This window comes from Podarcis vaucheri (assembly GCF_965113315.1).
Source record: "Podarcis vaucheri genome assembly, chromosome: Z".
In the NCBI taxonomy this organism is placed as follows: Eukaryota; Metazoa; Chordata; class Lepidosauria; order Squamata; family Lacertidae; genus Podarcis; species Podarcis vaucheri.
In genome coordinates, this window is record NC_138758.1 from 35,060,954 (window position 1) to 35,341,148 (window position 280,195).

Here is a 280,195-nt window from a genome sequence, read left to right on the forward strand (position 1 = left end):
TAAATCCAGTCAAAGGCAGCTATGGGGTGTGGTGTTCATCTCACTTCAGGCCAAAGGAGCCGGTGTTTGTCCGCAGACAGCTTTCCGGGTTATGTGGCCAGCATGACTAAACCGCTTCTGACATGACGGGACACCGTGACAAGTGCCAGAGCGCATGGAAATGCCGTTTACCTTCCCACCCAGACGAGGGTTCTTGCAACAGCCGAAAACATCTGCATGAACTCCATCTCTCTCCTTTGCCTTCACAAATAACCTGCTCATTGCAACTCAAAGATGGGTCAAATGTGATGGAATGGGGCAAATGTTTGTGATACAGGGTGGTGGTGCTAGACATGGAAATCCTTTTGAGGGATGGTCTTGACAGCTACAGCCTTTGGAGGCACACTTTGAAACTCCCTGCCTATTGATACCAGGCAGGCCCCCTTCACTGTACTCTTTTCAGCACCTGCTAAAAACATTTTATCTTTTAATTTTTCTTTAATTCTATTGATAAATAAAGAGCACAAAGAAAGTTGATGAATGTTTTAATCCGTTTTTGTTATTTTAACTTTTCAGACGTCTTTAATTTTTGTGTATTTTCCTTACCAATGATTCTACCTTCTTGGTAAACCTTTTAAAGGACTTTTAAACAATCATGCATTGTGTAAATCTTACAAAATAAGTAAACAAACCAACATTGGACAAAGATTTGCTGGCGATAAACAGCTAGTGTCTGCTATACTACAGGTCTATGGCATGGCCACATTTGGGATGTCATGTATAGTTCTGGTTGCCTATCCTCAGGAAAAGTTGTTGTAGAGTTGGAAAAGGGCAACCAAAATGATTGAGGGGTTGAACTACCCCCCTGTAAGGAAAGGCTGCAATGTTTCTGACTTTCACTTTATAGAAAAGGCAAGTAAGAGGCAACACGATAGAATTTTATAAAATGATGCATAGCAGGGAGGAAATGAAAAGTTTTTCTCCCCCTTTCTCAACACTAGAACTCGTGGGTGTCCAAAAGACAGACAAAAAGAAAGTTCGTCTTCATGCAGTGTATAAACTATGGAACTTGCTCCTGCAGGAAGAAGTGGTGATGGCCACCAACTTGGATGGCTTTAAAAGGGGATTAGACAATTTCATGGAGGCGGCTTTCAATGGCTGCCAGCCTCAATGGCTGTGCTCTGCCTCCACAGTCAGAGCCAGCAATGCCTCTAAATACCAGCTGCTGGAAACTGCAGGAGGGGAAAGGGCTCTTGGGCTCAGGTCCTGCTTCTAGGTTTCTTACAGACATCTGGTTGGTCACTGGGAGAATAGGATGCTGGAATAGGGACCCTCCTTACGTTCATACGTTCTTATGTTTCCCCAACAGATTTACCACGCATGTGACGGCCCCGGTTTATCCATCCTGTGCTTCATGCAGTATGACATCTTGGAATATTTCAGTATATTTGGGACAGCTTTATCAATGTGGGTGTCCCTGATGGGTAAGAGCAAGTCGTTATTTGGGATGGTTTCTCATGCTAAGACACTTTGAGGGAGTTAAGGCAAATATTTGACGTAGAGGAAAACAAGCAATGCCTAGTCACAGGTTGTTTTTTAACAACAACAAAAAAGTAGAAGTTTCAGAAATAGAATAATATTTAGAAATTCCTCTGACGAGGGAGAAGTCTTCTATACTTATGCTATTCTGTAACAGAGATGAGCATCCCTATCAACCTCAGTTTCTCTCCATTCGTGATTTTTCTAGACAGTTTGCACATTTCCAAACCAGTTTGCATTTCTTTTTAAAGTCTTCACAAAACCCAGCAGCTTATTAATTACACATACCTCCTAATATACAATTACGGCAAACAATTTCTCTTAATACAGTATAATGCATTTGTGTGTTATTTTTGCTAAGACATGGATTTTGATATGTGCATTATAGGGGGCCATGAGACTTGGCTGGAAAAAAGCATGACAAAATTTGGAGAAGTGCAGCTTTTTGAGGGATGGCTGTGTTTCGGTGCAAAGCTTGTTTTGGGATGTGTGAATTCATAGAATCATAGAATTGTAGAGTTGGTACACCCAAGGGTCATCTAGTCCAACCCCCTGCAATGCAGGAATACCATCTAAACTATCCATGGCAGGTGGCCACCCAACCTCTGCTTATAAACTTCCAAAGAAGGAGAGTCCACCACCTTCCAAGAGAGTCCGTTCCACTGTTCTTACCATCAGAAAGCTCTTCCTGATGTTTAGTTAGGATCTCCTTTCTTGTCAACATCATTCTTAAACTGTGGGCATTAAAAAGTAGGTCCACATTAAAATGCCAACCAAAGCCAAATTTCTCTCCTACTAACTACTCCACAAAGCACCATATACCTTGATAATGCTATGTAAATAAATTACCAGGGCCTAGAGTGAGCTTTTAAATATGAAAAAAGCTTTGTAATTTAGGGTGGCCTCGCTGCTAGAATTCTCAGGGTAAGGGTGAAGAAAACTTGCTGGCACACCTTTCTGTGGTGCCGGCTGCCATTTTTAATCCCCCTACTTCCCCATAATTTCACAGGACTGGATCTATCTGATGGAGGAGGGGATGTCAAGTCAGCAGACAAGCAGAACAGATTAAAAACTGGATGCTATTCCTTAGCCAAAAAAACAAACAAACCTCCATTGAATAATAATAATAATAATGTAATCCAAGGACACATGGACATGTAGTGTCTGGGACGTGAAGAAAACCTCTCCTCCATCTTGCTTTGCAAAGAGCTGAACATGCTCCGCTCCTTGCAGGGACATTTCCTGGGACTGCAAATCTGAAACAGCTACGCTACAGCTGTGTAATCTGGAGAACTCATGGAGCCCGGCGGGAGCCATAATTTTTACGAGCGATTACCGCATTCCCCGTGCAATGACAGTCTCTGATAATTCATAGCCTCATTGATGAAGTGTGAGTTAGCGGGCTGCAGGCAGGTGCATGACACTAGAGAGGAACCTCAGCCCAGTCTGAAAACATCCTGGGACGACTCAGAGAACTGCAGATAGAGGGAACAAGGGGTGATGTTCTCCCCAAAACATATTTGACTCAGCTTTTTCATTAGTATTTCCCTTTGCAACTCAAGGTCCCCAGGTACCAGCCACATTCACACTGTACATTTAAAGCTCTAGGATACCAACAACACACACACACACCCAACAATCCTGGGAACTGTAGTTTATTCAAGGTAGTTCATTAACCCACACCCATCAGAGCAGATTGTCAGCAGCACACAGATATAGTCCAAGGCCCCATCTGCACTGTGCATTTGAAACATGCCACTCTAAACACTCTGAACTACTTTAAACCATGATGGCTTCCTCCAAAGAGGAAGAGAGCTTCTGGGAGCTGTGGTTTGTTTAGGATGCTGAGAGCTATAAAGAACTCTTTTCCCATTCCCCCTCACTTAGCTTCAGCTCCCAGAGTTCCCTGGGGAAGAGGGATTTTTAAATCACCCTGGGAACTTGGGAACTTGGCATCCTGAACAAACTACAGGTCCCAGGATTCTCTGGAGCAAACCATCATTGTATTGGCATTGTAACTCTTTCAACATATGGTGTGAATGTGGCCGCAACCACGTTGAGTTTTCTTTAGTGTGCTGGGTAGAGTTCTGCTTGTGTTGCTTCAAAGATGATATTGTGCAGAGATGGGGAAGGTTCAGAAAAGGTCGACCCAAATTATCAAGGGGGTGGAGTGACCCCCCCCCTATCAGAAAAGGTTACATCTGGGGCTTTTCAGAGAAAATTCAAGTAAGTGGAGATATGATAGAGATATTTAAACCAATGTATGTTGTGGAGGAAGTTGAGCAGAAAGAAGTTTCCCTTCTTTCTCTTAACACTAGAACTACAGAAGCCAAACACTGGAATGTTCAGATCAAATGAAAGTCTGGATTTTGAAGGACTGTGGTTCTTCAACCAACCCTTGTGTACAAATATGCATTATATTGGGGATATTTTTTTTTGGGGGGGGGGAGTATCTATTTGCCCAAACTACACACAAAAATGAATGAGAGAAAATGAACATCAATATACTAATGAATTTCCATGAGGACAAAATGCTGGAGAAATGTGGAAGAACTGCATCCAAGATTGGAAAAATGAGTGGAAATGGACAAAGACATCCATTTCAAGGGAGATTTAAAGCTGCCCTAACAACACAGCATTTCAAATCACACTGTATGTCACCTGTTGCTCAGCCCTGGCAGAGTTTGATGAGCCTAAACGGTCAACGTTTGTGATGTTTGGAGTGCTCACCATCGCAGTCAGAATCTACCATGATCGGTGGGGCTACGGCGTCTACTCAGGACCGATTGGGACAGCAGTTCTCATGATCACTGTAAAATGGGTAAGATTCCCTTTCTTGGTTGCATTAAGCAAGTATTGCCAGCCATAACAAGTCAAAGTTTGTGTGTGTGTGTGTGTGTGTGTGTGTGTGTGTGTGTGTGATGCCCTCCTCCCCCATTCCACCACCTGATTATGGGAAAGGGGGAAATTGGTTTCCCACAGATCCAGCCCAAGACATTTTGCAAGCTAAAGCAAACAAGATAACAGAATAATAGAATTTAGAGTTAGGGACACCAAGGGTCACCTACTCCAACCCCCTTAAATGCAGGAATCACAATTAAAGAATACATACATGACAGGCAGTAATTCAACCTCTGTTTAAATGAAGGACAGTCCACCACCTTAGTAAGCTCCTATGGAAAGATGCTACCCAGTTCACAAGTGTCATCCTGGAGCGAAATGATGGTTATTAAGAAAACAAACCTCTGTCCCCACCCCCAACAGAGAACCTTGGGCTCACACCTTGGTTTTTGATTCCTTCATTTGAGAAATATATATCAAAGGAATTTTGAAAGAAGGGAAAAGCTTTGAAGCATCATGCGGGGCAGTGGGAGACTCCAGACCTCCTTGCAAGCCAGCTTTTCTTTTTGCAAAAGGCCATGGCAAACGAAATCTATCATCTGTTGCCTTCTTTCCTCCCAGCTACAAAAGATGAAGGAGAAGAAGGGTCTCTATCCAGACAAAAGCGTCTATACCCAGCAGATTGGTCCTGGCTTCTGTTTCGGGGCCCTTGCTTTGATGCTGAGGTTCTTCTTTGAGGTAAGACTGCCCCTTGCAAAACATAAAACTTAAGATCTGCCCTGGTGAATCTGAGCAGATGCCCACCTGGGTCCAGCATCCTGGCAAATGGCCAGTTAAATGCCCTCTGAGAAGCCCCCGGGAAATGTGCAAAAGGCAACAGTGAGAGCATTCTTCTGCTTCATAGCAATGGATAGACCTTCCTTCCCCCTTCTGCAATGGTGAATTCAGGTAACTGCATACTTAATGGTCTTATGCCCTCTTGCTCTTTTAGATAGCCATGCACAACTCTGAAATTTGCCACCTGAACAGGTAGTGATGGTCACGACCTTGAAAAGCTTTAAAAGGAGGGTGTTAGACAAATTTGTGGAGGATAAGGATATCCATAGCTACTAGCCATAATCACTATGTTCTCCCTCCACTGTCAAAGGCAAGTTTCTGGGAAGTGCAAGTGGAGAGAGTTGCTGCTACATGTGGGTTCTTCTTGTGGGTTTCTCAATGGGGTATGTAGCTGGCCACTGTGAGAACAGGATGCTGTACTAGATGGGACCCCTTTGACCTGTTCCCTCGGAGGCAGTATGCCTCTGAATGCCAGTTGTTGAGAACTGCAGATAGGGAGAATACTCTTGTGCTCAGTAGGGCTGGGTGATATATCAATATATTGTACAAAACCGCTTTGAAGTCCATATCATGATATTTATTTCATAATTTTTGACTTGGCAATATATCGTGACTCATTGTGTGTGTGTGTGATGCAAAAAAACACAAGGTGGGAGAAACTGTGAAGCCAGCCAATGCTTTTCTTGATTCCTGCAACCCCTGTTGACTTCACCAGCTCAGCTCTCCCCTGCCTCATGCAGGGGCAGCAAATCACAAGAGCAGGTGCCAACAAAAATCACAATGCAGGGAAAACCATGAAGCCAGCCAATGCCTCTACATAGCTCCATCCTTATTTCAGGCATTGTGATATATCAGTATATTGCGATGTTTGCGGGTTATATATTTCAGTGTTGAAAACAAGATGTTGCCCAACCCTACTGTTCATCTCTACGTAGTTCCATCCTTATTCCAGACATCGTGATATACTGTATTGGTATATCGCGGTGTTTAGCTGGTGCTATATTGTGATGTTGAAAACCAGATATCACCCAGCCCTTGTGCTGAGGTCCTGCTTGTTTAGAAAACCTCTTTCTGACACGAGGGAAAAGGAACTCAGTAGCAAGAAGTGTTCCATGGATGAAAAGATGGCAACAAGCCTCGTCTGAAAACAATTTCAGTCCAATGAGTGTGTGGCAAATAAACCAACATTTCCAGCACATGTGTTGGGGGGGGGACAGGGGGGATAGAATTATGAGGCTAATCAGAGCCAGCTTCATGAGTAAGCTGGTTATATGGCCCCCCCTGCCCCCGTCCCCCGCAAATCACCCTGTGTAGAAAGCATGTCACTGGCAGGAGATTAGTCAAAGCCCAAACATACTCCACATCCCAGCAAAAGGGGAGGGCTGAAATCTTAAAATTCCTGGATGAACCCTCCATCACACTCCGACAGGCCTGAAGCAACGATACCATTTTAGGTAAGAGGTCCTGAGATTCTCCGCGTGGAAAAGCCAGCTTCCAAAGTTCTTGGCATCTGACTCATGAGATGTCCAAGGGAGAGTTGGCTTATCTCTCGGAACGTGGGCTTGCAGGAATGGTCTTCAGCCCACAGCTGTGGGAGCAACACCCACCCAGTTTTTATTGTCTTTGTCACTTCCCTCAGTGTATCGACATTTGGCCTCTCTCTCTTTCCATACACACACACACACATGAACATTTTACCAAAAGGCATAGACCTCAGTCTCTGCATGACCAAAGCCCCTGAATCACTGAATCTTAGTTGTAGAGCTGGAATGGATCCAAAGGGTCATCTAGTGCCTGCAATGCATATATAAAATCATTTAAAACCTTCAGTCCACACAAACATCTATCTTCTCCACTTTCTGTTAACCAATATTTCTTTTAAATCAGGGTGTCCTGTAATCAATTCATTTCCTTTTTCCCCTACAAAAAGTCCAAGATAAGCTCCCTTTATTAATTCCGACCACCATTACTCCATAATACTAAATTCTTCCATCCATATCCATTGTGATCTCACATTAGATCAATATTCAGATTATAATGAGAAACAAAAATGGAATATCGCTCATGCCATCCTGTTGGGTTTGTCACAGTTTTCCTAATGAGCAAGAGAGGACAGTTCATTTAATTATTATTACGGTATTATTATTTATTTTACTTCATTTATATTCTACTTTTTCCCCCTCCAAGGAGCTCAAGGTACCACACATGGTTCTCCCCCTGCTTCTCATTTAATCTCCACAACAACCCTGTGAGGTAGGGGAGGCTGAGAGGGAATGACTGACACAAGGTCACCCAGTGAGTTTCATGGCTGAGCGGGGATTCAAACCCTGGTTCATCAGGTCCTAATCCAACACTCCCAACCACTACACCACTGAATAACTAAAAACCATTACACACACACTTGAAGAATCTCATTTGCTTTTTCTTGTTCCAGGAGTGGGATTACACGTACGTCCACAGCTTCTACCACTGTGCCTTGGCCATGTCCTTTGTCCTCCTGCTCCCCAAAGTGAACAAGAAGGCCGGCAACGGAGGTGCTCCGGCCAAACTGGACTGTTCAACCCTCTGCTGCTGTGTCTGAGAATGTGGCATGTGTGTGTGTGTTTGTGTGTGGCTGCTGCTGGAACGTATAGAGCACCTGCACCTGTGCACCCTACCCCCCTAGCCGCAGGGCAGGTCCGATGCATCCCATGTGCAACTTGTGGCCAGCCAAGCTGAATGTGTTTTCTAGCCCTACCAGCCAGGTCTGGCGATCCTTAACGGGAATGGGGGAGAAATTAAGGGTCAGTTTGCTTTGAAGAGATGAATCCAGTTGCCAACTGAAACACAGCCATCCTCCAGAATCTTCACTGCTCTAAATCTTGCACTGCAACTCTCCAGTTGAGTAACGGGTTCAAAGAGGAATATCGTAGGGGGCAAAGTGTCTATAAAAACACATGTGTTTGTGAAGATGGCATGCAAAAATGCATTATTTTAGTGAAATCATTTTGCAAAAAGGTGCACATTAAGTAAAACTGCATGAAAACATGTTGTAGGCCCGTTAAAATTCAGATCAGAATGCTGATGAGCTTTCATGAGGACTTTTTATGGTGGGGGGGGGAGCAAATTGAGAGACCAGAGTCCTTACTATGATTCCATGAAACTAAAAGATTGAAGTATTTCCCCCACTCACTACTAATCCAAAGGGGCAGCCGTTGTCTTTCTGTCTGTACAGTAGGAGCAGGCGGAGGGAGAGTTTGTGTTTTTCTTTACTTCCTCTTCTATTTATGCTTCCTCACCCAAATAAACATCTTTATTTAACCTACAGCTTTTGCAATACATGTTTCTGGACGTGGCATGGTTTTAAACCAGCCTGCAGATCCCACAATCCTGTAGTCATCCGTGATGTCACAATCCAGATGTTTATTCAGCAAAGGGGAGCAGAAAGAGTTCTGCTGACTAAATAAGGCAAAGCCAAGATAAGAGAGCAGTGGAGGAGAGAGTGGATTTCAGAATGAAGCAAGGAGTAACCAGGGGGATAATTATGGGGGGGGGGAAGGATTTAAAAAGAATTGTTAGGAAAAAGGAACTGTCTTCATCGACCCGCCTTTCTCAGAGCTGCCAACACAGACTGGCAGCAGATCTCCAGGGTTTCAGATAGATCCCAGGTTCAATGCCTGACATCTCCAGTTGGGGCTAAGAGAAGACTATTTGCCTGAAACCCTGGAGCGCTGCTGGCAATACCGAGGTCCATTAAATGATGATCTGACTTCTCAGCACAGGGCAGCTTCTGAACTTGCAGGTAAAAAAGGAATGACTGATAAAGTGGAGGGAAGCCCCATCACTCCTCCTTTTAGAAATTAAATGCTAGGTCAGCAGGCAACTGAAATTTAAGAGCCGCTTGCTCCATTCATGCCTTCTGCTCCCAAGCCTTCCTCAGGTGTGCTCCGTGCCTTGCAGGACTGGCCCTAACAGTGCCTGCTTTGTGATGTCCACCTGCTCAACTCTCCACCACCCGAAAACATCCAGCAGGTGTGCTCAGCCAGGCCCTCATTAGCGCCTGCCACATTCACGGGAAATTTAGAGGTGAAGGACCCAGCTCCCGAACGCGGGGCGCGGCTCATAACGTCTGCACCGCCATCCCAACTTAAACAGACTGTTTAGTGTTGCCGAGCGGATGATTTATTTATCCTGTCTGGGAAGGAAGCCAGGGGCTCTCTGTCACGGACAATTAGAGGAGGATGGATGTCCACCAACATTCGCTGAAGGCCAACATTAATCTTTGCTCAGTATCTGCAATGCATTTGCACCACTGCCGTCTATCTCGACACACTCCTGGCTAAGCGCAGAAAACAAAACAAAACAAACCACACACACACACACACACACACTAAAAGTAAGAACATCATCTTGAACAACAAACAGGGGCATGCACTTTCTACACACTGGATGACCCATCAGTGCTAGGTAGGAAGCTGCCTTAAACCAATCAGACCACTGGTCCATCTAGCTCAGCATTGTCTACACTGACTGGCAGCAGCTTCTCCAGGGTTTCAGGCAGGGGGGTCTCTTCCCAGCCCTTCCTGATGGGGATTGGACCTGGGATCTTAGACGTGTATGTCATGTGCTCTGACACTGAGCTGCAGCCTCCCCCCAAAGTATGGTTCTAGTCCTCATAGTTTTGTCATGTGGCCTCCATAAAATTGTGCAGAAGGAAATGTGGCCCTCAGGCTGCAAATAATTTCCCAAGCTACTTGTCTGGGGTGTGGGCAATTCTGTTTTGACATGGACACTCTTTTAGTTGGCTATATTTCCAGTGACGTCATACAGCAGCAGACTGTGACATGAACCAAGATTTGCAGATGTTTCTCTCGCTTGCTTTACATTCAACAGTGCACTAGAATCTGGCTGGAATCCAGCTATTATCAATGACTGTCCTAAGCTTGCCCACTGGTGCTGACTTAAAGCTTGCTCCCTACCAACAGCAGAAGAAACCAGAGCAAATTTCATTTCAGCTGCAACCTCCCTGCTTCCTTGTTTATTTGGAAAGTCCAGTCAACTGTAATCAAGGGTGGGGGGTGGTTACTCAGCGAAGTTACAGCTGAGCAAACAGAATTAGGCTACAAAACAGCAATGCAGTTCTTGCATAGCAAAAAACAGGGGTGTAATATACAGCAATAAAGCCATAGACTCAGGACTATGGATGGGATACAGAAATTCGATTTAGTTTGCATATAAAGAGAAAGCCAGCGTGATGTAGTGGTTAGAGTGCCCTGACTAGGACCTGGGAGACCAGGGTTCAAATCCCCCACTTGGTCATGAAGCTCATTGGGTGACCTTGGGCCAATCACTACCTCTCAGCCTAACCTACCTCACAGGGTTGTTGTGGAGATTAAGGGTGTGTGTGTGTGAAGAACCACGTAGACTCCCTTGAGCTCTTTGGAGGAAAAAGTGGGGTACAATAACGATGTAAAGAAAGAAAAGGCATACCTTTGTGAAATAATATGTGGACTGAAATGGCTGTAGCCACCCTTCAAAAACTGTGCTTCTCCAGATTTTGCAATACAGCTCTTCAGCTGAGTGTGGGTTTTTTTGTTTTGTTTTTTTCAAAAAATGGAATTTATTGGTGAAAGCTGCATGCAAAAATGCATTACATTAAGGGGAAATCGCTTTGCAGAAATGTGTGCATTAGGGGAAACTGCACACCAAAATGTGTGTACAGTGGTACCTCGGGTTACATATGCTTCAGGTTACATACGCTTCAGGTTACAGACTCCGCTAACCCAGAAATATTGCTTCAGGTTAAGAACTTTGCTTCAGGATGAGAACAGAAATTGCGCAGCAGCGGCGCAGCGGCAGCGGGAGGCCCCTTTAGCTAAAGTGGTGCTTCAGGTTAAGAACAGTTTCAGGTTAAGTACAGACCTCTGGAACGAATTAAGTACTTAACCTGAGGTACCACTGTATTAGGAGAAATTAGCAGGTAATGCAAATTTTCATGAGTACTTTTTTAGAAATCAAAAGCAGCAAGCAGGTGTGGGAATGTGGAGAGTGGAACTTAAAAGAGGAAAAATGTGAAAGTGAGACAAACTGAAATTGACAAACTCTCTGAACCCTCTACAACAGTGTTTCCCAACCTTTTTTGGGCAAAGGCACACTTGTTTCATGAAAAAAATCTCGAGGCACACCACCATTACAGCCCCGTGACGTCAGCGCGCAGCGTCACGCCGGGAGGGACATGAATTGCTAGCAAATTACATAATCACCTCCTTGAGGGCTGGCTCATCTTCTCCGAAGGCAGAACCCCATTAATTAACAGCACAGACTCACACCATAGCCAAGACGAGGGGGGAAAACCTCTGTCATGCACAGTCATGCACATGTGGGGGCTAAATGAGGACGAAGACCGGGTAGAGAGCAGGGTTCAAATCACCCCACCTGGCCAGGACAATCCCTGGGTGCTCCCTTGGGCCACTCGCCTGACCCACCTCGCAGGGCTGTTGTTGCGAGGATAACACGGGGAGAACCACGCGCGCCCCCGGGAGCTCCTTGGAGGAGAAAGCGGGCGATGAATGCAATGCACGAAATATATGAGAGGCGACCAGGTTTTGCAGGTGAGGGGCCCCCGCCAGCCTCCGCTTCCAACACCCGGCGCAACGACGCCGAAGTTTCCCCCCGGGCTCGGCTCGGGGAGCAGCGCTGCTCCCCCCCCGGCTCCCCTTCGCCCTCCCGGCTCTCTCTGCCGCCCACTGGGGACCCCCCCTCACCTGCCAAGTCCGGAGCGCCGGTGGAAGTTGCATGCATGCATGCAGGGCGCCGCGTTGCCATTGCATTGCACTGCACTCCATGCAATGCCTGCACGCATGCATTGCCTTGCACGCACGCCAAGGGGTCTCCCCGCGGTCCGATGCGTCCCCTCCGGCGCGGATGCAGCATTGCAAAAATAAACACCCCCCCGATGCAGCCCTACCTGGGGGGCAGCCTCCGCCTCCGCCGCTCCGCCTCCGCGGGGATCCCAGGGCTCCATCCTGCCGCCCGATCTCCGCGGGGGCGCAGGCAGGCTGCGCGGGGTCTGCGCGGAAGAGCCCCTGCCCGCCCGGCCGCCGGGCTCATTCCATGGCCGGGAGAAGAGCGCTTCAAACAAAACGCCCGGCCCGCCAGGCCACGCTGGGAAACGTAGTTCGTGCACCCCGCGCGGGCGCGGAACCCAAGGGCGAGGGGACTACGGATCCCGGCAACCCCCGCGCCGGGGACGGAGGGGGAGAGGCCGGGTGCAGGGATGTAGGGACGGGTGGGCGAGCGAGTGAGTGAGTGGCAGCCGCCAAGCCTTGGCCGAGAGCCAGGAAGGGCCTCCCCGGAGGAGGAGGAGGGAGGCGCAGAGCGGGAGGGAGGGAGGGAACCCCAGGGGTCATCTAGTGACGGCGCCCCAATCAAAAATTTGACTTTAAAAAAAAAATCTTTCACATTTTTTAATTTTTCCCGCGGCACACCAGGCAACATCTCGCGGCACACTAGTGTGCCGCGGAACAGTGGTTGGGAAACACTGCTCTACAAGAATGAGACTTGCTTTCTCTCTCTCACCTCCGGGAGGGATGGCGGGCAGGTCAGCTGTCTTGACAGCAACTCCACCCTGTCACCCAGGGCTCCTCTACAACCACACAGTTTCGAATAAAGGTCTGAATTAAATAGGAACATAAAAAGCAGCCTTATACCAACTCAGACCCATTGGTCCATATTGCTAAGCAAGCTCAGTACCCTGACAGGCAGCAGCCCTCTGAGGCTTCAGGACATCCCCAACCCTACGTGGAAAAACCATTGGGGATTGAGTGTGGGTCCTTCTGCATGTAATGTCTATGTTCTGCTACTGAGTTAGAGCCCTTCTGCTAAAAGTAAGGTTCTAGTCCTCATCATTTTGACTAACACAATTAATTAAATAGGAGCATAGGAAGCTTGCTTACATTGGTCCAAGTGGCTCAGTACTGCCTGCCCCAGTGCTCTTCAGTTTGGGGTCCTTAAATGTTGTTGGACTACAGAAACCATCAGCCCAGCCAGCTATGCCAATAAAGGTAAAGGTAAAGGTACCCCTGCCCGAACGGGCCAGTCTTGACAGACTCTGGGGTTTGTGCGCCCATCTCACATCTATTGGCCGGGGGCCAGCGCTGTCCGAAGACATTTCCGGGTCACGTGGCCAGCGTGACAACGCTGCTCTGGCGAGCCAGAGCCGCACACGGAACGCCGTTTACCTTCCCGCTGGTAAGCGGTACCTATTTATCTACTTGCCCCCGGGGGTGCTTTCGAACTGCTAGGTGGGCAGGCGCTGGGACCGAGCAGCGGGAGCGCACCCCGCCGCGGGGATTCGAACCGCCGACCTTTCGATCGGCAAGCCCTAGGCGCTGAGGCTTTAGCCCACAGCGCCACCCGCGTCCCTAATAAAGGTAAAGGTAAAGGTACCCCTGCCCGAACGGGCCAGCAATAGAACCTGTTAAAAACATTTTTTGCTTAGGCAAGTCTGTCCAGAACGCGGATGTGTTTTTAGTTTACTGCTAGTTTTACTGTTTTGAACTTTTAAATTGTTTATACTAATAATCTTGCCGTTTTATTCTTTTGTAAACCGCTTTGAGGTTTCCTACAATGAAGCGGTCTATTAGTTTAATGAAATAAAGTTCTTGGTGCTGATCCAGGAGTGCAGGCGCGTGAGGAAATCAGTGGCCGCCATGCGCCACCTCGCCAGGCACAGCCCCCATAAGCCTGAGCAGCATCAGTGTGGTGCAGTTGGGCACCGATGCTCGCCAAGCCTTCCTGGACAGCGAACGCCAAGGAATAATTCTCAAACATCTACGGGGAATGCAGACAAAACAGCCTCTTCTCACCTTTCAGCGCTGCCAGGAGTTGAGCCTGTAAGGAGGTTTTGGGCCTCTGCCAGCAGCCCCAGCTGCCTTCATAAAAGGAGCTGTTTTTGTCTAAGGTAGTGTCTGAGACGGGTGACCTTCTCTGAGTCTGCTACTGAAATTTCCTGCCTCTCTGTTATTCTCCTCTTCAGTAAGGTGATATGAAACCCAAAACGTTTATTGCCCCTTTTAAAGTGCCTTTATAGTTCCCAGACTACTCCATATACTACGTTGTTCTCCAGGGCTGGGATATCACTTAGGAGGACCAGAATTTCGGGGCTGCAAAATGCATTGCAGATCTCGGCAGAGTCCAAAAGGAAAGAGAGGGGAAGGGAAGAGAAGAGAATAGGAGGGAGCTTGAAGACTTGAGAAAGATTAAGTGGTGTGGGGGTCACTACAGGGAATCTGGGTCTGCAGAAGGGAGGCGTTTGGATCTATGCAGAGCAAGAATGGGGGCTAGAGTGCCTGCCCTGGACTGGGAGAGACCAGGGTTCAAATCTCCACTTGTCCATGTAGCTCACTGGGTGCGACGTGGGGACAGTCACTGCCTCTCAGCCTAACTGACCTCGCAGGGTTGTTGTGATGATAAAATGGGGAGGGGAGGAACTATTGAGCTCCTTGGAGGGAAAGGTGGGATATAAATGCAATAATAATAATAATCAAGGCTTTTTCAGGGGGAACTCCCAGGAACTCAGTTCCTGCACCTTTCAGGTGGGTTTCGGCACCTCTCAGGTGGGCACCTTTGCCATTCTAAGAGGCACAGATCTGGCATACCTTCTTTCCAGGCAGGCTCAGTAGGGACAGAGAGTAATTCTGTTGCATCGAGGTGTGATTGGAGCAGTCAAATACTCCTGATTCAGGGAAGAAGTGGAATTTCCTAACCTCAGAAGACGCTGCCTACCAGATCTCTGAATGAGGATTTGCATCCTTCCAGTCAGGAATGACTCATACAGAGACACAAGAAGTGGTCCATTCTTATCCCCACACATTAAGTCAACCTTTTTAGATGTAAGAGCATCACTCGCAATTATAATTGGGGGTGGGGGGAGGTAGGAGATCCAGAACCAAACCCACAAGTCCATTTCCCTGCTTCCTCCTTGCCTTAGCTAAATCAGCTACCTACATTAGACCTCCAGTAATTCAGAAATATTAACTAGGTATCTAAATTTAATTCGGACATTAAGGATGGATGCCTTGAGCTATAAGAAATGTTCAGAGAGACATGAGCGAAAAGGGATGGTGAATGAGGAATCTACCTTCCACCTTTCTGACTATGTGTATTAAAATGTGTCTGTGTTTGGGAGGGGGGAGATCTACCCTTTTATGGGCTACAGATGGTATCACATTGCAGCCTCACATCTGGAAGGGATTTGGGGGCAGGTTTACCCAGACTATTACAGACAGGGGTTTTGTTATACAGATTTTTTTGATATTTTTTTTGAAAAACATAATCTGATAACCAGAAAATTATTTTGCAAATCAATAAGAATCTGCTAGAACAGAGTGGCTGAGAAAGGCTGTTGAAAAAGCCACACTGGTCCTCTAGCAAGGGACCTCAGCTGCAGAGATAGTGAAGAGGAAGGGGACTGGACTTTTAAGGCTTGACACCAAATTGAAATAAAACCAAGGTGCAGAGATAGAGTCCAAAGGGAGCTCCGCTCTTGATTGTGGCCCAATGGAACTGAAGTTTTAAAAATCCTTGCAGCCAGGCATAGCTACCATTTCATTAAGGTGGCTTTAGGAATTGGGCAGCAATTGTACTCTGAAAAATGGCATACATCCTAGCTGCTCCCCTAAGAAAGTAACTTGCAAAATTTCAGAAGACAGCAGGGGTGACGACTTGGCAACACACTGTGGATGCCCAACACTGGGGGCTCCCTGCACCCCAACAGTTAGGGTCGGCGGGCGGGGCAGAGGCCAGGCACCCATGGGTACCCACAGCAAAAATGTTGTGGGTTCCTGGGGACCTGGGGCCTCCTGAGATTGGGGCCAGAAGAAGGCTGGTATCCCTTGTCCCCACACCATCATAACTCTTAACCTTGGAACCCAAACAGCTTCAGGATTCTTTGTCTACTCTACACATCTGCACCATACTTTTAAAGCACCGTAGCACTACCTCAAAGAAGAACAGATCCCCCACCCCAAATCCTGGGAGCTGTTCGTGGAGGGTGCTGAGAGTTTTTAGGTGACCCTATTGGAATGAAAATAGTGGACATCACCCATATGTGGCTAATTAATAAAATAATTGATTGGATCCCTAGATTCAAAGTGTGGGACTAAAACACACTCTCCAGTTGCTGTTGGACTACAACTCCCATCATCCCTGACCACTGGTCCTGCAAGTTAGGGATTATGGGAGCTGTAGTTCAACAACTGTTAGAGACCAAAGTCTGAAAAACACAGTTAGACCCTTTTAATATCTGGACAAGATGGAGCCCCTTGGGCCTGATCCAGTAGGCTCTCCTTATGTTCTTAGGACCAGAGACTTGACGGCCCTGATTTATTTATATTTTTATTTATTTCTATTACAGGCAACTTCCAATTTACGTGGGATTACACATTCCAACACATGACATGTTTAAGTGAAATCGTGTATATTTGAAACACCATTGAAAAAGCCTCCATGTTTAGCCCCTTTTGTGATGTTTTGGGGTCACTTCTGGGTTTGGCGTAATGCGCACATGCGTGGTTGTGCACAAATTTGGACATGCCTAAAATGGTCGCTGCCTGCAAACAAACCATTAACAATATTCTAAGCAGTGTACATTATTTTTAAAAACAAACAAACCATCATACAAAGAATAAGAATAATTTAAAAATTTATCATAAAACCTAATGCAACCTTAAAATGTCCTTCTGAAATAAGGAAGTATTTCGTGTCTGCCTAAAGTTCAGCAAGGAAGATGACTGTTTCATCTCAGACCACATCTGCACCACTTTAACACTCAGAAACATCTGGTTGCCACAGTGGGAAGAGGGTACTGAACCAGATGGACCCTTGCCCTAATCCAGTAGGGCTCTTCCTATGATCATAAACCAACAAACACTGATCTGTTGACGGGAACCACCAGCAGCTGCCCCAAGTTTGGGGCAGACTTAAGAAAAGGAACCTATGGCAATCCATCTTTGACATTTTCACTACAGTATTTCTCCTTATGCAATTACATGGGGTGGGGATAGAGCATCAAAGGAAACCGCGGCGACGCAGAACATGAAGGTTTATATTGGCTCCCCCCCCCCCCGCTCCAGGTTCCACTGAGTTGATCTTGGCTGCGATGCACAGACAGACATTTCTGCATTCCTCAGAGATTAAGTACAGAAAATATTCAAGAGGGATCCAGCTGCTTCTTGCGTCTTGTAATCACTGTCCTACTTCCAAACACATGGCGGACATCTGAGGAAAGATGAGCTGCGTCTCGATGCTCCGTGCATGCATAGGCCACACCTAGGCAGCTATAAAACCCACGGGTGGTACAGACCTCATGGAAGCATAGGACAATACAGTCGGAAAGGACCCCTAAGGGTCATGTAGTCAAACCCCATCAGGAATCACAGCTAAAGAATCTCTTCTTGTGGTTGGTTCTTAATTTCCATTATAAATGCAAAACATCACATTAAATAGGAAATTGCCTTGCCTCTGGCTGCATTTGCAGAATTTTCCTCATTGGGATTTTTCCTATTTGGGTACTCTCAAGCCTATATGCATGAATGTGCACCATCTCAGAAAACCATTCCCCAACCTTTTCTAAAACCATGGAGGGTCATCTAGTCCAACCCCCTGAATCACAGCTAAAGAGCCCCTGACATGGCCAACCAACCTCTGTTTCAAAACCTTTAACAAAGTTGAGTTCACCACCTTCTGAGGGAGTCCATTCCACCGTTGATCAGGTCTTACTATCAGAAAGTTCTTCCTGATGTTTAGTCAGAATCTCCTTTCTTGTAACTTGAAGCCATTGATTTGAGTCCTACTCTCCAGAGCAGAAAACAAGAATGTTCCATGTGACAGCCCTTAAGATATTTAGAGATATCTCCTCTCAGTCTTCTCTTTTCCAGGCTAAACATACTCAGCTCTTTCAAGCGTTCCTCATAAGGCTGAGTTTCCAGACCCTTCATCATCTTGGTCGCCCTCCTCTGCACATGTTCCAGCTTGGCAATATCCTTATTTAATTGTGGTGCCCAGAACTGGGAATGGGACTCCAGGTGTGGTCTGACCAAAGCAGAATAGAGCAGTACTGTTACTTCCCTTGATCAGGACACTAGAATAGCATTCACCTTTTTCGCTGCTGCATCACATGATTGACTCTGCAACACATGACTGACTCTTCTATCTGTCCTGAACATCTAATGTTCTATCTGTCCTGAACATCAACTTCGCTGGACATCCACAAGTTCCAGCTTTACAGGCCTACCATGTGTCAGGGGTTATTAGTGTTCTTAACATTTACCTGGCACAACTGATGGGCATTTTGGAAGGGTTTGTGGGGGGAGGGGTTGTACTTTATATCACTTTGATTCATTTATTTATTGTATATATGTTTTGCAATAGGATGTGCAGCATGTTTCTTGATTTTTTTTTGGTTTTCATGAACTGTTTTGAGGTGATCTTGGTTATTGGAATTAGGTAATGGTAAAGGTACCCCTGCCCGTACGGGCCAGGCGTGTCTGACTCTAGGGTTGTGCGCCCATCTCACTGTCCGGAGACACTTCCGGGTCACGTGGCCAGCGTGACAAAGCTGCTCTGGCGAGCCGGCACCAGCACAGCACACGGAAACGCCGTTTACCTTCCCGCTAGAAAGCGGTCCCTGTTTATCTACTTGCACTTAAGAGTGCTTTCGAACTGCTAGGTGGGCAGGAGCTGGGACCAAACGACGGGAGCTCACCCCGCCGCGGGGATTCGAACCGCCGACCATGCGATCGGCAAGCCCTAGGCGCTGAGGTTTTACCCACAGCGCCACCTGCGTCCCCTATTGGAATTACACATAGGTTAAATCAAATCCGTTGCCTGTTGTGGTGCAGTACCCATTCTGTACTTCTGTGGGGATTCCTTCCAATATTTACAGAGTGCTTTTCAACGTGGATGGTCATACAGAGGTTAATGGATGGGCCACAGGCCTGGTCCAGAAGGACTATTCAAATGTTCTTAACAAGGCCAGGACCTTTCCACCAAACTGGAACAGTCCAACCTCCCTCCGTCTAAGTCTCCACTTAAAAAAATGAATGACTGGCTTCTATGGTGTGCTTTTTAAAAAAGTTGCATGCCTGTATATCCATGGACATGAGGTCAAAGCACCAAACCAATTATCTGGCAGGCAGAACGTAGTCTAATGAAGCAGGTCAGCCAAAATGAAGGAATTAACCAGAGCAATGAATCATCGGCTCGTCTGGAGGAGTCAGACCAGGTTAAGTCAAACATTTGGAGCCGACTCAGCCCTGACCCTGCGGCCCAGTGATGTCACCCTGCTGGGCTGCTGTTACAACAACCTTTCCCCAACCCTCATTGCAATGACGTGAGCTTTGCTTTGGATTTTTCTTAACGAACCAAAAAAGCACCAGATGCAAGCCAAGTGGGAGAAGGATAAGCAATTGAGAAATGGTCCTCAAAGGAATCTCCTCCTCACTGCTGTCATGTCGGGTTGCCAGACCTCAAGGTCTTATCTGAATTCTCCAGATGGCAGGTGGAAGGCTTGAATTTCCATGTGGGCAAGAGTACCTTCAATCATTACACACACATACACACACACACACATGTAGATATTAATATTTGTGCTTGCAACTTTCAAACTTCAGCTTAACAGGAACTGGCTGCAAATTATAGCATAGACACTCTGGGGAGGTCTGCCCTCCTACACTACCTTCTCCCAATTAACCTTCGTCTCTAGGGCCCACCTCTGTGACATCACCAGGGGGTTCCCTCCTGTGACATCACCAGAGAGACAGCCCCTCGATCTCAGGTTCGGGCCGTAATATCTCAGGGTCTGGGATGCTCCTGACCTGGAAATCCTACGTAGCCTCGGTACATAAATAAGTGCTAACTATTGTGATGTAAAAATTAGCCCTAAGTGTTTTGATGCAAAAATAAGCCCAAAGTATATTCTCTGTTTGCTTCTTCTTCCTGCCCTCCTTGAACAGAAATCCAAATCACCTGATAAGCAGCATCCCAGAACCCAAATGAAATCCTGCCAAAATGAAACTGAAAGTTGATTCCCCTGGGAGTCCGCAGAAGGAGCCCCCTCCCAGGGATGTGCATGTCCATCCACCAGTCAGCACTCCTCCCTTCCCCTCTCCCAATTCACCTCCTTCTGCAGGGTCCACCCCTATCTCATCACCAGGGCCACCCCTAAGAGTCAAGTTTGGGCCCTGAAATCTCAGGGTCTGGAATGCTCTTGATCTGACAACTCTGCTACTCTGAGCCCAATCCTTAAACATCCCAGCCCCTGAATCTTCTGACCTGGCCACAGCTGTTCAGCCTTGTAGAAACAGAAGCTTAAGTCCTTGCTAATTTCTGAGCTGTTTTCCATGTGTTGGAAGCAAGCTGGCAAGGCCAAGTTGAAACCAAGCAGAACTCCAGGGCTGCCTGAAATTCCCCTTCTGATCAGAAATCCTGGTGGTTGTGTGTGTGCCAGAGTCATAGAATAATAGAATTGTAGAGTTGGAAGGGATCCGCAAAGGTCATTTGTCCCACCCCCTGAAAGCCAGGAATCAAGCTGAAGACTCCCTGACAGATGGCCATCACAATTCTGTTTCAAAACCTCCAATGAAGTTGAGTACACCACAGAGTTCCGAGAGAGTCCATTCCACTGTTGAGTGGCTCTTACTGTCAAAGAGCATTGTTCCTAGTGTTTAGTCCGAAACTCCTTTCTCGTTGTTTGAACCCATTGACTCAGGTCCTTCCCTCCCAGAGCAATGGAAAACAAGCTTGCTCCATCTTCCATGTGACAGCTTTTAAGATATCTTTATCACCTTTCAGCCTTCCCTTCTCCATGCTAAGCATCCCCAACTCCCTCAATGGTTCCTCATATATAAGGCTTGGCTTCCTGAACCATATCAGTCGCCCTCCTCTGCACACATTCCAGCTTGTCAATCTCCGTCTTAAACTGAGCTGCCCAGAACTGGACACTGGACTCCAGCGGGGATCTCACCAAGGCAGAATAGAGAGTTACAATAACTTCCCTTGATGTGAAAACTCAACTGCTGTTGATGCAGCCTAGAACAGCATTAGCTTTTGGGGTAGCTTCTCCATGAGCTTGGAATGTGTTTAAGGAAGAGGTGGTCCACCACAGGGCATGACACTGGCCTGTAAAGCTTCAATCTGGTTTTTCAGGGTTTTCAAAGAGTCCCTGAAATAAGTAAAGAACAGGGCCCTTGTTGCTCATGGGCTCAACCCATTGCACCTGGAAAAGTTGTGACAAATCATAAAAGCACACAGGAATGTCCCATGCAGAATGGAGGTAGAGAATGTAGTAGCACAGGCAAGGGAGAGGCACTGCAGATCACAAGTCTGACATCTGTAGCAGGTGGTCTGCTAAACCAGCTCCCACTTGCTTGGGTCATGGGCAGTAAGCTCCCTTCTCCTCCTCCTCCTCCTCCTCCTCCTCAGCTTCAGCATTACCCTTGAAGAACTCAACAGGGAGGAGGATGGAATCAAAACTAGAATGAGTTGGTTCTGCTCATTAGCACCACCTACTGTCAGCTTCCATGCCTTCTGCCCAAGCAGTCCCAAGACACACCAGCCACTACTGTTGTCTATGTTAGGATATTTCCGTTCCACCTTAAAAGGGAGCAGGCTTTGTAAGTAACAGAGTCTGCGCATGTCCTGTTCACAGGATGTTTATGTTTGCTGTTTCCTTTCGTTTTCAGTTGGTCAGAGCCACTGACACAGAACGGTCATGTTTTCCTTTGTTCTGTTCAACGATAAATAAAGTCTGTAAATTATGCTCTTCTGCGGTGCAACTTTTGGCTGTGTTTCTGCTGATAAACATTGTGCACAAGCCTGGAATGTGGCAATCTATTTCTAAGGCTTTGTGCCGCTAACTGCTGGATCTGCCTGACTACGGGAGATCGATGGACATCCGACAGCCGGCTTGGGGCCATGATGGACAATATCTCCCTGGCAGTTTCCCAACAACAAGGTTTCGGGCCCAGATTCACAGCACCTACAGGAGAGTAAATGCTGCAACAGACTGCGTCTGAGAGGTATGTTGTGGGAAAAGCGAAAGAAAGGGACGCTTTTCTGTTTTACCTCGGCAAGGAGCCTTTGGAACTCCGGCAGATTAATTGGCCTGGGAGCCGAGCCAGAGAGTTCGTGATTAATGGGCTGCCAAGATAAGGAGTCTTTGAAGGCATAATAAGACTCACGGCTAAAGCAAAAGCTGGAAATGGAGTTTTTCCAAGCTTCTGGAGATGCTCAGTGCCCTAAGTTACATGGGCAGAATTATGAAACCTGGGCAAAATGGTGTGAATCTTTGCTGCGTCAGTTTCGGGTGTGGCATACCGTGAGTGAGGCCCCCCCAGTTCCTCTGACAGAGAGATGGAAAGCCGATGATTCGAAGGCGATAGACGTAATAGTCTTATCCGTATCTCTTGAGGAAATTAAGACGCTGGCTGGCAACACCACTGCACGTGGGATGTGGAATGCTTTGATGAAAGCTCATTTGCCAGTCATCTCAGCCCAGAGTTTGACTGCATCGGAGGTTCTAGCTGTTTCCCAGAATGCGAGTGAATGCAGGGATGCTGAGGGCACCGGTTGCAAGCTGCAGGGGGAGCTGACCGTCACGTCATCCCAGGCAGCATTCCAGCCTCCAGGGGGTGCCGAGGAGTCAGCAGCTGAGAGCTCTGTTTCTCGTGAGAACCAAGGTCATCGCCTTTGCAGAGGCCGGAAAGGCAACGGTAAACAGGCGTCTGCAGATGGCCCGAAGCAGAGGGAGGGTGAAGAGCCCGCGCCAGGGAAAAACAAAGCGTTGTTTACTGGCACAGCTTCACCAAAGGCTAAAGGCACGTCTGCTGGCCAGGAGCAGCGGGGGGGGGGGGCAAGCTGCAAAAGCCTACGCCAGTGGAAAACAAGGGTTTGCTTGCTGTAAAGACTGCTCCAACAGCCAAAGGCAGGTTTATTATTGATTCAGGTGCCAGCCGCCATATTTCGAAGGATCGCCACCTCTTTATCTCCTTCAAGCCTCAGGAAGGTGAGATCCACCTGGCTGATGGAAGGACGTTGCAAATCGCAGGAGAAGGGACTGTGAAACTTGCAAGTTTGCACACAACCATCAGCGGTGTACTTTATGTTCCGGAAGCTGCTAGCAACTTGCTGAGCGTCCCACAGCTTACTGGGCGTGGTTTTCAGATTTCCTTCAAGAGGAGCATCTGTGTCATCAGTAAAGGCAAAGAGGACTATTTGCATGCAAAGTTTATGGATGGTTTGTTCCAACTTATGAGGACACTGCTGTTGTATCTAATGCTGATTCTTGTTGTGTTGCACAAACTAACAAAGTTCTTCATGCAGGTTGCATTCACGATGCGCATCGAAGGTTTTGTCACCTCTCTTGGAAGGCACTGGCCAAGATGCCAGAGGTGGTTGAGGGTTTGAACATCAAACCCTGTAAATTTCACATGAAATGTGTATCTTGTGCAGAGAACAAGGTGAAGGTTGCTCCAAAAGGCAAGGAGTCTAGCAGGCAGGCTTCCAAACCCTACCAGCTAGTGCACGCAGACCTGGTTGGGCCACTTGCGCCCTCTTTAGGAGGAGCAAGGTACTTCATGGTTCTAATTGATTCTTTTTCTAGGTACATTCATGTGTTTTTGCTCGAACAGAAATCGCAAGCGTTTCCGAAGTTTAAGGCATTCTGTGCTTGGTTGGAGAATGTGCACGGTAAACATATTTCTTGTTTGTTTACTGATCGGGGCGGGGAGTTTACTTCTCAGCAGTTTGAAGCTTTCCTGACTGAGAAGGGAATCCAGCATGACATGTCAACGCCCAGATCGCCATGGATGAATGGGCTTGCGGAGAGAGCAAATCAGACATTGCTGCAAGGAATCAAAACCTTGTTGCATGATGCCAATCTCCCTGATAAGTATTGGGGGGAGGCTTTGGGGAATTTTGTTTATTCTTTTAATCGCAGATTGTCATCACCCATTGGTTGTACCCCCTATGAGAAGATGTTTGGCAAGAAACCCAACACCAAACACATGAAAATATTTGGTTCTGACATGTGGGTACGCACACAACAAACCAACAAGCTTGGGAAGCGTGGGGCACATGGTTTGTTTATGGGGTACGAAAAAGGTGCATACAGGGTATGGATGACTGACTCTAAGTCCATTAAGTTCACAAGGAGTGTTGAGTACAATCCTAAGTGGGGGGAAAATGTGGGAATTTTCCAGAGTTACCCAGAGGAGGATGAAGGTGATGTCAAGCAAGCAGCAAAAGCTGAGGAAGCTGCTGAGGATGATGATGATGATGATGATGATGATCAGAGTTCGGATTCCAGTTCAGTGGGCGGCGCTGCTGCTGCTGGTGTCAGTGACAGTGATGACACAGCAGACTACCAGAGCGCAAAGGCCTCAGTCAGACCATCTGATGCGTCTGACAATGAACTGGAAGAACCACTGTTCACCATTGGTCAATTTTCTCCTAAGAAGGAGGAGATGAGTCCAGAAGACTTGCGTTTAGTACGTAGGTCTGAAAGGGCGACCAAGGGCAGACCTCCAAAGAGGTATGCTGATGAGTTTGCTAAGACAGCAACTGCTGTTCTTAGTAGCTCAGAGAAGGTATGGGAACCTTCAAGCTTCAAAGAGGTTCAAGAGTTAACCTCTAAAGATGCTGAGCCTTGGCTTAATGCCATGAAGGCTGAAGTTGATTCCTTGAACAGGAACCAAACTTGGGAATTGGTACCGGTAGTCCCAGGAATGAGACTGGTTGGCAGCAAATGGGTCTTCAAGGCCAAGACAGACCAGAATGGCAAGGTAGTCAGACACAAAGCCAGATTGGTTGCCAGATGTTTTTCACAGGTACCAGGACAGGATTACCACGAGACCTACTCACCCACAGTCAAATATGAGAGCATTCGGCTGATGCTCAAGATCGCTGCGGAGGAGAAACTGCATGTTTCCCACCATGACATTAATACAGCTTTTTTGTACGGGATTTTGACTGAGGAGCTGTTCATGCTTCCACCTGATGGGATGGAGATACAGAAGGGAATGGTCTGTAAACTGCGGAAATCCTTATATGGTCTCAAGCAGAGTGCCAGGTGTTGGAACACAAAACTCACTGAGACATTGCTTTCTCTAGGTTTTCACCAGGGCAAAGCTGATCCATGTATGTTTGTCAAGGAGGAGGGGCAAAACAAACTGTATTGTTTATGTTTTGTTGATGATCTTCTGATGTTTTGGAAGAATCAGGCTTTCTACCAAAGCACCCTAGCTCAACTGAAGGAGCACTTTGACATGAAGGATCTTGGTGAGGTATCCAACTATCTTTCTCTGCAGTGGAGAGGGACCAAGCAGGTAATTTTCTGGTACACCAAACACAGAAAATTGCTGATGTATTAACCAGGTTGAATTTGGTTGATGCAAACCCAGCAGACACACCGATGGTGACAGGTTACTAGGTAGACAGTACTGCTGAAGCGTTTTCTGACACAACGCTGTAGAGATGCATTCTAGGCAAACTGAATTTCATTGCCAGATGTTCAAGACCTGACATAGCTGTAAGCTGTAATCTGCTTAGCAGACATGCCAACAATCCTATGGTTCAGGATTGGAAAGCTCTGAAGCGCATAGCCCGCTATTTGAAAGGGACTATGCACTACAGGCTGAGGTTCACCAGTCAGAAGACTGGAGGTCTTGAAATCTTTGCTGATGCAAGTTTTGGAAGTGACACCACGGATGGTACAAGCACTTCTGGAGTATGCTACATGTACAACCACTGCCTGTTTGACTGGTTGTGCAAGAAGCAGACAACAGTGAGCCTAAGTTCCTGTGAAGCAGAACTCAATGCTCTGTCATTTTCACTCATGGATTGTGAATGGTTGATGCAACTGTTTAAGGACATCGGGGTTTCTGTGAAATGTCCTATACAAGTGTATCAAGACAATAGATCGTGTTTAGCTTTGCTGAACTCGGAGAGTTGCAAGCAAAGAACCAAGTACTTGCAGATTAAGCTACATTGTGCAAGGGAGTGTATACAGAAAGGACTCATTCAGGTGTCCTACATGCCAGGAAATGAAATTCCTGCTGATCTGTTGTCTAAGGTTGTTAACAGAGAACAACTTAAGGTTTATGTACAAAGGTTGCAATTGGGTTGAACCACAGGTACTACAGGTTACACGGAAAGGGGGAGGATGTTAGGATATTTCCGTTCCACCTTAAAAGGGAGCAGGCTTTGTAAGTAACAGAGTCTGCGCATGTCCTGTTCACAGGATGTTTATGTTTGCTGTTTCCTTTTGTTTTCAGTTGGTCAGAGACGCTGACTGAGAACGGTCATGTTTTTCTTTGTTCTGTTCAACGATAAATAAAGTCTGTAAATTATGCTCTTCTGTGGTGCAACTTTTGGCTGTGTTTCTGCTGATAAACATTGTGCACAAGCCTGGAATGTGGCAATCTATTTCTAAGGCTTTGTGCCGCTAACTGCTGGATCTGCCTGACTACGGGAGATCAATGGACGTCCGACAGCCGGCTTGGGGCCATGATGGACAATATCTCCCTGGCAGTTTCCCAACAGTCTACCCTAACTAGTGGCAGTTCTCGAGGATTTCAGACAAAGCTGTCTCTCCCGCCCCATCACCCCTATTTTGCATGCAAAGCAGGTGCTCTGTGACTGGAGTGTGGCCCTTAAAACCCCAGTAAGATTCCAGTCCTCGTGGTTCTGAATAAAGGGCTGGAAGACAGGAAGCATAGTGAGATAGGAAACAGCCTTATTCTGAGTAAAACCATTGGATTTGTCTACACAGACTGGCAGCAGCTCACCAGGATTTCAGGCAGCAAGTCTTTACCAGCCCTCCCTGGAGATGCCAGAGATTGGAGTTGGGACCTTCTGGGTGCAAAGCATGTGCTTTACCATTGAGCTAGGGCATTTCCTGTCAAAAAAATAAAGTTAAGATTCTAGTCCTCGTGATGCTAAATAAAAGGATGTGCAAAGCAGATGCTCCACCACTGAGCTATGACCTTTCCCCAGTTGGAGAGTTGAGCTGGGGCCTCAAAGCCAGCCAGAAACCTTCTGCAGCCCTTTCAAAACACGTAGCTGGGCCCTTCAGCCATTTTGTAGTGCTTGGGGTGGGTAGAAAGGGAAACATCTTTTCTTGTCTGAGCAGGAAAGCAGTCTGCCCTGTGTCCTGCAAGCGACCAAAACGAAAACATCAGGGGAACCCCCAAAGCTCTGTTCCACCCCTCCAGCCTTTGTGGGAAGAGACTCCCACCCCACCTTGTCCAGATTCTGACATACTTGCAGCTCATCACAAAACAAGATGTCAACCCCCCACCCTGCTGCTGCTGCTGCTGCTGCCGCCGCCGCCGATTGCTCTTGGCGTTGGTAACCTGTCAAGATGGCCTGCTCCTTCCAAGAACAACAAGGGGGAATGTTAAACAAACTGCTGTCTGACTCTCAAATTTCAGCTGGGACTGAATTCTCTCCCCCCACCCCCACTTTCCCCTGTAGGCCATTGCATCGGGCTTGGGCTGTCTGTATTTATGATAGGTCTGAAAAAGTCTGAGCATTATCACCCCTTGCAATGCATACTGTATATGAATAAGGGTAGCCAACAGAGGGAGAAAAGTCATGGTTGAGAATAGCTTGCAACATCAGGAAGCAAATGTCAAGCTGCCCCAGAAATAATAAAATCCAATGCAGACTTCTAGCTAGAAAAGAACAACCTCTCTACTTGCATACATAGAGGCAAGGTTTTTTGAGCTATTTTGATCTACAGTGTGTGCTGTATAGATTTTCATTGATTTATTTATTACATTTACATCCCTACCTTTCCTGCAAGGAGTTCAAGGAGATTATGTGGGATAGGCTAGGCTGAGAAAGAGGTTGGGTAACTGGCCTAAGGTCAAACCCAAATAACTTTATGGCTGAGTGGGAAATTGGAACTCCGGTCTCCCATGTCTTAGTCTGGCACTCTAACCAATTGATTAATTCAGAATGTTTTTTTATTTAATTCAGTTCTTTATTCATAGTTAAGTGATAGGACATCATCATCACCATCATAATTTTATTATTTATACCCCACCCATCTAGCTGGGTTTCCCCAGTCACACTGGGTGGCTCATAGCATATATCAAAACATACTAAAACATCAGACGTTAAAACTTCCCTAAACAGGGCTGCCTTCAGATGTCTTCTAAAAGTCAGATAGTTGTTTATTTCCTTGACGCCTGGAGGGAGGTTGTTTCATCGCCCTCAGCTCCAGGGGAAACCACAGGGCCGTCCAGGCTCCATGCAATCGGAGAGGGCGCTTCGGAGCCAGACAGTAAAGAGCCCTGGTTAACTCTGCATTTCAGTGAGCCACCAGGGAATCAGCTGAAAGGCCATCAACATGGGATAAAACATCCTCTACTACCCTCCGGAAACCATTTGGATCCATTAAATGGAGGGGGCAGACCATCCAAAACTGTCCCACCTCCCTGCAGCGGGGAAGGGTCACGGAGAAGTCCAGTTGCACCAGGAAGTGATCTGGCCATGGGACTTCTTTTGTTTCAGTTTTATTTAGCGTCAGATCACCAACATCCATAGAGGTGAACACCAGGTCTAAGACTATGAGTTGAGCCAATCTTATTCAGGGACAGCCCCATGGAGGCCATGCTTTCCATGAAGTCCCAAGCGGCCTCTTGTAAGGTCATGTTGGCATGGATGTTAAAATCCCCTAGGACAACTAAACTACCGGTGGGTGTCTCCAGGAAAACATCCGGCACAACCTGAAGCAGCTCAGGCACGGAATTCTTGGTGCAATGGAAAGTCGGTACACCACTAGGAATCCTGTACTGCCCCTATTGCCCAACGTCCAGAACATGCACTTAGAAATCTGGGTCTTCCCAATAGGATGCCTGGTGCAAGCTAATGACTTCCTAAAAATCACTGCAACCCCCCTCCCCACCCACATGACCTGGGTTGCTGTGTGTAAGAGAAACCTGGCGGACAAGCAGCGGCAAGGACAGGCCCATCTGCTTCATCCAACCAAGTCTCTATTACACATGTCGGGTCAAGTCCTCCATCCACGATCAAGTTGTGGATGGCAGTGGTCTTGTGAATCATTGACCTGGCATTGCACAGCAGCACCTTCAGGTCATGTGGGTCTCCCTTACTGATTCCAGTATCCTTCCAGCCAGGTAGGGATAGTCTTCAAACAGTGACTAGTCTTCAAATAGCACTAATGTCAGATATAACCCCAGGTCCAAAAGCCCAAGAAATAAATCCCAGGATCTATCAAGCTCCACTGAGAAGGCACCAGGATGGATCCTGACAAATTCTGTTATGGGTCTGCCCCCATAATTGCTATTTTTGATGCTGGCTCCAAGCATGAGCCCCAGCCAGAGGGCCCATCATCTTGAAACAAAACGTTGGCAATGCTGGTTACGCTGCTGGGCTGCAATTAAAGGCAGAGGAGAGAGCCAGTGGTGAAAAACTTGGCAGCCGGCTCTCCATTCCAGGCGGGCTTAAAGGTCAGGCCAGAGAGCCGCTCTGTATCTCCAAGACACCCCATGGAGTGGTGACGAAGGCAAGAGTATGCCTAGGAAGCTGACCTTAGGGACCCTGGAAAGGAGTGGGGGTTTTTATTATTATTATTCGCCCTGACACATCTTAACTTTCAATCTGACCCGCCGATGAAAGGGAACATAAAACACAATCAGGGCTGGTGGAATTAAGAGCAGAAACAGGCAGAGCGAAGGAGCCAACTTGCTGAAAGGCCTTGAGGAATAAGCCACAGGAAGGCAGAAAAGTGTTAACATTCCTCGGCAAAGGTCTGGCAAGAGGCAAGGCTCTTAGAGGACCTGGGCTGTAATAAACAACAGGCAAGGGGGGAGGATGGGGGGGGACGGGACGGGTGGCTTCTCGACTTGTTCCGTGGCCTGAAAGGGCCCTGGAAGGCTTCCCAGACTTGGCCACAGCATCTCCCAACTTCTGCAACTCTCTCCAGTCTGTCTTTAAAAAAAGAAGAAGAGCCTGTTCGATCAGGCCACTAGCCAGCATCCTGTTCTCAAAGTGTACCATCCAGATGCCCTGAATAGGGGAAGACCACAAGCAGGATCTGAGTGCAAGAGCCCTCTCTCCTCCTGCAGTTTCCAGCAACCAGTATTCAGAAACGGCTTCAGCCAAATATACCTGAAGGAGCGTCTCCACCCCCATCGTTCTGCCCGGACACTGAGGTCCAGCTCCGAGGGCCTTCTGCCAGTTCCCTCACTGTGAGAAGCCAAGTTACAGGGAACCAGGCAGAGGGCCTTCTTGGTAGTGGCACCCACCCTGTGGAACGCCCTCCCATCAGATGTCAAGGAAATAAACAACTATCTGACTTTTAGAAGACATCTGAAGGCAGCCCTGTTTAGGGAGGTTTTTAATGTTTGATGTTTTATTGTGCTTTGAATTGTGTTGGGAGCCACCCAGAGTGGCTGGGGAAACCCAGCCAGATGGGTGGGGTATAAATAATAAATTATTATTATTATTATTATTATTATTATTATTATTATTATTATTAACATTCCTGCCTCTGATCCTTGAGGCAGAGCATGGTCACCATGGCTAGTAGCCTTATCCCCCATGAATTTGTCTGGTCATCTTTTAAGGCCAGCTAGGTTGGTGGTGGTCAGTCATTGCCTCCTGCAGAAGTGAGTTCCACAGTTTAACAATGCACACTACACAAAGGACTTTGTTTGGGAAACTGCTAGGCATGTCCACCTTTGAACACAATCTGAACAAAGACATCTTATGACCCAGACCATGTTGATTCAGACAGAACAAACCTGGTGGTGCATTTAGCCCCTAAAATTTCCCACTGTACCTGTATGCACCGTGATATTCTATCCTGCTAAAATGTTGCATAATACCAGTAGCAGCTGGCATTTCCCAACAGAGTTGACTCTGCATCTCAGGAAACTGCAGGTCATGGGCAGGAAAGAGCCCTATTAAAGCCAAGTATTTCAGTACTTTCTGGGCAAATACGGCATGAAGGGAATCTTCTGTGGTTGGGGGGGGGGATCTGCTCCTCTTTTGTTTCCAGCACAACTTTCACAAGCAGGTATAAATTTTGCTTAGGCTTATACTTTTTTTATTAGAAACCCGAAACGAGACCGCTCTACCGTTTTCATAGTCCATTAAGCCTCCCTACCTGAGCTTTGGGACACCTCATCATTCATTGCCACTCATTTCCAACTTCTGTAAGGACCTGGACAAAGATTTCTTAGTCTGGGAGGTTTATGCTATATCTTTGCTTACTTGTTCTGCCAGTGGTAGCGTTGTCCCCTCTTTTATAGGACAGGGCAACACCACTGGCTTAAATGCCCCTTCCTCCCGCCACTGCCCCCAAAAAGAATATTTTCTGCATTTTTCACCTCTTCTGCTCCAGGCTCCTTCATTGGTCAGGGACATCACAGTACAGTGGTTCCCTTGGGTTACATACGCTTCAGGTTACATAGGCTTCAGGTTACAGGCTCCGCTAACCAGAAATATTACCTCGGGTTAAGAACTTTGCTTCAGGATGAGAACAGAAATCGTGCGCCGGCGGCGTGGCGACAGCAGGAGGCCCCATTAGATAAAATGGGGCTTCAGGTTAAGAACAGTTTCAGGTTAAGAACGGACCTCCGGAACAAATTAAGTACGTAACCCGAGGTACCACTGTATTATGGATTTCGGAGAGACCCCAAGGATCATTTAGTCCACCCCTTACAGGAATCACAGCTGAAGAATTCCTGACAGGTGGCTGCCCAACCTCTCTTGAAAAACCTCCAAGGAAGGAGAGTCTACCACCTTCCGATGGAGTCCGTTCAGCTGTTGAACAGCTCTCACCATCAAAAAGTTCTTCCTAATGTTTAGTCAGAACCTCCTTTCTTGTCATTTAAATCCACTGGTTTGTGTTCTATGCTCCAGAGCAGCAGAAAACAAGCTTGCTCCATTTTCCAGATCACAGCCCTTCAGATGGTTATCATATCTCCTCTGTCTCCTCTTTTCAAGGCTAAACATACCCAACTCCTTCAACCATTCCTCATAAGGCTTGGTTTCCAGACCTTTGATCATCTCTGTTGCATTCCTCTGCACACATTCCAGCTTGTTTATATCCTTCTTAAATGGTGGTGTCCAGAACTAGACACACAGGACTTCTGGTGGGGTCTGAACAAGGCTGAATAGAGATCAATAAGTTCCACTTCAGACACAAAATGAAGAGATACAACAAATATAGGGGAACCTTTTAAAGTTACATTGTACAATCAGAAAGGATTTGGTAAGATCAGGGCAGTTCAGGGCAAAATATGGTGTTGCCAAGTACCAGGGATGGTAAACTTTTAAGGTCCTGTAGAAGAATGTGCTCCCTGCAGCCCTCTTCATGTAGCCCTTAGGACTTTCCCCAACGCCACATACCCTCTTGAGCCAGGCCACTCCTCCTTGATGTCTCCTTGAACTCTGACAATGACTCTCGCTCACCTGGATGAAGAATAGAGAGGGGGTGTTTGTGTGCGTGTGCAGAAACCAACCAACTGGACAACAACAATATTTACATATATTTCTCTGCCCAGTTTCACCTCTGGCTCCACACATTGCTGGCAGGTGGCACCCAGGTATGTTAGCTGGACCTGTGCATTTTAAAGGAGAGCACCTCTTTCTGAAATTCCATACCTGATATTGATTTAAAAAAAAAAAAATCTTTAGAGCATTTGCACCCTGCTCTCCAGCCGAAAAGGCACCTGGAGGAACACACTGAAATTACAAGGAGACAGCCTACACCCACAGGATTACAATCAGAAAGACATCACACACAAGGAAAAAGGGAGAGACGGAAGCAACCCCAGGCACCAATTGTTAAGTAGTAGTTCTGGCATGCTCCGGTTTTCAGACGAGGCCCTACTCTGGGTCCCTTGACCCCAGTTGAGGTCGCTCTATTGTTTTTAGTGAGGTGTGTTTGAAGAAGTAGCTGTTTTCAAAGGCTTCTGGTCAGGGACGCGGACTTAGAAAAAATATTGGGGGGGCCCGGGAAAGCTCATGAATAATAAATAAGCTCATGAATATGCAAATAGAGTGGCTCCGGCCCTAAATAGGGCAAGCCACGCCCCCCCAGCCAGCCGATTGGCTGGCTGGGAGGTGTGGCCAGTCGGGATTCCCCTGTTCTCGCGGGATTTCCGGCAGTGCCTTGGCAGCCGGGGCTCTCCGATTAGGGCGCGCGGCTGGCTGGCTGGCGAAGGAGCAGGTGCGGAGGAGGCGGGGGACGGCGGCGGCGCTCTACTGGAAGGGCGCCCGCCCGACATTATTGGGGGGGCTGAGCCCCCCCAAAAATTTTTTTGAGGGGGCTCGAGCCCCCTCAAGCCCCATGGAGTCGGCGCCTATGCTTCTGGTCCATTTCTGACAGTGTTTTGAGTTTCAATGACTGCTTTTAGACATTATTACTGCATTCGGCCTTTGTTAACATTTTGATTTTGCGATTGCCATTCAGAATGGGGAATGTGACATGTTTTTAAATATTGCCTGAAGTTTCTGATTTGTTAGTAGCCTTGAATATGTGTTTTAAATTATCATACCATCCTCTAGAGGATCAGTAGTGAGCTCTCCCTTTTTTGCTAATGGAAAGCAAGTGGTATTAATCTTAGAATCATAGAATTGCAGAGTTTGAAGGGATCTTGGGGATCATGTAGTCAAACCCCCTGCAGTACAGGAATCTTTTATGCAACGTGGGGCATGAACTCACAACCCTGAGAGGCTTATGCTCTACCAACTGAGCTATCCCAGTTCAGAAACAAAAACACAACAAGCTGTTTTATTCTGAGTTAGACCCTTGGCCCATCTTAGTATTGACAGGGCTGATAATGTCCCCTTCCCAAAACCCTGAAGAACCTCTGCCAGTCAGTGTAGACAGTACTGAGCTGAATGGGCCAAGAATCTGACTCAATATATGACAGCATATTTATTAGGACTATAGCTCAGTGGCATAAATAAATAACACACCTTCCTTGGTTTCTAATTATAGGTTGTGTGAAGACAAGCCTTCCTTTTTTCTGCCCGGAACCTCCTGACAGTCATTGGGTGACCCAAGTTCTAGCATTATTGAAAGGGTGTGTGGGGATTTCCTACATAGCAGAGCAGCCTGGATGATTCTAAATAGGAATCAAGTTTTGCAATCTAATCACTCAAGTCTGCTGTACAGGAAAAAAGTTTTGGGTTTTTTATGAACCAGGATGAAATGCTGTGAATGCATCTATTGCCCTCTGCTGGACAAACATTAGAATTGCCAGATCATATTTATTTTGCCTCTGTGGGATCTGTTGTTATTTGGGGGTGGGAGTTTCTACTCAGCACTTAAAAGCCCTGCATGGCTGAAATGTGTCTTTGAACTCTGACAGTGCCTATGGGTCGGGGACAGAGAGGGATTTGTTTCCCTTTTTTGCAGAACTCTTTTTTAATTAAAGTTTTCCATAACATAGTATGATAATAGAAAACCAATGAAAATGTTAAAAAGCAGATTTAGGCGACACGGGTGGTGCTGTAGTCTAAACCACAGAGCCTAGGGCTTGCCAATTAAAAGGTTGGCGGTTCAAATGCCCACTATGGGGTGAGCTCCCGTTGCTCGGTCCCTGCTCCTGCCAACCTAGCAGTTTGAAAGCATGTCAAATAGGTACCACTCCAGTGGGAAGGTAAACGGTGTTTCCGTGCGCTGCTCTAGTTCGCCAGAAGCGGCTTAGTCATGCTGGCCACATGACCTGGAAGCTGTATGCCGGCTCCCTTGACCAGTAAAGCGAGATGAGCGCCACAACCACAACCTAACGGTCAGGGGTCCCTTTACCTTTTATTGACATGGTCTCATGGGAAAAACTGTGGCAAGTGGATATGAAATTTACAGCCTGTTTTATTTTAAAGGAAAATGTTAGGAAAATGATATTAACGCCAAATAAATTGGCAAATATGTGCAATCCTGTGTCAAATAAATGCTGGAAGTGTAAACATAATGAAGGGACGTTTTTTCATATGATGTGGACATACGAAAAAATACATATAAAAAAATATGAAAAAGCTAAAGGCTTTTGGGAAATGATACATAATGAAATGGAAAATATATTTAAACTAGTTTTTCACTCTTCAGTTACCTCTCTCAGCAGCCTCCCATGCAAAGTAGCAAAAATAAAAAAATAAAATAAAAAAATGCAAAGAGCATGAGGCTTGCTTCCGAGTAACCCACGTGGCGAATTAACACTCGACAATAACAACGAAGAGGAAGAAGGAGGCGGAGAGAGAAAGTCGAACCCACGTGATACTCTCTCCGCCGCTTCCCACTGGCTCTGCGCTCCGCCAATCATTTGCCCTTGCCCTTGCTCCTGCCCGGCACCACGATGGCGCCCGCGGAGCCGGAAATTTAACTTCCCTGCTTTTCCAGGAACCGGAAGTGCCAGCTCTGAGGCAAACTGGGCAGCGGGGAAGAAGCGGGGTCCTGCTCCTCCCGGGCCCCGTTCCTCGTCCTCCGGCGGCGGCGATGAAGCTCCTTCCCCCGCGCCGGGCGGGGAGGCGTTTCGTGCTGGGCGCCACCGTGCTGCTGTGGCAGCTGAGCGCGACCGTCCAGGCGGTGGAGCCCATCAGCCTGGGCTTAGCCATAGCCGGCGCCGCCGCCTCCGCCCTCACAGGAATCATCTCCTACCCGAAGCTCTACTGCTACTTCGCCCACTGCTGCCTCCACAAGCCTGGCGCCCGCAGCGGGACAGGTGAGCTAGTGGGAGGGGGCGGGGGGAGCATTTCGCGTTCGGGTTCTGTGACGTCAGAGTGCGGTAGCCCAGGTGGGGTGAGCTCTGCTCAGAGGTGAGTGGTGTGCATGCTCTGACATCAGAGTAGGAAGGTGGAAACCAGACGCTCCCACTGGTGTCAGGGATGGGGTGGGGAGTGGCAGTGCAGGGTCCGCCTAAGTGTTTCTGTGGATCTAGAGGTGACTGCTGTGATATCACAGGAAATGGATGAAAGGAAAGGGTGTGCAGTTGTCAGGGAAGGAGAACCTTTGGTCCATACAGCTCGGTATTGCTCACACCAACAGGCAGCATCTCTCTCCAGGATTTTGGACAGGGATCTTTCCCAGCCTACCTGGAGATGTCATTGAGGATTGAACCTTGGACCTTCTGCATAAGCATTGCCTGCTTTATTACTAAGCTGTGGGTATCCTTTTCCCTCCTTTTTTATTTGCTCTTTGTTAGGCACTTTGACCACGGAACCCCTGCCCCCACTAACGACTGGATGTGAAGGTTGAAAGAGCCAAGAAATTGTGACTCTGCTCATAAATCAAGAAACTGAGCCTTTCTCGGGGAATTTTAAGATTGAGATTGAATCCTGACAAGACAGAAGTACTGTTTCTGGGGGACAGGAGGCGGGCAGGTGTGGAGGATTCCCCGGTCCTGAATGGGGTAACTGTGCCCCGAAGGACCAGGTGTGCAGCCTGGGAGTCATTTTGGACTCGCAGCTGTCCATGGAGGCACAGGTTAAATCCGTGTCCAGGTGCCAGCTCCATCTGGTACGTAGGCTGAGACCCTATCTGTCCGCGGACTGCTTCGCCAGAGTGGTGCATGCTCTAGTTATCTCCCGCTTGGACTACTGCAATGCGCTCTACGTGGGGCTACCTTTGAAGGTGACCCGGAAACTACAACTAATCCAGAATGCAGCAGCCAGACTGGTGACTGGGAGCAGCCGCCGAGACCATATAACACCGGTCTTGAAAGACCTACATTGGCTCCCAGTACGTTTCCGAGCACAATTCAAAGTGTTGGTGCTGACCTTTAAAGCCCTAAACAGCCTCGGTCCAGTATACCTGAAGGAGCGTCTCCACCTCCATCGTTCTACCCGGACACTGAGGTCCAGCACCGAGGGCCTTCTGGCGGTTCCCTCACTGCGAGAAGCCAAGTTACAGGGAACCAGGCAGACGGCCTTCTCGGTAGTGGCGCCCTCCCTGTGGAACGCCCTCCCACCAGATGTCAAAGAGAACAACAACTACCAGACTTTTAGAAGACATCTGAAGGCAGCCCTGTTTAGGGAAGCTTTTAATGTTTGATGTATCACAGTATTTTAATATTCTTCTGGAAGCCGCCCAGAATTATTATTATTATTATTATTATTATTATTATTATTATTATTATTATTATTATTGGGTTTGGGCTAGATAACCCTTAGGGTCACTTCCAGCACTAAAATTCTATTCTTCTTCTTACTTTGTAGCTCACTGGAGTAGTGCTTTTTCATACAGTTTGGGTTCCCCACAGTAGTCTTTGCCAGGCAAAAAATTATATGCTTGCACAGAAGGACTTCAGATTTCCAAAATGCTCTTTTAATCAGTTACTCCTTTTATTCCCCCAGTGCTTCAAGAGGGTTTGGATGACCGACTCTTTGGGCAGCATCTGGCGAAGAAGGTGATTGTGAAATCGCTTACTGGATTTTTGAATAATCCAAACCCGAAGAAGCCTCTGGCACTCTCCTTACATGGCTGGACTGGGACTGGCAAAAACTTTGCTAGTAGGATAATCGTGGAGAGCCTTTTTGAAGGAGGCCTCAACAGCAAATTTGTACATCAGTTTGTATCCACTCTGCATTTTCCTCATCAGCAGAACATTTCCCAGTACAAGGTAAAAAGACCGATTGCATCTTAAGACTAGATCTAACTATTTCCTTACAGCTGTGGTTCTGGGGAAGGGCTGCAACATGCCCTTAAACCCTGAAATGACTCCTGCTGACCTAGATGGAGAACAGAGAGGGGAGCAGGAACTAGGAACTAGCCTACCCTACAAAAGTACAATGTACATTAATTGCTCGCTCTTGCTTCTGGCCCTTGCCTATCACTAGCATGAGGCCATCAGGAGGTTGTCTGGAAGTGTCTCTTTGTCTGAAAAAAGTTTCCCACTGAGCTGAAGTATTCCTACTTTTGAGTGACAGAAGGGAGGGAAGGTGGGTGGGGACTTCGCCAGAACCACCATTGCCCCGCTCCAAGCCTACACCCCCTGAAGCAACCCCCTGCTATCTTTAGAGCCCTCCCCACAAGCTGAGAAGGCAGGTTTAGCAATACTGTCAATAAATAGAACATGTTCTTTTGAAATAACAAGGACCAGTTGCAGATGTGGATCCGGGGCAATGTGAGCAGCTGCCCAAGATCCGTCTTCATTTTTGACGAGATGGACAAGATGCACGCTGGCCTCATCGACTCCATCAAGCCTTTCCTGGACTACTACGAGGAGCTGGACGGTGTGTCTTACCGGAAAGCTATCTTCATCTTCCTCAGGTTAGGAACAAGCCTAGATGTGAAGCTGCAAAAGTACTTCTAAATTTAGGAGCTGGCACTAAAAGCTCTCGTCTCCATCTTTGGAATATGTCCTGAAGAAAGATTTCATTACCATAGCCTAAGGCTTTAAATTATTGATCATCTGGTGGCAGGGAATTTTCTTCTTCCAGCTTAGCTTCTTGCTCTACTATCATTAATTTACTAATTGCTTTCTAAATGGCCATTTCAAGACAATTTACACAGTAGGTAATCAAAAAGAGTTAAAAGACAGAAAAGCACCTAATACATTTAAAACAAATCAAAAAACTTTAAGCACTGGGCACTCATAGTAAAGATCCATTTATCCAGGTGGGAAAGTTTGTCAGAACAAATATGTCTTCAATTGTTTTCAGAAAGTGCAGATGGTGGGCACCTGCCATATCTGCAAAACTGGGGCAGCCACACAGAAGGCCCTGCTCCAAGTTATTACAGAATGGGTTTCTGAGATCTCTGGAACTTGCAGGAGACACTTCACCACAGGGATCTACAGGGCATGTAAGGGATAAAGTGTTCTCTCAAGTAACCTTGAGTGGTGACCACCAATCTATATAGCTTTAAAAGAGAATTAGACAGCTTTATGGATGACCATTGTCCTGATCCAGCAGGCTGCTGTTAGTTAACATGGTCCTAAACTGTATAGGGATTTACATATCAGTACAGTCATAACTCGTGTTGCGTTTGCTTCATGATGCGTTTTTTCAGGTTGCGTCCTGTGGTGACACAGAAGTACCGAAAAGGGTTACTTTCGGGTTTCGCCACTCGCAAATGCGCAGACGTGCAAAATGACGCCATGCGCAGACACGGGTTGTGTTCTGCTCATGTTGCGAATGGGACTCCAGAACGGATCCCATTCGCAACCAGAGGTACTACTGTACTAGTATCTTGAACGTGGGCTCATAGCAAACTGGCAACCAGTACAAATTTTGCAAGGTTTTAAAAGCTGGCACTTGTTGAAAAATGCCTTCCTTTCTCACTTCAGTAATGCAGGGGCTGAAAAGATCACCGAGGTGGCGCTGGACTTCTGGAGGAGGGGAAAGAGGAGGGAGGACCTGAGCTTACGGGATCTGGACCTGACCTTGTCTGTTTTCAATAACAAAAACAGTGAGTAATCAGGGATATTAAACCTCCAGTCCTTTTTTATTGATTGAAATACTTATAAACCATACTTTTGTGAAAAATAAGGTGGTGATGTGTATATGCTGCTGTACGCTGCCATGTTACCTTGTGTGAATTAGCAGCATACAAATAAGATAAATCAATGCTGCCTAACACAGGGGTGGGAATCTGTAGGCCTGGGGACCAAATGAGGCTCTCAGACCCCGTCTCTCTGGCCCTCAGAAGTCTTCCCAAGCTCACTTCCCCCCACCCAGCTTAACCCTGTGGCCAGCTTGAGCTACTTTTGGCTGCCTGGAATCTTTCCTTGAAAAGTGACTCTTACTTACCTTGATGAAAGACAGGGGGTGCAGTGCTTTTTTCTGAGGGTACTCAAGAGTATGCAGTACCAGCACATTGGGGTGTGCGAACCTGGCTTTTGTTTGGTGAAACTAGCATGTACGAAAGTTAAGAGTCCCATCCATTGTTCCTCCACTGGCTCTGCCTACTTTTACCTCTGGTCTTACCCTCCACTGGCATGTGGCCCCTGGAAGGTTGCCCAAGTGGGAATGTGCGCCCCCCCCCGACTAAAAAAGTCTCCATGGAGCACATGAAGAACGTCCCAGCTCAGCAAGCAGTGCAAATGAAACCTCTAGTGACACAAAATCGTTATTGTTTGGCTTTTTACCAAACCGTTTGTGGTCCAGCACATAGTTAAAACTAAGGAACTTGCAGAAAGCAGTGATGGCCACCAACATAGATGGCTTTAAGAGGGGATTAAACAAATTCACAGAGAAGAGGGCTAGCCTACTTGCTACATATGTTCTGCCTCCACAACTGAAGGCAGAAAATGCCTCTGAATAGCACTTGCTGGAAACCACAGGAGGGGAGAGGGCTCCTCTTGTGCTTGGGTACTGCTTGAGGGTTTTATGTTGGGGCATCTGGTTGGCCACTGTGAGAACAGGATGCTGGACTAAGTGGCCCATGGGCCTGATTATGATTATGTTATGATTTTGGCCATAATTTCCTATACTATGTGTTTAGTTCCTCATCAAGCTTAAATTATTGTATTTAGGGCATGGAGTGTACTGTATTCAGCTTTATTTTATTGTATTTATACCTTAAGCAATTCTGGACAAAATGATAAAATCAAAAAGAAAATTAATATATGAAAGAAAGAAAGAAAAATATTTCCCCACCCCATACCAAACAAGATCTCTACCTTCCTTTGCAGGTGGCTTTTGGCACAGCAGCCTAATCGACAAACACCTCATCGATTATTTTGTACCCTTCCTGCCTCTGGAGTACAAGCATGTGAAAATGTGCATTCGGGTCGAGCTTGAATCCCGCGGCTACGAGGTGGATGAGGACATTGTGACCCAGGTTGCTGACGAGATGACTTACTTCCCAAAAGAAGAGCGGATCTACTCTGATAAGGGATGCAAGACTGTTTGTACAAAGCTGGATTTCTACCTGTAATGCATATATTTATAATTACCTGATTTTCGAAGAAAATGAACCCAATCACAGAACTTTGAGAAACTGAATCTTTTCTTTTTTAAAAAAAGATTTTAAATTATGTAAAGAGAGGATACAACTCAATAGTTTCTCAGAGTGGAAGGAATGACGAACCTGATCCTACAAATTACTCAGTCCTGTGGCCTTGTGTTGTGGTTTGGTCCACTCCAGAGCATCTTTTACTGATGCCTGTCCTGTGAAAACCACCTGAATTTTTCCACATCTGCTTTATGGACCAGTATTCTAGAGAGTGACTATGTCTGTGACTGAGTTCTAATGAGATCTCTGATGTTGGAACCACCTCCCAATCTTCTTAAAAATTATGACTTCTCCCAAGGAATGAAGGAATGTTCTTGAGGCAGCTTAGGAAAAGACGTGTAGTTTTCCATGAGCACCAACTCTTTCTTAAATAGTTTCAGTAGTAGCAGCAGAGAGAGCTATGTAACATGGTATTTTCAAACTGTTTGCAGGGGTGGCTTTCTGTTCTTTGAAAGTGTTTGGGGGGTGGGGCAGTTCATCAACAAATTGGCCAGTATGGGTGGAAAAACCTCAATGAGGGAATACTTGTGGGGGTCAGACTGGCTTCCATCTTGGCCCCCATCTCCATTCAGCAGCAGAGTATTTGCGCCCTTATACATGTGAGGAGTGTAACAAACTTACCCACTGCCCTGTCAGCAGATGTGGCCCTCTAGGCCACTCCCAGAATCCTTTGCAATGTGCAAGGTGTGACACAGAAGATTCCTTGACCCTCAAAACCTTAAAAACCACTGCCTTAAATCTCAGAATGCAGGGGGTTGTGAGAGATTTTTATATTCAGACTAATTTATGTGTAAACAAATAAAACAAATTCAGAAAGGCTTTTTGAAAACAGCACTCTCCATCAAAAGGAGTATGTAGTAATCACTGGTGGCACTAACAAGGAGAGTTTTTTTTACCTGCCTTAATTCCCACTTCTCTTTGCACCACTGAGGCAAAAACAGGCAGGGGTTTCCAGGATGGTTTAAAGTACAGGTGGGACAACTTCCACTCCTGCTGTTTTGTGGGTTGTGACAGCTTTCCAGGGGCTGATTTCAAGTGGTGGGGAAACCATGTTGGATTTTCATCCCAATAAAGCCATCTTGTGCTGGAGAAGAGCAGGTGATAAATCAAAGCTCACGTAGGGCAGAAGGAAAACAGCTTTTCTCGATCTTCCTGAACACAACTTCCAAGTTCTCAGCACTATCCTCTGAAAGCTCTCTCGGTGTATCTTCTTACTTTTCCAGCTTAGCTTCGAGAAAAGCCAGTGAATCTAATGTTAAAAAGGCACTTGTCAAAGGGTGAGAGTGAATCTTACGAAGAGCACAAGTGCTGCTGTTGGATTATGCAGTTTTGTGTCAAGAGGTCCTCATTTCAACACTTGGCAGCATCTAGCTCACACGCAGTCAGCCTGTGGCCTAATTTCACATTGGTGGCAGGTAGGAGTGTGGAAGAGAGAAAAATAAAGAGGTTGCCACACACACTTTTGAGTTTTGCTGTTGGCACACATCCCAAGAGGAGGAATCTGTTTGATATAGCAGAGTTAACAGCTGCCCTTAACTGGGCATTTTTGTGTCAAGTCTGGGCATTTGTGAAGAAATGCTTCTTTATGGCTCACTTTCGCACGTAACTCACCAAACCAGGGACAGTTTTCACCATGGCTTGGCAGGACAAACCCATGGGTAACAGCTGTCAACAGTGATGGCTGCACAGCAACTGCTACAATGTAGAAACAAGATTGTGTAGCAGGGCAGTATCACTGTAACATACTTTGCCAGCCGAGAAGTTCAAATTATTGTTTTAAGCAACCATAAGTACAAAAAACCCACACATATTTTGATGTGTCAACTGAGACATTGGATTAAGCCTACATAAAGTCAGTTGCACTTTGGTCCTCTTGAAATCAAGCTTAGATTAGTTAAGAAAGTCCCCTGTCCCTTCCTTCTACCCAAATCCACTCCCATTTTTTCAAAAGCCTCTGTAGGAGTGAAGAACTAAACAAAGTGTGTTTGCAGGGTGGGGAGATGGTGAAACTTCCTTGCTGTGAACAACGTATGAAAGAGTTTGTCACAACCAACTTCTTCACACTGATTTTAAGTGCAACACATCACTTAGGCATCAGGCAGGCATATTCTGTGGTGGGAGGAGGCCCTGTTGAACACAGGGGGACTTGCTTCTAAGTGCACACAGAGGATTGTGCTCTTATTGGTCTGCCTCAAACCCAGAACCAGCCAAAAGACATGGAGCAAATTGAACTAGGTGCTGTTGGGAGAAGACTGCAGCTTTGTGATTTTTTGATTTAGAACTACCCGATTATGCCCTGCAACTGATTTTTTAAATAAAATTGTAAAATAATTGGTCAAATGTCTCTTTGTCCTGCATCTATTGAGTTAAAACAGGGGCAAGTAACCTTTTTCACAAACCATGGACCACTTTCCGGGGGGGGGGGGCGGTTTGTAAATGCTGCTGTTGGGTGAGCAAGTTAATGTAAATGACACTAACTGTACAGTAGGATACTTTTACAGTCAACACCCCCTTCCCTGCCATGCAAATAAGTGAAAGGCATTGCCAGCATAATTTGACCAGATATGGCTGCATTCTCTCCTCATTGTTGGAGGCAAATTTTGCCTCTGAATGCCAGTTGCTGGGTATTACAGATGGGGGGGGGGCTGCTGTTGGGGTCATCTGATTGGTCACAGGATCCTGGTCTTTTAATGAAGTTGCTCATCGCCCTAGAAACTGGCTTTTTTGACAAATCAGGCTCCCTGGACAATGAACAAAACCACAGGGAGGATTAAGAAGGCAGAAAGACAATAGGAGAGCGCAAAAACCTTTTACTACAGCAGCTTGTGGCAGTTGAAGCTTACTCTTGTATCCAGAGTATCAGAACTGCTGCACTTTTGAACACCTGAGCAAATAAGGAAAGGCAAGAGACCTGTTTTATGGTACTTTTGTCCAAGATTTAATACAGATAGCAGCAACTGACCTACAATCACTCCATAGAAGTTACAAAACTTAGCCCACACTGGCCATTTTTAAAATGAATTAAAAGTTTCAATTTTTTCATAACTACTGATTCTGATCTCCTTTCTCAGCCACATATGAGCTGTTCCTCTGGATTCTTAAAAGGGGAAACACAGAATCAAACCTCACACTCTGAACTCGTGTTGTTACACTGCCAATTTATCCTTTGGTGATTTTTCTGGCTGTTGCATTCCCAAGTGGCGAAGAAGTCACTGTATTTCACCACAGGGCTGTGGGGCAACCCCGTGAAGAATGAGAAGGAACATCATAACCTCATGGTGAGATAAAGCGAGTACACACTCAACCAGCACACTTCTGTCTCTTGGCAAAATGTCTGATGAGATGGTGTCCAGGCTACAGGAGAATAGGGACTATGCAACCAACCTCTTTCATGCCTAGTCCCTTGCAGCGACTTTTTACCGCAGCAGGAGCCTAAGCGATTTGCCCTAATGCTCAGTGGCCTTTTATTGTACCGCTACACCCAGACAGAGCTCAGTTGGCAGCTTCTGCTTAAACAGGATTCTCTCTACAGCCACACACAGGCTTATAGCTGATATCAGTCACACTCAAGAACAGACCCATTGAAATGAAAAGGACCAACTTGAATCATAGTTAATTTCAACGGGTCTACTTTTCCTAAAACTCCATCAAACAGGAAGTTGCAGAGAAGCCTATTCTGTCTGTTCAGATGCATCTGGAGTTACTTGTTTGCTGTGGTGCACATACACATCCCAATTGCATTTCACACATTCATGTTCTCATTCCTTTAAATAAATGCTGCTTAATTAAGCCTTACAATAGCCTTCACCATCCTGCAGCCCTCCAAATGTTTCGGACCACAACTTCCATCACCCCTAGTCAAGCATCTAGAGGGCCCCAGGTTGGCAAATATGTGCTTAACATATTTATTGCTGCAGTGGGGGGGTAGTTAATTGACCAAGTTCTCCCCACCATCCCCAAACCTCTGCAGCTTTAATAATTTTTTTATCACCATTTTGAAGGATAGAGGGATAAAAGATACTTAAAAAAATATGTTCCTTAATTTCCATTAAAAATATATAGAGGTAGGATTGGTGAGAGGCATTATTTGGAGAGAAAGGGTTCTAGTCCTCCTTGATTTAAACCAGGATGCCTGACCCTAGTGTCCTCCAGAAGTTACAGCTGGGGACTACAACTCCCATCATCCATGACTGCTGGCCACACTTGCTGGGGTGTGCTGATTGGAACTGGGAATCCAACATCTTCGGGCAGGAAGGCATGCCAGTTTGGGAAAGACCCAATCAGGCTATGTGTAACAGTGAACCCAAAGTTAAATCCCCTTTCAGACTTATACCAAAGCTGCAAACCTCGTCAAAAACTCTAGGGTAATGTTCCAGCCCATCAACAGGCAAACTATACACACACACAACACTCCCCCGCTCCTTTAGGGACAGTGTTTTGTTCCTGGAAGGATGACTGTCAAGATTTAAGGGGCAAAGACATACAAATTCATGGCCTATTATAGCCAGTTTCCCTAAGCTCAATCTGACACCTAACTGCATTGTTACAGTCGAAGGTGGATAAGCTTTAGAGTCCCATATACAGAGAGGACCCCACCTTTTTTTCCATCCATAGGGAGAGCTGGTCATGCCACTGGTTACCTGCACACTGAATAACTTCAAGCTTCCCTAGGAAAATGCCCTTGCACAATTTGCAATGCTTTAGCCAACAGATGGAGAAAAGCACTCTGCTTCCCAATGACCCCATGAGCTGAAATTCCCAAAAAGACACCCGGGAGCAGGTACGGATGCCACAACAGCATTAGCCATCCTTAATTTCATACTGAGTGTCATAGTCTAGAGCAGTGTTTCTCAAATCTGTGTCCCCGGCTGATGTTGGACTACAACATCCATCATCCCCGTCCACTAGTTCCGCCAGCTGGGGATTATGGGAGTTGGAGTCCAACAACATCTGGGGACCTAAGTTTGAGAAACACTGGACTAGAGGAATGTGGAGAGGAGAGGCAAAGTCACTCTTAGCAAATCCCAGCTGTTGAACGCTAATCCTTTATGGTCCATAGTTGTGGGCTTGTCTTACATCATGGGTGGGCAACCTGTGGATCTCCAGTTGTTACTGAGGCTTGAAGCAGCCACCATGGTGAACAGTCAGGGAGCTACAAACCAGGTGTGAAGAACTTTCAGCCCTCCAGTTGTTGCTGAACTACAACTCCCATCGGTGCCCAACAAGCAGGGCCAGTAGCCAGGGATGATGGGAGTTGTAGTTTAGCAACGTCTGGAGGGCCAAAGGTTCCCTACACCTGATGTACTCCATCAATATCTGGTGGTCCAAAAGTTTGCCATCCTGGTCTTACACTTGTGATTTCTACCTAAAGCCAAGAGTGGTACCTGTTTCCTTGATGGCACATTGCGAGAGGAAATGTCTAAGGTGTGACCATAAAAAGCCAACAGCTCCTAAGAGCCCCACACAATATTTTTTAAAGTGCACACCCAGAGTTTATCTTTCATTTTAAAAAAAAAAAGTTTTAAAAGTGCTTTGGAGAAAGAGAGGATAACAGATTTAAGAAACCCTTCACCATCCTCCTCTTTCTGGTTTAATGGCATTAAAAAAAAAATCAAATATCCACCAAGTCCAACTTGGTCTGTACAGTCTTGCACCCCTTGGTGGAGTAGATCCGTTCGTCCTTTGGGAAGAAAGTCATCTCATCGGCCACCTTCTGTACCACTGACTCGTCGACAGGGTTGCCGCGGGAGACTATCTCTGCCCGGATACACATTTTCACATGCTTGTACTCCAGGGGAAGGAATGGCACGAAGTAATCAATGAGATTCCGGTCGATAAGACTGCTGTGCCAGAGGCCGCCTGGGGAAGGGCAAAATTGAGAAGGTGAGTGGATTTGGGAACTGGGAGATATCGTTGCCTCTGCATATTGTGATAACTTAGCTGTGAGTCCTGCCTTGCAGGGGGGCTGCACTAGAGCAGGGGTAGGCAACCTAAGGCCCAATTGCCTTCTCAATCCGGCCCGTGAATAATCCAGGAATCAGCGTGTTTTTACATGAGTAGAATGTGTCCTTTTATTTAAAATGCATCTCTGGATTACTTGTGGGGCATAGGAATTCATTCATATTTTTTTCCCCAAAATATATTCTGGCCCACCACATGGTCTGAGGGACAGTAGACCGGCCCACGGCTGAAAAAGGTTGCTGACCCCTGGACTAGAGGACCCTCTGAGTCCCTTCCAACTCTATATATTGTTATAAGAATTCTAAGGTCTCAAATATTAATTAAATGTTCATAAATGTACAAGGCAAACACATACATACCGTAAGTATATAAACCATGTGTCTGAAATAGTACAGAAGAGCAATCCTGAAGCCATTTTTACTCTCCCAAATTGACCTCAAATATTTCTCTGCAAGAAGGAAGGAAATGGGAAAGCCTTCCCATTGTCTTTTGCTTGCAAATCCTGTCTTAAGGGCCTATTTGTGTATGAACAGGGTGTGCCTGTGACATGGGACTCAGGAAGTAAACTATTAACCATAACAAAAGAATGGCCAGATTGCCCAGGTAATGCAATCAGTGATTATCAGGTATACTGGCAGACAGGATTACTGCTATAGACTGCCTCCTTTTGTAATGTATGCATGTTGGGGGCGGTGGTCTTGAGCTACAGGGTGGGCAATTTAAAAAAATCTATATAAGGGCTTGCATAGCATTGTTCAGGGTTCTCTCCTCCCTCCTGCGTGTGGTGAGTGGGGACCCTATTGCAACAGTTTAATAAAGATGAGGCTTACTATCCGCTTTGCTTCTCAGTATACTCTTGTTGGCTAATGGTTGACTACTTATTTGTTTTTTAAACTGAGAAGTATATAAATTCTAAAGAATACATCTAGCTCAGGATTGCCTACAATGACCGGCAGTGGCTCTCTAGGCAGGGGCAGCCACTGCGGTGCCCTCCATATGTTGTTGGACTTCAACTCTAATCGTGCCTGACCACTTCCTATGTAGGTTGCAGGGGCTGATGGGAGTTGGAGTCCGACAACAGACTAAAGGGCCACAGATGGGAGACAGAACTTTGAGTTAGGAAGAATTTAAAAATCTCTTGCTTGACCAGGAAGGGGGAGGGCAAAGAACAGCTAACGAAACTCACTGTTCTTGTTGTTGAAGACGCCCACGGATAACACAGGCTCCAGGTCCTTCAGCTGGATCTCCTCCCTGTCTCGCCCATTGTGCCAGAAATCTAAGGTCACTCTGGTGATGAGGTCTCCCCCAGCGTTACTGTCGGAAAAGCCAAAGGGGTGGGTGGGAGACATGTTAGGAATCCATATGCTTCATAACAGAGCAAGCAATACACATCCTGATTTTGTAAGAAACCTATCTTACTTAAACTTTGGAACTCCCTGCCTATTGACATCAGTCAGATGCTTTTGGTGCATGCTAAAAACATTTTTTTAAAAATTCGGGCAATGTAGAATGTAGAATGCTGGTACACATAGCATTCTACCCCCACCCCCACTTGAGGAAAGTATTAAGAAGTGGTGAAGAGGGGAAATGCTAGAAATCATTAGGAAAGGGTTTGAAAATAAAACCACCAGTATCGTAAAGCCACTAAATTAATTGGTGGTGTGACCCTACACGGAGTAGCGCGAACAGTTCTGGTTGCCTCGCTTCAAAAACGATACTGGAAAAGCTTCAGAAAAGGGCAGCCAAAAGCGGATGGAGCGATTCTCCTATATAATGGATGCATTTGGGACGTTCTAGTTTAAGAGAAAAAGTCAGTAAGAGGTAACGTGACCGAGGTTTATAAAATTGTGCATGGCACAGAGAAAGAGGATATAAAACAGCTTTTCTCCCTTTCTCCTGACATTCAATCTTGTGGACATCCCATGAAGCTGAATGTCAGGAGATTCAGGACAGATAAAAAAAAGTCCTTCTTCATGCATAATTAAACCCAGGGAACTCACTCCCACAGGGGGTAGTGATGGCCACCAACTTGGACAGCTTTGAAACAGGATTAGGAGAAGGTAATGCTATTGATGGAGGGACGCGGGTGGCACTGTGGGTTAAACCACAGAGCCTAGGGCTTGCCGATCAGAAGGTCGGAGGTTCAAATCCCCGCGACGGGGTGAGCTCCCATTGCTCGGTCCCTGCTCCTGCCAACCTAGCAGTGCGACAGCACCTCAAAGTGCAAGAAGATAAATAGGTACCGCTCCGGCGGGAAGCTAAACGGCATTTCCGTGCACTGCTTTGGTTCACCAGAAGCGGCTTAGTCCTGCTGGCCACATGACCCGGAAGCTGTACGCCGGCTCCCTCGGCCAGTAAAGTGAGATGAGCGCCGCAACCCAGAGTCGGTCACAACTGGACTTAATGGGTCAGGGGTCCTTTTACCTTTACCTAATGCTATTGCTGGCTATGCTCTGCCTCCACTGTCAGAGGCAGAGTGCCTCTGAATGCCAGCTGCTGGAAACCACAGGAGGGGAGAGGTGCTGTTGTACTCAGTTGCTTCTGAGCTTCCAGTTTAAAAGACTAGATGGGCCTCTGATGACCTGATCCAGTGGGACTTGTCTAATTTCAAATGGAAACCATCAAATGAAGGGCTTGTGGTTGAAGGCAAAGAGATTCCCAACCTGAGAAAAATGAAGATTGCCCTCCTGTAGGAGACACCGTCAATCTGCTCGTAGTAGTCAAGGAAAGGCTTGATGGCATCTATCAGTCCTGGGTGAAGCTTGTCCATCTCATCAAATATGAATACCGACTTGGCGCAAGCGCTGACGTTACCCCGAATCCACTTCTGCAATTGCTCCTGGACCAAAGCAGTAAGGAAGAGAAAAGGCTGATCTTACAGTTCTTCAGCATTAACCCAATTATGGAGGATGATCAGATTTTAACATTAAAAAACCCTGACACCCGACTTGAGTAATTGACCAATAAAACAAAGCAACAGTCAGACAGAGTGATCTTTAAATCTAAGAGAGTGGTGGAATTTATGCCAGCTTAATGTAAACTGGTGTAAATTCCAAACTGCATTCAGGAGGAGGGCTACTGCTGGCCTGAACCTGGCAGAGGGTAAAAGCACCCTTTAGAACAGAGCTTGACCTGCAACACAGGATCACAGAACTGTAGAGTAACAACTTTAAAGTGGTTTGCAAAAAAGATAAAACCATAAAAACATGGAGAAATGCAATACATTATGATACACAATAAGTTAACTAAAATTAAAATCCACATCAACTTTCTAAGCATGTGAGCAGGTTTCAGAAGCAGAAACGCAGAGAAGGGTGGAAACAGAGAGCGAGGGGGAGGAAGCCGAAGGGAGAATGAGTGATGATGACGACCCGAGATCTCCAAGCCTAAGCAGTGAGTCAGAGGACTCCCAAAAGGGAGCCCCAGTGAGCAGAGCAAGGGGGGGATCCGGGGGGACACCCCAGGAGGAAGGGAACAGAGGAGATTCAGAGAGCAGCAGCTGGAAGTCGGGACCCACGCTCAAGACTGAGAGCAGCAGGGAGGAAGGCAGCCAGGCATCGGGTTCCGGAGGCCGTCAGCAGGAGGGAGGGCACGAGTCAGGGGTGGTCACGCCCTCCTCAGAGAGCGAGGCAACGGTCAAGAGGAAAGTAGAGAGTTGGGCGCGCGCGCCAAGTTCAAATGCAGCGGAAGCTGGAGCAGTAAGCAGCCCGGAGAGTGAGCCAGGTCCCAAAGCCCGCCGAAAGGAAGCGGAAGGATCAGGGGGGTCAGCGTCAGAGGAGAGTAGAAGGGAGGAGTCCCAGGGGGGCAGAAGGACCCAGAGACGTAGGGAGAGGCGAAGGAGGTGGAGCAAGGCTAGGGTATTAAGCTGGTGTGCAAGAGGCGGGGACTCAGATGGGTCTTCGCCGACCTAGGGCAGAAGGTGTAGAGCTGCACGCTGCAGTTCGGAAATGAAACCTGTAACTCAATAAAGACTCTTTTAAAGTGGACGCTGTGTGGCGTGGTCCTATGTGAGCTGGGACCTGGTAGCAGCTCTGACAGTAAGACCCATCTCATCAAAGCTTCAGAAACCTGAAACCTCGCAGCGGGAGCAGAAGCCGCTAGGGGAGGAAGAGGGGTGTCTGTAAGCAAGCTCACAAAGGTTAGCAAGATGACGGAAGAACAGAGGATCTCCGCGCTGCAAGAGGCAGTGACCCAGTTGTCCTCAGAGGTATTGGCTTCCAAGAAACGGGAGGAGGAGACTACAGCCGCCTACAGAGACCTACACGCCAGGTTTGAAATGCTTGTTAAGCAAGGGCAACCGGGACCCAGACCGGAGGGCGTGGGATTGGCACGGAGAGCAGGAGGGCTTGTGGCTCACTTCGATGGGACTTTGCAACAGTACCCTAATTTTAGAGCAGACGTAATGTGCGCACTGCAACTGCTGGCAAAAGACTTTAGAGATGAGGAAGAGAAGGTGGGGTTCATATTGTCCCATTTGCATGGGGATGCCAAAGCCTGGCTGCGCAATTTGTGGAGGGATAAAGATCCGGCGCTTCAGAATGCAGATGCCTTTATCAAAGCGATGGATGCGTGTTTTTTGTCTACTATTGATGTGGATCTTGCCAGACGGGAGATTCATGGACTAAAACAAGGGAGGGCGAGCGTCCGGCAGTATCACGCCCGATTTTTTGCGCTGGTCAGTGCTTTAGAATGGGATCGGGATTCGCCCCCTGTCAGAGACCTCTTCTGGGAGGGTCTAAGTTCTGCGGTTAAGGATGAAATTGCAAGGGGGGAGAGGCCCCGAAGCACGCAGGAAGTGGTCCAAAGGGCGCTGACTGTGGGGGTGAGGCTGGAAGAACGTCCATGGTGCAGAGATGAAGGACGGGGAGGGCGCGAAGCAGCGAGAAGTTTCTCTTTCGTTCCGAGGGAAGCAGCGCGTGCGCAATCCACACCTCCGCCAGGAGGGGGAGGGGAACCGATGGAGGTTGGAGGTGCAAGGGCTCAGTCAGCAGCCAGAGCCCTAGCACCGGCAGCAGTGAAAGCGAAGCCTCCTAGAGGGAACAGGAAGTGTTACATCTGCGAGGATCCAGGCCATTTGGCGAAGGAGTGTCCCCGGAGGCTCCACAAGCACACTGCAGCCTCAGCAATGGTGACTGCAGCAACGCAGCAAGGAGAACCACAGCAGGGAAACGACGATGTCTGGCTGGAGACGGAGGCACTGGGGCCCAGCCAGACGCATCTGTGAAGCAGTCCCCAGCGATATTGCAACCCACGGATCCCCTCCCACCCAAACCAGTAGTGCAGCTCACAGCGTCTCTCCAGCTACCCGACGGCGTCACTATCGAAGTGCCGCTTTCTGTGGATTCTGGAAGCAACGCAGACTTTATAGCGCAGAGCTTTGTGGAGCAGCACGCTATACAGCTATTGCCTGCCACTCTGCCCCTGCAAGTCGTCACAGTGGATGGCAGAGAGTTGCTAGGGGGGCAGGTGGTGAAGCAGACGCCACCGATGGTGATGCGCCTTGGCAACCACAGGGAAGTCATCAGTTTTAATGTCACCCAACTGTCGGACACGCCCATTGTGTTGGGCATGAGTTGGCTGGACAGGCACAGTCCGACACTGGCTTGGTACCAGAGACAACTGATCTTCGGCTCCTCTTATTGCGCAGAACACTGCATCCTGCCCCGTCGGGAGGGAGAGGAGGAGGAATCACAACTGCAGTTGGGAACGTTGCAAGCGGTCCCCCACAAATACGCGAGCTTTTTGGAGGTCTTCTGCGAGAAGGAGGCGGACAAGCTACCCCCTCACCGGCCATATGACTGCAAGATTGACCTCCTACCGGGGGCGACGCTGCCGAAGGGGCGGCTATACTCCATGTCTGAAGATGAAATGCAGGAACTCAAACAGTTCATCGAGCATAATCTGGAGCGTGGCTTCATCAGAGAGTCCAAGGCAGTGGGGGGCAGTCCCGTTTTCTTCGTGAAAAAGAAAGACACGCCCCAAAAAAGACTCGTTGTGGACTACCGCCTTTTGAACCAGATGACCAAACCGTCTGATTACCCCATGCCCAGGATTGACGACCTCCTCGCGACGGTGCGCAAGGGACGCGTGTTCACCAAGTTGGACCTGCGAGGGGCGTACAATCTCATCCGCATGCGGGAGGGCGATGAGTGGAAGACGGCCATGTTCACACCGCTGGGCACCTACGAATACAGAGTTATGCCCTTTGGATTACAAAATGGCTCTCACTGTTTTCAAGCTTTTATGCATCACGTGTTGGAGGGACTCCTCTACAAGACATGCGTCTGCTTCCTGGATGACATCCTGATTTTCTCTGACTCGCAGCAAGCTCACGACCGAGACGTGAGGGAGGTGCTCAGCAGGTTGCAACAACATAGACTGTACGCCAAGCTGGAGAAGTGCCAGTTCGACACGACGGAGGTGGATTTCCTGGGATACAAGTTGTCGGACAAGGGGATAGCCATGGACAGCACCAAGGTTCGTGCGGTATTGGATTGGAAGAGCCCGCGCAACCGGAAGGAGGTCCAGCGGTTTGTCGGCTTCGCCAACTTCTATCGCAAGTTTATCAAGGGGTTCGCGATGCAGACGGCAGCAATTACGGACACGCTCAGCTCCAAAAAAAAGAAATTCATCTGGACGGAGCAGGCGGAACAGTCCTTTCAAGCGCTCAAGCATCTCTTCGCATCGGAGAAGCAACTGCTGCATATCGACCCCAGTAAACCGTTGAGGGTAGAGACAGACGCGTCAGACAGAGCCGTGGGAGCTGTCCTGCTGCAGCGAGACCCGCAGGGGGTGTGGCGGCCGGGAGCGTTCTACTCCAGAAAGCTCAGCAAGTCGGAGCAGAACTACACCATCTGGGACAGGGAGTTGCTGGCCATTCATGCAGCTTTCAAGGCGTGGAGGCACTTCCTAATCGGCGCCAAGCACACGGTGCAGGTCTGCACGGACCACAAGAATCTGGAGCACTGGCGCACGGCTCAGTTCCTGAACCAGAGGCAGATACGTTGGGCGGAGTTCTTTGCTGACTTCAATTTCCGAATAGAGTACGTCCCAGGAGACACCAACATCATGGCGGATGCACTGTCCCGAAAACCGCAATACCTAGAAGAGGTGACGCCAGCGGCGGCCATGCACATCTTCGCACCGACGGCGTGGGCGTGTGCCTCAGCTACAGTAGACCTGGACGCGGTGCGACGTGCATTGCGGGACGACTCATTCGCGCAAGACAAGATGGCGGAACTGCTCAGAGGCACGGCTACCACGGACGAGTTCCAGGTGCGGGACGGCTTGCTCCTACGCAAAGGAGCTGTCTATGTACCAGGAGACGACCTTCGCGCCAAGGTACTGCAACAGTTGCACGACGCACCCACGGCCGGTCACTTTGGCACAGAGAAAACGATGGAATTAGTCGCGAGAGACTTCTGGTGGCCCAGGCTGAGAGGGGAGGTCGCGGACTACGTCGCGAGGTGCGACACCTGCCAGAGGGCCAAGCCGGTACACAGACCACCGGCGGGACTGTTAGAACCGCTGCAAACGCCGTTTGAACCGTGGGAGAGGGTGGCCCTGGACTTTGTGACGGATTTACCCAGCTCGAGAGGCAAGACAGCTGTGCTGGTGGTGGTGGACTTGTTCACCAAGATGGCACATTTCATTCCGTGCGCGAAGGTGGCCACGGCGGAACAAACCGCCAAACTGTTCATAGATCACGTGTTCAAAGTGCATGGCCTGCCACGGTCTATCCTGTCCGATCGCGGACGCCAGTTCATCTCGTCTTTCTGGCAGAAGCTGATGGGTTTTCTAAATGTCAAGGTCAATCTGGCATCAGCAAGACACCCGCAGACCAACGGGCAAGCAGAGAGGGTCAATGCCATCATGCAGCAGTACCTGAGATGCTATGCCAATCAACAGCCTGCGACGTGGGTGGATTACCTGCCGCTAGCCGAGTTCGCTTACAACAACACGAAGCACGTGTCCACAGGAGTGACGCCGTTCTTTGCCAACAATGGGAGGCATCCCAGAACCTTCCCGGGACTGGAGAGAGTGGGGGAAGGAGAACCACAGACGGCGGACGCGTTCGCGTCAGAGCTGCAGGCGGTCCACGATCAACTCAGACGGCAGCTGGAGCTAGCTAAGCACGCCTACAAGGTGCAAGCTGACAAGCACAGGCGGGTTGGCGAAGTGATCCAAGTGGGAGACTGGGTCTGGTTGGCAGCCCACGCAGTGCCGACCAGGTCACTTGCCAAGAAGAAGTTGGGGCACAAGCAGATCGGTCCGTACCAAGTCGAAGCGCAGATCAACCCGGTAGCCTTCCGACTGGCGCTGCCGGAGGGTTCCAGAATGCATCCGGTGTTCCACAGGTCGGTGCTCACTCCCTACAAGGCACCTCACAGGTTCCAGGAGCCAGGGACGGCGCCAAGTCCGCTCCGGGAACGGACGGAGACGCGGGGGGTGAAGCACCAGGACCACATCAACGAGGTCACGGAGATTTTGGACTCCAGATGGGGGGAAGGGGGAGTCGAATACCTCTTAGCCAGAGAGGGCACCCGGGCCAGCGCCAATAGCTGGGTACCAGACTACGCTTTGGAGGAACCCCTGCTCAAGGACGAGTTTCATGCCCTCTTCCCACACAAACCCATGCCAGCGAGCTTCTTCGACGACTGGTTGTTCACACCCACACTTTCTTCCAGCACGTTCCATGGATTCGACTCAGAAGGGGAACCCGCACGGAGCACCCGTTCCCCAGAAGGTTCACCGGCAGGTTCGGCATCAGGCAACTCGTATTGGTGGGACGATCGACCAGAGGAGCAATGGCGCAGGAAGTGGCTGGAGATGCCAGGTCGAGCAACCGACGCAGAGACTGACATGGACGTGTTCGGGGAGGACCTCGGGTTCGAGCACGGCGGTACAGAGATGGAAGAGCAACAAGTCAACGTCGACGACCGCGAGGGGGAAGACTCGGAGGTCTTCAGTTGGCGGCCACCCACGGGGAGCGACCTGTATCCAGCATTCCCTCCCATGATGATGGAGCACCCAGCACCCACACCTGACAGCGGGGAGGGGGGAAGGGGGGACTTCGAGGGGGGGATGGATGTCAGGGGTTCAGAAGCAGAAACGCAGAGAAGGGTGGAAACAGAGAGCGAGGGGGAGGAAGCCGAAGGGAGAATGAGTGATGATGACGACCCGAGATCTCCAAGCCTAAGCAGTGAGTCAGAGGACTCCCAAAAGGGAGCCCCAGTGAGCAGAGCAAGGGGGGGATCCGGGGGGACACCCCAGGAGGAAGGGAACAGAGGAGATTCAGAGAGCAGCAGCTGGAAGTCGGGACCCACGCTCAAGACTGAGAGCAGCAGGGAGGAAGGCAGCCAGGCATCGGGTTCCGGAGGCCGTCAGCAGGAGGGAGGGCACGAGTCAGGGGTGGTCACGCCCTCCTCAGAGAGCGAGGCAACGGTCAAGAGGAAAGTAGAGAGTTGGGCGCGCGCGCCAAGTTCAAATGCAGCGGAAGCTGGAGCAGTAAGCAGCCCGGAGAGTGAGCCAGGTCCCAAAGCCCGCCGAAAGGAAGCGGAAGGATCAGGGGGGTCAGCGTCAGAGGAGAGTAGAAGGGAGGAGTCCCAGGGGGGCAGAAGGACCCAGAGACGTAGGGAGAGGCGAAGGAGGTGGAGCAAGGCTAGGGTATTAAGCTGGTGTGCAAGAGGCGGGGACTCAGATGGGTCTTCGCCGACCTAGGGCAGAAGGTGTAGAGCTGCACGCTGCAGTTCGGAAATGAAACCTGTAACTCAATAAAGACTCTTTTAAAGTGGACGCTGTGTGGCGTGGTCCTATGTGAGCTGGGACCTGGTAGCAGCTCTGACAGCTGATCTTACAGTTCTTCAGCATTAACCCAATTATGGAGGATGATCAGATTTTAACATTAAAAAACCCTGACACCCGACTTGAGTAATTGACCAATAAAACAAAGCAACAGTCAGACAGAGTGATCTTTAAATCTAAGAGAGTGGTGGAATTTATGCCAGCTTAATGTAAACTGGTGTAAATTCCAAACTGCATTCAGGAGGAGGGCTACTGCTGGCCTGAACCTGGCAGAGGGTAAAAGCACCCTTTAGAACAGAGCTTGACCTGCAACACAGGATCACAGAACTGTAGAGTAACAACTTTAAAGTGGTTTGCAAAAAAGATAAAACCATAAAAACATGGAGAAATGCAATACATTATGATACACAATAAGTTAACTAAAATTAAAATCCACATCAACTTTCTAAGCATGTGAGCAGGTTTGGCCTAACAGGAATGTTTTTAGGAGGCACTGAAAAGAGTATAGTGAAGGTGCCTGCCTGATATCAAGAGGCAGGGATTTCCAAAGTGCAGGTGCTGCCCCACTAAATGATCAAGTTCTTTAAAATGTGGAATGGGTATTACATGGTACCTGTAGTAGTGCCAATCTGGCTGATCAAAGCAGTCACATGTGGGGTAAGGTGATGATGTAGATAAAGTGTTCCCAAACTGTAACACTTTGAACATGGCCCGGTAGCAAATGAGCAACCAGTGCAGATCTCTGAGCACATGTGTTATAATGCTGACGAGGCCCTCACTCCTGTCAGCAACTGCGCTGCAGCATCCTGCACTAACTGAAGCTTCTGGGTCATGTGTGAGGGAAGTTCCACACAGGGCAAATTGATGTAATTCGGTCTTGAAGCAACCAACCCATGAACTACTGTAGCAAGGCTTTCCTGGTCCAGGGATGGCTGTAGCTGTTGAGCTGTCCACTGAAGTTTGCTGAGCCTCCAGTGACAGAACTGGATGCAGAAGTACCCCCAAACTGAAAACTTTCTTCTTGGGGGGGGGGGAAGCAACCCCATCCAGGGTAGGCAACTAACCAATTTCTCAGACATGGGGGCTTCTTAACCACGGTCGTATAAGGCAGCTCCTTCCATTCCTAAAAAAGGAAGCAGCTCCACAAACTCTCAGCTTTCACTTTCCATTATTCTCCTGTATTAACTCCTTTTACTGGAAGGCAAATGACCACTACTGGTTTTCGAGAGTGATCAAAAGGCCACAGCAATAGGATCCAAAAAATCCAAAGTTTTCTTTTTCTGGGTGCTCCTTCTCCTGCCCTTCTAGAATATTGAAAGCATTTCCAAATGAAGAACAAAGTCTCTACGTGGCGCAAGTCCCAGAGACCTCAGTTTCCCTCTGCAAGCTAGGATTCCCCACAAGCTTACTGTTTAGCAAGCCGTGTACAACCCAGTGTTCCTGAGAACCTCTGCTTCATTTAGAGTAACTTTTAAGTTTCTAGCGCTCATGGATGCAAAAAGAAGCTTTAAAGAATGATCAGGAAAAAGTCAGGAAAAAAGCTTTCTATTATTCAGGGGAATAGGGACCCTGGAAAAGGAAGACAGGTAGCAGACCCTTGTTCCATTTAGCTCAGTATTGTCAACAGGTATAGGCAGCCGCACCAACAGGTTAAAGAACAGTTTTTATCCGTGGGCTGTTGGGCTGCTGAATGGAAAAAAAATAGTGGTGCAATTGACTTCTTACAAGCACACAGAGTGAGAACAAGACTGAGTGTATTGGGGGGGGGGGCTCGTTTAATTTCACTGCACACAGGTGGTATAGTGACAATAAAGGGTTTTTATTTATTTATTTATTTATTTATTTATTTATTTATTTATTTATTTTATTATTATTAACACTGACTTGCAGTCGCTTTCCAGGGTTTCAGGCAAGGACATTCCTAGACCTGGAGATGCCATTGGGAATTGAACCCAGGACCTTCTGCATGCAAAGCAGGTGTTGTCCCAGCGAGCCACAGCCCTCCCACTTAACATAAAGTAAAATTCTAGTCCTTACAGTTAATTAAAGAGCTGAATTCAACATTGCCAATATTGCCCAGTATTGTCAACACTAACTGGTAGTGGTTATCTAGGCTGTCAGGCAAGGGAGATACTGGGGGTTCTGCATGCAAAAAACTTAAGAATATAAGTGGAGTCTGCAGCATGAGGCCAGTGGCCCACCTAGTCCAGCCTCCTATTCCCACCAGCTGCCTATTGGAGGTGCACCAGCAAGGTCTAACCACAACAGCAGCTCCTTGAAATTCCCAGCAGGTGGTATTTGGAGTGGAGGCAGCATGTGCTTCACCACTGAGTTTTACTATTCAGATATCTCAGTACTCTTGGCTATACTGTACTACAGCCTTCACTAACCCAATGATAGCCAAATGCTTTCAACTACAGCTCCCATCAGCTCCAGCTGAGATTGAGAGCTGCCTCACTTTGCCCACTCTGTAAAACGGAAACAAAATAAGCCTAGAATCAGCAACATAAAGCCTTGCAAAAACACTCAACCAATTACACCCTCACCTTATACATTGCAATCTGGTGGTCGTGGGGGAAATGCAGTGTAGAAAGGAAAAGGTGGACGTATTTGCTCTTCAGCCCGGCCTTGTGGATGTTTTCGGCAACAATCTGGCTGACAAAATTTTTGCCCGTCCCTGCCCAACCATGCAGGGAGAGTGCCAGGGGCTTCTTAGGGTTTGGGTTGTTGACGAAGCCGGTCACCGCCTTCAGGATCACGTCCTTCGCCAGGTGCTGTCCGAAAAGCTTATTGTCCAGATTCTGCCGGAGCGCTGCAAAGAGGCAAAGGTGGAGAGTGTTGATTTCAGAGAGGCACTCCTGCAACCCTCAGTGTGGGTCCAGGGATTAGAGTGCTGGGCTTGGGACCTGGGAGACCAGGATTCAAATTCCCACTTGGCCTTTGAAGCTCACTGAGGGACCTTGGGCCAGCCACAGCTTCTCAGTGTGACCTACCTCCCAGGGCTGTTGTGAGGATTGAATTAGAAAGGGAGAACTGTGTATGCCACCTTGAGCTCCTTGGAGAAAAGGGTGGGATATAAATGCAATAAATAAATAAACCTTGGGCATTATCCAGCTACAGTTGGGAATATCCTTCAGAAATCCAGGAATGCAGTGTAGATAATACTGTGCTAGGTGGACTCTAAGGCAACTTCTTTCCTTAAACACACAGCACAACCACATTGAACTCTATGGGGCCAAAACTACTTCACTCTCTCTCTCCCCTCCCCCAACAAAAAACTCCAACTTCCCTATAAGAGGGGGGGTCCCCTCTAGGGGGGCATCCCTGCCTTATTTTTCGTCCTCTTTCCTTGCCTCTCTATGGTGGGGCTAGGGCTGCTACATCCCGCTTTTTGCCCCTCTATGGGGCCAGCCAGCCACCCTCCCTGCCTGCGGGTACCGGTGCTGTTGGGCCGCTCCTCCTCGCCGGGGCAGCACTCCACGAAGGCGCAGTAGAAGCGGGGCGAGGAGAGGTAACCGGTCAGAGCCGAGGCCGCCCCGATGGCGATGCCGGTGCTGATGGGCTCCAGACCCGCAGATCCAGGCGGCCCCAAGGCGGCCACCAGCAGCAGGAGCAGCACCGGCGGCGGCAAAAGCAGGCGGAATCGGAGCCGCTGCATGGTGGTGGACGCCGCGCCGGCAAAAGGGCCAGCAATGCCCCGCGCTGGCGGCTACTTTTGCAAGTCCGACCGCCCACCTTCGCAAGCACGACGCGGTGACTACAACTCCCAGCAGCCCCCGCAAGGACCCCTTCCCTTTCCCGTAAGCCCCGGCGCCATCTTTGTTTGGGGCGGAGTTTCCATCCTAGCAACCGCTAAGCCAGTTTCATTGGCTGTTGTTAAGGGAGTTACTGAACAAGCACATGGATTGCTTTCGTGTGCGTTATATACAATATATAATTTAATAAAGCGCGCAAGCGCGCGCACGTGTAAGGTTGAAAGATATAAGCAGTGTAGTACAGTGGTTAGAGCTGTTAAAGTCGGGGCGGGGGGTGTGACACCCCGGAAGTAGTGCCAAAGTCCCCAGCACAGCCTCGACCTAGAGTGAGGACGATGACCCTGACCCTACGCACAATCACGACCTAACCCCCCAAACCCCAAGACTCTCAACTATTAAATACATGCTCAAATGAAATACTATTATTTTATTTGCAGGGTGGCTTGAGCGCCGTCCTGCTGGGCAGACAATGGAAGGAGGTTCATAAAATAGGGTTACCAGGACAGTCCCCAGATTTGCAAATCTGTCCCCGGATATATTCCGTCCCCGGAATGTCCCCAGATTTGCAAATCTGTCCCCGGATATATTCCGTCCCCGGAATGTCCCCAGATTTGCAAATCTGTCCCCGGGAAACGTGGCAGCGGCAGCCTCAGCCTCAGCAGCCCGGAGCCAACCTGGTAGCGCAGTTGGCTCTGGCTGGCTTCAGGAGCTGCCCGCTGCCGTGGCGCCCGCCATATTTCCTCGTCGCAACACATCATAGGAGGGCTTCCGGTGAGGAAAAATGGCAGGCGCCATGGTAGCAAGCAGCTCTTGAAGCCAGCCAGAGACAACTGCGCTACCAGGCTGGCTCCGGGCTGCTGACTGCCTCTGCCACCGCCACTGCCCAGGGGGAACCGGGGACATCTGGCGGTACAGATCTCCTGCCCCCTTCCCCCTTTGTTTTGACTGAACGGTGGAGGCTTGGGAGTCGTTGCCCAGTTTTTTAAAAAACTACGGGCATTTATGTTTCACAGGGTGCGAAAGAAGGGCTTTGCACCTTTATACAATATGCATGTGTGCTTGGGCCCAGCGTCTTTTGCCTCACCATCCCCACTACTGACTCCCTGTTGCTACTCAGCTTGAAAAAAGTGTCCCCGGATTCACTGAAAAAATTATGGTAACCATATCATAAAATTTATCTATTCTGGTTTCAATTGCCTAGAAGTGTTACAACATCCTACACACATTTGGCCCATGGAACTCATCAGGTGGCCTTGGGGTGGAGTAGCTGCCTCTCAGCCTGACCTACTTCACAGGGTGGTCCTGGGGTGTGCAATGAAGAGGAGGAGGTCCACATACAGCACCTTGAGCTCTCTGGGGGGGGGGGGGAAATGGGGTGTAAATGTAACAAAGGAATAAATAAATAATGTGTTGATAAACACAGAGAGACATTTTAAGTAAATACCGGTATGTGTGATGGTTAAGGCATTATTAACATGCACATGTGTGTGCATCTCTGCATACTCTGTGTGTGAGTGAGAGACAGACAAGAGTGTAATTGCTTTCAAATGCTTTTAATTGTAATAGTTTTAGAAGGTTTTTGCTTTGGGTTTAAATTTCCTATCTGTTCGCCATTGTTGGGCTCCTGGGAGAGGAAGGGATATAAAATCAATCAATAAGTAAATGAAACACATGAGAAATAATGCTTTTTCTGGGGGTACTCAAGGGTACACAGCAGTGGTGCCTTTTTCCTAGATGAAAAGCACTGGTGAAACAAAGAGAGAGAGAGAGAGAGAGAGAGAGAGAGAGAGAGAGAGAGAGAGAGAAATCTAATGTATTCTATTTGAATATATATGCCTGTGTATATTATATGTAGTATGTGTGTGTGTGTGTGTGTGTGTGTGTGTGTGTGTATTAAACATATATATAATTGCTAATTTAAACGTTATTAGCATGCAGATCATATACAGTATAAACAGGATTGTATCCAAACTCTCCCCAAAGCAGCCCCACTGAAATTAATGAAAATATTAATGTAATATTATTAATGATCATGTTTTTAGTGTTTCTTCTTTCATCTCACTGGGCCTGCTACCAAACCAGCTGGATAAAAGGTCCTGTCCCCCCCCCCCCCAAGCACGTTTCACCCTTAAGCAGTGTGCAAATTCTGTCATCCAAAAGCAAATATTGAGAAAGCCCTAAGTAAACTCTACTGAGGAAGCTCTCCAAAACAGCAGGGGCATTTGACAACCTTCCAAAGAAATACTACACGCAGAACATAAAACCTAACCTGAAATAAAACCACCTTTCTTCACTCAGCAGGGAGGAGGAAGATGGGGGCAAAGCAAGAATTAATTGCCTTGGACAGGCTCTGGCTCCATCGACATTTTGAGCTTTCAGCAACCATGGCTAAAGGTGAAAAATGGCATTCCCACCATCAATCTCACATGAAGGAAAGAGTTATCAACTGTTATCAGGTTCTTTTCCCACTCTCATCATTACCAGAAGTCATGGACATCCAATAAAGTTGAATGTTGGAGGATCCAGGTCAGATAAAAGAAAGACGTCTTCATGTTGCACAAACTATGGAAACTCGTTCCCATGAATATCCATTGATAGCCCTCTCCTCCATGGATTTGTCCAATCCTCTTTCAAAGCCATCTGATTGGTGGCCATCACTGTTAAGTTGTGGGTGAACATATCAGACGACACAGCGATTTTTCAAACAGCTCTTGTTTATTCACAGGCCGGGACAGAACTGAACTGAAGGGTTCAGTCAGCCTGCTTATATAGAGCTCCAGTACAATGTAACTGTAACAATTTTCTAAAACTATCCAATCACTGAATGTCACTTTTGATCCCTTATTTGCATAACTATCTACAGTATCCCCCTGCTGGCCCAGGGTGAGAACTTCAGTACATAACAAACACTACCTCCTGAGGATGGGAGTTCCATAGTTTTAACTCCACATCTGTCAGGGACTGGGCAGAGGAGGAATGGTGGAGACCGCCTCCCCAGCCTGAGCCTTCTAGAGGAGAAGAAGATAGTTCAGAATTACAACAGGGGTTTTAGCTCAGAGGCAGAAGAGGGGGAAAGCTGGGAAATAATGAGAGAGGAGGAGGAAGAGGAAGCACCAGGAGGGCAACAGCTGATGGGCACAGTGTCTTTAGAAAGCATTCCAGACCCACCTCCCTCCTAGAACCTGGCAAGCCTTGAAAGTAGGAGAGCAAAGAGCTCAGAAGCAGAGGGCCATCTCCTGTAGGGGAGATGATGACAATGATGAATAAGGAAGTGGGAGAAAAGGGGAGCGGAGAGTCATTCGGGACAACGCCATTATTCCAAGAGGCTATGTTCCAAGCCTCTCTCTGTAAATATTGAATAAAAAGCAGGTGGTAATAACTTTTCCTTGTCTTGTACGTTCCTGGCAACCGGCCGTGGGAGTTGCTTACTGCTACCTGGCAGCACCACATGAAAAAGGACTTCACTTTCTCCACCCATTTGGCCCTCAACTAAACGAGGTTAGGAATATTCTGACATTTGCCACCAGGCCAGGTCTTGTGCAAGAAGAGCACAAAGGCGAAAGTCCATTCTGCCCCACATCGTCTCCCCCCCCCCAAAAAAAAATTCTTATCTTCCGGTCTTGACCCAAATGCCTTTGAGCAAAGAGCAATGCCCTCAGTGCTGTGAAGGGTCTGGGGTGGATAGGGATGGATTGGGGAGGGGGGCTGTGCTGTCTTCCAGCACTCTGGACAGCTCCCCATCTGTCACAATCTTTAGTGCATGTCCTGGGTCAGTACTGCGGAAAAGCTGCTTTGATGCCATCAGGACTGGACTTGGGCGGGGGGCACCCAACAGAATAAACAGGAAGGGTGGGGATGGGCCCAAAGGCAACAAGGGCCAACATACTACAATCTGAAGCATGCATTATAATCTAGGTGGGGGGGGGGCCTGTAAAACTGCTGGGGAATGGTCATAGCTCGGTGGAGAAATATTGTGTTGCATTCAGAAGGTCCCGTGTTCAGTCCCCACCATGGCTACTAGCTGTTGATAGCCTTCTACTCCTACATGGATATGTCCAGTCCTTTTTCACAGCCGTTAATCGAGTTGGTGGCCATCACTGCCTCCTGTGGAAGCAAGTTCCATAGTTGGACTCTGCACTGCGTAAAGAAGTGCTTTCTCTTATCCGTCCTGAATCTCCCAACATTCTGCTTCATTAGATATCCACAAGTTCTACGAGAGACGGAGACAAACTTCTCCCCCCCCCACTTTCTCCATTATATCACCTCTTACCCGTCTTTTCTTTACAGTCCCAAATCCTACAACCTTTCCTCACAGGGGAGTCATTCCATCTCCTTGATCATTTCAGTTGCCCATTTCTGAACTCTTTTCAACTTTGCAATAGCCTTTTTGAGATAAGGCAACCTGAACCATGCACAGTATTGTATCAATGCATTTTTATCAATGGTTTTATGTTTAGTAATTCGCTTAGGGTCTTTGAGTAACAAGTGAGTAATAATTATTATTATTGTATTGACGATGAACTCCAGAGTCAGGTAAAATTACAGTGGTACCTCGGGTTAAGAACTTAATTCCTTCTGGAGGTCCATTCTTAACCTGAAACTGTTCTTAACCTGAAGCACCACTTTAGCTAATGGGGCTTCCCGCTGCCGCCACACGATTTCTGTTCTCATCCTGAAGCAAAGTTCTTAACCCGAGGTACTATTTCTGGGTTAGCAGAGTCTGTAACCTGAAGCGTCCGTAACCTGAAGCGTATGTAACCCGAGGTACCACTGTACCTAACTTTACCACTGTTTCTTCAGTCCTCAGCACACTTTTTTGGGTTTCCTTGGTTCTGAGAAACTAATTTGAGTTGGCTCTGCATTTCATGTTGCAAAGAAAGCTGATAGCTTGGAAATCAGATAGCATCACCCAGGCCAGGGATGCAAATCAGCGATCAGCTTACCTCTGGGCCATGCAAACTGGGATGCAGGTATACGAAGCAGCTGCTACCGCCTGTTTTTCTGTGTGTTGAATGGATGCTGTGCTAAAGAGCCAGGTAAGGGGGAGGGAGAAGATGCTGCAGAAGCAACCCGTGGAAGGGGCACCTTAAATGCTTAAGACTTCTTGGTGGAGGGTGGAATAATCTCAAAGCCAAGCCCCACAATGCCTGAAACCCTAGAGAGCCACTGCCAGTTGGTGTAGAGCATACTGAGCTAGGCAGGCCAAGGGTCTGGCTCAGCATACAGCAGCTTTCCATGTCCCTGTTTAATTCTGCCCATGCACATTTATTAAGAACCATGGCAACTGGGATCTTTCTTCTTTTTTTAGAGGAAAGGCTGCAGCTCGGTACTGGAGCATCAGCTTTGGATGCAGAAGATCTTAGCTTCAGTCCCCAGCATCTCCAGGCAAGGCTGGGAATGTCCCCTGCCTGAAACCCTGGAAAGCTTCTTCTGCCAGTCAGAGTAAACAACACTGAGCTAGGTGGACCAGCAGTCCAACTTGATACAGTGGACGCTCGGGTTGCAAACGTGATCTGTGCAGGATGCAAGTTCACAACCTACAGCGATGCAACCCGCAGCGGTGCATCTGCGCACACACGTGTTGTGATTCAGTGCTTCTGCACATGCACAAAGCGCGATTTAGCACTTCTGTGCATGCACGACCCTGAAACCCAGAAGTAACTTGTTCCGGTACTTCCAGGTTTCAGCAGGTCCGTAACCCCAAAAACGCAACCTGAAGCATCTGTAACCCGAGTTATAACTGTATAAGGCAGCTTCTTACTTCCTCTGTTCTCACAAACACCTCCCTCTCTCTCTCTCTCTCTCTCGGCTTCAGCAGGTATCCAAAGTGAGTGGAGGCAGTGAGTGGAGGCTGCTCACCACTGTGGCCCCAGCTTGACAGGACAGCCCTTTTCTGCCAGCATCGCAGCTAACCTCCTCCTCAGCAGAGCGAGGAATTCTGTCTTGTGGGTTTAATCAGCCTGCCTACTTGGGTTTCAGGAAAAGGGACAGCAACACACCAGGAGAAAGTAACCAGTTTCTGAACTGTGCACCCCAGCTCCAAATTGTTACCTTGCTCTGTGTGCCTGCTTCCCCTCGGGACAGCATCCAGGCTGTGGTGTCAATGCAGATTTGTGCTGCAAGGTGACCTGAGGGTCTTGAGCAAAAGAGGCAGGTGAGAAGGAAGAGGAGGACATCAATAATGACACGGGGGAGGGCTTTGAAGAAGTGCCCCCATGCCTTTGATGCCACATGCCTGGTCTGGAATCATCTCCACACAGTCATGTAGGTTGGTGTGCATTCACACGACCTTTCCGGGCCTGGAAGGAGACCTTGGAGTCATAGAATCATAGAATTGTAGAGTCTGAAGAGACCCCCAAAGGTCCTCTAGTCCAACTTTGTGCAAGGCAAGAATCACAACTAAAGAATCCCTGACAGATGGCCACCCAATCTCTGTTTCAAAACCTCCAGTGAAGGAGAGCCCACCATCTCCTGAGGGAGACTGTTCCATCATCAAATGGCTCTTTCTACCAGAAAGGTCTTCCTGATGTTTGGTCGGAATCTACTTTCTTCTAACTTGAAGCTATTGGTTCAGATCCCACCCTCCAGAGGATGAGAAAACAAGCTTGCTCCATCTTCCATGCAACAGCCCTTTATATATTTGAAGGTGGCTATCCTATCTCCTCTCTGCCTCCTTTTTTCCATGATAAACATCCCAAACGCCATCAACTGTTCCTCATAAGGCTTGGTTTCCAGACCCTTTCACATCTTGGTCACCCTCCTTTGCAACTCATTCCAGCTTGTCAATCTCCTTCATAAACTGAGGTGCCCAGAACTGGACACAGGACTCCAAGCGAAGTCTGACCAAGGCAGAATAGGGTGGTGCTATCACTTCCCTTGCTTAGGACTCTATACTTCTGTTGACGCGGCATAAAATTGCACGAGCTTCTCTTGCCTGGACCCACATAACTGCAAAGGGAGCACTGGGTCCCAACTAGAGTCACCCCCCTGGGGAAGTTGCTCACTCACTTTATAGCCCCCTAGGACCTCGTGATGGGCAGTGCCATCTGCTCCCCCTTGGTAGAAGTCTGGGATGTGACCAGCAAGCTGACGGAGGCCTCTGATTCCTTGGAACTCTCCAGTTTCTCCAAGGCCCAACCTCGCAGTCACCACCCCACCTCTGAGGGGTTGCCCATTTCTTCATTCTCAGATGGCTGCAAAGAAGAAGAAGAGGTCCCAACTGTGACTGCATCTCCTCTGGATTCTGCATCCACTACAACAGTGGCGAAGATCAACATGACAGCCTAGGACACAAGGGAGTAACCAAGAGCCCTGCAGCTTGACTGAATCAAAAGGGCACGTTTGATCTCATCCAGCATCCTCTTCTCACAGTTACCAACCAGATGCCCCAACGGGAAGCCCACAAGCAGGGCACAAGCACAAGAGCCCCCACCCCTCCTGCAGTTTCCAGCAGGTGGTATTCAGAAGCATTGCTGCCCCTGGCACAGTAGCCAGCAATAGGCATCTAGCTTGGTGGCCATCCAGGTTGGTGGCCATTACTGCCTCCTGGGGGATTGAGTGCCTCTACGCTGTGTGGAGGGCTTTTAAAAAACCTGTCCTGAATCTTCCAGCATTCCTCTGTATTGGATCTCCACCCATTCTAGTGTTATCAGAGAACGGGCGGGGAAAACAATTTCTCTATTCACTTTTCCCACGTCATGCATAATTTTATACACTTCTGTCATGTTGCCTTTTACTCGCCTTTGCTCTAAACTAAAAAGTCCCACATTCTGCTTCCTTTCCTCATAGGGAAGTCCCTCCACCCCCTTAATCACTTTGTTTGCCCTTTTCTGAACATTTTCCAGCTCTGCAATATCCTTTCAAAGACGAGGCGAACAGAAGCAGCAAGATTCAAACAGGGACTTATTGACGCGGAACTCGCTCTATTAGCTGCAAAGCTATATCAACTCGGCTGGATGATTTTGGGCCCTGCTCCCACATCCTCATGGAGCTGTGGTGAGGGGATAAACCCAGCCAAGGCTCTCCTGAACCCTGAGGTTCTGAGTACCTGCTCTTTTCCTAACAGGTAGGAGCCGAAGTGGATGCAATTTTAAAAAGGAGGGCTTTCTCCAGCAGGTGGCAGCATTAAGGAATGCAGTTTTAGGAAGGTCCCTCCTGTAGCTTACTGCATTTTTTGCTCTATAGGATGCACCTTTTCCCTCCTAAAAAGCAAGGGGAAATGCGTGTGCGTCCTATGGAGTGAATGCAGGGGGGAGGCAGGCGGGAAAAGCCCCCAAGAGCCGCACACAAGCTTTGTGCGCTCTTGCGGGCTTTTCCCCAGGAGGGAGAAGGGACTGACTGGCTGCATCAGTCCCTTCTCCCACCTCGTAGAAAAGCCAGGAGAAGCCGCGCAGCCCCTTTAAAGAGCTTGTGGCTTCTGCTGGTTTTGCGGGAGGTGGGGGAATCCCCCCACCTCCCAGAAAAGCCAGGAGAAGCCACGCAGCCCCTTTAAAGAGCTCACGGCTTCTGTGGGCTCTCCGGGAGGTGGGGGAAGCTGCAGCGGATTCCCCCCTCCCCGGCTCCCTTTGAAGCAGCAAAGTGGGAGGGGAGCAGCTTACACTCGTGTAAGCAGCTCCTCTCCCACCTTCCTGCTTCAAAGCAACCACGGAGGAGGGAAAGAAGGGGACCATGGATCCTCCGCTGCTCATGGCTGCAGCGGTTTCCCTCCTCCCCGGCTCCCTTTGAAGCAGCAAACTGGGAGGGGAGCAGCTTACATTTCTGTAGACAGCTCCTCTCCCACTTTCCTGCTTCAAAGCAATCACGGAGGAGGGAAGGAAGGGGACCATGGATCCCCTGCTAGCGAAGGCAGCGGACCCCGGCTCCCTTTGAAGCAGCAAAGTGGGAGGGGAGCAGCTTACACTCGTGTAAGCAGCTCCTCTCCCACTTTCCTGCTTCAAAGTGGAGGGAATCCACTGCAGTTGCGAGCAGAGGATCCATGGCTCCGCTTCCTTCCCTCAAAGCAGGGTGCAGGGGTACAGGGGGGAAAGAGGGCAGGAAATAGATGCCGGGCAGGAAGACACAACCACACTTTGACCACTGGAAAGTCCACCTCAGCCTCCCCAGATTTCCACTGAGATGGCCAGGCTAATCTCAATGGCCATAGGTCAGGCTCAGCATTATTAACTGGACTTAGATAAGCCATGGTTCCCCTTACTACCCTCCTCTGAGGCTCAGTTTAAAGCAGCAAAGCGGACAGGAGCTGCCCGCTTTGCTGCTTTAAATAGTTTAGTGCAACATTTGATTCAGAATATTTTTTTGTGTGTTTTCCTCCTCTAAAAACTAGGTGTGCCCTATGGTGTGAAAAATACGGCAATTCTTTTTTTGCAGCGTTGAAATTGATATCCATCATAATGCAGTAATAACAAGGCATTCAAGAGAGGGGTTGGTGTGTATATATACAGAATAGTAAGGCTTTTTGCTGAAAGCAAATTAACGACCCCTCTGTTCATTCACCCTCCAATAGCCTGTCTTCCCTTGATATAAACGCCAAGAGGGTGATTGTTCATTTTGTTAAAGATAAGCTGGAAAAACATGGTCCCAGGACAGGTTTAGCCAGGATTCAAAACAGTCACCAGCAGCTGCTGTGTGTGAAGTGGCAAACACCATCCAGAAGGGGAGGGGCAGAAGTTAGATTGTGATCTACTGAGAGATGAGCAGATAAGGAAGCCACTTTGTACTGAGTCAAACCCCCAGTCTGTTCAGCTGTTGAGCTGTGCATGCAGAAGCCCCAGGTTCAGCTCTTAGAACCTCTCCCAGGTAGGTCTGGAAGAACCCTCCCTGCTTTAACAACCCCCCCCCCACAAAAGCCATTGCCATTCAGTGCAGACAATACTGAGTCAGATGGACCAATATTCTGAATCGGTATCAGGTGGCTTCCTATGTTCCTATTCAATTCAGCCTTTGGTTCAAAAACATGAGGACTAAAATCTTATTTAATTTTCTAAGTACTGTAGCGCAGTGGTGCAGCATAGCCTTTGCATACAAAAGGTTCCAGGTTCAATCTTCACTTAAATGTATTAGGTGTGTGGGGGGGATTAATTTAGTGGAAACATAGCTGTCAACGTTTCCCTTTTTTAAGGGAATTCTCTTATTCCAAATAGGATTCCTTGCAAGAAAAAGGAAAAGTTGACAGCTACGAGTGGAAATCTACCTAATTTGCTCGATCTGTTCAGTGATAGAGCATCTGGACTGGATGCAGAAGGTACCAGGTTCAATGTTCTTCCTGCTTTTAAAGAGCAGAGGTGAAAATGTCCACTTGCTGTTGTTATGACATCTAGATCCGCACTGTCGACACTGACTGGCAGTGACTCTCTGTGGTTTCAGGCAGGGATCATTCCCAGTCCTATCTGGAGATGTTGTCAGGGATTGAACTTGAGACTTTATGTACACCAAGCAGAAAGTCCTTATGGTTCAGATTTAAAGGCTGCTTTAAACAGCAGCACAGGAAGCTGCCTTACACAAAGTTGGACAATTTCCCCATCTAGCTTTATATTACCTACACTGACTGGCAGCAGCTCTCCAGGGTTTCATAGAGGGTTCATTCCCTGCCCCACCTGGAAATGCTTTGGGTGCTGAACCTGGGGCACCTGCGTGAGCTATGCAAATGGGCGATACCCCAAACTAACTATGGTTTGGGGGGCACCCCTGTGAAGAGGCAAATGGGAACTTTGCATGACAAGTATCTCAGTGGTGCCCCTCCCTCTTCTTCTGTTTGGCTGGAGAAGAGGTACACGTGACAGCTTCCCACCCCTATATCAGAGCCTGCTATCAGAACAGCTGGAGGAGTCCTTTGCTGAATGGCTGAGCTGTGTTTATCCTGAAGTAATCAGGGATGTGGTTCTTCTTATAGGAAAGTTGCTGTCGCTCCTACTCTCAATCCATTCTAGTGGTAAGTGTGTTATTGGCTGGGATCCACTTGCTCCCCCACCCCCCACCCCTCAGTCTTGGAATGCAACTTTTGTCAGGGAGCCAAGCATGAGGGATGCTTTCTCTGCTCCAGAATGTCACATCAGGAATTCATTTGCAAAACAAATTAGCATTCCATTCCAAGCCGGAAGCAAGGCAGTGTTTTCCAAAATGCTGCAATCTTGCAAACACCCCCACCCCCTGTTTTATAACTGCCTTTTGTTGACCAGGGGCCACCCCCTATTTTCTGACTCCTCTCTCTTTTAGAGAGAGAAATTGTTCTTTATGGGTGTGTGAATTGTAAAGCTTCAGCGTTTTAGTTTATACCTTGGGGCCTCTGGAAGTTCAGTCTGGGGCTGGCAGTGGAGCTTTCCATTGTTGAGCAACTGCCAAGTTCCCTGGGCTAGTTAGATGTTGCTCTGTTTCCCTCTGGAACCACCTGCTGCTGTTGCTTGCCTCTTCCATCTCTTTGTCTGAGTGAAAGGAAAGGACTAAACATGTGGTCTATCTGTGCTCGGCAAGTAGGATACGTTAAAGGCATGTGTTAAAGGTTTTACAGCTTATATTTCCACACTTTTCTTTGCTGCATGCTTGGCCATGTTAAACCTCTGCCGGGGTTCTCTCACCAAAGAGCACACACCCCAAACTTGGACCTTGCCCTTCCAATGACTTTTTACAATACCTGGCAGGGTTGGTGTGGGCATTAAATGAGGACGACCATGGATGCCACCTTGAGCTCCTTGGAGGAATAAGTGGGGTGTCCATGCATGCAATCAAGGAAACTGGCCAGGTGTGAAAAGCAGAGAGCACTCCTGCCCCTTTAACACCTGGGCAGAAGAGGACTTTTTTTCAGTAGGTGGAAAGCCACACTTGCTGTAAGGTTTTCCTCTGCATATCTGTTAAAGGGGCAGGAGCTCTCTCAGCTGTTGGCTGCCACCCTTCCACCAACATCTAAGCTTGTCTATTTCTTTCCCTCCATCCATATCCCCCCTTTCCTTATGGGTCATTTCCTTTTGGGATTGGCTGACTATATGGCAGAACATGTCAGGATTGTATTGCCTGTTGGGTTCTTGCACCAAGTGAGGTTTGTGGTACTTGGGCCCTATGGGGCTCTCTGAGGCTCTCTTGGTGCCCATCAGGACCAGTAGACTGGAAAGCAGGCTAGTAAGAAGAGCCAGAGACAATGACAGGGAGAGTGTGTTATGTATTGAAGTTCTCACCCTAGCCACCAGGGGTATTGTGTACAGTCATACCTCGGGTTAAATACGCTTCAGGTTGAGCGTTTTCAAGTTGTGTTCTGCAGCGACCCGGATGTAACGGAACGGGTTACTTCCGGGTCTCACTGCTGACACATGTGCAGATGCTCTAAATGACATCACGCGCATGCGCAGAAGCGGCAAATCGTGACCAACGCACATGCAGACGCGGGGTGCGTTCTGCTCAGGATGCAAACAGAGCTCCGGAATGGATCCCGTTCGCATCCAGAGGTCCCACTGTATATAGTTTTAACTCAGGTCCACGTAAATTAATTTAGGCAGGAAACCCTGGGCTTTTCTTGTTACAATGTTGACAGGGGGCTTGCCTATAAAAGCAGGCCAACTGAGCTGTTTGCTGTTCAGTTCAGTTCCAGCTTACAGTGGTACCTCGGGTTAAGTACTTAATGCGTTCTGGAGGTCCGTACTTAACCTGAAACTGTTCTTAACCTGAAGCACCACTTTAGCTAATGGGGCCTCCTGCTGCTGCCGCCATGCGATTTCTGTTCTCATCCTGAAGCAAAGTTCTTAACCTGAAGCACTATTTCTGGGTTAGCGGAGTCTGTAACCTGAAGCATATGTAACCTGAAGCGTATGTAACCCGAGGTACCACTGTACTGTACTTATAAAGAACTACTTGGAGAAAGCTCTGTGTCATCTGCTATGTCCACCCACTACTTAATAAAGTGGCTCCCAGATTGGTTGTAATCAAGGAGGCTGTCTGGTGCTGGCTGACAGAAGTTGATGGGGCAAAATGTTTCCCAGCCCTACCTGGAGATGCCACAGGGGACTGGAACAGGGGCATTCTGCAAGCAAGCCAGGTGCTCTAACGCAGAGCTGTGCACTTCCCCTTAAAAAAATAAAGTAAAATTCTAGTCCCTGTTGTTCTGAATAAAACACTGAATCAACACAGGAAGCTGAGTCAGATGGCTGGGTTCATCTAGCTCAGTATTGTCTACACTGACTGGCAGCAGCTGTCTGGGATTTCAGGCAGGGAATATTCCTGGAACTACCTGGCAAGGCCGGGGACTGAATCATGGACTTTCTGCATGCGAGGCAGATACTCTACCACAGAGCTATAGCCCTTTCCCATAAAATCACATTGTAGCCTGCTCCAGATCTCTGAGTGGTGAGAGACTCTGGGGGTGCCACTGTTATGAGGACTAGAATCTTATTTTCATGGGAAGGGTCATAGCTCAGTGGCAGATAATGTGTTTTACATGCAGAAGAAGCCAGGCTTAGGAGATACAGTACTATTGCCTGACATCCTGGTGAGCTTCTGGCTGTCCCTGTAGGCCAGGTGTCAGCTGTACTGGGCACTGAAATTTGAGACCCCAAGGTCTGCCACTGGTGTGGGGACCCATGCCTGCTGGGGCTGATGGGAGTTGCAGTCCAGAAACGTATTTTGGGCCAGAGGCTCTTCACACCTTATATGCAGATTTATTTAAGGAACTTCTGTGTTGGCTGATTTTCTGGGAATCCTTTGCAAGTTGTTCCATGACAAGCCCTGTCTTGTTAAAGAGCCCCCTAACTGCAGCCACGAAACCCCGATGCATTCCAGAGGATTTTCAGGCAGGACAGGATAAGCTGTGACTCTCCAGGTGTCTTTGGACTCAAACTCCCATCATTCCTGGACTGTTTGCCATGGTGGCTGGGGCTGATGGGAATTGGGTTCCAATGAATATGTGGTGGGCCACCTTAGGAGAGGCGTTCCCCGCCCCCACCCACCCCCCATGAGGCAATGCCTTTTTTAAATCAGGAGCATCTCTTGCATGAAGGGGAGGGGGTCTCCTTCTTAGAAAAGGGACGGGGAGCATGGAGTACCACCCACTTCTTGAGGTCTAAATGTTCCTTAGCTCTGTTTGAAGGCACATCTTGGGAATGCTAACCTGATGTTGCTCTCGCTGTGGGCATGATGTAATTGTGCAATGCCCTCCATTGCCATTGCAATTACAGATTTCAGAGAAAGGTGACTGGCATGTCTGCAACCATGGTCTAGCCAGAATTTCACGAGTCTCGGTGATTAACCTGGAGTTTCTCAAAAAACCACAACGTTCTTAAGAGAATCGCTGTTTGCAAGCAACATGTTCCTCCCCTCCAACATTTATCTGATGAAAATAGGAAAGTCCTATTCCATAAAAAGGGGGGGGGAATTACTATTTATATTCCACGCATCTGACTGGGTTGCCACTCGGGGAGGCTTTCAACATATATAAAAACATAATAAAACATTAAACATTTTTAAAAATAAAAACCTTCCCTATACAGGGATAGCTGGGAGGGTCAGATAACTCCATACCCTCCAACATTTCTCCCATGAAAATAGGGACATCCTAATGAAAAGTGGGACATTCTGGGATCAAATCAGAAACCGGGATGCCTTCTGTAAATCTGGGATTACCCTGGAAAAAGGACACTTGGAAGGTCTGTATGCTATAGAACTGCCATGCCTCTAAATCTTGCCCAACCCCTGACACTTAAAGGAGGTGGTGGTTAATCTTAAAACCTGTGTGGTTTGTTTGCCTTAAGCCTGGCATCTCCAAACTCAGCCCTCCAGATGTTTTGGGACTACAACTCCCATCATCCCTGGCTAACAGGACCAGTGGTCAGGGATGACTGGAATTGTAGTCCCAAAACATCTGGAGGGCCGAGTTTGGGGGTGCCTGCCTTAAGCAGTGATTCTCTGCTCTCTTTTCCTGATTGCCAGTCTATTTCTGGGCCCGATTCAAGGTGTTCACATTTGTGTTTAAAGCCCTCAACAACTTGGGCAGCAAAGATCTGAGAGTTCTCCTCCACCACCACCCTCTTGGGTGTTAAGATCAGCAGAGGGGGTCATCTTGGTAGTTCTACTGTCCTGAGGCATTCAGGATGCTGGCAGCCCCAGAGAGGAACTTATTTGTGGCAGCACCTAAGTTGTGGAACTTCGTCCCCACAGAGGTGCATCTGACATCTTCATTGGACAGTGTCCATCATATGTCAAAGACACCCCTCTTTACCCTAACCTTGGACACCTAAGAACATGAGAAGAGCCCTGCTGGATCAAGCCCATGGCCCATTGAGTCCAGCATCCTGTCCTCATAGTGACCAACCAAATGCCCATTATGGGATGTCCCCAAGCAAGACCTGAGTGCAGCTGTTGTTCCCCATTATCTGGTATACAAAGGTAGACTGTCTTTGAGCATGGAGGTTCTGCTATCACAATAGACTTCCATATGAGCAGCTTTACAAGCTCAGGCCAATGGCCCATCTAGTCCAGCATCCAGTTCTCACAGCAGCCAGTGAGATCCCCCAATGGGAAACCTGCAGGCAGGATCAGAGCACAATAGCCCTAACTCGGCTCCTGTGTTATGAATAGCAACTGCTATTCATAAGCATTCCTGCCTCTGATCGTGGAAGCAGAGCATAGTTATCCTGGCTTATAGCCATTGCATCTGGAATATAGGTTTTCAGGACCCACCCCCTTCCTGTGATTGTAACTTGTTTTAAACTGTTTGTAATACTGAATTTTAAATTCACCTGATGGTGAAGGGTGGGGAGCAGCAGCAGCAACAACAAATAAACAAATAATGGAACTGCATGTTGCAATGCTGACTGGTAGAGGCTCCATCCAAAGAGTAGATCTGGTGATTAATGTTGATCCAACCCCTTTCTTACATGATATAATCTGGCACTAGTTTTCAGACCTCAGAAGGAAAAACGAGCTCCAGATCTCTGTCTCTCTGTCTGTTTCTCTCTCCACCCCACCCCACTCTCTCAGGAAACAGCATCGATTCTTCGCTTCCCATGCAGAAAATGATGGAGAATGAAGCCTTCGTGTCTTTCATATTCTTTGGCACCCTTTTGGTCATAAAGATGTATGCTGTAGCCGTCATAACAGGGCAAGTGAGGCTTCGCAAAAAGGTAGGCAAGTCATTCTTTTTTTAAAAAAAATAATGGCACTTGTGTGATTGTAGAAGGAGTTTGTACCCTCTATGTGGCTTTTGAAAATGGTTCTCTTTAACTTTTTGGTATTTTGCAGCAAGTTGTGATCTCATTTCATGCATTTAATAGATGCCACTGTTTAGCTTTCTCTGTCTTGCATCTGTTTACATTTCCCCGCAAACTGGGCTTTGAACACACTTTGCAAAAAAGAAAAAGGGAAACCAGAAATGTTAAACAGGTTGTGGAATTTTTATGAGAGACTTCCCAATCGGAATTTGATGGGGGGTTTTGAGGTGTTAAAATAAAAAAAACAGCTAACCCATCTTTCAGATTCTTCTATTTGAATATTTAAATCCTTGTTCCAGTAACTTTTAAGGCCTACCAAGGGACCAATGGTGAGCACCTGGAGCTCTTCATAAATAATAGAGACCCGTGTTTTGCTTCCGTGTCCTTGATTCAGTTCAGTAGATTCAAAATTAGACAAGGATCTAGTAGCAGGCATTTTAAGTGACTAATTTGCCAATATATGGTGAAGTTAGCTGTAACTAATTTAGAACCAGGTCTCTTGTTTTTAATCTGATTTTTGTTCCATTGGAGCAGGATTGCCAATAGTGTAGAAGCCACACAATCCGAATGTGTTTTTGTATTCACATGACAACTTTACACAGAGCTAAATCAGCCCCCTTAGAATGATGACCAAGGCAGAATAGTGGTGAGCAGCCTGAAGAAAAACATTGCTGAAAGCTCTTCCAAATCTTAAATGGGTGATCATTCTTCTGATTGCTGTGCAAAGTTAACTCCTTCAACCAGTTCGGTAGACAGAATCTATGGTGTGCATTCTTCCCCACCCCACCCCAAGAAGGAGGATTTCAATTGCCTTTACAGTTGTAGTAATGATAACACTAACAAAGGAAATTTGCAGGGGGGAAATGACTGCCTACACATCATTCCACCTTATTAGTTATTTTGCTATGCTTGCCCAGCAGTTTTATTGACGTTTGGAGGGGCACTCTTGAGTTATATAGCATTGACTGGGGATGAAGCAGTCTGGCCACCCTGAAACTTTTGCAATGTTGAAAGCAGGATTGTGAATAACCACTTATATACTATCCTGTGCACAGATCATAGGATCATAGAACCGTGGGGACTCCCCATGGGTCATCTAGTCCAACACCCAGCAATGCAGGACTCGTAGCCAAAGAAACCCTTGACAGACAGCTATCCAATCTCTGTTTAAAAACATCCAATGGAGGATTGTTCACCACCTTCCCAGGGAGTCTGTTCCATCCTCAAATGGCTCTTGCTATCAGAAAGTTCTACCTAATGTTTAGTTGGAATCGCCTTTCTCATCATTTGGATCCATTGGTTCAGGTCCTGCCCTCTGCAGCATCAGAAAACAAGCTTCAACCATTTTCCATGTGGCAGCCTTTCAGATACAGTGGTACCTCGTGTTATGTACCGTCCCCCTTACGAATGCTGCGGGTTACGCATTCCTCTAACCCAGAAGTAGGTCCCCTTGTGACCTTTTCCCCCGGGATGTGAGCGGAAGTCGCGCTCCGGTGGTGCGGCAGCAGTGGGAGGCGCCATTAGCGAAAGCGCGCCTCGTGTTACAAGCAGTTCCCTATTACAAACGGACCTCCAGAATGGATTAAGTACGTAACACGAGGTACCACTGTACTTGAAGATAGCTATTGGGTCATCTCTCAGTCTTCTCTTCTCCGAGTTAAACATACCCAACTTCCTCAATGTTCCTTGTAAGGCTTAGTTTCCAGACATTTTATCATCTTGGTCGCCCTCCTCTGCCTCATCTCCCAGCTTGTCAATATCATTCTGAAATTGTGTTGCCCAGAACTGGGCGCAAGATTCCAGTGGGAGCAGGGGAGCTAATCAAGGCAGAATAGAGCAGTACTATTACTTTCCTTGATCTGGATACAGTCATACCTCATGTTACGTTTGCTTCATGTTACGTTCTTTCAAGTTATGTCCCGCAGCGACCTGGAAGTACTGGAAAGGGTTACTTCCTGGTTTCGCCGCTCGCGCATGCACAGAAGCGCAAAAGGATGCCACGCGCATGCACAGAAGTGGCAAGTCGCAACCCACGCGTGCGCAGAAGTGCCGCTGCGGTTTGCGTTCTTTTCATATTGCGAATGGGCCTCCAGAATGGATCCCGTTCGCAACCAGAGGTACCACTGTACTAGACTTGATTCAGCCTAGAATTGTTGCTGCTGCCTTGCGCTGCAGTATGTCTCTCTCTATCTCAGTTGCTGGAAACCACAGAAGGGGAGAGTGCCCTTTTGCTCTGGTCCTGCTTGTAGGTTTCCCATAATGCTCATCTTTTTGGCCACTGAGAGAGCAGGTGGCTGGCTAGGTGGGCTACTAGCCTGACTTCTGTCCATACTTCTGATGTTCTTAGCGGGACTTCTGCTTAGCGGAAGTTTGAGTGATGTTAAAAATAATGAGTTTGTTTTCTCTTTTTTAAAAAAAGCTGTAGTTTCTTTACTGTTCCCTAAAGGGAAGGAATGCCTTCTCAAGTACTTCTTGGAAATCTAGCTTTCACTTCTTGTTATTTGGAAAAAGAAAACTTGACTGCTATGTTCTGCAGTTATAGGTGGCTGTCTAGGATGCAATAAAACAAACCAGAACACAGTTGATCTCTTTTTGGACCCACTTCAGATGGTGCCCAAACCTGCTCTGTGTGTTGGGGGAGAGGGTTCATGGCCAACTGCCCACTTCCCAAATTACAAAGCAAATAGGGGGATTTTGTGGAGGTTTCTGTGTGTCAAAGTTGGATCAAGCCATTAACCAGGCATGGTGCCTCCCCAAGGTCCCAAGTTGTTTTGTAGAGCTGGGGGATAAAGCAAATGTTCCATTTTTATGCGATGTCTGAATTTTAGTTTTTAGTTTTCAGTATAACAAAACCAAGCTAACTAGGGAAAGCTAACTGAGCTCAACCAAAATAGGAGTAGCGAAGCAGAAAACTGTTTGATGAACAGCTCTAGATTTTAATCATAATGAACTATTTTCCACCTAATGATTCGGTGGAGGGATTAAAAACTATTCCCTCCCCCATGTGGATTATGCTGGGGGGGGCAAGGTTCACCCCAACACCCCTTTCCCTACACAAGTAAATGGAGAGATCTGTTTTCCAGGGAGAGGAGGCAGAGTTCCCACAAAAATTCCACTGTGGAGCGTGGGCAGAAGCCCACCATACCAACAGTCTTTGGGGTAATGGGGACATATCTGAGGAGCAGGTGACATTCCCCAGTCTTTCCTGACAATCTTTTCCTTATGACAATCTTTTCCTTATGACAATCTTTTCCTTCTGAGTAATACCCCTCCCCACCTTCTCACTATATAGAAGGATCTGGCAACTTCTGTTTCAGTGTATCTGAAGAAGTGTGCATACACACGAAAGCTCATACCAAGAACTAACTTAGTTGGTCTTTAAGGTGCTACTGGAAGGAATTTTTTTATTTTCCTTATCCTGTTATTCCTATTGCACCCGCTCCAAAACAATACAGTATTCATCTGTATTGCTTTTGGGTGGGTGCTGAAGAGAGTGGTGTGTGTTTGCATATACAAGTCTCTGAAAGTTGTGTGAGTTGAACCTAGGCTACTGTAGAAAGTCAGTCTTTGCACCCACTTTTCCCTCTGTCCAGGCCCACCAATGTATGCAGCCCACTGAAGATTGCTCTGGAGGGAATGTGACCTTCAGGCTGCAAAACATCACCCATCAGAGAGAAAAGGAAGTTTAAACTTCAGGGATTGTGGTCAATGCTAGTCCTACTTAGAGTAGACCCATTGAAGATAATGGCCATGACTAATAACTCAGATCTCTTAATTTCAGTGGGTCCATTCTCAGTAGACTCTTTGTTTGATATCTGACCACTCCCTCCAGGTTTCAAGTGCTTTCCTGAAATGTTAAAAGTGATGCAAATTATCCATCAATAATTCACATTATAATTCATTTTTAGAAAAATCCCAAATAGTTGCAAAACAACTCCTTCAGGGATTTGAAGGGGAATCTGGACAATTGTCAACCAGGGTTAGCCAATGGCCTTGGATAGCTCCAGGCTTTCAAAATCATCCTTGTCATCATTCTTTTAAAAGAACTTTGTCTTGGAAAGGAATTGAGATGCTTGTATTCAAAATAGTGAGCTGGCTTCCAATGGACACTTGCTAGCTTCCAAACAGGGTCTGTACATTCTCCGTTTTCAAAACAGATTGTTGCAACATCCAGGATTAGGTGCTGGATCTTTTAAGAAATTGGAAGTGATTCAATGCCAAAACCTCTGCAGTTGTGATGCAAGCAATGCCTGGAACTTTTAATGAAAAGGCAACCAGAAATAATCTAATCCTGACTGTTTCAAATTAAGAAACCCAAAATGGTGACTGTAACTGGAATACCAAAACAGGATTTTACTGCAGTTTAAGCTGTGGACCTATTGGAGGTGGTGGTTGTTTTAATATTCTTTTGGAATGTTTTAAAGAGCATGGCTTATGGAACTCCTTTCACAACCTGGGGTTTATTCATAAGAGACTGCCACCTTGCATTAGGTGTTGCAACAAACTTGAGACAGTTGTGGTAAATCACCAGGCACAGACACAGCCATGCAGCCAGTGACGTTGGGTGGAATGTTCTACTAAATCTCCCAAAATGCTGATAAAAGCCTGTTGGAATGGGAAGAAGCAATCTTCACTTTTTATTATACACTCTCTGTAAAGCTCATAATCTCCTGGAGTGGGGAAAATACTTTAAAACAGCCGTCTTTGAGCACAGTCTGAAGACATCTCACATCTTCTGTCTCTGAGGCTGAGTTACAAAATGAACAGAATTGAGGGCTAAAGCTTTGAGCTGGCTGGGATTGCATATTTAGTTGCTCCCCCCCCCACCAGCCCCACACTTGTAGAAAGCTTGCAAGCCAACCCAGCCTTTCCCCACATGTAGAATGCTAGAAAATAACTCAGAGGCACCATCTCTTGCTGCACTGAATGCATAAACTGTATTTGGCCAGTTTGTAAAACCAGCTGGCGGTGTTTTTCGGAAATATGTTACTTCAACATGCAAGGGGCGGTAGTAGGTTCAGAGTAGGGATGGGGGGTAATTTCAATTCTGTTTGCATTTAAAAGGCAAATCTACCTAATGTGTGCTTTACAAACAGTATGGGAACCAAAACGCATCAGTCCTTTGAAATCTGCACATCTCTGCATTTTTGCAGTTTCCCAGCCAGGTAATCTGCCTGAAAATTCCCACATCTGGGGGAAACGTGCAAAAAAATGCATAGGTTCACAAAAATAATGTGCGGAAATGTATCATATTGGGGGGGGAATATAAATATATGGGGAAATATTCTTTGTAGAAAAGAATAATGAGTTTGACAAAGTTTCATGAAGAAATGTGTGTGTGTGTTGGAGGAATTCATATTAAAATGCCGGGTTATTAAAATGAGGGCTTTTAAAAGTAAATAAATAAATTGCAAGCTGTTGTGGAAATGTGGAGAAGTGAGTTTAAGACAGGGAAAAGGAGAAAACTGGAGAAACCAACTATGGCATATTCACCCATCCCTTGTTGTTCCAATTATAATTATTAATTAAATTTATTGGTCACTTTTTTGCCATGGCGACTCAAAGTATCTTACAATATTTGAAGCAAGAAACACGTTTATACATTCAATCTAGCATAAATTAAAAGAATGAATCAATACTTCCCATATAAAAAAAAATCTGCACACTTGGCAAACTGGGATATGGGGGGGGGAGTTCTGCCCCAGCCTCTCCCTGTTGCATGGAGATTGCCTTTCCATGCAGGGAGCATTCATGCACCAGCTTGCCTTCTCTTCTCTCCCCCATCCCTGCAATCAGAAGTTGTGCGATCTGCAGAGGGCAATGCCAATCAGTGCTTCTGTACTCCCTGAAGGGGTTCTGCTGGGACTAGTTTGCTTCAAGTGTAAGCATTCCACAGTCTCCACCACTTCCTCAAGGAAGCTGGTAATTAATTTGAATGTTTTAGAGCTGAGAGGACACTTATGACCCGAGGCTGCTCCTGGGAGGGGCCAGACCTTGGCACTTTCATGCCTGAAGTGTGAAGTTGCAGGCATCTCTGACAGATGTTCTGGAGCTGAGTTCATTCGCATAAAATCCTGCGAATAGGTTACAAGGCAGATTGCCAAATTGTGGTTTGGCACGCAAGAAACTAGTCCTCATAGCCTTGTAGGTCTTCCTTAGTAAACACAGGAAGCTACCAAATGCTAGGTAAAGACTATGTATTGGCACCCTGAACAAACAGCAGCTTCAGGGATTCTTTGGGAGCTTTAAATGTATGGGTTTGTCGGAGCCTTGTCTACACAATTCATTTAAAGCAGTATCATATGTTAAACAGCCAAAAAAACCTGGGAACTGCAGTTTTTCAAGGGTCTTAAAAGTTGTTAAAGATAAAGGGACCCCTGACCATTAGGTCCAGTCGTGGCCAACTCTGGGGTTGCAGCGCTCATCTCGCTTTATTGGCCAAGGGAGCCAGTGTACAGCTTCCGGGTCATGTGACCAGCACCTTAGAGAAAATTGTCCAGTAGCACCTTAGAGACCAACTCTAGTACAGAAACCAAAACAAGTACAGAAAATGTGGAGGCTTGACATCAATAGGCAGGGAATTCCAAAGTTTAAACACAGGTATGACATGGTACCTGTAACAGGGCTAGTTCCTTAGATCAAAGCGGCTGAGCAGACGGATTTGGGGTAAGGTAATCTTGCAGGTGAACTGGCCCCAAGTTGTTAAGGGCTTTATATACTGATAGTAACACCTTGACCTTGGCACAAGCGTGATATGCGAAAAGTGCCTCACTTCTGTCAGCAATTGTGCTTTTAGCAAAACTGCTTACAATGTGGGGAGGTGCAGGGAGAAAGTTATTATTATGAACCTGCCGTGAACTAATTGATCCTTGTTTTCCTCCAGGCATTTGCCAATCCGGAAGATGCTCTGAGGCACGGAGGGTTGCAATACCACAGGGAAGACCCTGATGTGGAGCGATGCCGCAGGTGAGTCTTAAAAATAAAAACAAAACTCCTCTTTGCACCATTAGGAGGCCATCTTTCCCTTGCACTTCAGCCAATCAATTGCTGGCTCTGCTTTCCATGGCTAACCAGTGGTGTAGATTTTGAAGCTGCTTTGCGTTGTTCCTTCCCTCTTCCCATGTGATTGGCCGCCCCTAGCATCACTGAGGACACAGGCCGCTCCAGAGTTGTGGAGAAGTTTGGGGAAATGGGGAGGGGGGGGCAAAATGGACAGATTCGTGCATCCTGAGTGGGGATGAAGGTGAAAGTCATAGAATCATAGTATAATAAAATTGTAGAATTCTAGCATTGGAAGGGGCCCAAAGGGTCTCTGGTCCAATCTGCTGCAATGCAGGAAGTTCCAGCTAAAGATTTAGTCACATCTAGTGACATTTAAAGTTTAGAATTCTTCCCTAGATGCAGCAGATCACATCTCAATTTCCCTTAAGCACGGAAATTTTATATACAGTATCTGTATCTATATCTACAGAATCTATCTATTTACAAACATACAAAGAATGCCAAAGAAACAATTTGCTGCTTGGCTTGACCAGGGAAAGACGCAAGTGGAACAGAACTAGTGTTCTTTTTCAGTGCGGAAACCAGCAAATTAAATTGGCCGAAGGCAGGAGCAAATCTTTAGTACGTAATGCCCAATTAAAAAACGCTTGCACTTCTCAGAAATTGCATCTCTCATTCCTCCCAGAAAGGCTTCATTAGTTGTTGCCTCAAGGAGGGTATGGTTAATTCCTCTACTAATCTACTTGAGGTTGATCTGCAGGGTTCCCATCCAGTTTGGTAGCAGTTTTTTAAAAAGACAAAAGAAAAACAAAACATTCTTGTTCTTTTAAAAAACAACAACAACTAATTACCATGAAAAGCACAACTGTACAAGCACCAGTGACACAGTCTTAGGGTGAAGGGAGGATAAAACATATAATGGCAAGGCTAAAACTATGCATTGTTTCAACTTACAGAACTTGTGAGTTGGTTCTGCTCAGAGTATTACCTGCTGAAATTTGTGGACTTAAGTTAGTTGTGCCCATTAACTTAAGTGGGTTTACTCTGAGTAAGACAGGCATTGGATACAACTACCTATATTTAGACAGAGGTTATCTGGCGCTTTTGGAGCCAAAGAAAGAGAAAGAAAGAAAGAAAGAAAGAAAGAAAGAAAGAAAGAGAAAGAAAGATGCAAACTGAGATAATATTTTGGACTATTTTTCAAATCGTTTTTGGCCCGATTTATTTATTTTATTTTATTTATTGCCATTTATATCCTACCTTTTTTCTCCGAGGATCTCAAAGTGGCATACGTGGTTCTCTCCCTGCTCATTTAATCCCCACAACAACCCTGTGAGGTAGGTTAGGTTAAGAGAGGCAGTGCACTGTCCAAGATAACACCCAGTGAGCTTCCAGGTCAAGTGGGGATTCGAACCCTGGTCTCCCAGGTCTTAGTCTGACACTGTAACCACTGCACCACGGGGGCGTTGGTTTCTACTCTTTTGCCCTTTGACTCCTGTCTCCAGATTGGTTTTATAGGTTATAATACAATAACAGCAGGTAGTAAACAGACATTCCATTTGGGCTTGACCTCTCAAACTTAAACAGTGAATTATTTTACTTTTATCTCGCCCATCACCCTAAGGTGGTCCCACAGCAGGCTATAATAATTTAAACACAATATTAAAAAGGAGTGTAAAACAATATAAAATCACAGATATAAATACAGTGGTACCTCAGGTTAAGAACTTAATTTGTTCTGGAGGTCCGTTCTTAAGCTGAAACTGTTCTTAACCTGAGGTACCACTTTAGCTAATGGGGCCTCCTGCTGCTGCCGTGCCGCCGGAGCACGATTTCTGTTCTCATCCTGAAGCAAAGTTCTTAACCCGAGGTACTGTTTCTGAGTTATTCGAGTCTGTAACCTGAAGCGTATGTAACCTGAAGCATATGTAACCCGAGGTACCGCTGTGAGGTGGGTCTCAAGTGTCTTAATCCATAGACAGCATCTGGGACTTAAGTTTGGAGAAAAGGCAAGTAAGAGGCAACATGATAGAAGTTTACGGAATTATGTACAGCCTGGAGAAAGTGGAGAGAGAAAATCCCCCCTCCCCTCTCTGGTAACACCACCACTCTGTGGGCATACAGTGAAGCTGAATGTTGGAAGACCCAGGACAGATGAAAATTACAGCACAGAGGTAAATTATGAAACTCCCTTCTGCAGGAGGCAGTGATGACCATCAACTTGGATGTTTTTAAAAGAGGATTGGACAAATGCATGGAGGAAAGGGCTATGGAGGGCTACTAACCAAGAGGGCTATGCTCTAATGCTTCTGAATACCAGTTGCTGGAAACCACGGGGGAAGGGGAGAGGGCTCTTGTGCTCGGATCCTGCTTGCTGCTTTCCAGTTGGCCACTGTGAGAACAGGATGCTGGACTAGATGGGCCAATGGCCTGATGCAGAAGACTCTTCTTATTTTTTTGACACACAGATGAAAGTGGCCTGAAGGACCCTCTTTGCCCACCCCACCCCACACAACAGACTCAAAGCGCTTGACACTTGCAGCCCTCATAGTGTGATGGTTCAGTATCCAGACCTCTGAATCTAAATGCACTGCTGCAGGACTAGTCTGAACAGGAATCTTAAGTGCCGCTGGTGTTCAGCTGGCCCTGAAATCCCCTTGAGAACATGTGACTGGCTTGCTTCAAGCACCTGCGTTCCTTCCAAAGAAAAGTGTGAAGTCCTGTTTTGTTTTGTTTCTTTTGTAAAGGAAAAGAGGTGAAGCAGAGTTGACTGGGTAGGGAGGGCATAGCTAAGAGAGGGAAATGGTGCAAAAGCAGATTTGGGAGAGGGAGGAGCAGCTGGTCATAGATGCAAAGGCTAATAGAGTTGTGGGTTTCCAATCCTACAGCCTTATACGCTTGCAAACTCCCCACCCTAAGAAGCCCAACAGAGAACAAGAAGCCTTGATGGCTCCATATAAATTCTGCCCCCTTAATTAAACTATGACATTTGCAGCCACAAGACAGTGGTGATGCCCATCAACACATTTTTTTTAAGGGTAATGGACCCACTCATGGAGGACACAGCTATTGGTGGCTACTAGCTGTGATGGCCATATGCTACCTGCCTCTGAATGCCAGGTTGCTGGGGAACAAAACTGGGGAGGACTTGCTTGTGGGCTTTCCATTGGGGCATCTGGTTGGCCACCAGGAGAACAGGGTGCTGGAGCTAGGCAAGTCACTGGATCGTGGAGCTGGGAAGCACTGGGTCTCTTCACCCAGTGTTCCAATGCGCTCCTAGCCACACTGAAATTTTTTTGGCCAGGCTAGGCAGCTGTCAATCCAGGCACCAAAAATAAGCAGCAGCTTTGATTCACCTAGGTATATCACCTGTGGGCACTTTTGACAACTGTAGCAGCTGCCTAGCACTGTTAATTGATTTCTCTCTGTGTTGAGGAGGATTAAGTGCACCTTAAATACTCCCTGCTGCCAGGAACAGGCTGTCAAGAGTTGTGTCAGCTGGCTGACATCAATGGAGATCTTTCTGCTATGGAGTGATGGCTTTCCCTTTCATTGTGGGGTGAGCCTCATCTGTCATGGAGAGGGGAAGGAAAAGCTCTGACCAAGTGAGGAGTGGCTGATTTATTTATTTTTAAAAGCTGGTAAAAGTTCCTCCCCAGAGCTATTGAACCTATGGTCATGAAGAGGAGAGGGTGTTTTGTGGCATAGGAAGCGCAGGAAAAGTGTTTCGGGTCTGGTGAGATTTACAACTCTCACTGTTTGCTTTGAGAATGAGAGCTGGCTTTGGAATGTAAGCAAAGGATTTGATGGGGCGTTTCACTTCCATAATTGGCAGGATACGACATGCTCTAGGGCAATCAGACTTCTAAGGAGTGGGCAGGGGTTCATCCTTTCAGGAGGGTAGCATGTAATTGCAAATAACCCCCCTACCCCCCCCAAAAGACCCTTCACCCTCTTTAGGGATGGGGAAAGAAATTAGATTCAGTTTGCATGAAACGGCAGCTCTACCAAATTTTCACCGTCTGAAACACTACAGAATTAAAGAGTTGTAGAATTGGAAAGGACCTCAAGGATCATCTAGTCCAACCCCCTGCAATGCAGAAACCATGCCTAAACCCCTGACAGATAGCCATTCAAACTCTGCTTCAAAACCTCCAATGAAGGAGAGCCCACTACCTTCAGGGAATCTGTTCCATGGCTGAACAAGTGCTCCACGTGAGGCTTCCAGACCCTTGAGCATCTTGGCTGCCCTCCTCTGCACACCTTCTAGCTTGTCAGTCTTCTTAAACACTATAGAATCATAGAACTGAAGAACTGGAAGGGACCCGGAGGGCCATCTAGTCTAACCCCTTGCGATGCAATATTCACAGCTAAAGAATCCCTGACATTGGCCATCTAACCTCTAAGACTCTTCAGTGATATTAATTTGTTACCTGCCATTAAGTTCTTAACCCAAGGTACCACTATACAATTGCAGGATCGTCTGTCCTTTAAATGTACACTTCTCAAGTTTTTGCAATGCAAATTCTCCAGCCAAATAGTGTGAATTTAAACAGTGCACATACAAAGGTAAATTGTGCTAAAATGAGTTGAATCAAGGGAAACTATAAATATGGCAGAAGTATGGTTTATAGACAGCACGTATTGCCCAAAAATTGCATGTAATAATATTATTATTAGGAGAAATTCACACTCCATTGCTGAGGACTTAAAAAGAAGGAAAAGAATGTACAAAATGAGGTGGGAATGTGGAGGGCAGCACTTAGGACTGGGAAAAAGAGAAACCGAGAGAAGGTGGAATTGACTGAGTTCTCCTTCCTTGAAGCGGGGGCGGGGGGGCAGAGCGGCTTTTGGAGAGCCACTGCTTGTCTGGGTAGACTGTACTGAACTAGAGGGACCAATGGTCTGACTCTGTAGAAGGCAGTGTAATATGTTCTTGTTTAATCTAGCTCCCTTTTCAGAACCATGAAAACTGGGCTCATTCTTACTTCATTTTTAAAGGACTCTGTGATGGAGCACTTGCTTTGCACACAGGAACTCCCAGGTTCAAACCCCAGTAGCATCTTCAGGAAGGGCTGGGGGGAAAGACTCCCTGCCGAAACCCTGGAGAGCCCCTGCCAGCCAGTGTAGACAGTACTGAGCTTGATGGGCCAAAGCCGGACTCCATATAAGGCAGCTTCTTATGGTTCCTGGACATTCATAATGTGTCTTGCATTCCTTCCTTGTCAGCCAAGAGGGAAACGACCCAGGGAGAGTTTTTAGCGACTGTTTTCCTTTAATTCCGTTGGTCCATTTCATTATAGATTTTGTCCCCAGGGGGCTGTGTGCTTCCTGAAACTTGCACCCTACAACCCAAGCCAAGACATCAAAAGTTATTTTGCTGTTGTTGACTTTTAAAATAAACGTTCTAGACCCCACCATCTTCCGCCCCCACTGCAGCCCCAGACTTGGCCCTTAATCTGCACCGACCCTTGAAGGCAGGAAATGGTTCCATTGAGGTGTTATGGCTTGTGGCACGACTTGTTTATGCATAATCCCATTAGCAGCCCTGGGTTGTGGCCAAGGTGTGTGCATACATAAATGCAGAAAGGGGAGGGAGAGAAAGAGGGGGGCGACGAGCCAGGAAATGGTGCAACCACGCCATTGCCATGGCAACGATCCCATCCATGTGCGTACATCTTGCCTTAATGAGGACACGGTGATTGGAGCCAGCTGCGAAGGCTTGGGTTCCGTTGCCTGCTTTCCCTGAGATTTTTGCCGCTGCAAATGACCACAAGCTGTGTGCTGTGTGCAGTTCTGTTCACCCTCAGCCCCAACAAGGATATTGCAGGGTTGGAGAGGGTTCAGAAAGGGGCCAACAAAATGATCAAGGGGTTGAGCAACTCGTCTGTGAGGAAATCTTGCAGCATTCGGGGATTTTCAGCTGACATAAAATGCGAGTAAGAGGTGACACGATATAAGTTTATGAAATAATGGCTGGCATGGAGGAAGTGGGCAGAGAGAGGAAAAATTCTCCTCCTCTCATCACACGAGAACTCATAGACATCCAAGGAAACTGAACGTTGGGAGATTCAGGGCAGATAAAAGAAAGTCCCTCATAGTGAACTGTTTTAAAGTCATCCACGTTGCTGGCTGTCAAATGGCTCCTGTGGAATGGAACTGAAAGCAATGCATCTGAATTCCAGTAGCTGGAAGCCACAGGAGGGGAGAGTGCTGTTGTGCTCGGGTTCTTCTTCCTGGTTTCCCACTGGAGCCTCTGGTCAGCTACTGTGAGAACAGGATGCTGGACCTAGATGGGCTATTGGTCTGATCCAGCAGCCATGTCCTTAACGTTCTTAAACACCACTCCATGGTCTCAATGGAGGCAGGAGGTTTGGGTGGGTGGGTTTGAGGGGAAACAGCTGCTGAGGCAGTGCTGAAATGGGGTGCAGCATAATTATTCATGCGACAGATTTTGCTATTCTCCTCACCACCAACACCACCACCAAAAAAAAAAAGTCTGGGGAAATTGACTCTCGTCTGTTTGCAGCACTGAATCAATTTATTTCTTTTTAAATCCGCACTTGCTTCTGGACAGAGCTCATAAGCAGGACCTAAGTGAGACAGCAACTCTCCCCACTTGTGATTCCCAGGAACTGGCATTCAGAGGCATATTGCCTCCAACAGTGGAGGGAGAACGTAAAGACATAAACTGAACCCTACTGGGTGCGTTTCTGAATGTATTTCCCTCAATGCAAACCTCCTGCCCATGGGCTAGTAGTGGCCTACAAGGCCATTTGCCTCAATCCATGTCCATCTGCCAATCAGAAGACATCACATGTAACATCATAAGGTGAGCCCTGCTGGATCAGGCCATTGGTCCATCCAGCCCAGCATCCTTTTCCCACAGTGGCCAACCAGATGCACATTATGAGAAGCCCACAAGCAGAACCTGAGTGCACCAGAAACTCTTCCTACTTGTGATTCCTGGCTAACTGGGTTTCAGATGCATTCTGCCTCTGACAGTGGAGGGAGAACGTAGCCATTGCAGCTAATAGTCCTCAAAGTCTTCTGTGATTTCATGTTTTCATTGTTGGGACTTAGTATGAGCATAGGAAAACAAGAAAAGCTAGCCAGGTGTGCCAAAGTAAAGCCCACAAACAGGACCCAAGTGCAATAGCATCACTCTCCCCACTTGCAATTTCCAGCAACTGGAATTCAGATACATTGCTTCTTGTGGTCAGGCACCCCCAACCTGCGGCCCTCCAGATGTTTTGGCCTACAACTCCCATGATCCCTAGCTAACAGGACCAGTGGTCAGGGATGATGGGAATTGTAGTCCAAAACATCTGGAGGGGCAAAGGTTGAGGGTGCCTGTTCTAGGCGATTGAAGATCATGCCAAGCCCCAGAGCATTTATTATCAGATTCCAAAAGCTTTGTGGACTACCTTACAAGTTGTAAAGATAGTCTACAAAGCTTTTGGAATCTGAAAACGAGTGATTGAAGGAGATTTGAAAGCTGACTCAGTTGAGGCAAGGTCTGAGCTGGTGACCTTCCTCTGGGGTGAAAAGGAAAGCCATTCATGTCTGAAAGTTGCGGTTTGGGAGTGGTGCCAGTAGAGGCTTTATTCCCGAACAGTCACTTGGGTGCGTCTTTCTTATTGTTATATAACCCTATTAAAACCAGCCTCATGTTGTTCAACTGTACCTACCTAAGGTAGATTGTGCTGGAATTTCCCCCTTGTTCATAGAGTTTGTTTAACCTGTACCCACCAAGTAGGCAGACATCTCTGGGTTGTGTCAGGGGAGAAATGGAATCTGCCTCCGCCCATCTAGGTAGGTGTCAAATCTCCCCCCCCCAACATCTGCATGTTTTGTAAAATGTGTGCTGAGTTTTGTGTCTGCTGTTGAAAAAACACAATTGTTATGAAGCCTAGATGGGCAAACATCTCTTCAAGATCTAGGTGGGAAAGGAGAGGGGCCAGTTTAAAAAAGTAAAGGGACCCCTGACCATTAGGTCTAGTAATGGGCGACTCTGGGGTTGCGGCGCTCATCTCGCTTTACTGGCCGAGGGAGCTGGCGTAGAGCTTCCGGGTCATGTGGTCAGCATGACTAAGCCGCTTCTGGCGAACCAGAGCAGCGCACAGAAATGCCGTTTACCTTCCCGCCAGAGCAGTACCTATTTATCTACTTGCACTTTGACGTGCTTTCGAACTGCTAGGTTGGCAGGAGCAGGGACCGAGCAACGGCAGCTCACCCCGTCACGGGGATTCAAACCGCTGACCTTCTGATCGCAAGCCCTAGGCTCTGTGATTTAATCCACAGCGCCACCTGCATCCCGGGGCCAGTTTAGTCTCCAGCAAAAACTGGTGGTGCACAGCACCAATTGGCTGGGAATAGTGATGTTAATAACCACTATTCCCCTTTCCTGACCAAGGCTTGGGAATTTTCCAAACATTTTAAAAAGAAGTTCTCTGGCTTCTTATGTGGCCATAGCTCAGTGACAGAATAACTTCATTGTACCCAAGAGGTCCTGTGTTCAGTCCCCAGCATCTCCAGGTAGGGCTGGGAAAGACTCCTTACCTGGAATCCTTGAGAGCTACTGCCAGTCAATGTACCTAATACTGAGCTAGATGTACCAATGGTCTGATTTAATTTAAGGCAGCCTCCTATGTTGACACAATGAGATGTTTCCTTCCCCTACCCCCAACACTTTTTAAAAAGTGAGTGCAACCTTTTTTAAATGCTTGATAACTTTGCACTTCATTTGTACACATTATATACCTACCTCCACTAAAATAATGATTCTGTACAATTTTCAATGTCTCTCCCCCAAATTGTGCCCATGTTTGTACAAATAGACATGTAATCCAACTGATATCTGCATTCTAGACTTCAATGAAATCCATCAAACAGGTCTGTTTGCTTTGAAAAGAGAGGCAGTGTGGTGTAGTGGTTAAGAGCGGCGGACTCGTAATCTGGTGAACCGGGTTTGCTTCCCTGCTCCTTCACATGCAGTTGCTGGGTGACCTTGGGCTAGTCACACTTCTCTGAAGTCTCTCAGCCCCACTCACCTCACAGAGTGTTTGTTGTGGGGGAGGAAGGGAAGGAGAATGTTAGCCGCTTTGAGACTCCTTCAGGTAGTGATAAATCCTGCTGAATCAGGCCAATAGACCACACCTAAACCAGCCTCTTGTTCCCACATTGGCCAGCCAGGTGCCCCAGTGGGCAGCCCACAAGCAGGATTCAAGCACGAGAACCACTCTGCTCTCCTATGGCTTCCAGCAACTGGAATTCAGAAGCATGACTGCCTCCGACTATGGAGGCAGAGTATAGTAACTGTGGCTAGGAGCCAGTGACAGCCTTCATGAATTTGTCCCATATCCTCTTTTAAAGTCATTCAAGTTGGTGACTATCATGGCCTCCTGCAGGAACAAGTTTCATAGTTCAACTATCCACTGCATGAGTAAGTCCCTTCTTTTATCTGTCCTGGATCTTACAACATTCAGCTTCATGGGATCTCCACAAGTTCTGGTGTTACAAGAACTTTCTCCATGCCATGCCTAATTATATAAACTTAAGGTAAAGGTAAAGGGACCCGTGACCATTAGGTTCAGTTGTGACCGACTCTGGGGTTGCGCACTCATCTCACTTTACTGGCTGAGGGAGCTGGCGTACAGCTTCCGGGTCATGTGGTCTGCATGACTAAGCCGCTTCTGGCAAACCAGAGCAGCGCACAGAAACGCCGTTTCCCTTCCCGCCGGAGCGGTACCTATTTATCTACTTGCACTTTTGACATGCTTTCGAACTGCTAGGTTGGCAGGAGCAGGGACCGAGCAACGGGAGCTCACCCCATCGTGGGGATTCGAACCGCCGACCTTCTGATCGGCAAGTCCTAGGCTCTGTGGTTTAACCCACAGTGCCACCCGTGTCCCATTATATAAACTTATTTCTCCTCTTATGCACCTTTTCTCTAAACTAAAAAGCCCCCAAATGCTGTGATCTTCCCACATAGGGGAATATCTCTATCCTCCACCCTGGATAATTTTGGTTGCCGTTTTCTGAACCTTTCCTAATCTAAAATAGATAAATGATTATCTGGGTTTTACCCCCCTTTTTTTTTCTCCGCAGGGCTCATCTCAACGATATGGAGAACATTTACCCCTTTCTCTTCCTCGGTGCGATCTACTCCCTTCTGGACCCCAACCTGACTGTAGCCCGGATCCACTTCCTGATCTTCTTCATTGGCCGGATTGTCCACACCTTGGCCTACCTGCTGAAACTCAGGGCTCCCACGCGCTCAGTGGCCTACAGCGTGGCCCAACTTCCCTGCATCTCTATGGCCCTACAGATACTCTTTGCAGCCATCAAGTCCTGGTGATTGCTTTGATCTGAGACTTGAAAGGGGTGGGAAACGAGATGGACAAGTGGCTTTGTTTGTAAGAGGTGGATAAAGCTCTTCCTTTTCCTTGCTGTGGTCTGGTGATGTGCATTTCAACCTAAACCACTGCATCTCTTTGCCTGGATGGACTCTCAGTCATGTCATCTTCAGACTGGACATTTTGCTTGGCGATCTCTCCTAGGAGGAGAGGCACCTTTCTGTTGCTGATGGGCATGTGGTGCAGAGGTTCAGGTCCACAAAATGATAAATAAAAACACTTATTGCAGTAAAGAATATCTCGCTAGTCCCAAGCTGTCTATTTCAACTCTGGGGGATTTCACTTAGAACAGAACTTGGTGGACATGACTTCCAGAGGTGAGAGGTGGCCCTCCAGAGCTCTTTATCTGGCCCTCCAGATTGTGTGGAGTACTGTGGGAAGGAGGGAGAACCCTGCCCTGGTTTGCATCTCAGGCTGTGTCTCTAGTTCATTCTTGGCACATTGTTTGGGGAATTAGACACAGCAGAAGCTTGCTGGTAAGGAAGTTGTTCTGTGTTGAAGGGGAGATTAAAGGATAAGGAAACAGCCCCACCAAGGAGATACTGCAAGACTGAGCAGATGGAATGCAATGTGAACTAAATGCTTTCAGATTCAGCTGGGGGTATAGATGAGGATCTGGCACACACAGCCTAACAGTATTCGTAGTAGTAGTAGTAGTAGTAGTAGTAGTAGTAGTAGTAGTAATAATAATAATAATAATAATAATAATAATAATAATGCAAAAAGTGATTGCACTAAGCACAAACCAGTACATTTTTTAGAAAGTGAACAGTGTGAAGTCTTTCCTTTTCTCTGTCCCAAATGCCCTCTGCAAACAGAAAAACCAACCTTCAGAGTGGGGACCTGCAGCAAGAGTAACGCTATATGGGTAGATTTGACCAATCAGTTCTTAAGCCTCATTGCAAGGTCTTGAAAAGAGCTCTGCTGGTTCAGGTGAAAGGAATGGGAATCCTGCAAACAGGACCGGAGCGCAATAGGAACTCTCAATACTTGTGATTTGGAGTAACTGGCATTCAGAGGCATATTGCCCTCAGTGAATCAACCTTTCAGCCAGGGTCTGGTGCTCTTCAAATGTTTTGGGCTACAACTCCCATCAGTCTCAGTCAACACAGCCATGTGATGCTGGGGCAGATGCATGCACAGCTGTGCAAACTAGGCACTGGTGGAAGCAGTAGTCAAAAAAAGTTGGAAGGCAGCAAGTTGTCAGAGGCTGCCCTCTAGTGATACTTTGTGGTTATGTCAGGCAAATGCCTCCTCATTTTTGCTGTTGGCATTCATCTGTATTAGAAATCATAGAATCATAGAATCATAGAATCATAGAGTTGGAAGAGACCACAAGGGCCATCGAGTCCAACCCCCTGCCAAGCAGGAAACCCCCTGCCAAGCAGTAAATCAATGGACTACGCTTCCGGGGTGAAACAAACCACTGCTTTAGCAGCACAGAAGTGACTCCCCTGGGGTTCAAAGCCTGGGCAGTGTGGTCCAAAGGAAAGCAGAGCAAAATGTTGGGCACCAGGAGTTGCCTGAAGGAGGCGTACAAGGTGCCATTCAATAGGGACTCCACTCCAGATTTGTGTAGGGTTTAATCCTTAGCCTTTTCTTCTCCCAAAGATATCCCGCAAGTTAGCGGAGGTTTAGGATCAGCATTTTCCTTCTCCAAGATGGGCTCCTTTCCCAGGTTAACGGCAAGCCCCATCTGCCCCTCACTTGCCTCTACAGCACATGCAGAAACTGCCTTCTTGACCACGGGACGCACAGTTGGTCTGGTGCACTAAATATGCTGGAGCCTGTCTTTGCATGCAGGAGAAGACCCTAAGACACCGAGGGTTTGAGACTCATGGGATTGATGGGTCTCAGTGCCTCCTCATCTTTTAAAATACCTGTCCTGGAGCTCATCTTTCCAAGGAACTATTAACTGGTGTTTTTATTGCTGTTGTTGTTCCAACCTGACCTGGGACCTGCTGGTGAAGGGCAAGCACAGTAGTAGTAGCAGCAGTAGTAATAGAGAGGTAGTATGGTGCAGTGATGGTGTAGAGAGTTGGACTAGGCCATGGGAAACCAGAGTTCAAGTCCCCTCTTAGTCATGATGCTCACTGGGTGACCTTGGGCTAGTCACTGCCTCTCAGTCCAGCCTACCTCTCAGGGTTTTGGGGATTAAACAAGGAGGGGTGGAGAACCATGTACACCTCCTTGAGCTTACTTTGAGGAAAATGTGGAGTATAGATGCAACGAATAAATAAAATTAATAATACCGCAGACAGACCCCTTTCAGACTTTCTTTGCGGGCCTACCAGTTATAATTTCCATTTGATTTTTTTAAAATATTTTGCTCAGCTTGACTTTGAGTGGACTCCCCTGTCCAGGCTAAATGTGGCATGGGATATTGGCTCTGCCCTTCTCCATATAAATGCTCTCCTCCAAGTTAGCGATATGAGACACAACACAGTACGAATACCAAATCACAGAGGTGGTTTGAATGCGGCATGTAGAAACCATCTGATATTTATTTTATAAGCATTGAATTTTAAAAAAACAAAAACAAAAAACAGCCAGATTTCACCAGCCACTATTATGTTCATGCCATCTCTGGCAGCCATTTTGAAACAAAGAGAGTTCCTTGAAACTCGTAGAGTTTGAAATAATTTGGAATCATAACCACCAACATTTTGAGTTGGGGAGAAATTGCAGAACTGGGTTTCTTTCCTCTAGCTCTTCCTGGTCTGTGCTGCTTTGCAAATCTCTTCCATCCCCCTTCCCCCCCCCAATCTGTTTTTTTAAAAAAAAATCCAAATGAAAATTTGACTTTTCATTATTTCTTTTGTGAACATTTTCTTGAGTCTAGAAGCTCATCCTGGAAACAAAAAATCAGCTCATTACCAACCGGAATTTGCAAAGCTCAAACTCCTCAATACCTCTTGCCCTTTACTTAGGCTCCTGTAGGCAGTGCGATTCCCCCTCTCCCTTCACTGGCAGGAGATTCTGTTCAAATTATTTGGAGGAACAACCTGCATTTCCTCCTTATACACAATTCCATAGTCTCCAATTGCTATGAAAAAGCTGGGATCTTCACAAAAACCCTCAAGCCATCACAGCTTCTCTCTGACACGCAGAGTCCCGAATTCCCCCACCAGCAAATGGGCACATGGACGGGGTACGAAATGGTACAAAGAGAGTTGGTTTGATCCATCCCTCGTCGTCTTTTCTGTATCTCCTGTTGAGGGTCACACTGTTTCTCACTCACCACCCGAGCCAGAGGTGATTGGCTGCGAGGCGACAAGGGCAGAGGCTGATTGGAAGGCAGCGTGACATGTACAAGTGGGACTCCATCTGTGATTGGCAGGAATGAGGTGAGGGTCCCTGGCTGCGAAAGATGTGCCAGAGGCCTCTGGGAGAAGGTGGATTGGGAAAATAAGCTAAGTGAGAGAGAGGTGGAGCTGTGTTCACCCTGGAATAGTTTATAATGCAGGTCACTGGCAGCGCACTGCTAGGACCCTTCCGCATTTCAGGGGTGTCTATCACCTCTTACCAACTCCCCTGTTTTGCACATCCTGTAGCCATTCTTACAACCACACGGCATACATACCATGTCAGCCTTCCTGGATTGGGGCAGAATGGCTGTAGGCTGCTGACAGAGGGCTCCAGGGGCTTCATTTTTTGTGATGAGAGTTTTGGGGATGCTTATGCCTCCAGGGGTTGAACGTGAATAGATGACAGTCTTGTGTCTTGGGGCATCCGATCCATTCAGCACTCCCTGCCTCTGAGTCCTGTCCCTCTCTGGGACTCAACATCCCATCAACCAATACCCTGCTCATCCTAAAGACACACACACACCAGTTTTTGAAAGCCAAAGGGCATGACCCTCAAAATGGCGCACAACCTCTGTGGAAACCAGCAGAGTAAGCAGGGTATCTGGCAATCTCTTACAGGACCACTCTGAGTTATTGTGAGTTCCCCTCTTATCACCCAGAGGGTGTTTTTAAAGGAATGGGGTGTGCGCATTTGAGCAAAAAGGAAAAATACAGCCTCTCTGTTATAGCAATGTTGAGTTGTTGTATACCCCCAAAATGTACACTTGTACCATGTGGGGCTGGATGAGTGAATACAGGTACAGCAGGGTTCAGAAACTTTCATCAAGTTCTCAGGAGGTAAAGTTCTTCTCTTTCAAAACTTCAGCTCTGAACTTTTGATCTGCTGAGAAAAGAAAGGGTGAAGTAACTGTAGGGCGATTTGGCTTTACACTTCTCACATCGCCTATGGAGGGTTTGATAGTTTCTCTTGTCCACCCCATCTTCTAAAATCAAACCCTGCCAGAGTGTCCCATTCCTTTGTTCCTCAAAGCCAATGAATTTAATTTGGGGGGAAAGAAAGACATTGTGAACATCTGTCTTCCAAAGAGGACGTGAAAGAGACAAAGGGCAGAGTAAGAGAGACGGACAACGTATGAAGGTGTTGGTGTTGCTGGAGCAAGAATCATCAAGGTCTCGGCTGCCCAGCGGGGCTGGACTTTGAAGCAGGCGGGGGTGGAGATCCTGGCTGCAGGGGATGAGGCAGGCTTGCCTCTTCGGCACGACCCTGTGGTCAGTTCACAGTGGGCACCTGGTTCTGATGAAGGCTGAACTCTTTGGCTTTGAGGCGTAAGCTGGCAATGCTGTTGGCCATGTTGACCCCTTGGGTGGGCGTGGTGGGGCTGCTAGAAGTGTATGAAGGCACTGTGTTGCTGAGCCATGCGAGGTGGGGAGAGAGGGAAACAAAAAGAGTTATAAGTCTTAACAACAACTGTTGCTTGCTCAAGGCCACCCACCCTCTGCCCACGTCGCATCTCTCACCAGCCCTACTTCACATCAGATGTGTGGTGTTCCAGGGTTGGGGCAGGTGGGAAAAATGGGAGCTTTGTAGCCACTGATTCTTCTCACCCTTTGTGCTGTTTGGAACCAAAAATGCTGAAAGGAGGCAAGTTAGCCCCTGAAGATGGGCTCTACGGCAGTGTTTCCCAACCGGTGTTCCGCGGCACACTAGTGTGCCGCGAGACGTTGCCTGGTGTGCCGTGGGAGGGAGGCGGGCGAGTCGGGTGGCGAGAGGCGGGGCGGCGGCAGCGAGGAGAGGCCGCCCAGCGCGGGGCTCTCGCCATCTGCCTGCCTGGCTGCCTGCGTGGCGCTGACGTCACGGGGCTGTAACGTGCCCCACATAGGCACACGCGGGGCGGCGAGCGAGCTCCCTCCCACATCCCATCGCCGGCTCTGCACCAGGCGGTAGAGCTCGGCGAAGTCGCCGCGCTGGAAGGCCAGCAGCGCGCGCGCCTTGGCTGGCTCTCGCCCGCCTGCGCCTCCAGGCACGGCGCCTCGGCGTCGGGCGGCAGCGAGCCCAGGAAGCGGCCCAGCCGGCCGGGGTCGCCCACCTGCAGCAGCGCCTCGCACACGCACGAGACCTGCTCCGCCGAGAAGCGCGGCGAGCGCGGAGGATCGGGCGCGGTGGAGGCCAGCCCCGCACTTGGAGAGGACGCAGCAGCCGTCGCCAAACCCGATACTCCTCCTCCTGCTCCGCCGCCGTCCTCTGGCTCTCGGCCGGGAGGAGCCTGCGGCGACGGGGCGGGCGCCGAAGTTGGCAGAAGTTGGCGCGCCTCCTCGGCAGCGCCTTTGTCCTCCTCCTCCTGCCTCTGCTCTCCTCCGGCGGCGGGGGCGCGCCGCCCTCCCCGGCCGGGGGGCTCGACGGGGCCCGCGGGGAAGGAGGCCATGTTCGCGGCGCGCGGGATCGCGGCCCCCCTCGCCCGCCTCCGACCCGCTCCCCTCCCCCTGCGCGCTGCCCAGGCCGTGCGGGTCTCCTCCCCCTGCGCCGCCGTCCCCTTTCCACATCCTAGGAGCCGCGGTCCGCCTTCCGCCCCTGGGCTGCGGCGCGGCTCCCAGCCCGGGCTGGCCTCCGCCTCCTGGGACGCGCGCCCACCCCCGCGGCCCCCCAAACTTTGGAGCAACTCTCCAGACGCTTCTCCCCCGCCTCGGTCTCCCTCCTTTCCACTTCTCTTCCCCCCTTCCTTCCCTCTTTCTTTCTCTTTCTCTCCCACACCCGCCTTTCCTTCTATTAACTTTCCTTTCCCCTTCCCATGTAGAACAGTCCCTGCAAATAAAAACCTAGCATATTTGGAAGAGGGATGCTAGCCTAACCATTACCTTCTATGCTGTTACTATTTTTTTATTTTTTTATTTTACATAAGTAAAAAGTGACCTTTCCTCATCTGGCATGGTGGTGTGCCTCGAGATTTTTTTTATGAAACAAGTGTGCCTTTGCCCAAAAAAGGTTGGGAAACACTGCTCTACGGTTACTCTGGAGAAGGGGTGTGGGAAGCTCACCAAGGAGTCATTCTGTCTGCTCCAAAGCTAAGCATTTAGTAACATCGACAACACAACAGGCTTCAGTTTCAAGATGAAGGTGTGGAAGTTCTGTTACGTTTTATGGAATTTCATGGAAAACTCCACTTAAGAAGATATTGGAGCACCCCAAACCATTTGAGCATGTGTGCGCACAGAAAATCGCAGACCTAGCTGAAAGGCAACACATGGAGATCTGCAGTGATAATTGAAATGCTCCCCTAATTATCATTATTGTACAATTATAACAGTATTGAGAAGGGGTGTGACTGTGACTTTCTCACACTTCTGAATTTCTCCCTACACTACAGGTTCACACTTTCTTGAATGTTTTTGCTGGGCTGTAATATGTCCTGGAGCTCTGGTCATGGCTATTCGTTATCTAGGGGGAGGACAGAGAGAGGTGTGTGACTGTATTTTTAGCAGTACCAGTAAAAAGATAAACCCCAAACTTGCTTCTTGAGATCAGATTCTTTTTCTGAATATGTTGTGGGAGCCTATGCGTATCATCTCACACACTTTCATCTCAATCCATCTTGCATGACTCTGATTGCATGCATGCCTTCATTTGCAATTTCAGTAACTGACAAAGTTATGCTGCTCTCTGAACTGGATTTCTTTACAAATTCTGTTTCCCTTTGAAGTGGAGTAGCACTGCTCCCTTGCAAAATAAGCATTCTCTAGGCAACTGAAGCAACTTCAGTTTCCCTTCTTTTCTTGTCCCTGGTCTTGTTAGCACTTTTGTTTGAAAATGGATATAATTATTGTTGCTAATCTGCTTCATAGGTCTGTGTAGGAAAAGGGTCTGGGTTCTTTTCTGCACAGAAAGGAAAACTGAAGACTGCTCTGGACTTACCTGTATTGGGATGTTGTTGACCAGGAGAGATAGTCTGGGCTTAGGTTGGTTGGACGGGGGGCCATGGGTTGTTCGATGGCTGCATCTTGGCTGTAGGATTTGAGGAGTGATGCCGATCTGTTGGCAAGCATGGCCCTCTCATTTCGGCGAAATTTGGCCCTCCGGTTCTGAAACCATACCTGGCAGAGAGGAAGAGTGCTAGGATGTTATTTTAATCTGCAATTTAAGGAAGATAATACTGAGTAAGAACACAGGCCCATTCAGCTCAATATTGTCCACACTGACTGGCAGCAGCAGCTCTCCAGGGTTTCAGGCAGGTGACATTCCCAGCCCTACCTGGAGATGCCACTAGGGGCTGAAGCCAGGACCTCCTGCATCTAAAGCAGATGCTCCAACACTGAGCTGCAGCCTTTCCTCTAAAAGAAGATGAAAGATTCCAGTCCTCACGGTTCTGAATAAATATGCATGGGCAGAATTAAACATGGAAAACTGTCTTAAACTGAGTCAGACCCTTGGACTGTCTAGCTCAGTATGCTGGCAGTTACTCTCTTGGGCTTCAGGCATAGTATTTTCTCAACCCTACCTAGAGATGCTATCAGGAATAGAACCTCGGACCTTCTGCATGTACAAGAGATGCTCTACCATGGAACTACAGGGAGCTTGAACACCCACAACTTCATTCCAGTCCCTGCAGGTGTACATCTCTGGAAAGATGGTTGCCTTCAGCTATTCCCTTCTCCCTCTCTGTTAAGTTGTGGGTGAACATATCAGACAACACAGCGATTCTTCAAACAGCTCCTGTTTATTCACTGGCCAGAACAGAATGAACTGAAGGGTTCAGCCAGCCTGCTTATATAGAGCTCCACTAGAACACAACAGTAACCATTTTCTGTAACTATCCAATCACTGAACGTCACTTTCGATCCCTTATTTGCATATGTGGACCTGAGTGAAAACTATCTACAGTATCCCCCTGCTGGCCCAGGATGAGAACTTCAGTACATAACACTCTCACCTGCACTCTGGCCTCGCTAAGGCTGACCCTCCGTGCCAACTCCTCCCGGACAAACGCATCGGGGTAGTGCGTCCTCTCAAAGACCCTCTCCAGAGCCTGGAGCTGGCTGCTGTTGAATGTGGTGCGGTTTCTCCTCTGCTTCTTCTTCCGCTTGGCAGAGCTGCGGGATGCACTCAAGCTCTCACCTGTTGGGGGACAAAAGAGAGGCAATGATGATGCCACGATGAAGCCACAAGAACATAAGAAGAGCCTGGTGGATCAGGCCAACAGCCCATTTCGCCCAACATCCTTTTCTCACTGTGGCTGAACAGTTTCCTATGGAAAACCAGCAAGCGGGATCTGAGCTCAAGAGCCCTCTCCCCTCCTATGGTTTCTGGCACTGGTATTCAGAAGCATTGCTGCCTCTGAATGTGGAGGCGGAGCAAAGCTATCCATACACATCACACCTGGGTGGGCAGGAACTATGCCCTTAATGTACCTGGAGAAGAAAAAGCTGAGAGATGATATGATAGCCATTTGGAGGGCTATCACATGAAAGAAAGAATAGACTTGTTTCCTCCTGCTCCAGAGAGAAGGACTGTGGGAAAGTGCAGTCATGCCTCTCACCTGGAAGGAAATTAACTCCTTTATTCATTCGCCTTTTTCACCATATGAACTCACTGAGTGCCTGAGCTTGCTCTATACAAGCTCAGACCACGTGCTTAGCACTATTTCACTATATTTTGTATCCCAAGATTTCTGCCTGTGTTTAATTGTTGCTTCATGGAAAAAAATGAATGAACCTGACCTTTGGAACCATAGCTGCCAACTTTCAGATTTGAAAATAAGGGCTCAGCAGCCTCGAAAATAAGGGATCAGCAACCTCACCTATCCCGGGGACAGTCTACAGGATATCTAACAATCCGGGATAGCAGTGGGAAGCAGCCGGAAATGGTGCTGGAATAAGGGAATTTCCCACAAAAAGAGGAAAGGTTGACAGCTATGTTTGGAACTTTGTAAGTAAAGCATGTTTAAACTTGCTAAAGTGTGGGTAAGATCTGGTAGGTGACTCAGGTTAGGATATTTAAAAGGTTTAACAACCTAAATCCCCACAATATTTTGCTGCTTGCTTTTGTGACTTTAAAACTCTGTTGTTGGGGGCTTTCTCTATTGCCAGAGTTTGCTTGCCCTGCATTTCTGGATGTAGCATTTGTTTATTAATTACCCCACATCGGTGATTTGTATCTATCTATTCCCCCACCCACCCAAGGACCTGAACCAATGGATTCAAATTACAAGAAATGAGAGTCTGACTAAACATTAGGAAGAACTTTCTGGTGGTAGGAGCTGTTTGACAGCGGAACGGACTCCATCGGAAGGTGGTAGACTCTCCTTCCTTGGAGGTTTCTAAGCAGAGATTGGATGGCCATCTGTCATGGGTGCTTTAGTTGAGATTCCTGCACATTGCAGAGGGGGGTGGACTAGATGAGTCTTTGGTTCCCTTCCAACTCTACTATCACATGATTCTATAAAATGCAGCCTAGGAAGGTGCAGTCCGCCAGAGAATGGTCCCTGGGCGTGTGTTTCAGTTTAAATTCTGTCCTGAAATCCTATACAGCAATTTTGCCTCCCGCTCCGTTATGCAAACATCTGGCTTCCATTTGTTCCCTAATGGCGGGAAAGAAAGTTATTTTGGAATTCACTTTTTTTTATTTAAAAAAATGGAATAATTTTATGACATCCCCTTTGATTTTCAACAGGGTTGCCCCAGATTCTTCTGCTGTGTGTCAAATCTAAGTGGCTGTGATGTGGCAAAGCGTTTTGCTTGCCTGGGTTGCTCTCTAAGAGATAGGTTGGGATTAAGGGCACAAGAGACTCATTCTAAAACAGGGGGTGGGGGGCTCAGCCCTTGGAGATGCATGCAGCCCCTCAGACCTCTCCACCTGGCCCTCAGAACCCTTCCCAGGCCACACCTTTCACTGCTTGGCACCCTCTCTTAGTGATTTTGTCCTGCAGGGATGTGTCTTTGAGCTGGTCACGCTTCTTGTCTGCCTGGATGGAAGATAGCATACCCTCAGACATTCCTCAGATGAAAACAGGGATGTTTCTCACTCTTCCCCCTCCCCAACTGAACCTACTCAACACTCTGCAAGCAGAGCATTTCCACCACCATGTTCCCTGCCTGTACCTCAAGAGCCATGCGTCGGCCATGGTGGCAGATCTCTTCTTCCTCACCCACTTTCCAGCAGCCGCTATGAGCTGCCCAAGAGAGGAGGCTGGCATTTAAGGTGGCCATGGAGAGGCAGTTGGGCGCTCCCTTGCAGCTGCAGCTGTCGCCCAGGGCAAGCACTGGCTCATGCTCACCCCCAAGCTCGGCGGCAGTGGCACTGATGGGAAATAGGGACATTCTGAGACCTTATCTGCCCATGGACTGCCTCGCCAGAGTGGTGCATGCTCTGGTTATCTCCCGCTTGGATTACTGCAACACGCTCTACATGGGGCTACCTTTGAAGGTGATCCAGAAACTACAACTGATCCAGAATGCGGCAGCTAGACTGGTGACTGGGAGCAGCCGCCAAGACCACATAACACCAGTCCTGAGAGCTCTGCATTGGCTCCCAGTACGTTTCCGAGCACAATTCAAGGTGTTGGTGCTGACCTTTAAAGCCCTAAACGGCCTCAGCCCAGTATACCTGAAGGAGCGTCTCCACTTCCATTGTTCTGCCCGGACACTGAGGTCCAGCACTGAGGGCCTTCTGGCGGTTCCCTCACTGTGAGAAGCCAAGCTACAGGGAACCAGGCAGAGGGCCTTCTTGGTAGTGGCGCCCGCCCTGTGGAATGCCCTCCCACCAGATGTCAAAGAACAACTACCAGACTTTTAGAAGACATCTGAAGGCAGCCCTGTTTAGGGAACCTTTTAATGTTTGATATATTACGGTATTTTAATATTTTGTTGGAAGCTGCCCAGAGTGGCTGGGGAAGCCCAGCCAGATGGATGGGGTATAAATAAATTATTATTATTATTATTATTAACTATTATTATTATTATATCAAATCAGAAGCTTTTGTAATTCCAGGGCTGTCCCTGGGCAATCAGGACACTTGGAGAGTATGGGATAAAGGGGGATGCGTGCAAAAACTAATCCACTGTGCAAAGGGGGAAATTTGTATTGGTTGCTCTGTCTGCTTTTGCCTCTGGCTCCTCCCACCACTGGCTTGTGCACCCCCTACCCCCACCCCCCCACCCCGGAGGAAAAATGTGGCCTTTGGACTGAAAAGGGTTTCCCACTCTTTCTCTAAAATAACTTGTTGATAATTCCCCTCCCTTCCAAAGCGAATAGCCAGTTCTAAGCTTGCCCGCCTGCCTTCCTGGGGGTGAGACTTTCCAACTCTACAGTTCTATTATTCCTCTGGCACCTCTGCTTTAACCCTTCCTTCTCCTCTTATTCGGCTTAGCTGAAGGGGTGGAAATAGCCTGGAGTGCATTAGCTGTACATACCGCCAAAGAAAAATAAATGCAGCTCCTTTCTAGTTAGCTCTAACCTCTCTCTCCCCGAGAATCCCTTCCCCACCCCCTCGAAATAACAATTATGGTAAAACCTGACCCAGAGGCTGCAGACATCTCTAAGCAAATAAATAGGCTTTATTAATTAACACGAGTTCTTAGCAAACGGAACCGGTTCAATCTCAGGTGGTCTGAATTAGCAAAAGCAAACAAGGTGCTTAACGTGGATTTAACAAATTCACACTGACTCGGCCAGATTAGGAGGGATGTCCTTTGCCCAGAAATTGTTTGGAAAGGCAGGACCCGTCACCCACCCCTTCTCCCAGGTCAGTTTTTGGAAACGAAGTGCTCTCCTTCACAGCTGAGATGAGAAACCTGTGGCTCTTGAGACATTGCTCAACTCTTAATTCCCATCAGCCCCAGACAGCAGGGACAAGGATAGTGGGATATGTATCTAGGTGAACCTTTCGATTTCATTTTTCTCTCTCTCTCCATTCTAAAGTTCAAGTTCTCCACATTTCCACTTCATGCAATTTTTTCAAAAATTCCTTATTCACCAGCATCTTAGTAATAATAATAATAAAAATTATTTATTTATTTATTTATTTCTATGGTGCCCATCTGACTGGGTTGCCCCAGCTACCCTGAGCAGCTTCCAACAAATTTAAAATATTGAACACAGTCACTCATTAAACGGCCTCAGCCTAGTATACCTGAAGGAGCATCTCCACCCCCATTGTTCTGCCAGGTCGCTGAGGTCCAGCGCTGAGGGTCTTCTGGCAGTTCCCTCATTGTGAGAAGTGAGGTTACAGGGAACCAGGCAGAGGGCCTTCTCGGTAGTGGCGCCCGCCCTGTGGAACGCCCTCCCTGCAGATGTCAAAGAGGTAAACAACTACCTGACATTTAGAAGACATCTGAAGGCAGCCCTGTTCAGGGAAGTTTTTAATGTGTGACATTTTAATGTATTTATAATCTTTGTTGGAAGCCGGCCAGAGTGGCTGGGGAAACCCAGCCAGATGGGCAGGGTACAAATAAATTATTATTATTATTATTATTATTATTATTATTATTATTATTATTATTAATTAACTTCCCCATATAGGCTGCCTTCAGGTGTCTTCTAAAAGCCTAATAGTTTATTTCCATGACATCTGATGGGAGTGTAATATGCATTTTGTGTGTGTGTGTGTGTGTGTGTGTGTGTGCGCGTGTGTTTGTGTGTGTGTGTGTTTGTGTGTGTGTGTGTGAGAGAGAGAGAGAGAGATTGATTCTGCCTAATGGGCACTTCTTCGCAAAGTGTTTTTCCCTGATAGAATGCATTTTTGCAAGCCATTTTCACAAATGAAGCCAGGCTAGTGAAGGGTGTGAGCTGAAGAGGCATCCCAAGGCCCAAACAGAGGTAGCTGGAGGCCCCTCTAGGCCTGAGATTCTACACGCCTGCTCCAGCAATTTCCCATGGAAAAGGTGCCAGGACTGTCTCACGGTATATGGCTTTTTTTCTGCTTACGCTTGTGGAAAGGGGAAAATACGTGTGATGTGCCATAGCTAACCTCAAGCGGCTCTAAGTGCTAAAGCCGGCTTTTGGGGGAAAGAAATTGGAAGTGCATAACAACTTGGACAGAAATCAGATATCTTTGCTCAGTAGAAAGAAAATAAACTCACAAATCCTGGTCTTCTTCAAAGTGTTACATGGTTGTGCATCATTCCCAATCTCTGCTGAGTAGCAGAAAGATTTCAGGGGGTTCCAGTGTTGTGTTTCCATTGGGAAATCAAGGCATGGTGGAGACTAGTGTCTTTAAGAAATATGGTTTGTTGTACACATATTTACACCTGGGTCTACTTTGGGAGAGAGTTCAGAGTATTACGTATCAAGAGGGGCTTGTTCCCCACAGCAGTGCAGCGCTGGAGTCCAAGGCATCCTGCAAAGAATCTCTGTGCCTCTGTCCCAGGCGGCCAAGATGGTTCTGCCCTTCACAGCAACTCACCGAGTTCACCCCGTTCTTCCCCAACCGCTAAATTTCAAAAGGACACATTTTTCCTATAACTTCTCCCTCTCATCTCTACTATTTACTCGAAGTTCAGGTAAAAGAGGGTCAATGACTGGCCACTGTCAGGTAATTACACCTTGGACTCATCTGCATTGGCAAAGAAAAAGCGCTTTATATGCGTTGTTCAGGCATGATAACACTGTGACACCAAATGGTGCTGTGGAGTTCTGTTTTTGCCAACCCAATTTCTCATGCAAAGCTTACAACTGTGGCTTTTAACTGAAACACTTCTTTGATGTGCCTAGATCCAGCCCTTGATAGTCCTTCTCCCCAGGAGATTTCCTGGTTTAGCCTGCATTTTAAATCTAGCGTCTGGCATCTTCTCTTCAATGCTCTAAGTATTATCTAATGTTACCATTTCTTAGTTTCTAACATTCCCTAACTAGCAGTTACAGGTATCCTTTCACCCCAAAACTCTTGTTACCCCAGATCTGCAACAAAAGTTTTGAACCATATGGCTACTTTCCTGTAGGGCAAAGGTGGGCAGTCTTTTCCCCACCTAGCTCCATACCCAATGGTAGGCAAGACCACAGCTGGAAGGGGATGGAGACACGCCCCTTTCCTCTATTTTTCTGCCACTTCCCTTCTCCCTCTTTTTCTGTTTCTGCCACTCCTTTTCTCTCTCACACATCCTTGCTGCCACCTCCCATCTATCTTGCTCACTTTCTTCACCGCCTCCTTTTTTCTCACACTCCCTTTCTGCCTCCCCCTTCTCTCTCACACTCAGGATAGGTTAAATCCTCTTCTCTGGTGCCAGGGCCCTAATCCAACTTCCCTCCCAGTGTTATGGGATCTAATCTCTGGCCTGACTCCTCTTATCTAGCTTGGCCCTTAATGAGCACACTCAGTCTCTAACGAAACATCTGTAAGAAACGTCATAGGTCTTTCATCTTCCTCTCTACCACCAAAATCCTGACCCTGATGTTCATGGAGTGTTTTTATTTCATTTTATTCTTTTAACTGGTGAATTTGGAATGGGAAATATGTTACTACAGGTTCTGGATGCCAGAGTTTGTGGGTGTAAGTCACACACAATCCTTGGGTTCAGTAAAAGTTAGAATTAAATGAGGTTTGGCTAAATTGTGCCCAACTCAATTTATGCTATTAAGCCGGGCTAGTTTGGCAGAGATAGCTGGATGAGGGCCTTGGAAGAACAAATGCTGATAATGGCTGAACTGTTAACCAATTAAAAAGGCCATTAACAGAGACTGGTGGAAATGGTGAGAGCCCCTCTGTGAATTGAGGTGTCCTTAGTTAGCAGAGACAAAAGGCCAGCTTTTCAGGAGGGAGGGGGGGAATTGCAGTGGGTACTGACATAAGTGAACAGGAAGAAGTGTCATCTTTGCAAGCTGTGGGGGGGGGGACCAGAGCAGGAGGGGAAATGTCTGTTTTATGCTGTAGAAAGGATCAGATATGATGTTTGGGGTCTCTTGGAGTCTGAGGCTGCAGCAATGAGAGGAGGAGCACAACCCTCTGGGGATTTGAATGCTCTGAACGCTCTCCATCTAGATGCAGATTGTATGTTGTTGGCATCCATCTGTCTTGAGAGACAATGGAGTGGGCCTGGGGTGTGTGAAGTCAAACTGCTGCATTAGCAGCACTGAAATGACCTCTCTGCAGTGCAAGCATGGACAGTGTATACAGAGGTCCTAGGCTGACCAGACAAGACCCCACTCTCAGCCGCACTGATGTGGTCCAAAGGGAAGCAGAGCAATACATTTGGCACCAACTTGGCTACAGGAGTTTCCAAAGGAGGCGTACAAGGCGCCATCCAACAACCTTAGGGATTCCACTCTGGATTTGAGTAGGGTTTCCTCCTTAGCCCTTTCTCCCATAGATGTTCCACAAGGCAGCAGAGGTTTAGGATCAGTTTTCCTTCTCCTAGAGGGGCTCCCTTCCCAGGTAGACAAGCCCCATCTGCCTCTCACTTCCCTCTACAGGATGTGCTGTATATTTGTGTAAGTAATCCATATATCATAAAGACACTGCAGTCTCTGCTTTGCCTCTTTGTTCCAAAAAGTAACCCAGATCCTGACAAGTGCTCGTGGTACCCCTGGAATCTCATACTGCTCAGAGGTTGCGGTGGTGTGTCACACTGGTGTAAGAAGTAGGACCTGTGTTTTCTAGAGGAAAAGGGCTGAGGGCTAGATGTTCCTGAGCCGAAATGGAGGGAGAAACAGCAGCATTCCTACAGCAGGTCATGTTGGTGCTCCAGCAGCAGGTCCAGCAACAGATGCAGCAAGAAAACCAGCAGTTTTATAAAATAGAGCAGCAGCCGGCAAAGTGGCAGAGAAGCCTCTGTGGAGAGGAAAACATGACTCCAAGCAAGGTGAGTGCTCTGCCAGATGGAAAGATGCTACTAGTGCTGGAGGTGACCCAGGATTTAGGCACAAACTGTTTTGAACTTTGTATGAAAATGCTCAGGGTGGTCCTGGGGTATAGTATTATATTCCAAGTGAAATCACAGTACTACTTCTGGACATGGGGGGGGGGGCAAATTAATTCTCATTCTTTCTAGGTCAGATATCTGGCAAGGCAACGTTGTTTTGCCTGAAACCACACATTCAGGCTGGAGCAGAGACAGACTCTCAGGTTTTCTTTTTCTTCACTTTATAGTTCTAAAGAATAGCTGCTTGTAGGGGTGGGATTCACTTGGTCTGTTTTTCATGGCGGACTGACTTCACCCAACATTCCCGCACTTGTTTGTGGATCTGAACATGCCTCCTAGTCAGATGACACTTCGCTCCTGATTTTGTAGTGTACTTTGAGCATGCAAAAAAGGCTGCATGAAAATATGTATTATTGCATAAAAGAATCACAGGAAGTGCATGGTGTGTTTTTCTGTTTTACTTGCGAGTGCACCAGAAAGCATTGGAAAGTATGTTTTACATATAAAAGGTACACAAAGTGCACATGACAGAATGGCATGCAAAGAAACAGGACAGAACAGGACGGAATGAGATGCAACAAAATAGAACGGGACAGCAAGAAAACAGAATGGGTCAGGACATACTGTCCTACTACAAAATGCAACAGACCTATGACTGTGTGCCACTGAGACCTAAACAGGATGGAATTAACTGCTCAGCCCATCCCTAACTGATTCTGGTGTAGACAATCTTCCTACATGGAAATGAATCTTCTCTCTCCATGGCTGGATCTACACTGATCTGGGGAAAATAAAAGCGTGTTTAAAAACCCCCAGTAATATAGCTCTCAATTTAATTTCCCATTGACGACAGATCACTGCTCTACAGCCCCCTCTGGTGTCACATTTTTATAACACGTTTTAACGTTTTAACTGACCAGTGTAGATTAGTCCCATGTGTCCTCAAAAGTTAAGTCCTTCTGAATTCAACAGGGCCTACTCCTAGGCAAACGAGTTTAAGAGTGCTGCTGTCACTGAGGCTGGTAATGTGGAACCTCAGGCCTGGAGGCCAGATGTGGCCCTCCAACTCCTGTCTATATGGTCCTCGGGACTCGCTCTATCCCTTCCCCAGTCCAGCCCCCTCTCCCCTTTGATGGCATTGCTCCACAAACCTCCTTGAGTGCTTTGGCTAGCTGGAAGGCATCCCTCAATGGGATTATGCCTCTTGCTTGTCAGGATGGGGAGGTGTGTTCATAGTAATGTCTGAATTCTCCATGACTTGAACAGTAGCCTATTTCACAAAGGTAAAAGTAATGTTTGTTGCTCTACCTACAACTTCTTCTTTTTTTGCTTCTGGATGACTCCACCCACTACTGTCCATGCAGCTCCCAGAACGTTTCCCACAAGGGAACATGGCCCCCAGTCTGAATTAAACAATTGCTCAATGCTGATTTAGAAGCCTAATCAAAACAAAAAACTTTTCAATTTGATTTTAGCTGATCGTCTCCAACTTTTGGCCTTTCACGTTTTATTTGCTGCTTGTTGACTTTGGACTGCTGTTGGGGGGGGGTTATGCTTCACCGCCAATGCAATTATTCCTGCATTGCAAGGTTAGACTGGATGGCCCCCGTTGTCCCTTCCAACTCTACAATTCTGTGATTCCATGTTTCTACCCATCCCCGGAATCTAAGCAGTTTCTCTAAATGCTTTCATGAAAGGGATAATGATAATGACCTGTCTCCTGCTAAATAGTCCAGCAAGTTCATGCTACTGTGTTGAAAACCTGCTAAACCCACTAGTGCAGCAGAGGCAACTCTGCAGCCTGAAAAGTGGAGATTTCCTTGAGTCAAGGAAGAGAGAAGTTTTTGTAACTTCTGCTGGTCTCCTTTATGTGGGGGGAAAGACCCTAAATGGCTACTAGTCATATTGGCTATATTCTCCCTCCACTGTCAGAGGCAATATGCAAGTCACTGGGATTGTGAGTGTGGAGAGTTGCTGTTATGCTCAGGTCCTGCTTTTGGGCTTCCCTTAATAGAAAACGGAAACGGCCTCAGCCCAGTATACCTGTAGGAGCGTCTCCACCCCCATCATTCTGCCCGGACACTGAGGTCCAGCTCCGAGGGCCTTCTGGCGGTTCCCTCACTGCGAGAAGTGAGGTTACAGGGAACCAGGCAGAGGGCCTTCTCGGTAGTGGCACCCACCCTGTAGAACGCCCTCCCATCAGATGTCAAAGAGATAAACAACTACCTGACATTCAGAAGACATCTGAAGGCAGCCCTGTTCAGGGAAGTTTTTAATGTGTGACATTTTAGTGTATTTTTTGTCTTTGTTGGAAGCCGCCCAGAGTGGCTGGGGAATCCCAGCGAGATAGGCGGGGTACAAATAATAAATTATATTGTTATTATTAGGCATCTGGTTGACCACTGTAAGAACAGGATGTAGGATGATGAGCAGGTCTCCAGCAGAGCTCTTCTTATGCTCTGCCTATACCACTGAAGGCAGTAGGTCTCTTAACAGACCATTACTGGGAATCACCACTAGGAAGACTGACTTTACCCTAATGTCCTGCTTGAGGACTTCTCTGAAGAAGTGTCTGGTTGGCCCCTATGAAACTGAAGTGCTGGCCTAGGCGAGCTCCTTTTGGCCTGAACCCTCTTCCTCTGGATGTCTATTATGATAGCAGAACCTCCATGCCCAGAAGCAATCTATCCCCCAAATGCCAGTTGCTGGAATTCACAGGTGTTGCTGTTGTACTGAAGTCTTATTTGCAGGCTTCCCAATTGGAGCATCTGGTTGGGCACTGTCAGAACAGGCTGCTGGGCTAGATTGGGTCCCATTCATCCTCATTCAGCAGCTAGGCTCTTCCCATTGTGACAGCAGAACCTCCATGCCTGGAGGTAGTCTACCTCTGTATACCAGACGATGGGGAAGAACAACTGGATATTTACTGCTGCACCTGGGTCTTGCTTAGGACCTTCCCACGTCTGTTATGACCTCTGGTTGGCCATGGTTAGAGTAAGATTATATGGACCACACTTTGGCCTGATCAAACAGCCAGGCTCTTCCTATATCCTTGCATTTCTGCCTTAATCTTGTGCCCATTCTGCCAACCAGGAGACCCCTGGCTTTCCTCTGTCCACACTTCCAGCTTCCCCCTGACTTTGCTGCTCTGTGCTTCGTTGGAGGAAGCTTCCCCCCCGCCCAGCCTGCCTGCAGCCCGCCCTCCACAACCCCGTGGCTTCCCATGTGCGTTCCAGTTTCCCTCGTGTGAGGCCTGGAGCAATTCAGATTCAGTGGCCGGGAAGGACGGCGCCTCTCCACATCTGGTTCAGCGCGAGAGGCTGGCGCCGACCGTAGCCACAGACTTCAGTTGGGGAGAGAGACACAGACTTTAATAGGCTTGTACAATTCGCTTCCTCAGCTATCGCTGTGACTGAAAAGCTGCTTTGTTATATTTCAATTCTACACACACACACACACACACACACACACACACACACACTCCCCTCCGTGTATATATATGTATATATATATTCCAAGAGGGGTTGGAGGGAGGGAAACTGTGATGGCATTTCTTCATGATGGATACAAGTTCATGGTATGAAAGGGGCAACAAGCATTATCATCTTAGCTCTCTCTAAGGAGATGGGAGATTTGTAGGGGAGGGACAGACACAAAAGCCTCTGAATATTCTGCAGAGGGAGAAGATTCCTTGAAACCCATACCCTGCCAGGAGCCAAAGGCTGCTTTAAAGATACCAACTCGCAAAAATAGGGTTTGCTTCATCCACTTTGCCCACACTGATATCTGGACAATCCGTAGGAGGAATTTATTTATTTGTTGCTTTTATACCCCCACCTTTCTCTTCCATGAAGCTCAGAGTGGAGTTTTCCCCTTCCTCACTTAATCCCCACAACAACCCTGTGAAGTAGGCGAGGCTGAGAGGCAGTGACTGGCTTCCAAGATCACCCAGTGTGAGCTTCATGGCCAAGCGAGAATTGGAACCCCGGCCTCCCTGGTCCTGGTCTAACCTTTGTGCCACTATGCCACTATTCTAACCACTATGCCACACTGCCTTTTATATATGGAGTGCTGAATATTGTTTCCCTATGAACAGAGACATCAAAGAAGGCTTCAGTCCGCTTGAATAGACACAGCAGTGTTCTGGCTGTTCCTAGGAAGTGGAGAAGGGAGTAGGAAACAGATTCTGTGCATCCTCAGAGGCATCAGTGATTCCAAGCCATTTTGGCAGGGTTGCCAGGCCAGGAGCATCCTAGGCCCTGAAATTTCAGGGTCCAAACCTGAGACCTAGCGATATCCTACGTGATGGCATGGAGGTGGACCTTGGAGACGGTGGTTAATGGGGGGGAGCAGAGGAACGCAGCCCCCCCCCCAAACATCTATGCTATAATTTGAAGCTCACTCCTGCTGGGATGAAGCTTGCAAGCTGCATGCACAGCCTTAATAATTTATTAATTATTACTATTACTATTACTATTACTAAAAACACTCTTGCCCATCTAGAGGGGGGGCAGGCAAACATGGAGACTTCAGGTGAGGCCTGGAGGTTTGGCAACCACACAGTGGTACGTCGGGTTACAGACGCTTCAGGTTACAGACTCCGCTAACCCAGAAATAGTACCTCAGGTTAAGAACTTTGCTTCAGGATGAGAACAGAAATCGCGCGGTGGCGGCGCAGCAGCAGCAGGAGGAGGCCCCATTAGCTAAAGTGGTGCTTCAGGTTAAGAACAGTTTCAGGTTAAGAACGGACCTTCAGAACGAATTAAGTTCTTAACCCGAGGTACCACTGTATAAGATAGCCATACTCTTCCTTCACAGTCAAGAGGCAATAAATGCTTCTGAATACCAGTTGCTGGAAACCACAAGAAGGGAGAGGTTGCTCTTGTGTTCAAATTCTGCTTGTGTTATTCTTTTTGCGAACCATGTTGTCTTTTGTTTGCTTTTTAAACAGCCAAGCCACATGTAAAATTTAATAAATAATTAAACTGAGATGAAAATCTGCTGCTAAGGATGCCTAAGTTTACTCCCTCACAAAAACTACAACTCCCCTGGTTCATTGAGGAGCTACAGTTAATCTAGTTTGAGATTTTGGGGCAGCACTAACCTCCGTGTGATGCAACGATAGTTGGGCTTCAACCTCAAAGGCCTAGGCTCCCTTACCACGTGACCACCCTGGGCCAGTCTGTGTACCAGCCTAGGGGTGCTGAGAGGGTTAAAAAGTATACATGGGAGTTTCCAGGAAAACAATGGCAGGATTTTATTATTCCCTGTTCTCAGGCCTGCAAGCTTTCCTTTCACCAACTAACTTCCCAACTCCCATTTTGGACTGGGACGATGGGTTTTTTTGAGGGAACTTTTTCCACATGGTTTTAGACCCTCATCTTTATTTTTCCAAATATGAGGTTCGTCAATGAAGCTGTCTGGAATCTTCGAAAAATCTGGGTTTCTGTATTTTTAACTTCACACTCCTTCCTTTCTCCTGCCAATAATATCATGGCAATAAATTGTCCCGCCCAAATGAACAGATGTTCAAACAAAAGAGTCCCACTCTGTTGGAACTCAACTTGGACGTTTCCTCCAGAAACAACCTAATCTTCCTGCCTCCTTTGATTTGCCCCTTTTTAATATTTTTTCTTCATTGTAGGGTGGGGTGAATTGTTCCCTTTGTCCATATTTTGTTTTTTTCAGAAGCCCCTTTTCTTTCAAATAAGTTTATTATGGCTATAGTTCATAGCTAACAATTAGTGATTCTGTCTTCATCCAACCATCTCCAGGTTCTCATCGTGCAAAAAGACAACTCGTTGTTCCCACCCTCCCTTTCTATTTGAACCAAGGGTGGAGAGCCTTTCTCAGCCCCAAGGACCACATTCTTTTCCAAACAACCTTCCAGGGACCTCATAGAATCATGGAATCATTGAGCTGGAAGGGACCATGAGTGTCATCTAGTCCAACCCCCTAAAATACAGGAATCTTTTGCCCAACATGGGGCTCGAACCCACAACCCTGAGATTAAGAGCCTCATGCTCTACATGCCAGTGGTGACTGGTTTCAAGGACGCATTCCAGCCAGGAAAGAAACCACTCAAAGCAGGGCCAGTGAGTGGTGTGGTCTGAGAAGAGGGGACATGGCTATGCATTTGGATGCCTCTTATCATAACCAAATATGGCATGATAGTTCCTTAGGTCAATGAACTGGTTTCTGCCTGTGTTTAGGTACAAGTTGATTGGTCCTATCAAACTGCATTGATTTTGACTACTGATTTTGAAACAGCACAGACCTTTTGGGTTTCTTATAATTCCTGGGCGATGTTAGGTGTGACGCTGTTAGTATAAAATACTGTCTAAAATCTTATAATCACTAGGGAAATAGAGAGGAAGACCTCTCTCTGATTGATACCCAGTAGAGCTACTACCAGTCAAAGTAGGCAGCACTGGTTCAATGAACAAATAGTCTGATCTAGCGCAAGTAAATGTCCTATGTTCCACACTGGACCCTCCATATGAGTATGATTACACTAAGCATGTGGTGAATGTTGACATTTACTGGTTATTTCTGAGATATTGAGGGATCCAGAAAAAGAAATCAGGACTTCAATGAAGGTCAAAACAGCTTCATTTGGATCCCTTCTATGCCAAGGACATAAATGTCCAAAATAAGCTTTGTGGCACACCCATTTTTGACCTTTTTCACTGGTCCTATTACAATATATTATTATTTTAAAAAACAGCCAATGTCAGCATTTCTGACTCTACAACTAAATGGCAATTCTAGACAAATTCTGTGAACATCCAAAAAGTCAGAGATACATACATGAATGCTGACATTCACCTAAACATGACTGCATGAAAGGTGTACATTCCATAAACAAGACATGTACCGAGACTACTACAGTTTCAGTGCATGGTGAAGAACTTTTCATTTCATTTATCCTGGGCAAATAACCTATATGAGTTTTAGGCTCTTGGTGTTCCAGATGATCATCAAGATATATATGTTAATATTGTGTTTTGAAATTGCCAGCTCTATGCTGCCTGCTCCTAGGCAGTGGCAAGGGCAAGAAGAAATGTGGTTTGGTCCACATTCTAATGTAAACCTTCATAATCCCCACTTCACGAAAACAGTATGTGAACTGAAACACAACCATCTTTTGAAAGTCGCACTCCAAATTCTGCAACGCAGCTCCTCACCCAAATAATATGTAGAAAAACGGTTTATGTCAGTCAGGGGAAAGGGTTTGTTAAAATGCACATATTAGTGAAGTTAACATCAAAACATACACTATGTGAGGGAAATTGATTGCATCTATCAGACAAATTTTTATAGGCAAAATGTGTACAGTAGGAGCAATTCACACTAAAATGCTGAACATAGTTAAAGAACGATCCCTCAGCGTTTTAGTGTGAATTTGGAACTTGCTCCCGAAGGAGTCAATGATGGTCACCAACTTGGATGGCTTTAAAAGAGGACTGGAGAAATGCTTAGAGGAGATAAGGCCATCAATGGCTGCTAGCCTTCATGGTCAGAGGCAGTGAATGTTGCTGAATACTTGTTGCTGGATGCCGCAAGAGGTCGGGTGTTGCTCTTGTGCTCAAGTTCTGCTTTGAGAACAGGATGCAAGACTAGATGGGACATTAGCCTGATCCAGCAGGGCCCTTCTTATGTTCTTAATAACGATAACAACTACTCACAAACTGATGTGTGAATGTGAATAACTTAACATAGAACGGGGGGTGGGGGGGAGAGAAACCAAGAGTAACTGAAATGGTCCAACTTGCTGAAAGCAGATTCAAAATAAATGTGGGGCAGGGTTTTGCTTTTTTAGACCTTTGTGCGATCCCCCCCCCCGCCACTGCTCACAATTGCACATGCACACAATCACACAAACATTACTTTCATCTCTTGCACAGCCTATTGATTCTTGCCCATCCTAGGCATGCAACACTTGATTTCTGCTTCCTCTCTCTTCCTTGCAAAAGACCTTGTTTGGTTTGGTTTGACTCTCCTTTGAACGCAAGGGTCTCACTATTAACCCCCCCCCTCTCTCTCTTTCTCTCTCTAAGGCAGGCTCATGGACCTTCTCCTTTTTCTCCTTTGTAATTAACTAGATCCATCTGTGGGGCTTTGCAGCTGCTGCTGCAGGGCTCTTAAATTCCACTGTGGGGATCGGAGGGGCTCAGGGTGGGGGGGAGGAAATGGGTGGTGGTGGGGCAAGGGGGTGGTGTGAATATTTGCAAGCCCCCTTGGAAATCTGAAAGTTGTTTATGTCAACCAGTCTAGCATCTTAACCGCAGGAAATGAACTAAGCACACTTTGACTTCAAAATTCAACTGGGGTGGTTACATCTCATTCAAGAGTCATGAATTGGCTACTACTACAGAATTTTAAAGACAATGCCAGGAGACATAGGAGCACAGTAAGCTGACGTCTACTGAGTCGAAACATTGGTCCATATAGGTTGGAACAGTCTGCACTGACTGGTAGTGGCTCTCTGAATGCAGGGAACATTCCTAGTCCTGCTTGGGGGGGCGGAATCTGGGGCTTCCTACGTGCAAAGCAGGAACGCTACTTCTGAGCACCTTCTCCCATAAAAACAAAGCAAGACTCCAGTCCTCATGGTTCTGAATAAAGGGCTGATGTAAACAGGAGCAGGAACAGACCATTGAATCCACCTAGCTTAGTGTTGTCTGTGCTGACTAGAAACAGGTCTCTGCATGCAAGGCAGCTGCTATGGCCCTTTTAAAAAATATTGCCTTGGGGTGATTGTGCAGTGATAGCGGATCAGCTGTTGCCAGCTCTTGACAATCAATGCTTGTTTTCCCCCAAACCATTACATAGTACAAAAGCCTTGTTTGCATGGTAAAGTTTCCCCAACCCAACTCCTGTCTATCTAAAGGTAAAGGTAAAGGGACCCCTGACCATTAGGTCCAGTCGTGGCCGACTCTGGGGTTGTGACGCTCATCTCACTTTATTGGCCGAGGGAGCCGACGTACAGCTTCCGGGTCATGTGGCCAGCATGACTAAGCCGCTTCTGGCGAACCAGAGCAGTGCACGAAAACGCCATTTACCTTCCCGCCAGGGCAGTACCTATTTATCTACTGGCACTTGACGTGCTTTCGAACTGCTAGGTGGGCAGGAGCAGGGACCAAGCAACGGGAGCTCACCCCGTTGTGGGGATTCGAACCACCAACCTTCTGATCAGCAAGTCCTAGGCTCTGTGGTTTAACCCACAGCACCACCCGCATCCCTCCTGTCTACCTATTGTCTGCCTAAAGACCTGTAGGAGAACTGCCCACTTTGCCTTTTGGGTGCCCCAGACCACATTGCTTTTCAATATATTTATGTCTCCTTGCTGACATCTTCAGCTGGAAGGCTGAGCCATCAAAAGCTTTCCAGGAGTTACGGGTCAATCTGCAATTTAATCAAGTGCTCAATGTTTATCCCTCTTAATACCTTATAACTTATTAAAGTCATAAAAAACCCTCCCCAATTTTATTGGCCAGATGCTAACCTGAGAGAAAGCCAGATATAGTCAGACCCTAATGCAAGGTTAAAGAGAGTGGATGATGTGTAAAAAGCCATGTTAATATTGAATTAATGTTTACAGCTCTCCTTATCTGCTGGAGTCTTTCTTGTTCTTTAGGAATCGGAAACAGATTGGGTCTCTACCTCCTGTGTGCCAGAGGCCGCCAGGGGCTCAGACCTTCCCTCCATTCTCCCCCAATATAATACAATGGCTTCATTGCGTCCAGTTTCCTCTGCTCATCTATGGCAGGTGATGGGTTCAGATCCTGGATTCAAGCTCACTCCCACAGGAAGCCTCAATGGCCACCAAGTTGGATGGCTTTAAAAGAGGATTGGAGAAAGTCATGGAGAAAGAGGCTATTGATAGCTAGTAGCCATGATGGAGGCTATGCTCTGCCTCCATGGTTGGAGTCAGTAATGTCTCTGAATGCCAGTTGCTGGAAACCACTGCTTGCTAGTTTCCAGTTGGGGCATTTGGATGGCCACTGTGAGAATAGGATGCTGGCCTAGGTGGGTCCCCTTCGGCTTGATCCAACAGGCTCTTGTGCTCATCTCTGCTAGAGCAAGCACCTCACTTGGAGCTATCCGTGGTCCTGTGACCCATGACCTGCTTTGCTGTTCTCCCTGAGGGCTCTGGCACCTGCACAGCACTCCAGTTGAGCATATATGCAGGGGGCAAATGGAGGTGAGGAGATTCCTGCACTAGCCTGGAGCAGGTGCAGCTGTTGGGTCTGGATCAGACCCCGTGCCTTCCTGCTATGATGTTAGGACCAGCGCCGGGTCCAATGGACTGGCCCCTGCCTGCCCATTTCAGGGTTTTCAGCTGGATGCCACCAGTGAGTTCATTTGGCAGGTTAAAAGGAGAGTTCCATGCCAGTGGAGCACCACTGGACTCACTGTGCAGGCAAACCTCTGGAAGGGCATCTCTGCCCAGCTCAACCACCTGCTGAGCCCAAAAGCAGTTTGTTTTCCTCTGTTGGGGAAGGACAAACCAGTCAATTTCAGTTCCTCCCTTTGCTATGTTTCTGCAAAGATTACAGTGAAGAGATGTGAAAGTAGAATGGACTACAGACAGATTCTCCACCTGTTCTTACCAAATTCCACCCTGCTGGATAAGAGCCTGCTGGAACAGGCCAATGGCATCCTGTCCTCACAGTGACCAGCCAGGTGCCTATTATGGGAAACCTGCAAGCAGGATTCGAGCACAGGAATGCTCTCCCCTCATGTGGTTTCCAGGAACTGGTATTCGGAAGCATTGGCTTCTTCCAACAGAGCACAGCCATTATGGCCAGTAGCCCTCATTAGCCCTCTCCTCCATCATACATTTGTCTAACCCGCTTTTAAAGCCATCTAGGTTGGTGACCATCACTTCCTCCTGTGGGAGTGAGTTCCACAGTTTAACTACGCCTCAAGAAGAAATCCCTTCTTTTCTCTGTTTTGAATCTTCCAACGTTCAGCTTCACTGAATGTCCATGGGCTCTAACGTTATGAGAGAGAGCATGTGTAGAAACTAGGCCATAATACAAGGGTAAATTTTACTCAGCTGGCCGCTTACTCAGCTGGCCAGCCCCACACACTATTGGCCTGAGGCCCCTGGAAGGTTATTCCAAAAAGAAATGTGGCCCTCAAGCTATCCAAGCTTCTTTGCCCCTGTTTGAAGACATTGAAAGTTTGTCTGTGGCTCGTGGGGCATTGCTGTGGTCCCAGTTAGGCAAAGCATAATGGGATAAGTGTATTGGGTGGTGGTAAGTGGTCAGGAGAACACATTGCTTAACCATCACTGTATAACAGGAGCTGTAAAATAATCTAATAAAGGATTTGTGTTGAGGGGGTGGCGAAGGCAAGTGTGATGTCTAAAAAGACTCTCTCTTTTTTACATGCTCCAGATTTTCCTTCTGGAATTTTTTCTTTTCATAACCGTTAGGCAATGAGGCAAACCCCAGCAGGCTATATTTTTAGTGGTTCCTGGTTTCATTAGCTCCTTAAATATATATATTTATATATAATTAAAAGCAGATATCAAAATCTCTTCAATCCCTTGTGTGTATGCACATGCTTTTCAATAAAATAAAATATGTTCCAAACCGAAAGGAAGTCCTGTTGAGCAGGACTGAGACTTAAGGAAGAGGAAGCCCAAGAGGAAGGGCCACCTCCTGGACTGGTTGTCCGTAAGGAGGAAGGCTGGTGTGGGCTGGATGAGGGCAGACTGAGGTTGGTGAGGCACTGTCCCACTTTTCTTAATGGACCAGCTTCCACTGGTAGAGCAGATTAACAATTAGCACCAGAACAAGTGACAAGCAGAGCCTAAACTTGATTGGTTATATGTAAGAAAACAGGCAGGTGAGGGTTGGCTGAGGGTAATGGGGCAATGCTCCTTTTCCTCTAATAGACCAGTCTCCACTGTTCCTTTTTACCTGTCCCGAACCAATCGCCAGTCAGAAGACCAGCCTCTCCACTGGTTCAAAAATATGTCCAGCAGCAAAATAGACCCCTCATACATCGGTGGACCCTTGTCTACCATTTCTAATCTTCCATAAGAACAGGAGCACTCAAGGTCCAGAGGGCTGCCCCTTTAAATTTCCCAGAGTGCCCCAGAGTGATGCTAGGGTGTGGTATCTGGGTACATTTCAGATGGCAGGTGGCAACTCTGTCTTCTCCTGTAGTTTCCAGTAACTGGTATTCAGAAGCATTGCTGCCTCTAACCATGGAGGTGGAGCCTAGACATTGTGGCTAGCAGCCATTGATAGCCTTATCCTCCATGAATCTGTCTGATTCACTGTTAGAGCCATCCAAGCTGGTGGCCATCACTGCCTCCTGGGGAAGAGAGTTCCATAGCTTCATGATGCGCTTCATGAAGAAGGGACTTTCTTCCTGAAATCCTCCAACATTCAGCTTCCTTGGGTGGCCGCTAGTTTCAGTGTTATGAGAAAGCATGCAAAGCAGATGCTCTGAGTCACTGAGTTATGGTCCTTCCCCTTCATCTGCAGAGCCCCATCTCTCCATCTCCTTATCCTATCCATATACACTCATAATGGGAAGGTTTTATTTTGTGCTGGGAAAACAGACCCACAAATGCAAACCTTTGATGGTTAAAATAAATAAATGCTAAAAGTGGAAAGTTTCAGGGTATGTTTATTTGTAACCATCAAAGTCTCCACTCTTCTCCTACCCATTTTTTAAAAAGTTGGCGTGTTTGCATAAAATGCTAACTATAGCCCATTTGTGTGTGAGAAAGGGCTCATCCAGACATCCTTTTGTGCTGTGTTTTTCAGGCACAGGTCTTGCTTTCCGGACCCAGGCCCCAGCAGCAGCTGGTGTTTAGAAGCATTACTGCCTCCCAACTTTGGAGGCAGAACATAGCCATTGTGGCTAGTGGCCATGGACATCCCTCTCCTCCATGAATTGGTATAATCCTTTTTTTAAAGCCATGCATGTTGGTGGCCATTGGCGCCCTTCTGTAGCAGTGAGTTCCATAGTTTAATGATGTGCTGTATGAAAAAGCGCCTTTCTCTTTTCTGTCCTGAATCTTCCAACATTCAACCCCATTGGACGTGCACACATTCTAGAGTTAACGAGAGAGAGGAGGAAACATTTCTCTATCCACTTTCCCCATGCCATGCTTCATTTTATAAACTTACACCATGTCACCTATTATTTGCCTTTGCTCTTAAGCTAAAAAGCCTCAAACACTACAAACTTTCCTCATAGGCTAGTCCACCCCCTTTGATCATTTTGGTTGCTGTTTTCCAAACATTTCCCCAACACACACACACACACACACACACACACACACACACACACAACTTGTATGAAAAATCACATAATATTTTCATTCCTTTGTCAAACGCTTGGCTTTCACTCAGACAGTTTACAGGGGTCACAGGCGCAATCCAAAGACAACCTTCTGCAAATGTGTTTGATGAGGATGGTGACTTTGAGGACACTCAAAAGGTCTGGTTGGGGATGAGGCATCATACTGTGCAGTGTTACCCTTGAGAAGCATGTAGGGGTCTCCTTGTGCACTGGTGGATAAAAGGAGAGGTTGAATGTGGTTGTGGGGGGATCATGCTCTAATCCACGTCCCAGTCTGGGGTTGGGGACCAAATCAGGTCCCTTTGCTTAAACATGCAAGCTGAATTAAACCCTTGAGAAGGATTTAGGGCCATGGCTAAGTTGGAAAGCACTTGCTTTGCATACAAAAGGACCTGTGTTCAATCCCCAATCCCCCAGGTAGGGCCAAGGAAGTCACCTGCCAGAAACTGTGGAATGTCAGAGTCCACTAGCAGTCAGAGAAGCCAATGCTGAGCTAATTGGGCCAGTGGTCAGACTTGGTCTAAGGCAGCTTCCTATTTAATTCGGCCTTTAATTCAGAACCATGAGGACTGGAATCTTAGCTCAGTGGCAGAGCAGAAGGTCCAAGCTCCAGGCCCCAGCAACATCTCCAGATAGGGCTGAGAGAGAGACCTCCCTGTCTAGAGCCCTGGAGAGTCACAACTGCCAACCAGTGTACACAGGACTCAGAAAGATGGACCCCAGTGGTCTGACTCAGTAGAAGGCAACTTCCTGTGGGTTGCACATCCAATACTAGTCCTACTCAGAGTAGGCCCGTCAAAATTAAGGAACTTGACTAACTTTGGTGCATTCATCTCTTTGGGTCGCATTCAATTAATTCCTGCTCAGAGTAGACCTATTGAAATGAACGGACCTACCATAAGTTTATCAATGGACCTGCTTTTATAAGCGTATCCATTGATTTCGCCCACCACTTATTTTTGTCCCCATTTCCCAATGCTCTGCCAACATTTTCCATGCTTATGATACAAAGTCCATTTGGCCTGTGGGTCCTTGGCTTCCTCAAGCATCTTTCCATTCCCATTAAAGGATGACAAGAAGCCCCCATGGAGCCTTAACAATGAGTGTCATAGCCACCAAAGCAACTTTACAAGGATTGGAGGAAACCCAGCCGATAAAACAATGGAACTGTGTTTTCTCCAGTGGATGGAGGAGAAGGAGGAGGAGGAGGATTCCCTTCCAATGCCTCCATGTCAAAGGCCGGTTTTTGGCTGGTTGTTTACCTTTCCCTCATCCTGACTATGAAAGGGAACAGCCCATAACAAATGCTAAGAGCGGGTCAGGGAAAGGTTGATCCTGACATCTGATGCTAATTTAAATATCTCCGGGGAATAATAAGTTGAGGCAGATGTCAAATGTGGAGGGTGGGGAGATGCTCTGTGTTTGAGAGCTGTGGGGCTCAGGGCCAAGAGCAGGTCTTTATCGGCTGTCTTGGTATGGGTGGGTTGACAAGTGAGCAGGGATCACATCTCTCTTCAGCCTCAGAAGGCAACGGCTTTTCTGAATACTGGCTTAGCTCACCAGGAGACCCCTGTGGCTGGAGGGGGGGGGGGCTCTGCCATTTTAATTTCCCGCAATGTCCCTTGTTGCTTTTGCAATGGCGCCGCCCAAGTGGAAAGTTCTGGTATTTTTATTTTATTTATTTTATGTCATCCCGAAGGATGCCCAGAGCTGCAAACATATATTTAACAATATCATTGGGAACCACAAGACACAATGATGGCCACCACCTTTTATTGCCCTATAAGCTGAGGCAAATTAATGGAGGGCAAGGTTATCAATGGCTATCAACCCCAAGAGCTATGTTCTCCCTCCACTGCTGGGGGCAGTAAATGCTCCTGAATGCCAAATGCTGGGAACTGCAAGTGAGGAGTGAGTTGCAGTTGCGCTCAGGTCCTGTTGCATTCAGCTCCTGCTTGGGGGCTTTCCACTGAGGGCATCTAGACAGCCACCATGAAAACAGAACGCTAATGGTTCACTAAAGACGAAGAAGTTAAATCAGTGATGATACACTGGGCAAGAGATTTTGGTTATAATATACAACTTTCATCATGGGAAACGTTATGGAAAGAGGATTTTAAGTTTACGGCTTGCTGTTCATTGAAAGAAAATGACAATGATGTACCGTTGGTATTTAAGACTGAGTATGATTGCGATTGTGAGCAGGTGGTGCTGTGGGTTAAACCATAGAGCCTAGGACTTGCCGAACAGAAGGTCGGCGGTTCGAATCCCCGCAACAGGGTGAGCTCCCGTTGCTCAGTCCCTGCTCCTGCCAACCTAGCAGTTTGAAAGCACGTCAAGTGCAAGTAGATAAATAGGTACCGCTCTGGTAGGAAGGTAAACGGCGTTTCCATGCGCTGCTCTGATTTGCCAGAAGTGGCTTAGTCATGCTGGCCACATGACTCGGAAGCTGTACGCCAGCTTCCTCGGCCAGTAAAGCGAGATGAGTGCCGCAACCCCAGAGTCGTCTGCGACTGGACTTAACGGTCAGGGGTCCCTTTACCTTTAAGATTGTGAAAATGTATAGCACCAGATCAATTAGTGCTGGAAATATAAAATAAAAAGGGTACTTTTTATCTTATGTGGTGGTCCTGTGGAGTGGTAAAAGCTTTCTGGGAAATGATATATAATGAGTTAAAGAAAATGTTTAAGAAAACTTTTGTTAAAAAAAAACAGAGACTTTTCTGTTAGGTATAATAGGAGGGGAACTACCAAAAGGAAACAAAAGACTCTTTATGTATGCAATGATGGCAGCGAGAATGCTTCTAGCCCAGAGATGGAAAGAAGGAGAACTACCATCCAGAGAAGAGTGGCGGACCAAGCCGATGGAATACACAGAAATGGCAAGACTGGCAGGAAAAATCAGAAACCAGTATTTTTAAAAGACTGGAATAACATTATAATATACTTAAAAGACCACTTGAGACAGTTAAAATCATTGGCAGGGATACAAATGACACTTGTAAAGTGAAATAAACTTTGGTTAATATAATTATATAATAGATGGATAACGGTAAAAGATGCAGGCAAGGAAAGAAAAAGATAAGATCTTTAGAATTGGAACCCATGGAGGGAGGGAAGGAGGTCTGAAGGTTCAAAAGAACCTCTTTTATTTTTATGTTTTGGAATGGTTACTGTCTATAATTTTATGTAAAACAAATAAAGATATATATATATAAAAGAGAGCAGGACACTAAACTAGATGAGCCCCTGGCCTGCTCCAGCTGCTCTGGACACAAACCAGATATCCCAAAGTTTACCTGGAGGAAATCTCCAATTTTTCAATTTGGGGAATGAAGTTGTTGACATCACCCAAGGAGGAAAATTCAGGTTTCTGTTAGGGAAGGCTCTTCTTGCCTTTACGGGAGATCTTGTACATTTATTCTTAGAGTCTGTTGGTTAAGTGTGTGTCAGCCTTGCGCCACCTTTCATGTTAGGAAGGCCATGCCTCTAACTTGTACAAATAAATTTGGGGTGGCTGTGGTTGACAGCTAACCCTCCAGAACTCATGTGCTCAGAAGAAAGCATTTTCAGCTTGTTTTGCTAAGCTGATTTCTCAAGAATCTATTTCCATAGTGGTTTAAAATAAACACAAAGATCTAATTTTCTGCCCATTAAAGCATTGGGGGGTTTCCTCCTATCCCTTGGAAGGCACGCATAGTTGAGGTATGTGCTATTTTTCTAGGCTGGTAGATAGGAAGGTTTCAAATAAAAGATAGACAAGTCAGAAATCTCTTGCTCTCTCTTGCGTCTCTCCAGAACGAGAGGTGCTCTAATGTGGTTGAGAATTGGAAGATTAAGGAAGAACTTCTTGACACAGTACTAGCTTCTGTGGAGAAATTGGATCCTGTTTGCTTTAAAAGAAGGCACCCAGTTTACACAAACTGAAAATTTGCAATCCTCTAAATTTTGCTGTGCAGTTCTCCGGCTAAGTAATATGCTTTTTTAAAAAATGCATATATGGGTGGGGAAAAGCATATAAAAATGCATTGCATTCTGGGGAATTATTTGTTTCTTTGCTTTGAAAACAACCAAACCTCAAAGTTGTTTACCAAAAAATGAAATTAAATAAATTACCAATAAGAAAAAAATAACAACAATAATTTAAAATGTATGGTAAAACAATACAAATTATTAATAAACAATTAATAATAACAATTTAAGTCTTATGGAAAGTTAGAATAACAATAAACTAAGACCACGTTAAAACTCACATCAACTTTCTAAATACTGTACCCAGATAAGCTTTGCTTTGAAAAAACGTTTTTAGCAGGTGCTGAGAAGAATACAGTGAAGGCACTTGCCTGCTGTCAGGTGGCAGGGAGTTCCCAAGTGTAGGTGCTGCCATTCTAAAAGACTGAGTTCTTACTAATGCAGAATGGGCACCGTATGCCACCTGCAGTAGTGCCAGTTCTGCCAATCAAAGTGGGCAAGAGGGCATATCTGAGGTAAGACACCCCCCCCCAAAAAAAATGCATATCGGGGAAAGTGCATATGAGAAGAAATTTCTCAATATCTGTCCAAATGAAACAAGAAGTGGGCATTAGGAACTGAATGGCAATCATCCTCTTGTTGCGCCACACGATGGAGCTGTATCCAATGTGAATCCTTTTCCCAGTAGACCCACTGAAATTAATGGACTCTCCAATCTGATACACCTGTTACAGTAGATAAATTATCTTGATTTTCGTTTCCATATGGTCCTTGGAAAGTTGCACAGAATATAATGTAGCCTTTAGTTCTCCCCCTGATCCCCAGCATCTAGGGTGGAGCACACCACTCTAGGCCTGGGTACAACTTTTAATAATAATGATAATAATGATAACAACAACAACAACAACAACAACAACAACAACCAGCCCCTGACATTCATTGCATCCCTATTAGAATGACTTTTCCTTCTAATAAACTGGGTCCAGTAAATGGTCCAATTCAATGCAAAGGAACTATTTAGAACTAGGCTAGTAGACTAGTCTCTTCACACACGCTTGCAAGTAAGGGCTGGTCAACACTTTCACTTCTATTTTGATTGTATTGTGTCCCAATTAATTCCTCTGTGTCCAAGAGCTTTTTTCATTATTCCATGGCTGTGTGCTTTGTGGAAATCCAATCTTACCCACTGAATTGGACCTTATCAGATGCATTTAAAATCCAAGGAGATTTTGCTTAACCAAGCTTCAATTCAGTTGGTAAGATCAGATTCTTTCAAGGCACAGCCACAGAACAATGAGAATTAATTGGGAGACAATACAAACAAAATACAAGTAAAGTGAAAGTGTGGATGATCCCCAAATTTGACAAAGCACGAAGCCACCAGATGCCCATAATGCTGTCAAGATGCCCCCTTAAAACCAGGCCAGAGTTCTGACCTCCCTCCCTCCTGGTCCCCCCCCTCGCCTGCATCCCACCTCCCCAGAGACGCTTGAGTAACAGCACTGGTTGAAAAAGGGCTCTCATGAAAAGCTGAGAGTCCCCCCTCCAGTGGCTAAAATTACCTTTCTGTTTTATCTTCTCAAGCAGTAAGGTCTGTTGCTAACAGATGGTTTGTGTTAAGTGTTATTTGTTAGTCTAATGAAAGGAGGTGAATAAGCTTTCAAGACCTCAACCCTTCTCCCCCTCCCACCCGCCTATAAGGTTTTTTTTATATATACATGAGGGTTATTGCATTGTTCTGGGACTGAACAAGATCCTGGCCAGCAATGAATGGCGTTTCTGCTTTTGATTTCCTCCCCTCCACCCAGCGATCCCTGCACTATAATTTTTCAATCAAGTGAATTGCAGCAGCAAGTGAACCTCTGTTTAATGTGCTGCACATCATTGGAGACAGAGGTAAAGGGGGAGAGACTTGAGTTCAAGCAAATGAAACAGGACAATCATCATACATGCTGGATCAGGTCAATGGCCCATCTAGTCCAGCTTTGGATAAGTACAATGTCTGAGCAGAGCCTTTACCTCCATACTGATTTATGTGAGCACACAGGAAGGGATCGAATTTGCCAATTAGCTCAAGCAATCCAAGAAAATTACCATTGTTTGGGGAACCAAATGTTTCATCATCTCCCCAAAATGTCAAACTGCATTCTGCCAAAAGGGAAATCATTGCAACAACTCACTGAAGTACATGCCTCCAATAACCCTGCTCCGCTTTGATTTGCTCTTCAAGTTTTGATGTGAGTGTTTGACCACAATTTTTTGTTAAGTATGTTAGCATAGAATTCATACGGTTTTCAGAGTTTCCATGGGTCTGAAGAAGACAAGAATAATGCCAATCACTGAATCCAGTAGAAGCTAAAGATGTGGTTGTGGTAGTTTGGTTAGAGAAAAGTTTGCACACAAAACAGTAGACTTTTCCTTTTGAGGGAGAATACACTAGCCATTCTCAAACTTAGTTTCTCCATTTATTTTGGTGGAATAGAGCAGAACCAGGCTTGGGTTTTGTATACAGTGGTACCTCGGGTTACATATGAGTCAGGTTACATAAAATTCAGGTTACAGACTCTGCTAACGCAGAAATATTACCTCGGGTTAAGAACTTTGCTTCAGGATGAGAACAGAAATCGTGCAGTGGTGGCACAGCGGCAGCAACAGGAGACCCTATTAGCTAAAGTGGTGCTTCAGGTTAAGAACAGTTTCAGGTTAAGAACAGACCTCCAGAACGAATTAAGTTCTTAACCAGAGGTACCACTGTATTCGCTTCGAAGTGGTAAAAGATCCATCCATACAAATCCTGACATTCCAATAGACCTTTCTCAATCCAGAATGATATTTCCTTGTTATTCATTATGGTCCATAAACATCTGTCATTATTGTCTCTGAAATCACTAGTAGCATGAACAGTTGGTAATTTTGTGTCTGTGATCATTTTCTTTGTTTTCCCATTCTTTAAGACAGTAATGAACTTGAACTGCTTTTTTAGGGGTGCAACTATCTCATGGCATATTCCTTCAGTGTCTTGTGTTAGTTCTTTGACTGTAGGTCCTGTCACTTCATTGTCACTTTCTCCAGACATTTCTGTTTTGTTTTTTAAAATAATATTCATTACTTTTTCAACAATTTAAACACTACACAAAAAGAAAAGAACAACACAAAAAGAACAATACAATACACCAACACTACACAACACTCACACATTAAACTGACAAAACAAAACAAAAACAATTTTAAAACACGTCAAACAATTTCAATATCTTATCTTTCATTCACTTATTTCAACGACCTCCTCACACCTCCCTTTTTGTATTCCACTTCTATTAATTGTTTCAGCAATTCCTTTCCATCTTCCTCTGTTTTCTATCCTATAATTATCTTAACACATTCTAACCATATTTTTTCCTTTAATATTCTATTAATCTATTTATACTTAATTCCTTATAACATTTCTACTAAAGCCATATAACTTCATTCCAACATTCTTCTAGCATTCATTAATTTTACAGTATTTCTATAAATAGTCTTTAAACTTTTTCCAGTCTTCTTCCACCGACTCTTCTCCCTGGTCTCGGATTTCTGCCAGTCATTTCCGTCCATTCCATATAGTCCATCAACTTCATCTGCCATTCTTCCCAGGTGGGTAAATCTTGTGTCTTCCAATACTTCACGATGAGTATTCTTGCTGCTATTGTTGCATACGTAAAAAAAGTTCTATCCTTCTTTAACACCAATTGGCCGACCATGCCCAGGAGAAAGGCCTCTGGTTTCTTCAAAAGGGTATATTTAAATACCTTTTTCATTTCATTATAAATCATCTCCCAGAGTGTCTTAATCCTTGGGCATGTCCACCAAAGGTGAACTCTAATCCTCAGATTCGTCTGTTTTTCTTTAAGTTCAATCATAGCAAGCGTCAACTTATGTTCATCAAATTGCCTCTGTAGGGCTGGGACTCTCTTTCTCTCCAGTTGTGTTACTTTACATTCAGCAGCAACGGCTTTTTCCCTGGCTTCCTCCGCAGTTTGCCGTATCAAAGTAGATTCCTGTATCAATTTCTGGGTGGTTTCTGTATTGGTATTATTTATACTTTCTGTATTTAAGTTGATTTTAGTAGTTGAAACATCCACTTTTGCATTTATCGCGTCCATTTTCTTGTTAAGCTGTACCAGTGAATCATTTATCTTATATAATGCAGCCACTAAGGCCTCTTCTGTCGACATTCCTCTTGGTTTTGAGTGTGCTGGTACAAAGGCAGCAGAAGAAGAAGCAGGAGGGCCTGATGATGAACCTCTCCTGGGTTGTTGCCAAGTCCTCCCAGACCTTAATGTTTTGTCAGCAGTTGACTTGTCTGTTTTTCCCCTTCCATTTGCCATAGCACTTAAAAGATTCAAGGTCAGTCCCAGAGTCTCACGGTTTTTTATCTTGCAGCTGGAAATTCCCCTAGCCCAGCTCTTGTAAAGCAACCGGTTTCAAAGGCTTCCACTAGGGGGAAACAGTTTCTATTTGTAATAGTAAATAGTATCCTCTTTTAAACACAATTCAAACAATCCAAAGTTAGTTTCAATTTTCAGTTATTTTTACTCCTTTTTAAAGCAGCCGGAGACAGTAGAAACAATGTATTTCTCTCATTTAGCTAGCTGTCAATGAACGTTCTAAATGCTGTCAATGAACATTCCAAAAGACGTCAGTCCTGCTGGCAGCCCGTTTCCAGGGTCAGAGCGGTGGTATTTTAGCTCTCTTCGCTCTCTCCCACAGGCATACTCAGTCCGCAACTTCCCCCCCTCTTCTCCTGCCTCCAAGGGGGGGTTTAATGTTCTTTGCCAATGGAAATTTAGTCTTTTACAAAAGGCTTTCCAGGACTCCAGCTTGCAACTTCATTGCCTCAGTCTATTTACAAAAGGGGAAGGCGAACTTCCTGTATTGAACCTCCCCGTTACGATACCAAATTAAACATTTAGAAATCCAATTCTTCCGCTTCAGCTCTACTCACGGGTAATTACTTTAAAGTCAAATTGTCCTCAGGAAAAGGTCAGCGCTCTCCGGCAACAGCTATGCGGCTTCGCTCCGTGGAAGAAGCAGACGATTCGAAGCACCGCGCCGCTCACCCCACATCGCTCCGGACCCCCGAAACCGGGTTTCCCCGCGAGTAGGGGAGGCACAAAAGGTGCCCGCCAAATCCCACGCTCACAGGCTTCTCCCGCCTGTGATTTTAATGGGTCTCCGCCTTCGCCGTGGTGGCCACACCCAGATTCCCACGGAGCAAATTCCTCCCGATCAGAGGAATTCCGCCATTACCGGAGGCACCTCCCCGGAAGTCCTTCTCCAGACATTTCTGTACCTGAACAGTTTTCCTTGAAGTTCTTGGGAGGCTGCATTTTGCAAATAAACTTCCATCTGTTCAGACTACTCTGTGAAGTCTACTTGATTTTCTTCTTTTTGTAAACACAAATATTCTGTATCTGAGGGGTTATGTACAGCTGTAGTTTGTTCACAGTGCTGAGAGCTTTTGGGAGATCCCTGCATTCCCCTCAAAGCGCTATAATTCCCAGAGTGGTTTAACAATCAATCCCTCTTTGCAGGGAGCTCTGGGAATTGTAGCTCAGGGAGGGTGAAATAGAGGGTCTCTCAGCTCAGTTTTCAGTACTCTGAAAACCAGTTTCTAGGATTCATCGGGGGAAGTCATGACCCCTTGAAGTGACATACAGTGGTACCTTGGGTTACATATGCTTCAGGTTACATACGCTTCAGGTTACAGACTCCGCTAACCCAGAAATATTACCTCAGGTTAAGAACTTTGCTTCAGGATAAGAACAGAAATTGTGTGGCAGAGGCGCGGCAGCAGCGGGAGGCCCCATTAGCTAAAGTGGTGCTTCAGGTTAAGAACAGTTTCAGGTTAAGAAGGGACATCCAGAACGAATTAAGTACTTAACCCGAGGTACCACTGTAATATAGGGTGGCCCTGTGGGTTAAACCACAGAGCCTAGGACTTGCCGATCAGAAGGTCGGCGGTTCGAATCCCCGCGACGGAGTGAGCTCCTGTTGCTCGGTCCCTGCTCCTGCCCACCTAGCAGTTCGAAAGCACATCAAAGTGCAAATAGATAAATAGGTACCACTCCGGCGGGAAGGTAAATGGCGTTTCCATGTGCTGCTCTGGTTCGCCAGAAGTGGCTTAGTCCTGCTGGCCACATGACCCGGAAGCTGTACGCCGGCTCCCTTAGCCCATAAAGTGAGATGAGCGCCGCAACCCCAGAGTTGGTCACGACCGGACCTAATGGACAGGGGTCCCTTTATCTTTACCTTTACCACTGTAATATTGCTTCAAATACATAGTGTAGGTGGCGCCTTGGAGAGCATCTCTTTGCCACAGACAAGCCAGCTGTCCTTCATGCTGCTCCCTAATGAGCCTGAGCTTGTGTCAGTGGCTTCTGCCAACATGTACCATATTTTTTGCCCTATAGGACGCACTTTTCCCCCTCCAAAAATGAAGGGGAAATGTGTGTGCGTCCTATGGGGCGAATGCAGGCTTTCGCTGAAGCCTGGAGAGCGAGAGGGGTCGGTGCACACTGACCCCTCTCGCTCTCCAGGCTTCGCGGACCTCTCCGCAAGTGGCGGGAGCCCGACGCTGAGCTCCCGCTGCTTGCGGAGAGTTGCCTGCATGCTGAAGCCTGTGCGTGCTCAGCTCAGAGCGTCCAGGCTTCGCGCACCTCTCCGCAAGCAGCGGGAGCCGGCGCTGGGCTCCCACAGCTTGCAGAGAGCTGCCTGTTTGGGGGCTGGGGTCGGGGGAAGCTTTGTCTTCCCCCGCCCCAGCCCCGCGCCTGGGGGGAAAATAATTTTCCCCCCTTTATTTCCCCCCAAAAAAACTAGGTGCGTCTTATGGGACGGTGCATCCTATAGGGCGAAAAATACAGTAGACACAACCGCAGTGTTGACAAGTATCAAATAATGTCAACAGGGGCTTGGGCCCTGGATTTATAGGATCATAGGGTTAGTAGGGAACCCAAGGGTCATCTAGTCCCTGCAATTCAAGCTGGTGGCTCACTGGGTGGGGGCCGAAGGTGGGTGAAGGAGCAATAGAATCTTAGAATTGTCACACTGGACGGGACCCTAGGCATCATCTAGTCCACCCCCTGCAAGGCAGGAATCTCAGATAACCATCCAACCTCTGCTTCAAAACCTCCAAGGAAGGAGAGGCCACATCTTCCCAAGGGGTCTGTTCCACTATTCAACAGCTCTTCCACTCATAAAGTTCTTCCTAGTGTTTAGTTGGAATCTCCTTCCTTTTACTTTGATCCATTGGTTTGGGTCCTAGCCTCTGGAGCAGGAGAAAACAAGCTTGCTCCATTTTCCATGTGACAATAATAAAGGCCAAGCTTTTTTTTCCTGGGGGTACGCATACGCCTAAACATTTTGTGAATTTTTGTACTTTTGTCCATTTACTGTATTTATTTTCCCCGATTTGAACTATAAAATGGTGATTTTCTTGAGTCAAAATGAGAGTGCCCCTAAACATTTTTTTAGAGGGGAAAAAAGCAATGAATAAAAGTATCTTCCAAATATAGTTGTACCTTGGATCCCAAACGCTTTGGAACTTGGGTGTTTAGTCTCCCGTACACTACAAACCCAGAAGTGATTGTTATGGTTTGCAAATGTTCTTTTGGAACTCAAAAGTCCAGTGGGGCTTCCGCAGTTTCTGGTTGGCTGCAGGAGTTTCCTGCAGCCAATCAGAAGCTGTGATTTGGTTTTCAAACGTTTTGGAAGTCAAACAGACTTCCGGAATGGATTCCATTTTATTTCCAAGGTACGACTATAAGGCAAGCTCCTATATATATATATATATATATATATATATATATATATATATATATCCAAACCCTTAATACTTCCTCATCTTCCCAAGTTGATCAATCATCACACCATTTGCTTCTTGTCTCCAGCAGAATTGCATCTGCAGGAAGCAGAGGAAGGCCATAAAATGAAATGAAACTGGGATGTCCATGCCTGTTTTGTTTTAGGATCACCATAAAAAGATAACTTTCCTAGTAAAAAGTTCCTTTTGGACTCCCCTTGCCTATCATCACGCTGTCTCCTGGAAATAGGAAGCTTTCCAGATGTGGGAAGCCGGGGGTGATGGGTGAGGTGGACGTTAAGGGCTGGCCAGGCAGGAGTGAGAAGGAGATGGGATTTGGTGGTTGGGAATGGAGTATTGGAAGCAGTAAGTTTAAATGGCATTTCTCCCTAGGATGGACTCCAATTAAAGAAACCGAAGTCAATTCATTTTATGCATTTTAAGGACACGGGAATTTTCCCTGTAGAAAGTCAGACTAATGAAGAGGCCACTGGAGATTGAACCAGAGCCCCTCTGCATGTAAAGCAGGCACCCTACCACTAAACTACATCCCTTCTCCTTAAAACACAGTAAGATTCTAGTCCTCAAGATTCTGGGAAAAGGATGAAATAAACATGAGCACAGGAAGCTGCCTTATACAGAGTCAAACTATTAGCCCACCCAGTTCAATATTGTCCACACTGACTGACAGCAGCTCCCCAGTGCTTCAGCTGTACCTAGAGATGCTATTTGGGATTGAACTTGGGACCTTCTATATGCAAAGCAGGTGCTCTCCGGCTGAGTTATGACCCTTCCCCAAACAGGAACACAGGAATCTGTCCCATACCATTTCAGAACATTGAACCATCAAGCTCAGTATTATCTACACTGACTGGCAGCAGCTCTGCAGGGATTCAGGTGTGCAGGTCTTTTCCAAGACCTACTTGGAGATGTTGGGTATTGGGACCTTCTGCATGTAGTGCCCTACCACTGAGTGATGATCCTCTCCCTTAACAATTATTGGGGGTTTTGTTAGTTGACTTCAATCACAATCACACTGTGATGCAAAGAGAAAGAGAGAGAATGTTTGTGTTTTTGGTGACTCATAAGAACCCTCATTTTAGAAGACTGATGCCATGCTTTGCAAGGGAGAAGTGGGGAAGAAGAGATTTCTCTTTTATTATGATCTTTCCTTTCGCTGCTCTCATAGACGCACATACTGAATTATACAGATAAAACGCATCTTTTGCAAAGCATTTTTGCCCGATATAATGCATTTATTGTGTTATTTCGCCCGCCCCCCGATACGGGCATTTGTGTGGACATTTTGGTATAGCAAATGAGTTTCCATACACAACTTGGCTGATGTGCCACATTCCAAAATTTGGAGAAACATGAATTTTGGAAGATGTCTGCCTTTCGGTTCAAGGAATGTTCCAGAAAGCGTGACTTAGGTAAGTTCACCTCATTCCCTTCCTCCACCAGCAGGGGTGAGAAAACCTGAGCAGGCCATAACTCTCATCATCCCAAGCTACTGGGGCTGCCAAAGCCGGAATTTTCTGGAGGGCTGCAGCTTCCCTGAGTCTGCTTAGTTTAGCTTTATATTGATCTGTTATCACACTTATCTCCCATCTTTCTTCCAACAAGCTCAAGGCAGTGATTCTCCCCCTCCTCATTTTTATTCTGCCATCTGCTTTCCTATGGATTATCAAGCTATGAATCCCCCCCCCGACTTTCTGCCCTCCCCCCTTTATTCTTTGCAGCTTTGAAGCTCCTAGCATGTCTGGTGACTACTAAACTGACTAAAAATTCACAACAATTTTTTATTGTCACAACAACCCTGCAAGGTAGGTTTATGTGACAAGGTGATGCCCAGCGCCCAGGTCACCCTGTCAGCTTCATAGCCAAGGGGGCGGGGATCTGCACCTGGGCATCCCAGGCTCTAGTCCAACTCTCTAGTCTCTATGCCACACTATGCAGGTGAGCCTCACAAGGCTGCTTGTGGGCTGCTGCGGAATATCAAGTGTGAATTGCTTTAAATGTGCTAAAGCGCAGCTTATAATCTATAGCCAACTCATCATCAAACTCCTGGTTATGACCTATAAAGCCCTACAGGACTTCTTCATAGGAGTGATAGCCACCAGCCTAGATGGTTTTAAAAGACAAATTCATATTGAGTTGGAAGCGTGGATAAAATTATGGAATGAGGGTTTGAGATTTACTGGATGTATGGCTTTGAAGAAGAATGTATTAAAAATGATGTATAGATGGCATTTAACGCCAACAAAATTGACCAAAATGTATAGAAAGAGAGATAGAAGGTGTTTGAAATGCAAAGAAGCAGGTGGTGATTATTTTCATATGTGGTGGACCTGTGACAAGGTTAAAAAATTCTGGGAATCAACCTATAATGAACTTTAAAAGATATTTAAGTACACCTTACCCAAATGACCAGAAGCTTTTTTGCTAGGTCTAATGGGAAGGGAGATTAAAATAAAAGATCAGAATTTGTTTATGTATGCCACTGCTGCCGCAAGAACCCTATTGGCTCCAAAATGGAAAACACAAGATTTACAAACCATCCAGGAGTGGCAGGTGAAGATGACAGATTTCGCAGAACTTGCCAAATTGACAGAGAGGATCCGGGACCAAGAGGACCAGAGATACAAGAGCAATTGGAGTAAATTCATTGACTATCTAAAAGAGAACTGTAAAAACTTAAAAGACACTAGCAGGACTGGAATAATACCTTCAATGTAAAATAGTAGAGATATAAGAATAATATACGCGATAAGAATGTGATAAATATACCAGCTGCAGGGAGGGAGGGAAGTCAAGACTCGGCAGAGTCAAAAGGAATATATTGTGATAATAAGGATTGTTGGGGAAAGAATATTTAAAGAAAATAATAAAAATTTACTTGAAAAAAATAAAATAAAAGACAAATTCATGGAGGACAGGGCAATTGACGGTTACTACCCACAATTGGCCAAGTTGTGCCTCCACACTCAGAGACTTTTGAATATTGATTGCTGGAAGCCACAGGAGGGGAGAGGGCTCTTGAAGGTTTCCCATAACTGGGCATCTGGTAGGCCATGGTGAGAACAGGATGCTAGATGGCGGAGCAGAGGCATCAACTTGCAAGGGAGTTTGGAGGGGCGGCCAATGTCACACGTGATGTTGCAGTGTTGTGCGTGCAACGTCAGGATATCAGGAGGAGCTAGGGGTGGAGCCAAATGTGGCGGCAGCATGGCTTCAATAGCCACTGGTTCCTCCTCTTCCTGCCACTGCTGCCACCACCAGCCGAGGGTGCTGTGGCATGCATGGCTCCACACTTGACTGGGGGCTGCTTCCCACCTCCTTCCCCTCTGTGGCAGGAGTAGGAGAAGCCACACCATGCTTCCTCCACCGCCCCACGGCCCGATCTTTTTAGACATTGCAGGCAGCTAGTTCCCTCCCCAAAAATATTTGAAGGGGGGCAAAAGGGCTCAGCCACTAGGATTTGGCACCCCTGGGGGGCATTGGCCTAATCCAGCAGGGCATCCCAATCAAGCAGTGAAGCACCACCCCCACCCCCCAGCTTAAGCAACAAGCCTCCTTGATTTCATGTTTAAGAAATTCAAGATAACGTTTAATTTGCTGTCAGATCTGAGTGCAGAATCAATGTAACATTATACGGCTGCTCTAACAACATTTCCAAGTTAAGGTTAAATTAAAACTGGGGAGGTAAATGAAGCCCTGCTCCCCCCCCCCCAGGCTCTAATTGGTCACAGATGCCCCTCAGATACTGGTGTGGTGGATTTATATATACGCACAGATATCCATGCTTTGCCTTGGAAAGAAATAATGTTCTTTCTGCTCCTTTATCGCTGCTGATCAGTCTCTTTCCATCCTCCCTCCAATCCACCTTGATTTATTTCCACATTTTTGTGATCAGTCTCTCTCTGCCTCTCTCTCAGCTAGCTGCTTGGGCGCTCAGGGTGGCACAGGCACCCTATGCACATACCACACATGGGGGCAAGGCACACTGCCGGAATCCTACCACCCAAGCCACCGTGTTCCGCTCACACGCTCTGCAGGCCCATGTTGCTTTTTCGAGCAGCTGTAGCCTGCAGGGAGTCTGCCTACTGCCCCCCCCAGCTGGAGCCCCCCACCCTGCTTTTTGGGCTGTGCAGCAGGAGCCCCAGCCACCACGTCATGCCCAGGAGAGACACTGTGGCTCAGGCGCACTGCAGGCTCACAGGGCCAGCACATGCCTGTTGCATCCTTCTCAGCTGCCCTCTGGTGGCAGGGGGTAGGGTTGCAGCAGCTCAGCACCCTGCAAGAACAGCCCTGGGGCTGCACTGCTTTGGGGAGTGGCGCACCATGCTCTGGGGTGCCTGGACTTGGGCGTTACCTTGGGCACTGGTGTGCCGCCCCCAAGGTAAGTGCCGCCCAGAGCACCCTGCCTTCCCCACCCACACCCGAGCTACGCAACTGCACTGGCTCTCCCCCGCCCACACACACACACACACACACACACACACACACACACCTGCACCATCCTTTTTCAGGACAGGCATTTGGGGGAAGCAGGGGAACTGAGGGCCACTAATCACTGGCTTCTAACAGCTGCCCAGATCAACCCTTCAGCTGGGCATTCAATCCTCACAAAAGCAGAGACTGATTTCTAGCTGCTGAAATCAATCCCTCCTTTACTTTTACTTTTAATCATCTCAAAGAAGAATTACATGTTTTACCATCAGGGAGAAAAATTATTTCCTGTTTTTACCTCAAATAAATATCTTATTTTAACAGCCCCCTTCACTCGTTAAGAGATGGAAACTTGGGAGGGGTAAAAGGCCTGGAAGTCAGTCTTTTTCACTCCTCAAATAGCAAACACCGTAAAGGAAAAAGGAAAATGATGGATGGAATATGTTGTGACTTGGCAGGAGGGGACCCATTTCTTATTCTCTTGCCTGCCCAGTTACTCCCCCCACTGCCAATGTTACATCAGAGGTCAAGGAAATAAAGAACTACACAACTTTTAGAAGACAGCTGAAGGCAGGAACTTTTTTAGTGTTTGACGTTTTACTATGTTTTTATACGCACTGTAAGCCACGCAGAGGAGCGGGGTATAAATGCTCTGCCACTGAGCTACAGCCAGTCCTCAAGCATAACCTTAGGAACACAGGCAGTCAGACAATTGGTGCATCTAGCTCAGTATTGTCTACACTGGCTGGCAGTGGCTCTCCAGATTTCAGTAGGGGGTCTCTCCCTGCCCCACCTGAACATAACGGGGACTGAACCTGGGACCTTCTGCATGCGGAACTGGTATTCTGCCACTGAGCGAAAACCATACACAGCCCTAGGCATTGTTAATGACACAACTACCACTTGCTTTTTTCTGGGAGTATTCAGCAGCATCAGCAGTGTCATTTATTATTTGTACCCTGCCGATCTGACTGGGTTGCCCCAGACACTCTGGGTGGCTTTCAGCATATATAAAAACAAAGTAAAACCTTAAAACTTAAAAAGCTTCCCTATACAGGGCTGCCTTCAAATGTTTCCTAAATGTTATATAATTACTCATCTCCTTGAGATCTGATGGGGGGGGGGGATTCCACAGGCACAGCTGTCAACTTTTCCCTTTTTTTAAGGGAAATTCCCTTATTCCAAATAGGATTCCTCGCAAGAAAAGGGAAAGGTTGACAGCTAGGTCCACAGGGCAGGCGCCACTACCAAGAAGGCCCTCCGCCTGGTTCCCTGTAACCTCACTTCTTGCAGGGAGGGAACCGCCAGAAGGCCCTTGGAGCTGGACCTCAGTATCCGGGCAGAATGATGGGGTGGAGACGCTGGTTCAGGTATACTGGGCCGAGGTCAGCACCAACACTTCGAATTGTGCTCGGAAACTTACTGGGAGGAGTAGGGAAACACCATCAGACATCATAACTGTGCAATGGTGATTTCAGCTGAAAACAGGTTTTAGAGGATGCGGGTGGCGCTGTGGGTTAAACCACAGAGCCTAGGTCTTGCCAATCAGAAGGTCGGCGGTTTGAATCCCCGCAATGGGGTGAGCTCCCGTTGTTCAGTCCCTGCTCCTGCCCATGGTCAGGGGTCCCTTTACCTTTACCTTTAATTCCTTCCAGTTTCCACCTAGTGGCATTTAGTGACCTGGTTTACCAGATCATAGGAAGCTACCTTCTGACTATATAGACCATTGGTCCATCTAGCCCAGTATAGTCTGCACTGACTGGCTCACTTGGGTTACAGATAGAGAATCTTTCCCAGCCCTATCAGGAGACACCAGAGAATAAGTCTGGAGCCTTCTGTGTTCAGACATGTGCTCTGCCACTCTGCTATGACCATTCCTCTAAAAATAAAGTAAGATTTTAGGCCCCACAGTTCCAAAGAGGAACATAGTAAGTTGCCTTATACCAAACTGGATAAATCATCGAGCAGAGGCTCAAGAAAGACTGGACATAGTCTAACTTCTGAAAAGCTGTGTCAAAGCAAACCCAGGATGAAAGCTGAAGACACAAGTTAAGGACATAAGAAAAGCCTGGCTGCTGGATCAGGCCAGAGGGGGCTATCTAGTCCAGCATCCTGTTCTCACAGTGGCCACCCAGATGCCACAAGCAGAAACCCCCAAGCAATACCCTCTCCACTCCTGCGGTTTCCATCAAGTAGGATTCAGAAGCATTATTGCTTATGCACTGTGAATAGCCTCATCTTCCACGACACTCTGCCTAGTGGTGGGCTGCCCCTGATTACAGCCTCCAACCGTGGAGGCAGAGCATGGCAATTGTGACTAGTACAGTGGTACCTCAGGTTAAGTACTTAATTCGTTCCAGAGGTCTGTACTTAACCTGAAACTGTTCTTAACCTGAAGCACCACTTTAGCTAATGGAGCCTCCCGCTGCTACTGCGCCGCCAGAGCACAATTTCTGTTCTCATCCTGAAGCAAAGTTCTTAACCTGAAGCACTATTTCTAGGTTAGCGGAGTCTGAAACCTGAAGCATATGTAACCCGAGGTACCACTGTAGTTTGTTTCCTGGAAAAGCCCTGAAAACAGCTTGCTTCTAAAAACAGGGGTGCTGTAAGCATATCTGAAATATTTTAGAGTCACACCTTCTCAGAGGGTACTCTGTGCCTAGTGGGCAATGAATTAATTTACTCAATTACTGTTTGGAGGAGGAGGAGGAGAGGAAGAGGAAGAAGAAGAAGGATTCAGGAGGAGGAAGAGGAGGAAGAAGAAGAAGCTTGGTGGTGTTTCCTTTTCTTTTTTTCGAAATGTGTGCAAGTTGCAGCTATTCTCTAATAATTACAACCAGGCCCACTGGGAAATTAAGCCTTCTGTTAGGTGTTCTAATGTTTAATAGGATGTTTTCATCTCACAGCGGATCTGGTTGCAATTATTGCAGAATAGCTGCAACTGAAATTGTGTTTTTAGCAGCATGTGCAATCTGGAGAAGGTGGCTCAGGGCGGAGCGAAAGGGATGTGCTGTGCTGGCATGTTGTGTTTAGATACTAAGGGGGAAATAATAAATGGATAAAGCCCAAGCTGGTTGCAATGCAAACTGAGGAGCAAAGGAGGTCATAAGCATCATTCAACACTTTGTAAAGCTCTAGCATTTTCTAAATACTGTCCTGTATGTTGAAAGATGAAACCGTTCCTGCTTTCAGGCTAAAATTCTAACAGGCACAACACAAAAGGAAATACAAACAGGGAGGAAAAAGGAAAACAAATGTTAGAGCAGTACCTCTTTCATTGTATTGGTGAAATCCTTAATTTTGGCAGGTGTTCATGTACTTTTAAACTACATCCCTGTAGTATGGAGATCAATGGCAAGATAACAGGGTTGATTATTTAATTTCTATACAGCTTAATATATTAAATCTATATCTAAGGAGTGCGCAGAAAACTGAAGCAACAACAAACAATTTAAACAAAGTATTACAAAATTACGCACTAACATATGAAAATGTTACATTAATACAAAGTTACCAATGGAAGATGGCTGTCACCAATGGAAGCAAAGGCTCAGAAAAAACTCAATATGGAGGCCAAATGGCCGAACTATTGGGAAATTCTGGAGCAAGAGGGAGATAGACTAAAACTGCAGAGTTTTGAAAAATTAAAAAATAGAGTGCGAGATTGGCTCCATTATTATCAAATAATGGAGGCATATAACTTGGACAAAAAAATAGGCTTTCAGGTGGAAAAATCAAAATTGGAAACAGAATTGTTAGATTCTAAAGTTAAGAATCTGTCAAGAATGTATAACTTGCTGTTGAAATGGAATACTCAAGATGAAACGGTGAAATCCGCTATGATTAAATGGGCACAAGATGTTGGACATAATATTGTGATGGCTGACTGGGAACAGTTATGGACCACTGGTATGAAGTTTACGGCATGTAATGCCTTAAAAGAGAATTTAATGAAAATGATTTACAGGTGGTACATAACACCAGTCAAGCTTGCAAAAATTTACCATTTGCCCGATAATAAATGTTGGAAATGTAATGAAACTGAAGGTACATTCTTTGACCTTTGGTGGACATGCCCAAAGATTAAGGCATTCTGGGATTTCATGTATGCTACAACAAAGGCATTTCATGTATGCTACAACAGCAGCAAGAATATTTATCGCAAAGCACTGGAAGACACAAGATTTACCCACCAGGGAAGAATGGCAGATGAAGCTGATGGACTACATGGAACTGGTGGAAATGACTGGCAGAATCCAAGACCAGGGAGAAAAGTCGGTAGAAGAATATAGGAAAAAATTTATATTTACAAAAGTATATTTACAAAAATATAGCAAAATTAATGAATGTTAGAAGGATGCTGGAATGAAGTTACATGGTTTTAGCAGAAATGTTATAAAGAATTAAGTAAAAATGGATTGTTAATGGGCCAAATTGTAAAATTTAAGGTCAGATTGTGTTAAGGTAAATTATAGAACAAAAATCGAGAAAGATGGAAAGGATTTGCTGAAATAGCTAAATTGAATTAGAATACAAAAAGGGAGGTGTGAGGAGGTTGATGAAACAAGTAAATGAAAGACAAAGATATGGAAATACTGGATGTGTTTTTAAATGTTTTTGTTTTTAAATGTTTTTTATTGTTGTGCTGTATTGTTTTTTATTCTGCTTTTTATTTTTTTGATGTAACTTTTTATTGTCTCTTTTTTCTCTTTTTTTGTAATTGTCAAACTTTTAATAAATATCATTTTAAAAAAACCAAAAACCAAAAACAAAGTTACTAATACAGTGGTACCTCAGGTTAAGAATGTAATTCGTTCTGGAGATCTGTTCTTAACCTGAAACTGTTCTTAACCTGAAGCACCACTTTAGCTAATGGGGCCTCCTGCTGCCGCTGCGCCACCACTGCACGATTTCTGTTCTCATCCTGAAGCAAAGTTCTTAACCCGAGGTAATATTTCTGGGTTAGCGGAGTCTGTAACCTGAAGCATCTGTAACCAGAGGTACCACTGTATATATATAAATCAATATCAATTCATTTTTCTTCTGATACACCTTCCCTCTCAGGCTCCAGGTTCTCACCCAGAGTCCAAACAAACTCTCAGATCACCTACAAACATCTCACAATGAGAAGAGTTCCTGGAAACAGTGGACATCACCCTAGACCAGGCACCCCCAAACTCAGCCCTCCAGATGTTTTCGGACTACAATTCCCATCACCCCTGACCACTGGTCCTGTTAGCTAGGGATGATAGGAGTTGTAGTCCCAAAACATCTGGTGGGCCAAGTTTGGGGATGCCTGCCCTAGGCTCTCACTCTAGATTTGCTTTTGGGGGCAGCCCTGGGTAGACGGTGCTTCCTCAGGCTGCCCACAGCTGTGTCCCATTCAGCTGCATTCTCCACAGCCAATTCCAGGTACAGCAGGTTTGCTGAGTTTTCCAGGGGGTCCAGGGGATTGGGGAAGGGCCCCTCCCTCTACTCACAGCTCTTTCTTCATCCTCTGTCCTTACCTCCTCCTCCAGCTGGTGGTTCATGGCAGGCAGTGGCTGTAGAAGTTCAGGCTCAATGACCTGGGTGTGTACTGAGAGACAGCCAATATGGTCTTTGTGAGCTCTGGAGACTTACATTTCGAGAGTGGAAGGATAAACACCCACCATGTGTTACATAATGGCCTGAGGACCTCATGGCCCTGGCCACCATCCCCACCAGAGCCTGAAATATCACACCTGGATACTCTAACATTTTGCAACTGAAAGCAGGGATTATCATTTACCAGGTCTCAAATGTTGAGGTGAAACAATATGGAGGTTTAATGCAACCCACAAGCCCCAGTCAATGGGAGCCCCTTCAGTTTTAGTCAAATCATGTCCCCCTGCCCAGAGCCAAGGAGGAAGTCAAAGGATGAAACCAAAGGATGTGCCCAGAGCCGGATTTAGGTTTGATGAGACTCTAAGCTACTGAAGGTAATGGGGCCCTTTATATGTCCAGCTGTTTTTTGTGCTGAATATATGCTATGTGATAATTTAGGAACCTAATAGGTATCTAAAGCCATTTGCACATAACAAAATATGTATTTTGTCAAAGTAATTGTTGCAGTTGTCTTATATTTTGGAAATGTACATCCAGTTTTTTTTCTTTAAATTTTTTTGGGGCCCCCAAGAGAGTGGGGCGCTAAGCTACAGCATGTTTAGCTTTTACGTAAATCTGGCACTGGATGTGCCTCCCTTTGACCTCCTTGTTAGCCAAGCACCAGAATTTTGTTTGGACCGCTTCTTGTTTGCAACACAGATCAAAACACCTTAAATAAAAGATAAGTAAAAAAAACAAAAACACACCATGGAAATTTTCACAATCTAGAAAACACAATTAATGGCTAAACAGAGCATTCTCTCGGGAATAAAAATAGTACACATAAAAACCAGCTCCAGAAATATGAAGGAAACCCCACATTTAACCCCCACCCACATACAAATAACCTGTTGGTAAAGTTGCTACCTCTTAGAACATCAAAAGAGCCCTGCTGGGTCCATCTAGTCGATGGTCCATCTAGTCACAGGATCACATAATTGTAGAGTTGGAGGGGACACCAAGTGTCATCTAGTCCACCCCCTTGCAATGCAGGAATCTTTTGCCCAATGGGAGGCTTGAACCCACAACCCTGAGACTAACAGTATTATGCTCTGTCAAGTGAGCTAAATCCAGCATCCTATTCTCACAGCAGCCAATCAGATGCATTAATAGGAAATCCCCAAGCAACCTTAATCCTAATCCTAAAGCTAACCCCTTCACTTTTCAACACCAGTATTTTGGTGCTCCCATCCCAAACACAATGACAGAGCCTAATTTAGTGGTATATAAAATTCTTAAAGAGATAAATAAATGACTTAACTAATCAAAGCGATTCAACACCTAAAATTACTCTAACGTCCATCATTCTTAGGTCAGTGACTGGCCCAACACGATCCAGTAAGCATCATGGCTGAGTGGAGAGATCTTAAGCCTGGTCTCTCAGATCCAAGTGCACATGTAATCACCACAACAACCCTGTGAGGTAGGTTAGGCTGTGATTAATTAAGGTCACCCAGGGAGCTCACGGCCAAGAGGGGATTCAAATGAATACATGCCAATGTAGACACCAGTGGATGCATTTTTGGGCACATTGCTTGGCTGAGGAACTGCACTGCAAAACTGGGAGAAGTACAAATTTCAAAAGATGGTGGTGTTTTGGTTTGCATATATGTGGGTTACAAGTAGATTTGCCATTAAACACAAACTGAATCCAGTTTCTCCCCCATTCCAACTTCCTTGCAAACCTACTTCAGTAGCATTCCAGATCCTTTGGATCTTCTTTGAAGACCCTTCCTAGAACTCAGTAGGGAAATGAATCAGGAATAATCATCAGTAATTTAAACATCTCAAGGGGAAACTCCAGCCAAACAAACCAAGAAGGAGCAGAGAGCCGCTTGTGTCGATTTGCAAATGCTATTCTCCACCCGCCCCCCTCTTCTGAAGACAGAGTTGAGACTTTAATTTCCTGCTGAGGCCTGCCTCGTGGAAAGAACGGAGCATAGAAGAAGATCCTATTGCAGGAGACTTGGATATCCTCCTCTAGAGACATCTTCCAAGGTGCCTTGATCAAACTGGGAGGGAAGTGGAAAGAACCTTTCCATTCCCTGCTCCGCGAACATAAAGACCCTGTAAAAGTCCACTTTTCTGGGTGTTTACAAGGTCTCTGTTCCCTCTCTTTTCCAGAAGGGCTCCTTTTCAATTTCTTTACGAGTTCCAGCTTCCTTCGCTCCCAACAGAGATGAAAAGTGGTCATTGATTTCATGAGCAAAAAACCCGCGAGTTGAATGAGTGCTCCCTTCCCTCACCACCACTATCACCACCATAAGCAAACTCCAGGAATGAGCATCAGCTCTGTCCTTTATCTTCTGGCGAGAGAAGCATTTGTGCAACTGATCCAGTGGGCATTTCTTAATGCAAGTATAAGGATGGCTTGAAAAAGCACAATTCATAATTACATACAGACATTCCCTCCTCCTCCTCTCTCTCTCTCACCACACACGCACACACAAAAATCCAAGCTGTGTGTTATGGTATTGAAACCACTTCTGTGCCTCCATACCACATCCTTTGAAGTTGGCTACTCCTGGTCTGGAATGTTATTGTGGTTTTTCCAGCAAAGTGACAATGGAAAATAGCATTTTATAAATAATAATGTTTTGTTTGCTTTTGGTTTGTTTGTTTTTTAAAAAAATAAAACTTCAACAACTCATTCTGGGATTACAAATCCAAAGCGTTCTTCCTATAAGAATTAAGCACCAGGGTTTTATTTTCCTGGGCCAATTTTCACTGAAATTGCAAGATCTATTAAAAGATTGTGGGGAGGGGGAGTCTCCACCTTCTGATTTCTAATGGAGCCATGTCTGAAACCCAAGTGTCTGAAATCCGCTTAGATTTAAATCGAGGCAGACACCGTACGTGGTTCTGCAAAAATGCTGGGGGGGGTCCCCTCTGCTTTGTGTGTGTGGGGGGAATGTCCAGTGTGATGGTGCAGAGGAAAGCAGGTTTGACAAATGGAAAGATGCAGTAATTCGGAGCAAATTGACACGGACACCTCCTGTTTATGCATACAGAAACACAAAAATGATTATCAGATTGCCATTCAATTAAATCAGTGGTTCCCAAACTTTTTTTTCCCAACCATCCCCCACAACACACATTCCATACACTCTTTTGAGCTGCCATTTCCCATCTATGAGCTGTTGCTAAAAAAAAAATGATTCAAAAACCAACAAAGTAAGCATATTAATTTTGTACTGATTCATCCAGAGGACTTTTTCTCATCAATTAATGGAAACATCAATGAAGTGAAATGATTCATCAGCTGTTTGCTGAGGTCTTGTCTCCACACCCACACACCCACCCACCCACACAGAGGTTCTTGACTGCACTGCAATCTTGCTGAGTAAACATGGATGCAAAATCTAGACCAGTGGTTTTCAAAGTGTGTGTTGCTGCCCCCCTGTGGGGATTACCTGGGGCCACTAGGAGGCAAGAGGGTGACAGGGGGAATTGAAGGTGGGTCCCTCCAAGTATTGAATATGTACTGTGTTTATGATTAACCAGGCTGGAGCCTTGAGCAAAACACTTTCTTCACTTCATGTTTAAAGCTTTACTGCTCTTAACCGCTTTCAAAGTGATTTCCTTTGGTCATGTGTGTATTTGTGATACTGAGTTGCCACAAGATAGCTGACTATTGGTAACAGATATTGATTTTCCTATTGATTGCAGAACATCTGTGATAGGTGAAGGTTTGTGCATGTTTGGTAAGGAGTTTTATGATATATATTTTCCTTCCCCCTTAAGTTTTCATTAGTAAGAATGTGCAAAAATATTTTTGCATGCAACATCTGGTATCACTGAATCAAGTTCATCGATTTTGTTGAATTAGTTAAACTAATAGTTTCAACCGGATTTTGAGGGGGGTGATTGTTCCTGTTTTGCATTTTCTTGTGTGTTTGTCTTCCTTATTGGCTTGTGCAAACTGCTATTCTGAATAATGATCTTTAAAGGGCAGGGAGCTCAGGGAGGGGTGTATGGAACCAAGGGAACAGTGGCCTGAAAAGGTTTGGGAACCACTGGACTAGACATTCAGCTCCCTAGGCTACAGTGAGGACATTGTAGATAACTTGCTGTCCCCTGAAATTCATTTGCACATACCCCACACAAAAATAAGAGGACAATCTAGCTAAAGTTAGTCATAATACAGGCAGTAATCCTATATATGCACTTATCTGGGAGCATGTCCCATCGAATTTAATGGGGCCTGTTTCTCAGTGGATATATACAGTGGTACCTCGGGTTAAGTACCGGGTTAAGTATTTTTCGCTCTATAAGATGCACCAGACCACAAGACGCACCTAGTTTTTGGAGGAGGAAAACAAGAAAAAAAAATATTCTGAATCTCAGAAGCCAGAACAGCAAGAGGGATCGCTGCGCAGTGAAAGCAGCAATCCCTCTTGCTGTTCTGGCTTCTGGGATAGCTGTGCAGCCTGCATTCGCTCCATAAGACGCACACACATTTCCCCTTACTTTTTAGGAGGGGCAAAGTGAGTCTTATAGAGCAAAAAATACGGTACTTAATTCATTCTGGAGGTCCGTACTTAACCTGAAACTGTTCTTAACCTGAAGCACCACTTTAGCTAATGGGGCCTCCTGCTGCCACTGGAGCACGATTTCTGTTCTCATCCTGAAGCAAAGTTCTTAACCCAAGGTACTATTTCTGGGTTAGCGGAGTCTGTAACCTGAAGTGTATGTAACCTGAAACATATGTAACCCGAGGTACCACTGTATTAGGATTAGTTTGTAACACTGCATTAATTTTAATTAAATTTTAACCCATCTGACAGGATTTGCCCCAGTCACTCTGGGCGGCTTCCAGCATATACAGAAACATAATAAAACATTTAAACATTCAACATATGTATCAGATTGTAGATCCCAGTTTATACCGTGGGTCTACCTTCTGAGTAACCATGCATGGAATTGCATCACAAATCCTTCTTCAAGCAACAGAATAGAGTTTTGCCATAGGAAGCATTATCCTATTGATTTCTGTCAGCTGCCTCCAACCATGTCCTACTTAGAGGAGACCTACTGAAGCCATAGTTAGTCTCATGCGTACTTGCTTCAACAGGTTTACCCTGAATATGACTAATGCAACCCCGGGGTTCATTGTGACAAATGTGTAGGATTATGACCAATATATTCCAGATATTGTGTTGCCATCTAATAAAATGAATTGGAAGCTTATGGGAAATCTGAGAGTGTTGGTTTATTCCCATTTTTCATTTTCCTCAGCCTTCAGCTCGGTTTTTCACATTGCCCACATCAGTTTATGATTTAAAAAAAAATCCTCATGAGAATTCGTCAACATTTTTGCTTGGCTTTCTCCTGATGCCCACAATTTTGTATGCACTTTTGCCCAATGTTCACAATTTTGCAAACCAATTTCCCACCACAAAATGCATCTTGCATTTTAAAAAAACTAATATATGCATTTTTACACACACTTTACAATTTGTGGGGGGTACACCTTATTTGGTTGGAAATTTGGAGAAGTGTGGATTTTGCAAGGTAGCTTTCTGGCGTACCATTTCAGAAAGGGTTAATTGGTAGGTTTACATTAAAAGTCCTATCCAAATTTGTACTCTGCCACTAATGTCCTTAATACAGTGACCCTCTCTTGATTAGTGTTCCAGAACCATATTGTTGCCATTAGTGGAACTTCCCTTCTGAATAAATGTCCTTAAAATTAGAACACTGATCCGACAATTGCTTTGAGTGGAGATTAATTATTTTATTTTAATATATATATAATGCTACATCTATAACACACACAGAGACATACACGCATTAAAAGGTTTTCTACAGAATGCATTTTTAGTCTTTCAGCGACTGATTCCTAGAATCAATGACTTTCCCTTTCTCCTCCATCCTTCAGTCTAACAACAGAAGGACAAAAGCTGAATTTCATTAGACTCAAGAGGATTCAGAGTCAATTGTGGTAGACCCACAACGTGTGCCACTCTTTAAAGCACTCTTACAAAAAAAGAAAAAGGGGCTTTAATAAGAAGAAGACATTGCCTAATTACCCCACAATCTAATTACTATGAAAACAGTCCAGAAATTTCTCCTCGGTCACATCATACATTTTATTATACCAAAATTGACTCTCTCACTCCGCAGGTTCCATTAGGACCTCTTTCCAGACTTCTGATGCACTTGCTCTTAATCATCACAAATAAATCTGGGGACGCTTCTGAACCAGAGCCAAGCACTTTGATGGAGGCAAAATGCTTAACTGAAAGCAACAGAACTTGATAATAGTGCTTTACGCCGGGTGAGCTGTATTCATGTGTTTCATTTAAAAAAATAAAATTAATGAAATATTATTTTCCAACCAATGCTGCATTTGTTAGAAGAATACAGATCCTTCTGAGAATAAACGCAATTGTAAATTTCTCCCAAAACAAAAGTGCTCCAAGCCACCAATTTTCATTCTACTTCACTTTGAAACTTAGACCGGTGCTGCGGTGGGTTCTGGCAAACTGATTGCAGATACGCATTACTGTCATAGATTCAGGACAAGTGATTTTAAAAGCGAAGATGAAAAAAAGACAACCTTATAATGTACGTCAGCTGGTGCTCATGGCAGTAGGTAGGCATGCAATTTATGGGACATATGCAATCAATATATTTTGGTGCTCCTGAATGTCCTCTTGCATTATAGGAATCCCAGGACCCTCGTTCCCAAATGAAAAGACAGTTGCTGGCCTTGGAAGTCATCATAGAAGGGAGGAAGCCTCTGAACTGTTGCATTAGGAAAGAAAAAACAATGGTCCTCAACCACACAGTTTTAAAATGCAATGGGCAACAGGAGGCACTGGCTGCGTTAAATTTCCAAAGACACAACTAACTTCTTCTGATCAGAATTCAGATCTGCATCTGTTAAGCTCCCCAGGCTAACACCTTTCTTAGAAACCAGTTCTGAGTTAACTGACACACTTTTCACAAATTTCCTTGTGTGGGGCGGTCGGGAAGGTGGGGAGCTGATTCAGGGCACAGTAGAGGTAAGAAATTAAGGAAGACACTAATTTACCCACTTTGGTTATTTTAGTTTGGATTGTGCAACAAACTTATTTTTATTTTTTTAAAAAAAAACCACAACCCAATTATTATCCAACACAGGAATTCTTCCTATTAGCTGGTTGGAAAAAAAACCCTGACCAAACCAAGCAAGAATGCTTGTATAATCAACAGTAAGACAATTCTACTTAGTAATGGAAGATAAGTCCCCATATATCAAATGCTGTCCTGGCCTTTTTTGCTAGTCCACCTTTGCCAGAGCCCTTATCATTATTCTGCTGCATTCTTTGAAATGTGAAAGGCTTATTTCTGCTGGAAAGTACAGCTTCCTAAATTCAGTGCTAACGTACTCCCACGTAATTGACACTGAACTGTGCCATCATTAAAAGAACGGTGCCTTTTCTTCTGTATGAGAAAGGAATCCATATGTGTTTTTCTCCCATTACTAACAGAAGGGAGAGGAGTGTTGAGCTAGTCTTTTCTCCCCTGAAGCAAAACAGGACACAGTGCAAGTATATAATACTACATGAACTCTGCTCTGGCTCTAGAGTAAAATAATTTATTTATTTATTCATTTCACTAAAAATAATATGAAGCAATTAAACAATGAAATTATCAATAAGGAAAATTAACGTTAATCATTTAAGACTTTCGAAAAAGATTATAACTTTTTTGAAAGTCTTAAGTTGTTAATGTTAACTATAGACTGAAAGTGAATTAATACATCAGCTTTCTAAACATCTAGGTAGGCTTGTCTAAACAAAAAATGAGAGATGGGCAGGCACCAAAAAGACTACGCTGAAGCCACCTGCCAAGTATCAAGAGTCAGGGAGTTCCAAAGTAAAGGTGCTGCTACACTAAAATATAAAGTTCTTACAAGGCCAGTTCCACTGATCAAAGCAGTTAAGTGGGCACATAAGGGATAAGCTCCCATGCATGCAGGAAAGAACAATGGTGGCCACCACGACCCCACACCAACAATATATGATTTCTCTAACCATATCCCTGATCCCGCTCACGGTTGCATGTGCCTGCCATTAAGACAATGGCCTGGCTAAACGCCTTCTCACACAGTGCTTTAATGTACATCTGAACATCAAAACTGCCCCCCACCCCAGAAAATGGTTTGCAATTGGAGGTTAATGGGGAGAATAGCCTATATGTTTGGATATAATGTTGTCGTTATCTCTGTCTGCCTGTTCCCTGTATGGAAACAGTCACTTGATGTTACCATCAGCTGATGGAGAGGCCCTAGTGTAACACTTTGCTCAGGTCTTCTCAATTTGCTAGCAAGTTCGAGGTGTCCCTATAAAGCCCTCAGCCACATGGGACCAGTTTACCTGACAAGTGCCCACTCAACTGCTTCAGTCAGTGGAACTGGCACTGTTACAGGTGCCACACAATACCAATTCCGCATATGAATGAAATTGATATTTTGGTGTGGCAGCACACACACTTTGGAACTCCCTGCCTGTTGACATCAAGAAGGTGCCTTCACTGTTCTGTTCTTGGTGCCTACTAAAAAAACATTTTTGTTTTGGGCAAAGCCTACCCACCTAAGCAGATTGTTGGTAATTATGTTCATCAGGTTTTTATTTTAATTATTTGCAAATGTTTTAAATAGTTGTTTTTAACAGTTCTTACTGATAATTTGTGTGGGTTTAAAAAAAACTATTGCTTGAGGGCTGGTTGGTTGCTTGGCTTGAATACTTGCTTGCTTACAATCAAGCAGTATATACATTTTGTGAAATGAAATGAAATTATTCTCATGCAGAGCATCCATTGCAAAAAAAAGGGGGAGCCTGGTAAAAGGAGTTATTGATGCCTAACGGCTCAGGGGTGGCCCAACCAATTAGTGCCCATTTATTTACTGTATTATGATAAATGATAAATAAATATGAAATAAATATTTGAAGCAGTCTTTCTGGATTTCTGTTCCTAATTCTGAGGTCCCCCAGGCACTGCAAATTTCACTTAACATTTGTTCTTTTCCTTTATATTTAAGTCTATAGGCTACAATTTCACCAATCCTCACCAATGACACCATTTAGCAGATCAACATTATTATTCTGGTTTCACAGACTGGGAAGAGGGAAACCAAACTGAGTTGCAATAGGGTGCCCACCTTGTGTAGGAAAAGCTGGGATTTGGGTCTAGATCACTAAATGTGTCATCAAGGGAAAATGTGCCATGCTCTCATGATCATTATGAGTTGCCATGCTTGGAAGGTTGTTTCTGCTTTCATCCCAATGCTATTTGAACTGAAGCTAGGTTAGAAATTAAAAATTTCCAAAAGATGAGATGGAGGGAGGTCAAGTTGGCTTCCTTCTTTGCCTATGAAAAAGGAGTTCCCATCAAGAGAGCATCTGTTGTTCACAACTGGGAGACCTGCTGTCATTTGCAAGTCAATCTCCTAAACTAAAGGCACAGGAGCAACAGAGATGGGCATTTGACTGAAGGACAGACTATAAAACCCACCAAAAATAAATGCAATCAATCAAAGCATCTATGCAACACCCTTCAGCCTATTTTAGGATTTTAGGGCTGTGTGTAACCGTAATAAATTATAATTAATGAGTAATAGGAAGGTGGTCCTTGCAGTGATAGTTGGACATGCGGATCACACCTCTGCCAATGGGGGCCACTAGCTCAGTCTCAGGTGTCTCCTTTGTGAAATGGTTAGAAGAGTGACCAACATAGGAAGCTGCCTTATTCTGGGTGGAGCCTTCATTCCATCTAGCTCAGAATTGTCAACACTGACTGGCAGCAGCTCTCCAGGGCTTCGGCCAGAGAGTCTTTCCCAGCCGAATCTGGAGATGCTGGGAATTGAATCTCAAACCTCTTGCATGCTAAACAGATGCTCTACTTCTGCGTTCTGACCCGTTCCTTAAAAATAAAGATTCCAGTCCTCACAGTTCTGAATTAAAGGCTGGTTTAATGAGAACACAAGAAATTATACCAAGTTAGACCAAGAGTCCTTGCAGCTCAGAACTGTCAACATTGGCCGGCAGCAGCTCTCAAGATCTTTAACCAAGGGGTCTTTCACAGCCCCACCAGGAGATGCCATTGAGAACTGAGCTTGGGACCTTCTGCATGCAAAGCACATTCACTAACACAAAGCTGCAGCCTTCTCATTACTTCACAGGGTGGTCATTTAAATGGATGGGGACACCCACAAGAGTCATTTTGACCCCATAATAGCAGTTGTGACAGTTCCTATTCATTCAAATGGGTATACTTAAACTAGATTATGCACAACAAATTTATACTTCTGTCAGAGCTTTCAGGAGGTCCTTGAGAGCACAATGTATCCCAGGGAAAACCTTTTGAGATCTGAAGCACATAGCTGGGTGCTTAAGTCTTATGTATCCCAAATCTAATGGGATGTTCTCCTGTTCAAACCCCATTGAAATGAAAGGGGGTTGTTCCATGGTCTTTTCATTTTTATGGGGCTCTCCAGGGCCTTGCAGAGCCAGGCAGAGGCCCAGGCCAGGTAGATAATGTGCCCCCCCCTTTTTTTACCCTGGGGATAACTGAAGTCTTATAAATTTCTTTTCTGCGAATTCTTGAATTACACAGGAAAAATCAAGCAACTTCGCCTGATCGTGGTTTATGTTTATCATTGCTAAACCATTTAGGCGTTCTTGAGCCATTGTTGATTGAAAGAAAGACTTAATTCATTTTAATATATTGAAACTTCTCTCACTGTAGCTAGTAATGATAAGAAAATGCGTAATGCAATTAGAAGATTTGGAAAAACATTTCCCAAGTTCAAGTTTAGTATTTGATCAGCAATTTCTTTTGGTGACGGACGCCGGGGAAGCTTTTCTCTCACCTGCCAGCCATGGCCCCAGGGAATCCGCCCACTACCGCCGCCACCTTTGCGCCTCCGCGTTTGCCCCAGTGCATCCCCTGCAATTGTGAATATGCTGACCGAGGCCCCCTTTGGAATCGGAGGCCTGGGCCAAGTAGCCCATATGGTGCCACCCTCCCTCTGTCTGGGCCTGGGGCTTTCCACAGAAAATTTTTTGGGCTGTGCAGATTAATTCCAAGGGACGCCTGTTGCGTTTTCCCCCATATATGACATTGAAAATGGAAAACAAAGAGAGAACTTTTAGCCTCCTGGGTGTTGCACATGCATGAGTATCGCTAAGACCAATGCAGGAAGAAGCAGAACCAGATTGCCGTAAAAATGGCCAGTCTAACCAGTGCGTCCTTGCAACATATGCAGTTTATGGTGTAGTGGGGGAGCACACAAGTGCGTGCAAGCATGCTAAGGTATCCCTGAAATTACCCTGGTAGCAGACAAGTGCTTTGTGCTCATGTCCTGCTTGCAAATTTCTTATTCTGTGAACCACCCTGAGACCCCTGGGTATATAAATTCAATAAGTAATAGTAACAACAACAACAACAACAATGGAAGCATCTGGTTGGCCACTGTCTGAACAAGATGTTACACTGGAGGGGCCCACTTTAGCCTGATCCAACAGGACTCTGCTTGCATGATTACGTTTTACAGGATGTAGAGGGCAATCAATGGATGGCTATGCTCTGTCTCCATGGTCGGAGGCAGTGATACTTCTGAATTCCAGTCGCTGGGAACCGCAGGAGGGGAGAGTTGCTCTTGTTGTAGAATCCTGCTTGTGGGTTTCCCATTACTGGCATCTGTGAGAACAGGATGCTGGATCGGCTAGGCCTCCTTTGGTCTGATCCAGCAGGCTCACAATAATGATGATAATATCTTATTACTAGTCATAAACCACATCTAGCTCTTCCAACTAAGGCCCTTAAAATTCTTAACTTTATTACAAATGGCAACAATAATATTTTAGGCAGCTAAAATCAAGGACAGTTCAGACTCAACCTTCCTATGCCTGGGTATACTTGCAAAGGTGAGCATGTTCTCCAGGAGGAAGCTTCACTTTCTGGGAGGCCTTGGGAACCACCAGCGTTAGAACAAAGTCCTTTAGGACTCAAGTTGTCGGGACTTGGACCCTCACCCGTGAACCATTAGCGGCAGAGTGTTGCGTTCAGGAGCAAAGTTGTGCCTATGTAGTTGGTGATGATTTCAGCCCCAAGGCCCTCATCAATAAATTATGGTCCAGGGAACTCAACTTCCCATTGGTATTCATGGCAAAACAAAGCAGTCTTTTTACCACCACCACCACCACTCCTGTGCTAATCTATCCCATCTGCCTTGTGGGAAGCTTTCTGATTACATTTTATATATGCTTAAGTATTCTCACCCTTAACATTTTTGAAGGGAATGTCATCTGCCTTTTTTTGGCAGGAGCAGAGATGCGTTTGGTTTCTAATACTGCTGAAATGTGTTGAATTTACATCATTTGTTTCTGCATTGTGTTGTATTTGCTCTGTGTTGTATTTGTGTACATCTGTTTATTCTTGCCTTGGGAGTCTTTTTGGCTGAAAAGCAGCATATAAATGTTATGTTTCTTGTAAGCCTCCGTTTGAAGAAAATGTATTCTGAAAGAAGGGAGAAGGAGAAGGAGAAGGAGAAGGAGAAGGAGAAGGAGAAGAAGAAGAAGAAGAAGAAGAAGAAGAAAGAAGAAGGAATCTTCTTGGATGTGTGGCTGTTGTCATGATGTCACATTTCACAGTGCTTATAATAGTCTCCATGGCGTTTGCTCATGCACAGACATATTTCAGAGCATAGATGAACTGCAAAAACTCCTTTCCATGGCTTTAAGATGTCTGTTTGCCAGACAAAACCCCCACCTCTTTCCCCAGTTACCAAGGTCCGGGGGAGGAGGGGAATCTATTGCTAACCACTGGAACTGCTGGTCATTGAAATAGCAGGGATGTAAGATCAGGCCAATGTCCCATCTAGTCCAGCATCATGTTCTCACAGTGGCCAACCAGATGCCCTTGGAAACATCAACTCTCCCCTTCTGCAGTTTCCTGCAACTGGTATTCAGAAGCATTGCTGCCTATGACCCTGGAGCTAACATATAGAACCTAAGCACCTAAAAATAGACCCCCCAAAGGAGCCATCTAGTCCAGCATCCTGTTCTCACAGTGGCCAACCAGATTAATGCAAAGGGACTACATGCTAGGCACTGTACAGGAAAGGATGCTGGTCCTATAAACCCAGACTCAGAGGGTGTGATTATGAAAAGATACAAGAAAGACAGAGATACACACACACACACAGAGAGAGAGAGAGAGAGAGAGAGGAGCACAATCCTGCAGAAAAAATTACAAAGTGCAAGGCCCAATGGAAGGAACAGGGCCCAATTGGATACCAATTTCAATAGCGCCTTTGCTTCCAATAAGGAAGATGTGGAAGGAACCTTTGCACACCTTACTATAGTGGATTTGGGATGGCTGTTACATACAAGTTCAACACAGCACCCACACAATGCTGTTCTCATCAAAACACCACCTGTTATCATTTCACCATTTAATCTGGATTTGCCATTTTTTGTGGAAAACACAACAAATTATAAACAATAAAACTATGGGAAATTTAGATGAAATAAGAAAGTGGGGGAAATATAAAGGATGGTATTTTGTTGAGGATGACTTCGTGTGATCACTGTGAAATGCTTTACAATGGGCATGATCAGGCCCCAAATCTGTCATAAACGGCACCATTTGGACCATGTCTACTCATAAGACAAGTCCTCTTGAATTCAGTGGGGCTGACTCCCAGGTAGGTGGACTTTATGAGGAGCTGCGAGCAAGGCTGCCAGGGTGTGAAAGCTTGTGGATTCCCCCAGGCCTGGCTGGCACTGCATTTCCTATACCCATTTCACAGATGTTGGATGAGTCCGGACAGCCTATCGTCACAGATTCTTTAGGACACCCCCCTCAAAAAGAAAGTCTGAGGACATCTCCTCTTCTTTCCTCTTCCCCCCTTCATCTAAAAAGCGCTCACCTTCCCGAAGGGCGCCTCCTCCTTCGCTCCCGCTGCTGCCCCCAGAGGGGTCCGGCCCGCCCTTGCCGCTCTCCCTCGCCTCTGCGCCGGATTCCTTGGCTGCCCCATTCATGCCGGCGGCAACTTCCTCCAAATCCAGGAGGTGGCTGACGCTGAAGTTTTTCCGAGCCTGTGGGTTGTCCGGAGGGTCCAAAATCCGCACCGGGTTCGGGGCAAATTGCTTATCCATGCCGAAGGCTGCCACAGCGTCCATCGCGAAGGTGGGGGGCTCCAGGGCGCCTGCTGACCCCCCACCCACCCTGGCTCACCAGCACCCACAAACCCAAAAGCGATCCGGCTCTCTCTTGCCTTTCCTTCCCTTACCCCCCTCCCAAAAAAAAAGTTCTGATGATCCCTGCTACACCCCCGATTTGCTCTTCCTGGCTGTGGTTTCCCAGGGAAAAGAGATGGGAAGATCTCGGTCTGCCTCGTGTCGACGTCTAAGAGAGGGGAAACAGGGCTAGGGAGCGCGCCCCCAATTTCCCCTTGCTCAGCCTAGCCCACAAAACTCTCTCTGGCTTCTTCTCGAGCCGCTCAGAGACCAAAGTTGTTGGTTTCTTTTTCTTTCTTTCTTTCGCACGACTCCCCTGTCTCTGAAATTGACAAGAGATTGGCCCTCCTTTGCTGAAACTGACGAAGCCTTCCTCCCCTCCCTTCTCCTGAAACCGACTCAAGAGGAGCTGCCCCCTCCCTCTTCTGAAATCGACAAAAAAGTTTGCTTTTTAACAGACGGACAGACAGACAACCACACACACCCCCTCCTGCTCCTTATTTTTCTGTTTTTCGGTTAGTCATCACCCCTGCCTTTTTTTCCTACAAGTTCGTTTGCGGGGGGAGCGTGTTCGGAAAAAGGACAGCTTTAAAGGGGAAAATAATTTGACTACCTGAAGTCCCCACCTCCACCCCAAATAGAATCATAAAGTTGGAAGGAACCCTGAGGATCATGTAATCCAATGCCCTGCAGTGCAGGAATAGGCAGCTGTCCCTTACAGGGACTGGCATTTTCAACACCATGTTCTAACCAACCAAGCTACCCAGGCTGCTAGATTCTTAACTCCTAATTGGGGGGAGAGCGGTGGGTCAATGGTAAAGGTAAAGGGACCCCTGACCATTAGGTCCAGTTGTGGACGACTCTGGGGTTGCGGCACTCATCTCGCTTCACTGGCCGAGGGAGTCGGCGTACGGCTTCCGGGTCATGTGGCCAGAATGACTAAGCCGCTTCTGGCGAACCAGAGCAGCGCACGGAAACGCCATTTACCTTCCTGCCAGAGCGGTACCTATTTATCTACTTGCACTTTGACATGCTTCCAAACTGCTAGGTTGGCAGGAGCAGGGACCAAGTGACAGGAGCTCACCCCGTCACGGGGATTCGAACCGCCGACCTTCTGATCGGCAAGTCCTAGGCTCAGTGGTTTAACCCACAGCACCACCCATGTCTCTTGGGTCAATGGTAGAGCACCTGATTTGACTGCAGAAGTTTCTGTGTTCAATCCTCAATGGCAACGTCAGGTAGGACTGGGATACATTCCATACCTGAAACCCTGGAGAACTCTTGACAGTTGCTGTAGACAATACTGAGCATGGTGGACCAATGGTCTGTGTCAGCAGAAAGCAGCTTCTTGGGTTCCTATGACTAGATTCAGTTATCAGTGACATGGGGGGGGGCTTTATTTATTTATTGCCCCTCCCATCTAAACTGTCACCATTCACCCCTATGGAGAGAAATTAATTGGTGCTTTTGTGGAGGTCTTCCATCCAAGTGCTTGGCAGCCTGGCTTATCACTTTCAGGGATCATGGCAGGGTTTTCTGTCCGAAGCATGTTTTTCTGCTGAACAAAGAAACCCACTGTATTCTCCCTGCTTCTGTAGGTTCGCATCCCCTCTTATCCTGCTGGGAAGCTTCCCCTTAGAGAACAGGATGCTGGGCCAGATGGGCCATTGGCCTGATCCAGCAGGCTCTTCTTCTGTTCTTCTGAACAGAAGTGAGGTTGCCCATTCCTGGTCAGAACTTCTCTTGCTTGCTACCAAGAGTTCCACATAACAGATCTGCAGAACAGATGAAAGCAAAGAAGCGGTTAAGTCACAAACATAAACATTATAGTGGATCCTTGGAAGCTCCTCTAAGAAGAAGTGTTTTCCATCAGGGCTTGATTGGCTGGTCCAAGCCTTGGATTTCACTTTGTCCCATGACTTTGTTGCTGTTTTTTAAACCCAGTGGGGGTTTTTAAGGAAGCAAGTAACCAAACCTACAGCACAGGATTGCAGTGACGAGAGGGATTTGTTCAGCCTCTGACTTCCAGACTTACTGGCTGGGATTCTTTCCAACTACAGAACCAACATATTATATTTTCATTGGCAGTTTCTGGAACACATGAATTGGATCCAAAATGTTAAATGAAAGGCTCTTGTCCATAACAAAAATGACAACGGATTTGCCGTGTGATGTCAATTTTCCTACAATGCTATATTTTAAAAAAATATTGGAGTTGCACCCTCTTCTCCTTTCTCCTTGGTTACCCTTTGAAAGAACTTGAAGAACCCAGAACTGTTAAAAAAACAAAGATCTACTTTGATCATGTTTGCTTATTTCAGTGACAGGCTTCGCAAATATTCTGTTTTGAGGGGAATCTATGGAACCAGCCGACATCAGAAACTGTAGGGGAAGTTGATCAGTTAGTGATGGCTGGCCTGGCTCCCAATTTGCTTCCTGGGTGAAACACTCCTCTTATCTGGCTACCATGTGTGGATTTGGAAGGGCTGAAACCAAAAGGTTTGCTCTGCATCAAAGCTCTGGATATTCATGGCAACTGTTGCATTTTCAGTGCATGGACTTAGCCCAACTCCCTACTGTTTATGGTGGAATATAAAAAAACACTATGAAAATGCTTTTTTAAAAAGCGTTTTGAAAAAATATTGAATTTGCCATAAGCTCACCATCACCATCTAGTGTCACCTTTGTATAATGGACTTAAAAAGCACTTAAAACGTTATATTTGCAGCTGTATAGCTGAGTCCTATGCCTGTGATGTTCAGTCAGAGAAGTGATAATCTCTTTCCTGATTAACCATGGATTAACCAGATTAACCAACTATTTGAGAGTCAGCATGACATGGTAGTTAGAGCATTGGACCAGGACATGGGAGTCCAGGGTTAAAATCTTCACTCAGCCATGAACCTCACTAGCTGTTCTTAGGCTAGTTACTCACTCCCAGCCTAACCTACCTCGAAGGGTTGTTGTTGTGGGGATTAAATGAGGAGAGGGAGAACCATGCCTGTCACCATTAGCTTCCCGGAGGGGAAAGGTGGGATAATAAATAAAACAGCTTAAGGATAACAGCATGAAATTTTGCCATGTTGAGCATTATTTTCAAGGAAGTAGGCTGAGGCAAGGTAGAAGTCTTCTCTCTAGTCATACACTTGTTTACTTACTTATTTTATTTATTTTAAATATTTGTTTTAAAGAAATAAATAATAATAAATATTATTGCGACTGTACTGTTTAACTGTACTCAGTACTCTGGTAGTTCCCCCACTCTCAGAAGCTTGTGGGGTGGGGTGGGGTGGTCCAGGAGAGGGTCTTCTCTGTGGCGGCCCCTGAACTACAGAACTCCCTTCCAGAACTGGCACCTTCATTACACAACTTCCAGTGAATGCTCTTTATTCCAACTTTTGAAAATGGAGGCGTATGTGTTTAGGGCCCACAGAGTGTTCAAGTCCCTCCCCCCCCACACACACACACATGGCCAAGAAGCTCACTGGATGACCTTGGGGCCCAGTCACTGCCTCTCAGCCTGATCTAACTTACAGGGGTTTTGTGGGAATTAAATGAGGGGGGAGAACTATGGACGCCACCTTGAGCTCCTATGAGAAAAAGGCGGGATTTAAATGCAGTAGATAAATACGGTAATAAATAATATTCCTGTGACTGTAATCTGCTTTTACTGTTTTTAATTCTGAAGTTGAAATCGTTGTAACCTGCTCTGGGAGCTGCTGATGAAGAATAAGTCTCTCTCTCTCTTCCTCTTTGGCAATCACTCGTAGCCGAATAAGATTGTCTTCCATAAATATGGCTTTAACAATGAGTCCATAAGTGACTGTGGTGGGCAATTCTGGATCCACACGTCCTTCCACAGTGGGGACATTGGTTTTCAGACAGGATCACAGTGTGGATTTGCCAAGCGTGCCTTCCTCTTAGCACGTTTCTTCTTTGCGTCCTGAGTTCGAGTGTCTTCAAAGCACATGAAACCTTTGGTAAAGGCTGTTCTCCAACTGGAGTGCTCTCAGGCCAGTGTTTCCCAGTTGTCAGTATTTATATTACATTTTTTTTTAGATTTGCCTTGAGACAGTCTTTAAACCTCTTTTGTTGACCACCAGCATTATGCTTTCCATTTTTACGTTCAGAATAGAGTAGTTACTTTGGAAGACGATCATCAGACATCCGCACAACATGACCAGTCCAACAAAGTTAATGTTGAAGAATCATTGCTTCAACACTGGTGAACTTTGCTTCTTCCAGTACACTGATATTTGTTCACCTGTCTTCCCAAATGATGTGTAAAAATTTTCAGAGACAACGTTGATGGAATCTTTCGAGGAGTTGGAGATGGCTTTTGTAAGTGGTCCATGTTTCACAAGCAAGGTTGGCAGTACAAAATAACCCCTCTGCAGTGCCACAAATCCAACTCAATGGTGTAACGTTGGAAAATGTCGATCACTTCTCCTACCTAGGCAGTTATCTTTCTGCAAGGGCCAACACTGATGCCAAAGAGTAAGTAATTAATAATAGCAATAGTAGTAGTAGTAGTAGTAGTAGTAATAATAATAATAATGTAGAGCTCTGTCCTGATTGTTGACTCCTATAATTAAAAGCTGGAGAAGGAACATTTTTCAGCCTGATAGCCACATTCCCTTCTGGGGGAGGAACCCACGCCTGTGGTGGATGGGGTGAATGGAGCAACAGTAGGGTTCATTCCAGCTATGCAAAACCCAGAATTTCTCTATATACACTTCTTCATCCTGAAGGGAACCACTGAGGGATGGGGCTTGGGGAGGTAGAAGACCCTCAGGAGAATCTGAGGGCCATAGAGAGAGGACCTGAGGGCCGCATATGTATCCCAGGCCTGAGATTCCTCTATCCCTGTACTAAACAGTTCTGAAAGTGTGTGGATTCTGAACATCTACAGCAGCAAAAGCATGCCTGGAGGGTAAGAGATGAGTGAATCTTCCTATTTTGGATTTTTGCGGAGGGTTTTCAATCTTAAATTTGGGTCTCCACAATCTCCGTGTTAGTTTGTGATTGATTTTAAAGAAAAACCCTCATGAAATCCACCTTCATTTTCATGTACATTTATTCTAATATGCACAATTTTGCATGCATCTTTGCATGTTATTTAAATGAAAACGTGCATTTTTATACACACTTTACCTGAGTATATGCATCTCTCTCTCACACACACACACACACCCTTTACTCAACTAGAGAAGAGTGTTGCAAATTTCGGAAAAGTGTGAATTTTTGAAGGCTGGCTGAGTTTCGATCCATGCTTGGGAGTTGTAAACAAAGTAGGTGACAGTCCCAAATTCCTCCCTCATCCCATCCCAACTGGTGGGGTAAAGACTTATGGCCACGGGACAGGGGTACCAAAGACTCCAGGGCTGACCTTTTACCTCCTCCCCGTCTTTTTAATTGGCTGAGTCTAGCCCTAGAGGCCGCCTCTTAACTGGGGTAACATCTTGCTGTGATTACTGCTTTTGAGAGCCTGGGGGCATCGTCAAGCTGCATCAGACAGGGTTAGAGGGGTGGAGAAGGGATCTGGGGGGGGGGTGCCTTTAATGATTCAAGGCTGTCTTCCTGCTCATTTAACTGGGGTTGGGACGACCCTACAGTTATCCTTTATTATAACCCATTCTTGAACCCACTGAAATCTGTTTCTCTTCCAGGAAAGTTGGGGAGGGAGTGTGGGGCTTGCCTCTCAGGGTGTGAAATTATTATACAGAGAGAATAATCAGTGGTGAAACCCCCTAACCCCTTCAGGATCCCCTCAGGATCTCCTCCACTCTGGTGATTGCTGGTATTTCTAAGGTGAAATATGACCTTTTATGATCAAAGAGGATCGGCGTTCCAAAGGATGTGGAGGAAAAGGGGAGTGAGAGAATGAAGGTTGTGGAGGGGGGCAGTTTTCTTTCTCCCCAGTCCTAGCGGTCTGATAAAGTTTCTTTAGACACGCCAAGATTTATAGTGCGTTCAGCAGGGGTCCTTCAAATTACCCTGCAACTCTTTGCACATTTCAGAAAAGGGAATCAGATCAGTAAGTCACTGAGAAATTAACTGGCTTTTCAATAATGTCCCATGTTGCTTTCTCTCTCTCTCATATATATATTCATTCTAGTACTTAAGAGAGACCTAGAGGATTACACAATTTATATAGGATTAAATACATTTATTTTAAAGGAGACATATAATGCCATTTTAAGAGATCCCAGTTGCCAGGCCTGTTGATTTTAGCAGCTGTTTGTTTTCAGTTATGGAAAGTGATATACTCCTTTTTTAAACTAGAATGCTTAGATTTATTCGATCTTCAGGATGATTAATTGATTAAAAGTAGAATATACAGATTATAACACACAGAGAAAGAGAATGAATGTGGGGTTAACGACAAGCCTAAATGTGATATTTCTTAATTTTTCTTGGATCATATTCCACCTTTCCTCAAGGTTGCACATGCAGTTCCCTGCCATTTTATTCTCACAAAATGATCCCGAAAGGTTGGGTAGGCTGAGAGAGTAACTGGCCCGAGGTCACCCGGTAAGGTTCCTGGCAGAGGGAGGAGTTTATTTATTACATTTTATTTATTAAAATAATATCCTGTCCTTCCTTCCAATGGAGCCCAAGGATCTGCACTAGGTCACCATAGTCCTGGCCCAAGACTCTAACCCAGAAGACACCCCCCTTTCCCCTCTCAGAGCTACAATATCCAGAGTGGTTCAACAATCAATCCCTCTTCCCAGGGAACTCTGGGAATCATAGTTCTGAGAGTAGGAAAAGGGGGTCTCCTAACATCTCTCAACACTTCAAACAAACTACAATTCCCATAATTCTTTGGGGGAAGCCATGACTGTTTAAAGTGGCATGATACTGCTTTGAATGTATAGTACAGATGAGCTTTTTTGCTGCTGCATCACACTATTAACTCTTGTTAAGCTTTTGGTCTACCAAGACCCCTTGATCCTTTTCACATATATTACTGGCAAGCCACGTAGCCCCCATCTCATATTTGTTTATCTTGTTCTTCCTGCCTAAGTGCAGAACCGTACATTTATCCCTGTTGGTTATTCATTTTGTTAGTTTGGGCCCAGTTCTCCAATCCACAAATGTCATATTGAATCCGAATTCTGTCTTCTTCAGCATTAAGAACATTCTGAGAGTAAGAGCCGTTCAACAGTGGAACAGACTCCCACAGGAGGTGATGGACTCTCCTTCCTTGGAGGTTTTTAAGCAGAGCTTGGATAGATATCTGTCACAGATGGTCCAGTTGAGAGTCCTGCAGTTGGGGTGGATGATTCTTGGTGTCCCTTCCAACTCTACAATTCCATGATTCTATTATTTTTTTGGGGACGCGGGTGGTGCTATGGGTTAAACCACAGAGCCTAGGACTTGCCGATCAGAAGGCCAGCAGTTCAAATTCCCGCTACGGGGTGAGCTCCCGTTGCTCGGTCCCTGCTCCTGCCAACCTAGCAGTTTGAAAGCACGTCAAAGTGCAATAAATAAATAGGTACCACTCTGGCGGGAAGGTAAACGGCGTTCCTGTGCGCTGCTCTGGTTCGCCAGAAGCGGCTTAGTCATGCTGGCCACGACACGGAAGCTGTACACCGGCTCCCTCGGCCAATAAAGCGAGATGAGCGCCGCAACCCCAGAGTCAGTCATGACTGGACCTAATGGTCAGGGGTCCCTTTACCTTTATTATTTTATTATCTTCTCTGCATTTTCATGAACACTTCAGTTCTGGTTTCCTGGTGGAGCGACTGTCTTTTTCTTCTCTGAAGAAGTGTAACCTTGGTTTCCTTTCTTTGACTTTGCCTCTCCCACTTGGTGTCCGTCCCGTCTCCCCCCACTACTCCATCAGTCTTGAGCCAGTTGAACTTTTGACTTTTTCTGTTTCATTTTCTGGAGGTTCTCCCTTTTCGGGCAATGATCCAGGAGGTCAAACCAATAAATTTGCTTTATTTACACTAGGAGTAAAACGAAGCCATTTATAAGACGGGCGACTCCTTTTCCTTTTCCAACTGTTTTGAGAGCAATGAGGATGTGGAGATCAATGAAGACTGGAGATCACTGCCCTCGTGTGAAACCATAATATCATACACTTCTGGAGAGGAAAAAATAAAATAGATTTTGTTCCTGTCCTGGGCTGACTTCTTTGAAATCCAGGGGTCACATTGTGACCTTGCATGGATTTTACTAAATCCTTGAGGGTTTAAATGGAGAGAAAAGGAAATGAAACAACAGCAGCAGCAACAACAAGATGCATTGAAAGTTAGTTCTACTGAGAGTGAGTTATCTCCATTGCTTTCAATGGGCTGCCTCCAATGTTAGTCCTCCCCAGAACAGATCCAGTGAAATTCATGGGCATGACTCATTTAGGTGTGTTAATTGAATTGGGTCTGCCCTGAGTGCAATTTAATTGAGTACAACCCAACAGGTCAAAGACCCAGAATATTCTGCTAGCATTAATCTATCACTAGTTGACAGAGGCTTTGTTTTGATTTATTAACATCTTTCGCTCTCTCTCTTTTTCCAAGCAGAAGTAGATAATTGTTCCTTCCTTCCACTTTCAAAGAAAGCAAAAGCAGCAAACCTCCTTGAACCCCATTTCGGCTCACAGGGCGCCCCACAGCGCTACAGTAGCCCAAACATCAAAAAAGGAAATGTTACATTTTCTCAGCAGGGCATAGTTTTTGCCTCATGCCTCGTTTTGATCTCCTGCTCTGGCTGAATTACTTTCTCCTGTTGCTTTGGAGCACTGGAACCAGACGAGGTGGGGCAGCCCTTTCAAACAGGGATTCACATCTTAAATCCCGAGGAACACACTGGTTATATGGAGGGCATTGGTCTAGCCCAGGGCTCTTATTCTTCTGCTGGACCAAACCAAGATATCCATTTCGTCATTAAAAACAGCAGAAGAGCCTGGCTGCTGGATCAGCCAAAGCAGGCCCATCTAGCCCAGCCTCCTATCCTCACAGTGGCCAACCAGATGCCTGTTGTGCAAATCCCACAAACAGGATTTGAGCACAACATCCCTCTCCCCTCCAGTGGTTTCCAGCAACTGGTATTCAGAAACATTTACTGCCTTTAACCATGGAGGCAGGACATGGCTATCACGGCTATTAGCCATTGATAAGTGGTGGTTGGGACGTGGGTGGCGCTGTGGGTTAAACCACAGAGCCTAGGACTTGCCGATCAGAAGGTTGGCAGTTCGAATCCCCGCGACGGGTTGAGCTCCCGTTGCTCGGTCCCTGCTCCTGCCAACCTAGCAGTTCGAAAGCACATCAAAGTGCAAGTAGATAAATAGGGAAGGTAAATGGCGTTTCCGTGCACTGCTCTGGTTCGCCAGAAGCAGCTTAGTCATGCTGGCCACATGACCCGGAAGCTGTACGCCGGCTCCCTCGGCCAATAAAGTCAGATGAACGCCGCAACCCCAGAGTCAGCCACGACTGGACCTAACGGTCAGAGGTACCTTTACCTTTACCTTTAGGGATGTGGGGGGGGGGGGAGAGAGAGAGAGAAGTTGGTTGTCTTTGGTTGGCTGTAGTGAAATTTGTTTTTGTGTGTGCGTGTGTGTTTGAATCAGGTTAGCCAGATTGATTCATATGCTGTCAGCGGATTCTTGTTGTTTTCTTGTTTGGCTGTGTATGTGATAAAGGGGAACCACATCAGGGTGAAGGCATCTCCTTCTGTTTCAGTTTATTGGTTAGTTTTTCTAATAAGGCTGTTTCCCATACTATTTGATACCATTGGTCCATGCTTACTCCTGACAGGTCTCTCCAGTGTCTGGCTATGATGTTTCTGGCTGCTGAGAGTAGGTGGGTTATGAGCTCTTTATGATGTGAGTGAGCATTATTATCTTGGAAGATGTTCAGTAGGGCCAGTTCTGCCGTTGACTTCTAATACAGTACTTGCTCAGTTATTTTGCATATTTCTTGTATGACTGATGTCCAGAAGAGTTGGATTTTGGGACATTCCCACCACATGTGGAGATATGTGCCTGTGGAGCATCCTTTATGTTTGTCCGGAGGTTACATGAAAAGTATCATACATCTTGATTTGCTTACGCATTGTATATACAGTATATCTTCCTGTTAACTTTTCTGCTCGTCACCTTTCTTAGCTCTGCTTTTCCAAGTGGATCTGTTGCAGTAGATGTCAACAGGGACGCGGACTTAGAAAAAATATTGGGGGGGCCCGGGAAAGCTCATGAATAATAAATAAGCTCATGAATATGCAAATAGAGTGGCTCCGGCCCTAAATAGGGCAAGCCACGCCCCCCCAGCCAGCCGATTGGCTGGCTGGGAGGTGTGGCCAGTCGGGATTCCCCTGTTCTCGCGGGATTTCCGGCAGTGCCTTGGCAGCCGGGGCTCTCCGATTAGGGCGCGCGGCTGGCTGGCTGGCGAAGGAGCAGGTGCGGAGGAGGCGGGGGACGGCGGCGGCGCTCTACTGGAAGGGCGCCCGCCCGACATTATTGGGGGGGCTGAGCCCCCCCAAAAATTTTTTTGAGGGGGCTCGAGCCCCCTCAAGCCCCATGGAGTCGGCGCCTATGGATGTCAAAAGCACACTAAGTCCCTAGCATGCTCTTGAATCCTGCTTGCAAAACGTGGCATTCTGAAGGCACCAGACACTCCTTCCTTCCTTCCTTCCTTCCTTCCTTCCTTCCTTCCTTCCTTCCTTCTTTTCCAGTCCCCCACTTTTTAAAAAAACCCTAGAAGTCCCCCCATCACCTTGTCTGATTGGGGCTGTTTTTAATTACACCTTTTGGGGGGTTTTATTTAAAGGCAAAACCAACCTGATACAGTATGTGCTTCCTAAGAAAACATGGATTGTAGCCAATGCTACTCTGGTCAGACCCATTGAAATCAATTAGGCCCATAATTTCAAAGGGTCTACTGCAAGTAGGGTTTCATTGGACCCTCTGCAAACCAAAACACAGATGATCCTTCAGAATTTGTGTTTTTCTGAATTTTGCAATGCAGTTCTGCAACCATGTAATATTTATCCCCCTCAAAAAGTATTTTTTTAAAAAGAAACAATTCATATGCTGCTGAACTGCAATCAGCTCTAGGCAAAGTGCACATAAAATGCATGTGATTAGGGTAGAATAACATACAAAAGTACATTATATTAGAGAAAACCACTTGCAAAATTGCATATAAAAATGTGAATAGTGAGAAACATTAGCATTAAAATGCTGATCAATTTCCATGAAGATAATGCACTAATTCATTTGGAGTTCAGGTGGAGACCTGGTCTTAAGATGGAGAAAATGAGAAGCCGAGTGAAGCTGAAATTGTCAGAATTGCCCATTCCTATCTGACACCTTCTTTGGAATGAAAATGGACACATTTGCTCATGCCTTATCATTCCCCAGCACTATATCTGCCAGGGAGGGAGAGAATTGTGGTTGTTTTTGGAAATGGGGCAACTTAAGTGAGAAAACACAGATATTTGCAGGATATGTGGAAGCCGCAAGATTGGTGGGAAGGCAGAGGACAGAAGAATGCTGTTTTCTTCTGAAAATAGGAGCAAGTCTCCATGTGACATACATCAGACTTCATGTGGCAGGATCTCAATATGATTGCCTTTCAAGGTGTTCTAAGACAGTTCTCTTTTGGAGGGTGTGTGTGTGTGTGTGCGTGTGTGTGTTGCTGCAAGAGAGGCTTAGGCTAGCCTCGCCCATCTCAGGATGTTTTCTTCCAGGGAATGAGAGGAGGGCTTCCTGATGGGTGGAGTGCCGTGGAGCCAATGATGAAAGGAAAAATCTGGTCACGGAATCCTATATTTGGAAGGAAGGCTCGCTTGTGATTCTGAATGTCAGACGAATGGCATTTCTGTCCAAAAGAAGGCAGGAGGAAGCAGTGGACACAGACTATAATATTTTTGCATCACAGTACTTGGGGCTTGCTTTTGCATCACAATATTTATATATCCAGGCTAAGGTTGCCAGGCCAGAAGCACCCCAGACCCGGAGATTTCAGGGCCAGGATTTCAGGTTGCCAGGTAAGAAGTAACCTGAGACCCTGGGGATGAGCCTGATGATGTCACCTGAGGCCCTTCCCTGTGTCCCACCTCCCCAAGAGGTTCGGAGGGTGGCAATAAGAGAACAATGCTTTTCTGTGGTGGCTCCCTGACTGTGGAGTGCTCTCCCCAGCGAGGCTCACCTGGCTCCATCATTACATGTCTTTAGATGCCAGGCAAAAACATTCCTCCTTACCCAGGTCTATGGCTGTTAAATAATCTATGGCCTGTGAAAGTGTGGAGGAGAGGACTTTTATTATGATTATTTTACTATCAGGCTGCATGCCAGTACACGTCTTACTATGTTTTTCTTACGTTTTTATCATTGTTGTTTCGTAATGTGTTTCTAACACATGCCCTGGGAACTTTTGATAAAGTTTATAAATTAAATAAATTACTTTTATTTTATTATTAAGGACCATTAGGACTAGAATCTTGCTTTACTGAAAGGGGGAGAGTCATAGCTCAGAGATAGAGCACAGAAGGACTCATTCCAGGTAAAGGTTCCATTCCAGGTAAAGCTGGGAATAGCCCCTGCCTGAAACCCTGGCGAGCCATTCCTGCCAGTCAGTGTAGACAATACTGAGCTAGATGGCTCAATAGTTGGACTGAGTGCAAGGCAGATTCCTATGGTTTCTACCTTGGTTGAGCTCCTCGTCTCTCCGTTAGCCAAACTATGTGCCCTTTGCAAAAATAAATAAATAAATAAATAAATAAATAAAATGGCTCCACTGTCTTCTCTGCACACACATTCCTTGTACCCTCCCCTCCCCACCCGCAATTCTTTTTTTCTCTTTCTTTGCCATGGTTCTGTGGTTCTGCTGTTTTCCTCGCCCCACCACGTCCTCTGTCCCTCCTCGATTCCCCCTTCAACAACGATATGGGGTGTGGGGAGAGAGAGAGTGTGTGTATCAAAGCGGGACATATTGGATCCAGATGTGTGCTCTTGTGTGCGAGCCTTCCAGTGATTTAATTAAATTTCCCCAGACAGCCAGGAGGGGTTTCTTAATGATCAAATTTCCCTGGCTCTCTTCCTAAAATGCCCTCTCTTTTCGTTCGCGCTCTCTCTCTCTGCCTCCCTGATGGATCGCCAAAATGCATTTTACTCAGGCCCAAACACTCTTCAAGTCTGCAATTCCTGCCTGGGGCCAGAGAAAGCTGATAGGATCAGGATAGTAACCTCCTGCCCAGCCCTTTCTGCCCCCCCCCCTTTTCTGCATTTGTAAGGTGAGCTGGGTTATTTTGCATGATAATGCCCTTCTTGGCATGGAAATACTTGGGTCCCCAAAGACAGACATCCATCATTTCATTTCCTTTTTTTTAAAAAAAGGGCATTCCATGAAAATGATGCTTGTTTCTGAAATACAGTGCACATACATATCACACAGAAAAGAACATCAGGAGACCCTGCAGAATCAGGGCAACAGGTGCCCATATAAGTGCAGCATCCTGCTCTCTCGGTGGCCAAAAAGATGTGCATTTTGGGAAACCTGCAAGCAGGAATTGAGCTCATAGGCCCTCTCCCCTTCTGTGGTTCTCAACACTGGCGTTCAGAAGCAGTTTTGGCCTACACTTCACTCAGGCCTATTTCCACACAGAAGCACACAGGTGCACAAATCCTTTGCTCATCAACTGCTCCATGTAGAGGGTGGGGGAGGTGTTGTCACCTCTCCCCTATAATCAAATGATATATCTGATGACTAGGGATGGGGGAAGGGACACGGGTGGTGCCTAGGGCTTGCTGATCAGAAGGTTGGCGGTTTGAATCCCTGTGACGGGGTGAGTTCCCGTTGCTCGGACCCTGCTCCTGCCAACCTAGCAGTTCAAAAGCACCTCAAAGTGCAAGTAGATAAATAGGTACTGCTCTGGTGGGAAGGTAAAGGGCGTTTCCGTGCGCTGCTGTGGTTTGCCAGAAGCAGCTTAGTCATGCTGGCCACATAACCCGGAAGCTGTACGCCGGCTCCCTCGGCCAATAAAGTCAGATGAGTGCCACAACCCCAGAGTCGGCCACGACTGGACCTAACGGTCAGAGGTACCTTTACCTTTAGGGATGTGGGGGGGAGAGAGAAGTTCAATTCTGCTCACATTTGAGCTTCCTGAAGCTACCTCCTTTGAATGCCCAAATTTTTCAAGGCAGTTCATCAGCCAAGTGTATAAAAATGTATATGTTAGGAGAAAGGTATGCCTAAACATGCATATATATATATATATATATATATATATATATATGAAAAACAACACACCAAAAATCCATTACATTAGGGGGGAAATTATTTGCAAAAATACTGTCTACAGTATCAGGCAAAAAAATAGACGCAAGTATGCGCATGTGAGGAGAAATTTGTGCTGAAATGCTGGCAACAACAAAAAGGGCAAGCACTGTGGGAACGTGGAGAGCTGAATTTAAGACTGGAAAACTGAAAAATGGAGAGAAACCTAAATTGACATTTGCACTGATGACCGATGGAAGATTTCCCTCCTAGAAAGTTAATAACGGCTTTGGAAGGGAGCACTTCCCAGCCTGGGAGGAAAGGGTTAACCCATATTGATCCAGAGCAGACCCCAAAGTAGCAGAGTAAAAACTTAACCACAATGCAGGGTTCCCGAAAAATAACTTGGGAGGCAATCAGCCTCATCCAGTAGGCAAATAAGCATAATGGTCACAAACCCATATTCTTCAGGATTGGCACAGTCCATAAGAAATCCAGTTGCAGCATACTTAAACTTAACACTAAGACTAAAACCTTAACACTTAAGCATATTATGTACAAAACACCACATCAGAAGAGAGACAGAAAGTGAAACTCAGGCTCCTTCTGGCCTATTATTATAGTCAGCATGACCCAGACAGAAAAAGATAACAGAACCAGTTTGAACCAGCTGTTCAGCTTCTTTGAAGCTTGCTGGTTAGCTTGAAACTTCCAGCTTGCACCAGCTTTTTTCACACAGAGATGCTTCCAGAACCTTCTTGAAATCATAGAATAGAAAAGATCTCTACAGTTTAAACCAATACTTTCTATAACAACAGATGCCAACCTGACACCTTGCCCTCCCCAAATCCCATTTCTTATGGTATGGTCCTGTTGTAGCACCCTGCTTGTGGTTAACGTTTAGCTGGAATGAAATATTCAACGCAGCAATAGAGAAATTAAAATAATAATTTATTTGTCAGACAAATAAATGAGAGGCACAGTGGTATATGGTTACCAAAGCTCTGCCCCCTCCAGCCCTGATGGCCAGCACTTATATTTTCTCAGCCCAGCCCCCTTGCTCCTCCTTTGGCTGCCTCTGTCCAATCAGCCTGGTTGAAATTCCTATTGGCTGTTTGCTAGAACCAATCATAAAAGATACACCCATTTCCTATTACCTTTTATGGGAGACAAAGAGCTATATTTCCTTCTATCTATAAATGGCAGACAAGTAGCCGTATATCTTACATTTGCCTCGACAAGGCACCTTAATTACCAGATCACCTTTTGCCCCTGTTGCCCCTGCATTCCAAAACAAATGGCTAAAACAAATGGATCATGGTATTAAATTCTATCTAAACAGAGATCTTGGGTTCACATTCTCACACACCATCAATGAAATAAGAATCTAACATAAGAATCTAACATTTCTTACTTTCTAAATCCTTTGCATAATTACATTAAGCCAACAAATCTCATACATAACATAGATAGCTTTTTAGAAGAAAAGGCCTTTGCAAAGTAAAAAAGGAACTCAGTAAAAACAGCTTCAAAAGAAGCCTCTTCAGTTTACACCCTCCTTTCCCAGCCAGCTGCTTTTCCCATTAACTCTTCCCAAAATTTATTGCCCTTTAACTCTCTCAGTATACCTTAAACCTTAGGAAAATATGGCTGGAGTCTGATGGGAGGCACATGGTATTATTTTCTGTTAAACAATAAATCTTACTATTTACCAACTCTTAATTAGTGTCTTTGCAGCTTGATTGTATTCTGTAATATGTAGGGTGAGTGTGACATTTGCTCCCAGCCTGTAATTTCCTTTTACAACTTTGAGAAACTTGTCTCCTGCTACTGCTATAAATCAGGGGGGGGCCTTGTTAAGGAGAGCAGGAAGATAAACAACTGCCAAAGTACTTAGCCAGCTGGTTTCTGCATGGCATGAAACATACAAACATTTGCAAATATATCTTTAAGCTCATTTTAAAATACAGGCCTTGATCAGATGCCTCACTGTAATCACAGTCAAGGTGACAAATGAGCATGTTTCCAACATTAATTTATTCCTTCAGGGATGTCAACAATGACAAAGCTAGAATGAGTCAGCTTTCCCTGTCATCGGCTCTTGCGTCACCACACCCTCCAACATTTCTCCGATGAAAATAGGGATGTCCCATTCCAGAATGATTCTACTATTTATACCCCACACATCTTACTGGGTTGCGCCAGCCACTCTGGGCAGCTTCCAACATATATAAAAACATAACAAAACTTTAAACATTTTTTGGGGGGGAGACTCCCCTATGCAGGATTGCCTTCAGACGGCTCAGAGGTTGGATAACTCCATACCCTCCAACATTTCTCCAGTAAAAATAGGGACATCCTAAGGAAAACTGGGACATTTTGGGATCAAATCAGAAACTGGGAAGGCTTCTCTAAATCAGGGACATCCCTGGAAAATAGGGGCACTTGGAGGGTCTGCACCACCGACTGTTGGGCTTGCTTTCACCCTACCAAGTCCACCAAGACTCATTTCATTATTAATACTAACACAGGGCAGTTGTACCCCAGCGACCACCCTAGGTATTATCATGAAGAAAGCCCATCTAGCCATTGCTTCCCCTAATTTTCTTTCAGCTTAGCTCTCATCCTGCATCTTAGCACCCAAATGGCTCCACCATGACACCAGAGACAGGGGAGGCCCCACAGCTGCCAATTGTCCCAATTTTCCAGGGACAGTTGTGGATTTACAGAAACTATACAGTTTCTGCTATGATCCAGAAATGTCCTGCTTTTCCTTAGGACGTCTCTATTTTCATCTGAGAAATGCTGGAGGGTATGGAGTTATGTAACCCCCCGAGCCATGGAGATAAGTAACTATACAACCTTTAGAAGACATCTGAGGACAGCCCTGTATAGGGAAGTTGTTTAATGTTTAATGTTTTACAGTCATACCTCGGGTTACAGACGATTCAGGTTGCATTTTTTCGGGATACAGACCCGCCGAAACCCAGAAGTACCAGAATGGGTTAAGCGCTAAATCGTGCTTTGTGCATCTGCAGAAGCACCAAATCGCAACCCGCGCATGCGCAGATGTGCCGCTGCAGGTTGCGAACATGCATGCCGCATGGATCACGTTCGCAACCCGAGCGTCCACTGTATTATGCTTTTATGTATGCAGGAAGCTGCCCAGAGTGGCTGAGGCAACCAAGTCAAATGGACAGGGTATAAATAAAACTACTACTACTACTACTACTACTACTACTACTACTACTACTACTGAATACGGGCATGTCCAACAGGTACCGTATTTTTTGCACCATAACACTCACTTTTTTCCTCCTAAAAAGTAAGGGGAAATGTCTGTGTGTGTTATGGAGGGAATGCCTACGGGTGGCATGCCTACGGATTTCCCTCCTCTAAAAACTACGGGCGTGTTATGGTCGGGTGCGTGTTATAGAGCGAAAAATACGGTAGATCATGAACTACCGGTAGATCACTGAACATCTGTGGTAGATCATGGTAGATCTCTCTCCCCCGCCCCCAGAAAAAGCTTTGGCTCCCCCCCAAAAAGAGCTCAACAATTTTGCCTGTCAATAACAATGGGTAGATCACAGCCAGTATTTTTATAATGGGAGTACATCACAGTCTCTTGGGAGTTGGACGTGCCTGGAATAGAACGTCCCTATTTTCATTGGAGAAATGTTGGAGAGTATGAGCTGGCTTACACAAATTCATACTAGAACACTCTCTGGGACGGAGATTAGGCAACTATGGCACGTTCTGATTCTCTCAACACCTCCCTGTCTCTCTGAGTGCCCCCACCACTGACTGCATCCAACAATTGCATTTGCCTTCTTGGCAGGAAGTTCACATGTCTTCCTGGGATCAGCTGCAATTTTCCTGATGATCGGCCCCCCTCCCCCGTTTCCCATACGCCGAGTCCCCAGCCGTTAATAAAAATGCTTTCATTGCTGGCCCTTAAACGCCTGACCTTTCACATTGGACTGTTGAATTTCATTCCATTGCTGTTACTTCAGTTTGTGAGGTCATCCTGTTCGTTGTGGAAAAAAGGGAAGAAGAGGAAAATTCTGATCCCTGATCCTCTCCTGCGCTACTTGTTTGCGAGAATGTTATAAAGCTGTATACCTTTCCTGTCCATTCTGGAACATCTATATTGAGCCAACCCTATCTAGCTGAATCCCTCTCCCTTAAAAACATACAAGAATCCCTACACATCACTTATTTGGTATAACCCCCAATTCTCATCTCTGATAGAAAAGAAGGCATGCAGTGTGAAATCAAGCGCAGAATAATGCAGTGCAAGAATTGGAGCATGCTTACTTGCGTGTCAATCTATTAGAGTCAATGGAACTTTCTCACAATGCCCTATGGGAAGCCCCCAAGCACGACCCAAATGCTACAGCAATACTCTCCCCATTTGTGATTCCCAGCAACTGGCTATGGCCCTTTCTCCCAAATAAATTAAGGTTCCAGTCCTCATTTCTCTAAATAAAGCGATGGCCTAAACAAGAAGCTGCCTTATACTGAGCGAGATCATTTGGTCCCTCTAGTTCAATGTTATCAACACTGACTGGCAGCTGCTCTTCAGGATTTCAAATAAGGAATCTTTCCTGGCTCTACCTGGCACAGGTGTATCCTGGCTTCCTTTCACCCTTGGCAAGGAACCGTCTCACCCCCCCCCCCAAAAAAAACTGATTTACTACAATAGCGGCATTAGAAATTCCTACATTTTACATGACTTAAGTACTTGAAGATGGGACACGGGTGGCTCTGTGGTCTAAACCACTGAGCCTAAGGCTTGCCGATCAGAAGGTCAGTAGTTCAAATCCCCGCGACGGGGTGAGCACCCATTGCTCTGTCCCTGCTCCTGCCAACCTAGCAGTTCGAAAGCACATCAAAGTGCAAGTAGATAAATAGGTACCACTCCAGCAGAAAGGTAAATGGCATTTCCGTGTGCTGCTCTGGTTCACCAGAAGTGGCTTAGTCATGCTGGCCACACGACCCGCAAGCTGTCTGCGGACAAACACCAGCTTCCTCAGCCAGTAAAACAAGATGAGCGCCACAACCCCAGAGTCGTCCGCAACTGGACTTAATGGTCAGGGGTCCCTTTACCTTTAAGGGTATTATTTTACTGTTGTTAGCCGCTCTGAGCCTGGCTTTGGCTGGGGATATAAAGAAATTATTATTATTATTATTATTATTATTATTATTATTATTATTATGTACCTAAAGCATCCAGTGTGAGGGCAAGGTGAGGAGGAAAGACCCCCCAAAATGCACACCTATGTGCTGATGTCTGCTGGAATATTGAGAAGCTGCAACAGCAGCGGCACATTGCCACTCATATAGTCTGATAGGACTATGGTGTTGTGGTGGTGGCCCTGTGCCCCCTGCAGGGTCCGGTTTCACCAACTCCTAAGAACGGCTCTGCTACCTGGGGATGCCATTGGGGATTAAACCCAAAGGAAGAAAGCAAATGCTCTAACCACTAAGCTATTGGTCCTTCTGTTTTCCTCTTGCCTTGGACACGGAAGGAAAGATTTCACGACAGCATTTTCAGAATAATGCTGAATCACTCAGAACTCTTCCATTTCTGCCCTCTTGCCCACTGGGAATTTGCCTGAGTCTAAAGAATAAAACCAACCCGTTTGAGTGCAGAAAGGGAGCAAACGAAATAAGAGGCAATCAAGTTCCCTCCCTTGGCTTCACTGTCCAAAACATAGGAGTGCCTGGAAATTCCAAGTCTGTGATGGAAAGAAAAAGGCGAAGCCAGTGAGACTCCTACTCTATTAGTCAGTGTTGCTGCCAGCTCTCTTCCTGGCAGGGCTCCTGTGCTCTTAACAGCCTAAGTCTGAGCAGTAGAGAATAGGTCCAACAAATTTTCCCCCTGAATGGGCCTGTGGAAAAGCCAGAGGGATGACAGGCCTCTTGTATCTTTCTAACAGCTGTGCAGAAATGGCTTTTAAAAAATATACCTGTGAATGAAATAGGCTCAAATTCTTCTACATGGCCCCATTTATTTTCTGGCTGTTTCGCTCACCCTGCAGTTAAATGCAGTGTCTGAATCCCCATTTGATGCCACAGAGGAGCACCTAAATTATCAGCCCTTTACCAGGAGGGAACCTCTGGTCTGAGGGCCAAATGCAGCCCCTGCCCCTCCAGCAACTAGTCCCACTGTTGTTGGTGTTGTTTTTCTTTCCCACTCCACCCCCAACTTCAACTACCCCACTGTTGGTGAATCAGCTTAAGTGGCCAGGCTGTGAAGGATCAAGCCCTCCTCTTATGGGATCCTAAATCTGTCCACGCATCAAGGGGAAGAAGCTAGGGAGAACATAGAGCATTAGGTCTATCTAGCTCAGTGCTGCCTGCACTGACTGGCAGAAGCTCTCTGGGGTTTCAGGCAAGGGATGTTGGGATGCAGTGATGGGCATCAGCTTGAGCAGCTTTAGAAGAGGATTGAAGAAATTCATAGAGGAGGCTACTAGGCACAGTGGTCATGTTCTGTGTTATGTACTGAAGTTCTCACCCTGGGCCAGCAGGGGGATACTGTAGATAGTTATGCAAATAAGGGATCAAAAGTGATGTTCAGTGATTGGATAGTTTTAGAAAGTTGTTACAGTTACGCTGTACTGGAGCTCTATATAAGCAGGCTGACTGAATCCTTCAGTTCAGTTCTGTTCTGGCCTGTGAATAAACAAGAGCTGTTTGAAGAATCGCTGTGTCATCTGATATGTTCACCGACAACTTAACATTCTGCCTCCATGGTCAGTGGCAATAATGTTTCTGGATACCAGTTGCTGGAACCTACAGGAGGGAAGAGGGCTCTTGTGCTCAGGTCCTGCTCGTGGGCTTCCCTTTGGGGCATCTGGTTGGCCACTGTGAGAACACTGTGAGAACAGGATGATGGACTAGATAGGCCATTGGCCTGATCCAACAGGCTCTTAAACCCTGCCTGGAGACGCCAGGGATTGAACCTAAGACCTTCTGCATGCAAAACATGTGTACTGCCATTGAGATTACTCTTCTCCTAAAAAGTAAGATACTAGCCCTCACAGTTCTGAAGAAGAGACTGAATTAAATAATTGAAATTGAAATACTTTATTGTCACTTGTACAACTTGTATACAGTTAGATTACATGAGCACCTCCCATTCAGTTCTCTTAGTCTTATTTCCCCTCGTTTACTGAGGCGCACACACCAAACTCAAAAGTCAGTTGCCCTGTTGTTATCTTTTCATTCAGCAGCCTAACAGCCCACGGATAGAAGCTGTTCTTTACCCTGTTGGTGCGACTAATCATGAGTTTATATCTTCTGTCTGAGGGCAGGAGATCAAGAAAGTGCCGGCCAGGGTGTGAATCATCCCTGAGAATTTTCCTCCCTCTCCTGAGGCAATATTCTTCCATCTTGTTCAGTACTGTCTACACCGACTGGCAGTGGCTTTCCACTGTTTCATACAGAAGTCTTTCCTAGCCCTACCTGGAGATGCCATTGGTGGTTGAGCCTGGGACCTTCTGACCACAAAGTAGATGCTTTGCCACAGAGCCAAGACCCTTTCGCTAAACAGAAAGCAAGATTATTCATCATTCTGAATAAAGGGCTGAATTAAACAGGAACACTGGAAAGTCCCATATAATGAGCCAGACTATTGGTCCATCTAGTTCAGCATTGTCCACACCGACTGGCAGCAGCTCTCCAGGGTTTCAGGCAGGGGATATTCCTAACCCTACCTGGAGATGCCACTGGGGACTAAACCTACGACCTTCTGCACACAAAGCAGATGCTCTGCCACTGAGCTATGGCCATTCTCTAAATGTGGCTCCCTCACAGTTCACTTTCTTTGCATTCAGCAGAGAGAGAGAGAGCGCAAAGGCCCTGCCATGGTGCCCTCAGCACTTTTCTGACCAGGCCTTAAGTAAACTTCTCTGAAAAGCTATCCGGTTGTCAGGAATGTAGTAGAAAGATAAATATGGGGCTGTGGGGGAGGCTGGGAAATGCAGTTGGGGTGTGATTGATGCCTTCCTGAAGTTCTGTTTGCCTCTCTGAGCAGCCTTAGGGGTATGGGTTCAAATTACTCAGAAGCCCCTCGACCTATTTCCTCCGGCCCCAGAAAACTAACCCCAAGGCAGAAGGCAGCAGCAATGTGGATGTATTATCATGGCTTTATTGCAGACAACAGACCCTTCTAATATTTGATAAGAATTTTATAACTGTTGGCAATTAATAACATAAATAAAAAATACACAATAATGCAACTGAAAAACAGAACTGCAATACTAAACGTATACATAGTTATCTTGCCTCGATAATGGACTGGATGAGAGCCAACAAACTCAATCCCGATAAGACGGAGGCACTCTTAGTGGGCAGTTCCCTAGACGGGAGTGCCTTCCATCAGTTTTGACTGGTGACTCACCTGTGCCTCTAACTGGACAGGGATAGCCTAACATCTGCTGCCTATGCTCTGGTAACCTCTAGGTTAGATTACTGCAACTTTGAAGATGGTTTGGAAACTTCCACTGGTACAGAACTCAGTGGCTGAGTTGCTCACCAGGACAAGACGCTTTGAGCAGCGGCGTAGCGTGAGTTGTCAGCACCCGGGGCAACGCAAGTAATTTGCGCCCCCTAACCCGGGGCAACGCAAGTAATTTGCGCCCCCTAACCCGGGGCAAGGCAAGTAATTTGCGCCCCCCAACCCCTAACCTGCGAGTTGCCGCTGGCGCTGCCGCGCAAACAACGCTGCTTGCCCGGAGGAGGATGGAGGCAGAAGCAGCTGCCGCCTGTGGCTGGGCCGAGGGGATGGCGGCGGCGGCAGGGTGCAGAGGCTGCCCGTGCCCGGCCAGGCGTCGGTGGCGGCGTCGGCGCTGCTGCAGCGGCTGCTCCTCCTGCAAGCAGTGAGCGGAGCGCAGCCACAGCGACGGCGGGGGGCGCGCGCGCTAGGCTGGCGGTGGCGGCGGGGAGCCCGGCGGAGGAAGGAACTTGTCCCTTCCCTCTGGACTCGCGCCCCCCCAGATGTTGCGCCCGGTGCGGCCGGCACCCCTGGCACCCCCCACGCTACGCCACTGGCTTTGAGCATATAACACCAATCCTGGCCCTGCTCAAAGTAGAGCAACCCAAGACAATCAGGTAGCCCTCCCACCACATGTCAAAGAGAAAGACAACCACAGTGGTACCTCTAGATACGAACGGGATCTGTTTCGGAGCCCCGTTCGTATCTAGAAGTAAACATAACTAGCAACGGTGTGTCTGCATACACACGCCGCTTTTCGCTGCTTCTGCGCATGCGCGTGACGTCATTTTGAGTGCCGTTACTTCCGGGTTGCTGAGGAGCGCAACTCGAACACGCTCAACTCGAAGCGTCCTCAATCCGAAGTATGACTGTACCAAACTTTTAGAAGACATCTGAAGGCAGCCCTGTTTAGGGAAGCTTTTAATGCTTAATAGGTTATTGTATTTTAGTATTCTGTTGGAAGCCGCCCAGAGTGGCTGGGGAAATCCAGCCAGATGGGCGGGGTATAAATTAATAATAATAATAATAATAATAATAATAATAATAATAATAATAATAATAATTTACAAGTATTATAAAGTCAGTCACATCGATGATGAAGCAGATTTGATTTCTGCTTTTCCAGAGGGTCAGATCTAAACCAACAGGTTCACTTCCAGGCAGAGAGGGAAAGATTTAGAACACACTCCCTGGAAGCCAGCAGACTCTCCTTCCTTAGAGATTTTTAGACAACCTCCCAGAGGGTACTCTTAGACCTACCCTGGAGATACCCTAGCTGCCAATAACACACACACGATTCTAGTTCTCATGGTTTTGAATAAATGAGAACCAAAGAAACTGTCTTGCACCAAGGCAGTCTGCTGGCCCATCTAGCTCAATGCTGCCTACAGGGGGCAGCAAACTTCTTCAGCAGAGGGCCGGTCCACTCTCCCTCAGACCTTGTGGGGGGCAGGACTATATTTTGGAAAAGAAAAAAAGAGAACGAATTCCTATGCCCCACAAATAACCCAGAGATGCATTTTAAATAAAAGGACACATTCTACTCATGCTGATTCCCGGACCGTCTGCAGGCTGAATTTAGAAGGCGATTGGGCCAGATCCAGCCCCCAGGCCTTAGTTTGCCTACCCATGGCCTACACAGACTGACAGCTGTTCTCCAGAGTTGCAGACAAGGGGTCTGTCTCAGCCTTTAAGGTTGGAAATTGAAACTGGAACCTTCTGCTAGCAAAGCTCTACCCACTAAGCTACATCCCGCCAATAAATAAAGCAAATGTCTAGTCTCCACTAAGGATTGAATTAAATCACTCTATCTAAGCTCAGCATTGTTGACACTGACAGGCAGCAGCTTCCCAGGGTTTCAGACAGGGAATCCTTCCCAGCCCTACACGGAGACTCCTGAGCCATGTCCATGCAGCTGAGGCATAACCCTTTCCCAGACCACAAAAAGCACTCTGCAGGTGCCCCAAGAGACCATTCAACTTTAGTGTTACAGATTTGCAAGGCTGGCACTGAAATAACTTGCGGCAGGAGCTCTGATAAAACCCTATCAAGCAAGACTTAAGCAGCGGCAACTCCAGCCATGGAGCTAAAGCCTGCATGCATCTAATGTTTGTAAAGAGCGGATTAAAAATAATTATTCCAGTTCAACTGAGTCTATACATGTACAGTAGTACCTCGAGCTAAGAACTTAATTCGTTTCGGAGGTCCGTTCTTAACCTGAAACTGCTCTTAACCTGAAGCACCACTTTAGCTAATGGGGCCTCCTGCTGCCACTGCGCCGCCGGAGCACGATTTCTGTTCTCATCCTGAAGCAAAGTTCTTCACCCGAGGTACTATTTCTGGGCTAGAGGAGTCTGTAACCTGAAGCATCTGTAACCTGAGGTACCACTGTATTTGAAGTTGAGAATATATTGAGGCAATGCATGATTATTCGTATTTCTTTCAATTAACCTAAAATAAAGAATAGTGTTCTTAAATACAAATACCGGTATACAGTGGTACCTCGGGTTACATACACTTCAGGTTACATATGCTTCAGGTTACAGATTCCGCTAACCCAGAAATAATACCTCGGGTTAACAACTTTGCTTCAGGATGAGAACAGAAATCGTGCTCCGGCAGCGCGGCAGCAGCGGGAGGCCCCATTAGCTATAGGGTTGCTTCAAGTTAAGAACAGTTTCAGGTTATGAACGGACCTCCGGAACAAATTAAGTACGTAACCAGAGGTACCACTGTATCTTGTTTGCCTAAGTAATCTATTATCTATATAGATCATGTATCTTGTAACAATAAATTTGGATTAATCAGTGCTTGCACTTTTATCATTCCAGCCCACCCAGGCAGGTCGTTTTAGGGAGAATGCTGTGGGCTGGCAAGAGGGTGCCAGCCTTGATCCCCGGTTCACATTCCTGCTCTGAAACCACTGATAGTTTTGCACTGGATCTGGACCCCTGGAGAAGGAAGCAGCAGGGCTTGGTGGGGCGGGCGGGTGGAGGAAGCTCACCTCCTTCCAACAAAAGGCGAATGTTTTCCGTATTGTGGATCTGAACCCCATCACTGCTGGCTAGAGCATGCAGCAGAGCGGTCTTTCCTGGGGAAGGAGGGAAAAAGAGCATAAAAATGTGAGAGGAGCCTGTACGGGGCCTATCAAGCCCAGCCTCCTGTTCTTGAGTGACCAACCAAATGCCCACAAGCAGGAGCCAAGGAGGGAAAGGGGGAAAGGCCAAGCCCAGGAGGATGGAGGCAACTGACCATGTTTATCAACTGCATTGACATCGGCTCCAAGTTCCAAAAGTCGCTTTAGGCAAGGGAGGCGTTCTGGCTCTTCGCTAGCCAGATCTAGGGGGCTGCTTTCATGAACCTAAGGAGGAATGGGATAGAGGAAACATAACTGGCTGCTTTTATTGATGCCTTTACTGCAGCAGTGATGAATTTCTCCTAGTTTGAGGGCTGCTTTCCCTCTTCTGCAGAAAGCAGCTGGCACAGTGAATGTGAATTTCCCCCCTATGTATATGGTCAGCTGGTTTCTACATGCGCTCGGACACCTGTGTCCTTCAACCGGGCAAGCAAGTGACGTGAGCAGAGTTGAAGGATTTGTTTCCATCCAGGCAACACTCAAGGACGAAATCTGGAACCCTGGACCCTGCCTTGACCCCTGCTTTCTTGACCAACTATATCTTATCTTATCTTATCCTATTTTTCATACAAGTTCTTTTCCTTGGAAAGGGGAACGGAAGAAAGTCAACTCACAGCCTTGTGGCAACTTTTGAAAGCTAACTTTTTAAAAGAGCATAAGGTTTTAAACCCTACATGCACATTGCATCCTATGAACAGAGAAGCAAAATTTGGGGTGGGGATTTTGGATCAGGATCTCAGTGGTTCCATATTATTTCTCTATTCCTCCCCACCCCCAGCCTGCAATGTTGTTATCAATCTCCCTCTCCCTTTGTTAGTACACCTGCTCCTTTCACTACACAGGTGGTGGCCATTTTGGGTGGGGGGGGGTTGTGTTCCTGACCCCTGTATGCGTTGGCAGAGCCCCAGCCCTGTTTTCGGGCCTCTTCTGGGTCGGCAGTGACGAGCGTGATCATGTGCCAATCAGACATGCGTAAAATGGTTGCTCCCTGTATGGTTCCTGCCATACACCAAATATGTGCCTCTTTACTCTGCCCAGACACTCAAGATGCAAGAATAAAGTGGGTCCTAAACAGATGCAATCGTACTTGATCTCAAACCAATTTTTTTAATGCTTGCGTTTTAAATAGCTTGCGATCAGGCCACTGAGAAGCCAAATCCATGATAAGAATAATTACCAGCATGGTGTACTGGTCAGCATGCTGCGCTAGGAGCTGGGAGTGACCAGGGGGCCATGAAGCTAACTGGGTGTAACCTTCGGCCAGTCACTGTGTCTCTTAGTCTGATCTACCTCATAGAGTTGAGAGAACCATCTGCACCACGCTGAGTTCCGTGTGTGTGTGTGTGTGTGTGTGTGTGTGTAAGGTTTGACATCAATGTTAATAATGGAAATAAAAATGGCAGCAGCTTACCCTGTCTCTCCGGTTGATGTCTGCACCTTCCTGCACCAACAGCTCTACCATGTCCGGCTTGTTCCGCATCACGGCGATGTGCAAAGATGTATAATAAGTGATTGGGTCTTTTGGAAACACAGAAACACACATTTATTTATTTATCCACCAATTTGGCACAATTTGTTAATTTGTCACACAGAAGCATCCTTACCTTTCTTCCAAGGCCCTCAAGGTGACTCGGTTCCCATGCCCTCGCAACAATCCTACGAGGTAGGCTAGGCTGCAGGCGAGACAGCGACCGGCCCAACTGTCGCTCAAGGGACCTTCACGTGGTTGCATGGCAAATTGGAACTCTGGATTTCTAGTTCCACAGCTCTTATCCACTTTGCCTGACTGCCTCTCCTAGCAGGCTAACTGGCTGTTGGTTTTTAGGAAACACTGAGCCCTTGCACGTTCAGGGATGTTATTTTGATTTTCAAGGAGCTTAAGGTGGGGTACACATTTGCAAGGCTGGGACTGAAATAACTTATGGTGGGAGCTCTGATAAAACCCTATCAAGCAAGACTTAAGCAGCTGCAATTCCAGCCATGGAGCTGAAGCCTGCATGCATTTAATGTTTGTAAAGAGTGGATTAAAAATAATTATTCCAGGTCAACTGATCCTATAGATGTACAGTGGTACCTCAGGTTAAGTACTTAATTTGTACTGGAGGTCTGTTCTTAACCTGAAACTGTTCTTAACCTGAAGCAGCACTTTAGCTAATGGGGCCACCTGCTGCTGCCAGGCCGTCGAAGCACGATTTCTGTTCTCATCCTGAAGCAAAGTTCTTAACCCGAGGTACTACTTCTGGGTTAGCGGAGTCTGTATCCTGAAGCATCTGTAACTCGATGTACCACTGTACTGTACAGTATCTTCTTTTCCGCTGGGGAAGTCTGCCCCCTGGTGGCCGCTTGATCCGGCAGCGGTTTAAAGCAAAACCTCCAGCCTGCAGAGGGCACTTAGATGAAAAGATACACGAAACTGTGGGGAGAGCGAGAGCGAGCGAGCGAGCGAGCAACCAAGAGAGAGAGAGAGAGAGAGAGAGAGAGAGAGAGAGAGAGAGAGAGCTGCAGCTGTTGGCTGCAAACTGTATAAAAGTGCAACTCAAGAGCTCGGCATCCTTCCGCTTCCTGCTAACCCGGAGGCACGCCGTGCAGGTAGGAGACGTGGGACCAATAGGACGGGATGGGAGCTGGGAATTTGCGGAGAGGAAGGTGGTTTAATGGGCTACCTTGATACAGGGGTTTTGTTTTTGCTGGTTTTAGCAAAAAGGCTTTATTTATTAAGTTACTTGAAAATACAGAATTTAAAAATCTTGCTAATCGTTAACTGTAGGGCTCTTAAAAAAATTAAATTGCACACTAGGGTTGTCGGAATTGCAGACTGGGGGTTTCGGACGCGCAAAGGGATTCTTCCGGCATGGTGTGTGACGGGGAGAGAAGGCTGCTCTGGTTATCCATACTGAACGTAGTAATAATTTGGTTCCATTTTACAGAGCACTTCAAGCTAGTTCAGACGCTTGGTTCGAGAAAGCTCCCCTGCCCGTGAAATCGTTCCTAACAGCCTTGTGAGGTGGGCTCGTTCCCATGTTTGTAGCGACTGGTTTTGGAAACAGGGTTTTGGAAGCAGGTGGCAATTTACCGAGATGCTGACTTTTGTTTGATCATTTGTATTTTGCTGCGTATAAACCTTACTTTGTCTGCGTTGATTTTCTTGCCCTTACTTGGGGGGAGGGGGACAGGGGATTCACGTATTTCTATGGGGAAAAGAGAAATGTCATAAATTCATGTAGTGACGATGACAAAGCACTTGAAAATAAATATTAGCTTGGCAGGTTCAAACTTTTTAGCTTTGTTTACTAAGTGCAAGAAAAACAAGCAGGCTAAATTGGATAGCTCATTAGTCCCGGGATGGGGAATCGTTGGTCAGCCCTCGCAGTCGTGGCAATGGCTAGGACTGGTTGGAGTTGTATTGTAGTTCAGCAACATTCAGGAGTAGGGGGCACAGCGTTCCCCACACCTGCTCTTGGTCATTAGAATGTTTGCCCCATTCAAAATTTTACCCCAGGTGGTTAGCATTCATTGCAGTTGTCGTTGGTTTTTTTACTGGAAGTGAAAAACGAAGTAAAATGCATTTTCTTGGGGAACCCCCCCCCCCTTTTGTCAGAAGGGTAGCCTTTCCCTTTAAACCTTTCCCACGGACTTCCTTTTAGTCAGATTCGTGGAGTTAAGTTAACAAGCTTACAGTACAGCTGCAGTGGTAATTTGGGGGCAGTGGTAGTTTGGCAGGGCCAAACATTCAAAGAAAGAAAGACTCTTGAAATGGTGCAGCATTCCCTACTTTAAAAAAAAGATTTCCATGAGTGCTCCTGTACCATTTACAGGGAAGTGATTTCCTTGAGAAAAATGAAAACATCAGAACTTTGAAAACAATTGTGTTATGTGGACATGGACTAGACTAGAGTGAGGCAGTGCCCCTTCACTAGCAGCAGCACCTATCACAGAAGCTGTGATTTTGCAAAGTGGAAGAAAAAGGTTGAACCCCAGTGTGAGCAGTGTGGTGTAGTGGTTAGAGTCTGTAGGACTAGGACTGGGGAGACCCAAGTTCAAATCCCCACTTAGGCATGATGTTCACTGGGTGTTACTGTCCTATACATGCGTAAAGTCCCACTGTGCTCTCTGTACAACCTGTTTTGCTGTGGCCGGTTACAACCTTCCAAATGCCACAAACTGCAAAAAGAACCAAATAAATTCTCTACAAAAAAATAATAGAAAGTGCTGCTTCATTCGGGGTGGGGAATAGCCATTCTGTTTTTGCGCCTGTAACCCAGGTTCCAGGAGCCATGTAGCTTTTCTATCCTACAGTGGACCTGCTGCCAGTCAGTTTTGGCCAGGCATAGGCAACCTTTGGCCCTCCAGATGTTTTGTCCTACAACTCCCATGATCCCTAGCTAACAGGATCAGTGGTCAGGGATGATGGGAATTGTAGTCCAAAACATCTGGAGGGCCAAAGGTTGCCTATATCTGGTTCTGGCCATACTGAGCTAGGTGTAGTTTCTTTGGGCACTGTTTGGATCATTGAGTGGCATGGAGCCCTTGCAACTTGCCTCATGGTAGATTTTTAAAAATGTGGTAGATTAAAAAAAAGTTTCCTTGGGTGTGTGGATCTGAAATGCAGACCCACCCTGCCCCTGGAAAGAAAAGTCACAGGTGGCTTTCTTGATAAGGATAGGGTCTCTTTAACTTTTTGAATGCTGTGAGATCATACCTCTTGCTGTGGATTAATTTCATAGAATCATAGGCGCAGTTAACTGTTGCAGCTTTCTCTGCTCATAGTTGTGAAGAATATTCTTATGTTATGAATGGCCCTACAGCTCTGATTCTATATCAACAGGGCAATGGCAGTTGCAATGGAGAGTTCTTATCTAGGATGGGAGGGGCAAGGAAACTCTAGACCTGTAGAGCTTAATAACTGTGCTACTCCACATAAAGACATGCATTTAAAGGATGGGGGTAACCTTCCACTTGCCACTGTATCACTCCTTCCCAAGGCAGGAACGTCATGTCTTGAGCTACTAGTCTCCTGGGTGGAGTGGCCCCAGTTCCATCCTGTAGCTACTGGTCCTAGCAAGCTAAGAGCAGGAGCCCTGCAAGACATCAAGTTGTTTTGTTGCTATGGCATCTTAAGGATGGACCCTGGCAAAGGCTGTCTCAATCTCTGACAGCCTTGCAAAAAGTTCCCTCTAATGACTAGCCCTGAAAGGCTTACAGCTGGCCCAGGGGGCCATGTTTACCACAAGTCATTGGCGGCTCGTTTGCTACCTGGCAAGGGTGTCGTCCAGTCCTTACCTTAGGTGAGTAGTCAGAGCTGGTAATTACCGTATTTTTCGCCCTATAGGGCACACTGGCCCATAGGACGCACCTCATTTTTTGGGGGGGGGAATGAATAAAAAAATTTATCCCCCCCCAGCCACGGGGCTGGGGCGGGGGAAGCCCGAGCTTCCCCCCGACCCCAGCCCCCAGAACAGGCTGCCGCCCGAAAGCCTTGCGAGCCCGCGGGAACTCCCGCCGGGCGTGCAAGGCTCGCGGACACCTGCGCGAAGCACGGGGCATCCTCCGGAGGGTGCTCCGGGCTGCAGGCTGCCGCCCGCAAGCCTTGCGCGCCTGGGGGAACTCCAGGGGAAAAGGCCTTTTAAATAGTGCTGTGCTGTTTTTACTATATCAATTTCTGTATTTCAATAGATTCATTCTCATATTGTTTAAGTTCTATTATAGTATTAAGCTACTATTTTTAAATAAGTTTTAGCTTTCTGTATTTGATCTGTGTTTTAATTTGTATCGGTCACCTTTAGTCACAATTTGGGGGAAATGCTGGACATTATTATTATAATTAATATTATTTTATTTTATTTATTACTTAATGGCAGCAGCAGAAGCAAGAGAAGGGTTGAAACACTGCTATCCTACTTAAATGGTTAACCTGTACTGTGGGTTTTGGGAAGGATGTGCTAACAAGCCCTGTAGGATACATATGGTTGCGAATGACAGCAATGATTATGAAGAATTTATTTTTTGGTAGGCCGAGGAAGCAGCTTTAGATTGGCTCTCAGACTATTTCCTAAATGAATCACAGAAGGGAGTCGAGCAGAATGCCTTTCCTCCATGGCTTCCGACGGATCATCTTTGAGTACCAGCCATTAGTTGACGAGATCTTGGAATGTATGGATCCTCTGGTGCAGGACATGATGGTCAGGTAACTGGGAAGCTGCTTCCCCGTCCATGTAGACAATACTGAGCTGGGGTCTCATTCAATTCAGCCCATTCTTCAGAATTATGAGGACTAGGATCCTTGAGGATTTTATACAATCAAGCGGTATATAAAAATCATGAAATGCACAAACAGAATCCCACCTTTCAGGGAAAGGGCCATGGTTAAGGGTAGAGCACCTTATGTGCATACAGAAGACCCAGGTTCAGCCCCTAATGACATCTCCAAGTTTGCACTTATAATATCCCCTGCCTGAAACCCTGCAGAGCTGTTGCTGCTGTCAGTCAGTGCACACAGTACTGAGCCAAATGGACCTGGTGGTCTAATGTAAAGGGGGAGCAGGGAAATCACATTAGTTTCTCCTACCCACTCTGGCCCTACCCACCGCTGGCATGTGGCCCCCAGAATGTGGCCCAGAAGGACATGTCTTCTCATTGGCACACAGCTCTTCCCTCTGAGCTGACTACTGATTGGCTCTTAATCATTACCAAACCACCACCGCGGAACTTTGCCCTCCTCCTATGGTCATTGTGGTGTTTTATTTGCCTTGTTTTCTTGTGAAGCCCCAGCGCTGTGGTAGAAGACGACAGGCGGATTGCGGCCCTTAACAATCTGCTGGAGAGGAACGCCAACTCCGTTTACTACCAAGAGGGTGTGAGCTATTCATTGCTGAAGATGGCGGAGTATGGGGTAGTCCAAGCCGCAGAGGCCCTCCTGCGTGGTGGGGCGGACATCACCTTTGAAGGTTGGAGGGGGACCTGGTTCATGCTTCCGGTCTTGCATATATTTTAAAATTACAGAAATCATTGGGATAGCTATTTATAGAGGCTGTATTTTTATATACAATTTTTTCATGATTCCTCCCCTCTCCCCCCCCCCCAAATGTTTCCTTTCTGGTTAGGAGTGACCTGTTTTGGTTCTTTGTTTCTGCTGGGAATTGCAATGCCCCGTTTTATGTGACACCATTTTAATTCAATACAGGCGACCCCCGTTTTTGCATGCGTTTCAAGAACGTGTGGCCATGCACGTGTGTGGGACGTTTTCAGAACCGGAACAGGGCAGAGTGGGGGGAAGGCAGGGTGGTGCTGAGGGGCTTATGCAAGTGATGATCCAGAACACAACCCACACGCAAATAGGACATTGCCTGTATTAAAGGCAAAAAAGGCTATTCCACCAATGTGGTGTAGTGGTTAAGAGTGGTAGACTCGTAATCTGGTGAACCAGGTTCACGTCTCCGCTCCTCCACATACAGCTGCTGGGTTACCTTGGGCTAGTAAAATTTCTTTGAAGTCTCTCAGCCGCATTCACCTCAGAGTGTTTGTTGTGGGGGACAAAGGGAAAGGAGATTGTTAGCCACTTTGAGACTCCTTCAGGGATATCAAATCCAAACTCTTCTTCTTCACCTGGCTTGATAATCCATTTTGAGACCCAGATGAGGAAGCGAAAAGTATATATTTTTCAATTCAGTAGTAGTTGAACCCCTGATGTCCATTAGGCTCTACCTCCCTAAGTTGCTCTTTTCTACTGTCAGGTACTGCTAGGTTCACCTCTCTGCCATTAGGTTCCGCCTTCCTTTTCCCCAAGCTCCACCCCTTGTCTCCTAAGCTCCTCCCCATGAGCTTCAGTGTTCTAAAGCGCTGGCCGCTGCGGGCTCAGGTGCCCATGGGTGTGTGATGTCACACAGAGGTTCCTTCATAGGCTGTCTCCCTAACAACATGACCGCCTCCCAGCAAGGCCAGTTAGACAGTTGGGCCAGGAAGGAGGGCCTTTGACTGCTGGGAGCCATGAGGAGGAAATGGGTAGGGGGATGTTTCCTGGCCTGCTGGCTCCCGCATTACGGGCCTGACGTGAACACCGGTAAGCATCTTTCTCTTCCCCCAGTGGTGACAACAGCCTTGTTGTGTGGGCAGACAGTCCCCATATCCAAAGGACCAATGATCAGGAGTCTTTATTAGGTGATGCAGCAGGGTGATGCAAGGGTTAGGATGTCAGACTACAAGACCTGGGAGACCAGGGTTCAAATCATGCACACAGCAACATGAAGCTCTCTGGATGCGACCCTTGGGGCCAGTGTCATTGTTTCTTAGCCTAAGCGTACCTCGCAGGGTGGTTGTGAAGATGGAACAGGGAAGGGAGAGAACCCCACCTTAAGCTCCTTGAAAATCAAAATAACATCCCTGAACGTGCAAGGGCTCAGTGTTTCCTAAAAACCAACAGCCAGTTAGCCTGCTAGGAGAGGCAGTCAGGCACAGTGGATAAGAGCTGTGGAACTAGAAATCCAGAGTTCCAATTTGCCATGCAACCACGTGAAGGTCCCTTGAGCGACAGTTGGGCCGGTCGCTGTCTCGCCTGCAGCCTAGCCTACCTCGTAGGATTGTTGCGAGGGCATGGGAACCGAGTCACCTTGAGGTCCTTGGAAGAAAGGTAAGGATGCTTCTGTGTGACAAATTAACAAATTGTGCCAAATTGGTGGATAAATAAATAAATGTGTGTTTCTGTGTTTCCAAAAGACCCAATCACTTATTATACATCTTTGCACATCGCCGTGATGCGGAACAAGCCGGACATGGTAGAGCTGTTGGTGCAGGAAGGTGCAGACATCAACCGGAGAGACAGGGTAAGCTGCTGCCATTTTTATTTCCATTATTAACATTGATGTCAAACCTTACACGCACACACACACACACACACACACACACACACGGAACTCAGCGTGGTGCAGATGGTTCTCTCAACTCTATGAGGTAGATCAGACTAAGAGACACAGTGACTGGCCGAAGGTTACACCCAGTTAGCTTCATGGCCCCCTGGTCACTCCCAGCTCCTAGCGCAGCATGCTGACCAGTACACCATGCTGGTAATTATTCTTATCATGGATTTGGCTTCTCAGTGGCCTGATCGCAAGCTATTTAAAATGCAAGCATTAAAAAAATTGGTTTGAGATCAAGTACGATTGCATCTGTTTAGGACCCACTTTATTCTTGCATCTTGAGTGTCTGGGCAGAGTAAAGAGGCACATATTTGGTGTATGGCAGGAACCATACAGGGAGCAACCATTTTACGCATGTCTGATTGGCACATGATCACGCTCGTCACTGCCGACCCAGAAGAGGCCCGAAAACAGGGCTGGGGCTCTGCCAACGCATACAGGGGTCAGGAACACAACCCCCCCCCACCCAAAATGGCCACCACCTGTGTAGTGAAAGGAGCAGGTGTACTAACAAAGGGAGAGGGAGATTGATAACAACATTGCAGGCTGGGGGTGGGGAGGAATAGAGAAATAATATGGAACCACTGAGATCCTGATCCAAAATCCCCACCCCAAATTTTGCTTCTCTGTTCATAGGATGCAATGTGCATGTAGGGTTTAAAACCTTATGCTCTTTTAAAAAGTTAGCTTTCAAAAGTTGCCACAAGGCTGTGAGTTGACTTTCTTCCGTTCCCCTTTCCAAGGAAAAGAACTTGTATGAAAAATAGGATAAGATAAGATATAGTTGGTCAAGAAAGCAGGGGTCAAGGCAGGGTCCAGGGTTCCAGATTTCGTCCTTGAGTGTTGCCTGGATGGAAACAAATCCTTCAACTCTGCTCACGTCACTTGCTTGCCCGGTTGAAGGACACAGGTGTCCGAGCGCATGTAGAAACCAGCTGACCATATACATAGGGGGGAAATTCACATTCACTGTGCCAGCTGCTTTCTGCAGAAGAGGGAAAGCAGCCCTCAAACTAGGAGAAATTCATCACTGCTGCAGTAAAGGCATCAATAAAAGCAGCCAGTTATGTTTCCTCTATCCCATTCCTCCTTAGGTTCATGAAAGCAGCCCCCTAGATCTGGCTAGCGAAGAGCCAGAACGCCTCCCTTGCCTAAAGCGACTTTTGGAACTTGGAGCCGATGTCAATGCAGTTGATAAACATGGTCAGTTGCCTCCATCCTCCTGGGCTTGGCCTTTCCCCCTTTCCCTCCTTGGCTCCTGCTTGTGGGCATTTGGTTGGTCACTCAAGAACAGGAGGCTGGGCTTGATAGGCCCCGTACAGGCTCCTCTCACATTTTTATGCTCTTTTTCCCTCCTTCCCCAGGAAAGACCGCTCTGCTGCATGCTCTAGCCAGCAGTGATGGGGTTCAGATCCACAATACGGAAAACATTCGCCTTTTGTTGGAAGGAGGTGAGCTTCCTCCACCCGCCCGCCCCACCAAGCCCTGCTGCTTCCTTCTCCAGGGGTCCAGATCCAGTGCAAAACTATCAGTGGTTTCAGAGCAGGAATGTGAACCGGGGATCAAGGCTGGCACCCTCTTGCCAGCCCACGGCATTCTCCCTAAAACGACCTGCCTGGGTGGGCTGGAATGATAAAAGTGCAAGCACTGATTAATCCAAATTTATTGTTACAAGATACATGATCTATATAGATAATGGGTTACTTAGGCAAACAAGATATACCGGTATATGTATTGAAGAACATTATTCTTTATTTTAGGTTTATTGAAAGAAATACAAATAATCATGCATTGCCGCAATATATTCTCAACTTCAAATGCAGTGGTACCCCAGGTTATAGATGCTTTAGGTTATAGACTCTGCTAACCCAGAAATAGTACCTTGGGTTAAGAACTTTGCTTCAGGATGAGAAGAGAAATCGTGCAGCAGCAGCGCAGCGGCAGCAGGAGGCCCCATTAGCTAAAGTGGTGCTTCAGGTTAAGAACAGTTTCAGGTTAAGAACCGACCTCCAGAACGAATTAAGTTCATAACCAGAGGTACCACTGTACTTCCAGCACTATTCTAAACATGTTATTAAATGTCTTTGGTATTACTTTAAATAAGGGTTAAGATATATTTGTGATAGAGGGCCTTATATTTATTTTCTCTTTCTCTTCCTTAGTTTGGCTTTTATTGTATTTTGTTGAATACTTTTAGTAAAAATTGATTGGGGAAAATAGGAAAATGGTGGTGGTGATGCCAGGGGTCACTGAAAAAGAAAATTAAACTGTCTGTTTCTGTATTGTTCCCGCCCATCAGGAGCCAATGTGAAGGCCACAACAAAAGATGGTGACAGTGTCTTCTCCTACATCATCTTCCTCCTTGGAGAGACAGTGGGAGGTGACGAAGAGGAGGTCCGGACCATCAAGAGCTTCTGCTTCCAGGTCACTCAGCTGCTGATGACCCATGGGGCCAACCCTAGTGCGTGCCCAACCTATGAGTCCCTCACCCACCTGTGCCTGAAGAACTTCCGGCTCCACTTTCCCTTCCTGCGCTTCCTCCTGGAGTTTGGGGCGTCATACAACTGCACCCTCCATGGGCCCGCCTGTTGGTCGGGCTTCAGTATTATCTTTGAGCAGCTTTGCTCCCACTTGAGCGGGTCAGAGGACGACGCCTTCTCCGTCGACCTCTTTCAGAAGGCCGAGACGGTGCTGGAGCTCATGGCTTCAAGCTCCCAGACCATCAAGCTGCCCATCAACTTTGAGATCAACCTCAGCCACCTCAGTGGGTTCCATAGGAAGAGGATCTCAGACCTCTTCACCAGCCTGAAGCAGCTGGAACACTCCCCTCCTACCTTGAAGCAGATGTGCCGGGTTTCCCTGCGGCAGCATCTCAGACCCTGGCCCATCGATGAAAAAGTCAAGGCCCTCCCGCTTCCCAATTTGTTGAAAAAATATATCCTTATAGACCCGAGCAGCTCTGCAGAGGCGGCCGTCTGACTTCAAGGGTGGACCAAGAAGACTGATCTGCCAAGGGGGTGTTTCCAGCCTGAGGCCTTCAAGCCACACACACCAGTCAATTGTGGACACGGGTGTTGGTCATGCACAGGATGACATTTGCGGGATTGCCACACAGGGTGTTACTGCACCATACCCATTCACACACTGGCCGGGCCTTTTGCCCTGCAATGGACGAATGCATAACACTTAGATGTTTCCAAATCTGCAGCTCAACTGCTGATTGTTCTGAAGGAGGGACAAGTCCATTTTCTGGACCTGAGTCATGACTAAACTGAATTCTGCTCAGTGTCTGCAGAAGGTTGGAGGCCTTCATTTATCTGAACAATATTACCTCGTGACTTTTCTAAACAGCTGTTCTGAGCAACCTGGCTTCTAACAGGGAGCGAAGCGTCCATTCCTCTGGGTCATTAAACATGTGTTCTGCACCAGCAAAATGTTGTGCCTCTGGTGTCTTGCTTGGTTGTTTTCAAGTTGCTTTGGGTTGTCCTGGGTAACAGTGACTTGACAAATTTAATAAAATAAAAGCAACAATAGGCCAAGTAGCAGGAAAAAGGGGTGGCAATAACATCTTCATGACATCCTATGCTATGTTGGGTGCTGCTTTTGCAAATGGGAAGTAGATGTTTTCATACTTGTTGCCTTATTGATATGTATACTGCCCTTCACCCATAGGTCTCGGGGAGGTTCACAACATATTGCAGATTCTGTTTCTGCCATTCAGAACAGAAGGTACCATTCCTCATGAGGCTTTCTTGTGCTAGGCCATGAGCCAAGGGCAGCCTTATCTAGTCCACACAGTGACTCAACCATTTTTGTGTGTTTTCAAAGGCAGTATGATGATGGTTGTTGTTGTAAGCTGATACACAGCAAGGTTAAGTGTGAAGAACTTTTTTGACCCATTGGGCCAGATCCTTGATAAGTGGGAAGGCCACACGCCTGTCATTCATCTGACAGAGCACAAATGAAGCAAGACTGATAGGGGAGGGGTTCACTTTACTAGGGTTTCCAGAGGGGAACAAACTAGCAACGCAGCACCCACCCCATGCCTTCCTGATGTCACCCAGCACTGTCAACTGACTGATGGGTGGTCCTGATTTGAAAAAAAAAAAAACAGCCTTGTTCCTCAGAAAGGGTGATGACCATGTGCTCACCACCAATTGGGGGGAAATATCCATTGTTTATAAGTACAAGATAGACATCATTTCAGGGTGGCCCCTTGGTTCAGCTGTATTTTCCCACCCCCTGGAAAGCATTTAACCAAATGCACAGGCTACATTCACACCATACATTTTTTTAAAACCCAGTGACACTTTAAACCATCACAGCTTCCCCCAAAGAATCCTGGGAACTGTATAGGAGACTGCTGTTCCCCTCAAGGCGCTACAATTCCCAAAGTTCCCTAAGTAGGAGGGATTGTTAAACCACTCTGGGCTGCTCCACTGGCACTCTCCAGAGACCCCTCAACTGGGGTCTTATCAACAGTCATTTCATCTTTTGGCAAGAGGACAGAAGGGCCCCACTCCGTTGGCTGTATTGAGGGACCAGCTTCATTTGGCACCCCTGAGCAGTCATTCCAACTGCTTTGGCAACTCCTCTGGGCTGTGATTTTTCCCTTCCTATCTGGTTCTTATAAGAACACTTACACTTCCAACAGTGCCTGAGTTTTGCTTGCCTTCATCCCCACCCCCTTCCTTTTCCTCCTTGTAGGTCGCACCTGCAAATCTTGTATAGGAAGGGATTTGTGCGCTGCTGACCTGGCACTACGTGCTCTGGGCGCCTTTTCTGATGAAGTAGAGGGGTAAATAAAAACTCTTAACAAAAAGCAGGAGCCTCAATGTTTCTCTATGGTTGTGACCTATAGCGAAGAGTAATTTAGCATTTAGGTGAAAATTGGACCCACAAATGGTGTTATTGTTAGGGAAGGGTGACCTGGGTCCAAACTCCTCTACACTCCCCTTTTGAGCTGTTGTGTTCACCTTAATTTCCATACAGTAGCATATATGCATTTATGCAAATATGTGTTTTGTGCAAATTTAAAAGTGCCTAGCAGCACCCAATAATAATAATAATCAACAACCGGAATCGTAAGTTGGAAGATGTCCCAAGGTGTCATTAGTCCAACCCCGCTGCAATGCAGGAATCTTTCGCCCAACATGGGGCTTGAATCAATGACGCTGAGATTAAGAGTCTCGCACTCTCGCAAAGAGAGCACTAAACGTAAGAACGTAAGAGCTTGCTGGATCAGGCCAATGGCCCATCTACTCCAGCATCCTGTTCTCACAGTAGCCAACCAGAAGCCCATTATGGGAAACCTGAAAGCAGGACCCATTAATAACAATCTATGAATTTGTCCAATCTTCATTTAAAGCAGCGTTTCCCAAACTTTGGGGGTTTAGACTACAATTCACTGTTCTAGCTAGCTAGGGATAATGGGAATTGTAGTCCAAAAACAACTGGAGTTTGGGAAACCCTGGTTGGAAGCCATTCAGGTTGGTGGGGATCGCCACCTCCTGGGGGAGGGAATTCCACACTCCCATTTCTGCCCCTCCCACTGAGTATATAAAACAGTTCAAAACAAGTTGCTGTTACAACCATACAAAGTATATTTTGACAAGTGTTTTTTCCTCTCCACCCATCAAACAATAAAGAACCAACAACATTAGCAGCAGCAGCTTCGAAAAAAAGAACATTTACTTCCCCCCAGCATTCCTAAGCCAGTCTTGACGACGAGAGTCTCAGCCAGACCCCAATTTCTGGACTATCTCTTTTAGGATGTTCAGTTGGGGCCCTCTGTCGCCAGGGAGGCAGCCAGCCTTGCTTGGGAAGGGTGTCTCAAGGCCCCCGCAGGAAGGCAACCTCCCTCTCTATGGGGCTCAGTGATGGAGGGGTTCATCTCATTGCTAGTGTGTAAACGTGGTAGATTTCGTCAGGAAAATTCTCCTGCTTCTCCTGGGCCAGCAGGTTGAGGCCAGCACAACGGATGATCTTGCAGACAACATTCAGGTCCCGGCAGACACTGCTGTCCACGTCGTCCATGATGACCCCTTCCTGGGCCATATTGTCCTTGATGACTATGATGCCATTGGGCTGCAGGCCCAGGCGGCAGCGCTTCAAGAAACTGGAGAGGTGGTCGTCTGTCAGGTGCCCTGTTTTTAAGAGCATAAGAGCATTAAGACTCTGGCTACTAGAAATTCTTAAATAAAAGGTATATCGGTGGGCCAAAGACAATAAAAGAATCTTCTTATACACTACAGCTGCCGCCAGACTATTGATTGCCAAAAATTGGAAATGTGAAGAAGCACCATTAGTGATAGACTGGCAATGTAAATTATTTGAATTTATTAAATTAATAAATTCAAATAATTTTTGAATTTATTACATTAGCAAAAATGATGGTAACAATTAGAATGCAATCAAATCAGAATCTGAAACAAGAATGCAAGTGTGTAGAGGAATACATAGCTAATAGGTACTCCAACAAAAACCTATTGATCTCACAAAGTTAATATAGAACACAAGAATAAATATTTAATAAATAAATTATCAAAAGTACAAACATAGTAACAAATTTTAAAACAAAATTAGGAAGTCACACACGGGTGGAGGGAAGTCTTTGAGTCACGAGGGGGGAAAGTATGAGATAATTAAGTAAAAACTAAATGTGGATTTACAATGTACTATAATAGAAAATGTGAATGTATAAATTATAAGAAATATGAAATTCTATGTAAATATTATGTATATGCATTGGGACATCAATAAATGGTTTATGGAAGAAGAAGAAAAAGACTCTGGCTACTGGATCAGGCCAGTGGCCTGCCTCTACTCCAGCATCCTGTTCTCACGGTGGTCAACCTGATTGATGTCCCCCAAAATGAAAACCCCAAACAGGACCTGAGCACAACTGTATTGTCCAGTTGCAGTTCCCCATTATTTGGTATTCAAAGGTAGACTGTTCTTGTGCATGGGGGTTCTGCTCTCACAAAAGACCTCTCTACATGAAGAGCCCTGCTGGGCCAGGCTAGAAAGGGCCCATTTTATCCTGCACTCACAGTGGCCCACCAGATACCTCAATGGAAAGCCTGCAAGCAGGGCCCATGCACAAGTGCACTCTGTCCTCCTGGGGTTCCAGCAACTGGTATTTAGAGGCTGCTTTTGACTGTGGGGGTACAGCAGAGGTATCATTGGTTGGTAGCCATCAATAGCCTTATGCTCTATTAATCCGTCTAATCATCTTATAAGACCATCTAAGTTGGTGAATATCACTGTGGGAGGGAGTTCCATAGTTCAAACTATGCTCTGTGTGAAGAAGTCCTTTCTTTTCTCTGTCCTGAATCTTCCAACATTCAGTTTCATTGGACAACCTTAACCTAAAAGGCAGTGGCTGGAATCCAATGCTGTGATAATTAAGCGTCTGAACAGTACAAAGGGGACAGATTGAGGCAGCGTGGGTTCAAACCTCTCTGCTCAGCTCTCAACCTTAGGCTGTTTGCCCTCTCTGACAAGCCTACCTCACAAGCCTGTTGTGAGGAAAACAGAAAGGACGTTGAAGCACCTTGAACTACAGTTCCCAGGATTCTTGGGTGGGGGGGCAGAATGCCTTTTAAAGAGGTACTGTAGCATTTTAAATGTGCAGTGCAGATGAGACCTTTTGCCAGTTGTACCCAATGGCAATCCCATTTGGAGTAGACTCGTTGAAGTCAATGACTAAGATTAACTGAGGTTCACGGATTTCATTAAGGTCTACTCTGAGACAGAGAAAGTAAGCTGGATACACAACCCTTCTTGTACAGGTAGCGGAGGGAGACTCTTACCTATCACCCACTGGATCCAGATGACGTCGTAGGCACTGGGCTCGGGGCTGAAGTCCTGCAGGCCACAGCAATAGTAGTTCCTGACACGCCGACCCTCCTCACCCAGGTAGGTCCGGGCCTGGTTAAGGAAGTCCGCTGTGACATCCACCATGTCCACCGTTCCAAAAAGTGGCAGCAGGAGCCGCTTGGTAATCCGGCCAATGCCAGCCCCACAGTCCAAGGCACGGGAGGTCCCTGTCCTGTTAGGCTCATCCTAGACAGAAATTAAGTTAATGAGGGCTAGAACCTTGAATGCCTCTCAACGCTTTCAGAAACAGGGTCTTTCATTGCCCCCCACACACCCTTCTCTGTTATACTGTATCTGGCAAGATGGCATCCATGTTTGCAGATACAGCCTCCATTTCCCCAGGTTTCAGGCAGGGAACAATGACCAGCCCTGGGGATTAAACCTGCGAAGTTCCTCATGAACAGTAGTAAAAAAGCACTGGGTAACTCCCAGTGGTGGCACCATCACCAAGGCCTCACCAGCTTATCGTAATCACAATTTTGCCCAATATGCATTTTGGCAAAGGACTCTTAGCCTAATACAACAGGGACAGGTGCACCTCACTAGAAAGTGCATTCTGCAGATAGGGAGCCACCACCAAAGAGGCCCTGCCCCACAATGATGGGAGTTTGAATCTAACAATATCTGGAGGGCTACAGGTCAGCCATCCCTGCCAGAGATTCTGCAGTCAACTCGTCTTCCTTGGAGGTTTTCAAGCAGAGCTTGGATGGCCATCTGTCAATGACTCTTCTGCTGTGATCCCTGCATTGCAGGGGGTTGGACTAGATGACCCTCCCAACTCCACTATTCAATGGTTCACTGCTTTAAAGGGGGGAAAAATAAGTGTATTTCCCACACTCCCCCTAAACCAGCCTTGGCCAACCTCCAGATGTTTTTGACTACATTTCCCATCAGCCCCTGCATTATTTGGCAGGGCTGGTTCAGGCTGCTGGGAGATGTAGTCCAAAATATCTGGAGGAAAGCAGGTAACCCCAAGCTCTTCCTGCTCAGCTTGGAAGAGAGAACACCTTGCTTACCAGCAAAAAACGGAGCAGGAACTTTTTGGAGCTGTCGATGTCGATGCTGGAGATGTGCCCATAGCCCCCCAGCATCCCATCCACTGTTGCGGGGATGTCCTTCCAGTATTTCTTGGCCTTGGAGTAGAACTCCTTCTCGTTCTCCACAACGTCGCTCGCCATCGGCACCTTTCTTCTCAAGGAGAAACCAAAGCAGGTCAAAAGGTGTTCCCTTTGACAGAGAAGAGGAAGAAAGGTGTGAAATGGATTGGGGAACAGAGACCCTTAAAATTCGTTTCCAGTTTTCTTAGGGAAATTACTTCACAGATGGCATCGCAATGTTTTGCAAATGTCAAAAAAATGTTGTCTTCTATGTCACCTAAATGTTGGAAGGGTTGTGATAAACTTAGTACATATTATCATTTATGGTGGGAACGTCAACTGGTCTTTGGGATTTAATTTTGGCAGAAATGACACATAATACTGAAGAAACTATTGATCGTTGTCCTACTGAATATCTTTTGACAATACCAGTGTAGATGTATCGTCAAAAGAATTGGTCTTATATATTATCTAGGAAGCTCGAATAGTAATTGCAACAGTCCAAAATCTTACACTGGCTGCTTGGAGTCACTCTCTCAGGAATATACCGTATTTTTCGCTCCATAGGGCGCACCGGACCATAGGGCGCACCTAGATTTTAGGGGGGAGGAATAAAGGGGGGAAACTTTATCCGCAGTCCCAAAGAGCAAAGAAGCCAAGACAGCTGTCTTGGCTTCCTCTTTAGCCACACGCAACCTCTCCAGCCGGGAGAAGCTGCGTGTGGCTTTGTTTTTAGCCGCGGGGCTGGGATGTGGGAAGCCCGAGCTTCCCACAACCCCAGCCCCCAAAACAGGTCCAGGAGCGGTGGCAAGATTGCGCACAACCTCGCCGCCGCTCCTGGGGCTTGCGGGGCTGGGACGGGGGATGCTCGAGCAACCTCGCCACCACGCTCAGAAGGCTGGTGGAGAACAGGCAGCTATCCGCAAGCCTTCTGAGCATGGGAGGAGTTCCCTCCGGGCTCCGCAGGCTTGGGGAGAGCTGCCCGAAGCCCGGGATGCCAGCGCCGCGCTCCCCAGACTCTGGGCTGCAGGCAGCTGTCCACAAGCCTGCGGAGCCTGGCGGGAACTCCCGCTGGGCTCCGCAGGCTTGCGGATAGTTCCTGAATGAAGCCTGGAGAGCGAGAGGGGTTGGTGCGCACCGACCCCTCTCGCTCTCCAGGCTTCAGCGAAAGCCTGCATTCGCTCCATAGGACGCACACACTTTCCCCCTTCATTTTTGGAGGGGGGGAAGTGCATCCTATAGAGCAAAAAATACGGTAGCTATAATAGAGATTTTGACAAGAACTAGAACCTCCAGATACTTCACATATGATTTGGCACTCTAAACACAGTAGAGTGGAACCACCATTTTCAGGATGACCCTCATCACAAGCATGGCAAATCTGGAACTACACTTGATAAATCTGGTAACGCTGAAAGTCGTTACCTGAAGTTTATTATTTTGACCCATGTGCAACTGTACTCAGATTCCACGTGCCCATCTCATAGTTTTATATTTTTGACCTGTGGCTATAACTGTTCTCTGCGTTGCATGTAAAATTAAATAATCTTTACAAAAGAAAAATAATAAGGTGCTAGCATAGTGACCCCACCCCCCAACCAACAGGCCCAGAATGCAAAAGGGCATTTAAAGAGATTCCAAGAGAGCAGGTGATGTTCAACCCGCCCGTTAGATATGTACAACCCTGAAGGATGAGATCTCGAGCTAAATATATACATGGTTCTGTAGGGCGTGCCCTACACCAACCCAAACATGGAATCAGGACGATCGGTTGCCAGAAGTGTTCTCAGCTTAGCTCAAGTTGAGGCACTCACCAGGTTGTGAGATGGACAACACACACACACACACACACACCCCAGCTGTAGTACCTGTAATCAGAATCACAGAACTGTAGAGAACCCAAAATTCAACTAGTCTGGCAGGTAGGTTTGTGGCATGTTCATTTACTAGAGCCCTTAGGTCCACTCAATTGTTCCTCACCCTCCCAAAATCTCGGTTTTTTAAACCAAACCCAGGATGTTAATTCTGTGCTAGACGAAGACCATCTTGGCTGCGAGGCCTGGAAGACCAGCTGCCTGCCTTGCAGAGCTTTTCCCACCTGGCCTGGCAGGGTGGGGTGGGGCCCTGAATGACTCCAGCTACAAAAGCTGAGGCTGCTGAACAGACTTTTGGGCTGGGGCAAGGGGCTTTGGTTGGGAAGGTTGTTGCTATTATTGCTATTAATTATTTGTACCTTTATTTTAGATCTTATTATGATTTATGTGGAAATCATTTGATTTGGTTGTGTATTTTTTGCATTTTTATTTACGACAACTTTTGTTGTCATTATGAGGTTTTTTCATGTTGTAAGCTGGCTTGAACATGCCTCAACTAATGGAAAGGAGGCATACAAATAAAATTATTCGTAAAACCATTGTATGTAAAATTATTTGTACATGCTAGCAGGGCAAGAGGACTCTTCAGCCCATCCATTCCGAGCTGGACAATGAAGAGTCGATTCTGGTTAACGCCTGGCATGCGTGAGGGGTGTGCCAAGGAACCTCGTGGGGAAGAGGTGCATAGGGAGCGCTTCTGTACACATACCTAGCCCTATACAGCATATTTGATGTTTATGGTCTGCAAGCCAAAGAAACGGGTTTGTGCTAAATATACTTACGTTCTTAATCTACTTAAGTTCTAACACCAAAGTTCTATTTTACACATGAACTTCAGCTATGTGGGTTTTGTAAAAAAGATTGAATCAGGCAATTTTTGATGCAAACTGGAATAATTTGGATAGGGTAATTCACATCAGAAAATGTCCAGCTGACACCCAGAAAACTTTGCAGCACCTTCGACAATCACCTAATTTACCATAACTATCTTGCTCTTATTTAGTCAACAGTGCAGCAACAACAACAGTCAACTTTGAAACTGCTAATCTTGCCTGATGTTGCATTTGCAATTGACATCTTTTTGCAAATCTTTCACTGTTATGGGTGTGAGCTAAAGGCCTTGCTGAATAAATGTATTTTCAGCTGGCACGCCAAAATCCATCAGGATTGAAGCCAGTAAAATCTGAGGGGGAGGGCTTGCCTCATCTAGTACTTGAACTCTGCATCCATTTGTTGCTACTCATGAACTTCTGGAAATGGAAGCTTTTCTGCGGGAAAAATGTAAGTTAAATGCACACTTTCATTCTACATACTTAGCAGAAATGTTTTAGTAGGCGCAAAAAAATTGAAAGAGTACAATGAAGGCACCTGCTGTTATGTCAAGAGGCAGGGAGTTCCAAAGTGTGTGTTACAAATGTGGAACATGCGTTATGTGGCACGTGTAACGGTGCCAGTTCCACAGAGCAAAGTGGTTGCACATGTACTAACATTAACCACAATTCATGTTAAATATAGTTCCTTAGAATACATGAATTTGAAAGCACTTGTTTGCCAGTTTAGCACCAACTTCCCAAAAGAGAGTTTACAACTGCAAACAACACACTAGCATTTTTGGCCCTCTTCACACACTGCCTTGCATACAGAAAACAGTTAATCTTGCCTTTATTTGACAAATATAATAATTATATAAATATTAATGGCATTACTTATAATTATTAGATGAATTACTATTCGTATTAATAGTAATAATAATAATGAATTGGTTACTTTTGTGCCACAGCAACACAAAGCGACCCTTTTAAGCAAAACAAAAAACCCACGTGAACATTTAAAAACCACCCTCAGCTGCTTGGAGAAAAGGGTGGGATATAAATGTAATTAACGTAATTAATAAATAAATCACTACCCATTTCCTGGTGCTCTATAAACTATATGAACTTTATAAACTATGTCTATATTGGTGCATGGAGCGGGGGAGGGCATTCACCTTAACTTTTGAACCCTAGCACAAAGGCGGTGGAGACTAAAGAAGGGTTATCCAACGGGCTTTTGTGGGTTCCCTTCCTGCACTAGCCGCAGCTCCCTCCAGAACAAACCCTTACTAGGAAAGATTCCCCCCCCCACTTCCCTCCCCCGGCAGCCCATGAGCCACGTGGACTGCAATTCTCTTTTTCCCCCGCCTCCAAAGCAGTCACTTCGGCTCTCTGTGTAAACTCACCCCACCGAGCGCCGGCTTCCCTTGCGCGCGGGCGCTGCGGCAACGTGCAAGGAGGAGGAGGAAGAAGAGAAAGGGGAACCTAATAGTGGGAGGGCACTGGGAGGGGAGGTGTCCAGACAGGCCTCTTCTGCGAAGCTTCCTTCTCCTCCGGGCTAGGAAGCCTCTCTCGCGCTCTCTCTCTGCTATTCAGGCAGCTACAGGTCTCCCCTCCCCGTCGCTGGGCATTGGGCCCCACAATCTCCTCCCTCTTCGGCACGCAATTTCCTTACATAGAGCGCGTGGAGGTGCTCCCGAGGAGGCGGGAGGAGGAAGAAGCCGACCAGAAGGGTGGGCCGGCGGGATGCTGGGGGCGGAGGCGGGGGCGGGGTCCTCTTATATTCCCTCGGCCGGACGCAGGCATCGCTGGGGGGGGGGTCGGCACTGCGGCCCCGCCCTCCCTTCACAAAGGGCTGCACCACAGCTGCGCGCGCGCGGGAGGGCGCGCGGCTTAGGATCCCCCGCCTGGCTGCACGCGCTCCGTTACGCTGTGTATACCCACACGCTGAAACATACACAAGCAATTATTTTTTTTTTAAAAAAATGGTTCATTATGATAGTTGTTGCTATTGCTACTGCCTTTATTTTTATATCCCTCCTTCTTTCCAGACCGGGACTCAAGGCGGCTGGCAAACATCAAAGCAAGGACGGCTAAAACACAGAAAACTAAAAACGTAGAAAAGAATGGCAGCTAAAACGTCATTAAATTATAAAGGAATTAAAATAGTGTTAAAAAAAAAAAAGTATGTATATTTGGGTTCCTACTGAGGGTACTGGGCAAGCCAACATGACGGTGATGAGGGATTGAGGATTGGAGTGATCATTTTGTGATGTGGCAATAGACGAAGCTGTATTGTAACTTTTGAATAAATGTTTTTTTAAGATACGGAGCAGCATACTAGTATTACTAATAATAATAATAATATTTCAGAACCAATTTATTCCAACTTTTAATTTTTTAATTTAAATCATTTTTAATACTGTATTGAATTTTTAGCAAACCACTTTGATGGTTTCTTCTGAAAACTGAGAGATATATACATTTTATGAGATAAATAAAATTGCAACCCAATTTGAGACCTTAGGGTGAAGGGTGGGTAAGAAATCATTTGTGCATGTACCTGGGAGAAAAGTTTTCACCTGGCACCTAAGGATATGTTGTGAAGGTGCCAGATGAGCCTTCCTGGGGAGAACACACCACAAATGGAGAGCCACTGCACAAAAGGCCTCGTTCTGCTGTTGCCACTTTCCAGACCTCTCATGCACACACACAAATAGACAGTACTAACTTAGTTGGTCTTTAAGGTGCTACTGGAAAGAATTTTTTTATTTTGACTATGGCAGACCAACACGGCTACCTATCTACTACAAATAGACAGTGTTATGGAATGGTTAGCGACTTAGCACCTGGGAAACCCATGTTCAAATCCTCACTCATCTGTGGTACACATACATACATTAAAATCAGAATTTTAAAAAAATCTAAAATACAATTCTGGGTTTTTTAAAGTAATATTGATGAGAGTATCAATACAACCCTAAATTACAAACCTGACATGAACAGTATTTTAGGATTTAGATTATGTTTCTTTAAAACACAACATATCCGACAGGTAGGATTAAGAATCTTCTATTTAGCATCATCTTTGATCTAATCTACTATACCATGTTACTCTCCACCCCCTTTTACAGTATTTGTTGTTTTCTATATATTATAAAAAACAAAGAACTCTACTGATGAGATCTGCATTTCATTTGGCTTTGTTCATCTAACTCTTCTTCCATTGCTCCTATTTTTCCTTTAAAACATAAAAACATTTTATCTTGTAATTAGAACTGCCAAATTCCTGACTATTTAAAAATAAAAATAATAGTCTCCATGATTTCCCCACCCTGCATCTTCAATTTTTGAACAAATATGACCGTTGTTGTTCTAGAACATTGAGTTTCTTAACTGCCATTTTTGGAATCACTAAATAATAATCACAATATAAAATATGAGTGGGGGCGAGAAGAAGTATCTCATCCCTGCCGAACACCCAAGACTCAAGAGGGAAGGAGACTTCCCTTTGAAGGCAACCCAGAAGCATCAATTGGTTGAGAATTCGGCTGTGCAAGATCTCCCATCTGGTCCGAGCTCACATATTACACAGATCCATGCTGTATATTTCAAGGCCACAAGTTCCCCAAAAGAATTCTGGGAACTGCAGTTTGCTAAAGGTGCTGGGAATTGTACCGTGTGTGCTGGGGAAACTACAGTTCCCACCCATGATTTTTTAGGGAAGAACTCACAGACTTTAAAATGAGAGCCAGTGTGGTGTAAATGGTTGTTGGGAGTATAACCTAGGAGAGACCAGGATTCAAATCCTTCCACCGCTCCCCTCGGCCATGAAGTTCACTAGGTGGCCTTGGGGGCCAGTCACCATCTCTCAGCCTAGCCTACCTCACAAGGGTGTTGTGGGAATTAAATGAGGACTAGGCCCCTGTGAGAACAGGATGCTGGGCTAGGTAGGCCTTTGGTAGTCACCGTATATTCTCAAGGCTCACACCTCCATCAGTCATAAAAGAGCTGGCATACACAACCATACCCACATGGCAGTATACCCTTTTGTATACCCATATGGAGAGACGCAGGTGGCGCTGTGGGTTAAACCACAGAGCCTAGGACTTGCCGATCAGAAGGTCGGCAGTTCGAATCCCCACGACGGGGTGAGCTCCTGTTGTTCGGTCCCTGCTCCTGCCAACCTAGCAGTTCAAAAGCACGTCAAAGTGCAAGTAGATAAATAGGTACGGCTACAGCGGGAAGGTAAACGGCGTTTTCGTGCACTGCTCTGGTTCGTCAGAAACGGCTTAGTCATGCTGGCCACATGACCCGGAAGCTGTACGCCGGCTCCCTCAGCCAATAAAGTGAGATGAGCGCGCAACCCCAGAGTCGGCCATGACTGGACCTAATGGTCAGGGGTCCCTTTACCTTTTACCTTTTATACCCATATGGCAGTGTACACAATCATATCCGCTGTCGGCACATGAATACAGACTCTTACATGGGCACAGCACCACCTCTTGGCTGAACAGTTCTCGTCAGATGAAGGTATGGATGGGTGGAGAAAGCAAAAGGGGTCACCTTGCTGTGTGAAATTAGAGTCCAGCTGATAGATTACTGTGGAAACAGGATTCTGTTGACAGTGCCAGCTTTTCCCACTGACCAATGAGGACACTGACCAATAGGAAAGAGATTAGCATCAATGGCGGTTAGACTTCTGGAACATTTGCTTTTTACGTACTAAGTTTATTAAGTTTTAATTATTGCACTTGCCCTCCTGTGTATCCTGCTTCAGGACTTCTACTTTGGAACTCCCTGCCTATTGATATCAGGCAGGTACCATGGGCATAAGCAGAGGGGCAGCTCCCCTCCCAGCAAAAATACCAAGTGCATAAATAAAAATACTTAACTAACTGACCAATTGTGTCGCAGATAACTCGGGTCTGCCCCCCCCTCCAGCATAAAGCTTGGCTACACCCATGGCCGTCGTTGTACAGTGGTACCTCAGGTTAAGTACTTAATTCGTTCCGGAGGTCCGTTCTTAACCTGAAACTGTTCTTAACCTGAAGCACCACTTTAGCTAATGGGGCCTCCTGCTGCTGCCACGCCGCCGGAGCCAGATTTCTGTTCTCATCCTGAAGCAAAGTTCTTAACCTGAAGCACTATTTCTGGGTTAACAGAGTGTGTAACCTGAAGCGTATGTAACCTAAGGTACCACTGTACACACACCAAACAATTCCCCAGCACAAGGGTCTGTTCAGCAACCTCAGCTTTTGTAGCTGGAGTCAGTCTGAGCCCCGCATTTGCCAAGTGGGAAAAGGCCAGCAAGGCAGGGAGCAGGTTTTCCAAGGGCACAACCAAAAAGGTCTCTTTTTGTAAACTGTTTTGAGTTTTCCACAATCAAGGGTACATATTTTTTTATGAATAAAATAATACAAGCAAAGATTTGGACAATTGATCCATCTCGCTCAGTAGTGTCTACACTGATTGGCAGCAGCTCTTCAGGGTGTCAGGCACGTTTTCCCCAACCCTACCTGGAAATGCCAGTGGGATTGAACCTGGGAACTTTTGCTTGCAAAATGTGTGCTCTACCATGGAGGTACAATCCCTTCCACTAGAGCAGCCTTTCTCAACCTTTGGGTCCCCAGATGTTGTTGAACTACAACTCCCGTCACCCCTAGCTAGCAAGGCCAGAGCTCAGAGATGATGGTAGTTGTAGTCCAACAACATCTGAAGACCCACAGGTTGAGAACTGCTGCGCTAGAGAGAGAGAGAGCAGGATTCTATTTGTTTAGTAGGATTTTAGTTTTCATTGAGTAAAGGGCACAATTAAAAGAGGGAGGTAGAAAACTGGCCCATGCCAAGTCAAACCATGACAATGGTTCTCCAGGGTTTCAGTAAAGGAGTCTTTCCTCAGGCCTACCAGCACCTCTCCAGGTTTCAGTCCTACCTCAAGATTGTCAGGGACTGAACCTGGGACCTTCTGCATGGAAAGCAGGTGCTCCACCGCTGAGCCACAACCCTTTCCCAGAACAGGGGCACGTGAAGCTGCATTCTACAGAGTTAGACGGTTGGTTCATCAAGTCCTGAGAGTCTTCATAAGAATCTCTAAGGGGTCTTTCTTCTGACCCTTTAGGTTGAGGCGTAAATGCAGCGGCGTAGTGTGAGTTGTCAGCACCCGGGGCAACGCAAGTAATTTGCGCCCCCTAACCCGGGGCAAGGCAAGTAATTTGCGCCCCCCAACCCCTAACCTGCGAGTTGCCGCTGGCGCTGCCGCGCAAACAACGCTGCTTGCCCGGAGGAGGATGGAGGCAGAAGCAGCCGCCGCCTGTGGCTGGGCCGAGGGGATGGCGGCGGCGGCAGGGTGCAGAGGCTGCCCGTGCCCGGCCAGGCGTCGGTGGCGGCGTCGGCGCTGCTGCAGCGGCTGCTCCTCCTGCGAGCAGTGAGCGGAGCGCAGCCACAGCGACGGCGGGGGGCGCGCGCGCTAGGGCGCAAGGCTGGCGGTGGCGGCGGGGAGCCCGGCGGAGGAAGGAACTTGTCCCTTCCCTCTGGACTCGCGCCCCCCAGATGTTGCGCCCGGTGCGGCTGGCACCCCTGGCACCCCCCACGCTACACCACTGCGTAAATGTGTATCCAGCAGTGGAATTTGCTGCCAAGGAGTGTGGTGGAGTCTCCTTTTTTGGAGGTCTTTAAGCAGAGGCTTGACAACCATATGTCAGGAGTGCTCTGATGGTGTTTCCTGCTTGGCAGGGGGTTGGACTCGATGGCCCTTGTGGTCTCTTCCAACTCTATGATTCTATGATTCTATGATTCTATGATATTTTAGAGGGTGCTTCGAGTGATCGCCAAAGAAGAAGAAAGTCAGAATCAGGCAGAGCATAGTAGCCATTAATAACCCTCTCCACCATGAATCTGTTCCAGTCCTCTTTTAAAGCCTTCTACGTTGATGGGCACCACTGCCTCTTGTGGGAGCGGGTTCCGTAATTTAACTATGGGGCCCCGTGTGTAGAAGCGTGTTCTTCTGAAATGTCCTGCAGTACCCACTCTCAAACACATGGAGGGAGTGTTGCATTTTCTTTGCCTCCGCTTGGTACACTCGGGTTTGCCTTGCACTTTTAAGCCAGCCAACTATGCTCTGCACAACTTTCTTCCTTTCTTTGTTAATGGATTGGAAACTTTTTCTCTCCCCCCCCCTCCCACCGCTCCTTCCTAGCCTCTCTGTCTCTCCCTTTTCTTTCTTTTTGTTGTGCAGAGGTCCTCCCTATGCCAGGTAAACTTGGCTACCGCCCCCCCCCCTCTCTCTCTGTGTGTGTGTGTGTGTATGAGAGAGAGAGAGAGAGAGAGAGAGAGAGAGAGAGAGAGAGAAACAAAGGGCAGAGAGGCAAGGAGAAAATTCTGCCACGCAGACTCTTTCACACAGCAGCCCCATTTGCCAGCTCTCCGAGCCTTGGAAACTGAGTCAGAAACGAATTCCAAACAGATGGGGGAGGATGAAGAAGCAGAAAGGTTTAGACGCAGTTCCCAGCCTCAGCCTTGCCCAATTCATTCCTCACCTGCTTTTCAGACACCCCCATTGCATTTTAATCTCCCCCCCTTTTAGATATAATGGGGGGACACCACTAAGGAGCCCACTGTCAGAAATTGAGACACCCCCCCCCATTTATCCAGGATTGCAAGAGAAACCTCTTGAGGTTCTATTCATTTGCAAATTTGCTTGGTAATGCCTTCCTTTGGGTCTTGTGGGCAGATAAGCGTCTTTCACGTTGGCCGGTGGGGTGGGGTGGATTACCTTTGGCTATCCCCAGTTCTAGATCCATTTAGCTGGAGACACTGTGGACTGAAGGGGATAAGGGTCTTCTGCAATGCAGAGCAGGCCAATCCAACCGGCACCAGCTCTGCAAGGTCTTAGAGAGGGATTGATCCAGGCTTTGGGGACTGAGATCCCTTGAAAACAGAGGCCTGAACCTGGTTTTCTGCTTGCAAACTGTGTTGTGGTGGATGGATCCCCTTCCACCCTATTAAGGTTTTGGTCAAGTTCTTTCTCAGCCACTCACTTTGTTTATGTGCTTCTTTATTACATTTATACCCCACATTTCCTCCAGCAAGTCCTCCATAGTTCTCCTCCTCCCTATTTATCCTGTGAAGTAGGTTACGCTAAGAGCAAGTGCCTTACCCAAGGTTGCCCAGTGCGCTTCATGGGTGAATGGGGATTTGACCCCTGTTCTCCTTGGTCCTGGGACACAGGTGGCGCTGTGGGTTAAACCACAGAGCCTAGGACTTGCCAATCAGAAGGTTGGCAGTTCGAATCCCCACAATGGGGTGAGCTCCCGTTGTTCGGTCCCTGCTCCTGCCAACCTAGTAGTTTGAAAGCACATCAAAGTGCAAGTAGATTAATAGGTACTGCTCCGGCAGGAAGGTAAACAGCGTTTCTGTGCACTGCTCTGGTTTGCCAGAAGCGGCTTCGTCGTGCTGGCCACATGACTTGGAAGCTGTATGCCAGCTCCTTCGGTCAATAAAGAGAGATGAGCGCCGCAACCCCAGAGTCGGCCACGACTGGACCTAATGGTCAGGGGTCCCTTTACCTTTTATTCCTGGGTCCTAGTCTGGCACTCTAACCACTATACCACACTCTTGTGCCTCTTGGATCATGCCCAGGAGTCAGGAGCTGAGCCTCTCAAGAACTCCAGAAGGGCCTCAATGGCAGAGGTTGTCATCATCATCACTTCCAGGCATGGCTAGCGTCCAGCTATGATCAACGTCAGCCAGAGTGATGCAATGCAGGCAGAAAGCTCCTTTGAATCCAGGTTGGAACCCCACCTCCCAAACCATCAATTACCCCTTTCATAACCAGTGGTGACTTCTGTCAATTATTGAGACTGGTAGGGCAGAAGGCCAGCAGCAGGTGGTGCCAGAGCCAGCAAGAGGCAGGGGCAGAGCCAATGAAAGGAGTCCCTAAGAGGTGGAGCCAACTCATTCTAGTTGCATTTTTAAATTTTATTTTATTGCATTTCTACCCCAAGGCTTCCACCAAGGAACTCAATGTGGCATATATGGTTCTCTCCCACCTCATCTAAGCCCTACAACAACCCTGTGAGGTAGGTTAGGAAGAGAGGCAGTGATTGGTCCAAGCTAACCTAGTGAGTTTCATGGCTGAGTGGGGATTTGAACCCTGGTCTCCCAGGGTCTTATTCCAACACTCTAACAACTACGCCACACCCATCCTCTTCCCTGCTGAGTTCCCTCCAGGCAAAACAGAGGTGAAGGTCTTCGCTGCACTACACATTACATTCAGTGGATATCCTACCACTTTACGCAGTCACAGCTTCCCCTAGGGAATCTTGGGAACTGTAGTTCTTCAAAGGTGCAAAGAGTTTGTAGGAGACAGCTGTGTTCCCCCTCACAGAGCCACAGCTCTCAGTGTTCCCTGAAAAGAGGGATTGGTTGTTAAACCAGCCTGGGAACTTTAGCTCTGTGAAGGGGTCAGGGGTCTCTTAGCAACTTCCAGCACCTTTAACAAAATACAGTCCATAGGATTCTTTTTGGGAAGGTGGCAGGGGGAGAGCGGTATGATACCGCTTTAAACAATTAGTGCAGATGGGGCCTAAGGCTGTGTCCACACCAAACACATTTAAAGCACATGGATTCTTCCAAAGAATCTTGGGAACAGTAGATTACCCCTAACAAAGCTACAATTCCCACAGTACCATTAAACTACAGTTCCCAGAACTTTTCTGGAGTGTGCATGTGTGTCTGCTTTGCATGTATGGTGGATATGCAGTTTAAGTAGTCAGCAACAAATAATCAGGGAAACGCTGCACTTGAGGCAGCTGAGTTGGAAGTAATCAATATTAAAGTTGGTGGAGCCCTAAATTGTTTATTTAAATAATTTATATACCGCTTATTCTCTAAGTGGTTCATAAAAAGGTAAAGAACCCCTGACAGTTAAGTCAGTTAAGTCCAGAACAATTCTGGGGTTGCGGTGCTCATCTCGCTTTACTGGCCAAGGCAGCTGACATTTGTCTGGAGACAGTTTTTCCGGGTCATGTGGCCAGCATGACCATGCCACTTCTGGTGAAACCAGAGCAGCACACAGAAACGCCATTTCCCTTCCCGCCGGAGCGGTACCTATTTATCTACTTGCACTGGCGTGCTTTCGAACTGATAGGTTGGCAGGAGCAGGGACCGAACAACGGGAGTTCACCCCGTCACGGGGATTTGAACCGCTGACCTTCTGATCAGCAAGCCCAAGAGGCTCAGTGGTTCAGACCACAGCACCACCTGTGTCCCCAAGTGGTTCATAGACAAGGGTAATGTGCACTGACCTCCACCATTAATCCTGACCATACACAAGAAGTGGGTTGGTTGAAAATAGTTTTGAAGTACCCTTTGTCAAATGAGTCTAGGGCTCTCCTTCATTGGAGGTTTTTAAGCAGAGGCTGGATGGCCATCTGTCATGGACTAGATAACTCTCAAGGTCTCTTCCAACTCTACAATTCCGTTCCTTGTGGAACATCCTCCCATCAGATGTCAAGGAGATGACCCTTAGAAGAGATCTGAAGGCAGCCCTGTATTGGGAAATCTTTTAAGGTTTAATGTTTTATTATGTTTTTAAATATGCTGGAAGCTGCCCAGAGTGGTTGGGGCAACCCAGTCAGATGAGCAGGGTATAACTAACTAACTAACTAACTAACTAACTAACTAACTAGTAGCAGTAGTAGTATTACAACTGGAAAATCATCCAATTTGCTTCTATGAAAACCATCCCATCTAAAATGGGCAGGATTTCAGTGTACATCGCACCTTATTAGGATCTTTTGCAATCTCTTTTCAGACTCTTTGCCAGATCATTTGGTGAACTGTAGAGTAGGAAAGGACTGTGAGGATAATTCTAGTCCAATCCCCTGCAATGCAGGAACTGTCCCATATGGGGAGCGAACCTGCAGCCTTGGCGTGGTCAGCACCATGCCCTAACTAACTGAGCTATCCTGACTTAAATAAATAAACAGTAATTTGCAATCAGAGGATCAATGTGATTTTTTTAAAAAACCACACCACCCTAACGAAATCAATATAGCAAAACAAAAACAAATAACTTTCAAAAGCTACAAAGAGCAGATTGAGGTGAGCAAAAATGGCCAAGAAACAACAAAACACCTTGGCTAAGAGGAAAGTCTTCACCGGTTGCCAAATTCTTTGCAACATCTGGGCCAAGAAGGCCTCCTTAGAGAGAGTATCCAAATTCCTGAAAAGCTCCCAATTCTGGATGCCTAGCACGCTTTTCCTAAAGTGGGTTGTAAGAACGCAGCCTTTGTAGGGGCATTTAAGTCCTGGGCAAGCAGGTATGTTGCATCAGCCCATTTTGGGATCTGACAGTAAATGCCAAGGGATATAGGAAGGTGATTTATACCAAGTCAGACTTTTGGTTTATCGAGCTCAGGCTTGTCCGCATTGACTGGCTGTCACTTTCCAGGTTTCCAGGTAGGGGTCTCTCCCAGCAATGCCAGGAGATGTCACTGGGGATTAAACTTGGGACTTTCTGCATGCAACATCTCTTATGAGAAATCTCACCTTAGCTCTATGTGAAAGTACAGAAATTGGGTTTCTGGCCAGAACCCTTTTTTTCAGCTTTAAAGTTTCTGGTCCTCATGAATCTATACCCAAAACTTTCGGGTGGTGGAATAGGCAAGAAGATATGACCGTAAGCATTGTGAACCAACGAGGAGCTTTTACATCCTTCGGGTTGTTTCCAGCTCATCAATGAATCTATGCTAACCATGCTCATTGTTTTCAATGGGTGTACTCTGAGCAAAATTAACGTTTGGCAACAACCTCTGGTGTCTTAATGATTTTCTCATCCTTTCACCCAAATGAGCGCAGGTCATCAAGCAATGAAGTAGTAAAAACAATATTTATTAATAATAAAATAAAATGCATTTAAAACATTTAAGAAAACAATTAAGCACATCAAAAAAAAAAGCCTTAAACCTTCTAGAACAGCCAAACCCCTCACAAGTAACATCAAACAACAAACTATTATTATTATTATTATTATTATTATTATTATTATTATTATTACAACCCATGCATCTTTTCCTGCCTGCAGATTGGTCCATGCTGACAGATCCCAAGTTCTGCAAAACAGAAACAATCTCATCAGCTAGATGGCTTATGCAAAGCGTGCTCATTTGCATAAGCATTAGAGAGAATCCTTAGAGGAGGGAAGGGGCGATGACCAACCACGGAGGTGGGGAATGCACTGGGGAAGCAAGAAATATCATTGCAAGAGGACTATTCTGTTTTTAAGAGAAGCCTTTTACCTTTTCAAGACAAAGGGTAATTTTACAAGAAAGAAGGAAAACGGGCAGCCTCGCCACTTGCTCAAAAGTAAGGCAAGCACCACAGTAACCCCCCCCATCCTAAAATTTCAACAAAACCTGTTTCCCCCTTTGATCGCTTTTGCATGCAAACTCTGATGAAGGGTGGTTAGGGCAACAGAAGGGAGGAGGACATGGATGTTAATTTTTCAGTCCAGTGCTAAACCACCCCATTCAGTGGAATGGATAAAAACAGAGCCTCCAAGTGGCTGAAGCCCCTGGATGTGAAAAAGTGGGCCAAATTAAGAGGTCTTGGAACCAAAGTGAAAATTCAGAGTTGGGGTCAGGCAAGCCTTCCTGGGGGGACCATTCAAGAGTTTGGGGGCTGCCATCAAGGGGGCAAGAAGCAGTGCAGTGTAGTGGTTAGCATGTTGGGCTAGGACCTTGAAGACGAAGGTTTGAATCCCCACCTCCCAACTCGGCCAAGAAGCTCATTGCGTGACCTTGGGGCTAGTTGCCACCTCTCAGCCAAACCTACCTCACAGGGTTGTTGTGAGGATAACAACAGAGATAGGAGAACCATGTGGACCACCTTGAGCACCTTGGAGGAAAAGGTGGGGTACTGATGCAAGAAATAAATAAGAAAGCCATCTCATACTGAGTCAGAGCATTGATCCATTTATCTCAGCATAGTCTGCACGGACTGGCAGCTGCTCTCCAGGGTTTCAGGCATGGAGGCTCTTCCCCAGCCCTACCTAGAGATGCCATTTGGGACTGAAAGAAGGATATTATGCATGTAATGCAGGTGGCGTTAACCACTGGGATGTGGCCCTCCTCCAGGTTTTTGTGATGAGGGGCTTGATCACGTGACCCCACCCAGCATAGATTCTCCACTGCTGAGATGATCTATTGCTGGGAGACGGACCAGAAAGGCTTTATGGTCCGAACCAGCAGATCTTTGTGAACTGGCTGTGTGGACGGGAGGCTATCGAACTAGGGTTGGATGTCAGCTCCAGAAGCTGTGATGTTTGTAGCCCAAGGGTGCAAGGTGAGGGAGGCGAGAGAGAGAGAGAGAGAGAGAGAGAGAGAGAGAGAGAGAGAGAGAGAGAGGACGCTAGAAAACAAGGCAAGCCTCGTTGCTGCTTTCCGGGAGACGGTACATTTCCATTGCTAATGGCTGGACGGGAGCCAAACCACTTTTCTGAGATGCTTCCCTGGGAAAAGGCAGGCGCTGACTGGCTCGGAGGCAGATCTGAGCAGAGGCAGGCGAAGGATGAGCTCGGAGGCAGCTGGGCAGGCGGGTCTCCTCCGCACCAGAGCTCAGCCCTTCCGTAGCCAGGAGACAACAGACCGAAGTGGGTCCTGCAATCAACTCCCCAACCCATTTCCCCTTTATAGCTCAAAGTTTGTTGAGGCTCATTCTTTCAGGGCGTTGAATAGATCCTCCCTCTTTCCTCCATCTGCTTCAGAGCAGACCATATGCTGCGACCGCTCTGGTCTGCCGGGGAGAACCCCTGCTTTCTGACCCCAGCAAATTGCTGCCCCCCCTCCCCACTTTTGCATCAGAGAACATTAGAAGAGCCTGGCTGCAGGATCAGGCCAAAGAGTCTAGTCCAGCATTCTGTTCTCACAGTGGTCAGCCAGGTGCCCATTAGGGGAAGCCACCAAGCAGGACCTGGGTGCAACAGCAATTCTCTCTGCTGGTGATTCCTGGCAACTGGGGTTCAGAGGCAATACTGTACTGCAACAGTGGAGGTGGAATACTCTATAGCTACCATGACTGGCCATTGATAGTCCTATCCTCCACTGAAGAAGGTCCCTTGTTTTTCCAGGGAGGGCTGGGCAAGACCCTGTCTGCAATCCTAGAGACTTGCAGCCAGTCAACACAGATCTAGATGGTTCAATGGTTTGGCTGAGCAAGAAGCAGTTCATTCTTACATTCGCCCTCAGAGGTGCCTGTCTGCTAAGCTTCTACATCAGCCACAGATCTGTGCAGGACAGAAAGGAAAGGAACATTGAAAAAAGACTCATGCAGAGACACAATGAGCACCTTTGCCCTGAGGCTGGGTAAATCACTATGTCACGCCTCTGCTTCAGCAGGGAAGGAATGTTCCCACCACACCAAGGACAGAGCAGTGTGCAAAATATCCCACCCAAAACGGAGAGTGACTGAACAGAGGCAAGCCCAGAGCTGTGACTCGTGGAAGGACATAACCTGGCATCCTCCTCTCTGGAAAGGTGGTTTTTTAATGCATCTCTTCACCTGAAGCAACTGAGTGATCCAAACACCCCTTGGATGCAAAAACACAGGAGGAGGCAGCCTCAGGAGGAGGCAAGGTCAGAGGGATTGATCATGCAGAGACACAACAGGCTGCCTCCTCTGCGGATGCTCACTTGCAGGCTTGCCAGAGACTTTATTTATTCAATCAATTTACTTAACTGAGGCAGCAATCAGCACTCTTTCTGGAAAATGAGCATTGCTGAGCACAGTGGGCATTAATTCAGGGTAAACATTTATGGATTTGCACTGTGAGTTTATTTCATTCTCTTTTATTCTTCTATATTAATTAATACACTGGTAATTACTGTATAAAAGGGCATTCCCCCTCCCTCCATATGGAAATCAACATTATAATTAAGCCGTCTTTATATTGCTGGACTTTTAGACCTTCCAGGATGTTGCTAGAGCGGGGACTTTCTATAAAATGAACTCAGGTACATATCAGGTTTGAAGATCCCAAATCCAGTTGATGGGTCATGGTGGGCTCTTCTGATTTTTGATTTTATTAAAGATTTCTTGGTTTACAAAAGTATGCGCAATGTTTCTTTCTTCAAGTTACATTTTCTATAGGTCAGTTTCATTTGTTGAGACATTCGGGTTGCATTAGGAAGAAAAGGAGGGGGAGGGGGAGGGGTCGTGGGGGTTGGGGTTGGGTGGCAATGTTTTGATTTTACTTAATGTTTGTGTGGGGTTTTGTGTTAGTGTCGCTTGTGTGGGTTCTCTTTACTATTCACTCGTGTTCCTTTGGTGGTGAGAGAGGTTGGGGTTGGCCTAGGGTGTGGTTGCTTGTTTGTGATTGGCTGTGGTAGGTGGGCTCTTCTGATGACAGCAAACATATAATCTGGGCAGTGCCAAGACTTTTAGTCCAGGCCCTATTTACTTTCTATAATGGAGGACGAGAGCTAGTAGCATGCCTCTGTAGGACTCTAAGAACATAAGGGGAAACCCTGTTGGATCAGGTCAGTGACTCATCTAGTCCAGGGTCCTGCCCTCACAGTGGCCAAGCAGATGCCCATTATAGTAAGCACTCAATCAGGACCCTAGCACAAGTGTGCTCTCCTGTGGTTTCCAGCAATTGAGTCCAGTTCTGGACAGCACAATTTAAGAAGGATATCGACAAGCTGGCATGCATGCAGAAGAGGGCAACCAAGATGACTGAGGGCCTGGAAACCAAGCTGGGCATGTTTAGCCTAGAAAAGAGGAGGCAGGGCAGCCATCTTCAAATATCTAAAGGGCTGTCGCATGGAAGATGTGAGCAATATTGTTTCCTACAGAGGCTAGGGCATGAACCAATGGATTCAAGTTACAAGAAAGGAGATTCCAACACCAGGAAGAACTTTCTGACAGTAATAGCTGTCTGGCTGTGCAATGGACTCCCTCAGAAGGTGGTGGACTCTCCTTCATTTGAGTTTTTCCAAGCAGAGGTTGGATGGCCATCTGTCCTGTATGATCTAGCTGAGATTAATGCATTGCAGGGGGTCAGACTGGATGACCCCCGGGTCTCCCTTCTAACTCTACACTTCTGTACTGCTTCTGACTGTGGAGACAGAGCACAGCCAATAACCCTTGGGCACCTTCTCCTCCATGAATTTGCCCAATCCTCTTTCACATCATCCAAGCAGGTGGCCCATCACCGCCTCCTGCAGGAGTGAGTTCCACAGTTTAACTATACGATGCATGAAAAAAAGTCATTTCTTTAATCTGTCCTGAATATTCCAACATTCAGCTTCATCGAATGTTCTCAAATTCTAGTGTTATAGGAGAGAGGGAGGAAAACTTCTTCATATCCTGCATTGTATTATAAACATATATTATGTCCCCTCTTACTAGCCTTTTTGCTAAATTCAGGAGTCTGAAGCATTGCAACCTTTCCTTGTGCAGGAGATGTTCCATTACACCACCACCACCACCACCCTCCTTGGATATTTTGGTTGCCCTTTTCTGAGCAGTTCTGGGCTGTGCACAGAAAGTGACCTGCAAATGATTGTTTCAATTCAAATAACATACATATGTGAAAAGCAACATACATACTTCACTCTGATTGTTTAGAAATACACAATCGCTTTGAGGTCCTCTCCCCTAGCATGGAAGACGAAGAGCAGACTCCATTTGAGGATCTCTCCCTCATTACAGTCGATCAGGTATATGAAGACGAGCAGCAAAGTCAGTCCTCAGGGAATGTGCAGGTGACCTTGGAACGGACAGCTCACGGAAGAACCCCGACCAAACCCAAGAGGAGGCGTGTAGTGGTGATAGGGGATTCCCTACTGAGGGGAACAGAAGCAGTGATCTGTGGGCCTGACAAGATGTCTCGGGAAGTGTGCTGTCTCCCCGGGGCTAAGATTCAAGATGTAACTGAACGACTGCAAGGAATCATAAAACCCACTGACGAATACCCCTTCCTCTTGGTTCATGTGGGAACCAATGACACTGCAAGCAATAGCCTCCAGAAGATCAAAAGAGACTACGAGGCTCTCGGCAGGAAATTGAAGCAACTAAATGCACAAATTGTCATCTCGTCTGTCCTCCCAGTTGAACGACGTGGCCCAGGGAGAGAGGGGAAAATAGTGGAAGTGAACAGCTGGCTTCGCAAATGGTGTAAACAGGAACGGTTTGGATTCTTAGATCACGGACTGCAGTTTCTTGAAGATGGACTTCTGGCAAGTGATGGGCTGCACCTCACAACGGTTGGGAGAAATGTTTTTGCCAAAAATCTCAGAAACCTCATCAGGAGGGCTTTAAACTGACTAATGTGGGGGAGGGAGACAGTGCTCCTGAAGGTAGGAGTCTATCAATTAATGAAGATGATCATCCAAATGTCATAGACCAAATGGAGCAAACAGCACGCGGACCTAGTGGTGGGAGGAAAAAATCCTTAAATAAGAGACACGGGGGAATGATTAATGGACTTCAATGTCTCCACACTAATGCACAAAGCATGGGAAATAAACAAGATGAGCTTGAGCTCTTGGTACAGCAAACTAAATATGACATAATAGGCATCACTGAAACCTGGTGGGATAAGTCCCACGATTGGAATGTAATAATGGGGGGGATACAATCTATTTCAGAGAAACAGACCAGACAAGAAAGGAGGAGGAGTGGCGTTATATGTCAGGGATGTGTATACCTGTGAAGAGATCCAAGATTTAGAACCTCAAAGCCAAAGTGAGAGCATTTGGGTCAAAATTAAGGGAGAGAAGAATAACAGAGACCTCATTGTGGGAGTTTACTATAGATCCCCAAGCCAAACGGAGGACATAGATGATGCCTTCCTGGAACAGATGGCCAAGCATGCAAAAGGAAGGGAGATAGTAGTAATGGGGGACTTCAATTACCCGGATATTTGTTGGACGTCAAACTCAGCCAAGAGCATAAGGTCAAACAGATTCCTCACTGGCCTTGCAGACAACTTCATTGTCCAGAAAGTGGGAGAAGCAACAAGAGGAACAGCCATTTTAGATCTGGTCCTAACCAATGTTGATGACCTGGTTAGTGGGGTAGATGTGGAAGGATCATTAGGCGCGAGTGATCATGCTCTTCTGAAGTTTACTATACAGCGGAAAGGAGCAGCCAAGCATACTAGGACTCAATTTCTTGACTTTAAGAAAGCCGACTTCATAAAACTTAGGGAAGTGCTGGGTGAGATCCCATGGACAGCAATACTAAAAGGAAAGGGAGTTCATGATGGCTGGGAGTTTGTTAAGAGGGAGATAGTAAAAGCACAACGACAGGCAATACCAATGAGACGGAAACGTGGAAGGTGCCTAAAGAAGCCAGGGTAGCTATCTAAAGAACTTTTAACTGAATTAAGATTAAAAAAGGATGTGTACAAAAAATGGAAAAGGGGGGAAACCACCAAAGAGGAATTCAAACAAATAGCCAGCACGTGTAGACACAAAGTCAGAAAAGCTAAAGCACAGAATGAACTCAGGCTTGCTAGAGAGGTTAAAAGCAACAAAAAAGGCTTTTATGGGTATGTTCGTAGCAAAAGGAAGAACAAAGAAACAGTGGGGTCACTCAGAGGAGAAGATGGTGAAATGCAAACAGGGGACACAGAAAGGGCTGAACTCCTCAATGCCTTCTTTGCCTCAGTCTTCTCCGATAAAGAAAACAATGCCCGACCTGAAGAATTTGGAGCAAATGATTCAGCAAAGGAAACACAGCCCAGAATAACTAAGGAGATAGTACAAGAATATTTGGCTAGTTTAGATGTATTCAAGTCTCCAGGGCCAGATGAACTGCATCCAAGAGTATTAAAAGAACTGGCAGATGTGATCTCAGAACCACTGGCAGTCATCTTTGAGAATTACTGGAGAACAGGCGAAGTCCCGGCAGACTGGAGGAGGGCAAATGTTGTCCCTATTTTCAAAAAGGGGGAAAGAGAGGACCCAAATAATTAACGCCCAGTCAGTCTGACATCAATACCAGGGAAGATTCTGGAACAGATCATTAAGCAAACAGTCTGTGAGCACCTAGAAAGGAATGCTGTGATCACCAATAGTCAGCATGGATTTCTGAAAAATAAGTCATGTCAGACTAACCTGATCTCGTTTTTTGACAGAATTACAAGCCTGGTAGATGAAGGGAACGCAGTGGATGTAGCCTACCTTGATTTCAGCAAGGCATTTGACAAGGTGCCCCATGATATTCTTGTAAAGAAGCTGGTAAAATGCGGTCTTGACTATGCTACCACTCAGTGGATTTGTAACTGGCTGACTGCCCGAACCCAAAGGGTGCTCATCAATGGTTCCTCTTCATCCTGGAGAAGAGTGACTAGTGGGGTGCCACAGGGTTCTGTCTTGGGCCCGGTCTTATTCAACATCTTTATCAACGACTTGGATGATGGACTCAAGGGCATCCTGATCAAATTTGCAGATGACACCAAACTGGGAGGGGTGGCTAACACCCCAGAGGACAGGATCACACTTCAAAACGACCTTGACAGATTAGAGAACTGGGCCAAAACAAACAAGATGAATTTTAACAGGGAGAAATGTAAAGTATTGCACTTGGGCAAAAAAAATGAGAGGCACAAATACAAGATGGGTGACACCTGGCTTGAGAGCAGTACATGTGAAAAGGATCTAGGAGTCTTGGTTGACCACAAACTTGACATGAGCCAACAGTGTGACGCGGCAGCTAAAAAAGCCAATGCAATTCTGGGCTGCATCAATAGGAGTATAGCATCTAGATCAAGGGAAGTAATAGTGCCACTGTATTCTGCTCTGGTCAGACCACACCTGGAGTACTGTGTCCAGTTCTGGGCACCACAATTCAAGAAGGACACTGACAAACTGGAACGTGTCCAGAGGAGGGCAACCAAAATGGTCAAAGGCCTGGAAACGATGCCTTATGAGGAACGGCTAAGGGAGCTGGGCATGTTTAGCCTGGAGAAGAGGAGGTTAAGGGGTGATATGATAGCCATGTTCAAATATATAAAAGGATGTCACATAGAGGAGGGAGAAAGGTTGTTTTCTGCTGCTCCAGAGAAGCGGACACGGAGCAATGGATCCAAACTACAAGAAAGAAGATTCCACCTAAACATTCGGAAGAACTTCCTGACAGTAAGAGCTGTTCGACAGTGGAATTTGCTGCCAAGGAGTGTGGTGGAGTCTCCTACTTTGGAGGTCTTTAAGCAGAGGCTTGACAACCATATGTCAGGAGTGCTCTGATGGTGTTTCCTGCTTGGCAGGGGGTTGGACTCGATGGCCCTTGTGGTCTCTTCCAACTCTATGATTCTATGATTCTATGATTCTATGATTCTACTTGGAGAGAACAGTTGCTTAGGGGTGGGGATGGCGGCCTAGTCGCAACCATCAGAGTTGCTGCCTCTCTCAGCCTAACCCACGTCACAAGGTAGTTGTGGGGATTAAATTAGGAGGGGATGGTAGAGCCATACACTCCACCTTGAGCTGCTTGGAGGAAAGGTGGAATAGAATAGAAAGGTGGAATAAGTAATTTCGTTGTCCCCGAAGGGGGCAATGACAATAAAGATATTATTATTAAAGAAATGTAATAAATAAAATAATTCTTTTTGCAAAGCTATTTCCCCCCAGTAAAATTTTATGTTATATTTATTTTATTAATTAAAGTTGTATACCACCCTCCATCCCAAGATCACAGGTACACTATTTTCCCTGGTACACGCATATCTGTGCCCACTGTACAGTGGTACCTCGGGTTACAGATGCTTCAGGTTACAGATGCTTCAGGTTACAGACTCTGCTAACCCAGAAATAGTACCTCAGGTTAAGAACTTTGCTTCAGGATGAGAACAGAAATCGCGCGGCGGCGGCAGCAGCGGGAGGCCCCATTACCTAAAGTGGTACCTCAGGTTAAGAACAGTTTCAGGTTAAGAACCTGAACAATCTCCAGAAAGAATTAAGTTCTTAACCCAAGGTACCACTGTACCTAAAGGTAAAGGGACCCTGACCATTAGGTCCAGTCGTGACCGACTGGGGTTGCGGCGTTCATCTTGCTTTACTGGCCAAGGGAGCTGGAGTACAGCTTCCGGGTCATGTGGCCAGCATGACTAAGCCGCTTCTGGCGAACCAGAGCAGCACACAGAAATACCGTTTCCTTTCCCGCTGGAGCGGTACCTATTGATCTACTTGCACTTTGATGTGCTTTTGAACTGCTAGGTTGGCAGGAGCAGGGACCGAACAACGGGAGCTTACCCTGTCGCAGGGATTCGAACTGCCGACTTACTGATAGGCAAGTCCTAGGCTCTGTGGTTTAACCCACAGCGCCACCCGCATCCCTTAGACTCTGCTACCTAGGTGTGTGCAATTTCTGTATGCTTTAGTTGGCTGGAGAATCACATGGCAAAATTTGGAGAAGTGCGTATTTCAAAGGAGGGCTGCGATTCAATCTGCATATTTTTTCAGAAAGTGCAGATTAGGTAATTCCACCTTTAAACACCAACTGAGTCTAAATTCTTTCCCCTCCCTGGTTCTAAGTCACTGATTAACTACCTGGCCTCGCCTAGCTAGGATCCAGCCTCCCTCTGAATGAGGATTCCCAGCAGCTGCTTTTCCTTGCACAAAAGGGACACACACCCCAATGGACTCTTGTGGTTGGGCCTGCTTGACTTGTTTTCTCCTGGAGGGTTGAGAAGCAAAGGGTGGAGAGGACTACGATGGAAGAGCTGCTCTGCCGGCCAGACTCCAAGGCTGCTGCAAACCCCCTCCTCCTCACAGAGCTCTGCAACTCCCGCCAAGTCCACCCCTCTCTGGATGCTGAAATCGCAGCACACCTGGATGGATTCTGTACAGGTGCCAGAAGAAGAGGGATTTCCTACAGAAAAGGAAGGAAAGAAGGAAGGAATTTCCTAAACACACACACACACACACACACACACACACACACACCTGTTTCCTTATTAAAATCCTCACTTGGCTGTAAAGTTGTAAGCTCCACTGATCTTTGGCCTACCTCACAGGATGGTTGTGGAGATAAAATAGGGAGGAAGATAACTATGTAAACTACCCTGAGCTCTTTTGAAGGGAAGGTGAGATACAAATGTGAAGAAGAAGAAGAAGAAGAAGAAGAAGAAGAAGAAGAAGAAGAAGAAGAAGAAGAAGAAGAAGAAGAAGAACCTTCCTGATTTTTCACAGAGGATCCACAACATACAAATGTTCAAACACAGAACCCTATCTAGTAGAAGTGATTTCCTTCTCTCTCTCTCTCTCTCTCTCTCTCTCTCTCACACACACACACACACACACACACACACACACCCCATAAATACCGTATTTTTTGCTCTATAAGACTCACTTTTTCCCTCCTAAAAAGTAAGGGGAAATGTGTGTGCGTCTTATGGAGCGAATGCAGGCTGCGCAGCTATCCCAGAAGCCAGAACGGCAAGAGGGATCGCTGCTTTCACTGTGCAGCAATCCCTCTTGCTGTTCTGGCTTCTGAGATTCAGAATATTTTTGTTCTTGTTTTCCTCCTCCAAAAACTAGGTGCATCTTATAGAGCGAAAAATAAGGTATAGACAAAGGCTGTAGTATTAGCTGTGCACTTTCTTCACTTCCCAAGCAAAAACACACAGCAGCAGGCTCACAATCCATTCCAGTTCAGGGCCGCAATCCAGTTTGGGATTTCTCTGCCGCTGCCTCAGGTGAACAGGGCTTGAGTGAGGGAAACCACAGTGCACTGGTATGTCACACAGGTAGCCAGACTCCTTCAGGACTGTTGTGTTTCCAGAGGAGAGGAAACCGGGGGAACACAGACTGCATTACGGATTTGGCTGGATTCTTGCTTCTTAGTAATGGTAGTTAGGCAGGGGGACAGGAGACCTAAAACTGGAGAGCCCTTGCAGTTGGACCAGCCATTCCTTTCCTCTGTGCAGCTTGGGGGAATGACAGAGACGAAGGGGAAACAACTCTGGCTGGCTGCAAGGAGAGAAACAGCAGCTTGTCCCTTCCAAGACCAGCTATTCAGTACATGGCCGTCCAGATTTTATGGCAGGCCACAGGCTTATGAAACTGTATTGCAACCCAGATAAACTGCTCTATACTAATGTTGCCTGCAGGGATAGGCTTTGGTAATATGGCATCCTGAGCAAGGACGGCAGTCGGCGTCCCTCCAAAAAATATTTCAGATTTTCACAGGAATTCCATTTGTACAATTTACACCTATATATGCCTGTATAAATATAGGTGGTGGTGGTGGTGTTATAATTATTTTGCACCCCCTCAGCTCTGTGGCCAGTGTGAGGAAACTGCTTACCCTGCCCTAAATCTGGTGCTGCTGGCTGTTGTTTCCCTCCCCCATCTCCCCAGCCTACTCTCTGCTGTGCTGGCTGCCTCCGGCTATTGGCTGTGGCCTTGCAAAGCCTCCCTGCTTCCTCCACTCCTTCCAAAATATCAGGGCAGGAGACTGTTCCTGCCTCCCCAGTCAATGAGTAAAGCTCAGCCAGTGAAAGCTCAGCCACTGTTCTATAAACAGTGCGTCCTCTGCATGGGGGGTGGGTTTAACACCCATAAAAATAAAATCTCACACCTAGGCTATCTAATTTCTGCATGGGGTTGGTGTTTCAGAGCAGAGTGTCCCTGTTCAGGGTTCCAGCCAGCCAACCAGCTATGCCCTCTTCCAGTATACTCCATTCTGCCCTGCAACAGATGTTCTGCATTATTAATTTGGTTTGGGTTGCCAGGGGTGTGGGGCTGGGGCACTGAGGATATTTCCCTGAAGTCGTTTTTTGTACTTTTGCAAACCTCAGAGTTCCATCAGGCATGCTGATGCTCACCCCCCACTCCTGCTCCTTGGTGGCCCTATCTCAGCTACAATGTTCTCAAGTCACCAAATATTTCCCAGGAAAATGGGCTCCTGAATTTCTCCAAAGCTTCACGGGGTTGGAAGGGGAGAGCGTTCCTGAGAAAGGAAAATTCTCTGGAGGTTCATCAGAAAGTTATTTCCTGTTGGATTACAGCCCCAAGTCGCCTTTTCGTGGGTTTTCCTTCCTGCTGAAGCTTAAGAAATTGTGTTGGATAGGAGAATCTGCAGTGAGATTTGAACCTTGGGAGATTAGATAGATGATATCTAGCTAACTAGATTGAGGGTGGGGGGGAGAGAGAAAGAGATTGAATATAAATATTTATTTATTTTATTGTTTTTCTATCCCACTTTTTTCTCCGGGGAGCTTGAGGTGGCACATGTGGTTCTTCTCCTCCTCCTCCTCCGATCCCAACAACAACCCTGGGAGGTAGGTTAGGCTGAGAGGCAGTGCCTGGCCCAAGCCAGTGGCCTTCAAGGCCAGGTGGGAATGTGAACCCTGGTCTCCCAGGTGTTAGTCTGCCACTCTAACCGCTACACAACACAGGCTCTTCTATAATCCAAAGAAAGACAGGCAGGTGATGGATTATAGATAACTGGTCCCAGCTACACACCCAGCCTTAAAAACACCACTGACGACAACAAACTCCAAAACCGCCTATGGTCAGGAGGGCACACGCAACGTCTCAAATGCTTTGCCTGGACTTTCTTTTCACAACACGGCCAGAGGCTGGTGGAAGGGAGGAGGAGGCCACTCAGGAAGGCAGTGCCCAGAAAGGGTTAACCCCGTCCGTCTGTCTCTGGGTTGCTTGTTTACAGCTCTGCCCCTGTCATGTGACAGCTGGTCTGCTCTCCGCGTGCAATCCAGTCCTCCTATAAATATCTAAGCCTCTTTCTTTTCTCTTCTCCCCACCCCCACCCCCCCCGTTTCCCGGCATCGGATCCCAGCTGAGCCCCCGACATAATCCCCCCTGAACTCTCCAGCACCCGGCGCAGAGACAAATTGAACGGCTCGCGTCCAGCGCTGCGCCTCCTCGTTGTGGCGGTCCTCGCCTAGATGGAGGCTGTCAGTTTTATGCATGATGGGTGACGGGGAAAGGAGGTGGGGAGAGGAGAGCGGCGCAGCAGAAAGCATTGGAGGCAGGAGGAGGAGAAGAAGCAACGGCTGATGAGGCCTCCAGGCTAGCAATTAATTCTGAAGGCTCCATTTGCCCTAAAAGCCTAGTACTGCGAGGATTAAGTCCCTCTCCCTCCTCTCTCTCTCTCTCTCCCCCCCCCTTCTCTGGGCTGGTTCCAACATCCTGTGCCTCTGCAGTAAAAGCTTTGTGAGGGATTCTTGCAGAGCATCATGCACGGAGAATGTTTCAAAGACCTGATCCAGCAGAAACCCGCAGGTTGGTCATGCTCAGAATAGACACACAGATACTGACTGGCATGCCTTAACAGAGTCCTGCCTATTTCAACAGGTCAACTCTAAATATATACAGTGGTACCTTGGGTTACAGACGCTTCAGGTTACAGACTCCGCTAGCCCAGAAATATTACCTCAGGTTAAGAACTTTGCTTCGGGATGAGAACAGAAATCTTGCGGTGGGGGCACGGTGGCGGCAGGAGGCCCCATTAGCTAAAATGGTACCTCAGGTTAAGAACAGTTTCAGGTTAAGAAGGGACCTCCAGAATGAATTAAGTTCTTAACCTGAGGTACCACTCTATTTTTAGTTCTCAAGCTATTGTGGGCATGCACAATAATTTTTCCAGGGCTGCTGGAAAAATAAATACTCCAAATATGATAATAAGTGTTCACTTTAATTTGCCTTTGGGGTGTCTGTATATCTTCCTGTTAATCATTTGTTCATTCCACAGTTTCCAATGTGTTTCCACATCACTTTCCTAACTGCAAAAGGGCATGGGCTGTATCTAATGTTAGTCTTATTCAGAGCAGACCTATTGATATTCATGAACATAACCAACGGAGACCTGCTAAATTTGACTCTGAGTGAGGACAGAGGAGTAGAAATTTGATTTAGGCCACATTTAAAGGTGAATTTACCTAAAATATGCTTTCTGAAATGATACAAGAACCAAAAGATGGCCCTCACATTCCTCCAAATTTTGCAATGCCATTCTCCAGCCAGGTAATGTGTAAGAAAGCATATCACACTGGGGTAAAATATGCATAGATTCACATATATTGGAGGAAATCTCATGCAGCAATGCATTATAGTAGGAGGAACTGTGTTGCAAGAATGTAGGTGTTGGGCAAAATGTTACACAAAGTTGTGTCTATTTGGAGAAATTCATACGAAAATTTAGATGAACTTTTATGATGAGTTTTTTTTATCACACACAAATATGGCAAAATGATGTGAAAAATACAGAGAACTGAACTTAAGTTTGGAAAACTCCCGTTCAGAGAGGGTATGAGTCAAAACTAGCTTATCATTTGCAAGTAAAATTTGCATATGTTGCTCCACCCACTTTCCCTTCTGTTCCCGCCCACCACCAGCACATGCTCCCCCAAGTTTGCCTGAACAGAATGTGACCCTCAAGCTGTGAAACATTCCCAGCCCCTGCGTGGTCTTCCTATAGGCCCCCAAAAGGGGTTTTGCCCCCTGGCAAGCACACCCACTTCACTGATGTGTCCATATGTTTGGAATTGTTTGGTGCGGCTGGGAGGGGTGTGCAAAATATTACCCCTATCCCCTATCCACCTGTCTTGTTGCAGGAGCTCCTGGATCCACCACCCCAAATTTCATCCCCCACCCCCACCCACCCACCACGTTCCCTGTGCTGGAATCTCATTTCTGAAAGGAAGCAAACTCCTTGGCTCTCCGCAGAGGACTCGATAAAAATTGTGCTGATGCGGCAGCCTCCGTGAGCCTTTGCTGACAACTTCTCCTGCTTATGGTTGGGTGGGGTGGGGGGGAGAGAAAGAGAAAGTAGTGGCGGCTGTTTTTGCTCTCTCAACCTTCCCACCCTTCACCGCTGCCTGGCTCCTTCCCTCCTGGCTATCCATAATCTCGACAGCTTGCTGTTACCCTGTTCTATTGAACCAGGGATTCAAGCACCAGGTTTTGTTTTTTGTATTGCCAAAGACAGAAAGGGAGCCAGCAAGGGTTGTAGTGGTGCTGGGGAGGTAGCAGGTAGTGCATTGTACCAGGATGGAGCCAACAGTGAGATATACAGCAGGTTGACAGAGGTGGGAAACGAGCAGGAGGAACAGTGAGATTTATCGCTATACAGGGGGTGGGTGGGGGACTCAGTTCCCCTCACCAGAGCTGAGTTTCTTGGGCGAAACGCATGAGAAATATCTGCCCAAAGAACATGAATATACAAGAGTGGCACTCAAGCATCCCTGCCTGTCAAGGACAACCTGGAGTTGAACTTCACATTAAAGCACACACACACACACAAAAACGTTCCTCATTGCCTCTGCAGCGCCCCTGATGTCTTAAGAACATAAGACAAGCCCTGCTTGGGAATTCTAAGAAACCCAAGAAATCAGTAGTTAAAATCAGTTCGGTTTTGAAAGGTTCTGTCCACCGTCTTGCATCAAAATGACATCCAATTATACTGGAACATAGATGAAAACTTGCTCCCTTCATCACACAAACTATCCTGCAAGATTCGGTTAAAATGAGGGCAGCTTTGAAAGGTTCAGTCTGCCATCTTGATTCAAAATGGTGTCCAGTTGTATCCAAACAGCGACAAAAACCTGCTCCCTTGGTCACAAACCATGACATAGCCCTGTGTTTAAAGGAGTGACAATGCATTAGAGCTGGGGGAAAGTTCATTGTCCACTAATGGATAACTAACCCATTTTAGGGCAGGAGATAAGAAGCTGCCTCAGATACAGAGTTAGATTAGTCCGTCTGGTTCCACATTGTCTACAGTGACTATCACCAGCGCCCATTCCCAGCCCTACCTGAAACTGAACCCAGGCTCTAGCACTGAGCTGGGACTCTTCCCCTAGAAGTAGATTCTAGATAGCTTAGTTGGTTAAAGCATGGTGCTGATAACACCAGGGTTGCATGTTAGATCCCCATATGGGACAGCTGCGTATTCCTGCATTGCAGCGGGTTGGACTAGATTATCGTCAGGGTCCCTTCCCACTCTACAATTCTGTACTTCTATGTTTAACCCTCATGGTTCTAAATAAAGGGTTGATTTAAATAGGGACACAAGAAGCTGTCTTACACCGTTCAAACCATGAGTCCATCTTGCTCAGCATAATCTATATTAGGGGTCAGCAAACTTTATCAGCAGGAGGGTGGTTCATTGTCCCTCAAACCTTGTGGGGGGGCCAGACTATTTTTTGGGGGGGATAAAAAAATTCCTATGCCCCACAAATAACCCAGAGATGCATTTTAAATAGAAGCACACATTTTACCTATGTAAAAACACCAGGCAGGCCCCACAAACAAGCCAGAGATGCATTTTAAATAAAAGGACACATTCTACTCATGTAAAAACATGCTGATTCCTGGACTGTCTGCGGGATGGATTTAGAAGGCGATTGGGCCAGATCCGGCCCCCGAGCCTTAGTTTGCCTACCCATAATCTATACTGACTGGCAACAGCTCTCCAGGGTTTCAAGCTGGATTTCTTTTCCCAGTGATACCTGGAGATGCTCCCAGAGATTGAACCTAGAATCTTCTGCATATGCAAAAAGGATGCTCTTAACCACTGAGCTATGGCCCTTCCCACAGAGTAGGACTGTGAAGGGCCAGATAAAAAGGACCAAAGGGTTGCATTCATTTCCCCACCCTTGTCCAAAAGGCAAGAGATCAGTTTTCCAGGGAATGACCCCAGAAAGCAAGAATTGCCACCCCCTTCCTTTCTTGTGTAGTCATGGATAATATGGAGATTCTAATCCACATTATTGATTGGTGCTACAGAAACAGTCAGCATTCCCCAAGTCATTAAATCACTTTCCCTATATTTGAAACTGCTTAGTTCTGAGGCCTGGTTTCAGACTTGCTTTCTCCCTGCTCCACCTGCTCCCCATCTTCCATCTCCTTCCTCTCCCTTGTTTTCAATTCCCTCTAAAATCCCCAGGCAATCTCCCCCCTTCCTTGCTCTCCCTCTACCAGCCTGGCATGTTTCCTGCTGTGACCTTCAGCTGTTTCCTTCTGGAGAAGGTTGTGGGTTTCTTAAAGGAGCCACTAGAGTCAATGCCCGCCCACCCTCCAAGCACAAACAGGCAGAGCTTTATTGCTCTATTGCTCATTACCTCCCATTTTTGGAAAAGGATTATATGTCTGAAGAGGCACTTTGGGGGCAAGAACAGAGCACCCATCATTTCAGCCCAACAGGGGAGAGGTTCAAGATGATGCCAGCCAGGAAGAGTGATGGTTTGATCTGAGCTCCAAGCATTAGTTGCCAGGGATTATATTGATTATCCACTCATTTCAGTCTTCAAGCTGCTCCCCAGAGGCTATTATTTACCACGAGACACATGTAAGGTGGATCGGTCAATTTCAGCCTGGTCAGTTTCTCATTTTTCCAATGTTCTGTTCAGTTCCCCTTATTTCTGAAGTTGTTTTTGTTGGCATCCATCTGTCTCAAGAGACAATGGAGTGCACCTCCTGGGGTGAAGTCAAACCACTGTGTTAGCAGCACCTGTGACCTCCCCGGGGCACAAGCACAAGCCTAGGCAGTGTGTATAGATGTCCTGGGCTGCCCAGGTGACAAGACCCCCCCCCCTTGGCTGTGCTGATGTGGTCCAGAGGAAAGCAGAGCAATATATTTGGACCCAACTTGGCTGTAAGAGTTGCCCAAAGGAGGCATACAAAGCACCATCCAACAGCTTTAGGGATTCCACTCCAGATTTGTGTAGCTTTTTCTTGTTCTGAAGATATCCTACAAAGCAGCTGAGGTTTAGGATCAGAGTTTTCCTTCTCCTTTTTTTAAAAATCATTGTGAAAATTCAACAAGATTTTTCATCAAGATATTGCTGCAGATTTTCCACAAGCACACACATTTTTGAAAGCAGTTTTGACCAATGCACATATTGTTTGCAATTTCCCCTAATGTGATGCTTTTTTCGGTTTGTTACTCCCCCTAATATATACACCTTTGTACACATTGCTGGGTTGGGGAAATTGCATTGCAAAATTCAGAGACGTGCAAATCCCAAAAGATTTCTGTTCGAGAAGTGCAAAGCAGGTAGTTTCTCTTCAAAATGCAGACATAATGGAATTTCTCCCTCATCCCTAGTGACTCTGATGTCTGTCATCTGAATGTTTGAGCCTCACTATTATGTTGTGTAATGTAATGTTGTGGTTTATTTATATACCACTTTGGGGCTGAGAGCAATGAGCAGCGTATTATAATAAAAATAAATTGAAACAATATAAAATAGCAGAATCATAGAACACCCACCAGGAATGAACAGAGCTGTCAATTTCAGTTTCTCTCATTTTCTCCATGCTTAGGTCCACTTCTCTCCATTTCTGCATCTGCATGTTTGTTTGTTTTTTAAAAGGTCATCACATAACATCACGTAACATGTTAATTTCTCCTGCTATGCACATTTATTTTATTTTATTTTTGCAACTAGCAGGGAGTGACTGGTAGAAACCAAAACATATTGTGTTTTTAAATGGATAGTGCAGTTTATGAGGTTGGAACCATCACACCAAAAAAATGGGTGCACACCAAAGTCAATCCCACCTCAGTCCAGGGTTGCCATACAACAAGCCTCATGCAAAGTTTGGCAACAATATCCTGAGAGGCCGCCAAACTGATGCCTAAATAGAGGCAAAGCCACTCCAAAGTCATATTTTGGCTTGCCATCTGGATTCAAAATGGTGCTCAGCACAATGGCAACTACATCCGCAACCCCCACCTCAGGAACCCTGGTGCAGTTTGTTAATGCTATCATGAGTGGCAGCCAAAACTATGCCACAAAGTGTTCAAAGTCATGCCAAAATGATATTTTGGTTTTCCACTTTCATTCAACATGGTGACTGGAATCTAGTCCTTCTTGGCAACTGTAGCCCCCGGTTAAGGAACCCTCATGCCAAGTTTGGCAAAGATATATCTAGAAAGGAGAAAAGATAGACAGACAAACAAACAAACCACTTCCCAAAATATATAGTAGAGTTCGCCTATTGAACAAATTTTTGCAAAGCAGTTTTCCCAAACCTAACACAATTTCTGTTAATTTTCATTAATGTGTGCATTTTTATGCACACTTTACTCTTAATGTATGTGGTTTTTGTACACGTGACTTCAATGGGGGGGGACTGCATGCAAAATTCTACATCCCCCCGCAATGAATTTTCATAGAATCATAGTTAGAATGTACTCCCAAGGGTCATCTAGTCCAACCCCCTGCAATGCAAGAATCTCAACTATAGCATCCAAGGCAGATGGTCACCTAACATCTGTTTAAAAACCTTCAAGGAAGGAGAGTCCATCACCTCCTGAGGGAATCTGTTCAACTGCTGAACAGCTCTTTCTGCCAGAAAGCTCTTCCTGATGTCCAGTCGAAATTGGCTTTTTATTTTATTTCATTTCATAAAATTTATACACCATTTGATTGGGGTTTTTTTTAAAAAAAACAAAAACACAAAACCTCAAGGCGGCTTACAAAAAAGATGAAACAAGGAAATTATCCAAGAAATAATTAGCAACAATAATGTAAGACTATCAAAAAGTTAAAATACCAATAAACCAAAAACTTGCATCAACTTTCTAAATATAAAAAAGGTAAAATATAAAATATTTAGAAAATATATTTCTAAATATAGTAGGCTTGTCTCAACAAAAATGTTTTTAGCAGTCACTGGAAAGAGTACAGTGATGTCAAGAGGCAGGGAGTTCCAAAGTTTGGGTGCTGCCCTGCTAAAAAAATATCAGTTTCTCACAAATGCAGAATGGGTGTAATGTGGCATCTCTAGTGGTGCCGGTTCTGCCAATCAAAGCAGCCAAGTGGGTGTATTTGGGATTAGGCAATCTTGTGGGTAGACTGGTCCCAAATCATTAAGGGCTCTATATACTCATAGGACGATGGTGTGGAATGATGTCTGGAAGGATGCAGAAGGACTTTCCTTTTGTCCAACCTGATGTTGCTGTCTGCATGGTTCTCAGTTGTGCATCTGGGGCTTGGAGGACAAGATTCATAGAATCATGGAGTCCAAGAATTGTAGAGTTGGAAGGGACCTCAAGGGCCATCTAGTCCAAACCCCTGCAATGCAGGAATCTTTTGCCCAACGTGGTTCTGGTCCTACCCTCCGAAGCAAGAGAAAACAAGCTTGCTCCATTTTCCATGTGACAGCCCTGGAGATATTCGAAGGTGCCTATCATATCTCCTCTCAGTCTCTTTTCCAGGCTAAACATACCCAGCTCCCTCAACCGTTCCTTCTCCCCTCCCCTCCCTCCATGCTCCATCAGCAGAGAGCTGGGGAGGCAGGTGGGATCTGGGGTGGGGGTTTCTTGGGAGATGGAGTGAGCAACTCAGGGACTCTGCAGCTGTGGGCGAGAGGAGGGAACTCAGCCTCGTCACCCAGACAAAGGATCAATAACTAATTTCACTGCAGCAGCCAAGCAGGTTTTTTCCCGATAATTGTAAGCTGGCAAGTTGGGAATGAAGCTCTCGCTGCCGCTCGCCGCTAACCTGCGCCCGATCAATCCCCACCACCGCTGGGGCAGCGAGGAAAACTATTTTTTTCTCTTTTTCTCTTTCCCCACCTCTTGTTTCCCCTCCACTTCCTCCTTCTGTTCACTTTTGGAGAAAGGACCAGGGGCTCAGAGGACCTCCCAGCAGCCCAGAGTGCAGGAGGAAGAAAAGGCCAGCCTGATGGTTGCCTGGGTGGCTTTCCTGCAAACCAGCCTTCTCCAACCCATTACCCTCCAGATGTGGACTACAACTCCCATCAGGCCTTGGGCCCTCACACAGATAGGTTTGCTGGCTGAAACCCTGGAGAGACTTTGCCAGCCAGCGCAGCCAATTCTCAGCTAAGTGAACCACAGTTCCTTATAGCAAATGGAAGCTTCCTGTGCTCTTGTCCATCAGTCAACAGAAGCCTCAGAGCCAACATCTTCTCATCCTGTTATATTTGCTCAGTGTGGCTCGGGGCTATAAACTCGAGGTTTTGAATGCCTACCTCCTTCCCAGAAGCTGAGGAGCAGCTGTGATCACAGGCACAGACCCGCCTCCCACCCAGCCTGCCTGTGGGGACTTTGGGGGGTTGTTTGCATTTCAGGGCCGAATGAAAGGAAGGGGCTTCTCAGAGAATCCACTTCCCCACCAACCCTGCCAGCTACAAAAGAGCCCTTTCCCTCCAAACAAAAGGACTGTGGACAGCTCCACTTGGTGCTAGCTGCACAGATTATGCTTTGGGATCCTTCCCCTCTGAGCCCTGACAGCCTCGCTCCCCTGCCTGCCTCTCAACCCTTTATCCTGCACCTGTTTCCCTTTTAAAGATATGGAAAAGGGAGAAAGGGCTGGAAATGCCAAATCTCTCCCTCCCCCAACCTTCTGGGTGAGGCCTCCTGCCAGTAGCTAAGGTTGCCTGCCCCCCACCAAAGCTGAAGTTAGGTCTCAAGGTTTTCCTGGCCCCTTCCAGGTGGTGGGCTTCAATCTCCAGGTGGGCAAGAGTGCCTTTAAAAAATGCATACATAATAAGAAAACAGTGTGCAGCTTGCAAGCTTCAGCACAACAGGAGCTGACTGCAAATTATTGTATAGACTGGGAGTCAGAGGTGGATTTAGGGGAGCACAACTGATTCAGTCACACTGGCTATGGAGCCTTGGGGGCGCTGCAACTGTGATGTAGAATGAACGGTGAGAGGTGGGGCGGGGGCACGTCGAATTTTGGCATTGCACAGAGCAGCGCCAAAATTTGAGACCCCGCTGGTGGGGTATGCCCTCCTCCCCTTCCTGTTCCCCTCTGTTAATTAACCCCCATCCCTGCAAATTATTGCATAAGCTCTCCAGGGCCTGCCTCCTGTGACATCACCACCCACTGTGACATCACTGCAGGGTGCCCCTAGGTCTCAGGTTTGGACCCTGAAATATCAGGGTAAGGGCCGCTCCTGAACTGGCAATCCTGAAAATAGCAAATGGAGCCAATGGCAAAAAAGTGGGGCAAGGGGGACAGCGCAAGAGATATGATTCTTAACTTAGTAGCACAGGTTACCTTCCAGCCAGGCAAAGGTGCTCAAGGAGGGTGTGGCCAGTGGGAGGAGGCATGGCATTGAGAGGATGCCCTGGAGAGAGTTCCCAGCACCAGACAGAAAGGAGTAGAGAGCCGGATTTAGCCCCAGGGCCTGGAAGTCCCTACCCCTGCTCTAACCATTACACTATATCATCTTGTGTGTTTTGCTCTGTTTAAGTTCCTTTTTATGATATGGTAATCTTTATTGTCTCATACAGAACAACGAAATTGAAGAAATCTACATCAGACATTTAAAAACCAACAAGCCTGCTATCCCAGCTAACCAGCCTGGTTAGCCCCCTGAAAACTCTGATACCCCATAATTAAACACAATACACTTTGTCAGGTGACTTTCTAAATAACTTTATCCATCTAAACCTAACATAATTTCACACATCCAGACTCTGTCAATAGGGAAATGACTTTTTTATTTATTTAAGGAAATAGCTTTTAAGGATGTTGTGTCGCTTTTATTATCCCTATTTTTATACATGCTTTTTATTTTGTTTTAATTCTGTTAGAGTGTAATTACTTTTTAACAACCGTCTATTATATGTTTTTAGCATTCTATATTTTATTTGCCTTGATCTAATTTGTGTAAGCCACCCCGAGTACTACTTGGGCAAAAAGCAGAAAACAACAGCAACAACAACCATCCTTAAGATGTTATACTGGAGGATCTCAAAAGTCCACCTATAGTTTGCAAAGGGCTGCAATCTGCCATCATCAGAATCCCTTTTTTTTCTTAATTAGTGACAATGTTCTGTTCTTATGTTATCATTTTTTGTTACCTGTATTTTTCAACTTCCAAATAAAATTAAAGGGAAGGGGCTTTTAAGAAGCCATCCCTAAAATCTCTCCCAAAAGGCACAACAGAAGATTTGTGATTGCTCAGGAATGACTTCTAGGTAAAAAAAATGAGATTCTTCATAGCAGAATACAGACAGCTGAGGTTTGTGCCTGCGCGTGCGCACACACACGCACCGCAGTCACAATATAGGTTCACATGATATGTGGCAAGAGTGGGGCTTAAAAACAGATGATGATTCTGAGACTGTAATGAGGTTTGGAGGGGTGAATAGTGAGGGAGTCATTCTTGTCCTACCCCTACCAGAGAAAAGGGGTTAGAGAGAGAGAGACAGGAGCAGAGGGGAGCTATACCATTTTTCAGAGGGGCGATCTCAAGAAGGGAAATCTGGGCACTGAGGCTCAGCCCTCTCCCCTTCCAATCACCCTCTTGCTTGGCCACCTCTCACCTCCAAAAGGATATTTTAGAGCTGGAAAACGTTCAGAAAAGGGCAACAAAAAATATCAATAGGATGAAACCATGGGGCGGGGGGGGGGTTAGTTAGAAAAAAGGCAGGTAAGAGGCAACATTATATTACCATTAAGTTCATAAAGTTTTAAAATGATTCATGATATGGGGAGAGTGCTGTTTCCTAACGCCAGCACTGGTAGATGTCCAATGAAGTTGAATGTTGGAAGATTCAGGATAGATGAAAGTATTTCTTTACACAGTGCATAAACTATGGAACACACTCCCCCAGAAGGCAGTAATGTCTACCAGCTTGGATGGCTTTAAGAGAGGATTAGACAATTTCATGGAGGGCTATCGCTGGCCACTAGGCACAATGGCTGTGCTCTGCCTCCACAGTGCTTCTGAATACCAGCTGCTGGAAACCACAGAAGGGGGAGAAGGCTCTTGTGTTCTGGTCCTGCTTGTGGGCTTCTTCCCTTTGGAGCAGCTGGTTGGGGCAGCACCATGAGGGCAGGATGCTAGACTAGATAGGCCATTGCCCTGATCCACCAGGCTTTTCATGTTTTTTTCAAGCATCAGTTGGGGGTTGCAATCAGCACCATCTGATGGGCAGGCCTGGAAGGTCCCCCAGCTGACCACAAGAAGCCTCATTTCACTCACACAACTGCCTGCCTTTCTCTCAGATTGCCAACAAAAGGCTCTCTTTTTCCCCCTTTTTCTTTTTTGGAAGAATAGATTACCAGGAGGGGAGGCAGCTGTAGGGGGAAGAAACCTAGAGGAGGTTGGGGGAGAGGGTATTTGCTTTAGCCCGGGGGAGGGGGTTGGGGGGGAGGAAGCTGAATTTCAAAAGCTTTTCACCCTTTGTTAACCTCCTTCTCCACCCCACACAGGCATTTCACAAACACAGGCCAGCCTTGCGTGGGGGGTCCCCGCCCAGAATGGAATCCGAAAAATGGAGCTCGTGTTACATTCACACATATACGCACCGCTTTTTCCCAAGGCGATTTGACATGGCTCCAACTGCACCTCCATATTTTTCACTGCGGAGTTGTGTAGATGGGAGACTTGCTTTAAAGCCTCACCCCACCCCCCGAAAAGAGTGTGGGGCAAATCTGTCAGTTTCATTGTTTCCGGGCTCTCCACATCAGCGTATGATTCAATCATTCATTTATTCAAATAAAGTCCTCATGAAATTTCACCCACTTTTTAGTGTAAATTCCTCCCAAGACACACAAGATTTTATGCAGTTTTGCCAAATATACATGTACCCCTATGAAGAAAGGTTTCAGTATCTGAGACTTAACAGGGAACTTGGTAGAAGTTTATAAAATTATGCATGGCATAGAATAAAGTAGATAGGGAGACTTTTTTTCTCCCCTTCTCCTAAGCAGAGAATCAAAGAATCATAGAATTGTAGAGTTGGAAGGGACCCCGACTGTCATCTAGTCCAACCCCTTGCAATGCAGGAATCTCAACTAGATCATATATGGTGGCCAGCCAACTTCTGCTTAAAAAACTCCCATGAAGAAGAGTCCATCACCTTCCAAGGAAATCCATTCCACTGCTAAACAGCTCTTACCATCAGTTAAGTTCTTACTGCTACTTAGCTGGAATCTCCTTTCTAGTAACTGGAAACCATTTGATTGTGTCCTACCTTCTAGAGCAAGAGAAAACAAGCTCGCTCCTTCATGTGATAGCCCTTTAGCTATTTGATGGTGGCTATTATATCTACTCCCATTCTCCTGTTTTCCAGGCTAAACATACCCAACTCCCTCAACCATTTCTCACAAGGTATGCTCAGGATTCAGGTCCTGCCCTCTGGAGCAAGATAAAACAAGCTCACTTCCTCTTCCATGTGCCCTTCATTTATTTGAAGAGAGCTGTCATATCACATCTTGGTCTTCTCTTCTCCAGGCTGAACATAACCCAACTTCCTCAACTGTTCCTTATCAGGCTTGGTTTCCAGACCCCTGGCCATCTTGGTCACCCTCCTCTGCACACATTCCAGCTTGTCAATATCCTTCTTAAATTGTGAAGCCCAGAACTGGATACAGGAATCCAGGTGTGGTCTGACCAAGGCAGAATAGAATGGGACCACCCTTCTGTTAACACAGCCTAGAATAGCATTCACTTTTTTGTATGCTGCATCACACTGTTGATTCGTGTTAAGCTTGTGGTCCACTAAGACCCCTAGATCATTTTCATATGTACTACTGGCAAGCTAGGTGTTCCAGATGGCTATTCCTGCCTGTGGGATGATCTGATAGCCAAATATCTGAAGGGTGTCACATGGAAGATGGAGCAAGCTTGTTTTCTCCTGCTCTGGACCAGAACCAATGGATTCAACATACAGTGGTACCTCGGGTTAAGAACTTAATTCATTCTGGAGGTCCATTCTTAACCTGAAACTGTTCTTAACCTGAGGTACCACTTTAGCTAATGGGGCCTCCTGCTGCAAATGCACCTCCACCGCGCAATTTCTGTTCTCATCCTGAAGCAAAGTTCTTAACCCGTGGTACTATTTCTGGGTTAGTGGAGTCTGTAACCTGAAGCGTCTGTAACCTGAAGCATCTGTAACCCGAGTACCACTGTATAAGGAACTGTGACAAAACATTCCCTAAAACCCTAAATAAACTCCTGTGTATTATGTAGAAAAAACATAGGGGAAGTCTTCTGGGTGTTGCCAGTGGCCCATTTTGCCCAGCATCCTGTTCTAACAGTGGACACACAGGTGCTAATTTGAGAAACCTGCAAGCAGCACCTCAGTAAAAGAAACCTCTCCCCTCCTGTGGCTTCCAGCAGCTGGTATTCGGAAACATTGCTGCCTCCATTTGTGGAGGCAGAGCACAACCAGCATGGCTAGTAGCCTTCAATAGCCCTCTTCTCCTCCATGAATTTGTCCAATATTATTTTAAAGCCATCCAAGTTGATGGCCACCTCTGCCTCCTGTGGTAGCCAGTTCCATGCTCCGAGTCATGAGCATAGCCGGGGGTGGGCAGCTGCCCCCCAAATCAGGTAGATAAATAAAAATTTAACTAACTGATCAATCGTGTCACAGATACCTCAGTTCTGCCCCTTCCCCCAACATAAATCCTTGCTATGCCTATGCCCCAAATCTTCCAGTATTCAGCTTCATTGAATGTCCACTAGTTCTAGTGTCATGAGGGAGGAAAAACTTTTCTCTAACCACTTTCTCCATGCTGGGCATAGCTTTCCATTAATGTATATTTAGGTCCAGGCAATACATAGGATCTGGAACCCTACCCTTCACCTCCCATGGAAACTGAGATTTTGAGAACCAGGAAACAGAGAGGTGGGGTATCTGCCTGTAGACCAAAGTCCTATGGGAATAAGATGTTCTACAGCTAAGTATGCTTTGCAATATCGAAGGAAGTTCTCTTGTCCAGACACCTGGCAATTTGACACCAGTCTTCAGTCTGGTCTTCAGTTGATAAGCAAAATGTTTTTTTCTTGGAAGGGCATGCCTCAGTGAGCAGTTTTCATTACACTAATGGATAGGAGGGTCCCTCCTTTCAAATCCATTGCCAAGACTGAAGGCTTCATTCCAGAGTCCCTTGTCTTTGTGCCGGTAGAAAGCCCACAGCCTATGCACCTCTTGTTCAGGTGCTTAATTATCGTAGTGACTTAAAGAAACTCCATCTGAAAGCTTTCTTCTGCTTGGAAGAAGATGGGAGACAAATTTAGTTTCGTGCATGTTTTAGGAACACGGAAAGATGCCTATACGGAGTCAAGATCATCCCTCTGTCTCACTCAGTATTGCCCACACTGACTTTGCCCACACAACTTTGCAGCGTTTCAGGCTAGGAGCCCTACCTGGAGATGCCAGAGGCTGAACCTGAGATCTTTTGCAGGCAAATAAGTGGGTGGCGCTGTGGGTTAAACCACAGAGCCTAGGACTTGCTGATCAGAAGGTCGGCGGTTCGAATCCCCACAATAGGGTGAGCTCCCGTTGCTCGGTCCCTGCTCCTGCCAACCTAGCAGTTTGAAAGCACGTCAAAGTGCAAGTAGATAAATAGGTACCACTCCGGCAGGAAGGTAAACGGCGTTTCCGTGCGCTGCTCTGGATCGCCAGAAGCGGCTTAGTCATGCTGGCCACATGACCCGGAAGCTGTACGCCGGCTCCCTCGGCCAATAAAGTGAGATGAGTGCCGCAACCCCAGAGTCGGTCACGACTGGACCTAATGGTCAGGGGTCCCTTTACCTTTAAAGTGTACTACATCTGAGTAGTGCAGTAAAAAAGAGAGTAAAATCCTAGTCCTCATAGTGCTGACCAAAGGGCACAGTTGAACAGGGAGGGAGGGAGTTACCTTATACTGAGTCAGACCATTGGTCCATCGTGCACCCCTTCTCCCCCTCCCTCTTTCTGCCACCCCTTCTGCCTCTCTCTGTGCCACCCCTTCTCTCTTCCCCTTTTTTCTTTCTCTTTCTGTGACCCTTCTCCCCCTTTCTCGACTTCTCTTTTTGCCACCCCTCCCTACTACCCCCGCTTCTCCCTCTCTTCCAACTACTTGCTTTCCCTTCCAGTTCCCAGCCCGCCAGCCCGAAGTCAGGCCAAGGACTGCGTGAAGTGAGGCTGAGGGGCACAGGCTGCCCACCCCGCCGCCCACCTCTGCTTTCTGGAGCAAAGCAGCAAGAAGAACCAGGCTAAGTCATCGAGCAACCTCTCTCTCTTTCTCTCCTCCACCCCCCACCACTGCAGCCGCATGACGTCAGCTTTTTCTTTTCTTTTCCTTTTTTTTTTTGCTGTCAGCCAGTTCTGATTAACAAGCTGCCTTCCAGCTCCAAAGCGGGAAGGAAAGAAGAAAGGGAGAAAGGGGGAGGGGGAGGAGAGAGAGTTGGGGGGGGATACAGAGGAGGAGGAGGAGGAGAAAAAGGCATCTCTCTCTCTACTGCCTCCCCCCTACCCGCTTTCCCAGTTTTCTGATGCAGGCAAGACTTGCAGAAAGGTTACATTTGCACAATGTGCCTCTGGAAAGGCAGAGCCTGGATGGAGCGGGGGGGGGGGGCTGGGGGGTTGGAATTGAGTAAGTGAGAGCTGCCTGCTAGAGAAGCAGAGGAAGAAGCAGATGGAGCTTCTTTTTGCAATGCAGAAAACTTGGGGCGGGGAGGGGGGAGCCAAGTGAGATGAAATTTCTTCCCACCCAAAAGCTCTCCCTCATCCTAGATTAGTTCCCAGAGAGGGAACCCTTCCTTCCAAACTATGAGGATTAGAACCTTACTTGGTTTTTAAGGAAAGGGCCTTGGCTCAGTGGCAGAGCACCTGCTCAGCATGCAGAAGGTTCCATGCACCAAGTTTAATCCCCGGCAGCATCTTCAGGTAGGGCTGAAACCCTGGAGAGCTGTGGCCAGACAGTGTTCACAGTATTGTGGTGGATGGACCAGTGGTCTGGCTCAGTATAGCGAAGGCCCATATCTCAGTGGCATAGCTTCTGCTTGGCATATAGAAGGTCCCTGGTTCAATCCTCAGCAGGATTGAAAAGAACAAGGAATGATAAAGCTTTTCCAAACCAAAGGTTTCATTCCCTTATGGCAGTGGTGTCCAAACTTTTTTCAAAGAGGGCCAGATTTGATGAAGTGAAGGGCCGTGAGGGCTGACCAAAGGGCCAACCATAGTGGACCTTTTTTAAGGATTGAAGTGGTTGAGCTTTTTATAGGATTGAAGTTGTTGAGGGGGTTTTTTGTTTGTTTTTTACCTCAGGAAATAAACTGCCACTGGGTCTGGATAACACCGACCAGCGGGCCAGATTGGGCCCCCAAAATTGACTTTGGACATGCCTGTCTTATGGGGAACCTTCCGAGAATCACCTGCAAAGGGTAGTCAACCTGCCAGGAGTGCGTGGGGCCAGAGACAAAAAATGGAACAGAAGTCAAAGTGCCTCAGGTTCAGTCAAGGATCCCTTATGGATCACCAAGCAAAAAGGGTGAAAAGATTTGTACATCTCACCAAAGTGGGGAAACTGGTGACTAGGTGACCTGCCTGTCTGCTCAACCTGCTGGTCTTCCAGGAGCTAAGTTTTGATTGTTGACTTCAAGGCTGCGTGGAGGATAAGGTTATCAGTGGCTGCAGCCTATCTCCACTGCTGGAGGCAATAAATACTTCTGAATACCAGTTTCTGGAAACCACGGGAGGAGAGAGTACTCTTGTGCTCTGGTCCTGCTTGTAGGCTTCCTGCTAGGCATCTGACTGGCCACTGAGACAACAAACAGGATGGTGGACTAGATGGGACTCCATTGGCCTGATCCAGCAGCAGGGCTTGTCTGATGTTCTACCTCCCCTGTTGAAGGCAGTAAGGCTTCTGAATACCAGATACTAGAAATCACATGTAGGGAGACTTGTTGTTGTGCTCAGGTCCTGCTTACAGGCATCATATTGGGGCATCTGGTTAGGGACAGGATGCGGGACTAGATGGGCCTCCTTTAGCCTGAACCAGTTCCAGGTCTCATCTTACCTAACTTAAGGATGCTCTCCTTCTTACCTTTAAACCAGAGAGTCTTTCAAATGGATGGCTCCATCAAACTGTCCTCTGCAATTTAGGGCACATGGCTACTTTTCTACAGTTTTTTTCAAACAGATTTTGTAGGTTTGAGGGATCAATTGGATGATGCCCTGAGTCCCTTCCAATTCCTGTACCCAGTGAGGATTAGAATCCAGTAGAGAGTTTGCCAAACTAGTGAGAGAAGTTTCTTTGTAAGACAATGACCTTAGCTGGCCACTTAAGTGTCCTCATTAGCACTCCAAAGGAGGAGCTTGTTGGTTGCAAAAGCCCCAACTAAGTGATGGTGCCCCTCTGGCTAAGGCATGGGTCTTTCCTTCACCATCCACTCCTTGTTGTTAGGTAAGCGAAGAAGAGCCAGAGTGGGCTGTGAGAGCTGAGCTGAAAGCTGGCTGGAGGCTGGATACACAGAGACCTGCTTGCTCTGTGCTGGATCCAAAGCTGTGACTAATGGAAAAGCACTAACGTGAGCCCCTCCATCCTATGCTCAGGTTGTACATATGTGTAAATGAAACCATATATCCCAAGGGCAACCGCAGTCTCAGCTAACCCTCACTGCAAGGAAACATAACCTGGGTAAGTGCCTGGAACCCCTGGGGTCTCTCACTGCTCGGAGATTGGGGTGGCATGTAATACCTCTAAGATAGTAAATCACATGGACTTCAGTCACTGAGACTTACCTCTGAGTAAACATGCATAGAATGAGGGGTTTGAGGACTGGTTGCCCACTCGGGTCCAGCCAAGACCTGTGGTTCTACCCCTTGATAATTGCAAAGTTGCCTCCTGCCTTAGAAGTTGCTTGCCTCAAGACCAAAAAATGTTTACAGATGTTTCTATTTGAAAAAGGAAGCCAGAGGGGCCATTCAGGCATCTCAGAAAGGGCAACCTGTGTGTATGTGGGTCTGCTAATGTGTTGCATCTGTGGGGGGACAAATTTGTATATAGTTTGCACTTTCTGAAACAGTAAGCTAACTGAAATGCAGCCATCCTTCTGAATTCACACCTCTCCAAATTTTGCAATTGAATTCTCTAGCAAAGTCAGGCATACTGACATGCTGAAATGCTTGGGGAACCACTTTGCAAAGTGTATATATTTTAGGTAAAATTGGTTTTTTTAGTATATTAGGAGAAAGGAGCACTAATTTCCAAGATAACACAAAGGGGGAGGGTGGAACTGATGTGGAAAACATGGGCAGCTGAGCTTAAGACTGGGGAAATAAAAAAGGCATATTTGTCCATCCCTATGTTACCCATGATTTTTCTTGCAAGGAATAGCCTTGTTCCTCCATGAGTTTGTCTAATCCTCTTTACAAGCCATCTGAGTTGATGGCCATCACTACCTCCTGTGGGAGGGAGTTCCAAAGTTTAACTATGGTATGTGCTGTGTAAATAAGTACAGTGGTACCTCGGGTTAAGTACTTAATTCGTTCCGGAGGTCCGTTCTTAACCTGAAAATGTTCTTAACCTGAAGCACCACTTTAGCTAATGGGGCCTCCTGCTGCTGCCACGCCGCTGCTGCACGATTTCTGTTCTCATCCTGAAGCAAAGTTCTTAACCCGAGATACTGTTCCTGGGTTAGCGGAGTCTGTAACCTGAAGCGTATGTAACCTGAGGTACCACTGTACTATTATTTAGACTTCTTAGTCGCTTGCTGGAAAATTCAGGACAGATAAAAGAAAATACAGTGGTACCTCGGGTTACATACGCTTCAGGTTACATACGCTTCAGGTTACATACGCTTCAGGTTACAGACTCCGCTAACCCAGAAACACTACCTTGGGTTAAGAACTTTGCTTCAGGATGAGAACAGAAATCGTGCTCCCGCGGTGCGGCAGCAGCAGGAGGCCCCATTAGCTAAAGTGGTGCTTCAGGTTAAGAGCAGTTTCAGGTTAAGTACAGACCTCCGGAACGAATAAAGTACTTAACCCAAGGTACCACTGTAATAATAATCTGGAGGGTCTCTTTATGACACATTTCCCCTTTCCCAATACTGTATTGGATTGTGAAAAAGGACTCCTGTTAACTGGATTTTATAAATTTCCCCTCCTGCTCTCTTTTGATAATCCCCCCCCTCATTTTTTCTTAACATTATAATGGGGGGGGGGACATCATGTAGAAATGTCAAAATATGCTAAACTTATTTCAAGGGGGTTGCCAGTAGTGGGCCCAGGCCCCAAATGTTTTTCCAAGCGCTTTCTCTGTGAGTAATGAATTAGGGGGAAATTGAATTACAAGAATTTAATGGGTAGGTTACTAATTTGGGGGTGAATAAATTTATTTCAGATTACTTTAGCTAGAGATTATTTGGGTGGGGAAATGAATGGGGGGGAAGTGAAGGAGAATTGAACTGGCCTGGAGCAGGATCTCTCAGAAAATTAATTGATGGCTTAATGTATTGAAGAGGAAATGATTTGGGGCAATCAACAAGGGCTGTCAGTGGGTGTGACCTTGGGCCAGTTACTCTCAGCCTAACCTACCTCACAGGGTTGTTGTGGGGGGGATTAAATGCAGAGGGGGAGAACCATGTATGCCGCCTTGAGTTCCTTGGAGAAAACGCTGGTATTGAAATGCAATAAATAAACAAACATGAAATAAATATAAATTAGCATATACAAATTGGTTTTGACAGGCCTGTGCCCTGGATCCTTTCGCTATCCAATTATATTTATAACCATGATATCCAGCAATGGGCTGCCTGGTTCACAAGCTGCATAGATAACTGTTCATTTAGAGGACTTTACTCACCACCCCTAAAGAACCATAGGAACTGAACAGTGGTACCTCGGGTTACAGACGCTTCGGGTTACAGACTCCGCTAACCCAGAAACAGTACCTGGGGTTAAGAACTTTGCTTCAGGATGAGAACAGAAATCGTGCTCCGGCGGTGCGACGGCAGCAGGAGGCCCCATTAGCTAAAGTGGTGCTTCAGGTTAAGAACAGTTTCAGGTTAAGAATGGACGTCCGGAACGAATTAAGTTCTTAACCCGAGGTACCACTGTAGTTTGTTAAGGGTGCTGGAAATTGTAACTCTGTGAAGGGTCCTTGGATTCTTTTTTTTCAGGGGGGTGAGGTCAGGATGTGCTTTAAATGTACAGTGTCTGTACACATCTGGCTGTGTGACCCTTTGTTTCGAGAGGTAGGTATAAGGTGCAAGCTGGCTGTCTCCCCCCACCCCCGCACCCAAGATCTTCCCACACTCTCTTCCTACCTCTCCTGTGGACCACAAATATTGGTACAATCCAAATGCCCATGGAATGTCTGCTTGTGGTCAAGACCAGGCAGTCAGTCACATGCAGCTTAGCTCACTCCACTGCCTGTTTTAAAAATACAACGCATACTTTCCTAATGTGATTGCTCTCCATGGTAAGCAGCCTCTGCTGTTTCCACAGCAGATCTGGAAAACTGAGGTGGGGGCGGGGTGGGGAGATACACATGATGACATCATGCCAAATATTTTTTTAAAAAAAAAACTAGGTAAGGACAGATGTGCACATTAAAGCCGCACACTGCCATTTTAAAAGTAGCTTCAGTCCAAGAAGAGGGGCATTTGGAGCAAAGATGTAGGGAGGTTTTATGTAGCTACTTCCTTTTCTGCAGAGACTCTGCTTCAATCCATCAGTGCAGTCTGGTGGGGAAATAGCTCCGAGTTATCAACTGGAGGGAGAGAATGAGCAAATAAGGAAAGGGTTACATGGGTTCTCTGCCCGCTATTCCCACCCTTTGGTTTCTCTGCTCTTGAAGCTGAACGTAATATGAGCCTGGCTGCTGCATCAGGCCAAAGTGGGGCCCATGAAATCCAGCATCGTGCCCTCTCAGTGGCTGCATAAATGTCGCACAATTAGGACCTGGGTGCAGCAGCACTCTTCCTCACTTGTGCTTCCCAGACACTGGCATTCAGAGGTGTTCATACTGCTTCTGACAGTGGAGATAGAACAAAAGACGAGCCCTGAAGCTGCATTAAGCAAAAGGAGGCCCACTTAGACCAGCATCCTGTTCTCACAGTGGCCAACCAGGTGCTCCAAAGGGAACCTTGCAAACAAGACCCAAGCACAACGGCAACTGTCCCCTCCTGCAGTTTCCCACAACTGGTATTCAAAAGCATTACTGCCTTTGACCTTGAAGGCAGAGTATAGCCTCCACCACAGCGTGTGACGAATATGGGGTACAACAGAAAGTGATGCCTTCTTCAAACCCTGATAAACCACAGTGGGAGCCAGGAATGCATCTGAATGCCAATTACTGGAAACTGCAGGAGGGTAGAGGGCTCTCGTGCTTGGGTCCTGCTTACAGGTTTTCAACAGGCATCCGGTTGATGACTGTGAGACTTAATTTTATTTATTTTTATGTAAAAGCATTTATAAACTCCTTAATATTTTAAAAATCTCTTAAGTGGTTATACAAGCTGCTACAATTCTGCAAATGTGTAAAAAAGAAGTTTCAGCACAGTACAGTGGTACCTCGGGTTACATATGCTTCAGGTTACATACACTTCAGGTTACAGACTCCGCTAACACAGAAATATACCTCAGGTTAAGAACAGGGGCGCGGACTTATAAAAAATATTGGGGGGGGGCGGGAAAGCTCATGAATAATAAATAAGCTCATGAATATGCAGATAAAGTGGCGCCCCTCCTCATGAGCGAATAGGGGAGAGCGTGCTGCACCTATTAATCAGCTCCGAAGTAAATTGGGTGGAGCTTTTGCTCGGGAGGGAGGGCAGGAGGCATGCAGCCCGACCCTGTGCATTTTGGGCTGGGGGAGGGGCGGCGGTGGCGCTCTGCTGGAGGGGCGCCCGAGATTATTGGGGGGGCGGAGCCCCCCAAACGGTTTTTTGAGGGGGCTCGGGCCCCCTCAGGCCCCATGGAGTCGGCGCCTATGGTTAAGAACTTTGCTTCAGGATGAGAACAGAAATCATGCAGCGGCGGCGCAGCAGCAGTGGGAGGCCCCATTAGCTAACGTGGTACTTCATGTTAAGAACAGTTTCAGGTTAAGAACGGACCTCCAGAACGAATTAAGTTCTTAACCCAAGGTACCAGTGTACACAGTGCAGAATTCTGCTTCTTGAGAAACTCATTTCTGAATTAAAAATCAAGTGAGTTTCTCGCCGTTATGATGAGTTCCTCTTCTGCTCGGGTCCTCCTTGCAGGTTTCCCACTGGGGCATCTGGGTGGACACTGTGAAATCTGGATGCTGGAGTGGATCCAGCAGCCTCTTCTTATGTTCTTAGCTACCATTGCATTCAGCCTGCCCATGAAGCAACCACCCCCTTATAAATTCTTACTCTCCACCAACCTGCCACCATTTCCCAACCTATCTTTCTCAACACAATTATTCAGCCAAGTGTGTATTCCACTTACTCAAGGACCCTGCCACAAAGCTGACACATGTTCCTTAAACAAGAGACTGACAAACAGACCCTCTAAATCATGCCTATTGTCTTTAGATCTTCCTTGCAATCAGACAAGGGGTTAGTAGGTGCAATAATCCTTCCAAAGGCTTTTGAGAAGCAGAAGGAGGCAGAGTTGCGTAAACACACCACTGCCTTCAGAAATTTCACTAGCCTTAGTGAAGAGGGAGGGGAACTTCCCTTGAATTGTCTCAGAAGTTTCAGCTGAGGAAGACCCTCCAAGTTTATTTATTTGTAATTGGATTGCATTCTTTCCAATCCCTCCCTTCTTGCAAGGAGCTCACAAGGTGCACTCCATCAATACGAACGACAAACCGGTAAGGCAGAGTAGGCAGCAATCAGGAACAGCACAGAAATAAATAAGAAAATGCCTTCAATGGACTCAGAAGACTATAGGAAGGGCACCAGCATCCTGTTCTCACATTGGCCAGTCAGATTCTCCAATGGGAAGCCCACAAGCAGGACCTCAGCTCAACATCAACACTCTCCCCACTTGTGAATCCCAGCAACTGACATTCAGAGGCACCCTGCCTCTGATAGCAGAGGTTGAACACAGCCATCATGGATAGTAACCACTGATTCTAGCATACCCTCCAAGTGTCCTGATTTTCCAGGGACAGTCCCAGAATTACGAAGAAGAAGAAGGAGAGGAGGAGTTTGAATTTGATATCCCGCTTTATTACTACCCGAAGGAGTCTCAAAGCGGCTAACATTCTCCTTTCCCTTCCTCCCCCACAACAAACACTCTGTGAGGTGAATGAGGCTGAGAGACTTCAGAGAAGTGTGACTGGCCCAAGGTCACCCAGCAGCTGCATGTGAAGGAGCAGTGAAGCGAACCCGGTTCACCAGATTAGGAGTCCACCTCTCTTAACCACTACACCACACTGGCTCCGTCCTGGCTTCTAATTTGATCCTGAAATGTCCCTATTTTCCCTGGCAGTTCCACTGCTGCTGAGCTCAGGGAGGAGGATGGGCCAGCACTTGTCCCAAGTGGCGGCAGCAGCTGCCGCGAGGGAGCATCCTGTTGCCTCTCCATGGCTGCTGCTGCCAGCCTCCTCCCTTGGACAGCTCATAGCAGCTGCTGGAGAGTGGGTGAGAAGGTGGAGAGGCTGCTGCCACAAAGGCTCAGCCATATGTGACATGCTGGCTCTGAGGTGCAGTCAGCAATGTCTAGGCAACACGATGACCATGTACATATGAAATAGATAATCTTTATAGTATTCCTTCAAACCATAACAAGTACAAAATGCAATATTTAGTCTCAAAGTTTCTGAAAATCTTTAAATGAAGCGAGGTACCAGACTTTGTACGATGAAAGGCAAGCTGTAAAGCTTTGTGTATTCAGCAAATACGATGTCCAACACTGAACAGTGATTCCGGATATTGACTACTGTTTTGTAGAATTCTTCGTCAGCGTGGTGGGAGGATATAGAATTGCTTCATAAACTGAAAATAAAATTTTACAGACGATGACCTGCTCTGAGGTGCAGGCAGAGAGCGGGGCTGCCCCGGGTGGAAAGAAAGCAGGAGCGGAGTCTAAAGAAATCCTGGATTTATTTATTTTTTCAAAATGCTTTGCGTGTCCACATCTAATCTTGCCCCTTTCTAGAATTTATTTATCGGTGTGTGGTTTTCTTTTTGTAAATCTACCAAAGAATAGAATAAAATAAAACTGGGATTAAGGGATTTCCTCAGGGCGGTGGAGGGCGTGTGTGCTGTGTCCTGCTGGCACTTGACCTTCCTCTGGTAGGAAATGCTCTGTGAGGGGATGGGGTGGGGGCAAAAATGGGTGTTTGAGGAGGGTCAGTTTGAGGAAGAGTGAGAAATGTCCCTATTTTCTCCTGTTGAATTTTGGAGGGTATCCTCTAGTAGCCTTTTCCTCCATTAAAACTTCTGTAATCCCTCAATGCTAGGCATGCTGGCTGCTGGGTTTTCTGGGGAGCTGTGGTCCAAAAGCTTCTCCTAGCACCCCAGGTGCCCCATTCCATAGATAAAAGAAAGTAGGGTTGCCATATGTCCTCTTTTTCCAGGTCAAGTCCTCTTTTCCATGGGTAGAGTTGTCACAACGACCCATAATTAAAAGTAGAAGTCGTCAAACGTGTCCTATTTTTTGGTCTTCAGAATATGGCAACCCAAAAAGAAAGTCCTTCATGCAGTGCCTAGTTCAACTATGCAACTCCCTCCCATAGGAGGCAGTGGTGGCCACCATCATAGATGGCTTTAAAAGAGGATTGGACAAATTCATGGACAAGGAGGAGGAGGCTATCGTTGGCTGCTAGTTATGATGGCTATGTTCTGTCTCCATAGTTGGAGGCAGCAGTGCTTCTGAATACCAAGTGCTGGAAACCACAGAAGGGAAAAAGGATCTTACTCTCAGGTCCTGCTTTTTAGTTTCCCACTGGGGCATCTGATTGGGCGCAGGGATGACAGGAAGCTGGGTTAGATGGGCCTCCTTTGGCTTCAGGGCACTTCTTCTGTTCTACCTTCACTATCAGGAGCAATAGGAATACCTCAAATACCAATGGCTTCTCTCTATTTTAGTGTCACAACAACCCTGTGAGGTAGGTTAGGTTGAGAGACTGTGAGTGGCCCAAGGTGACCCAGTGAGCTCTATATGTGGCTGAGTGAGGGATTTAAAACTTTGGCCTTGCAGTTTCTGGTCCCACATTCTAACCCAGGGGTCAGCAAACATTTTCAGCAGGGGGCAGGTCCACTGTCCCTCAGACCTTGTGGGGGGCCGGACTATATTTTGGAAATAAAAATAAAAATGAATTCCTATGCCGCACAAATAACCCAGAGATGCCTTTTAAATAAAAGGACACATTCTACTCATGTAAAAACACACTGATTCCCGGACCTTCTGTGGGCCGGATTTAGAAGGCCGTCCGGCTGCATCCGGCCCCCCGGGCCTTAGTTTGCCTACCCATGTTCTAATCTAACCACCACATCACACCAAGTCTTCAGCTCATTCTCCCTTTGATCCTCTTAACAACCCTGCAAAGTAAATTAGGCTGAGAGATGGTGACTGCCCCCCCCCCCGAGGTCTCCTGGTGAGCTCCATTTGTATCTGAGCAGGGGGGACTAGAACCCCAGTCTCCCAGGTCTCCATTGAAAACTCTAACCACTACACCATGCTGTCTTTCAGGCAATGTTTATGTTTTTTGTCATTTTACTGGCTTTGGGGTGTGCATGGTTTTTGGTTTTCTAAAAATAATAATAATGATATGATGTTTGGTATTTTTAAAAACTGTATTCCACGTAGAGATTTATTATTATTAATTTTTTAAAAATAATGAAGCAGTATATAAATGCTTTCAAATAAATAAATCCCACCACCACCCAGTCCCAGTCTGGAAGCCCCAAGCAGAATCGCAAGGACCCCGGGACCCAGAGCCGGCCTTCCACTTCAAGGAAGCTCTGCAGGTGGGAACAGATGGTGTGACAGGAAGCCTCCTCTGTGGACCCCCACCCCCATATAAGCCTTGGCAAATGACTTCCATCCAAACGGCCAAGCTTTTACACATAAGTGCCATCTGCATCAAGTGACAGGCTGTCAATTTAGGGTGGGTTGGGGGGGGTGGAGAGGGTCTCCATTGAAGGATTCTCCACCTGCCCAAAAACAAACAAAACAAAACCTGGAGACCAAATCAATGTTGGTTTGTTAGTTGGTTGATTTTTTCATTTTCTAAATCAATTCTTGCCAAAGCTTGGCCTCCACTGGGTGTCATGTACCGAGAATCCTGGAAACTGTAGCTTGTTGAAAGTGCTCTAAATTATAGAAGAAGAAGAGTTTGGATTTGATATCCCGCTTTATCACTACCCGAAGGAGTCTCAAAGCGGCTAACATTCTCCTTTCCCTTCCTCCCCCACAACAAACACTCTGTGAGGTGAGTGGGGCTGAGAGACTTCAAAGAAGTGTGACTGGCCCAAGGTCACCCAGCATGTGGAGTAGCGGGGATGCAAACCCGGTTCACCAGATTACAAATCTACCGCTCTTAACCACTACACCACACTGGTTCTCACCATTATAGCTCTAGGAGGGGTAACTTACCATTCTAGCTATCTAGCTATCATCTGTCTGTGTGCCTGTCTGTCTGTCTACCTACTTGCTTATCTGCCAATGCTCAACAATTGTGCATAAAACCATACAGCAAAAAACATATTTAAAAGGTTTTTAACAGACCTTGATAAACCATTGGGGAAGGATGTCTTCTTAGGCCTATCAGAATAGAAAAGGTTTCAGCATGTGTTTGAAAGTTGGCACAGGAGGTGCCTGCTGGCTCTCTATTGGCAGAGAGTTCCACGGGACTGTGCCAATGATGCTAAAGGTCCGGTTTCTTCTTGTTACCAAATGAGCCTCAGTGGCCCAGGGTGAAGTGTAGGTGGGTTCAAGAATAACCCAAAGCCTAGGTTTAGCTCAAAATGATCAATGATGCTCCCACAGATTATTTGGGAGGGGGTGAGGGGAAATCCATGTGCTTAAAATGTGGCTTGTATGAAGTCCATCATCCTCCACTGGGAAGGATTTGAAATGGGAAACAGTACAAAAATTAAAATTATCATCGCAATCATAATTTGTAATCTGGGGTGCAGGGGGTCTTAGGGGAGGGATAGTATCTCTGCTGAGAGATACCTCATGCTCCCTCTGGGGTAGTTTATTGACGTTTGGTCTCCACCTTCAACTCAGCTCTCAGTTGTGGCTCGTAGAAGCTGTCAATGTGTGACAGTGGCCACACCCCGGGAAACCACTTTGTCTGGCCAGCTAAACAAGGGTAGCCAATGGGTCTTAAACCCTTGATGTGTTAGGGACCTCCAGCAGATTAAGCTGACGAAACCAGCAGTGGGTCTAACAGTCAGGAAGATGGTTTCTGCATGTCCTGGTGAGGGGCAGATGGGGCTTACCAACCTGGGAAGCAAGCTCATCTCAGAGAAGGTAAACTCTGATCCTAAACTTCCACTGCCTTGCAGGCTATCTTTAGGAGAAGAAAAGGCTAAGGAGGAAACCTTGCACAAATCCAGAGTGGATTCCCTAAAGTGGTTGGGTGGTGTCCTATATGCCTCCTTCTGGCAATGATGCCAGATGTATTGCTTTCCTTTCCTTTGGACCAAATCAGTGAGGCCGAGAGGGGGGTCTTGTTCTCTGGGCAGCCCAGGACCTCCATACACACTGCCCAGGCTTGCACCCCAGAGAGTCGCTTCAGTACTGCTAATGTGGCAAAAACAACACCAGAGGCAGCAGTTTAAAGCTACCAGTCTCTGCAGCCACAGCAGGTGCTGTGATTCTCCATCAGCTTGACTTCACCCCAGAAGCACACTCCACTGTCTCTCAAGGCATACGGATACCAACAACAATATGTAATCTGCCAGATATGCAGCAGGCGTGTGTTGAATTTGAAATTAGAAGAAGAATAATAATAATAATAATAATAATAATAATAATAATAATAGGAAAATTGCTGGATGTGCAGCAAACATGTCCTGTTTTCTGTGCATTCCAGAGGATCAAAGAACCTCATTGAAGATTTGTGGCCCTCTAGCGTTTTTCGGGACTGGGGAAGGGTACGATATCTTCACAAAAGAAAGAGGGGTGTCCCTTGTGGGGACACCAAGGAAAGAGGGATGTGAGAAACTGTGAGGGGTGAAAGGGCCACAGAGAAGTGCATGGGTGCTCAAGGAGGGGTATGGCCCCCCGTCCACAAGAGCATCTGTGGAAGTCAGAGAGAGAGAGAGAGGCCTCTTTGATTTCTGTGTGTGCCTCATACCAGACACTGTCTAGACTCTGCAATTATTGTCAGCTCTGAACACCCAGGCACTGCCATTTCAGCTGAGAAAGAGCTCAACAAAGAGGGGTTTTTTGTGGGGGTGAGAAAGAAAGAAGGGAAGGAGGGAAGAGACCTACCAAGAGAGGGAGAGGGAGAAAAGTCTCCCTGCAGGCAAGAGATCCCACTCTTCTTGGCTTCCTCATCCACAAGCCCCCTTAGGTGAACAATGGAGTAAACCAACCCTCTCTGGGGCAGGAGGGGTGGGTGGTGAGTGAGAAATCTAGTCAGGGTAGCGTGTCATAGAGTACAGTTTCTGGAAGCTGTAGAAAAAGAAAGGAAGGAAGGAAGGAAGGAAGGAAGGAAGGAAGGAAGGAAGGAAGGAAGGAAAAAGGGTTCCCCTGCCATGGACTAAATAGGAATATAATCACATTTAAAAATATAAAAAATGGATTATATTGCCATCATTAATAGGTGAGCGTTATTGCTGATGTTTATTTCTCCTCATGTGAAACACACTGAAGTAATTGAATGGTAAAAGCGTCAATCAAAAAAAGGATTAAACATACATGTGCATATATTTATATTTATAACTATACCTATAAACAAACCCAAATCTGATCGAGATACTGGGAAAAGAATTTCTGTTTATTTATTTGTACAGTACCATAGAATGTAAGAAAACCTCTTCTGAATCAGGCCACCAACGGCCCCTCCGGCCCAACATCCTGTTCCACAGTGGTCAACCAGATGCTTAATGGGAAACCGCAAGCAGGATTCGAGCACGTGAGCAGCACTCTCTTCCTGTGGCTTCCTGCAACTGATATTGAGAAGCATTCTGCCTCCTACAAGGGAGAGAAAACCTAAGAGGAACCCTGCTGGATCAGGCTGATAGAATCCATCTAGCCCAGCATCCTGTTCTCACCAGATGCCCCAGTGGCAAGACTGCAAGCAGGACCTGAGTGCAACAGCAACACACTCTGCAGTTGTGACTCCTCCCACCAACGTGCATTTGAGAGACATCATCCTGCCTTCAACAGTGCACAACTTGGGACCTGATCTAGGGTGTGGGCCATGAGTACTCTTCACTCTGACAGTCAGATTTGGGTGTCCCATGAGTGAGAACCAAGGCAAGGTCTTTCAAATTTTTGAATTTCAAACCCGACATTTGGCTGCGAGTCCTGAGACACCTGGAAGACCTGCTTCCTGCTTTGCAGGCTCTTCCCCACCTGGCCTAGGAGGGTCAGGCCCTGATTAACTCCAGCTACAAAAGCTGAAGGAGATGGTGCTGGAGGAGACTCTTGAGAGTCCCATGGACTGCAAGAAGATCAAACATATCCATTCTTAAGGAAATCAGCCCTGAGTGCTCACTGGAAGGACAGATCCTGAAGCTGAGGCTCCAATACTTTGGCCACCTCATGAGAAGAGAAGACTCCCTGGAAAAGACCCTGATGTTGGGAAAGATGGAGGGCACAAGGAGAAGGGGACGGCAGAGGACGAGATGGTTGGACAGTGTTCGCGAAGCTACCAGCATGAGTTTGACTAAACTGCAGGAGGCAGTGGAAGACAGAAATGCCTGGCGTGCTCTGGTCCAGGGGGTCACGAAGAGTCAGACACGACTAAACGACTAAACAACAACAACAAAAGCTGAGGCTGCTAAACAGACTCTTTGGTTGGAGTATTGTTGGGGGGGTGTAACTGGGGGCTTTTGTGGCTGTTCTTGCTTTTATTTTTTTGATCTTACTATGATTTATGTGGAATTTGTTCAATTTGGTTGTGTACTTTTTAATGTACTTTATGACTATTTTTGTTAAATTGCAATTATGTACTTTTCCTATTGTAAGCCACCTTGAACATGGTTTTAACTATGGAAAGGTGGTATACAAATAAAATCTGCATGAATATTTGAGTGCAGTTGATTTCCTGACGGCCTCTCAAATAGCATGGAGTTGGTAACATTTTAGCTATCTTCAAGACCCATAAGTTGTTGGCTATCAAATGCTGTCAAGCTCCAACAAAACATATCAAACGCTAAACCCATCAGATGTTTGCTGTCAAATGTGAAGGCCAGGTAGTGCGAACCATACCACGTAAACTCTGGAGTGAACTTAAGAAAACTTGGGGTCTGCAGTCATACTGTCTTCTAAACTGCAGTCCCTGGCAAAGACAAATCACATGTTCAAAATGCTTGGGACATTTTGGGGGGAAAACAACCAAATGTGTCAAATATTCTATTCACCTCTTTGAGTTTTTGAATTAAACAGGAACAAGAATAATATTTCCCTTGCAGTTGAAGAGCGGGGAGTTCAGACGAATTCAGAACCTTGACTTTCAGTGAAAATTACCTTCCTGTGGGTTTATTTTTTCTTTAAGGCTGAGATCAGGGATGGGGAACCTGCAGTAAGAACATTAGAAAAGCCTGCTGGATCAGGCCAGTGGTCCTTCTAGTCCAGTATACTCTTTTCACTGTGGCCAAGCAGGCCCATTATGGGAACCTTGTAAGCAGGACCTGAGTACAAAAGGCTTCTGTCCTCATGTGTTTTCCAGCAACTGGCATGCAAGAACATTGCTGCCTCTTACTGTGAAGCCACACTGCATAGCCATTATGGTCATTGATAGCCTGCTTTGTCAAATCTTCTTTACTCTTTCCCTAAACTGAAAAGTCCCAAATTTTGTTTGGGACCTCCCAGTGAGAGGTCCCAATCATCACCAGCAGACGAGAAAATATTGGGCTTTGGGTGTGACAATAAACATTGGGAGTGGGAGCTTTCCAGACTAGGACTTTAATGCCGTGAATCCAAGTGGTGGATCTGGTCCCATGGAAAGTGCAAAGAGTAGATTCCCACCAGAAGAAGCTAGGAGGCTTCCTAGCAAGGAAACAGAACTGCCAGCAAGGATTATGATATCACCCTAGTGGAATCCCATTCCTGGGACCCCTGCTGATTCCAAGGCTTTTGCTCAGCCAGTGTAGAAAAGCCCCCCCCCCCCGTGAGGTCAAATGTCAGAGGGCAAGAAAGGGGAACATCCAGGAAGCACTTTCAGCAATGAACTAATGATGGGGGGAAAGGAATGTTGGAGCTGAGAATGTCCACCCACAGGAAACTTACACGTCTCCAAATTCGCTTCGAAAAGTCAGGAGTTGAACTTCTCTATCGCACAGAGTGGGGTGGGAGCGGGGGGGGGGTGAAGAAAGAAATCTGTCCACAAAGCTTGACTGGAATATATCCAGATTGAAAACTTTCATCGTCTTAACTGAATGAAAATTTTGAATTGATATGTGAAAGTAAAATCACTATTTTCTCTTGATAATAAAGTTTTGATTTTTCATTTTGAATGATTGATTCACATAATTTGTTCACGCTCAAGCACACATCACTTTGTTTTTTTAGGACCAACCATATTTTTGTGATTGCAAGTTGTTTTAATACTGTTACTAATATTGTGTTTTAGTGCTGTAACCTGTCCTGGAATCTTAGGGTAAAGGGCTGGGAATTAAGAAAACGACAACTACAACAAGTATATTACCTAATGAAGCTTGCTGTGTTCACACCATACATTTAAAGCACAGTGACACCACTGCAAACACACATGACTTACCCCAAAGAATTGTGGGACCTGTGCTTTGAGAGTTGTTAAGAGATAGCAATTCCTTTCACAGAATTACAATTCTCAGATCGGTTGTGCAATCAATCCCTCTTCCCAAGGTACTCTGGGTACTTATTGCCTCTGGCAGTGGAGGGAGAACATAACCCATATGACTAGTAGCCACTGATAGTTTATCCCCCACAACTACTGACCAGTCAGCTTGATGTTGACACCAGGAAAAGCCTAGAACAGATTAAACAGTTGGTCTATGAGCGCTTAGAAAAGGATTTTGTGATTACTAAGACCAAGCATGGGTTTTCCAAAAACAAGTCATGTCATACAAATGTCATTTCTTTTTTTGATAAGAGTTAGAAGCTTGGTAGATCAGGGGAATGCTGTGGACATAGTGTATCTGATTTCAGCAAGGTTGTGCACTTAGGTAACAAGAACCAGTTGCACAAATAAAAGGTGCGGGACACCTGGCTTGCCAGGAGTACATTTGAAAAGGGTCTCGGGATCTTAGTAGACCACAAGATCCCTAGATCCAGGGGGGGCATTATTGGCTTGTTGTTATTTTATTTTGATTATGGATTTATGTGGTTTTATATTCTGATTTTATTTTGTGATCTGCCCTGAGACCTGCGGGTATAGGGAAGTATATAAATTCAATAAATAAATAAATAAGCTGAACATGAGTCAACTGTGTGATGCAGCAGCAAAAAAAGCAAATGCAATTCTAGACTGCAGCAGCAGAAGTATCATGTCCAGATCAAGGAGTAGTACCATACTATTCTGCCTTGCTCAGACCAAACCTGGGGTGCTGTGTCCAGTTCTGGGTGCCACAGTTTAAGACGGATATAGACAAGATGAAAGGTGCACAGAGGATGGCGACCAAGATTATCAGTGGTCTGGAAATCAAGCCTTATGAGGAATGGCTGAGGGAGCTGGGTGCATTTAGCCTCAAAAAGAAAATACTGAGAGGAAATATGATAGCCATCTTCAAATATCTATAAAGATCTGTCACATGGAAGATGGAGCAAGCTTGTTTTCTCCTGCTCCAGAGGGTTGTTTCCAAACCAATGGCTTCAAGTTACAAGAAAGGAGATTCTGACAACACCAGGAAGAACTTTCTGAGGGTAAGAGCTGTTTGACAGCGTAATAGTGTTGGAATCTCCTTCCTTCAATGTTTTTAAGCAGAGACTGGATAGCTATCTATCATGGGTACTTTAGCTGAGATTCCTACATTACAGGGGATTGGACTGGATGACCCTTGGGATCCCTTCCAACTCTACAATTATATGTTTTTAAAGCAATCCATGAACCAGTGTGGGGGTGGAGAGAGATAGACGATAAATAAGAATATTAGAAGAGCCCTGCTGCATCAGACCATCTAGTCCAGCAGCATCCTGTTCTCACTACAGCCATCCAGATGCCCCAGTGAGAAGCCTGCAAGCAGGATGTGAGTTCAACTGCAGCACTCTCCCCACTTGTGACTCCCAGAAGCTGGTATCAAACACCCAGCAATGAAAGTAGAACACAGAAGACCTAAAGAGCCCTGCTGGGTCAGGCCAAATGGACCAATTAAGACCAGCATCCTGTTCTCACCATGGCCAACTACATGCCCAATGGGAAGCCCAAACAATAGTGAGATGAGGGGGCAAAGGTTCAGGGTTCTGACAGGATCCTAAAGTCCTCCCACCTCCTTTCCAAAGCCTAGCCAGCACTTCCACAGCTTTGGGAAGGAGGTAGAAGGGCTCTAGGACCCGGCCAGAGCCTCATGCTTCCCAAAGCCTGGTGCCTGGCAGCGCAAGGGCTGGGGGATGTCAAATGTTGGCCTCGCTCCTCCGCCCCTGCAGCAAGCAACAAGGCAGTGTGCAGCCCGCAGTCAGTACTCTTGAAACCCACTTGGTGCCACCTATCCTGACCTAGAATGTCTCTTCTTGACATGCCCCCATTTCTTCTTAACTTGTAAGGGGCAGGATGACAACACCTTCGCCCACAATTCCAAAATGGTAGAGTTTGCCCTTCCAGCCACTCATTCTGATTACAAAGCCACTCCCTCGGATGTCCAATGAATCTCCAGGCAGGCAAGGGACACATCCCTTTCACCTTTCATCTGGGCTACTTTTGCCTTGGGTCACATCCAGGCCGTACCTTTAAAGCATATTCAAAGCTCTTTTAAAGCACCCTGCTTCCATCACCAATGAATCCTTGGAAAAGTCAAGGACTTTGGGACTCACTTCCACAGGAGGCGGTGATGACTTTTAAAAAGCATGTGTGTTGTTGTTTTTAAAAAAGCTACGGTACTTGGACTAATTTATGGAGGAGAGGGCAATTGATGACTACCAGCCATAATGGCTATGCTCTGCCTGCACAGTTGAGGGGCAGCAGTGCTTCTGAATGTCAGCTGCTGGAAACCACAGAAGCGGAGAGCTGCTCTTGTGCTTGAGGGTTGGTCACTGTGAGAACAGGATGAGGGACCAAATGGGCCATTGGCCTGATCCATCATGTTCTTCTTATGTTCCTAATTCTGCATGTTGGGAACTGTGGCTCTGTGGGAACCACAGTTCCCAGGATTCTTTGGAAGAATATATGTACTTTAAACGTGTGGTGTGCTTGTGACCTCAGGATCTTTTTTTGATAAAACAAACAAACTTCACTTCCTTTTGGAGGGGGGGGGGAATCCTCTGCACATCCTTAGTGAAACCCAGTTCAAGGACCAGCGTTTCGGGAGGGGAGATGGAAAGCACCAAAAGCCTACATTCACACAGCATCTTTTCAATCCTGTGCTCAAACCCCCTGGTCATGAGAGCGGGAGAGGAGGACGGCTGTTTCTCAAAATGCTTCACTGATGTCAGGCAACGTCCCAAAGGCTGAAGGTCCAGAGCAAAAGCCCAGCGCCCGGTCAGCAGTTCTCTTTCCTCCCTGCAAAGCTTCTCCTGTGCCAGCAACTTTTTTCCTTCCAGCCTTTTCTCTCGCGCGCTCTGCAACCGCTTCCCTGGGTTAAAAATAAACTCAAGTTTCTGGGAAGCCGGTTCTTCCCCCTCCCCTTCCCCAGAGCCCCTGAGAATAGATCTCTGCAGCTTTCAAACCCAACAACTCCTCCTCCTCCTCTCTCTCTTTCTCTCCTTCTGTCCCTCCCAACTTCCTTCGACACCCCTCCTCTCCTCCTACTGCGATCTAGCGAATGTGCCTCGGTTTTGGCTTGCCAGTTCGACTGGAAGGGGATTTAACCACTTCAGCACCAAGAAGGACAGGGAGCCCTGGCTCTCCTTAACGGGGCTTGTCCCAGATTTTTCTTTATGGGTGGTGGTGGTGTAGTACTTCCTATGCATCTGCTTAGTACATTTATCTGCTTGATTGACGGTTGCATTTCTATCCCCAACACCACTTTCCTCCCCTCCCCCTCGTTTTATCCATACAATGACCCTGAGAGGTAGGCTGAGAGACAGATACTGACCACCCATGGAGCTTCATGACTGAGTGTGGCTTGAACCAGGATCCCGTGCCTATGCCCTAGTAGTACAGTGGTACCTCGGGTTACAGACGCTTCAGGTTACAGATGCTTCAGGTTACAGACTCGACTAACCCAGAAATAGTACCTCAGGTTAAGAACTTTGCTTCAGGATTAGAACAGAAATCGCACGGTGGTGGCAGCGGGAGGCCCCATTAGCTAAAGTGGTACCTCAGGTTAAGAACAGTTTCAGGTTAAGAAGGGGATGTTGCTGAATTACAGCACCTATCAGCCCCAACCAGTATGGCCAATGGCTAAGGAGGATGAGCTTGTCACTGCTGCTTAGCCTAACTTACCTCGCAGGGTTGTTATGGGGATTAAATGGGGGAGATCCATGTACACCAGCTTGCACCCCCTAGAGGAAAAGGTGGAATATAGATGTAAATATAAATACAGTGGTACCTCGGCTTAAGTACTTAATTCGTTCCGGAGGTCCGTACTTAACCTGAAACTGTTCTTAACCTGAAGCACCACTCTAGCTAATGGGGCCTCCTGCTGCCGCCGCATCACCAGAGCACCATTTCTGTCCTCATCCTGAACCTAAGTTCTTAACCTGAAGCACTATTTCTGGGTTAGCGGAGTCTGTAACCTGAAGCGTATGTAACCCGAGGTACCGCTGTATAAATATACTGTACATTTTTTAAAAATAGTGGGAGAGTGCTGTTGTGTTCAGGTCCTCCTTGTGGGGTATCTGCATTGCCACTGGAGGAAAAGAAGATGCTGGACTAGATAATTGATTATGATGATGATGGTGGTGATGATGATGATGATGATGGTGATGATATAAATTCCTTCCCCATTCTTCCTCCCCCAAGGAGCCCTGGGAGACTAGCATCAAAGTGGTAAAACGTGCTCTTAAAAATAAAACGAACATGTGGAAAACATTTTAAAACAATTATACATTGGCCTGATCCCGATGTGGCTCCTCTCATGTCCTTAATTTTCCTACTTTCCTCAGGTCATGCCTCCCACCACCCATAATCTATGTCCCCCTCAAATGCTTTTGCCTGGCTAGGATGTAAAAATTTATCTTGCTTACTTGGATGGAGTGTGTGTGTGTGTGTGTGTGTGTGTGTGTGTGTGTGTAAACTACTGGAAATTTGTGTACCTGGAGCATAGGATGTGGTACAGAAGTAAGAGGCCCGTCTATATTGCCCCACCCAACACAGGAAACTGACCCCCATAAGGTTGCCTATGTTGGAGTGTGACCCTCCTGCTGAAAACATTTCCCTGCCTCCCCCCTGCCCCCGCCTTAAACAGCTGGGAGTCAGAAGCTCTTGTCAAACTACTGCAGAACACCCAGGGTATGGGCGTAGCCAGGATTTATTTTAGGGCGGCAGACTTTATGGGGGGGCGGACCAAGTTTTCTGTGATGCAATTGGTCAGTTAGTTAAGCATTTAGCCCCCACTCAGCCAGGAAGCTCGGTGGGTGACCTTGTTCTTCTCTCAGCCTAACCTACCTCACAGGGTTGTTGTGAGAGGGAGAGATCCGTGTACACCATCCTGAACTCCTTGGAGGAAGGGTGAGATATACAAATAATATTTATATAAGGTTTTATGCAGTGTAGCATAGGGGTTAGAGTGCCAGACCAGGACCTGGGAGAGAACAGCTTTCAAATACCTGCCCCACACTTAGCTATGAAGCTCACTGGGCATGACCATGAGCCAGTTACAGTAGTACCTTGGTTCTCAAACTTAATACGCTCCAGAAGTCCATTCCAAAACCAAAGCGTTCCAAAACCAAGGCACGTTTTCCTATATAAAGTAATGCAAAATGGATTAATCCGTTCCAGGCTTTTAAAAACAACCCCTAAAACAGCAATTTAACATCAATTTTACTATCTAACGAGATCATTGATCCATAAAATGAAAGCAATAATCAATGTCCTGTACTATAAAATAAATAAGACAGTATTGTAGATGAGGGGGGGGATTTAAAATCTTACCTGCACTAATGATGGGGGGCTTTTATCCATCTCCACAGCCACGCAATCAATCAATCAGTAGCTGAACTGGGTTCCACACAGTCACAAAAACAAATTAACCGAAAAAGCCTCAAAAACAAAAATGCAAAATAAATAGCAAAAACAAAAGTGCCAAACTTAATCTGTTCTGGAAGTCCGTTTGACTTTTGAAATGTTTGAAAACCAAGGCAAAGCTTCTGATTGGTGTAGGTGCCCGGGAAACAATAACTAACAGCCGCATCGGATGTTCGGCTTCTGAAAAAATGTTTGAAAACTTACTTCCGGGTTTTAAGATGTTTGAGAACCAAAGAGTTTGAGTCCCAAGGCGCTTGAGAACCAAGGCACCACTGTACTTACTGTCAGCCTAACCTACCTCATAGGGTTGTTGAGGGGATTAAATGAGGTGGGGGAGAACAGTGTACGCCATCTTGAGCTGCTTGGAGGGGAAAAGTCAGCTATAAACTAAACAATACATAAGTAGAACAACAAATACATCAAACAACGAAACTGCCACTAAGCCAGCAGTGTACATATACTTGCAGCGTTGACGTCAAAGCCATCCTGTTCACCATTAATGAGTTTGTGCAGGTGTATGACATCATCAGGGGTCCTGATAACAGCTTGAAGGATGACTCACACGACGAGACTCTTTAGGCTTCATTGATGTTGGGAAAGAACGAGTCATCAGGGCTTGGCGATGTTGAGAAATCCTGAAGAGGTGCTCAGACAGCAAGCACAGACACAGGCATGACCAGTGCTATTTTTATAGAAAAAGAGGGGCCCTAACTCACAATGAGGACCTCCCTTGTTCTCTTTTAATAGCAATGGCACCCACCTGAGAGGTGCTGGAACTGAGTTCTGGCGAGTACCGGCTGAAAAAAGCCTTGAGCATGCTCTTCCCACTAATCTCAGTAGAACAACCACGTCAGCCTTCAGGACTGACTCTATGCTTGGCTTCATCTTGGCTTGGCCTTAATCAACCCAACACACCTCCTGGTGTCTTTGGATTACAACATCCACCAGCTCCAGACCTAGGAGGTTTCCTTTAGGTATGCCTCTGTCAGTGTGGTCCAGGGATGGGAGACGATTATCTTTTGGTCTGCATTTTAAGTTTAGCCTACCTGTGCTTTCCAAAACAATCAACAACCCAAAATGTGATTCTTCCAAAATCCTCACTTCTCTGAATTTTGCGTGATGTGGTTCCAAATCTCCCCAAAATGTGCGTGAGCGTGAAGCATGCATGGAAATTATTATTAATTTTATTTTTTGTTGTTGCTGACTATCCCACCTTTTTTTCCAGGCAAGGACTCAAGGCAGCTTACACAAATTAAAACAACACAGATAAATATAATGAGCCAAAAACATATAGAAGATCATCATTAAAAAGTAATTAAATTCTAATAGAATTAAAACAAAAAATGCCTATATTCATTAAAATAAACTTTCCAGAAAGAATTGTGTTAGGGGAAATGGTTTGCAAAAGTATGCATGTTAGGGGAAAATTTTCATGCGGAAATGCACACTAAAAGGGTGATGAATTTCTATCAGGACTTTATATCTTTCTATATACATAAAAATGTAAGGTGTCGTCATGCTCTGCAGTTCATGCCAACTGCAGCCTGAGGAACAGCAGGTGTGCTGTGAAGTGCCTCTCCCCTCCTTGAAAAGGGGCTGGGGGAGGAAGGAGGAGCTTGGATGAGCTGTGGGGTGAGGGGAGAGGGAACTATGAGGGATAGTTGAAGGGGGTGTGAGGGGTAAAGGGAGGGAGATTATTCAGGTGCGAGTGTAGGTGCCAAATAAGGATGGAGGATATTGATGGACTCACATCTGGTTTGCATTTCATGAGTGTGCAGCCTTGTGCCGTTATCCACCAGTGTCCTCTAAGAAGCAAGAGGGAAACTTCAAAGAGCACCACAAGGGCCTGCTCCAAAATTAATGGTGCAAGATGCAAATGCTCCTCCCTAAGTTCACTTCAAGGAAGCTAGAAAGCAGAAACAGGTGAGTCAGTTGGTTAGCACATGGCACAGATAACACCAAGGTCACAGGTTCAATCCCCATATAGGCCACCTACATATTCCTGCATTGCAGTGGGTTGGACTAGATGACCCATGGGGTACCTTCCAACTCTACAATGATATGTTTCTATGTTCAAAAGCACTAAATGAGGAGTTATTCCTAGTAGGTGGCTGCAACAATTAAAACTAATTTCACTTAAAAGAATGTCACAAGGGGGGGGGTATGTGTAAATAAAAACAAACAACAACATTTAACTTGCAGAGAGGGCAGTGTGATGTAGTGGTCATCACAGAGCTGCATCTGTGAAGGGCTGGAGTTCCTACATGTGAATGTAGAAAGCTGCCTTTATGTCAAGTCAGGAAATTGATCTATCTAGCTCAGTATTACCTCCACTGACTGACAGCCGCTCTCCAAGTTTTCATACAGGGAGTCTACCTGGAGATGTCATTGGGAATTGAATCTCGGACCTTCTGCATGTCAAGCAGATGCTCTGCCTCTGAGCTACAGCCCACCACCTTAAAATGAATTAAGTTTCTAGTCCCCATCTTTCTGAATAAAGTGCTGAATTATTTAGCAACAAAGGAAGCCGCCTTATACCAAATCCAGCCATTTGTCTGTCTAGCTCAGGATTCCCTCTACCCACTGGCAGCGGCTCTCTGGGGGATCACAAAGGGAATCATTCTCAGCCCTACCTGGACTGAACATGGGGCATTCTGCATGCAAAGCATATGCATTGCCACTGAGCCAGGGCCTTTCCCCAACATTACCCCAGGTCAGTCCTACTCAGAATAAACCTACACTGAAATGAATGGCAGCTACTAATTCAGGTCCATTCATTTCAATGGGTCTACTCCGCATAAAAACTAGTTCACACACAAAAACACATTTATTTGATGCAAAGGCCATCTGCATCCAGTTCTACCTTTTTCGTAATCAAGGCTTAGGATGACTAAGGGATTCTTTCTTTCTTTCTTTCTTTCTTTCTTTCTTTCTTTCTTTCCAGTGGGGAAAAAGGAAAGCAGCTGAAAGAGTTGCAAAGCCTTGAGCAACGGGTGTGGGGATGTGAGCGGCTGCAATGACTCACGGATGAAACCAGCTCTGCAGTCAACTTCCTCTTTGCTTTATGTAAGCCTGCTGAATCCACAGTAATTACCTTCCAGCCCCCAGCCCCTTCGCCTTTTGGTTCTGCTTTATCTGTTGCCTGCCTGACAGAAGTTCTGTGCAACTCCTGACAGAAGTGAAAAAGGAACCACACCCTACTCCCCAATTTTTGCAACTATATGGCCTCCAGGCCTGGGCGGACTTTGGTAATCTTTCATAATACACAGGTACCCTGTGTGAGCCCAAAATTTTGCACCTACAAATGGATCTTCTCAATTATTGATCTTCTCGATTTTGTGCCCTGTGTGGCAGAACTGCTGGCACTGCCCTAAATCTATGCTGGCTCATGTAATGTCTCTCTTGTACTAGTTATGCAACCAATTTCCAGTGCAAGATAGACTTTCAAACCCCTAAAATGGAAGGGGAGGCCAGGTAGAGAGGCCGGGAGAGGGGGTACATTTAGCCCCGAGACCCAAGGTTCCCCTCATTTTGTCACACACCACCCTTGGTCACCTAGCAACCATCAAATCATCTCAAAATCCTGCACCCACATAAATTCTAGAGACTTCTCAAGGGCTCCTGAGAACAAGACAGAAAGATGATAGGTGCTATTGCAGAGGAATAAAACTTTTTTAAAAGTGGAGGGTGCCTTATTACTATTAAACAATTATTCATGACTGTTCATGAAACCTAGAATAGCATTAGTCTGCTAAGACCACCCAGATTCTTTTCATGTGTACTACTATTAAGCCAGGTGTCTCCCATCTTATATTGTGTGGCTGGTTATTTTATTCCAGTATATGTATCCAAGCAGTGTGTTCTAGGTCTCCTAGCCACATCAGGGGCTCATAAAGGGAGGGCCAACTTTAATAAAATAGGGAGGGCAGGTATGCCCCACCCCACATAATCAATCACATGATGTGGTACGGGCATACCATTTGAATGGCAATGCCCATCAACTATTTGATATATTTGATATATATTTGATATATGCCCAACCCCCTTGAATATTTTATTAGGAGGCTTGAAGACACCTCGGCCCCTAGGAGATGGCTGCTATGGCATCCACAAGATATGAGGGAGAAGTCGGATTCAGCACACATTTAAAGATGAACTTCCGTAATCCACATTTATAAATATGAAGTGAAACACGGCTATGCATGATTTCACCATGCCCTTCTCCAGCCAAGTGAAGTGCACACACGCAAAAATGCATATTTACACCAGAGTAAGATGTGCATGGGACGTGGTTGGCGCTGTGGGTTAAACCACAGAGCCTAGGACTTGCTGATCAGAAGGTCGGTGGTTCGAATCCCCAAGACGGTGTGAGCTCCCGTTGCTCGGTCCCTGTTCCTGCCAACCTAGCAGTTCAAAAGCACGTCAAAGTGCAAGTAGATAAATAGGTACTGCTCTGGTGGGAAGGTAAACGGCGTTTCCGTGTGCTGCTCTGGTTTGCCAGAAGCGGCTTAGTCATGCTGATCACATGACCCAGAAGCTGTCTGCGGGCAAACGCCAGCTCCCTCAGCCAATAAAGCGAGATGAGCGCCGCAACCCCAGAGTCAGTCATGACTGGACCTAATGGTCAGGGGTCCCTTTACCTTTACCTTTTAAGATGTGCATAAAATGTCAGTGAAAATAACAGACTAAGATGCATTATGTTAAGGGAAATTGCTGTGCAAAAATTTGTGCATTAGGAGAAATTTGGGCTGCAACACTGATTTTATTTTATTTTATTTTTAAAATGCAAATTGATGTGGAAATGTGGAGAACTGAACTTAAGACAGAAAAAACTTCCAAACAAAACTTCCAAACAAAAAATATCAGATTCACCCATTCTGTTCCACCACACTGAACAGAGACACTCTATGCTGCAGCAGAGGCTTGCGGTTTCAACTTGCTTACATTGATTACGCCCCAAATCATGCTCCAAATGTCTCAATACCCTGGCATTTTGATCACTAAAAGATACTGTCCCTGGCAATCTTGAAATAACCAGCCAGGAGGGTCTGTGACTGGGGTGTGTGTTTTTTAATATGATTATAATACGTTTTAAATTGTCTCAATATGTTTTAAAAATTGTTTTTAATAACAATAAAAAACATTGTATTGTTTTGACACAGAATCATAGATTTGTAAATTTGGAAGGGACTCTGAGGTCATCCAGCCCAATCCCTTGCAATGCAGACATCTCAACTGAAGCACTCATGGCAGGTGGCCATCCAACCTCTGCTTATAAACTTCCAAGGGAGGAGAGCCCACCACCTTCCGAAGGAGTCCGTTCTACTGTCAAACAGCTCCTACCATCACAAAGTTCTTTCTGGTGTTTAGTCGGAATCTCCTTTCTTGCAATTTGAATCCATTGGTTTGAGTTCTGCCCTTTGGAGAAGCTGAAAACAAGCTTTCACCCTCTCCCTTGTGACAGCCTTCAGATAGTTGAAGATGGCTATTGTATCTCCTCTCAGTCTCCTTTTTTTTTTTTTTTTTTGCACGCTAAACATACCCAACTCCTTCAACTGTTCCTCATAAGGCTTGGTTTACAGACCCTTGATCATCTTAGTTGCACTCTGCTGTACACATTCCACTTTGGTGTTTGAAACCCTGGGCTCCTATGGGTGAGGATAGGAATTTAATAAATAAACAAACATTCCATTTCCCCTCTCTCCCCTCCCGTACACCCATCCAAGGCTGGCCAGGACATGAAAAAGAGTGGCCAGCCCTAGTTTCCCTGCCCAACCAGCTTTGGGGCTGAACAGAGATTCAAACCCTTCTCTCTCCCAGGTTAGAGATCCAACCCAGTAGTCATACCTCGTGTTACAGATGCTTCAGGTTGCGTTTTTTTGGGTTACGGATTGCCGAAACCCGGAAGTACCGGAACGGGTTACTTCCAGGTTTCGGCAGTCGTGCATGCGCAAAAGTGCTAAATCACACTTTGCGCATGCACTAAAGCACCGAATCGCAACCTGTGTGTGTGCAGATGCGCCACTGCAGGTTGCAAATATGCATCCCACACGGATCACGTTCGCAACCCGAGTGTCCACTGTATTGCAGAGGTTGTCAATGCCTGCCCCACACGACGCTGCTGGATTGCAACTCCCTGAGCCCCTATCTTGCTATGTCTGCTGTGGGGCTGTGGGGAGTTGAAGCCCCACAATGTGTGAAAGCCGCCACAATGGCAAACAATAAAAATTATACAGAAGGGCTGTCTTGCTTGGCTGGGGTTGATGCGCTCCAGGTGCCGCTCGGCACCACTCTGTGCAATATTCAGCTGAGTATTCACTACCTACTTATTTGACTGTGCTGAAAATTCTGTTGCCACCACCATGTGGATAAATGATGAGTTTTGCTACCTGGTTTAGGAGCAGCAGGTGGCTTAATGGGTAGGGGTAGCAGGGAAGAGAACTGTTGTGCCCCTGCAACTCAACCAGCGGAGCTGACTTGCCACCTTAACCCACCCAAGGCCAGGAAGACAAAAGCCAGCTGATGGCACTTGGCGGTGGAAAGCACAACTCTCCCACAGCCCAACTATAGCCCTGACATGGAGCCACAGTTGCACCATCGCCACGCACTGGAAGGAGGGGGGCTAAGTTCGTTATATCCTGGTTTATGGCTGAGTTCTGGGGGAGTAGAGAGGGGGGAATCAGCAATTAAAGAGATGTCGTGTCAGGGGGGGAAAAGGTTGTGCAAAGGGGGAGGGGGGAGAGCGAGCAGAACCCTCCCTTCCAAACTGATGAAAGTTGAAGGCTCTGTTTTCTTCTCTCTCTTTTCGCTCATCAAGAGAAGAGAATAAAAAAAAAATAGAAATAAATACAAACCCTGCCTGGAAAGAGTTGTGTTCTGCAAGCACCCCCTCCCTCACCGCCCGCCCCATTCCCAGCGCTCTGAAAGGAGCCCTCGCATCCGTCTTGCTGTGTCCCTGCATTTTAATTACCACCTTATTAATATTCATGAGGCTAGGCACTCAAGGGGGATTACAGTCTGTCATTCTCTCTCTTGCTCTCTCGCTCTCTCCCCCCCTCCCTCTCCCTTTCCATGTCCCCCCTTCCCTCCACCGCCTGCCTCCTTGGCTGAATCTGTTTTTCAGCCTCCCTAACAGCCACTGCAGAGCCTGTAGAGATATATAGATACACACACACACCCCGCAAGCCCTTTTGCATCTACATAGATGATTTGGGGTGAGTGGCTCAACTTAGCGGGTATGTGAGGGTACATACCAGTTTGTACGTGTGCGGGTGCATTTGCCTGCCTGTGAACGCGTGTGAGTACCCATGTTTGTGTTTGTCAATGGGTGTGGGTGCAGGTGTGAGTGTGTCTCTATGTACATTTGTACATATGTGAGCATGTGTCTCTATGTACATTTGTGAATATGCTGTGCATGAGTGTGTGATGCTGTCCGGGAGTGTGTGGTTATATGTGTGCATTCGTGTGTGTGGATGTGTGCATCAGTGTGTGTGTACATTTATGAGTGTGTGCACTCTTGTGATATAAGAAGCAACATTCTTCCACTGTATGCAAGAGATAGGATAATTCCTCTACAGTGGTACCTCGGGTTACATACACTTCAGGTTACAGACTCCTCTAACCCAGAAATAGTACCTCGGGTTAAGAACTTTGCTTCAGGATGAGAATAGAAATCGGGCGGCGGCGGCGCAGTGGCAGCAGGAGGCCCCATTAGCTAAAGTGGTGCTTCAGGTTAAGAACGGACCTCTGGAATGAATTAAGTATGTAACCAGAGGTACCACTGTATATAGAAGAAGAAGAAGCACTCTGAGAAATGGGAGAATTTCTCCATTTGGAAGAGGCATTCTCTCCTGAGAGGAAGGAAGATGCTTCTTCTTACATCAAGGAGGGGGAACCTGGCACTCCAGATGTTGCTGAACTCTAGCACCCCACAACTATTTAATCTTTTTAAAAAAGGAGTTTGGGAGCCACTTCTTGACTAAGTCTGCAGCCTGCCCCCACCCTGACTTCACCTTAGGCACTCCCTGGCCCCTCCAAAGCTGTCGTCTTCTGAACATAGTTCCATAGTTCTCATTTTTCCAGTCTCAATTCAGCCCTCGACTCTTCTGCATCAGTCTGCAATCTCTTTTTTTTAAAAAAGTTCAAAAACTCTTTTTTAAAAGTCCTCATGAAAATTAATTAGCATTTTAGTGTGAATTTTCTCTTAATATACATGCACTTTATATGCCGTTTTCCCGTGTTCTTCACATTTTTGCACATTGGTTTCTGTAACAGAATGTGTTTTTGTATGTCCTTTTCACTAAGATATACATTTCCATGCGCACTTTACCTCAATCTATGCACTTTGGTGCACGTTACTTGGTTGGAGAACTGGCCTTGCAAAACCAGGAGCAGTGCCCCATGGTGGCACCTATGGCTATGACAGCCCTTCAACATAGGAAAAAGCCCAATGAATCTTCTCCAGCTCGGATTTTAATTCGAGTCATGGGAGAATTTGGAAGCTTCTACTGCAAGGGGAACTGATATTGTCTCTCCACATCCATAACTAGGAATGGCCATATCTATATCTATATCTGTTGTTGTTGTTGTTCAGTTGTTTAGTCGTGTATGACTCTTCATGACCCAGAGCACGCCAGGCACTCCTGTCATCCACTACCTCCCGCAGTTTGGTCAAACTCATGTTTGTAGCTTTGAACCAGTGTGCTGTAGTGGTTAAGAGCGGTAGACTCGTAATCTGGTGAACTGGGTTCGCGTCGCCGCTCCTCCACATGCAGCTGCTGGGTGACCTTGGGCCAGTCACACTTCTCTGAAGTCTCTCAGCCCCACTCACCTCACAGAGTGTTTGTTGTGGGGGAAGAAGGGAAAGGAGAATGTTAGCCACTTTGAGACTCCTTAAGGTATTGATAAAGTGGGATATCAAATCCAAACTCCTCCTCCTCCTCTTCTTCTTCTTCTTCACTGTCCAACCATCTCGTCCTCTTTCTTGTGCCCTCAATCTTTCCCAGCATCAGGGTCTTTTCCAGGGAGTCTTCTCTTCTCATGAGGTGGCCAAAGTACTGGAGCCTCAGCTTCAGGATCTATATCTATATCTACAGGGCTGTCTTAAGTATATCTGGCGCTGTGGTGCAAAGATCCCTCCAGCGCCCCCCCCCCCAGAGTTGCTGACCTTTTTACAGAGCTGCTGGCAGCTTTGCGGGGTTTGAGGAGGTGGGCAGTGGCTGAAGGGAGGCTCCTCCAGCGGGGAAGAGGTGGAGGCTCCAGGTGAGGCGCTGCTTCAGCGAGGCAGGTGAGAGCAGTGAGCTGATGCCAGGAAGCGCCGCGTCCAGCCTCCTCCTCTTCCCTGGCGCCCATGCCGCTGTGGCCACGGCAGGCAGAGGCTCCAGGCATGGCGCTGCTTCGGCACAGCATGGCAGAGGCGGGTGAGGGCAGCGAGCTGATGCCAGGAGGCGACGCATCCAGCCTCCACCTCTTCCCTGGCGCCCTCCAGAACTTGGCGCACTGGCACCCCACGCCATTTGCCTCTATGTTGTTTTTTTAAAAAAATAATATTTATTAGAAGTTTAAAAATTACAGAAAAAAGGAAAACAATAAAAAATTTAACAGAACATACATTACAATACATAAAAAGAAAAACATAAAAAACAATACAATACAGCAAAAAGAAACAAAAACACTAAAACACACATCCAACATTCCATATCTTTACCTTTCATTTACTTGTTTCATCGACCTCCTTACACCTCCCTTTTTTGTATTCTAGTTCAATTAACTATTTCAGCAAATTCTTTCCATCTTTCTCGATTTTTGTTCTATAATTTATCTTAGCGGTCTAACCTTAAATTTTTTCATTTTGGCCCATTATCAATCAGCTTTTACTTAATTCTTTATTACATTTCTGCTAAAACCATATAGCTTCATTCCAGCATCCTTCTAACATTCATTAATTTTGCAATGTTTTTGTAAATATACTTTAATTTTTTCCAATCTTCTTCCACCGACTCTTCTCCCTAGTCTCGGATTCTGCCAGTCATTTCCGCCAGTTCCATGTAGTCCATCAGCTTCATCTGCCATTCTTCCCTGGTGGGTAGATCTTGTGTCTTCCAATACTTTGTGATAAGTATTCTTGCTGCTGTTGTGGTGTACATTAAAAAAATCCTATCTTTCCTTGACACCAATTGGCCGACCATGCCCAGGAGAAAGGCCTCTGGTTTCTTCAGGAAGGTATATTTAAATACCTTTTTCATTTCATTATAGATCATCTCCCAGAATGCCTTAATCTTTGGGCATGTCCACCAAAGGTGAAAGAATGTACCTTCAGTTTCATTACATTTCCAACATTTGTTATCGGGCAGATGATAGATTTTTGCAAGCTTGACTGGTGTTATGTACCACCTGTAGATCATTTTCATTAAATTCTCTTTTAAGGCATTACATGCCATAAACTTCATACCAGGCCTGGTTAGTACTTGGATGGGAGGCCACTTGCCTCTATGGGCAAGACACCCCTGTATATCTATATCATCTATACCTATATATCTCCATTTCAGTTTATCTCCATTTCTCATTCTTTCCAATCTTTAGTTTAGTTCCCAACATTTTCACATCAGTTTGCAATTTAAAGAAAAGTCCTCATGAAAATTCATCAGCGTTTTAGTGCAAATTTCTCCTAATTCACACATTTGCTATATAATAACTAAAGAAGAACCTTCTGGATCAGGCCAATGGCCCATCTACTCCAGCCTCCTCTTCAACCAGATGCCCATTATGAGAAACCTGCAAGCAGGACCTGAGCACAAGAGCTCTCTCCCCTCCTGCAGTTTCCAGCAACTGACATTCAGATGCATCACTCCCTCCAACTGTGAAGGCATCACAGCTTTGTAACCATTGATGTCCATGAATTTGTCTTATCCTCTTTTAAAGCCTTCTAGCTTGGTGGCCATCTCTGCCTCCTGTGGGAGGAAGTTCCATAGTGTAACTACGTGCTGTATGGAGGAGTTCCATTTTTCTGTCCTGAATCTTCCAAAGATTTATATAATATTGTCTAAAGCACACGTTTTGGCAAAGCAATTTCCCCTAATTACTTAACACATTTCTGTATGCTATTTTCACAAATATATGCATTTCTCGGCAAATTTTGCCCCAGAAGATACATTTTGGCACACTTTACTGAGCTGGAGAAGTGTGTGGCAAAATTTGGAGGGGTGTGAATATTCTAAGGGAGGCTGTGTTTCAGTTCATGTATTTGTTCTGAAAAATGAGGATCAGGAAAGTTTGCATTTAAATGTGAAGTGAATCGAATTTCTCTCCCCATCCCCATTGATTCAGTTTCATCGAGTTTGCAGGAACCAAAATCTAGCCATCTTCCCACACAGCCACATTCCCAAATTTTGCAGTGAGCTTCTCCAGCCAATGCATATGTACAAAATGGTAAAATGTCCATAAAAAATGCATGTATTAGTAAAAATATAATTGAGGCTATGGATCAAGTGAGCAGCATCCTTCCCCCCACCCCCCGCCAAAAAAATATCCTCCAGCATCCCTTCTAATTTCCACTCTGCTATGCAGACCAGTGCAGAGGTGGAGGGGAGCCAAGTACACTTGCCCCCAGCCTTGGTTTGGGGGAAGGGGTTGCCATATGTCCTCTTTTTCCAGGACACACCCTCTTTTTCATGGGTAAAGTCATAATGGTGATCCATAGTTTAAAGTAGAAGTCAGCAAATGTGTCCTCTTTTTTGCTCTTCAAAA

The 280,195-nt window shown here is 46.4% G+C and overlaps 7 protein-coding genes and 2 long non-coding RNA genes across 23 annotated transcripts in view; 6 read left to right on the top strand and 3 right to left on the bottom strand.

Moving 5' to 3' along the window:
- The window catches only part of MYMK (myomaker, myoblast fusion factor), a 9,834-nt gene extending 1,343 nt beyond the window's left edge, over positions 1-8,491 (top strand). Inside the window, exons 2-5 of the mRNA XM_082207969.1 lie at positions 1,349-1,463; positions 4,191-4,339; positions 4,981-5,097; positions 7,631-8,491. Of these exons, the coding sequence (XP_082064095.1) occupies positions 1,349-1,463; positions 4,191-4,339; positions 4,981-5,097; positions 7,631-7,777 (528 nt within the window). The 3' untranslated portion in view covers positions 7,778-8,491. The remainder of the gene's footprint in view (positions 1-1,348; positions 1,464-4,190; positions 4,340-4,980; positions 5,098-7,630) is intronic.
- Positions 8,492-35,612: 27,121 nt separating this feature from the next.
- On the top strand, positions 35,613-43,513 carry LOC309523807 (torsin-1A-like). The gene is made up of 5 exons (XM_082207949.1): positions 35,613-35,939; positions 37,570-37,835; positions 38,310-38,485; positions 39,504-39,625; positions 40,851-43,513. Exons 1-5 carry the CDS (start codon positions 35,714-35,716, stop codon positions 41,093-41,095), a joined length of 1,035 nt encoding a protein of 344 aa, XP_082064075.1. The 5' UTR covers positions 35,613-35,713; the 3' UTR covers positions 41,096-43,513.
- Positions 43,514-44,087: 574 nt separating this feature from the next.
- On the bottom strand, positions 44,088-60,728 carry LOC309523806 (torsin-1B-like). Its single transcript, XM_082207948.1, has 5 exons — positions 60,377-60,728; positions 59,485-59,750; positions 49,798-49,973; positions 48,321-48,448; positions 44,088-47,032 (listed from the first exon to the last, which is right to left on the bottom strand). Exons 1-5 carry the CDS (start codon positions 60,594-60,596, stop codon positions 46,785-46,787), a joined length of 1,038 nt encoding a protein of 345 aa, XP_082064074.1. The 5' UTR covers positions 60,597-60,728; the 3' UTR covers positions 44,088-46,784.
- A 9,705-nt stretch (positions 60,729-70,433) lies between these two features.
- Positions 70,434-94,535, top strand: PTGES (prostaglandin E synthase). Of its 3 annotated transcripts, XM_082207967.1 has the most exons (5): positions 70,434-70,488; positions 71,582-71,620; positions 76,648-76,790; positions 83,761-83,843; positions 93,990-94,535. In XM_082207967.1, the coding sequence occupies exons 1-5, from the start codon at positions 70,449-70,451 to the stop codon at positions 94,237-94,239; spliced, it is 555 nt and encodes a 184-aa protein (XP_082064093.1). In that variant the 5' UTR covers positions 70,434-70,448; the 3' UTR covers positions 94,240-94,535. The 3 variants fall into 3 exon arrangements, with proteins under 3 accessions (XP_082064093.1, XP_082064094.1, XP_082064092.1); XM_082207968.1 differs by lacking the exon at positions 71,582-71,620; XM_082207966.1 differs by lacking the exon at positions 70,434-70,488 and having other exon boundaries at positions 71,389-71,620.
- A 2,233-nt stretch (positions 94,536-96,768) lies between these two features.
- On the bottom strand, positions 96,769-160,284 carry PRRX2 (paired related homeobox 2). 3 transcript variants are annotated; one of them, XM_082207963.1, is made up of 4 exons: positions 159,597-160,284; positions 102,528-102,712; positions 101,513-101,691; positions 96,769-98,485 (listed from the first exon to the last, which is right to left on the bottom strand). In XM_082207963.1, the coding sequence occupies exons 1-4, from the start codon at positions 159,847-159,849 to the stop codon at positions 98,467-98,469; spliced, it is 636 nt and encodes a 211-aa protein (XP_082064089.1). In that variant the 5' UTR covers positions 159,850-160,284; the 3' UTR covers positions 96,769-98,466. The 3 variants fall into 3 exon arrangements, with proteins under 3 accessions (XP_082064089.1, XP_082064088.1, XP_082064087.1); XM_082207962.1 differs by having other exon boundaries at positions 96,769-98,488; XM_082207961.1 differs by having other exon boundaries at positions 96,769-99,014.
- Positions 160,285-188,220: 27,936 nt separating this feature from the next.
- Positions 188,221-198,116, top strand: ASB6 (ankyrin repeat and SOCS box containing 6). Of its 5 annotated transcripts, none has more exons than XM_082207939.1 (7): positions 188,221-188,362; positions 191,784-191,957; positions 192,536-192,717; positions 194,483-194,589; positions 195,777-195,885; positions 196,047-196,133; positions 196,982-198,116. In XM_082207939.1, the coding sequence occupies exons 2-7, from the start codon at positions 191,827-191,829 to the stop codon at positions 197,659-197,661; spliced, it is 1,296 nt and encodes a 431-aa protein (XP_082064065.1). In that variant the 5' UTR covers positions 188,221-188,362; positions 191,784-191,826; the 3' UTR covers positions 197,662-198,116. The 5 variants fall into 5 exon arrangements, with proteins under 5 accessions (XP_082064065.1, XP_082064068.1, XP_082064067.1 ...); XM_082207942.1 differs by lacking the exon at positions 188,221-188,362 and adding an exon at positions 188,401-188,419; XM_082207941.1 differs by lacking the exon at positions 188,221-188,362 and adding an exon at positions 188,488-188,777.
- A 2,145-nt stretch (positions 198,117-200,261) lies between these two features.
- NTMT1 (N-terminal Xaa-Pro-Lys N-methyltransferase 1) lies at positions 200,262-210,960 on the bottom strand. 6 transcript variants are annotated; one of them, XM_082207956.1, is made up of 4 exons: positions 210,833-210,960; positions 203,580-203,790; positions 202,497-202,749; positions 200,262-200,828 (listed from the first exon to the last, which is right to left on the bottom strand). In XM_082207956.1, coding segments are annotated over exons 1-4 (723 nt in total). In that variant the 5' UTR covers positions 210,835-210,960; the 3' UTR covers positions 200,262-200,571. The 6 variants fall into 6 exon arrangements, with proteins under 6 accessions (XP_082064082.1, XP_082064084.1, XP_082064083.1 ...); XM_082207958.1 differs by lacking the exon at positions 210,833-210,960 and adding an exon at positions 209,340-209,619; XM_082207957.1 differs by lacking the exon at positions 210,833-210,960 and adding an exon at positions 207,753-208,112.
- Positions 210,961-213,582: 2,622 nt separating this feature from the next.
- Positions 213,583-221,455, top strand: LOC309523875. 2 transcript variants are annotated; one of them, XR_014215674.1, is made up of 4 exons: positions 213,583-213,601; positions 214,987-215,135; positions 218,435-219,693; positions 219,726-221,455. It is a non-coding gene; the product is annotated as an uncharacterized lncRNA (long non-coding RNA). The 2 variants fall into 2 exon arrangements; XR_014215675.1 differs by lacking the exon at positions 213,583-213,601 and having other exon boundaries at positions 213,662-215,135.
- Positions 221,456-268,966: 47,511 nt separating this feature from the next.
- On the top strand, positions 268,967-272,358 carry LOC309523823. The gene is made up of 4 exons (XR_014215646.1): positions 268,967-269,236; positions 269,676-269,761; positions 270,222-270,373; positions 271,395-272,358. It is a non-coding gene; the product is annotated as an uncharacterized lncRNA (long non-coding RNA).
- Positions 272,359-280,195: the final 7,837 nt, after the last annotated feature.

What these genes read in the sequence shown, in the direction of transcription:
- LOC309523807 (XM_082207949.1), top strand. Translation starts at nt 35,714, where the DNA reads ATGAAGCTCCTTCCCCCGCGCCGGGCGGGGAGGCGTTTCGTGCTGGGC. An exon ending in TGGCGCCCGCAGCGGGACAG is followed by an intron (nt 35,940 to 37,569) that starts GTGAGCTAGTGG and finishes TTATTCCCCCAG; the next exon opens with TGCTTCAAGAGGGTTTGGAT. An exon ending in TGTTTTCAATAACAAAAACA is followed by an intron (nt 39,626 to 40,850) that starts GTGAGTAATCAG and finishes CTTCCTTTGCAG; the next exon opens with GTGGCTTTTGGCACAGCAGC.
- LOC309523806 (XM_082207948.1), bottom strand. Translation starts at nt 60,596, where the DNA reads ATGCAGCGGCTCCGATTCCGCCTGCTTTTGCCGCCGCCGGTGCTGCTC. An exon ending in GGAGCGGCCCAACAGCACCG is followed by an intron (nt 59,751 to 60,376) that starts GTACCCGCAGGC and finishes GCCTCTTTGCAG; the next exon opens with CGCTCCGGCAGAATCTGGAC. An exon ending in CGTCTTCAACAACAAGAACA is followed by an intron (nt 47,033 to 48,320) that starts GTGAGTTTCGTT and finishes GCCCTTCCCCAG; the next exon opens with GCGGCCTCTGGCACAGCAGT.
- PTGES (XM_082207966.1), top strand. Translation starts at nt 71,404, where the DNA reads ATGACAAGTATCTCAGTGGTGCCCCTCCCTCTTCTTCTGTTTGGCTGG. An exon ending in ACTCTCAATCCATTCTAGTG is followed by an intron (nt 71,621 to 76,647) that starts GTAAGTGTGTTA and finishes CCACTCTCTCAG; the next exon opens with GAAACAGCATCGATTCTTCG. An exon ending in AAGTGAGGCTTCGCAAAAAG is followed by an intron (nt 76,791 to 83,760) that starts GTAGGCAAGTCA and finishes GTTTTCCTCCAG; the next exon opens with GCATTTGCCAATCCGGAAGA.
- PRRX2 (XM_082207961.1), bottom strand. Translation starts at nt 159,849, where the DNA reads ATGGACGCTGTGGCAGCCTTCGGCATGGATAAGCAATTTGCCCCGAAC. An exon ending in AGGAGGCGCCCTTCGGGAAG is followed by an intron (nt 102,713 to 159,596) that starts GTGAGCGCTTTT and finishes GTCCCCCAACAG; the next exon opens with GTGAGAGCTTGAGTGCATCC. An exon ending in TTAGCGAGGCCAGAGTGCAG is followed by an intron (nt 101,692 to 102,527) that starts GTGAGAGTGTTA and finishes CCTCTCTGCCAG; the next exon opens with GTATGGTTTCAGAACCGGAG.
- ASB6 (XM_082207939.1), top strand. Translation starts at nt 191,827, where the DNA reads ATGAATCACAGAAGGGAGTCGAGCAGAATGCCTTTCCTCCATGGCTTC. An exon ending in GTGCAGGACATGATGGTCAG is followed by an intron (nt 191,958 to 192,535) that starts GTAACTGGGAAG and finishes TTTCTTGTGAAG; the next exon opens with CCCCAGCGCTGTGGTAGAAG. An exon ending in ACATCAACCGGAGAGACAGG is followed by an intron (nt 194,590 to 195,776) that starts GTAAGCTGCTGC and finishes ATTCCTCCTTAG; the next exon opens with GTTCATGAAAGCAGCCCCCT.
- NTMT1 (XM_082207956.1), bottom strand. An exon ending in TCCTGCTCCGTTTTTTGCTG is followed by an intron (nt 202,750 to 203,579) that starts GTAAGCAAGGTG and finishes ATTTCTGTCTAG; the next exon opens with GATGAGCCTAACAGGACAGG. An exon ending in CTGGATCCAGTGGGTGATAG is followed by an intron (nt 200,829 to 202,496) that starts GTAAGAGTCTCC and finishes TCTTAAAAACAG; the next exon opens with GGCACCTGACAGACGACCAC.